This window comes from Python bivittatus, unplaced genomic scaffold (assembly GCF_059951505.1).
Source record: "Python bivittatus isolate LINGU-HERP-01145 unplaced genomic scaffold, Pbiv_v1 ctg000020_np1212, whole genome shotgun sequence".
Taxonomy (NCBI): Eukaryota; Metazoa; Chordata; class Lepidosauria; order Squamata; family Pythonidae; genus Python; species Python bivittatus.
In genome coordinates this window covers 58,703,832-58,947,624 of record NW_028277030.1, presented here as the reverse complement: position 1 = coordinate 58,947,624, position 243,793 = coordinate 58,703,832, and the positions used below count along the sequence as shown (strand labels likewise).

Sequence of the window (243,793 nt, the reverse complement as noted above, 5' to 3'; positions counted from 1 at the left end):
ATCATATTCTTTAATTAGCAGAAGCCACACCAGCTTGAAGACTTTTCCATATCCTTTCTACTGGCAGATGTTTAGGGCTCACACCTGGGATTCAATGTTTATTAACTTAGTGCTGTTCCATTGAGCCTCAAGCATCGTTTGGAGCACTTTCCATTTGATCTTTGTAGCTGGGCTGAGCCCATAGAGGGTTAGTTGTTGTGTCTTTTCCTTGTCCACCTGGCTTTCTTGCACTGAAAATACCACTTTCCTCTTCAGAGGTACCAAAATGTACCTATCTGGCTCTGGCAAAAAGAGTGGCTGTTCACAAGGTGGAAATTCAAAGCCATCTCAAGAGAGCTTGTGATCATACATTTCCGTTTGTAGCTGATCTCCAGAGTTTCTCTGAATAGAGATGTCAGTTCTTTCAACAAGCATCATCACCCAGCTTCAAGGCAAAATGGCTATTCAACCATGGAAAGGGCAGGAAAAAGAACCACCAACATCACTACAGGGGGTATACAAAGGGCCTGCATCTTCATGTTGAAAAAAGAGCAATCAACTATTTGAAAAGGCTTTAACTAGTATGCAATATAGATTCTTATCTATGTACATTGTGCCTTGGATGAGAATGTAGCTGAATTGAAGTACAAGAGCCTTATCAAGCTGTGGTTAGTTAAGCAGCTGCTGAGTTTCTTGTCAACAGGCCGGACATTAATGCTGTTGTCATACTTGGGGTATGTCATGCTCAGTCAGTATACCAATGGCTACCATGTTTCTCAGTTATCCACAGAGGAAAGAGGGTTGTTGTAATCAAATGATCAAGGCATTTTCTAACTTTTACCAGAAAACAGGCACGTTATTATGAATATATTGCTAGGTCTCAAATCACTGAAGTCCAAGATCTTTGCCTAAAATATCTCGAGCTTCCCCCCCCACCTTTCCGTGAAATGACAGGCGATTCTTTCTTTTGTTAATTCTCACTTCATTGCCAATATAATGTGTATGTTTTTTATCACAGCTCTGTGCCCTGGTTTCCTTGATGATATGGAATGTTTTGCAGGTGACATCTAGATTACGATGCTCTACTCACATCTGTATGAACTTTGTCAGTCACAGGATAGTTGGCTGAAGATGTATGCTGTGGAAGAACCTGTCAGCGTGGTTTCATTTTATCTTTACTGTTGTTAATTCTCTTTGCTGCTGACAGTGCATGGGGTTGGTTTGACCAATATAAAACACACAGAAGTGTGCTCTAGTGTTTCCTGTCTTTACACGTCCATCAAAGTGAGCTATTAATGACAGAATTAAGAAGCAAATGGAAGAAGGTCAAACCAAACTATTTTGGAAGGAATAAGTCTTGCTCCTCAGCAATTAGATTGACCTGGCTACATTTTTTTTTTAAAGTGATGCAGTCTGATCACTCCAAGTAGATCTCAGGAACAATTATTCGTTTTATCCACAGTACAGAAGATGAGAAAGTTTTTTTTAGTTTTGCTTGAAACAACAAATACAGAATTTTAGGCTTGGACAATTGAGTTAATAAACTGACTGAGTTGAAATATTTGGGCTGAAATACTTTTTGTCACTGACATCTCTGCATAACAACCTGATTCACAAACCTAATTATACTGGAATGTCTAGATTTAAATCACATTAGTTCCATTGACGTAAATGGGTGTAAAACTGGCTTCTATCCAAGCATTCTGGTGTAACTAGTTTTTGTGCTATAACCGGGATAATCTGAAATCAAAATATGCAGGCTTAAATTTCTTGTGGACAGAAGTCTGGCCCTTTTCCAAAATACACGTAACAAAATCATTTTTCAGAAATTTGCCAGCAGTTGTGAAGATTAAAGCAGCTTCAAGATCCACATACTCTGTGTTGCAGCCTCCTTCTTCAAACATTACATGGCAATGAGGAAGTGCAGGGGGCTAAAAATGCACAAAAGATTAGCATTGTCACTTGCAGACAGAAAAGTCAAAAGTCCTCAAGTGAACTCATGAATCACCAAGCCACAAATCCGTGGCTGACAGAGTTCATCTTTACAAAACCAAGGGGCCAGCTTGTCATGGTTGCTGACCTCCTGGGATGCCTTCAAGGCACGTACACGTGGTAGTATTGCTTATCCCTCATGGAAAACCAAAAGGTTAAGCACAAAATTTTGGGGAAAATGCTTAAGGAACTTTACAGCATGCATGAAAGATGACCTACACCAGTATTATATAAAGGTTTTATGAACACCGAATGGAAATTTAATTCCTTTTATGCACTTGAAACAGAATACTCCTTGAATTGTATGAAACAAAGATACTGGGAGGGAGGTGGAAAACTTGGTAAATTACTAACTTCTCAGCTGAAACAATTGCAGCAATGTAATACTAACTGTACTACTAGTTATGCCCGAGTAAAATAAATATTGATTCTGATACAATAAATTCACATTTTATTCTTAATAGTGTAATACTAAGTCAAAGGTAACTGAGGAAGAAATTAATACATCGGTAGTATATTGCTGTTCCTAAAATTATGCATGATCAAGTATTTTGTATTTAGCTGTACCTTCATATCTCGAAGAATTAAAACATAACATTACATCTATGAAAACAGGAGAAGCTCAGTCTGGATGGTTATGCCACTGGATCTTTGTCCCAACATTATTGGAGGTTTAGAGTCGTCATCATCATAATTTTTTTTCCAACCCCCTTCAGTGATGTTTATAGAATTGTGATTTTGAAGGCTGGTAATGACCCTGCTGATTGTGCAAACTATAATTCATTTGTTTTACATTGGTGCAACATAATTGCTAGTAGCCCTTGTATGTAGATTACAGATAATATTATCCATCCTGCATAGTCTGATTCTATAAAAGGTTGCAAACATCTGATATTATTACATTACTACATGACAGTCTGGATATACATGCAGAAAAATTGGAATCAGTGGTGATGGTTTTGTTGGATGCAGAAAAATCCTTTGATATAGTACAATGGAAATTTTTGATACAAGTCTTCTACAAATATGGATTTCCTCCTTTTTATTAATTGGTGGTACTCTACTCCTTTTGCTACAATAATTACAAATCTTTTCTTCTATCAAGATGTTTTGTAGAACTCATCAAGGATGTCTTTTATTTTTTTATTATCAATTTGATATGGAAAATATTGATCTATGTTTCAAATATCAGAAAACATTTTGGATATAGTAAGGCTGGATTTTAACAAAAATATTATATGCTGAAGATATACTATATTTTTTGATAATTATGTATTTTCTACACTAACATGTATTGATATTATGCAACAGTTTGGTAATTTATTAGGTTGTATTAGCCAGAGTAGGCCAAATTATACTTCCTATAGGTTCAAATATTTCTATAGGAATTTATAATAATTAGGGATTCAATTGTTGCTTGGATTATTTAACTATCGGGGAATAGTTACACTTCATACCTGTGATGGAATGTATCTACGAGGAGGAGAGTGATGTGGGAGATCACGGCTATCAGGAAGGAGGGGGTGCATTTCAGGAGAGGGGAGGAGGCAAAAGACAACACAGTCTGCAGGGGGAGTGTGAGAAGACTAAGAGGTTCAGGATAGCCACCCCCTAGAATCTCACAGGGTATATCCACTAGTTGCTGTAGCATAGATTTAGTTTGGCAAGATTCTGTCTATAAGGTGTAAGCAAATAAAGGAACTGTACTCGACTGGACTGTTTCATCGTTGTTCTTGGGCTGGGCCTGACAATAAATTTATTTTACTAATATGAGTAACAATTTTATAAGTTGAGATAATAAAACAAGAGCAACAAAGCTGAAAATTGTAAATCACAGATGAAGTAAGGTTTGAATAGGGTCTCCCACCTCATGTTCTTAAATATTTATGGCATGTTATTCAAATATGAATACATTTACCTAGCAAATTAGGATATTTGAGCCCAGTGACTTTCTTCCAACTTTTCAACGGCCATAATTTAATCATATTTTTTACAATTCCTTCAGCAAATGTGCCTTCAATTACACAACTTCTCATCCTTGGGGCTTCATCCAATGCATCTTGAGAGAAAGTTGTTAAAAAAACATATATGTGTTTTGAGCCAGCTGGGTGTGGAGTAGGCCAATGTCAATCATAAGTCAAGGCCACAAGTTACATGAGGACACAGCTTGGCGGTAGGAGACTGCTGAAGCCATTTGAAGCCTGTGAAAAGCTGACACATATGTAAGAGTACTGATGTGTTAAGACTAAATTATGTTTCATTTACATTATCTCAATCTGTGGTATTTTCAGCTATAGACTTATAGCAAAGCTCAACTTTCCATCTTCTGGAAACGTAGCTCAACCATTTTGATACCTTTTGGGTCAGTCAGTGAAACTAAGCATCTTTGGCACTATATACGATGCCACAATTCCATCAGATGGGACTCACTGCATTTTTCCCGATTTCATTCATTTACATCTTCTGAGGAGTTTTGCTATTCTTTACTCAAGGAGAATGAGTCTATGAAATGGGAGAGTTATATAGAGTATCATGTTAGTTCAGCAACCAAAGTGGGATTGGAATCCAAGTTTAAATGAGTTTGGCTAAAAAGAGAAAATATGCATATAGGTGGAAAACAGTAGGTCCTCCTTCTGCTGCACTTGCTTTCCACATGCAAGAAGTGTATAATTGTAAGTAGTCAAAAGGTTAGTTCTTTTCCTCCACAGACCTGCATCCTGAAGAGTTAGTTTCAGTCAGTGTGTATTTTTTCACTATACAGGTTAACCATGATACTACTGTATAAAAATAAATGATGCATTACACACAGGAGCTGTTTCTTTTCCCTCTCTCTGAAGTGATCTGGTTTCCAGAAACACAAACTAAATAAAAGACAAATGAGTCTATACCTTCAGCATAGAGATCCATTATGCTTTATTTACATGCATCACACTTTATTTTACAAACTAGATTACTGTTGAGAATGGAGTACACAAGGCAATATCTACTAACATCAAGTGGAGTTAAGCTCTGCACCACTATTTCATTTGCAAAAGGGAAAGATTTCCAAATCAAACTGACATCCAATTCTTATGTAGTAAGGTAGTATATTCACCTATGTCAGCATTTGGTTTCAGAAAAGCCTCCTCTAAGTTTATGACACTGCCAGCTTTCAAATGAAACTGCAAGTAGCTCATACAAAAAGTAAAAATTGTGCACCCCTTTCAGAAAGATGGCCATGTACTATGGCAGTGATAGAATATTCTTCCAAAGGATGTGGCTCAACAGTGAAAGAAATAATCCAGACAAGACAGTTGTACAGATACTGTATACATGTTTTGTCCATTCATACAACCTTTTTTGATTAAAAAAAGTTCCACATGTGAAGCCAAAATGTACAATATATCCCTCATCCCTCCTGATAGCAAGTTAAAGTATCTGGTCCCCTTCCATATCAGCTGGTATTTCTGATATATATCATGTAAAGAATGTAATGAACAGAGATTGGCTGCCAGGCAATTATGTCATTTTCAAGAGCAACATGTTCACTTTTTTTTTCTTAAGATAAAGATATGATGGGCAGCAGACTGGTTAACTTATGATTTAGAAAAAGTATTCCTGTAACAGTAAAAACAAAGATTCAATCTAAAAAGAGAATGATATGAGCTATTCAGCAGACAGTTAAAAAAAAATTGCTTGTGTATCTGTGCCAACCCTTATTTCAATTTTTAATGGGCTCATAATTCAAAAATTAGGGTGATGGGAGTTAGTTGTGTAATTCTATTTTACAAGTGCAATCCCACAAATCAATCAACAGTCTTAGAAAAATGGAGTCTAATTTATGTACATAAAAAGGAAACTCCTCAAGAGTATGATCTCATGTTTAAATGCTTTATAGCACTGGAGTATTCAGAAATGTTCAGAAGTGAACCCTTATGTGTTAACTGATGGACAGTTGGGATGGTATCTGGTTTGGAAACTCAAATCTTTATTGGACTACTACAAGGTTAGGGGTTGACATTTACCTTTTAAAGATGGAGCTTGGTTGCAAAAAGGGTCTCAGCAACTGTATTAGCTTTCCATGAAAGAAATATGTAATAATTTGGCTTGATGGCCAAATGCAAACCTATTGGTAAAGAACAGCACAGTGCAACTCAGAATTCCCAACCAATCTATTTATTGGCTGGCTGGGGAATTCTGGGAGGAGTTGTTCCCAAGACATTTGGAAGGTATCAGGTAGAGGAACATGGGTTGCTCCTTGAGCTTGGACTCTTTCCTTCCTTGCTCCTCCTTCCTGCACGAATTGAGGAGTTAAGCAGCTTTCACCTTCATTGTTTAATGTTTTTATTCATTAGCCACTTTCAGTTTGGTGTGAAAAAAGCAATATAAATGTACATTTGCAAATGAATAAATGGGGTAGGGGGTGGGGGTGTTCCACTTGATCCCAACTTAAAAACTGATTTATTCCAACCATGCTTATGCAAACAAACAAGGACTAAATTATACAGACTTCTTGGATTTAAAAATGTAATGGTAAGCGGCAACTTATTCAGCACCGAATGTGAAAGCATCTGTCTCCTGCCCTGGTGGTCAAGTGGAAGGAATATTCATGACAGCCCATCCCCATCAGGCTAAACCATAGCTTAATGCAGATGGGAGTAAACGTTTTTGGTCTGGGGGCCGTCTGATGACTTTCTTCCCCTAATAAGAGCCTCATAGTGTGTGACATATTGCCATCTGGCCTGTGGGCCATATACAGCCTTGAATCCATGGTTTAGTGGTATACCTGAACTAGACCAGTGTCTGAGGATTTATTGGTTGCTTGCTTTTGCCTAGCACCTGGCTCCTTTAGGCCAACAGAAACACCATAGTTGTAACTAGGGAAGAAAATTGGGTCAGTCATTGTATGTTTTGTGGCCATTCTCCAGGCAAAAGATAATACAGAAAGCTTAAGCTATAAGCAGCAGTCCATTTGCTAGGAAGGATCCTTGAGAGCAGAATTTTGTGACTGGGTTCCCAGTTGGGGATAGTACCTCAAATCTGGAGTTGTTTATATTGTGAGAGGCAGAGGGGACAAACAGGAAAAGAAGTGACGTAGAGCAAGTGATGGATTTCCATGCAATCGCTTTACGTTAAAGGTTCCTGTGACTGAGAAAATAATCCAGCATACCATGTTTGGTCTTCACCTCTAGAAAAAAATTCACTTCCCAATCAGCCTAGTAAAGGGCCTGCTGGTTCCAACGCTGGGAAGTGCAGTCTAACTCACAGGGAGAGTGATGGTCTGGAAACAGTTCGATATCCTCTGAGACACTTGTAAGTAAGCTTGTACAGGACGAGGCTTAAATTTGTTTCGAACAGGCCCATATTGACTGTAATAGCATCTGAATTTCAAAGTAGTTTTTTTTTTCCAGAGAAGTGCAGTCTTATTGCAGTTTTCATCAACTGGGATCCTAGGAACTGAATTTATCCTGTTGAAGCCAATTTACCCAATTGCCTGTAATACCAGTATCCTGGCTAAAGTGGTTTGTAAGTATGCCATGTTCCCCCCCCCCACACACACACACAAGGGTCCTTTGTTACCATCATCATCATCACTCTAACATGTGCCTGGGATTCCATGATTGTCCCCCAACAGCTCTCTCAAGAAATATAAAAATTCAGGTCACAGCTGCCTTACATCGCATCAAGCCAAGGATTCATATAAGTCAATATTATTTTCCATTGATTGGCATCATACCCCCAAGGATGCTTTGAGGAAGAACCTGGAACATGTGATATCAATGTCTGTGCCCTATCACTCAGCTCTGGTTCTTCCCCCCTCCCCAGTTTGCTTTTTTATCATTTAAATAAAAATATTTAAATATGTACAGATGCTAACTGAGGAGGTGGAGGTTTTCCTACTGAAATGTATATGGAATCATCCATGAATAAAACAGCAGCTTCAATGTTACCAGTAATTGCTTAATGTTACTAATGTGCAATCTAATTAACGCAGGCTTATTCTAAAGTCATCCTTGGTTTAATAGGACTTTAATCTCAGGAGAGTCTCAAAGCATTACTGATATTTATGGTGGGTACTGAAGTTGGTTGAAATCAGTGGGATTTAAAACTTGCATAAATTTGGCCAGGCTCCAAATATAGTTCTTTGTTTAATGTCAATTAATCAGCTGCACAGGCACCTGCAGATGGGGTGGTGGTGGCTAATGACAAAACAGCTGTGGCAACATCACAGAAAGGTTGCAGTGTATGTACTTGTGTCAGATGTTGAAATGCAAGTACATAATCATGGCATTTGTGTGATGATGTCACTGCATACAGGCTGTCATTTTGGTGTCATCGCATCCCTGGTCACCTGATGAAAATTAGAGCTGAGAAATGAATCTGTTCCTTTTTCTGCATCAGCTTCCTGATATATTGTATTTTCAAGTATTGAAAGGAAACCCAGTCAAAGTAGAGGAAACCATAAACTTTATACAGTACCGGATTTTTTTTATGCACAGAGTTTCTGTTGAGAAGATAGACAGAAACTTGGAAATAAATTGTCCATCACCAAATACATTTCCATTTCAAAGAACAAAATAACAACAAACATCCCATAATATCATCATTGGCTTAATTCACATATAATGATGTGCCAGATACTCATATTTAGTAAAGGCATGTGAGCACATTCTTAACTAGCTTTGGTAATAGGTACCTGTAACTGAGTCTCTCAAGATAAGTCAATACTTCTCTTAAGCCCCTGGAACAGATGACATTTTTATAATGTATTCCTTTCAGGGAAGCCCTTTCCAATGTGAAGAACAAACACACACATTGGTTCTATTTAATTAAAGAAACATGATAAACTATGCCCTGCCATAGACAAATATACCACCTTAATTATTAAAAAAATAATTCTGTATTTATTTGGAAAATGATAAAAATCTTTAACTAGTTTGAAAGTGTATATTCTATGAGCTATTTAGAACCACAACAGCACAGAATTGTCATCATTTAAGTTATGAACTGCATGGTGGAATTCATGTGTTCATCTAGAGAATAGCGCAGCACACGGAGGAGGCAGCTACAGTACAAAACAAAACTTTCATCACACAAGGAGCTGTTATTTCACCAATATTACCTCAGGAGTTGGAAAAGAAGGAGCAATACAGGGCCCACCGATGTATGTGTGTGAATGTGCTTGAATGCCTGCGTGTGCACGCGCAGTGAAGGGTGGTAGCTGAGAGGAATCACACCACGCAGGTACATGATTCACGTGCTGGTGGAAACTCATGCACCGAAACTTTGGGTTAAAATGCTAGTCTGTTCTCTTAACAATCATGCATAATGATCTGTTTCTGTACATAATAAAATATATTTATATATTTATATGCATTCTGCTTTTATGCCAAAAAAAGTTCTTCATATATCACTTTGGAGAAATATGTATATGTTGTCCTAAGCCAAAGTGTCCTCACACCATTGAAAAAAAAAAAAAAAAAATTAAAACGTACCATCAGGTTTTCCCTATTTCTTTCTTCCCTTCTTTGCCCCACTTCACAGGAAAAATACCAATAAAAAATAATTAAACAGGACTTGCACAGCACCATAACTTTCAGTCATTATTACTATATAAATTTACAAAAAGAAATCCCTATAAGCAAAATATATAAAAACTACTTTGTTTTTCAGTGGAATTTATCCAGTTACAATCTACGCTCCTATGAAAAGCTCTCTGTATGGTTTTTCCCTCTGTGTGTCTCCTTCCTAACCATCTTTTTCCAGTTTCCACCATGTATCACAAGAGGGAAAGAATAAGGAAGAGAAAGATGAATAAATGATTATGAATGAAATAACTCATCCAAGCCTTGGATGTTACAGATACATAAAACTCCGTTCTCATGCAATATAGTCATTTCTTTCTTTTAGGTTTTTGTGTTGTTGTTGCTATTATTATTAAGAGTAATAATCTGAAAGCAAGCTGTTGCCTTCTATGTGGTTATATTTGGCAAGTGGTAAACAATGCACCTCAGATTGGCCAATTGCTAAGCTGTATGGGCGAACAAAAAAGCTAACATTTACTGCAGCATTTGGGCAAAACTGCTAGCATAACCCTAGGCTAGATTTGATCTGACTGACAACACGTCAGTTACTGACTCGCAACGATGAAATGCCCTTTTCCCTCACACCAAATGAACCCTGGTTAGGATGCAACATTAGGTGGCTAATTTTGTGAGGTAAAATCCACCCTCTCTTGGTACCAGAAATAAAAAGAAACACATACAAGATTAGGAAAATATTTGGTTGGAGAGTTATAGGGATTGGTTCAGAACCAATGAGTTAGCTAACCAACCCCCAAATAAAAACACCAAAGCAAATACAAACATTAAGTCATCTCACAAACTACCTCTTGAATTCAACTGGTTGGTTGGTATTCTAAAGATTGCAGTAGTCAACAAAGAGTTCAGTGGCATCTTAAAGAGCAACGTTTCATGGACCAGAGCCTACGTCATTCCATGCCTGGAGTGCTATCCTGAAGACAGAAACAAAATGCAGAGGGTATTGATACTTCTTGTGTTGCATTTCTCTCTCGCCTTATTGTTTAGCATTCCCCTCTACCCCTAAACCACCTTATCTTAGCATCTGATCCACGCCATACCGAATTTGCTAAGTCTTTAAAGTGCCACCGTACTCGTCCTTGGTGTTGCTGCAACAGGCTAATAATACAGCTATTCCTCTGGAAACTCTGGTATTCAAGTGCTGTTGATATTTCAAGCCCAAACGGATTCAGCTTTTCATTGTGCATATAATAGGATGTATTTAATTTTCATGAGGAATTGGCACATTAGAAGGGGCAAGTAAAGCATTTCACAGGGAGGAAAAAAAACCCCTCACACCGTAAGAAGGGTGGGCTGGGGGGAACCCTGAAGAGCGAAAGCCAACCCAAAAGCATCCTGCAACCCGTCACCATTTTGGAACGCCATGACAAGCACACTACTGCAAAGGCTACACAGTCTTCTGAAACAGAATGGTGGCTAAGCCAACATATCCTCAAGTTGGTGGTGGATCACCCTACAATAAGAAAAATTTGCATACTTCAAAATTAGTTCAGTTCCAGACAAGCCGGTTCTTTCCTCAAGTTCTGGGGCTCGCTAACAGTCTCTGTTTCATTAGGAAAAGAATGCAGGGTTCACAAATGCTGTAAACGATATCCCTGTCTTTGCTGACAGTTGATTTTGGCAAGGATTTTTTTTTTCTTTAGGATTCGTGTTGGATGAAGGGCCTGGAAGAAAAAAGGACAAAACAAAGTGAAGTCAGTCACTACCCACAAACTGTTGAGAAAAGCAAACAATCTTAAGCATGAGCTTCCAGAAATTTTCAAATCATTTTAGGGAAACCTGCATTTGTTATTCTGCAGATATCTTTTATGCTAGTGTAAAAGCAAAGAGAGTGACAATATATCAGTGCAGCGCGAGACTGCTTATTATATCCTTACTCTGGTGTTGTTGTTTTTAATTAGGAAATCATGGAAAAGTTCTACTAATAAATACATAATAATGTTCTATTTGAAAGGTTCCTAGTAAATGAACAGAGTAATGTAAACTGTAAACTGTAATATTCTTTATAAGCTATGTTTCTGGGAGCATAAGCATTTAATAAGTAGCTTCAGACATTACACAATTATGTGTAGTTTGTTTTTCACACTTAGCTGCCATAGTTATACCTTAAATACTAAGGGCACACCTTCAAGAGTGGCAGCTACTTTCAAATGCATCCTGTAAGAATTCTGGCAGACAAGCTTGGAGAGACATAACAAATATTTATATTTGGTGTAGTCAAACTTCATTATTACATTTTTCAAATTTTTCTATTACATTTAAGCATAATTTATTATAAGATCAAAGTTAGGCATTGAGGTGCTGATTAGCAAGAATCCTGTTTAATATATGTTCACCCATGTAAAGCAGTATGAGGATGCGTCTGTTAATTCTTTAGGTCTTATGTACCTTGGTTTATCCTAGAGCAGCAAATTAGCCACTTGGTTCAAATTCTTTGGGAAATCTTTTGAAGCTTCAGCCCATTAATTTCTGCCTCACCCCATAGAATAAATCTCTTTCACCTTCTCTCCAAAAGTGAAATTGATAGTTTTGATACCTTTCTGGATGCTGACTAGGAGAGATTCTAAGGCGGTGTTTCTCAACCTTGGCAATTGTAAGATGTGTGGACTTCAACTCCCAGAATTCCTCAGCCAGGCTGGGGAATTCTGGGAGTTGAAGTCCACACGTCTTAAAGTTGCCAAGGTTAAGAAACACTGTTCTAAGGAGTAACTATTGCCCCACAGAATTTGCAGGTGAAAGAATTTACTGGTACCTGCTATACTTCATTAGCATGGGAATGGATGAGAGAGTGGGAAACCAACTCTCTCAAAATGAGTGGTGATTCTGGAGAGGGCAACTAATGGTTGGTTTAGGAAGGTGGAGCTGCTCCTTCTTTAACAGATTTCTATATCTATATCCATAATACGAAGTGGTAACTTTCTTGACTGGTTTGCTCCCCAGCAATTCTCATTTTTTTGGCCTATGTAAAGCAGTTTGAGAAAGGACATGTTGAAAAACCATGCAGTTAACATAAACATTGAAGGTACAGCTGCCAGCCAGCCAATGAAATGATATATTTCCTTCCCACTTTTAAAGACAAGGAAGGGGGAAGTAGGAAGGAAACAAGCCACAATTTGATATGCTACATGAGTAATAGCGAAAAAGACAAGGAACCTTCCTTGCCTCCTACCAGTTTTTCCCTGCCCTCTCTCTCAAAATGTGAAAACTGTTGTCCTCTGAATTGCTTGATGTGAATAAGTTGGGAAATGAAGTCATTTTTCAATAGCCGTTGCAAGAATCCCTGCATTTCTTTTCACTTACTTATCGCACTCCTGAACCTCCTGTGTGTGGTTGGGATGTTACAGATGCAATATTATAGACAGAAATTTTGTACCAACTTAGATGCAATACTTCTCAATAACATTAATCCACAATGGTGCTACCTGATGATCTTTTAACTGGATATTCTATTTCCAGTTGAAAGACCCTCAACTAGATCATTGGGAAAGACTCTCTGAAACCCTGGAAGCTCACTTTCAACAGAACCTGAGTCTTCTGTATGTCTTCTGCATACAGTGTATATGCTTTATGACTGATTTACAGTATCTCCATAACAGTGGGAGAGACTCAATGTCACCCTTTTGGTTGGATTCTAAGATAAGTTCTATTTCTATGAGCTTCCTAAAGTATATTTAGCTTAAGGGATCCAAACCATTATGTCTGAATATTGCAGATTTAACATTATACCAGGACTGTTCTTTTGGTTATGCAAGGGTAAAATTTGGGCAATTTTATATATGGTAACTGCAGCAAGACTATTATATGCACAATGATGGAGAAATATTGAAACACCCACAATGGAGGAATGGATTATGAAGATGGCAGAATTAGCAGAAATGGCAATACTAACCAGTTTGGTCAGGGGCAAAACAATAAGTACTTTTATAAAAGACTGGAAACATTTTATAGATTTTTTGCTGAAAATGGAAAAAAGTGAAATGGTGATTTCTGGATTTGATGATTGAAAAAGGATTGAATAAGGGGCTGAAGGGACTATTGTAACATGAAAGAGAAAGGGATGGAGTATGAGTTTGTAACTGCTGTAAAGAAGGTCAGAAACTGCTTCTTTAATTATCATTTTTTCTTTAACTGCAATGTTCTCTGCACTTCTTTTCTCTTCTTCTCTCTTTTTAAATTTCTGTATTTGTCTTTCATCTATGTAAAAACTCTCAATAAAAATTATAGTTAAAAAAAAACAAGTATAAAATTTGGGGAAGAATATATGACATTATTAACAATCTCAGGCTTGAAGCCAACACCAATATTGAACAGTATGGTCTTCAATAAGGTTACCAGAAGACTAACCAGAAGACCAACTGTAATTCTTATTAAATTCCAAGTATCTGTGGGGGTACACACTTACATTGACAATAATGCCCTATGCAGGGGAATCATTCAACAAAACATGCATATAATACGAAAGTCATTGCTCAGAGAATCTACCACTATTGTAATTCCAAGAAGATTGTCAGAATGAAGTGGCAAAAACAATGGGCAAAAGATTTTCTAGTTGGTTTGGTAAGAGCTCTGGTGATTAAAACTTTCCCTATATACATCAACTTCTTCTGTACTATTCAATACTGTGAAGCTTTGCTGCCTTCTGTATCCACAGCTATATCCTGTCTCTATCTCTTAACTTACAAGGCTCCTTCCCAAATTGCCTGTTGTCTTCATGCACTTTCTTTTGTTCTTAGGTCCAAGAGACCTAAAAGACAATTACAAAGGCGGGGCTGGTTTACAGGATCATTTCACATAGGGTGACTTGATCAGAGATCATATGAATTGAACAAAAAAGAGAATCTTTCAGCTATTTTGTTTTATAATGAGTTTAAAAAACAAACCTGAAAGATAGAAGTGGCTAGCAAACTGTGGTTCCCCACCTTGCTTACTCCAATCCAATCCAGTGGAGCAAAACAGTGCTCTGGCTAGACCATATTTATGCCGCTTGATCTCAAAAGCTATTTTATAAATCATAATCTATACTCATTCCTTCACTGTTCACTTGGAATTAAACGTCTGAGGTTCTGATCTCAACAGAAGTGGCAAAGAGAGAAGCCTTAAAATATTATGTCACGTAGATCAGTTCCCCATTTAGTTCTCAAGGTGTTCATTACAATGTGTTGGAAGTTACAGTAGTTCAAAATGGAAAGGTGATGCACTAATGTTTTGTGAAAGGAATAGTAAATGTACTGCAGGTAAAAATGAGTTTCAGCCCACCAACAGGAAAGTCCTAATACTTTATGCTATATAAATTCTTATAAAAAAGTGATCCCTGTGCATAGAAAGATCATAGCTTATGACAGAAAACCTAGGAAGAACTAATGAAGTATAATAGTGACCTTTCCCACCATTTTCAAGGATAAGACAGGTTATATATTAAATAAGTTGTGCTCAATCCACAAATTATTTCTATTGATTTATATGCTAGTTTACTGGATTTATGGCTCTCACTAGAATGTTGTAATATTAATACCAATTACTTTAGAGCAGCTGTACTGTATAGTTTATTCAGTTTTATTGTCTAAAAGTTTACTGATATGGTTGAATGATATATATGGATTCCATCACCTGATAGGATAGAGTATAGGACATATATATGAACAATCATTTAGAGGAATTCTACTTCCATAGCTTATAAATGTTAGTATGAACATAGATATATGTCCATTTCATATGTAAGGAACTAGTTTTCCACTAATATTCTAAAACAAGACATCAGTATTTTTCCCAAACAGCCCTTTAAAGAGCATGTTCATGATTTAAGAATAGTTTAATTTTCTGCTGTAGTATTATGCAGTTATGGAATAATTGGTTTCATACTCAACTATGGAACTGTCTGAATGCCTTAGGCAAGCCAGTCTCTTCCAGCTTCAGTTTCCCTTACATTAAAAAAATAAAATGAAATGAAAAATGTAATTTATAGGGATGTGCTGAATAAGAGTAACTGCAAACTACTTTGCATAACATCCTAATTCATAACATAGGAAAAGTGTACATTCATTAAAAAGAAAACAGAAGAAAAAAATCTTATCAGCCCAGTTCAAAGATTCCAAGTTAATCTATAAAGGTGCTACAGATTTGGGCAATGATACTGTATGGAAAGAGACAATGGTTGGGTAAATCTTGTAGTCTAAGTATGAGAGTGTTTCATCTGACATGGTCCATTCAAAATGCACAAATATTAATGAAAACAGGCTATAGAATTAGCCTTTATATGTTCCAATTTGTCATTTCAGAGAATAATCAGGCACTCCTTTCTGCTATATGCATTCCCAGCATTGTTTTTCTTCCTCTGTTGTCTGGGGAAGCATACATCTTTATTATGGTTATCATGAAAGCAATTCTTCCTGTCATGAAGAACTCTCATTTGCTAATGTTGTTAAATGAATCTGACAGGTCAGAAAGCCAAGACAAATCATTTAAAAGGAGCCAACACTGTTGTGATGTGTCATAGGACATACAAAGCCCCCAAGATGCTTAATAACAGACAGCTCAAGAGGGAAAGTGCAATAAAAGATGCTCCCATAAATCAAACCCCTTTAGTCCTCCTCAAATTCAATTACTTCTCCAGGAAGATTAGGAAAACATTATTTTAAACAAAGAGTAGACAAAAAACTAAAAAGACTGGAAGATGCCAAATAAAAAAGATTATATACACTAAGCATACACTAAATACTATGTTACCTTTGCATAGTAAAAGACAGTCTAGCAAGGTATAGAATGGAGGCAAAATACATTTTGGTGTAGGTCTGCAGCTATTATGGCATACTAATTACAATCTGTATTCAACAGCAAGCAATACAGGTCTATAGGATGGATCTTCAAATGTCAGATTGAGCTCCTGAAGCCAAAGAGACATTGGCTAGAGTCATACATTCTGCTGAGCCACATCCAAATTACTATGTGGCTTAGTGTTATATGGGAACCTAAGCAACATAGCCAAAGATAATTCAGCTGCCAATTCTTACTCTTCTTTAGAACCTAATGGCAAAAAGTTCAAAAGCAAATTAAAAATGGAAATAATAGCCATGACCATTTTTTTATGGGTGGGTCAAAGAGCTATATAATAAGGATTTCTCCAGGGACTCCAAGCAGGCATGTATGAACTGTAACTTAGAGCAAATACAATATTTGTGAAATATACCAATTCAACTATTCTGTAGTTGAAAAAAGTTGAACGTATGTCAATTCTTTCATGAAGAATTCTCATTACTGTATTAGTCCATGATATGCCACAGAAAAGGCAACACTTAGTTTTCTGTTTGTGCAATGTTTCTTTATGAATACAATGATCCTGTCATTTCCAACTCAGGTTTGCATTCATATAATTGGGCATAATTCTTCAATTCCTGGCCCCTCTGGTAAGCAGGCAAAGTTAATGAACTATGGCACTATCATCCATGAACTCTTAGGATATCATGAGCCAGGATGCTGGATTGTTCCAAATTCCTGATTCAGAAGTAACAAACCTTGGATGGAATTATCCAAGGTTTGTTACTCCTACTCACAGAATGAACTTGTGAGCAAACAGAAAAGCATGCAGCTGCTTGGTCACTAGTAACAAATTGCCATACAAAAGTAGTCAATACCTTTCAATCAACCTAAACTGAAAACTGAATTAAAATGAAACCATTTAGAGTAGAATTGTTATGGCCACATCCAGAAGACATTGCTTGTATTTTACAACGTGCAGAGATTTAGTTATTGCCCTTCCTACCTCCTCTAGCATACCAAATTACCATAAATAGAATCATGTATGGAAGAATGAAGCAACAAGCACAGGGCATTCATTCTTTTTTAGCGGCTGATTTAATTAAAATCACGGCTATCATTTCCAGGAAAGTCCAGTATTAGTCTTTGTTTTTGCTGTACTTTGCTGACTTGTAAAATAGCAGTCTTACAGGCTTGATTTTTCAAGAAAAAAAAGATGAAAAGCAAAGCACCCTTGAAAAATCTTAGCAATTCCAAATGGATCGGGAAAACAAATTTCAAATCCTAAAGTTAAACTGTGATGAATATTCACAGAAAAACTCAATCATAGAAAACATTATATTCTACAATATGATCTTAAGTCTAGTTGATACAAAAGTGAATGCATTATGAGCTCCACCCAACATTGCTCTGCTTGTTCTAAAAATATCAAGTAATGCTGTCATCTTGTGAGACTGAGCTATCCCGTAATTTTGGCAACAGTAGGAACAGCCAGCTTCCAATTATCTTTCTTGAATCTTATGAACATAATGGCCTTTAGAAAAGCACAGAGAAAATCTCAAATAACTGGAAGTTTGTAGTGTATTATGCCCACAAAATTATTTACCAAACTATCCCTGGCCCTTGATTAGCTGGTTTTTCAGAACCATACGCTGTATAATCCCCTCCCAAAAGTTCTCATTGCTTCTCTGGAAAAAAAAGAAAGAAAGAAACTGGAGTTTCTGCAAAGCAGTAAAAGAGACTGACTTTACGTTTACACATACTAAGACCAATGAGAGAAAAATTTAGCAAATGTGTATATTCTAAGAATATAGGGGTTGGGGGCAACCATAAATAATGGCCAGCTAATGAACCAAGTCACCATCACTTACTATATTTTATAAGTTAATTGATTCACCTCCTTCAGTGTTTTTCTCTAGCACTGCAAGTATGGAACGTATGCTTTTGAACGAATGTTGCCTGCAAATAATGCTACAATATGGGATAATCAACATTATTATAGTTTTCCTAAGTGGCTTTAAATTACTCCTACAATGTTTTTGTTTTACTCTTTGCTTTACTGTAAATATACTGATTTAAGTTATCTTCATAAATTATAAATATGTATTATGTATTAAGAGTTCATGTGTACAGGTTTTAGTTTTGAAGAATAAATAGTGGTTCCATTTGTTTATTCTGCTAGAAGTCCTACTGATTTCAATGGAGCTTATTACTTTGTGTGACCAAGGCTAACTGAAATTGTTAGTACACAATTCAATTGCTTGCAGTGATGCTAATCAGTATCCTAGAATACTGAAAGAATTCTTAACCAGGAGAGAGGGAGGGAGGGAGGGAGGGAGGGAAGGAAGGAAGGAAGGAAGGAAGGCTAACTCTAAGCCAAGTGATGAACTGTATGCGCTTTCATGATGGAACAGTCATTTCTTCTTTTCTGGTACCTTACTCTAGTTTCATGTTGTGAGAAATAGAGTCACAGAAGTATTTTTGCCAACAAAATTGCTTGCTGTAGGAAATGAGACATGAGGACTTCTTGCCAATCAAAATACTGCTTAAATCTAAGCAGCAGAAGTCAGTATAATGCTTAGACTTCTTGAAAATGTGCCTGAGCTTTCTTTGCTAGGAATCTGATAATCATGACTGCACCCTCCCATAGCATTTTTGGCCAAGGGTTACAGTAGTAAACTGCATGCCACTGAAAGTTTTTACTCCTGTTAAAAATCCATACTATATATGATCAAGTACTACGCTAATTTCAATATTTCAGACATTTTTTGTCAAAACCCAACCTGGCCCCAAACTTAAACCACGTTTTATGTGAAAATGTCAGTAAGTTTTTATTTGCAAGACAAATGGTACCTAAATTGGGTAAATGATATTGGCATAGGGAACCCCCAAGGCTTTGATTAAGGACCTCTACAACTGCTTTGTTTTTTTCAAAATCATAGCGATCAATTTCCTCTCCCAATGTCCTGCTCTGAAAGCCTGACTCTTATTTCGAAGCATTAGCTATTATTCCAAAGTAACAGAGTCACATAATCTTGTCACAGGATACTTGGAGCTTATCTGGGTGGAAAAGTAACTTTGGGAAGCAATTTGACAAGAAAAACAATATGCAATGTCTGGTTTGGTTCTCAATTGCTAGTTGTTTACAGTGTCTCTACTTGTGACCAGAGAAAATAAATGAGTGATAACATATGTGGTAACAGCTTCACTCAAAGAAGCTATGATGAGATAGCTAGCTTATCAGACTGGAAAATGTGAGCCTTTCTGTGAATTTATTTCAGAGAATATTGTAGTTATATATCTATATATCCGTAACTTTTTCTGGCTTCTGCCTCGCTTCATGTCTCCCTTAGGGCCTTTTCCCACTTGCATCTAACCATGATACAAACATGCCTCGGTAACATCTTTTTTCTGCTCTCTCCTAATAATGATGTTGCTTTTCTCTCATTGGCAGCCCATAAATGAGACAGACTTAAGTCATTCTTAGCTCTACAGGTGTTAAAGTGGTGTTTTTCCTCTTTAGTCAAGAACATCCAACAGCAGCCACAATGTGTATGTAACATTTGTCCTGCTTTGCCACCATTTATATCAGGGATGGAGTGAGATGGCCAGGTAGCAGCAGGTGGGATTAGAGAAGCTCTCATTGGCTGTTTCAGACTGATATGGATGCACCCCTCCCCTCCGTCCCTGGTCAGTCTGGTCTGCCACTGTTCTGCTTTTGTCTCCCTAAAGTGGGGTGCTGTGCTGGTGGTCTAGCAGAGCTATGCAAAAGCAACCGACTGTTCAGCCAGCAGTACTGTTAGTGCTTTAACTCTATGACCCTTACCAGTTTAGCATAAGACTGAGATAGGAAAACAGTGGAATGATTGACCAACCCTTCCTCACTGCCTCCCTAACAGAACATGAAGGAATCTGGAAGTCATCATTTGTTGCCTATATAAAGGGGGGAAGGGAAGGGAAGGGAAGGGAAGGGAAGGGAAGGGAAGGGAAGGGAAGGGAAGGGAAGAGAAGGGAAGGGAAGGGAAGGGAAGAGAAGAGAAGAGAAGAGAAGAGAAGAGAAGAGAAGAGAAGAGAAGAGGAGAAATCTTAAATGAAAGTGCAGCAACCCAGTTCCCTTTGCGATTCTGATATTTTAAAAAAAATTCATCTTGGAATCCAGCACAATGAGGTGTAAGAGGATGGATACAGGAAGGAGCCTAGAAAAGATGGACTGTAGCTGGATCTGCCCCACTTCTGCTTTGGCGCTGTCACTGTCAGATAGTTTCCCTGATGGTTGGCAATACACAGAAGAGAAAGGACAGCAAAGCCAGAGGAATCTGCTAATCTCCTTGCTTATCGTTCACTACACATGGAAAACCAGGACCATACTGTTCAGCAGTGAGCCAAAACAGACAGGTTAGAGGCAGAATAAGGATTGGCAATGCGAGCAGCAAATGTTGTTCTAGGATGATTTTTGGGGGGGGGGGGGTCAACTCAAAGAAGGGTAGGTAGCACTTTAGCTCAATGATGCAATTTGGAACTAACATTCAGAATAAATATTACAAACGAATGAAATCCCACGCAGTGATTTTTTGGAAATTACAAAACAATCACCAAGTGGATAGAGCCACAAAGAAAACAGTTTTGTGAAAAGGTTCAACAAATTCATTTTGCCATTATTTTTACCAGTACTGTACTATTAAACATTCTCATAATAAGAACCAACATTCAAAGTTATAATGAATAAAGGAGTTGGGTAGCCAAAGAAACAAATGAGACATGATATGTTCCCACGTTGCCATTTATCAGGAGCTGATAATGAGTAGGATCTGGGAATAAAATACGTGAACATCTCTCAATAAAGTATGCTTATAGAACACAATGGAGAAAACTGAAATTAAATCAGCCTTTAGTTACTGCTATGGGAAGCTCTTATATAATTGGAGTGCACAGTGTTGTAACCTAACCCTTAGTTTGGTCTGGATGTTTGCTGTAAAAACTGTACTTGTCCTCTTTAAAAGCTATATTTACATATTGTAAAGTATAGTATTGAATGCAACAGACTAAACATTGCTAACCTGCTTTGCCCATTTTCCCCTCTTTGCATAAATCCTTCAGCCTGGAACCCAACTCTGTGATGAAGCTTGCTTAGCACCAGTGAAGTTTCCCACATTCAGAGTAACAACATTCTGGGCTGAGATGAGGGAATCAAAATTAAAATCCAATCCATCTGCATCCATGAGTTCACTGCGGATAATGGACTCCATGTCGCATTCCAAGCTCCCATTGAAAATATCCAGATCCAAATCACTGGGGAATTTATCATGCCCCATGACTGGAAGGCTCACACTGTTGGAATACAAAGAAGAGCCTGAGAGGGAGTCAGAAAGCGATTGCATAGACTGGTTGGCAGGTGGTTGTTGCTGGTGTTTTGCTGATCCAATGTTTGTGTCACTTAAGCCCATAGTACCGGCAGAATTTGACAAGGCACGGCTGCCACTGAGAGAGGAATTCTGGGATTGATGCTGGTGGTGGAGCAGATTCTGGTTGGCCAAACTGCTCTGACTTGGTTGAGCAGCAAATGACATCATTGGATCATTCCGGAGCATAATATTTCTGCGTGCGTTTTGGGCAGACACAGCAGTGCTAGCTTGTGACATGAGTGGATCGGACTGAGTCATCATGACGTCACTGTGGCTATGTGAATCCGATGCCAGCAGATCCTGCAGAGTTTGGTTATTGTAGTGCGAAATGGAAGAAAATGTAGCTTGCTTGTTCTCTTGGATGGTTTGCATGGGAGACTGACGGAGAGAATTCAGAGATGATGGTCCAAACACAACATTATTGAAACTACTTGATGGAGAACCAAGCCCTGAACCTTTGGAGCCATATGGAAAACTTGAGCTTCTTTGCATGAGTCCCCCTGTAGGTGACTGCTGGGAAGGGGGAAGGGTTATATTGTCCAGGAGATCATCCATAAGATTATCCGTCAAGCCATCATTCAAGTTCATAGTGCCTGCCATGTCAGTCAACCTAGGCAGCTCAACATTACAGGGCTTGCTTACTGATGGGGACATGCTGGGTGGGCTACTGTACAACATGGGGGAAAGTGGAGCATCGTCATCCTGAACCTCATCTAGTTCAGTACTTGCCAATATTGGTGACAGGCGGCCACTTATTGTACTGGCGTTCGAGTTGGTACGAGACCGGAAATCTGTCCATGCATCCAGTTCATCACTGCTACGGGAAGTTGGGCTACCAGGCCACTTGGACAGCTGGGAGGGGCTGTCTTCACTGGTCTCCTGTGCAGCTTGAAGGGCTGCTTTTTTCTTAGCTGCTCGTCCTCGGCTCTTTGTGTATTTGTTGCTGTTGTCCATCGACACAGCACGTCTCCGTGGTGCTTTCCCACCTTTTCCACCATCTGGGTTGATCATCCACCACGAGCTTTTCCCAGTTCCTTCGTTCTGTACCCTGATGAATCGACTGTGAAGGGACAAGTTGTGTCTGATTGAGTTCTGCAAAGACAACACACAAAATCCCCCAAATTTAGAATATTTTCATGTAAATTCCATTATTCAATATAATACTTAAGTCAATACATAAAAAACATTAAGGGAAAAATAAATCCTCCATTACTGTTACTACTTCTCTGGTTTTTAATAAGTTGTTCAGATACTAGAGTGAATACAGAATTCAGTATAGGAGTCATTATAAAATTCAAGATATTTCTGCATAGCATGAATATAATGAATGCATAGATAAGTCCTTTCCCGAGAAAGTGCATTTAGCACTGATGCTATTGCTGTAAGCACATAGCTTGGGTGATGAAGTGCAGTTTCCTAAACAGATTCTCTTAAGTTGTGTTCATTAACTAAAGGAGAATCTTGATCTGTCTTTCATTTAAAAAGCCTCCCATTAAAATGGTTACCAAAGTAATCAGATGCATAGAAAATCAGGATAATTAATATAGATATCCTATGATCCCAAGCACTTATAGTCAAGAACCAGTTCTACAACTCACTTATTTCTAAATCATACTGTACAAACTGAGAGTGTAAAGTAAAACCTGTTGGACATGTTTTAACCTAATGGTCTCCTGTAAATAGCAACAACTATGTTTGTTTATTACTTTTTCCTCATCTTCCCTTTTCCTTTAGTGGCACCTGATCAAACTAACTTGGCTAATATTCTAGCCAGAGCACTGCTGTAAATTTCCAAAGAGAAATTGCCATTATACATAGAGTCAGCAGCTGTGGCTTTTACTAGTGGATATGGAAAAGACTCCAGCAAACCAAGTTCTAGTCAATTGCCATGAGAAATGCAGGAAGTTAAAACACCACTGACATAAGAAAACCCACTCCCCAGAAATCAGTATGCCATTTAAGTCGGGCTAGGATGAACTGATGGTTCAGCCATGCTATTGAGATGTACTTTAGGTTTATAATACTAAAAAAAAAAAAAAGTGGCAGGGGGAGGACTTCTAGATAAGGCTTTTATTGTCAAAATATCAAGCCACCTTCTCAGAATTTTTGAGAGAGCTGACTGACTACTGATGTCTTCCAGTAATTATCCTCCTGTACATTCCCATCTCTCCCAGATATTTTAATTACCATATTGGGGAAAAACAGTAAAGGGGAAGACAGAATAAAGTTGGGAAAGGTGGCAAAGGCAGAATGCCTTGTGGCTGTTACTGCTTCAACCCCTTTTCCTGGGCACACCCAAAGAAAGTTGAGACTGGTAGGATTGGCTGTACAGCCCATGCTTCAAATATAGTCCAGTTGTGCAAAGCCTTGAAGCAAGTTCTTTACGAAGTGCAGGGGTGCACGTGAAGCCTCTTTTCAGATTGCGAGAGCAGCCGTGTCATTTGCAAGTCCTGGATGGCTGCTTCTGAAGTTGGTCCTTGTTACTTTAACAATTAAAATGAGAAGCTTTGTATGTACATGTCAAAACCTTATAGTATTGTGGAGATAAGAACCTTGGGGAAACCACAGTATGACATGGTATGTTTAAATGCAAAGAAGTACTTAAAACTGACTATATCAATGTGGAAAAGTGAAATGCTTTTGAAAATATATTTTGAAAACAGGACATTAAGAATTCACAAATTGCTTATTTTTTAAAAAACTATTTTATAATGTACAACGGGGATTGTCATGCAAGCTCGATGATTCACACTGGCATCTCTACTCCTGACATAAAGGAGCAGGATGACATTAAGTAAATGGAAAACATCTGGGGTGTGCAAAGACATGCAGTCTACGTGCTTTTTATTCATCGTTTAAGTACATAAAATGTTTTGTCTAAGGCCAGGTCCAGTAAAGAAAAAATAATAAAGTTCAAAGCCAGGGTTTTCTCTTTTATTCACAGCAGACATATAATAAACTATCACTTTAAGCAAATAAAAATGTACACCAAATGCCGGTCTCTCTCTGTAAGTATAAATGCATGGCTTCAATAAAGTAAAAGGCTCTGGAGTGGGGGTTTTTTCACTTTGCCAATTCATGGCTTTGATTCAGAGCTCTGTGAATACTCTAATGGGCACACAGTTTTTCTATGAGCGAGCTTTTTCTTAGCAGAGGGATCAGCTCTACTCTGTACCTCCATCTTATGTATAAACACTCAAAACCATTCAGACATCTATAGTATGTCGTCATCATCATCATCTGTGCATTGTATTACAGAGGTTTACACTGCACAGAGTTTGATGATGATGATGATGATGAACATTTTTATGCAATTTATTGATTTTGGAGCATTAACACAACTATGTGCATAATGAATCTACACTGTGACAAGGTGTCAGGCTTTTACCCAACTAATATTCAAACACTGTTCAAATGCATTTAGCCTGAATAACACAGAAAGCAAGCTATTGCAAACTAGACCCAAGCCTTATATAGAGCAGACCTCTTATCTATCTAATCCTATATCTTTTTCCCAGCTTATGGATGGAGAGCCACTTTTTCTCGGTGGGAGAAGAGACAAGCACCTTATTGTAACAGATCAGTCTGGCTTTAGACTCTTTGCTTATGATTTTGCCCAATTTCTTCCTCATGCAAAGGTAGTTAATTGTAAAGAAAATTCACATTCATTTACTTACTTCACAGTAATTATTATTCATGTTGTTTCTTGCTGATGAGCAACACTGGGTGATTGCTGAATGAATTAGCTTCTTAAAACTAGAGTACACTGCCTTCCCCAGCATTTATAGCTGCTGATAACCAACCTGAGCCAATCTGAATGAACACTAGTGGTTACTTTTCAATCTAAATATCACCTCCACTATCTCATATAAGTTATTTCAAAATTCAAGTGCAACATTCTATCCTGGGATCAAACCTGCCCCAAAGATTTGAAGCACCAGGGATCCCTCTCTGTCATGCTTCCAGGCATGGTGTGTCTAGTACAACTTCTAGGGCCAATGTGCACAGACTGCATTATGTCAACAACAGCCACCAGGCAGCCTGAGCAGCACTGGGAACTTGAGTTCCTCCCTAAAATTGTCATTTGCATATCAAGAAACGCTCCCACTGGCACCAATGGAGACTTCCCTTGAAATATAAACTGAAGCTTTGCAAAAGAAATTTTAGACATAACTGTGGCAAAAAGAGAAAGGCAAAAGTCATACATGTTAAACTGCATTCACACAATTAACAGCATGTACAATGTGTCCCTAGAACACTTATGTCCACTTTCCTAATCATAAGAAACACTCTTATGGAATAGTGGAATTATCTGTCCTGTGACAAACACTGAAATGTATGCACTGTATATGCTTTGCCGTGTTCAGTCATAGGTTTTGTAAGGACAGCTGAGGACCAAGGAATATGTTCTACTCAGGCTGTTTACAGTTTCACTAACTCGATCAGAACCACTGTTTCTCATATTTCAGAATTCTATTTGCAAGTGTTTCACTTGTTTGTTCTTCTTCTTTAGTCAAGGAACATTGGCAGATCCTCTTCTGCAAAAATTTCCCCACTCCTCTGAGATCAGTTTCTGTTTCAGTCTCTTCCATACTGTGTTTACCTTATGGGACTTGCCCATTAATTCAGACACCAGCTGCATGCACCTCTCCTGGAGTACAGAGGCTTTTTTGTCTGGGAGGGACATGTGGTATCAATTTATCACTCCCCACAATGCAACAAGAAATCCACTTGCTGGGGGGGGGGAGGGATGAGGAAGAACTGTGTGACTTCTCTTAAAAGCACCCCCACCCAATATTTTTAAAAATAAACCTACAGATTAGCAAGATGAGATACAGCTGGTGGATATGGGATTCTTGTTATATGAGTGTCTGACTCTGTAAATTTAATATACCAGTCCATTTGCAATCCCAAAGAAAGGGTTCCAGTGTACTGTACATTACTACAACTAGATGCAAACAATTAAAGTAAGTCTCTATTTTCACAACATATCATTTGGAAGTGATTAACAGTCAGGAGCAGCTTCTGATTAGTCACTTCGAGTAGTTGTTTTAGCCTCCTTGAATGTCTTTCTGAGCTGAAAAACAGGGTACAAATAATTTACAAGCACTGAAAAAATTCTCTAATGAGGCTGTTGTATTCTAAATGCATTGTGCAATAGTATGCAAGTTTATTATGGAAATTATTTTACTCTTATATGGAAGGGATATTAATTGTATTTATATTGTTTTTAAATAACATCTCCAGAAATCTCCCTTTCAGGTCACTGATTATATCTGAACTTGGGGTTCTTTTGTGTGGCAGCCTTCAATCTAATGTATAAACCAGGTAGAAATGAAGTTGGCTTCAAAAAATCATTTCTGATGTCCATTTCTTCCTCCATCACTTTGACCAAGTGGATAACTTCATATTTTGCCTAGAGAGCTGTTAAGAGGGCCCACAGCTGGTGGATTCCCCTGCTCCTTTACCTCTCCCACCCATGCGGGGAAAGCATTAGTTGCTTTCCTCTTGTTGGACATGTGTTCTGAGGACTGGTGAAAACATACCACACACACAACACAGTTTCACAATTTTTCTCTGCTCTTTGATTAGAAGAGGAAACTGGCAGGACTCTTGCCAATTACACTGATAAAAAAGAAAGTGCCACAACAGTATGACTGACAGAGGAAGGAAGGAAGGAAGGAAGGAAGGAAGGAAGGAAGGAAGGAAGGAAGGAAGGAAGGAAGGAAGGAAGGAAGGAAGGGAGGGAGGGAGGGAGGGAGGGAGGGAGGGAGGGACGGACAGATTCACTCCCAGAGTTTTAAATTTTTAATGAAAGTTGAGCTAGGAGAAGAAACTGGCAAAACTCTTAATTTCACATTATAAAAAATGGAAATTTCACCATTCTACTCCTGAACTTGATTGTGCAATGAAACAAAGGGTTCGGGGCAGGGGTGGGGGAGAACAGGGGAAGGGAAGGGAAGGGAAGGGAAGGGAAGGGAAGGGAAGGGAAGGGAAGGGAGGTCCCCAGTCTACTTGGCAGGCAAGCCAAAAGCCCAGGATGCAATGGTCATTCCAGCACAGGGCCTGGAAGGGAGGAGGCATTCCTGTCACAGCACACTCAAGCCAATAGGAGCAGAGCCGCTGCCTGCAATGGAATGAAGGGTGACAGGTGTCCACATGGCCTGGCTTGCATTGGCAGATATCAGAACAATTCTATTTTTAATATGGAGCAAGAAAAGGCGGGCACAGGTTCACCCCCACCGTGGGGGGAAGGTGACGATGAAGTTGTGCATTCCTGTCTTCAAGAAATGGCCAGTGGGCCATCCTTTTGCTGGGGCAAGAAAGAAGTTCACTTCAGCCCTGAAGGAAAAAAGGCTCTATTTTCAAGTTTTATTTTAAAGCACTGAACACTGAGACAGTATTAAATATTTATTACACTTCTATCCTATCTTGCTTCAAATAAGAAAACTCATGGCAGAGTCCATAGGGAATTATTCCTTTCAGAATCCTGTGAAATAAATTAGGTTGAGAGACAACAACTGAACCATGGTCATCCAGGGATGAGTGATTTGAACTCTGAACACCCTGGAACTATCTGAATACTCTTGCAATGTTCACACAACATACTTACCCTTAGTTAAGTTAACCATGGCTTACTCAGTTAACTAAAATTTCTGGGTTTGCAGGACAGAGTGAACTATAAACTAATGAGAAAAATTGGGTCTGCACAACACTCTTAGCTGAAATGTGACTGGGCAGTTTGTAGATCAGTGTGTCTATGGCTCAGTGCACACAAACACAGCTTCTATTTGACTTTAAGAATAAAGGTGAAAAGGGAGGGTAATGAACTTAATTTCTCCAGGTTCTAATCTAATCTTCCCCAGGTTCAAATGTAATCTGTCATCAACTGTGACATCCACACAAGGACCGTACTTCATTTGCCTTCCTCTTAGCTTGACTGAACTTGCAGGATAAAGTAGAATATCTGCCCCCAGTGGCCTTGAGATGACCTATGGTTCTACTTAGAACCACCCTGATACCACTCCCAAGGTAAGTATATTGGGGGTGGAAGTCAAGATGGAAATCAGGAGGACAGATGGGACGGAAGGCAAGCAACAGGGGGGAAAAGTCAGTAAGAAATACTTATCAGAAATACTAATGAGTATTTCTCAGCTTGGTAGTGAGAAGTGCTGGAAGGAGAGACTCCAGCAGCAATCTACACTTTCCAATAATGCTACTAAACTCTGAAGGGATCCAGAGGTATTGGAGATAATGAACATGACAGCTTAAGTACATTTGTGTAATTTATCAAGCATTATAGCCTTGTTTCTGAAAAGCACACTGTCTTATCTTACTAAAATAATTAAAACCAATATTTGCTCTGTATGATGGTATGTTTTTATTGAATCTCTTTCATAATTGCATTAACAAATGGATGGATGGATGGATAAGTGAATGAAGGTGACACTTTGCCTGATGCTTTTCTTCTCAGCATTCCCACCCCTGTCCCATTTTATCATAAAGCATGAGGGGATGACTGTGGAGGAGAGTTACAGCTTGCTCTACGAGGAAAGGTACACTGTATGAGCTTAGTGGCCTTTTACCATTTTTCGATTCAGCCCAGTCACTTACTATCAGTTCTAGAGAGGAATCCTGAAGAGTTATGATACAACTGATTTCTTGATAAGAATAGCTGTTTCAGACCTACCCTAATTTCCTCCACTGCTAACATTATCAGACAAACTTATTAATTTATAATTTTTGTTAGAAAAAACACATGCATTCTTAAGATATTTGAGCGTGGAAAGCGCTAAATATTTCTTGGTTATCATCTTTAACTGCTTTCCTGTTTGCTGAAAAGGGGTACTGGGTGGGTGGGAATGACAACAGAAGAAAACTTACAAGGCATTTCAGTTTTCCCTATGCCAGAATGATTATTAAAACCTTTTGGCTTTAGAGGGTTATGTGTGGGCCTTCAAGTCAGTGTTGATTCCTGGCGACTGCTTCGACAATCCCTGCATTTTTCTCGGCAAGATGTCAGAAGTTGCTTGCCCTTGCCTCTTTTCTAGGGCTGAGAGAGAGTGACTGGCCCAAAGTCACCCAGCTGGCTTCGTGCCTCAGGTGGAACTAGAACTCACATCTCTTGGTGCTGTAACCTTAGAGGGTTACAGTGAACTATTTTCACTTAATATTCCACCCTTTGCAAGCATTGATCCAAAAAGATTATAACTGTGAGTCAGATGAGTAGGTGGTATACAAACATGGGTAAATAAATAAATAAGTAACCAGTATATTTTAACACTAGTGTCTTCGTTTTCCTTCAGAGTTTTCTAGTGAGATTTATAAACAACTCAAGTTCGAAAACCCTCTGGAAAAGTCACCTACGTGTGTGGCAGTGGTCATCCTCCCTGCCCCAAGTAGTTCAAAGTACTTCCCCAAGAATGTTTGATGATCATGTGGCAATTTCCCAAATCAGGTATCTTCTCCATTGGGATAGAGGATTTTGGAAGAAAAAGAAAGGATCTCTCCATTTCCTCCCTTTCTCCCTCTTCACACAAATTGCAGTTTTGACAGCACGTGGTAGGCACTCTTACAAAATGGTGACTAGGAGTTTGCCTATTCTCAGCATGGCCACAATAATGAACAGTAAACACCTATTAAACAGAAAACAAACAGGAAACGTTTTCCACCATCTCTCAATCCTCCAGGATACTCCTCTCCATCCAACCTCAGCTTGTTTTTGTATTGGGGGGAGCAGGAGAGACGACGCTTATGTCCAAAAATTATTGCTATAGTATTTTTAAAACTGAAAACAGTATTCAGAGTTTAGGAAGCGGCCTAAAAGTTTAAGCAATGAATGAATGAATAACAATGGCCTCTGTACTGTTTTAATTCTTCAATCCGTTGAAGTGGGTGGATTTGTCTTCTGACATACACGGGGCAGTGAGCTGTGCCTGTAACTAAGTGTGTACAATCAGAATTTTATCATGGCCAGAATGTCTCAATCCATCTGCTCTTCTCTCCCTCTCCCCCCTCTCCCTCCCTCCCTCCCTTTAATGATATTCTAAATTGCTACAATAAATATCACCCCCATCCCAAGCTGTAAATATAGCATCTGGGAATTGGCTGAACACATCAGACTTTCAGTTAGCAGCACCACTTCCAGTTAACCTATAGGCAGCCATCCGCTGACCGCAGGAGACTTCTAATAAGTAACATTTGTTTTGTGTAGTGAGCGCGATGCTTGCCATTTACTGTTTTCCACTGGGAAATGTATGTGTGGGGGCAGGGGAGGTGGGGGTGATGGGAGAAGGAAAATACAAGCAAAACATTACTCTAAAAAATCCAAATGCTGAATTTTCAACAGACCGATCAGAAAGGAGTAGAGGAGCACAAGGATTAAAGGAGGGAGGGGGAAACTAGAAACAACCTTCCCATTGAAAGAAACATTCCAAACAGAACTTTATGAAAAGAGATGGCAATGGTTAAACGGTTGTGTGGCGTTTATTTTTCAAATTTAGAAACTGTCTCAGTAGCTTCTTGCCCAGCTGTTTTTGTTCTTGGAAAACTGCAGAGAACATTCCATTCCATTCCATTCTACTCCACCAAACCTGCACTTCCGGCACACATTTGGACGCTGGAACCAACTCTTGCAGATGCATCCCGCCCCCCCGCAGTCCAATGTCTTTTGACCAAGCACTCCAGCAAGACCTGAGAGTAGAGGCTGTAAATGTGCACCTGCAATTCCTGCACAATGGAATTCCTGTGGGTGTTCCAATGCACATATTGCACTTCCAGTGTGTACTGTAGAATCTGAATAACAAAGATGCTTAAGGAAAGTCACTACAGTACTGAAGGAAAGGGAGAGCTTGTGCTTGCAGAATTCAGTGGAACAGGCAAGTGTCATTCCACGCAAGCAAGTAAACAAACAAGCACGTGTGCAAGGACTGTCTCACCTCTATGTGAGCAACTCTTAGGACTGCAGGCGATTCAAGGCCTTGATCATGTTCCAACTCAGAACCTTTGTTGGAATTAAACAGAGATGTTTGTAAGGCAGTCTACTTGGCAGTTCTTAAGATTAAGAAATTAATCAGGAGAGTTTGAAAGAGCAAATTCAGGTTTTAAGATGTTTTGTATTTCTTAGGTTTATTATGTTCACCTTATGCAGTAAAGCAGTGTTTCTTAAACTTTTTTTCTCTCAGAACCCTTTCCCACTTTTAAAAATTATGGAGGACCCCAAAAGAGCTTTTGTTTCTATGGGTTATATTTACTGATATTTACTGTACTAAAAATTAAAATTGACACATTTGCTGCCACTACTGCTTCTCACAATTGTTTGATGGGATTTTAATATTGTATTATTTTTCAACATAGCCTGACAAATAATTTTGATTTTGAGGACCCCTGAGAGGGTCTTGGAGAATCCCCAGTGGTCCTCAGACCACACTTTGAGAAACACTGCAGTAAGATATGGGCAGGGATGTTATTTAGCCATTTCAATCCAGTTTATGGGGACTGGTTAATTTTTTCTAAATTGCATCTTTTGTATTTTGTGATAAATGGAATAAACAGATCATTTTACAACTTGCTGTGAAACACAACTGAATATATAGGGGCATGCTTGCAGGAAGACCACAGGAAGATTGGGGGAGCAACAGGAAGATGCTGGGAAGATGTGGGAAATACATCCAGTTAACACCCCAGTTGTGTGGCACTAATGGCCTTGCCGATTCAAGTCTTGATACTGAATCTCCTCAGGAACACCAGGTGAGGAACCAGCATTTCTCAAGTGGACACATGTGGATGTTACCTGCAGTCCTAAGTATTGGTTGGGCAGAAAAAAGACTGTTTATAGAGGCTAAAATTACACCACCATTTCCTGCAGTAGCATTTGGCTTACAGAGTGGCCAAAGTCTACAGTATGGATGGTTAGATTAAAGGAGACATCAGTTTCCATTCTTATGTTTCTGGGCAGTCCAATCTAAACACTTTTTAGTCTTCCACACCTCCTTTACTTGTTTCATCTTCATTTATGAGAGTTGCTTTTCTGTGAGTTCACCGAAAGCATATCTGAGATGCATTTAAATAGTTGCATGGTAGAATCAATAGCAGTGATAGTGGAGCATAAGGCCATTACCCTGCAAATTAAAGAGGACAGAGGAACGCCTTTCTAGAGTCTTGACTGCAACTGGATTTTTTATTTTCAAAAATGGAGTGTGTATATGTATGGATATGCAACAATTATTCATGTGTGAGACCCCTTGGTGTATTCTACCATCACTCATATGCCTTGTAAGATCTAATTTGCCTGCCTGTAGATTCCCCCAACCAGCTGAGACTAACTTAGCGCAGACATGATCTTGACATCAGCTATATCTTCCCTGCCCCCATCTCCTTTTAGTTGCTTCTGAATATTTAATTATCTTACTCAATGAAGACCTTCAAGAAAACTCAGAAACCCTCCCCCTAATCTTAAACTGTCAGTTGTCCTAATCCGGGTATTGCCTCAAAATGGATTTGGGTCATTTTTTCCCCCTCATGGTCATATGGCCTTTGCTTTTTATAATAAATGCTTCTAGCATATGTAGGGAATGCATTCAATTCCAGCTATAGAAAATAATAATGCTAGAGCAACACATTAACTGGATACTGAAAGAGGCTGATATGTTGATAAAATATGCATCCATAGCAAAGGTTGTGTGTTGAAAATGAAAGCTACAGCAATTTAATGTTAAAGTACTCTTAAAAGTTAAAGATACCTACACTGACTGACAACTGAATTTACAAAAGCAGAATTGAATTTCTGTTTGTCTATATTGTTCACACAAGATTTTGTGTATAGATGAACATATTCAATTATTATCCTATTCAGAATGTTTCTTTTCAGCAAAGGAACACAAGAATGTCTCACATTTCTCCTTTAGTGTTACGTCCCTCCAATTCCTTTCAAGACCTCAATGTTACTTTAATGTGAAAGATTACAAAGATGAGTCAGAACTAGCTTTCCTGTTATGAAATCTACCTACTTTTGGAAATTGTGACTAAACTAGCTACTCTCTAACAGGAAATGCTGTATATTCATGGGCAGGGAATAAATACTAAAACTAATCAAATCAGTATGTCAGCAAAGTCTGAAAGAGCTTGATCGGGCAAAATGTGATGTCTATGTGCTACATTAACCAGAGCAACCTAATGTTATACATAACACGTTGGTTTTGTAACATGACTTAATGGGCTTGCTTCTCCCAGGAATCTTAAGAACAGCAGCTGGAAATGAGGTTTCTCTGTAATTATGTACTGCTTCACACATAAAAAGCCATGTTATGTTGTGTGGCTTTCCACACTTATATGCTCTAGGAAACAATCCCAAAGAGATGATAAGAGAAGCTTTAAGGAGATAACACCAGATTGTTACCCTACAGATGTACTGGGTTAGTACTTTGACAGCTGGCAATGATGGGGATTATGATGTAATACATCCAGGGGGCACCAGAGAAGAAAAAGCAGGTATAAGGAATGACTCCTTGAATAAATGCCAGAGTGTTTTTCTCCCTTATCACTGATATCACTTTAGCATTCTCACACATCTCCAGCATGCATAGACCAGTTGTTAGATCAATGAGACTTCCTCCCATATAAGCATTATGGGTCACGATTTATTTCCCTTTGATTGATGAATTTGTGATTTTTTGCTGAGTTCATATGTAATGTTATGCCACAATGTGGTTGGTTTGATTTTGGCTTTGCTCAATGTATGATCCCCAACTACTGTGATTTGTGAACTATGATTTATAGGTTAGATATTGTCTGAAGTCATCCAATAAATCAAGATTCAAAAATCAAGGTTAATGCAATGTGTGAACCTGGTCTAGAAATACAGAGAAAATAATATACAAATATATAAATTAAAACAAAAACAGTAGAATCAAACAAATTAGTTATTAAACTGTAATACCAAAACAAAAAAACAAAAAAACCCTCTAAAATTAATATTAAATTGTCTAAATATATATTATTTTTTAGTGTTGCTGAGCTTAGCAATCATTTAAGCAAAATGTTATATGAGTGAAGTTTTCAGAATTCGAAGTCTAGCTATCTGTCCTAAGTCAGTCTCTTCCATAGATATCAGTAGTGCAGGATATGCCAGCTGACCACAGAAACCGAGACTCTGTTCTACTTGAAAAACTGATGTTAAGGTTCATGGATATAACCAGCCACACATAACTGATGCAAGGGGGAAGTGACTTTTAGCTCAGGGAAGAAAGTACATTTGAAGCAAAATTAAAATGCCATAGGTAGACTTCCTTAAAGAAGAATTAATTAATGTTAAAATGATTGATTCTACATGATTGAAGGAAGGAAAATATTATTTGTATTGGTGTTAGGCACTTGCAGAAAATGCTAGTATAGGTGGTTAATCATGGTGCTCTGTAATAATACATTTATATACATAGATCCCATTCATTTTAATGAGCTAGATGTATATTTGTTCTTCACTAAAACTCAACATTTTAAAGATTATTTCAACAATCTCAGTTAATATTGAATTGCTAGTTCAGCAAAAGATTGTATTAATTAGCTGCCTTAAGTTGCACATAATAACTTTGGCATTTGGAGACTGGATTTAGCAAGCATGTGACTGAGCAAGCAAGTATATATAGTAAAGCAACCATGTTTTAGCAGGTCTGTGCAGGCCCTTCAAAAATTTGCATGACATGATTGTTCTTTTACCTAGAGGTTTTAGGCCTCCTGAATTGCCTTAGATATTTCTATTATGAATAGTAATCTGAAACAGGAACCCTTCTTCCATGTGATTTAAAATATGCAATTAGTTTATCACTGAACAGAGCAGATAATCTGATTTTTTAAAAACACTCTGGAATTTAAAATATGATACAGCTCACTCACCAACAGACAAAAACATTTGAGCTACATTTCGGAAGGAAAAAGAACAGCTAGTATTTGAATTTTCTTTTTAAGCAGGCACTCCTAAAAACTATTAATTTTAAAGTAATTACAAATTGAGAAGGAAAAGCCTTAATCTAAAATGTTAGATTTATGTAAAACAAAACAAAACCACCAAACCAAAACCAATGCCACCAGTTTTTAACTTGATCTTCATAATATTACATGTCTACATTTTTCATCACACCAAATTCTTCTGATAACTACATGCTACTAATATTTGGAAGTTTATAGATTATGTGAAACCCTGGTTTGTTTAACTATGATACAGTCAATAAACTTCAGTGACCTAGGTTTGCACAAAAGCTAAGCCAGAAACCATGGTTTTACAAAGCGCACTAAGTTAGAAAGAGTGAATCTATATAACACACTAAGCTAAAACCAAACAAGCACATAGTAAAAATGACAGTATTCAAGTTTTTAAGAATGGTGCCTGACATAATTATTCACAGGGTAGGTCAACTTAGCTCAGAGAGGTAGTGGGCTCTCTTCACCTGATGAGTTCAAGAAGAGGCTAGACAACATCTGTTAGGCATGCTTTATACCAAACAAACCATTATCAAGCTTAGCATAATGTTGGAATACAGGCAATCACGCTTAGTTCATCTTTGCAAACTTCTGAATTAAGTCTAGAAGTCCTAACAATAGAACAATGCAGAAGAATTCCTGAAAGAAGCCAAACAGGATTGCTTCAATACCTGGGTGGCAGATCTGCCACAGTGAAGAAGTCAAAGAAGACAATGCCCCTTACTGGTTACTTGTAAGAAACTTATTGACAATAATTTCACAATTAATCTAACCCCCTAAGAAGGTAATCAGCTCTTCTTTGCTGAAGGTTTTGAAACAGAGGATGAACCCAACAGCATTTAGTTGGATTTCTTACACTGAACAGGGCTGTGTGGCTAATGGCCAACCACTCTCCTTTTGATTCTATGATTCCATTCACACACACACCAGTACTGGAATACAGGTGTGGTGTAGAGTAATCTCATATTCGATGAGATTTATACCAAAAATGATCATAGACATAATAAGGTGGGAAAGAGAAAGTGTCTAAAAGGTGTTGAGAAGGCCTTTGGATGCTACATTTTTTAATGGTAGGTAATAACAAAAGGTAGTAACATGACAATAATGTTTGTCATTTAGAAAGTAGAGCAATTTTACAATTCTGGAGCAATGGAGTTCCCAGATGGTCTTCAATATGGAGTCTAATTTTGAAATGGGAGAAAGATATCTTGTTTAACCACAAAAGACAAACTGTGTTTTCAAACAGTTATTGCAAGAAAAGCAAAACTTACAAAATCTCATATAAATTATCCCTCTTAATAAAATAAGCAGGACAGTTCTGTAATATCCACTAATCATATAACATACATGGCCAAGAAACAAAACATAAATGAGAATGATGAAACAATGTTGATGCTGAATATGTGAGAAAACAATATCACAGAGTTCAAATTAAATACTGATTAAATGTTTAAAAGATGTAGAGCCATATGCATGAATAAAGAATTCTGTTTGTTACTCTCACCTCATTGCAAGAGGAATTTAATCACATGTATCTTGAGTATCTTTAGTATCATGCTAAAACAAAAGGTGGTTTGTTTGGTTTTGGTTAGCATGAATCCAATCGATTGCGGCTTTTTCAATTAATGATGATGAAATAAATTATGCTATAGCACAATGTGTGAATCCAGTCCTTAGAACAAAGCATCATATAACTAAATTCACACATCATCTTAAGCCAAGTTTTTAAAATCATGAGTTGCTAAATACACAACTATTGGCTGAGTTTGCACAACATACTAAACCAAAATGAAATCACATTATGGTTTAGCATGATGATAAACTTGTGTAGTTAAAGTAGGGCTACAAAAGTCCGATGAACAACAGATGGCAGAAGGTTAGAGGCTTTGTATCTTCCTGCTGCTATCTAGTCATTTTCTGGATTTGTACAACTCAGATCTGATATCTAAGTATGAAAGATTTTTTTTAAATCCATTCAATCATGTCTGATTCTCGGAGACTGCCTGGACAAGTCCATACAGTTTTCTTGGCAAGGATTTTCAGAAGTGGTTTGCTGAGAGAAAGGGACTGGCTTTGTGCCTAGACAGGACTAGAACTCACAGTCTCCCGGTTTCTAGCCTGATGCCTCAACCACTCCACCAAATTGGCTCTCGTATAAGATACAGGTACCTTCTTTCTTAACAAACATTAGCTGACAGATAACACAGAAAGAGACAAATAATTTTCAAAGCGTCATAATGTGACAAACAGCTTTCAAAAGTCAGACCGAAGAAGTAAACGTGAGAGGGAATTTTTTTAATACACTATTTTAAAAACCTTGATAAAACTGTATAAGATTTCAAAGCAGCAAAGTCTATGCACTTGCGTAACTCAGAGCTATTCCAAACTTCTCACATTCCACTAGTCGTAAGTCTCTGTGCACTATATGTACATTTAGCAACTGTAGTTTGTAAACCATTCTGTATGGCCTAACGTTTTTGAAGCCACCCAATTGTGACTTCTAGAGCATTATAATGCTTTTTCTCAGGTTGTCTTATGTCTTCCATTATTATAGACAGATTAAATTTGTGAATGAATGTACCCGATCTTGAGCAACAAGGTACATTGTCAAGATCTCAGAAGACACTTACTGTACTCAGCTGGAGACTTGTAACAGGCATCAAGGCTTGAAACAGGCACTACATTTTCCCCAACAACGCTAGATGTAACCATACTTCAAAGGCAGCCTACATGGGTCAAATATGTTCATGCATACACATTTCTCTCGGTGTTAAATACTGGATATGTAGAACTCTAGTAAAGCAGATATCACTCACATTCAAGGGAACACCACTTCAGTTTTTCAGAGCCAATTTTATAGTTAGAAAAGCTAACTATAGCTAACAAATTTTCCTTATTCCTCCCTTGGAAATCTCCCTTGACCTGAAAGTAGCCTGAAAGATATTCTCAGCTATAACCCATAGAATGAAAACATCATACCTATTAAAATTAGCAGATTTCCAGTAAACATCCATGGTAAACAAGCATAAAGTGCTATTAATAGATGCAGGAATGCAAAAGATGGAGAAATTGATAAATCTGGGATTATAGGATGATTTGAATTGTGTAAGAGGTTTATAGAATTTTGCAAAGAAAATTATTCACTATTTGCTATATGGTTTAAGTAACATAATGTAGACTTCACACACTGACATCACTGGATGGACAATATAATAATTAAATCAACTCATAACAGAAAACAGAAAATGGAGAAAACTGAGGGACAGACTAGGACCTGAATAAGACACAGGTTAAACATAGAGAGTTAAAGAATAAGTGTACTAGTAATATTTAACCTGGAGAACATACAGTCAAAATATAAGACCAATGAAATAAACAGATTCAATGTGCTTACCTTAGATGAAAAAGAACCTGAGGAACTATGGAAGAGATAAGAGACACTGAAAACTAAAGCAGAAAATAAAATCCCAAATTTTCAAAGAAGAAAAGATCAAAGCAGCTTTGAGGACAAGGTATCATGATATCCACAGAAAGATGAGAAAGCCTTGAGTACCATGAAGGATGTACAACATCTGAATGTTAACTCCCCACATCAAGGGGAAAAAAAGGCAAGCATGTGAACAAATCAAGGAAAACAACAAGGAAAGACAAATGAGATAATGTTTTTAAGTTCAGTGAAATCACAAGAAAATTTATAGCTACAATAGGAATACTTCAGAGTAATCATGGAGATCTGATAAAGGCAAATAAGCTAAAGGAAAATGTTAAGACTATACGGTACTGATTTCCTTTACAAGCAGGATGACAGAATGACATAAACCTATGAAGAAAGAGAATGTATTCTAGAACCGACTATTAGAAACTGAACAGGAGAGACAATTGACCAGTTGCCAAATAGGAAACAAAGGGCATGGATGGAAATACCTACTGGACTCTTTAAAGCTGCAGAAGAAGCAGCACTTAAGCGATAAAAGCTTGTTGTCAATGAATATGGAACAAGGCTGTTTAGCCTAAAGTTGGAAAAATATCAATGCATTTTTTTAATGCAAAAAGGGAGATGCAAAACAATGGACAACTACTGAGACATTGTTTTACTTTGTCATGCCAGTAAAGTTTTGCTTCGTATCTTATAAAAAGGAATAGTCATATATAAAGAAATGCCAATGAACAGGCAAGATTCAGAAAAAGCGCAGTGGCATGAAAGCAGACAGCTAAATCAAGATGGATAATGAAGACAGCAACAGAATATGAAATAGAGATTTATCTTTGGTTTATTGTCTATACCAAGGCCTTCAGGTAAACCAAGCCAGGATGTGGAATATATTCACAGTGTGCCAGAACATCTGATTAGTCTTCTGAGGAACCTTTATATAGAACAAGAAGCTACTGTAAGAACTGAATTTAGAAAAACAAAGTGGTTTAGAATAGGAAAGGGAGTGAAATAAGGATAAATAATTGTCCCTGTATTTAACTTATTCTGTACAGTATACATATGTATATGTATGTATGTTGTCAGGATTAGAAGAGGTGAAAGTTGGAAACAAAACTGGAGTTCTTAACACTGACAGTTTGAGATAAGCAGACATCACCATTTTGTTAGCCAAAAAGTAAGGAAGACTGAGAAGGGCTCATTATAAAAGTGAAAATTGGAATGTGAAAAATATGAATTAATATTAAATGTTATGACAAAGGTTATGTTAAGTGCCTGCTTAGTGAACTTATAGCTGATGGCAAAGAAGTGAAGGTGGTAGCTAATTTTGCTTTCTTAGTATAAAATTGGACAATGTGCCAAGAGAAATAGAGAAAATTAATTCTAGGGAGGAAGGCAATGACAAAATTAGATAATATCATAAAAGATAAAAGTATTTATATGAAAATAAAGATCAGCATAATTAAAACTTTTTACAGTAGTAATGTATGTCTATGAAAAATAGGCACTAAGAAAGATAACAGATGACTTTAAAATATGGATCTGGAGACAGTTACTAAGCTGACAATTACTTGTGGACTGCAAAAATAACTAACCAATAAGTCCTAGACCAAATAAAGACTTGACTACTTCCTTGAGGTGATGTTTGGCAAACAGAAACTCAGATATTTTGAACATGTGATGTGAGCAGATGATGGACTGGAAAAAACAAATATGTTTGGCAAGTAGTAAAGCAAACCAGGATAAGATAATGGATTTGGTAGACAGATGGGTTCAAAGAAATTACAGGACTGTCTTTGGAAGAACTATGAGTTATATCTAACAATATGGTGACATGCCAAACATTTACCCATGTAATCACCAAAAGCTGAGTTTCATTCCATACCACGTAAATAGTTTTACCTTACGCCACCATTACTTATAATTTATATCAGGGTTTAACAATCTTTTTCACCTTAGGGCTATATCTGCTATTGGGTAATGAGCCACAAATAGATCCATGCATCGAGATAAACATGCTATATATACTTTCTGTATAGCTCAGCTGCATTGCTTGAAAAAAAGGAAGTAGCCAGCAGTGAGAATTCAGCCACTTTAAGCAGATTTCCCGGGATTTGTGTGTGTTTGTGTGTCCTGGGGTAGATTGCTGCTTTCCCCCTACCAAAGGCAACAGAAAACCAGTGGTCTTTAGCAGGGTTGCTGAAAGAGTGGAGGAACCAATAAAGCTTCTTCCCAGTTGCAATTTTATTCCCATTACCTTTGGAAATTAGAGGTATTTTCTCTGACGACTAGCTAATTAGGTTGATAACCTGGATGTACAGGAAAGTCTGGTCAGTCTCCAAGTGGCTTCATAAAGTATGACTAAGGGTTGCATGCAGCCTAGAGTTGACCCGCCTATGATTTACATAGTTCTACTGTTATACATTTTGTGACATGTACCTCCCCCCCAAAAAACTGGCAGATTTGTTTCAGTTTGACACATGGGACAGTGGAACTGAGAAATTGCATTTATTCCTGGTCTTAGCAGCATGTTAAGAAGTAAACCAGGATTTAACTATATTGCTTCCTATATTGGGGATATAATTTAAAAAAATCTTTAGAAATCTCTGAGTCTTTGTCAGACTGGCAAATAAGTAGCCCAACTCTGCATAAAACTGTTAAGCTACTAATTCTTTCCTTCTTCCATTTAGGTCAAGGAATTGCATTTTTTTTCTCTACTATACTGTACTAAGGTTAACATGTTGGCTGCTTCAAATTGTGAGTTGAAGGCCACTGTCATAACTACAACGGCTGTGGAATTAACTCAGCTATTAACTAGTTATTTTCTTCCTTATGCCAAATCTGACAGGCAGAACAGATCAGAGTCCTCACTAAAGTAGTTAACTGTGGCCAACAAGAAATGGAGACAAAAGGCTCATATAGTAATTGAAGGCTGCTCTTAAAGAAAAAAAACCCCCATGTATATGAAAAGGTGGAGGTCAGGAGAAAAGATCTAGACTAGCCTTATACACACTTAATTTTTGTCTAGAGGAACAGTCAATCACATGAACCCTTGCCCTTAAGTCTGAATCAGTATAATTCATATTCATTGGGTTATACTAAAGCTAGCAGATAACCAAGATTTTCATATGTTCTTCACATGTAATATGCATTTATCTATATGTGTGCATGTGTAGCAATGTTCTATCTACATTCAACAATGAAAATAGGAAGGAAAGAAACAGGAATGTTCTTTTGATCTGTTCTTATACTTTCTCTTTTCCTTTGCAGCTGGAAGAGTCACAGATACTTTTTCTCAGCTGTTTTCTCAAAAGATCTGGCATTACTAGAGGATAGAACGATGCATGCCTGTAAGAACAATAAAAGAGAAGGAAACTCTAATGCTTAAACAACATTTAAGAAACATCTCCTTCTTTTTCCTCAGCAGGTAAGTAAATTATAGGTGGGTTTCTTCTAAGCAGCATGGCTTCCTCTTGTGATAAGGTTTATTTTCTTCTTTGTATTTCACTTCTTTGGTCCCATCTACCAGATCTTGTGTAAAATGGCAGAGATGTAGAGGCCTTATGGGCTTGTACCTTCCCACTACAACATGAGACTTAAAACCAAGGGAGAAAATGCCCAAGTCCCTCATATGTGTATTCTCAGTCCTTTTCCTGAACATGGAAAACAGATATGAATCCACAAATGCTTAGTAACTAAACCTGACTTAAGGTCCTAACAATCGCTTTGAATCCTCTGGTTTGCTGGAGAAGTCAGGGAAGGCAACATTTGCTCTAATTACATGATGAGTCTGCAAAAAGCAGAAGCAGCCAGAGATGCTCTCAATGTTTCTGCCTTTTACAGAAGTGTTGCATGGACACTTGGCAACCTCACAGTTCCCTGCTCCTCAGATGCAGGAGCATCGAGGAAAAATACCTATCACAGTAGGAAGGACAGGAAAATCTCTCCTTGCTGTTCTCCAATGCCTGGGGTAAATAAGAAAGTCATGATGTTTGCTTTCTGCAGCAATTCCAGAAACTAAGAAAGAGCCCTCTAAATCCAAGTTCTGAGCACTTCACAAGGAATTTAGGGAAGGTATTTTGTGCTATTCACCTATGGAGAGAAGAAATTGCTAAGGTGAACAAAGCTTTGGAAACTTGACATTCCTCTTCATTCCAGAATTTGGTCCAAATCTTACGTTCCAGGTATTCACTGGATGAGTTTCTAGTAATTCAATTTTCTGAGAAATTGGCCACAAAACAACAATACTGATAGGACTTGTTCATGGACTTCCAAATTACTCTTTAAACGAACATAATTTTAAGCACTATTCCTTTTGGTTCAGAGTGGGATTTCTTTCTTTCCTCTACAACTCCCTTCTCCTTGGCATTCACATGTTTCTCCTTATTTATACAGCATTTGACTTGAAAGAAAAAAAAACAATATTGTAAATGGTTATGATTAGAGACTGTCTACAAAAGGAAGTAGGAAAGAAAAAGCAACAACTATTACTCATATCTGTGTAATGGGAGTAGTCTATGCATGCCAAGCAGTGTTTGTGATTACAAATCTACAGGGCTCATAGAAAAGGTTGTCTCTTATACAACCTAATTTCAAATGGACCTATTTTGGAATTATGCTGATGGTTTCACAAATGTGTATACATCCCATATGCACATTGTTACAGTATATTTGCATTTCAAATCGTTTTAAATCCTGGGCTGTTCACCATGTGCCAAAGTAATCTATACTTGCAGGAAAGAATCACTGACAAGTACAGGACAGTGAAGTAGGTCCGTGCATGGCTTCCTTCTCCTTACGTGGCATCTGAGCTGGTGAGCACAAATGCTTTTCCTTTGCTCCCTGCTCTGCTCTCAGAATCAGGACATTATTTTAATTTGATATGATGCTGGCTGTGGCAATACATGACAAGAAACAGAGCTACCACCGGCCAACAGGATCATTTCTCAGACTGTCTGTGATAAAGCACAGCATCTCTGCTCAAGGGAAATAGCCCAAAGGAAAGCACTTGGGTTTGCATTTTTGGATTACAACAAATGTAGTGATATGCATATATACATACATACATACATACATACATACATACATACGAAATAAAAAACAAGCAGGAAACATGGGGAAAATGATAAGTAATCCATTGTTTTCTTTCAAATGCACACAGACCAGTTGACCTGCCAAAAGACAAACTATTTTGATTTATGCATTCCCCCAAGTACACAGTGGAAGCTAAAATACAATATAACAAAATATTAAAAAGTCATAAATTGGGATATGCCTCCAGGACCCATCTAGCACCAGAATTTGGCAAACTTCTGACATCTGGCATGTCTTCCCTGAGTTAAAACTGAACAATCTTTGAAGATTGGAGTTGCTTGGGAGGGCTGTTTGGCTGGTAAACTTAACTTTTTTTAATGCCACAACAGAGTCTTCTCCCCTCTGTCCAGTAACCTCCCTCACATAATTTCCATCCAGTTTTGTTCCCTACTTCTCTTCCCAATGCAGCCAGCCATGCTCTTCTTGTCAGTTCTTTTCTGGAAGGACAGACAAGAATATATATGTATATTTGTCTTTTCCTGTGTAACTGAGTATAGGCAAATAGAAGATCAACTGAGCTTATAAAAATACCATAGTCTATAGGCATTGCTCTTAATTAGTAATTAGTAATTCAATTTTCTTTTTGTCCTGGCTTGCTCTTTTTTTGACTATGGCTTTTGGCAAGCATATTACAGATATTTTTCTGTGTGTGCACGTGTGTATGTGTATCCCTAGTACTAAAGGTCAAAGAGCATAGTGAAAAATGGAACTAAAATTAAATACAAAGACCACCAAACTAATGACAACAGGTAGAACGACCAGGCTTAGAATGGACAATGAAGCGCACTGTCTCCCTGGGGGAGGTGGGCAGCATACAAATTTATTTATTTATTTATTTATTTATTTATTTATTTATTTATTATCGACGTAGTGGCTAGCTTCTGCCTTTTAGGATCACCATAAACAGTAAAGGAACAAGTAGTCAAGAAATATGCTGCAGACTAGCACTCGACAGAGCAGCCACGAAGGCCTTGGAAAAGATATTCAAGTGAAATGTCTATACTTACAAAGATCAGAATCATGCAAGCCATGGTATTTCCTGTGACACTTTACAGAAGCAAAAGTTGGACTTTAAAGAAGCAGGATAGGATGAGTATTGGTTCCTCTGAACTTTGGTACTGGAGAAGTCTCCTTAGTATACCATGGACAGCCAAGAAAACAAATCAACCCATAGTTCTCACTCGAGGCACATATGACCAGACTCAAATGATTTTACATCAGACACATTATGCAAAGACTCAGCTCTCTGGAAAAGGCTCTAATGCTAGGAAAGGTAGAAGAACAGAGAAGAAGAGGACGACCAGCAGCAAGGTAGATGGACTCAGGTACAGTGGCGATGAGCACACCGTTGGGAGACTTGAAACAACAGGTTAGGGATAGATCGCCATGGAGAAAATCTATCTATGTGGTAAGCAGGAGTCAAAAACGACTTGATGGTCACGACAAATATGAATTATATTTTATTTCAAAATAATTACGTTAAGACATGGAATGACATTTAAAAAGACATGTTAAGATGGGAGAAATTACAACTGTCATTGCTGGGGAGAATTTCTGTGATAAAAATGAATATTTTGCCTAGAATGATGTTTTGCTTCAGACAATACCAGTTTTGACAACTGCTGCACCATTTAAACAGTGGCAAAAGGATATATCTAAGCTTGTATGGCAAGGGAAAAAACACGAGTTAAATATAAGGTGCGTAGGGGATTACCAGATGCAAAGGAAAGAGGAAGATTGAGTTTCCCTGATTTGAAATGGTATTTTGCAGCTTGCTGTTTGGTTTGGATGAAAGAGTGGGTGCTGTTGAGAAGCAGAAGGCTTCTGGAGTTAGAAGAACATGTCCTGAGATTTGGGTGGCATGGATATTTGTGGTACGATAAAGTCAAGGTTAATGTGGATTTTAAAAATCACTATGTTAGACATTGAGAATATGGAATAGATATAAATCCAGGTTGTGCCCGAAAATACCTTTGTCTCTCTCAGCACAAGAAGCATTTTATAGACAAAAAATAATGGACAAACACAAATGGTTAATATACAGTGAGATACTAGAATTCTGTCAAGGAGAATACAAAATGAAATCAAGAGAACAACTGATGGCAGCAGGGCATAATTGTCAATGGTTTTCCTATTTACATTTATCAGAAAGATTCAAAGTAGACAAAATAATTTATGGTACTGAATATTCTAAGAGTGACTTTGAAACGTAACTGTGTATAAATGATGAACATGTGATTGCTAAAATGTATAAACTGTTACTGAAATTCGAAACAAAAGAAGAACAAGTGAAAAATGTATGATAAAATGGGCTAAACATTTTGGTTATAATATACAGATAGAACAATGGGAAAATACATGGTGGAAAGGACGGAAATTTACATTATGTTATAATCTTGAGAACATTTATAAAATATACTGTTGGTGTATGACACCAGAAAAAAATATCTAGAATGTATAAAGGTACTTCAGATCTGTGTTGGAAATATGAAGAAGGAGGATCACTTTATCATACTTGGTGGACGTGCAAAAAAGCTAGAAAATTTTGGGTTCAAATGCATACACTGATTCAGAGGATTTTAAAGATTAATATACAACTGAAATCAGAACTTTCCTCTTGGGACTGATGGATAAACAGTTGGAAAAAAGTAATGGAATTTTGTTTTTATATATTATAACCTCAGCAAGATTATTGTACGCACAAAGATGGAAAGATTTGGCAATACCTACAACAGAGGAATGGTTGGTAAAGATGATAGAACTTGCTGAGTTGGCCAAATTGAGCTGTTCAAGTAGAGAAAAGACAATATACATTTACTGCTGACTGGAAACCCCTTATGGACTTTTTGCGTAAAACCAAAAAAAATGAACTTATGAGCTATGTTTTTGATTACATAGAATAAATTATAGAAAGAAGAAAGTCAAGATGTAACTTTAGAGAAAGAGGTAAATCTATAATTGTACTTATAACTGCTGTAAAGAAGATGGGAAGCCACTTTACCTTTTTTCTTTTCTATTTTTTTCTATGTTTCTTTTCTTTTTGCACTTTGTTTTTTCTTTTATGTTCTTTTTCTTTAACTTTTAGTTTGCATTAATTTTGTTTTTTAAACTTTTAATAAAAGTTTTTAAACTTTTAATAAAAGTATATTAAAAAACAACAACTTCATGGCACACTGTGTGTGTGTGTGTGTGTGTGTGCATGTGTTACACTTACATGCACTTATTTTTGGGGCCCTGGGGAATCCCCAGGATTGGTCTCAAATGGAGCTGGCAATCTAGGTTGATGTAATAGGGAGACTAGATATTGTACAGAATGTTTCTGATTGTAACTCCCCCCCGCCCCAATCTAGTCTTCCTTTGGCAGGGGGTTGACTAACTTAAGTTCAGAGTTGTTTTCATTTGGGGTTAAAACAATAAATATGTGATGTCCAAATGCTGCTCATTCCTTATGCCACATAGCATTATAAACAGTATGGTAAAACTCAACAGAAATAACTATGTTGTCCTGAATCTGAAAACAGAAGATTCTCTTTTATTTGCAAGACACTTTCTTGTGACACAAATGGATATTTACTGGTGTGTGAATAAGAAAGATCATGTCACTCCACAAGTGATGGCCTATAATGGAATTGTTGTTTTCCTTGATCTTCAGAGTCCCATAATGCAGCTCTTTCTTTTTCTCCAAGAAAGACAATATTTGCCTAAATGACAGGACATGCAGACTTGAAGAGAACAAAAGTGCATGAGATAAATTAAGGTGATTCGCTACCCCTTCATTACAAACAGGCCTCATCATCTATGCTAACAAGAAGCCCTGCATCGTAACAGAGCCTGTTATTATGTATATTATTGTAAGAGTAATAACCATGACTGACATAAGCAACTGAAGCTTGCCAAGGCACTGGGTTCTGCAACTCCTTTCTAGATGACAAATTATAGGTGGTGACCTTTCACAGCTAGTACTGATGACAGTAACAGCTTGGAGAGGATGAAACATACTGTGTTTAGATGGATAACATCTAAACATTTTCAATAAATACCCATAAACAGGAATCTGGCCTCCATAAAATTCAGAGATATAAATATAAGATCATGTGATAGTTATCTACTGACCTGGGAATATGGAACTTATAATGTTTATACAGTTAACAATGTAAAACAAAAGAATACAAACCTAGAAAGTGATATACCATATCAATCTATACTATTTCTTAATCTAGAAGAAGCAAACTTGTGTTTTTATTGACTTTCAAAAACATTGTGTAATTGTAACAAATAACAAAGATACTTTTTATATGGCATCTTTCACAATCTTTGATATTCAGAGAATTATTAAAAAAATAAATAGAAAACAAACATGGTGATGTGATCAGTCTTTAACACTGTAGAGAACTTCAGGTTTCTAACTAAATTATAATGTTTAAGAAAACCAATGGTAAAATTTCTAATTCAAATCTCATCTCAGACACAAATGCAGGCAAACAACCTTTCTAAGTTCAATTCCATGTACAGGCATATTAAGTATAATACTGGCACTTACATGGTGATCATGTGTATGTGAGTATGTAACACAATGGCCATAATGCCACAAACTTCTGTGCACTTACGTTTATTGAAAATCACCAATTCAAAATACTTTTTTTAAACAAAGAAAATGAAAAATAATGCAATTGTGCCCTCCAGTAGGAAAGGAATGTCCGGGGAGCTCAGGAGAAGCTGTGGACCACCGATATTGCTCCTGCCGCACTGCAATTCCCAGCATTTACTGCTTAAAGCAGCCACCATTCCTATTGTAAGGGCAAGGCACAAATAAAGCCATTCTGGTTTTAACCTGTCTAGCCAGCTCAACAGAATAGACAGGGAGGGAAGAAACACCACAATATGATAGGAATACTTTGGCTGGAGATGGAAGAACTGGTTACTTCAATTATACAAGCTGTGTTTCAAGAAGTATGTGTAAGTATAACATGCTATCAATCGGCATCATAAGAACATAGATGATGTTTCTGGATCAAGCCAATGGCCATCCAGTCCAGCATTCTCTGTCCCATAGTCGGCAACCTGGTGCATTCAGAAAGCTCAAACATGGCCATAAGGTTGATGGCCTATTCCCAATCAGTTGGTATTTAAGGTATGTTGCTTGTGATTCTGTAGGTGATAAACAGACATCAAGACTAGTAGCCACTGATCGTCTCACCCTCCTTGAATTTGCCCTGTTCCTTTTTAAAATAATCTAAATTGATGGCCATCACATCTGAAAGCAATCGATGCCACGTTTTAAGTATGTATTTTGCAAAGAAGTGCTTCCTTTTATCACTTCTGGATCTCTCTGCATTTATTACTAATGAATGACTTCACTTCTAAAACTGTATGAGGCAGAAAATTCTCTCTGCTCACATATTCTGTATCATTCATAATTTTATATCTTCCCTTATCTGCCTTATCTTCAAGTGAAATTGCCCTATATGTTTTTGACTTTTCTTAGAGGAGCTACTCTAGCCTTTAATCATATATTCCCCCTCCCCCCACCTTTTTTGCAGCTTTACAACTTCCTTTTCAAGTGCAATATGTACACGATTCCAAATCCAGTCTCACCATAGATATTATACCACCACTACAATTTTGGCTGTTTTATTTTCAATCTCTTCCTAATGATTCCAAGTATTTGTCTTTATAAAAATATCAGCAGTTGCATACTATGCTGACATTGTAACTGAGTCATGACCCAAAATCCTTTTTCACGATCAGACATTGCCAGCTGAAATCCATCAATGTATTTGTGTAGTTTGACCACACTAATTTTGTTTTTATTATTTACTTGATATATACTCCACCTTTGAATACTCATTTGTAAAGTTGATGCCATTTGCCCAATTTTGGGGAATCTTTTGGAACATTTTGCAACCTCTCTTTCATTTTACTATTCTGAACACTGGCATCATCAGTCAACTTGGCCACTGCTCACCCCTAAATTTAGATATTTTATAAAAATTTAAAAGTCCCAGTACTGTACTGATCTTTGGGGGACCTCACTTTGAATCTCTCTTCAGTTTGAAAGTATCCATCTAGTTCTACCATTTCCTGTTCTTTAGCAAACGAGCAGTCCATCAGTGCACCTGTCTTCTTACCAACTGGTTGCAGAGTTTACTTACTCATCAAAAGCCTTTGATGATAGACTTTTTGATTTAAACCAGTATGGTCATTTATGTGGGAATCCGTGATTTTTTAATGAATATATAGTAATGTACTGTATAGACTCTAGCAGCAATAAAGAGATACTATTCAATACATTCACTGATGCCTCAACATTCTCTCATACACATCCACTCTCTCACAAATACAACCTTTTGTCTAGCTTGAAAGAAAATAGAAGGCAAATCTGATTTCTTCCTTGATTGTCCTTCATAGGCTTCATTGATATCTTAAATCATTTTAAAATATCACATAAAAAGAACTACAGATATTAGAACATGGCAGAACCATAATTATTTCTCATTATGGTTGAGTTATGGAAATCATTCTTCAACCTTTAACATTGTTTCAGATACTACATCCAACAGAATAAAATATTCTGTGAGTATTTGATGCGAATGAAGTCACAGGTGGCAAAAGTAAAGTGTAAAGAAAGCTCATACTTTGGACACGGAGTACTCCTCTTCTATTTTCCTTGAAAGGAATGATCATTCCATTCCATCTGGCTTTATGGATATACAATCAAGATGCCTATTACCTAATGGACCCATTTTATTTCTGAGTGAGCATTTGTTTTTGCAGTTATTTACTGGTATGAATCAAGTGTAATTAAATTGATCAAAAGAATCCAGTGAGCCGTTTCCTCCGCAGCCAATATTTGTTGGAAGTCAGATTCAGACCCTTTAGACAACCTTATTCAAGTTATCCATTCCTTGGTAACTGAAAAAAATGGCTGAGTTTTTCTTAGATAGCTAAATATATAAACATTAAAAGCTGTTGTGAAGATGTAATGAGTATGAAAAAAAATGGACTAAAAATACAAACTCTGGAAACAGTAAGAATTTGTTTGTTTGGCAAAATTCTTGAGTGAAAAAGTTTGTAACTGCTTACTTTTATCCAGATGACTTCCAATTCTAGGGGCAAGAATTTTATGCTCTAGCTTATTTCCTTTCTATTTGCTTCCCAGCTTCTGGCTACACCCAACCATCCATCAAATGAAAGGTTCATCATCTAAGTAAAATTGTGCTGGCCAATAGCAAGTTGTCATCCATCCATATCCATTAGAATTATACTTATTTCAGCCTTCATTTTTCCCCACTGAAACCTTTACTAATCCTTGATCCCCAAACCATCTATCTACTAGTCTATAATTGTCAGATTTTCAGCAGCTGTAAAACACTGCCAGAATTGGTCCATAAGTTACTCCACCTCAGCTGAAATCCTTAATCATGTAGTAATTACTTCCTCTATATAGACCTTTAATTTGTTTTTACAATCTGCCTAAATATCTCTACCAATCTTAACCACTCCCAAATTTAAAAGTGGGATACTTAAAGGCTGTCTATTCACTTGCAACACTACATATTAAATCTTCTGTTTTTCAAGTTGTGGTTATTCCTCATGTGAAATCTGTGGCTGTGACTGAAAAGGGAGGTTATACCATTCAATGGTTCTATTAACTCTGCTTTTCTTTCCCTCTATTCTTTTCCTCTCCCTCGGCAGATATTGGCTGAGTTCACAGGCTGTCTTAAGCCATGGTTTGTTTAATCCTGAACTGCTAAATAAGTCACAGTTAGCTGGATTCATACAACATACTAAGCCAAAACTGAACAAACCACGCTATGATTCAGTGAGGCGTGTGAGCCCAGTCACTGAACACATTATGACCCACAATACATAGAAATCTCCTTTTCTCATGTCTAGACTCTCTCTTGCCACTGTTGATTTTCCTAAGGCAGGAAAATCTTTTCCAGCTGACAACTGTTCTCCTACTCTCTTGTGGATTATTGTCTCTTCTGGTGTGATACTACCTTTTCTGCTCATGCTATTCCCCATTTTCACTCAGATCTATTGCCCATTCAGCAGTTTGGATGATGGTACTTCCAGCCACATGACAATGGACATGACAGCAATACGGTTCAAGGGAAAAAATGGCATAAAAATGTATACATTACAAACCCATATTTTTTTGTAGTTCAATTTCAGTGTCACAGATCTCAAGTTAATTACCTGAGTTATGCACTCCTGGAGTAACAGTATTTGCAATTATGTTCGAGAAACTGAGTTCACTGTATTTGGAATGATGTCTTACTGGCCCACTTTAAGGCTAACTGCAAGAAAATCTTTAGGATTCATATATTTGTATTGTCGAAGGCTTTCACGGCCGGAATACGATGGCTGGTATGGGTCTTCTGGGCTGTGTGGCCGTGTTCTGGAAGTTTTGTTTCCTAACGTTTCGCCAGCATCTGTGACCGGCATCTTCAGAGAGCAGAGAGCAGAGAGCAGAGAGGAGGAGCACAGAGAGAACTGCTCCTGTCTGTGCTCCTGCTCTCTGAAGATGCCAGTCACAGATGCTGACGAAACGTTAGGAAACAAAACTTCCAGAACACGGTCACACAGCCCGGAAGACCCACACCAGCCATTCATATATTTGTTCATGTAGGTCGACAAAAGCATGTTAGTCTAATAAATGATATTATCCTTCCAATATTGATCTTTTTTCCCCCTTTTAGAAAGGGTTGACAAGAGCTTGGAGCAGACATTCAATCAAACTTCATGCAATCTTTATGTGATAACTCACCATACAGCTCTAGGTATTTACACTTTTATAATGTAGCTGAAAACTTGTGTGAAGTGGGAAAATACATATTATCATTTGATTAAAATGTATATTTTCCACATCACTTATTTGTTCTTTCAGTGTTATTTCTTGCTTACTGAACAGAAGCATGCTTTACATTTATGTAGAACAAGAAGTCTACCCTATTTTCTTACTGCATTTATTTCTACAGCAAAACTCTTCAAAATAATGAGAATTGTAAGAATTATGCCATGTAGTTATTGGAGCCTCAAAGAACTCTTCATGTCAGGCACTGAAACTCTGCCATAAACATAAATTTAGGCACAACTAGCCAGAATTTATTTACTCTTTCTGTGTGTGTGTTCCATCTTTTATTGCGTTGTTTTTTCTTGTTTCTTACTTTTTAAGTGCTTGTTAAACTGCTTAAAGAACATTGATTGCATGTATATCTGTTTTGTGTATGTGTGTGTGTGTGTGTGCATTTGTGTGTGTGTGTGTGTGTGAGAGAGAGAGAGAGAGAGAGAGAGAGAGAGAGAGAGAGAGAATGACACAGTGGAGCCAGTAAAAGCTGGATTGGGATATATCTTTTTTTATTGCAATCTTTGACCAAGGCAAGACGAACAGAAGTGCTCAAGCTGGAATACTGAAGTGGAATTTCCTGAACTGAGAAGGCAATTTAAGAAAACCATTAATGTAGCTAGCCATAAGAAATAATTAAAGCAAGCTAAAGCTTTAGACTGTGGGGCTATAATATAAGCTATAATAGTAATAAAAAGATTAACTCCTTGGCACTGCCAGTTCGGCTGTCTCTAGATTACAACATATGAGGGCCTCAGAGGAAGTCACGATCATGAAAAAGGTCACATACAAACGCAGACAAAACAAATATCTAAGTAAATGTTCAGTGTTTATGACTCAGGGAAAATATAAAATAACCTGGAAAACGTGACCTACACAAAAAGTTATCAGAGATGGACCTGAGGTTGTTTTTTGTTTTGTTTTGTTTTTTTAAATCCAGTCAGCAAGATTTCCCAAAAATCTTTCCCTGCAACTTTTAACTGACAGTAAAATAAGATACTGGCCTTGTGCAATTGCAATTTAGGGCAGAGGTCTTTTACAACTCAAAATTGAGGGAGTGGAGGAAAAGTAGAACGACCAAGAGAAAAAGCTGATCCCAGATCACTTCTGTCTCTTGTTAGGGCCTTTAAAAACACTACCAGGGCAAGAAGGAGCTGGGTACACTTCCCCACCATCAACTGGTAGCTGGGGAAGATGGGAGATGTAGATCCACATACTGGATAGGCACCAATATGGGGAAGCCTCCTCAGGTTCTGATCTGTTGTTGCTGTTGCTACAACAGGAAGGCAAGAGTATGATACTGTTTTCAACTAAAAGAACTGAAGAGTTTATAAATAACTGTCCTGGTTGGTGGAGGTGCAGGAATTAGTTTGGTTAATCACAGTTCCATGTGTTTCACTGGCATGAAGACCTAACAAATGTGCCTTAGAGTTCTGGAAATTCCCAGATTCTAATTCAGGTCAGGGATGGTTAACTGCATTTGGGGGATGGGGGGGGGCATATTTGTAGGCAAGATGGTGATGGGTGGAAACAAGTCATACAGTTGGATTGGGACAGGATTTTCTCTCTTTTTCAAATATGGGGTTATATGTGATTTTTTTCTTTACTTTCTAAAACCTACAGAAAGCCTGTTTTAAGTTTATACTACAGCTTTTTGTATATTTCCTACCTAAAAATGTTAGAAAATCAAAATTTAACAGTGCAGCCAGATGTTCTGATGGTGTGTATAAAAGGAACATATGAGGTGTTTCTCTGCCCTACTTCAGTTAAATAGTTTTCAACTCTGGAGCTAATACTGTTTATATTGGTAACTGTAAGAAAATATGTAGTTTATCTGTTTGAAAAAAAGTACAGTGGTACCTCGGGTCACGAACACTTCTGTTCACAACCAATTCGGGTCACGAACAGCACCGTTCGCAAAATTTTGCTTCCATTCGCGAACTTCGCATTGGGCGACAAACAGGATCCGCGGCCATTTTCCCTGCTGACACACGTGGCCATGGCTTCCTGTAGGGAGGGGAACTCTCCAAACAATAACCGCCTCCCCACCCGCCTTCCTGTCCTCCACATCTCAAGCAAGGTTAGCGTTCTCTCTCTTCATAGTGTACTGTACTGTACTTTGTGTCATATTTTTGTGGTTTTAAAAAAAAATACATATGGTTCAGAACGGATTAACCGTATTTAAATTGAACCTTATAGGAAAATTTGATTTGGGTCACGATCAATTCGGGTCGCGACCAGAGTCGCGGAACGAATTAAGTTCGTGACCCAAGGTACCACTGTAGTTGCTGATTATATTTAATAATACCTAACTATACTGGAAAATGTTTATCACATCAGACTTCTGACATACATTCATATCCACTGAATATCCATTATGTCTAAAGAATTGTTGATTATAATAATGCTCTATTCCTTTCTTGTTAGCTGCTTACTAAGTGGAAAACAAAAGACAAGAATAAAATTCAAGTCATAAAAAGAAAAAAGGAATAGGAAGGGAAGGGAAGACCATACTCACACTTTATTTCTGTGCATATTTTGCTCTTCCAGGGGAAGCGTGGAAGGTTCTAAAGATTTTGAATAACTTGTGCAGTATTAAATCTAGGCATCAAATAAACAAAGAGGGATCGGATTTCTCCCTCTGCTAATCTCCTTTTGAGAAAGATGACTATCTGCTTGCTATCATCCCCTTCATTCAAACTTCCTTTTTCTCCCTTTTTGTGGTTACAGTAGCACAGTATGTGCTCTTTAAAATTGCTGAATCAAACAAAAATAGTGCAAGCAATTAACATTAAGAAAAAAGGGGTAGACACCATCACAGAATATCCACTAAACACATATTACAACCACACTACAAATTATGAAGCAAACCACAGAGAACGTGGGTTTCTTTTTCATGAGAAGCCCCAAACTTGTTCCTTCTTTCCTTTTGTTTTACAGGCATGCAGAGCCAATACTTACTGTTTTGACAACTCAAAAACCTGCCATACTTTCATATCTATTTTAACACTTTTTTAAAAGACGAAATCTTGATTATACACTTATTAACATATCTTCTTTATTAGTATGCTCATTGGGTATCTTTAAGGATTTTGATTGCGAGGAAGGACTATTTTTAAAACAAACTTTAAAAATATTTCAGTTTGACAATTAGTTTTTCAACATGATAGATCAAATTTAAAATATTACCAATGTCCCAATAAGAATGAATAATTATGATTCTGAGCATTCCCCAGTTTCAAGGGCTACCCAGCAGGGCTGTCCATTACTCACCTTATTTAACCTCATTATAGAAACATTAACAGTAAGTGTTCGTAACAATAAGGAAATTAACAGGATAAAAGTGGGAGATAAAAATTACCTATTAAATTTATTTGTGGATGATATTATATTGACTTTAGAAATTCTGGTGATAGAGTTAAATACATTAAGATGGAATTGGAAGAATGTGCAGAAAACAGTAAATTTTCAAAAGTCACAACTGATGTTCTTCCATACCTTCCCTAAAATACAAAGAGAGAGCTAGTATTTTAAAAATAACCATGGGAAGGAAATCCTTCAAATATTTAGGAATTAATATCACAAACAAATTAACCAACTGTTTGATAATAATTTTAACCCAATGTGGAAAAATAAAAAATGAATGAAGATCTGGGAAAATAAATATTTAAATATTCTGGGTCAAATTGCAGCAGACAAAATGATGGCTCTTTCAAAATTAATGTTTTTATTTCAAACTCTTCCAGTAGAGGTGCTGGATAAAATATTAACATTATGGCAAAGAAGAATTGGAATTTTTTCCCAACCCTAAAAATTAAGAATTAATATAAACATTATATATAGACCTCAGGAATAAGGGTGATGGGGAATTCCTTCTAAAAATTGCACTATTAGGCAGCACATTTGGGTCATATTATTTCCATCATACTGGAAGATCCAACAAGACAATGGATGTAGCTAGAAAATATACAGGAGCCAAATAATCCATAAGTCAGATATTTTTTCTTCCAGAACACTTCATAAAAATTAATTGAATGAATGAACAATTGATTATGTGCCATCAAGTTGTTTTCATCTCCTAGTGACCAATAAATAGAAAATAGAAATAAAAAAATAAAAAATAGATATCAATATTAGGTTCACAAAACTACATTTTAGGTTTGGAAAAAAGATACGCAACTTTGATTGCATCTTCCCTCTAACATCTTTACTGGTATCCCCAGGATTCTATAATGAGGACACGTCAACACAATTGAAGCCTTAGAGAGATTTCAGCAGCAATAGAATAAGACTTCTACGATAATAAGATACTAAGTAGTAAAGAAGAGATTGAGCTACAATTACCGTATTTTTATGACAATAAGACGCCCCCATGTACAAGACGACCCCCACTTTTCCAACCCAAAATTAAAAAATCAATATTTTAAAGATAGTGCAGAACACATTTTTATTTAGTAATTAGTTAACATTTACCTGATACACTCGGTGGGAGGAGGTCCAAACCGTCTCTCTGCAGCTCTATTTCCAGGCTCTTTTGCATAACTGATTACATTCAAGCACGAGTGAAACTGCCAATAGCTTGTCTCTGCAAACAGCCTTCCTCTAATTGGTTTGTTCAGCATCAGCTGACGTCAGTTACATCAGGCTCGTGATTGGAGGAAGTCTGTTTGGGAGACAAGCTATTTCACTCGTGATTGGAGGCTAGCAATAGGAAGAAGCCTCTCTGCAGAAACAAAGTTTGGCAGTTTTGCAACCGCGATTCTCGGCTGACTTCCTTGAATAAGACGCCCTTCAGTTTTTAGGGTAAGGATTTTAGAAAAAAGTATCGTCTTATAGTCGGAAAAATACGGTAGGTTCCCCATCTATCTTGGCTAACATACTCCAACTTAAACCCTTTTTGAATAAGAAGGATATAAAGGACTCAGCATTTCATTGTTCAACTACTTTTGAAAAATTATTAATTACCCTTCCCAATACAAAGGAACTATCTCAAAAAAATGTTAGATTATTATTAGGACTGGAGGAGGGTGGCCCACTCCCCCTTTTTAGGTTTAAAAGCAGCTTGGGATACAGTTTTAGGATAACAAGTAGAAGAGACAAAGTGGCAAACACTTTGAAAATCAGGTGATTTTCTATCAGCTTCCATACAAGAGATGTAGTAGGTGTTACGTCTCTAGTATTTAACTCCATCTAGACTAGCACAAATATCTCATAATTACTCATCAAAATATTGGAGGGGGTGCAATCAGAATGAACATTTTTTCATATCTGGTAGACTTGTGAAAAGGTGTCTGAAAGGTTATTGGACGACAATATCCAAATATATTAATTTACTTCAATTTATATGGCCACCCATCTCTAATTCTTGACTCTGGGTGGCTAACAGTTAAAAACTATACAAAAACATAGAACAATAGAAAAACAGCACAAATACAATCATCAGGCAAGGTAAAAGAAACACCAACAACAAATTAACACAACCACTGCATGGACTCTGCCACACATCCAGATCCCTATGCCTGGTGACAAAACCACCCGTCTTTAAGGCCTTGCAAAAAGCCAGCAGGGTTGGGGCTAATCTAATCTCTGGGGGGGATGATGTTCCAAAGGGCAGGCACAAAGGGCCCTGCCAGATAACATTTTGTAACAGATGGGACCTAGAACCCACCTCTCCTACCTGACATAATGTGATGGGTAGACAATCGGTGAGAGGCAGTTCCTCAAATAACTCAGCCCGATGTCATGAAAGGCTTTATAAGTCATTACCAGCACCCTGAATATATGCAATTGGTGCACAACATGAAGTTGGGCAAAGAAGTAGAACATGTTCTAGAGTTGGGATTATTACGCATTTTGGGGAGAGGTAACTCTAAACTAAACAAAAAGGAGCTCCTTGTATTTTTACTCTTGGCTGCAAAATTAGAAATTTCTAGATAACCTATCACAAAGTACAGTCAATTACTCTTCTGAAAAAAGTTAGTGATAAAATTTGAATACTGACCTCTCAGAGGGATGAATCACATTTTTATTGGATCTAGAAAGATTATATAACATCTGCTAACAATAGTAACTCTTCTTTTGATAAATTTAGTGTTATATGTAAACTATGATTAAATGTTAAGGTATATTGTTCCGGGCTGTTGTATTTGTGTTTTTTCTTGCATTACCAAATATTAAAAACAATTAGAATTAAAAACACTCAACTTACTGAGTGGACAGAACACTGAAGGAGTTTCTATGTGGGACTGCAGCACCAATACTTATTTTACTAAAAAATATTATGCTATTGAACATTCCATATATTCTGAGATGGAAAGATGGAAAGCAATTTAAATTGTTCCTGAAGTCATTGCTGTTTTTAATCCAATTCTTCAATATACTGAAAGGCCAGGGATTTAAATTATGTTTATCCAAATTATTTAGTAGCTTTTCATTGCTGTTCAGAACCAAACCTTTACAAAGCAGCACGGAGAACAGAAAAATGGAGTGTAACCCTAAACTCAAACTGAATAGCTGAGGCAGAAGGATAATAGTGTCAATTATTTCAAAATCTGCTATACCTCCACTATTCAATTCTTGGCCTGCCAAAGACAGCCCCAAACCTTAGACATTATGAGTTACAAATAACCAGTTTCTACCCCAAACACTGTGAATTATGAAAATATCACATGGTTTAATACCATATCTGGAAGACTGGAAGACTGGAATTGGGCTAAGAATAAAACATACCAATATGACTAACTAGGCAAACTTATTAGTATAAATGAAATTTTTACAGATCCTGTGAGCCACTTCTATGTTATATCTGTGCATCATCTATCTCATTCGTATATCTTTTAAACAGGCACTTTTCATAGCGGAGTTTTACAAATTGGCAAATGAACAAAGGGAATTGTGCTATTTTTAATGCAATCTTTGCAGATTTATTGAAGTTCACATAGGTTCCCATTGTTATTTCATTTTATTTGTTAGATTTCTATTCTGCCTTTCCTCCAGGAGCTTAACATTCCCACCTGAAAATACTGCATAATAATCTATTTCAATTTCTTTATTTAATACCTGCTTCCAGGTAAAACTTATGTAATCAACCTGCCTCATTTATGAATCTCTTCAGGTGGCAAAATTAGTCAGGAAGGTGGTCCTGACTAACCTCGCCACCTGAAGAGATCCAAAATAATGAACATGCTTTAAAACTTGAAGGGAAATACTAAATGCATCAGAATATGAATAGTATTTCTATTAAAATATAACTTATTTAACATACTTAAATATATTAACTGAGACCTCAAATGCATACAGTAATTGTGTTCCTTATTAATTTGAAAAGGAACGTTATATTTTAATTCTAAATAAGGAACAATTCCTTGAAATATGGAACAGGTGATAAACCTAGTCTGGACAGCAATGGCTCCCATTTGTAACCCACCTGTATTTTCCTGCTACTTATTTTTTAAACCAGAAAGAAGCAGCTGCTTGGAAGTGAAGACAGTATAGCTGCAGGATATCTTCTGAATTGCAGAACAAGGAACCCCTCCATCTGGAAGCAGCTCCTCTTCACACAAATACTTTTCAGTCAACGTGCAGGGGTAAGCTACTGGCAAAACTGAAGTGCATTCTCTGAAACGCCTCCTAAACCTTTTAGTCTGAAAAATGCAGAACTGAATAGGGCAGAAGATGGAGAAGTCTCAAACATTGTACTGTTGTTGTTGATGTACAGTATCTTTATCTCCTACCCAGCATGGTTCATGTTTATTTGCTACATCCAAAGGTGAATGACCTGACTGCTATGAATTACACATACTTATCTCTGAAAGGGGGCTTGTTCTCACTTGGTACCCTTCAGATATGTTGGTGCCCAACTCCCATAATACCCCAGCCAGCATACAGGGGGGAAAAAAGTAAATTCCACTGGAATGACAAAAAAGAGACAGACAACTCCAGTTGTCTGGAACTTTGCAGCCCAGATGAGGAAGCCCTAAAAAAAAGGAACAGGTTCTCCCATATTCCCCACTGGTAATTCAGGCTGGAGAATTACGGAAGTTGTTATTTATAATTACTTCCAGCTATAGTTAATGAATTCCTCTCCTTCCAAACCTATGTATTTTTCTGCTATACATCTGTTTGTATGTTAAGTGTCTTACTCTCAAAATACTAAGTCTGCAATTCTGTTCCAAATTAAATTCCATGGAAATCAGCCTAGGTCTAGTTCTAATCTATCCTTAATACTAACTTAAGAGTTCTATATTTGGCAGTATTTTGTAAAAATGAGGAAAAAAACATTACAGTCAATATGCTAATTGCTGATTTCTAAGTTAGTCTTCCTGCCCCCCAAAATGAGGGAAGGGGGGAACCAGGGAAGTTTATCAGATCATGCATTTGCTTTCTGAAGTGTGTTACATGAAAAGCTATTCTGTATAAGTCAGTGTGATGTGGCAGTTAAGATGTCGGAGTGGCACCAGGGAGGCCCAGGTCTAGTCCTATCTTATCAACAAAGCTTCACTGGGCCAGTCACTCTGTCTCAACCCAACCTACCTTTCAGGGGTTTTGTTTTGTGGGAGGAAAGAGATATTATACTGCACGTAGCCATATAGTACCTGCACACCAAATAAAAAACATGAATATGCTGGTTCTTTGCTTGGCTTGCTGAGCGATGAAAAGGACTGGTCTGCTTCATTTGTGGCCGCTCTGAAAATGACAAATTTTTTGGTTTCCTTCCATTAATCTCTTTATGTTCTTTTTCGGGGTTTTTTTTTAACTGCTTCCTCTCAGAAAACCCTTTCCATATCAACCTGGATAAATTCAGTGTTTGATCTGATTTTATCACTGAAATAAGTGCCTTCTGCCTGCAGACAATCTGTGTTGCAGGACAGAGACAGGAAGAAAGGTATGTTCCATTTTTCATGATTGCTTGGTTGAGAATGAGAGGCATGAAACACTGGGAAGCTGCTGTTCCCTGCTGAGTAGGTGCCAGTCTGTTGTATCAGAAGGCTGATGCTTCACAGAATCCATCCAGAGTTAACTTTCATAGGAAGCTACAGGGAAGTGGCAGACATAATCCAGGGATTTGGAATAAGGCATTATCAACATGTTGATGACACTGAATTCTAGTTTTCCTTGTTATATAGTTCAGAAAACATGGTGGAGATACTAACCCAGCGCCTGGATGTTATTACACACCAGATGAGGTCCAGTGAATGGGCTTTTGACAAGAGGGGGGTGCTGTGGGTGGAATTTGTTGTATACAAGCAGCTGACGTTCTAGGAAACAAGACGGGGTTCTCAGCTTAGAGATGCTCTTAGGTTTTCATAAACATTATCTTCTGCTTCGGTAAACTTTAGCATCCCTTTTTCACTCTATCTTGAGCCAGGAAAACATACCCTCAGCTGCATGGGTAAGATAGATTCCTCCAAAACTTTATCCTCATGAAGACACTTGTGTAGTTATGCCTGAACCTGTGTATCTATCCATTCCAGACCAAAGCTAAAAACACTCTGTTGTTGGTTTGTGTTGTTGTTATTATGCCTTAGACAGGGGAAAAAACGCTTCTCCTTCTGGCAAAGTCAACATAGGAAATCTTTCCTTGAGAATAGGAGATGACACAAATAGGAAAAGTCAAATATAGGAAATAAGTCACTGGATGTTTGAACTACAATGGTAAATTCTTACATATGGCACTATATTAGCACAGGCCAGTAAGTGGCTGAGACAAATATGTTAAATAGAAAAAATGTGTCAGTTCCAAAAGTAGTAATGCTAGATATTTGGATGATTCCATATGGCTACATTCCATTTTACAAAACTGAACTACAAGCAATATTAATAGTCATTTTCAGATACACTTTTTCTATACCACAGCTCCATATTATACTACAATGGCAAATTGCATTTCTGAATGACAAATTTAATTCAAGTATTTGAAAATAGCATGTAGATTTACAGGGGAAACCTCAACTAAAACAAATGTAGTTTTGTATGTGCTATAAAAGTTTTTAAAAGTTTCATTCCTTATATCTTTTTCTGAACTCACAAAAAGTTGTCTGAATCTCCTCTATAGTTCACAGCCTACAGTTTAGATTATTCAGTTTTAATGAATAATCTAAACTATAGATTACCTAATCTTTTAATGAATAATCTAAACAATAGTATCACTTGCTATAAACACATTAGTTATACAACATTTACATTAATAAAATACACAAGTGTTAGAACTGGTCTACATTCATTTTATCACTGCTATGTTAGGCTTTGGAAGACTTAAGAATCTTCCAAAATGCAACTATATGTTATATTAAGACAGTAACATACTTTGGTATAGAGGATTCTATCCTGCGTCTTAAATACATATTTCTTGAGATCAGCTATACAACCTCCATGTTCTTTTATTAGTAACCTTCTCCCTTCCACACTGCAGAAGAAATTGACTTTCAGTATTTTCAAATAAACTACAATTAATTTTCTATCTCTAAGAACATTAACTAAGATAAATGGCCAGTCAGAATGGAGATAACCTGTTATCTAGTACAGCTTTCTACAACCTGATACCCTCAGGGTATATTATACACGAACTCCCGCCAATTATAGGAATTGTAGGTCAACTAATCTAGAAGGAACCTAATGGAAGGAATCCTATACATAACCTTAGCCTAATAGAACTGACATCAAAGGAAATAACTTTTCTTAAAGTAGAAAATTTGGAGATAAGCAATGCTATAGCCTCCAAGAAAACATGATACATTTATATCTGTAAATATAATTTTTTCAGAAGGATTCAGGCAACAAAAAACCTTCTTTAAAATTGTTTGCAGGGTTGACAGGGGAGGGGGGAATGAAATATATCTTATATGTATTAATTAATATAAAGGACTTGTCTTGCTCATAAAATTATAATACTAGTCTATATGCATGTGTTTCAAACTGGAGCATCCAGCAGTTAAAATCCTGCTCTCCATAGGAATCCTGATTGACCTTAATGCTGTAAGATATATATGGAAGAAATTGGGTTGTAGATAAAATGCAACCTCTTTATCCATTAAAGTTTGTATTAGGAAATAAACCTAATTAAAAATAGCAGATAAATCTACTTCCTGAGTAAATCAGGCCTCTCATATTATTATGTTGAATCAACTCAATTCGAAAGAAGACATTTAAAACTTCAGAAGAATTTAAGAATTTATTTAATTTACCTCTGAATATTTATTGGCAGTTTATTCAACCAAAGTATTTATTATTCAGTCTATCCAGTCCAGATTTATTTTATTTTATACCTCTATTTTACATAGCTTACACTCATTAAAAAAAAAACTTACGAAAAATAATAAACATAATAAAAAACAATGAAACAACATCATATTGGCTAACATGCTATCAGCCTTATGTAGCACTTTCCTCTTCAAAAGCTCTGCAGAAAAATGATAGATTAAAACTTGGATCCAACCCATGTCCTTATAGTTAGGTTAATACTACAACAACAAAAATAGTGTCATACATATTGGCCACCCCAGAGAATATTTAGTAAGAGCTGGTGTCAATCACTTTGCTGATGGGCAATATAATTCAGGAGTTGGAATATTAACTTATATGATATGAACTTGTCAATTATAGCCACATTTTGGATAGGAACCAGCAGTATTATTAATATGACTCTAAATCAGTCACTATTGTTCAAGATGCATAAGTTGTTAGCTTGGAAACTATCAAACATTAAAAAATGGGCTTTCTGGTCATAGGCTCTGGTTAAAAGACTTATGCAACACTGGAAGGAGAAATCTTTTGGTCTACATTCAATGGATTATTGATATGTACTGTTTGTCATTAAAAAAACTAATTTAAATATTGACAAAGGGTATGGAAGAAGAAGTTTAAGCAATACGGTCAGTTTTTTGGAGTTCTGTTGTTTATAACATAATTTTCCAGACTTTTCTTTCCTTTTCCTTTTATCCCATTTTTATCACAATTGTTAATTTTGACATTACTTTATATTCCACATTTATTATTTTATTTATTTATTTATATTTCAAATTTGTCACCGCCCATCTCACTGTGGAGTGACTCTGGGCAGTTTACAGTAAAAATACTTACATACGTACATACATGCATATCTTCTGTTAAGTACTTTAAAGCGTAATAAAAGGTATTTGGCCCTTGGACCCTGATGTGCTTGCCCCAGGTCTGACCTTGTCTTTTTGACAAGTCTTTGTCTCAGATGCCAACAACAGGGAGAAGACTCTTGTTATGGCCAACATATATCTCTGTGGCTTCACGGAGTCCACAATAAAATCCTTTTTTAAAGACAAAACAAAAACCCTCTGATCTAGAAAATAAACAAGGAATCCTGACTTGATTCAGTCCATCATATGAGAAGTCATTTTAAAAATTATTCAGATAATGTTTTCCTGTGTTATGTAGGCTTTTTTTTTTTTTAAATGCTACAGTGCAGTTTTAATGTGCTCTCTTACAAAATACAAGCAAAATGCATCAGATACTAATTAGAAACTTTTATAAGAAGTTTATTTAAAAAATTGAAGATCTCATCCACTTGGATAAGTGCCTGTATCCTAAACCACTCAATTAGATGGTTGCCTGTACCTTTAATTTGTGTCTTGAAATAAACCAAAGCATGAGATACAAAGAAAATGAGAGCTTTGTACAACATGCATGCTGGGAGATGAACTCTCAATAAATTCCTTTTCCCTAAGCAATTCCTGGCACTCAACAGAGCAGGGAATGAACTCTCCTGAATGGAGCAACATTTATTACACTAGAGCTGGGTGATTCACCAAGCACAGGATGAGCCCAATTACTGTATATTTTCTCAATCCTATTTCATCAACTCCAGTTACCCAAGTCAGTAAAGGTGGAGATTTATCCTTTCTCACTTATTCATTACTGCTGGCTTCATGCCAAGTCATCCAATGCTGATTATGCTTATGTTGTTGTCATGCAGGAATCAAGGAAAAGAACCAAGAACATCCAGAAGAAAAGCTATCCTGAGTTTGTTTGTACATTATAGGAAATGTGCTGCTAGATTGCTCTCTGCCCCTTCTAGTTAGTTCCAGCTTTGCAGAAACCTAGATTCTAAATGTGAGCCTACAACTATCTATGGGATAGCCTAAACCAAAAACACCTGGTTGCCCAGCAGGACATTCTGTTGTGTCTGTCTACTGTTTCCAAGAAAAATATATGCATACATGCCTACATATAGGTGTGTGTGTGTGTATACACACACACACACACACAAAGAGAGAGAGAGACCGAGACCAAGACCAAGACCAATAAAAATATATAGAATTCTGGTTTGCGTGTCTGTCAAGTTGCTACAGAAATAATAGGTCATAAAGAGGAGGTAAGTAAGAAATTAGGAGTAATGCCAACACTTTACTTGTTCAATACCAAAATATAAATAATTTTGAGTAAACAGACTTTCATCTACTGTTAAGATAAACAATGACACCATTTTGACTAATAATATACACATGTGCCTTGATAAAGATGTTACCTCACTTTTTGGGGTTTATGCTCAATTTCCCAACCAAATCCTACTTAATTTCTAAAACAACAAGTATCAGACCAGAATGTATTATTCCTTCCCTCAAACAACCCCCAAAACTAATTTTCCACATCCCACTATGCTCTAACTTTTATCAGACGAAGAGATCTCAATGCCAGAAATTCACTCTATACAAAGGTTTTCAGTTGTGCTTTTCATCAGAGTAACTCTAAAGGAGAAACCAGTGTTTGCTGTTTACTGAGAAACTTAGATAAAGAGACAGAGGCACAACTCATCTGCAAAGCGACTGTAACAGAAATTAAAATACAATGCAAAAATGTATTTTCTCCTATACTGTCGCTCTAGATTTTGCCATTTCAAATGTTCTCTTCTAGGGATGATCATATTAGTCTTTCTAAACCTTTGTACGCATACTGTTGTGCTTGATTAAAGTAAGTATTTAAGCTTCTTTGCTGCATATGAACACACTAATATTTGGGCGCTTGAAGTTGGGGCTAAGTAATATGCAGAAGACCTGGACCACATCATAACTGCATGATGAATAAATCAGTGTTAAAGGTTATGTCTGCACTGAGCAACCCAAGACTGAGGTAGATTTCCTGCCACTCCAAGTATTGAGGAAGATACTGACCAGCAAGTATCTTAGAATACAAGTAAAGCATGGCTAAGACAGCGAACCATGGGTAGTTAATAACCACGTATATATTTTTCTTCTTCTTTCAAGACTAATTCATTCTGATTTTTAAAAATCTGATTCTATCAAATACGAACTAGTTTACCTGATCCTGTACAGGAAAGACTGATTTGGAATGATGCTGCAGTTTGGACTACTTTTGTGGATATCAGTCTACCTATTAACTATTTCATTTCTATCACCTTTTCTCCAGGAACTCTTGGCCTCCCCTCATCCCACTATCGTAACAGAAAGGTGCTGTAGAGAGTTAACAATTCACCCTGTCACCAAGTGAACTTCTTGATCAAGTCAGGATTTGAAACTGTCCCTCTTGGGTCCTAGGCAAGACTCCAGCCAGACAAGTTCTCAAGCAAAAGAGCTTTATTAGAGGGTTTCAATCAACAGCATAATGGACCGTTTTCAAGACCTGGTACCACCACCAACCCTAAGTCATGTGTTAGGTTCTTGAACCTCAGGAAAGAGACTTTTAATGGTTAACCACACCAAATGAAATTTGTTAAAGCTATTAATCCCACTCTCCTGACTGCAGATAAGACAGTGCATGCTTGTGTAGATCCTTGCCTTTAGCTGTAATCAAGAGATATTAACCTCTCAATGGAAAAGAGCTGTATAAGGTACTGTGGACGTGACAGAACCAAAGTGGGACTGGCAAAGGTCAGATGCATTCACTCTGTATTAAATGACAGTTATGTAAGAAATAACTTAATGCCTGAACACAAATGGTCTGATTAACATTCATGAAATGAGACTCATCAATCCTCTACATAAAGGCAAGGCCAAAATTTATGTCATAATTCCCTATTCAATGCACACAGACAGCAGGAGTCCAAATGGATCTCTACTAAGGCATCATGTTCTGCAGTCAACCATTTGTTAAAGGAGTAAAATTATCTGATAAATGCACTTTCATTCAATTCACAGATAAATGATGACAGTGTTAGAGGATGTTAAATATCAGCACAGTTTCCATCATAAAGCAATGCTGGGATGTCTAGGTTACCGTTCAGAATGGTGTTTCATTAACATGTCTTAGCATCATGTAGTAATTTTATCAATTCACTCGTATGATGAGAATTCCACAAGGATTCTTATTCTTGTGGTGAAAAACAACTCATGTGAAAGAAAACCAACCAATACAGAATTCCTAACGGGATTACCTAAGACAAAGTGTGGGGAGCTTTTAGTAAAGTTGCTATATCTGGGCTGCAGAAATCTGGACAACTTATGTTAGCAAAGCAATATAGAAAATTCGTTCTTTTCTGCCATCTTTCTGCTTAGAGTCATAACAGATCGAGGTGGCTATAAATCTCATGAATGAATGAATGAATGAATGAATGAATGAATGAATGAAGTGGTTGTCTATATTGCTCCAGCCCTAGCATTTGGGGTTATCTCAAACCAAATCATTTTAGGGCTGTTTTAACAGTGAACATATGTGAACAGCATATATAGCATGTTAGATAACCCAAGTTCTCAGAAGTGAATTTTAGATTCGAAACTGATGGCAGGAGCACTGTCAATGTCCTTACTTGACAATTTTCTATAATGTGCCCTTCCTATTTATGATTTATAGTAACTTGTGCTAAAAATGGTTGTCTACAAGCAAAAGAGCAAGTAATCAGTAAAACCAAAGGAAAGCTTCCTTTTGTATTTCTGAATATGCAAGCTTTAAACAGATAAAGTGCCTTTTATTTTATGGCAGGCTAATTGAGATTTATCGTATGTACGTTTCTAAAGTTGCAGATCTGAGCTGGTGGTTTGGGCAAAGTGTTCATCAACTGAAAGATCTTTCTTATACAGCATTTTTTCCATACATCTCCATTTAAGAAGTGTGGTGCTAGAACAGTAGTACCATTGCATGGATACTGATAGGTGTCCACTACAGGCAGTGTCAGCTCAGCAAAAAAGACATATCAAAAATACAAGAGTTTTACAAATTCACCTGTGTGATATAGATTTAGTGAACTATCCCCTGCTGCAGCTTCAAGGCCCATTCCCTAGGCCTCAGTCACTCTTCAACAGTCAATAGTCAACTGTAGCACAAACCTTTCAGTAATATTAGTCCAAGCAAGAAGCTTACTTTCAACCTACATCAAACTGTAGCCTGAATAAGCTGTTCCTTCCTATTCTTGGAGACGACCGAAAGGTGAAAACCCTTTCAGGGCTGACTTTACTCTTAAGTAATAAAATAATAAAGAATTACATATTTTTTATCACCGTGGGAGCTAATATTCTGCCTCCAGCATCACATCTCTGGAGCATTTTTACGTGGAAATATTCTTCTGTAGCACAGTTGTGTTTCATATATCTACCGTATTTTTCTGACAATAAGACGCCCTCATGTACAAGACGACCCCCACTTTTCCAACCCAAAATTAAAAAATCAATATTTTAAAGATAGTGCAGAACACATTTTTATTTAGTAATTAGTTAACATTTACCTGATACACTCGGTGGGAGGAGGTCCAAGCCATCTCTCTGCAGCTCTATTTCCAGGCTCTTTTGCATAACTGATTACATTCAAGCATGAGTGAAACTGCCAATAGCTTGTCTCTGCAAACAGCCTTCCTCTAATTGGTTTGTTCAGCATCAGCTGACGTCAGTTACATCAGGCTCGTGATTGGAGGAAGTCTGTTTGGGAGACAAGCTATTTCACTCGTGATTGGAGGCTAGCAATAGGAGGAAGCCTGTCTGCAGAGACAAAGTATGGGCAGTTTTGCAACTGCGCGATTCTCGGCTGACTTCCTTGAATAAGACGCCCTTCAGTTTTTAGGGTAAGGATTTTAGAAAAAAGTATCGTCTTATAGTCGGAAAAATACGGTACATACATTTCATCTTTAGTTTTGTTTTTAAAAGTCTATCTCGAGTTATAGCTAGAACTTAAGACTATATCCAAGGCACTTCAGTTCTGTAAACTGGTACTGTTTACATTTTGTTTAGCAAAGAATAATGATTTCAAAAGTTACACACATTGGCAATTAAGCTTTCCAGAGTTCCAGACCACATGGGAACCCAAAGGTTTCTGCTGGGGTAAAATGACTTGTAGACTTCAAAGCCTAAACTATGAATGATAGTGGTAGAACCAAAAAGGTAAAGAACTCTGGAAACAGATTCAGAACCAGGACCTATGCATAATGACCTGTCATGTGATTCTCAACGTAAGGTGCCAGAAAGAGAAAGAAAGGATAGAATATTCATGGCTGGATCTATCTGCTTGGTACACCTCTCCACCAAACAACTTTCATAATTATTTAGCAAATGACCATTACAAAAGCTTGTCTGTCTGTGAAGGAGATTTGGTTGGATGATAAAATAGAATTCTAGCCCCTTCTCCACTGAATGTAATATTACTAGGGAACATACTGTAATGTTGTCCATCCCTGTTACAGAATATGTGTTTGAGTACAAAACCACAATCAGCAGTTGCAAGTCAGATACAGTCCAACCAGCCGAGTCCTAAATCAAACTTTTGGCAAATAATTTGTTACTCAAAAGGGGAGGCAGGGTTGTACTAAAGGACTGCTGTAAACTCTACCAAGCAATTATCTCATCCAGATTTCACTAATCTTATACCTTCCAGATACTGTAGACTACAAATCCCATAATCTGCAATACAACTGGAGGACAATACATTGGAGAAAGGGGTTCTAATTGCTTTCATTTTTTCTTTAACTCTCATTTTTTTAAAAATCCAGAGAAATTCTGGACATCCAGCAAAGCTTTGTAAGCACAATGTTTCTTAAACAAGATGCAAAAGTACACTCTCCAAATACATACACTGAATCATATTTGTGTTAGAAATATACACACTTTGCAAAATGTTGTTTACCCCAAGAGTGATATGATGGATATGTATGTATGTATGTATGTATGTATAAGAATATGAAGAAATCCTTTCACTACATGAATTTTGTTTACTCAAGAATTTGGATTGACTAGTTTCCTTTTGGGAATATCCCAACTGGCCTCAAATCAATTAGGACAATCTTATCAATACAGATTGCCTCTGGAACATACACCTGCATAAACTAACCCTGTGTAGTTCTCCTACGAAAATCTCAAAAGCTTTCCTATGATCACTACTTGATAAACAATACCAATGTTCTCTTGAGAAAAGAGATTGCCTTGCCTCAAGAAGTCACATAATTAAGGGCAAAGGCATTCTCCTAAATGACCTTCTTCACAAGCTGTCCCTCAAACCAAGATTATATTCTGCACACTATAAATAGCTAAAGGTAAATCTTCTGTGGTACAGAGGTCCTAAATGAGAATGGTTGCACCAGATGCCTGGAAGAAACCATTTGTCTATAATATCTCAAAAGCATTGACAAATCAACAGAGATATGCTTGTTCTAATGCTTCTCACTCCCATTTCTTGGAACTGGTATGATGGCTGAACATTCCGCCCCAAGTGTCCATAACTATTAAGGATTTGGCATGTACTTTCCGCCAAAAACCACTAAAATAATTCTTTTTAGTCAGCTCTCTCAGCAGAAAGTGAAAAGAGCAGCATTCCAAAGAACCGCTATTTTGTCTATATGCCATTTTCAGGTGAATGCAATAACATCCTTTGCTAAGTAGCTTTCTCTCCCTCTTTTTTAGGCACCCAAAGATTCTGAATATAAAGACAATGAGTTCACATATAACACTGTCAGGACTTCTTAAACCATGATTTGTTGAACAACCGACAGTAGCTTGGTTCACACGTAACTCTTAACCTATAATGGGTATGTTTGTGTATCATGCTAAGCCAAAAACAATAAACATACTATGTTCATGCCAATCCAAGAACAAATAATCTACACTACATCTTGGTTTTACAAATAAATCACTGTCACACAATAACTTTGTTTATACATCATGCTAAACTATGATTTCATAATTTTTTGCCTAAACTACAGTTAACTGGACTCATATAGCACATTAAATCATAAACCTTGGTTTACAAACTCTCAGTGCTTGGGTTCACATATACATAGAGCAAAACAAACCAACCATATTATGGCTTAGTATACTAACCATATTCAGAAAATACAATTCAAGATACTGGATATGCTGATTTACTAATTTAACTAATCCCTCTAATACAAAATCTTGCAAGTTCAGAACAAGTTATTTTATGTGATCATGGCATTAGTCCTCTACTGATTACTTCCATGCAAAAGCCAGATATCATCCTTGGAAATATATTTAATTTTTTTTAAATTTTACTCTTCTAATGTTAATAGAAGTAAGGGCTTAGTATTATTCACAGATTGAAGATCAATTTATATGGTAGTTAGCTGGATAGCATGGTCCTTTCAGGTATTTCATTAATTAGGAAAAGGCGGATGGGGCAAGAGGATTAACCATCTGACAGTACAGAGATATTCCTTAATTATCCCCATTTAATGGGATTTGTCTTCCTGCAAGGAAATGTATTGTGACTGAAGAGACAATGCCAGAGAGACAGATTTTTAGGCCACTGCTATTTTCTGGAAGGTGACTCATTAACTTGTTCTCTTAAAAATCCTGAGTTCAATTTTAATTTATAGATTGCTATAAAGTCAAATGGAAGACAGTTATAATCTAAAAAGCTATAAATTATGAAGACCCAGTTCTTCCCATGGATCTTCATTAAGGTCAATGACAATCTTCAAGATCCATGAGGAAATCTTACCTACTTCTCTCACTTACTAATTCTCTTAAGTTTTTACTTCAAGCACATTTTGGAAGCATTATAAATTCTGCCAGTCTGGATCAACCTTCAGATGTAGAGACTTCAAGTCCCAGAATTCTCAGAATGGCCATGCTAGGTAAGCAAACTTGTCATTAAATAAACTGACTTCATGTTTAGTACTTCAGAAATGTGCGTTAATGAGAATGTTGTGGTTTATCCCACTTTTGTGATTTATCCTACCAAAGCTAAGTATCAGATGTACTGAGTTAGGAGAACAAAATGTTTTCCAGTATTAAATTAGAAAGGTACTTGGCATATGTAGCTCCTTTTGAATAATGTGTTCACACCCATTTTTAAACACAGCAGCTAGATTTACAAGTGCATTAATTCATAATGAATGGATTCCTACATGACAGAAGGCCAAAAGTAAACCACATTATAACTTAATTTTATGTATGAAGTAAGAGTTTGGTTCACACAAGTCAATAAAACTATAATACATGTAAGCACTTTTATATAAATTACAACTTCAAAGTATCTGTCAGAAGTTACTGTCATTTCAAAAATCAAGAAAAGGATAGGGGAAATGTATTTATAACTCTCTTAAAAGTTGTGGCATAGGAGGGGCCTCCATAATGTACATGCTTCATGAGAAAGGCTGTGGTTGTTCACAAAGCTTAGTGATCTTTGAGATAAGCCCTATAAGTTGAGCCTCTGAAGATGCTTTTAAAATACAGGCTGATTCATCTGAATGTAGGCAGAACTTTAAATAACTTGGACCCAAAATACTAACAGTTTTAAAGGACAGTACTAGCCATTTGAATTATGCCTGGAACCAATATAACTACTGCAAGATTATTACATTGTTATTTGACCATTTGTCATCAAGGGGGTGCATTCTGAGCCAACTGAAGTTTTCAAATTGACTTAAAAGGTAGCCCAACACAGAATACATTACAGAAGTCTAAGCTGATGAAGTGCATACATGACTCAAGTTAGGTCTATTTACACTTCCAGAAATGAGTTCAGGAGGAACCTCAAGCTATAAACCGGGTTTTTCAGGGTTTTTCAGGGAAAGGCCTATCATCATTAGAAACCCTTTATCTAGGTCAGTATATAAAAATTGTTAAAACAAACCAACAAAAAAAGGAATATATGGATGCAGATATTATATGTGGTGCACAACTGTGTGTAATATTCATGTAGCTTTTAAAAAATATAAAGCAATAAGAGAAGACTGCAGAAGCAAACTGATAAGAAAATGGGTACCAATTTGAATGGGGGAATAATAAAGGGAAGAGGATGCTTAACAATTTTTCCACAACTATTTTCTCTCAAAAATCTGTTCAAGATCTTATTATTTCTAAGTAAAACAAATGTGGAAAAGCACCTGGTAGGGGTGAGAAGTAGCCAACATCCACAGTTGCTTTTTCATAAAAGTAATGTCGAGGCAAAATAACTCTAGCTTTCAGTTGTCTTCAGTGTAACAAAATCCCAAACCAATACTAGTTCTCTGTATGAATGGGTGCCCGGCTATAAATACATATGTTGCATTCAGTGCTAATAAAAGGTAGTCCAGTGCTACTGATCACCAAATTATTAAACATGATGGGCAGCAGATGCTGATCAAGCCCAGGACCAAAGTTCTGTTTCTCTCAAAGAACTTCAGTGGTATTTCTGACACCAGCAGCAGCTATGATGCTTTACAAAATTGTCACTGTGGCTGTTGTGTTTTTAAACTTCAAGTAACGCTTCAGGGGAACAGGAAAATATAAGCTGAAGTGAGTCCTGCAAGCATTAAGTACCAGCTTGAATAACAGACAAATAGACAAATATATTGCACCACCAGCTGACAGACAAGTCATATAGATATTAACTAGATCAGCATTATAGCAGGGCAAATGAATAGTAAATATGCTATTGCAATTAGAAGGGGTACATGTTTCATGTTTAATTCCTTTCTTAAAGATCTGTGTTGGCATGTCAGCCAGCAGTGCCAGAAAACTGCTCTGCTAGTATTTCATGTATTTGCTTCCAAGTTCTGTTTCAACATGAACAGGTACAGTTTCCTCTGCAAGTGGGATATTATATCACACCAAAGCTTGGGCACTGGGCTTCTATTCTCTGCACCTATTTTCACATTTCTGTTCATCTCTTGTGGTGCTTGTAATATTATAATAATCTAATAATGCCATACTCTCTAGTAGTGTTCCTTAAGAGTTTACTGACTCATAATTGAAAACTTTGCAGAAAATTCTTGGGAGCTTTTACTGCTGTACAGACATTGTATATAAGCACAGAGAAAGCATTTTTAAATGCTTTTAAAACATATTTTAAAAAATGAATGGAATGCAAATGGTGATAACTCAGGACTGCAAAAGTTCAGCTATGTGTGTTTATAAATCTAAGGCCACTGAAACAGTGCCAGCGTGCAGACTATGTTCTTGCAATACAAGTTACTGAACCAAACACATGCTGCTGTCTTCGAGTTTCCATTTCAAGAAATAACTTATCCTCCAATTGTCTGCTGTGTATTTAAAAAAAAAAAGTTGCAGCAAGCAGTAATTTGGTCACAACCTGCATTTATATTGCTGACTGTAAAGATTAGTTTTGGCTGGATGTTGTCTGGTGATGCTTTTACTCCAGTACAAAGGATCTGATGATCTAACCCAAGCCTTTTTCAATGACAGTTTCTGTGATCACGTACGATTTCCGACATTCATTCATTATATTTCTGTTTTGCATTTCTACAACACAACAGTAGTCAAGATAACTAACAGTAAAATACAAGTCAGAACAATATTATAATTAGAACTACATTAATTTTAAAAAGTTCAACTAAAACGTTTTAAAAGGCCTTTGGCTTCTAGAGAAGGAATTCTAGATCCTGGGAGCAGCTACTGAGAAGGCCCTTTCTCCTATTCATACCAATACTGCCAATAACGATATATTAATCAAATTATTTGGCATATCACGCCAAAGGCAACTAAAAGTATAATAAGTGTTATAACTTGCTGCATGAACTTCTGCATTTACTCGGAAATAAACTTCACTGAATTCCATAGAGGAAATAATGTAGTTATTTCCCACTAAGTTTTGCCTAGGACTTCTATGGTCTGCTGCTAGTAGTACTAGTCATTAAAATATCTGACATCAATTATAGGACACATTATCCTAACTTACGAATCCAGAATTTTATGTTGACTACAATTTTAAACAAAAATAAGTGACTGTACCTAACCTTTCACTCAATTTTGTCCTTTCTAAATTTAAGCAGATTCCAAAGTAATATTTTATGGAAATGGAAGATACAGGTAGTCCTTGTTTAGCGACCACAATTGGAAGTGGCAACTTGGTCATTAAGTGAAGTGGTCACTACATGAAACAGCAACAGTGCTTATGATCTTACTTCAGCTTTCCTTTGCCTTACAGACCTGCAAAGGTTGTAAATGCAAGCATTGGTCGCGAAGTTACTTTTTCATCACCATCGTAACTATGAATGGTCACTAAAACGAGGCAATCACTAAACAAGGACTACCTGAACTTGTAGAGGCATCAATTCAATGTACCTTGTAAAATGCAAAATCAAACAGATATTGAAATCTGTAAGAGCACACTAAATTCCTTATTTGTAAAACCCACATTCTGATATATTGATTCTCAACTGAAGAAAGAAGAACACATTGCCCTTTTTAATAACTAGATTTATTCTTTGCTTGCCTCTTGGATCCATAATTGATTTTCCTCCTCCTTTTTATGTCCTATCCAGTGGCACAAATAGAGTCAAGGCAGGCGGTGGCAGCCAGTACCTTTAAAAAAAACCAAACCGATCACCATCTGCCGCAGGGCCAATCATTTGCTTAAGATGACACAAGGGATGGGATGGAGCACCAGGTAGAAATGGCACTCAATGGAGCAACCACTAGATAGTGGCAGAGAATTACCGAAATACACAAAGTTTCACTTCCATCTAATGGTCATCCAGATTTTGTAATGCATATCTGCTAGCCCTAATACCTGCCAGCAGCTCCATAAAAATGTAGCCAGTAGCCATTCAACTGATTTTTCATTTTGGAGGGAGGGTATCAGCCTTGCAAGGTAGTCCAGACAAGAAGCAAACCCAGAAGTACTAGCCCTAACTTTATTGTAAGGTTACATTTACAGAATCTTGCAAGTCTGAAAGAATATCGCTCCTCCCTTTCGCCTTTATAGCCCAAGAAACTAGGGAGGGTCCCTTCTGAGATGTTTGCCACACCCCCATTCCTTCTGCAGACTCAACTGCCGCTTGTCTGATGGTTATCTGCGGCTCTTCCACCTGCCTCCCATGGTCATTCCCACATACTATTACTGGGGGGGTGTCAGGGGGGTTATCTGAGAGGTAGCCCTTGGAGCCCAATGAGTTCTACTTATACCCTGATCATGTCTTTCAACAAGATGGAAAGTAAGTAATATTATTGTCAGTAATCTTTTTAGGTGGCTTTGGTAACTTTTTATATTTGAAAAAAAGTATAACAATAACAACAATTTCAAATTATTTCAGTATTCATTCCAGATATTGGATTCTAGATACCAATCACTGTACAAGTGCTGTTCACGTGCTACTTTGTCAGCAAATTACTATGTTATGCAATACACAGAGAAATAATGGATAATCATGCTGTCATCTCTTGGCACTTAAATACTTGTGTAAATGTGCCTGCTGGATGGGCCAGCATTTTCAGATACAAGCATATGGTTGTCCAAAGAATGTAAATATGTTTTTAATGAACATATTTATATAGGGTAAAGCAGGTATGCAAAAAGTAACTCCAGTATGAAGGGCTCCAAATATAGGCCTCTTCTTATTGGAGGGAGAGTTTGGGGTTTTAAGGGGGAACATTAGTACCTTTAAATGCCTAAGGCACACATTTTACCCTTCAAACCTGCTGAAATTTCCTTGCCTTGTTTTGGAGTGAGGCCTCAACAGGATATGCAAAGGCCTTGTGTGGCTCTTGGGCCCAATGAAGTTGGATATCAGATGTAAAATGTGGCACCAAATCAGGTGATTACACACTTCTTAATCAATTAACTATTTCTCCTTTTGCTATAGCAACAAAATCCGTAATATATATTGCAGTGAGTCAGGGTTTTTTAAACTTTTTTTTCTTCCCAGAGTTTTCCCGCAGTCTGCTTTTTTTGGATCAAACAAATGTTGATCCATTGGTTGCGACAGGAATTGACTGACCAGCTTGTCACCATTGCCTGGCACCATGGGCTGAGAGTGAATGATTGGCCCAAAATCACCCAACTGGCTTTCATGGCTAAGGCAGGACTCGAACTCAGTGTCTCCTGGTTTCTAGTCTGGTGCCTTAACCACTACACGAAACTGCTTCTCAAATGTGAATTTGATCACATTTTTTATCATATTGATCACAAATTGGGGTTTCTTTAAACATGGTTGACAAAAACACTACATATATAAACTGTGATTCTATAATGGTTAATTTAGCACAATATCTTAATTGAGTTACTACCTCTTTTCAACTTAACCAAATGAAACAAGATGGAAGGTTTCTTCCTGTAGAAGAAAATCCCTTGAAAACATTCTTGTAAGTGAAATAACATTATTTCATGATTAGATGTAATGATCCTATGTAGGGAGAGACCTCTCACATTATACTTCTTGATTACAGGGTTTGTTTTGTTTTGGTTTAGTATTTTGTATAAACCTAGCCATTATGATTTATAAACCATAGTTTATGACTTAGCATAATTTGTGAGCTCAGTCTTCAGGGCTTGTTGAACAAATCCTGGGAACACAAGCTATGGATTAATATAATGTATAAATAGTCAGTGTATTGTAAAACAGGGACTACTCATGTGGCATCTCAAAAGGGGGAAAAAATGGATGACTCTCATATTTGAAAACACATCTACTTATTATATGTTATTTTCCTTTGAATTCTGGGACAATTTCATTCTACTTACAAAAATGCCTTCATGCAGAAGCCTGGAGAGACCACTTGGTTCTCAATATTCAAATAAACCACAACCAACCAACCAAAATCAATAAAATTACACAGACAAGAAGTTGTCACAGCCTACTTTAGCATCAACATATTCAGAATGTATTACTGTAGTCAATGATCAAACTTAATTTTAAAACTCACAGCTATACAGTACATAAAATGAGCTTTCAAGTTATATTTTTCCCACTGATTTGGGGGTGGGGTGAGCTGAGAAAAAGAATCTCTTTTGAGAAAAGGCTGATTGTAAGTAATAAAAGAGATTGTGCGACAATAGTACTGCTGTCTATCGTGCAAGCTCCTTTGGAGCCAATCCAACTTCTATGCAAGTATTGCCATTTTGACAACAAAGCAGCCTTATTGAAACAGGCAAGCTTCATCTTAATTCTGGCACCACTGAATGTATACACACTGACTAGGGAACAATGAACCAAAAAAAAGTTACAAATCTCTAGTGACAACTGCACGCAAAGAAAAGAGAAGATTCATTGTGATGGAATTGTTTATTACACTCCTTCCAAAGGACAAACAGTCGCTTCTTGCCTAAAAAGTAAAAGGATATTTCTGCCATATTTTTCACACACATATTTTACTTCTTGCCCTGCTCTCATTTCTCAATGAATTCAAAACTACTACACATCATTTCTGAAGGCTCAGTGGAAAGAAAAATTATATTAAACTACTGCTTCCTTTTCTTTTTCTTGTCCTCCTCGCCTCCTCAACTCCTCCCCCCAAAAACTTCTTGCATTTTCAAAGTTATCTTAGATCTCAAGAACGGGTATACTACTGCACAGGAAAAAGACATTAGGAGTCTAATTAATGTGCCTTAGTAGTATTTTCTCTAAAATTCCAGGCAGTTTCGTTGACACCAAAATGTACTCATTGGAGGAATTTAAAGCACAGAAATCCAAGCAGAATTAGATTTAAGATTATAGATTTTTAATCCTTGTTATTTCAGATTTTCATCCTTCTCCTGAATGTTCTATTCAGCCTGCTCTGCAGAAAGCATCTGTCTCTCTGTCTCTGTCTTTTTTTCCTGGTTCCCCAACATCTGGTGCAGACCTTGTTAATCTGGGTGACACCTGAGCTGGCATGAGAGTTCATGTCACTCTCATATCTGAGGTAGGCAAGTGAAGCATTAGGGGGTCTTTGCTCATGGACTCCTACTGATAAGGTAGGTACCAGCCAGGATTCGAACCCCAAACTCTCACATCACAGGGCAGTGCTCTAACCACTACACTATCCAGCCGCTACTGGATACTCCACTACTGGCTGGAAAGGGCTAGACTAAAAGAAAACATTGGTGTACTGATCATAGCAGCACAAGAACAGGCGCTAAGCACCAGATCCACAGAAGCAGCATACTAGACAGGACCCAAGGTGCCAATTGTGCAGAAAAGCCTCAGGGACAGTCCAACACATAGTGGCAGGGTGTAAGATGCAGACAGGAACAGCATGGACTGAATGGTACAACCAAATAGCTGGCATTGTGTACAGGAACATCTGCACAGTATATGAGCTAGACCCTCCCAAGTCCAGATGGGAGATTCCACAGAAGGTCATGGAGAATAACAGGGCTAAGATCCTGTGGGACTTCCAGTTCCAGACAGCTGGGCAGGTACTGGACAATCAACCAGACATCATGATAATAGACAAGGACCAGAAGACAGCAGTGATGATAGATCTAGTGGTGCCAAGTGACAGCAACATCAGGAAGGAGTATGAGAAGTTGGAGAATTGCCAGGGCCTGAAGGAAGAACTAGAGAGGATGTGGAAAGTAAAGGCCAAAGTGGTCCCAGTGGTGGTAGGAGCACTCGGGGCTGTGACTCCTAAGCTGGGAGAGTGGCTCCAACAGATCCCAGGAACAACATCACAGCTCTCTGTCCAGAAGAGTGCAGTGCTAGGAACAGCTAAGATACTGCACAGAACCCTCAAACTCCCAGGCCTCTGGTAGAGGACCCAAGACTGAGGAAGACACACACTACCCAAAGGGTATATCTTTAAGATACCTTAATATCTTAAATTATTTAAAAACAATTCAGAAAAGGTGCTTCACCTAAAGATTGGACATATTTTAAATCACAGAGTAGATTTCTTTAAAATTTGAAAGCCATTTCTTAACCAGTTCAGCAGTAGCAGCAGAAGATAGTTTTGGATATCACATATGGAAAAACACCTTAAACCATTCTCCTGCTGCTTGTACTGTGGGTAAATGTAGATAATAGAAGACAGAGTATGAAAGACAAAGGAAATGCATTTTCTTGTTAATACAAGATTCACATCCTAGTGAGCTTTAAGGGAAAGTACTGAAGTCTTAAAATCTATCTATGTGGTTGCTAAGCATCAACACCGACTTGATGGCACATAATCAATCGATCAATTGAAATCTTAAGCCTTAAACTGACAATGGCAGGCTGTGAATTGTTTTTTCTTTGTAGATTTTTAGAAGATCTTGATAGATTGGAATCACAGGAGAAGAACAAGCAGAAGGTATATCAGAATCTAGTCATAATTACTAAAAGTCTCTAAGAGACTGAGCTAGAATGATAAATCTACAGGCCACAGAGGCCATCAGATTAATTTTGGATGGTTCACAACACCAGCCATCTAGACACACTAGACTTTCTAAGTTGCTAGCTGGGATGGCTAAACAGAAAGGAAAGAGACAGAGGACTACAGGGACAAATATAAAGAGGAAGGTAGGGGACTGTAAAAAGAGAAAGGAAAAGAAGAATTAAAATAAAGGATGTGGGTAGGTCAATGGAAGGACAGGGGCTTATGAGAAGAATTGTGTATTTGTGATAAATTAGCTTTCCTATATGGATTTAAAGAAAAAAAAACATCTCAGGGTTGAAGGATGAAAAGGGTCAGGAAGGGAGGGTGGTTTCTAAACCTAAATCATAAACCATGACCAACTCACAATGTGGAGTCCTTGGGGTTCTCTGAGCTTGGCTGTTTTCTTGCAAATGTTTCTTACCCAGCTAGGTAACATCTTCAGTCTGAATACCAAGCTTCTAGGAATTCCCTCACATTTTTGGATTTAGCTTGGTCTAAGATGCTGACAGTTTCCCAGTTGAAACTATGGTTAAGTCTGTCCATGTGTTGTGAGATTAAGGAGTTTTCATTGTGTCTTCTGACCACTAGCTGGTGTTCATGGATGCGCTCTGCAAGCCTTCTGCCTGTCTGTCTTACATAGTGGCTGTTACAGTCCTTACACTGTATGTTGTAGATGACTCCTGTTTTTTCTTCTTCGGCTACTGGGTCTTTTGGTTTGCTTAAGATGTTTTGGAGGGCTTTAGTTGGTTTGTGTGCTATGGAGATGCCATGTGGTTGTAATAGTCTGTTGGTAGTTTTTGAGACGTTTCTGATATATGGCAGTGTTATGGCATGGGAATTTCTGGAAGCTTGGTACTCAGACAAGACAACCATCAACAGGCACACAGAGATAAACAACATCTACACACAATTCAAAAGAGACAACCAAAAGGAAGTTTCTATTAAATATTACTAAGCAGAGATTATAAAATACTTTGAGACCATCACAGTTTTTATAAGCTTGAGAACTGTGTTGGAAATCAAGTGCAAAACTTTGAATGGCCAAGTTTTGTGGAGTGCCATACCCTGACCCTCCCCCCACCCACAAGAAAATAAGTGGTTAGAAAGCTGCAGTAAGCTATAAGTAAGATTTCTGCCTGAGCCAAACAGCATGATGGAATGAACACAGTAATGTATCAGCCAGTTAGCTCCTACTAAATAAAATTCACCCTGGCCAGCCATCTACTTTCAAGTGGAAATGAATTTTAAGGTACATTTCAATGTGCATCTTTGTCCTCATTCTAGCATAGCTAGTCACATATAAATGCCTTTTAAGAAGTGAACAAGAGCTGGACTGGAACTGCTATCTTCAGCTAAAGTACTTAGCATGCCATGCGCTGCAGATGACTATTTCTGAAAGTACCACAGCAGCTCCGAGGTTCTGAATTATGAAAAACAGTAGGCATAAAAAACGTACTCGAAAGTTACTCAAGTTTAGGCATTCTCTCTCTTTTCTTCACAATTTCATGCATACCTTGCTTTATACTGAAAAAAATAGGAGGGAAAAACCAATTTGTATATACCTAACTAATACATAAATGAGTATCTAAGGGATTTTTGTTTTATTCTTTTGGCTGAACAACTATATCTTGGCAGCAAATCCCTAGAACCAAGTTAGATCTTTCAGAACCAATTATTCAGTCTTGAATGATGTGAATAAGATCTTTTATAGGCTTTTCTACGAGTAATTGGGATGGGAGGGAATAAAAGTAAATTGCAACTCTAATTAAGACTTTCTCAGACCAGTCCTTTTACTGTAATGCATGTGAAAGCATGATTTTCAATTGTAACAAAATTATGTAAAAAGTTTCAGTTAAATCTAAAAGGAAACGTTGTATTGACATTATGGGTAAAAGCAACAGGTTTTACGGTTAAACATGATTTAGGGCTCTGTGTGTTGCCACTATTGTTTGAAGCCCATTTTTAATTTATTTAAAAGACTTGTATGGCCACCCATGTTAAAACCCAATCCTGGGCAGCTCACAAAAACAACCCCTGATTTACAAATTAGTGTGTTACATGTAAAACCTTCTCATTCTGGATTATTCAACAAACCACAGTTAAATTAAATTCCTGTTGTTTAAACATTCTCAAAAACTGTAACCGTGCCTGCCTTAAGTCAGAAAACAGGAGATCTCTTTTCTGAAGGAAGGCTTTGTCATCATGTGAGCTTTTCAGAGCTCTTTGATCTTTCTTCAACCTCAGTTTAGGACAGGAAACTCAAACCCAGGACTCAAGTCATTTTCTAGACCCCTCAGCAATCCTTTATAGGAGCTGAAGAAGCCACACAGCAAGGCCAACAAGCAGTGATCTAACAGTTCTTCTTGGTCCAGGCAATAGTGGGGCTTGGCTGGCTGGGTGACCCAGTGAGCAACCTGAGGCCTCTCGCTTTCACGCTCTATGGGGGCACTGCTTTTGACAAGGGCAGCAGGGCTTGATCAGGGAAGATGGACCAGCAGGCAGGGATCCTGGGGAAGGGAAGGAGAAGTGGCTAATGTCCAGGCCTGGCCACCGCATTGCAAAGAAGTGGGAAGAACAGCAAACAAGACAGATCTGTGCTTGGGGGTGGGGGGAAGAAGGAAGGTAGGAAGGACTCTCCCAAACAAGGGGAGAGAAGGTAAGGTAATGCCAGCAAGAAAGCTCTCTGCCCAAAGAAAAAGAAAAGATTTGGGTAGTTGTTAGTGGGGTGGGTTTTGTAGATTATATCATAGATATGATCTTGAAAAAATCTTACCTATGAACCTAGTAATAAAACCAAATTTTGATGTTCTGATTAGTGCCAGCTGTGGCAAGGGGAATGGCTGTTTAACTGCTTTCTTTTGAAGCAGCTCAGTTTTGCAGCAGTTTCTTTATTTAATAAAATTATGCTTCATGGTATATCATATTGTTTCAACTTCTACACTGGAAGTTTCTGTATCAATATATGAAAAGGTTTCAATGTTTCAACCCTCAGACAAACGAATTACAGGTAGTCCTCAACTTATGACAATTGGGACTGGAATTTCCATCGCTAAGTGATGTGGTTGTAAATCCCTGCAATCCCAGTTGCTGTTATTAATTGAATCCCTCGGTCATTAGATGAGGCAACTTCCTGCTGGCTTGCCACAACCAAAGTTAGTGGGGAAGCCAGCAAGAAGCTGCAAGTCCCAGGCCCACAGGCAGGTAAGTTGCTGGTGCCAGGTGGGGGAGGGAATGAGGGGGTACACAGGAGTGCAGGGGAGGGGTGTGAGGGTGCAAGGGAGTGCATGAGAGGCACTATGCAGGGTGCAAGGGGGTGTGCAACAGGTGCTGTGCAGGTCGGAGTGCATGTGCAGGGGTGCACGAGTGGCCGCTATGGCACAACCACAGAGGGGCTGGGGAGGGTGCGTGGGTGGGGGAGACTTATCCCAGCGACTTGTGACCTTCCCTGCAGGCTTCCCTACTGACTTTCTGGGGAAGCTGGCAGAGAACGTTGCAAATGGTGATCATGTGATTGCAGAGCGCTTGGCAACTGGTCGTAAGTGCAAACAGGTTGCCAAGCACCCAGATCACAATCAAGTGACTGTGGGGGTGCTGGGACGGCCAGAACTTTGATGTGATGGAACGTAGGAGGAGAGTGATGTGGGAGATCAAAGCTACCAGGAGGGGAAAGGAAATAAGAGACAATGCAGTCCTTAAGGAGAGTGGGAAGTGAAAGAGGTTCAGGATAGCCACTCCCTAGAATCTCCCAAGATATATCCACTAGTTGCTGTAGGATAGATTTAGTCTGGCAAGATTCTGTCTATAAGGTGCAAGCAATAAAGGAACTATACTTGACTAGCCTGTTTTACCATTGTTCTTGGGCTGGGGCTGACATTCGAGGACTGGTCATAACCACCATTTGTTCAGTGCAATTGTAACTTGGAACTGTTGCTGACCGAACGGTCACAGATCAAGGACTACCTGTAGTCCTCATAATTTAGGATATCTTCCTCTGTCCATCTGTATTACAGGTAGTCCTCGCTTACTGTCCATAATTGGGACTGAAAATTTATTATTAAGTGGAGTGGCTGTTAAGCTAAGCTTCATGTGATTGCACCCACTTTTACATTTTTGCAGCAGTCATTAAGCAGATCACTGCAGTCATTAAGCAAGTCATGTGGTTGTAAAGCAAATCACATGATTCCCCACTGATTTTACTTGCTGGAAGTTGGCTGGGAAGGTTGCAAATGGTGACCGCGTGACCCCAGGATGCTGCAACTGTTGTAAGTAAAAGCACTTGGATCATGGTCACGTGATTGTGGGGGCGCTGCAATGATAAGTGCGAGGACCAGTCGTAAGTTACTTTAGCGCCGTTGTAACTTTGAACTGTCACTAAATGAACAGTCATTAAATGAGGATTGCCTGTACTTCCAATTTACACTGTCCTAGTTCTTTGCCTTACTGGCACTTCTAATTTCCTTCAATGCCTTTGATGAACCTGCCATTCATTCTGTGCCTACCCTCATCCATTTGGCCCTGCCTTAATTCAATTAGCTAAAAGCTAAGTTGTAAGAATTTTGTAAGCAGTCCTAAATTTCAGCAGCTCCACCCAAACCATGCCTACTGAAGTGACCACAGAAATAGCAGACGGCACTCCATGGCACACAAGGGTGAACATATTTCTGCTGTCATAACCAATCACACAGAATGCAATCTGAGTGGATCGTGGGCATTATATTACATTTATTCAAGTTCATCATACCTTTCTGGTGATGGAAATTGCTTGTATTTTCTGTACAATATGACTATAAATTATCATCTACATTTATTGATTGATTGATTGATTTTATTTTGTGCCTTCAAGTCAGTTTTGACAAGTCCCTGCAGTTTTCCTGGCAAGATTTCACAAGTGGTTTGCCCTTGCCTCCTTCCGAGGGCTGAGAGAGACTGAGTGGCCCAAGGTCACCCAGCTGGCTTCATGCCTAAGGCGGGACATGAACTCATGGTCTCCCAGTTTCTAGCCTGGTTCCTTAACCACTACACCACACTGGCTCTCTTTTTATAATATACATTATAATATAAATAATTTGAGGCCTGGTAAAGTAAAAGCCAACCTTAGCCTATACTTGCTAAATCTTTCCCCACAAAAATAAAATGGCAAAAAAAATGAATGCAAGGGGGTAATTAATAATAACCAAAGACAGGAGCTGAATCAGTGAAAGTTATGCACTTTTACATCTTATTTATTAACTTGAAAGTGCTTTAAAAGCATGCTTACCTCTACTATAGAAACTGATTAGACTTACTTAATGGAGTCTAGAAGATATAGCCTATAATACTTCTAAAAATTAATGTTATCAACTTAAATCTGTACCACTTTTTTAAAAGATCTAAATAGAAAACACATTTTAAAAAAGACAAAAATTTGTTCCTTGCATCTGAACAGTAATGGGCAAAAAATACACTGCTGGTCAATTTAAGGCAGGTCTGAGTAGCCTGAGGCCCACAGACAGCCTTCAGCCCCTTTTTTGCAGTTCCTGTAGAAAACTGAAACAATTTCTCATCTTTCTGAGAGCAGAAAATAGACCAAACTGTCTGGGCTCAATCTAAGTCTTTTGTTTTCCTTTGTTTAAGTCAACAGTTGCTCACAACTGAAACAAAACTATAGCCTGCCCATACTTGTGACACCGTCCTGAGGCCTATAACCGTTAAAACACTGTTTCTTCAAACCAAGGATAAGCAAATAACTGCTTTCATAGTGTTTTATTATCCACAGTGCAGACCACATGAGCTTTGCTTTTTCAAACATCTGCAGTAAATGTGTGTCTGTCCACAAAAGTAGGCAGTGATGGTGGGTATTCTTTTGAGTAGAGTTCCTGACCACAGTGACACTGCCATTTCAGAATAAATCATGGAAACATATAACCACAAGTGATGGTCACAGAACATGTTCAACTATCCAGCTAGTCTATGTGTTCCTGATCTTTTTGTCTAAGGATACATAGTCATACACAGAGTAATAACCAAGTGCTTTTCAAAAGGCAAGGAAAAAGAAACGGTGATTCTTGACTGTACGAAAGGAAATCAAGAAGTATAGAGAAAAACCTACAATTGAGGAAGTTATATTTTAATTTAAACATGTTTTAGCACTAATCATACATGTGTACCTTCTTGCAAATCTGCCACCATATTTTGATTTAAGATTGTTATCTTTTGCAAATACAGAATTATTATTATTTACAGCCAAGAAAAGGAAGCTACAATAATATCGGAGGAATTTTGCCATGCAAATCTGAATGTTATTTATACTGTCTGTGTTATACATTAATAAATGACATATACCTTGCCAATGCAATGCTGCTGAGACAGAGAGAAAGAGAGAGAGAAAGAGAAGCAAGCCAAGGTAAGGCACTTTTATTTCACAATTAAATACTATGGTTTCTCATTGTTTTTACTGGACACACTGAGCACATGCTGAAATGTACACTTCTAAAGGCAATTTTATAAATGGCTTCCCTAACTGCAATATAAACAAACCAAGAAACATAATTTCCCTATGTATCATTCCAATATTCCAGGATAAATATTTTTCTCCACAGCATTTCTATCTCTAAAGTAGAAATCCTAAATCTACTTAACTCAATAATTGCCTTGAGTCCTTACTGGTCTCCTTTAGACCTTGCTGTAGGAAGAGGGTGGGAGATTAATAAATAAAAGAAACACACACAAGATTTCTGGAAGACATGAATAGAACTCCACAATAAATCAGTTTTATAATATTTCAAATATTTGAGAAATTAGAATTTTGATTTTTCTTTTTTGTTTATAAATTAGAATTAGCCATGACCTCTAACATTTTCAGAAAACATTATTCTTTAAAATATTCCAGGCAGTCTTGGAATATTAGAGTTTTGTCAGTTGGTTCCCAACAATATGATTTAATCACAATTTATGCTTATTGAGTAGTTCAGTAATCACAACTAAATTCCACTATTGTTAGAAGAAAAAGCCAAAGGGTATAGTGAATTTAAGCTAGTGTGGTGTTACTATCATGAAGACAATATATACAAGACCAGCCCAAGTTATTTGGTTGTCTATGGCAAAGGACAAGATGACATCCCACCTACACCCTCACTAAAATTTACTGGACTGGCAGATGAATCCTTCTTCAACACTGGCAATGAATACCTAATTTCCTATATCTTAGCTTAGAGCTCAAATAGCTGTGGTCTCAAACTCCTGGTTGCTACTTGGTCACTATTCCCACCAATGCCTGCTTACTATCTAAAAACCCAATGGCAGAATTTTGTAAGCAGTATATACAGTACTCATGTATGGTATTTACTGGAGTGAAGCGAAGGAAGTGGGGGTTACCTGCCTCTCCATCTGCTTGTTTGAGTCAAAGGCCTTTTCCAATTATGCAATCTCTCATCCAGTGTTTCTTTTGCAAATAAACTCTGGCAAGTAAATTGTTCTAGACAAATTTTTGATTCCGGGGGAAAAAATACCTAAGCTGTTAACCAAGTTTTAAAGTATCATTATGAAGTGGAATATTGTACTACTTATTCAGCAACCATAACCCATCCTTAAGAACACAGAGAAACTAAGCAGCATGGCAGAATTATCCAGTGCTATAGTGAACAGGAATGAGAAACGGTTGTTGTGTATGGTGCGCACCAATGACCACATTGTCCATTACTGATGAGAACATTAGTGGCATAACACAAGGGTCACCAACATGTCTACTGCATCGCGGCACGGGACAGAGTGCCAGTCACTGCAGTAGATATGCAGCCCGTGTATTTTAGATTATTATGCCTCTAATCTTCTGAGAAAGATGTCAGTATGTTCAGGAGAGGTATGGAAACAAATAGGCCTCTCTGGCACGTCTAGGCAGAGATCCTTCATTGTGGATCCAGTCATTCCAGAGATTTATGTTAATTTCTTAGTTGTAAGCCGCCCAGGTGTTTGAGTCAGGTGGCCTGTAACTTAAATACATATAGTACATATGTACATACATAAATGTTGGTCAGTTATGTTGTAAACCATACACATGGCTCCAGTTTATATATAAAACAATTCTAAGTTGTCCCTCTTAGAATTGTTACACTTTATAAAGCTGTGTCTGTCAAGTGATTAATTGATTCTTTCACAATAACGCTCCCTCCCCTGATAGCCACATGAGGGGTACAAAGGGCTGGAGGGAAAAAAAACCCTCTGCAAGCAAAAATATTTTCAATTAAACTACACATAAAATATTTGCTGATTCTAGTGGCAGATTGCATCATGCTTGCCAGCTACTTTAAACCTTACAGTTTCTCCATATTTGGGGATCTTATTATAGCCTAGCCAAACATGCTTGAAACCAACTCCAGTATGTTAACTGATGTTCTCATTCAATCAACAGTAAACAAAACAAAAGCCAACAGGAAACACATTCTGGGCAATACTCCCTTGCATATGGCCACTATTAAAATATATGTAAGTTCACCATAATCATCGGACAGTCACTGAAGCTGACATTTGAAAACAACATCATCCTCAGCTGAGAGGAAATCTTTATTAGCTGTGCATCTAAATTAATACAGAATTATTTCAGTAGACCAACAGCATGGTAGTATTTGCCATTTCACATGATATGGTTCTAGTAAACCTGGATATCAGGGTCAGCACTGACTCTGAATTTTTGCAGTTTATTCAACAACAATAACTATATGCCGTTTTACAACTCTAAGTATGGAAGTACACAGCTCACCATGCAATGTATTAATCTCAAGGTATGAGTTAGTGATCTCATAGATTTATGTAGACAACACAGAATTGTTTCCAGATATTTATTCCTTCGCTTTAGATATAGTTCTCATTCTGCTTTAAACATTATATTAAAATATTGACCAGAGCTATTTCCATTTTGCTAGCGTAAATCTGATCCTAAAAGCGCTCACTCCTGCCAAAAAAACCCACTATGTCTTACGGCATGCTTGATAGATGCTTGGGCGGACTTCCGGGGGAGGTATGGCAAACTGAACTTGGCTCCACAAAAGCAGAGTCAATGACTGCAGCAAAGACCAAAGAACAGCACCCACGTGTGCTCTGGACGGCTGCTCATGAGGAGACCGCACGACAGCAGTTTTCCACAGGTTTGAGCACCGGGAGACAACAGGATTAGCCATCTTGCTCGCAACCACGGCAAAGACTTTTAAAGGACACCTAAGTTCACAAACCTCACTTTCTAATCCCTTTTGGAAATCGCTCATTCACTACATCTAAGCTATTAGAGACCTTCGGACCGACAAGTCTGAAAACACTGACTGAGTCTGCCTTCAATCTTGAACAAAAGAAAAATTTAATCTTAAGATCAAGAATTTAAAGAATCTGAAATAAACAGCAAAAGCTAAATAAGATTTTGATCTTAGAAAGTTATAAATGGACTAAGGGTCCAGATAAAATTGGAATATTGAAACTTTTACAATAAGATTTTGGAATTAATTATAAAAAACTTCTTGTGGGAAACAGATTCTGTTTTGGTTTTTACAAGACAAAACAAAAATAAACAATTTCATGATTTCAAATCCTGGACAGTAGAGGGGACTAAAGTTTTTAGGCAGTGGGAAGATTTACAAGCCTGTAAAATGTTGCAAAACATTGTAACAATGAAAATACTGAAGGAAATTTTTGAAGAACGGAATCAGGAAATAGTAGCCACAATATCAACACTGTCAGTAATGATATCTGCTTCTATGGATAGATGATGTCCAAAAGATGTTATTGAAGAAATGACAGATATAGAACAAATTTCATCTGACAAGATAGAGATGGTATCGAAAGTGGATTTACAACTGACAGGCCAAGAGAATGACTTAGAAAAGGATGTTTCACTGGATCTACAAAAGAAACTGGCTGAGGTTTTAAAATTGAAAAGGGAAATACAAATGACAAACCAAGAGAGTGACCTGGATAATATTTTCCTACTGGATTTACAAAAGAGGCTTGTTAAAGTCTTGAAGAACTCTGTGTGATGAGACAAAGAAGAAATGAAAAGAAATCAAATTCTACGATATTATTTGAATGAACTAAAGATTAAGACTGTTAGAAGTAAAAGGAAGGAATACAAAGTTGGTTTTATTTGATCAAGGTTAAAACAAGATAGTTGTTACCTCTGGCAACCCTTTATGGACTTTCTGCTGACACCAGGACTGAAAAGATGATGTTTTATGGGTTTATAGATAAGAGACAGGATATGGGATGAAGAGATAAATGTTTGTAACCTTAGAGCGGGTGAAGAGTCCCTAAATTTTATACTTATTGTGAAGAAGGTTGGAAATAACTTTATATATTTTTCTCTTTATTATATTACTTTTCTCTTTCTTTTCTCTCTTTTCTCTTGCACTTTTTACTCCTTTCTATTCTCTTTTCTTTCTTTCAGTTTAGTTTGTGTAAGTTTTTACTATTATAATCAAAATTCTTAATAAAAATTATACTCGCAAAAGATAGATGCTTGGGCTATGGTGAATTGCAGGGTGAGGGAGTTCCATAATTGGCAGGTATCAACTAAGCATAAGGAGATCTGATTATAAGAACATTACTTTCTGGTCCAGTATCCTGTTCTCACAGCACCCAACCTGATGATTAAAGTCAGCCCATACTGAGAACCTGAGAACACCACCACCCTCAACTTCCTAGCAATTGACATGAAGCATACTGCCTTTGAACTGGGAGGCAAAAAGCAGGCATCTTGCTTAATAACCATTCATAGACTTTTTCTCCTTACATCTGTGTAATTCCTTTTAAAGCCCTCTCATTTTGTGGCCATTACTACATCTTGTAGTACTAGCCTTTATCTGTCCTGACTCTCTCACAATTTAACTTCGCTGGAAGAATCCAGGTCAAAAGATGTCAACCTCTCCATTTATTTTAGTGACTGAAATGGAAGGTACATGGAGAAGTCTCTAAGCTTTGTTGGAACTAGCACCTTGGATTGCACTTCAAGGATAAATATTTGCAAACAGTTTCCACAGTTCATCAGTATCTAAATCAGCTATCCTCAACTTGTGCCCTACCGGTCAAAAAGGTCAAAGGACAAAGGCCATACTAACAGGGGGGAGGGGGTTATGGGCAATGAAGTCCAACTAATCTGGATTTCATCAAGTGGAAAAGGCTGATCTAGAGAAAGAGCTCAATTTCTGCAGAGAAAACACAATCTAATCCATTTAAAAATCAAAAGAAAAAAGTTCAGTTAACCATGTTATGGCCTAGTTCACACAACATGCTGAAGTCATTATGTTTAGCTATGGCTTATGGAATAAAATTGGCTGTATTCACATAACACACTAAGTCAAAACCAAATTACATTATGGCTTAATGTACTGCATGCACCCAAGTCTACAGTATATGCAGAAGCCAGAACATCAGAACAATTTATAGAAAATATAATTCTGTCTCTCACTCACTAGTATTTCTTCCAGCCAGAATTCTGTCTTCACAAATATTCTAAACTATTAAGAAAATTATGTATCTTCTTCCCTAACTGCACCATATAGCAGTGTTACTCAGGCACTGTTCAGTCACTGCTGTATTAGTTTCCTGCTTTGCTATACATCAGATTTGGAGTGTTTCAGATCAGCTGATTAGCAGGTGCAAATTTACTTCCCTTGTAGATTAACTTAGAAATCTGGAAACGGTTCTTTTAAAATCAGTATCAGGCAAACCTGTTAGTACATTTTAGATGATTAATATTCACTTCTGTAGCACTGATAGCCAGGCTGCAAAACTCCAGATGATTGCTAGATGGCAGCAAAGAGATATAAAAACTCTAAGTCTTTGTCATCTAGAGGCTGTTTGGACTTTCACAGCCCAGATCTGGTAACTGGTGTCCAAGGAAATTCTAGATAAATTATACTAAGTTGCATTATTTGCACATTTAGCCAGTATTGTCTACTGTCTAAAGATTCAAGCAAAGCAAAGATGCAGTCTGTTCTGCACAAGGACTGAACCTGGAACTTTGGCATCCCAATACACTTTACTACAAACCTATGGTTGCTCTCTTTCAAAATCTTTAGTCACCAATTCTCACTACAGTAACTAATAAATGCAAAGTCTTTGAAGTTGAGCTGGATACCTTTTAACTCCAGGGACATGATCATGCAGTTTTCCTGGGTACAATACAGAAATGGTTTGCTGATGCCTCCTTCTGAAACACTTTTCAATTCCCACTTTTGGCTATAGCTCTGGGATCCCCTGGAGTTTTCTCATGCGTGTTATAACTAAGTCTACTTAGCTTCCAAGCCTAGACAAAGTCAGCCAGATACTACCATATGCTGTTTTATTCTTTTTAATAGGCTAATGTGAAATATGTAGCATGTACTTGCCCATACCCTAGAATACATGAGATGAGATTCTTTGTTTTACAGCATGTGTATTATATACTTTTCTGAGAATGGCAATAGCTCCTAAGTAGCCTCCATCATGTGTCTGGAAGTAGCATGGATTGGATAGGGACTAATAAATCTATGTTTAATGAACGATGCTCATGGTTAGCTGATTATGCTGAGACAAGATGGACAACTCCCCAAAGAGTCACCTTCCTCCTAAAAGCATAGGAACACAACTTGAGGGTTCTTCTTAATCTGCCACTGCAGCATGATATGTGCTAGTTGTCACATGGAGTGTCTTTTTCAGCTCTGTCAGCTGTACCAGCTTTTCCACAAGATAAAGGCCTGGCCTTTGTCATTCGTATCTTGGTAAACTCTAGATTAGATTAGTCTAATACATGCAGTGGAATGCTTTGGATAATGTTTGAAAATTACAGTTGATACAGATTGCAGCAGCCAGACCTTAGGACTGGGATTTCATGGATAAGTATAGATTTAAAACCTAGTCATTGAGTTCCAAAACACTTTGTCTGCTGGACCGTGGTTATTAGCTTATTTAGCCTGTTAATGCTTAACAATTATTTAAACATTTAACTTCACAGAAAAGTTCAACTAAATGAAGAAATTGTTTCAGAGATAACATAACTTCCAGAAAAATGTCTAGTTCTTTATATTATTGTTGTTGTTGAATTGTGGTAATTGTTGTTTCTGTCTGCATCTATATAACGAAAAACTTAACCATCAAGGTCGATGTTATCTTCCGTGCTGTATAAACAAGAATTTGTCTACAGTTCAATCACAGTGGTAGCCCTAGAACTGCAGCTTATTCATTACTATCTTTATTGGCCATTAGTGACCATGTACCTACAGGTTTCTATATGCTGTGCAACAGTTTCCGTCAGTCTTACATTCTGTAAATGTAATACAATGGGTGAAAGGGAAAGAAAAGAAAGAGTCAAATAATGAGCTAATTAAAACACTTTTCCCATCAAATAACGTTTTACACAAACTTAGTTTGGGAGTTGAAGAATCTAAAGAACAGTCAATCTCTCTGCTAAACTGAAAGAGGGTCCTGCTGGCCTCCTCTATTTTCAGCTGCTCCAAATAAAATTGCAGCTTATAAATTACCCTGGAGAACCAGTTAAACTAAAGATGAGCTTTGTTATCTCACCTCTCCACCTAATGTAATTTCAAGAAGGTTGAAAAAGATGAAATTTTATTCTAAGCTGCTTCAGGGTTTTTTAATGGGAAGTGGTATTGCAACAATAAACAAATATTTAATTTGGACAGGGTGCAACTGCTACTGGTTGGGAAATCCACTATTCAGATACACAGGTGGTTCCAGATAAGATTACATGGGTCTTAAATGGTTAGACATATAGCTTAGGTCATTCTGGATTCTGGCTTTCTATGGAAGTGCAACTATCAGTAATAGATGGGGAAGAGTGGCGTTTTTCTTTTTTAAAACCACTTTCAGGTAGTTCATTAGCTTCAGTGTCATTTAAAGAAAAACTTTGCTTCTATACTATACTATAATGTACCTTGCTTATCTGCAAGGCACATTATTGTAAGGCATTTTATGTGTGGCTTCCCTTAAGAATGGATTGAGTCTTGCCGAAATTGGCAGCAGCATCCAAGCATTTTGCCATACTATGTTTGTCTGAAAAGATGAGACCCTGAATTTAAGAAAATCACTCCAAAAAGTAAATGTAATCAAGAAAATAAATTAGAAATACATTCTAAAATCCTGTGCAATGCCCAGCTCTCCCATGTTCTCAACACAGGGTGGCCACCTCCAGGTGAAACTATCTTGGTCTTGTATATGTCTGTGCATATACAGTGGGGCAAAAAAGTATTTAGTCAGCCACCAATTGTGCAAGTTCTCCCACTTAAAAAGATGAGAGAGGCCTGTAATTTTCATCATAGGTATACCTCAACTATGAGAGACAAAATGGGGGGGAAAATCCAGAAAATCACATTGTCTGATTTTTAAAGAATTTATTTGCAAATCATGGTGGAAAATAACTATTTGGTCACCTACAAACAAGCAAGATGTCTGGCTCTCACAGACCTGTAACTACTTCTTGAAGAGGCTCCTCTGTCCTCCACTCCTTACCTGTAGTAATGGCACCTGTTTGACCTTGTTATCAGTATAAAAGACACCTGTCCACAACCTCAAACAGTCACATTCCAAACTCCACTATGGCCAAGACCAAAGAGCTGTTGAAGGACACCAGAAACAAAATTGTAGACCTGCACCAGGCTGGGAAGACTGAATCTGCAATAGGCAGGCAGCTTGGTGTGAAGAAATCAACTGTGGGAGCAATAATTAGAAAATGGAAGACATACAAGACCACTGATAATCTCCCTCGATCTGGGGCTCCACGCAAGATCTCACCCCGTGGGGTCAAAATGATCACAAGAATAGTGAGCAAAAATCCCAGAACCACACGGGGGGACCTAGTGAATGACCTGCAGAGAGCTGGGACCAAAGTAACAAAGGCTACCATCAGTAACACACTATGCCGCCAGGGACTCAAATCCTGCAGTGCCAGACGTGTCCCCCTGCTTAAGCCAGTACATGTCCGGGCCCATCTGAAGTTTGCTAGAGAGCATTTGGATGATCCAGAAGAGGATTGGAAGAATGTCATATGGTCAGATGAAACCAAAGTAGAACGTTTTGGTCTAAACTCAACTCGTCGTGTTTGGAGGAGAGAGAATGCTGAGTTGCATCCAAAGAACACCATACCTACTGTGAAGCATGGGGGTGGAAACATCATGCTTTGGGGCTGTTTTTCTGCAAAGGGACCAGGACGACTGATCCGTGTAAAGGAAAGAATGAATGGGGCCATGTATTCTGAGATTTTGAGTGAACACCTCCTTCCATCAGCAAGGGCATTGAAGATGAAACGTGGCTGGGTCTTTCAGCATGACAATGATCCCAAACACACCGCCCGGGCAACGAAGGAGTGGCTTCGTAAGAAGCATTTCAAGGTCCTGGAGTGGCCTAGCCAGTCTCCAGATCTCAACCCCATGGAAAACCTTTGGAGGGAGTTGAAAGTCCGTGTTGCCCAGCGACAGCCCCAAAACATCACTGCTCTAGAGGAGATCTGCATGGAGGAATGGGCCAAAATACCAGCAACAGTGTGTGAAAACCTTGTGAAGACTTACAGAAAATGTTTGACCTGTCATTGCCAACAAAGGATATATAACAAAGTATTGAGATGAACTTTTGATATTGACCAAATACTTATTTTCCACCATGATTTGCAAATAAGTTCTTTAAAAATCAGACAATGTGATTTTCTGGATTTTTCCCCCCATTTTGTCTCTCATAGTTGAGGTATACCTATGATGAAAATTACAGGCCTCTCTCATCTTTTTAAGTGGGAGAACTTGTACAATTGGTGGCTGACTAAATACTTTTTTGCCGCACTGTACATATACATACACACACGTGTTTCCTTGCCAGAAACTACATTACAAAAAAAGGGCAAGGTCACAATAATTCATTAATTAGTAACCATTCAATAAAATTAGTTGCTTACAGAATAAGGTAAACCATACAGAGACTGATCCCATCTATGTATACCAAGCATTCTCACTCACACACATTAACCACATACACACTTTCCCATACAGACATATGTAAGAGGAGGAGGAGGAGAAGGACTTGATAGAGATGAGATAAGAATGAGGGGCAGTTGCACTGGCAAGTTGAAGGAAAGAGAAAGTGGGGAACACAATGGAATGGAGTGGTGACTAGGCCAGGAAAGAAAAACAATGTTTAAGTGTTCTTAAAAAAGGTTAAATAGCTAGGTAAACACCCCTCCCAAGGAGCAGCTAATCTTCAGGTTAATCGTCAAGGGTATCCTGAGCTTTATAGCAGCCACTCTACAACATTTATCTTCTGCCCATTCCTTTTCTTTCAACAGCTTGTGTTCCTACCAGGATATATAAGATGATCTCCACGCCCTATTCATGGGTAATTCTTTTGGAGAAAAAAAAATATTCTTCATATTGTATAAATATTGTAGTAACCTGCCTCTGCTCCAATTTCAGTAGCTGCTTACTGGGAACTAGGCTTAGTTTAAGGTGCTGGTTTTAGCCAATAGTGTAAGTGACGAATTCCTGTCCTATCAGTTGAACGTCGTGTTTTCTCATCTATTAGCTGCTGAAAATAAAGAATAGGGATTATTCTGTAATGGCCTGATTTTCTCTCACCAGAAAATATATGTGTGTTCACCCACTCTGGGGGCTCTTATAAAAATTGCAGGACTTTCGTCTGACCGGCTTTTACAGTTTTTAAGCTTACTTTACAGCTATGTTGTCTATGAATGTTATTTACATATTTAAATATAATATTTACATATACATTGGCTACTGTGAGCACACTGTGAAGGAGGACACCTTCCAAGGGTTGGACAGTAAAATTTAAAAATAAATGTATCTATATCTGGGAGAGGAAACACCCACAATCTTGGAAAAAAGGACCTAAATAAACAAAAAATCCTTAGAAGACATCTTTTTACAATGCTGTGGAGGTACGCAGCTCCTGAAAACACCTTCCATAGACAATGCCTATAATGCAAAGGAAGGAAAAAAAACCAAATACATTTAATCACTTTTTATGCAAAGAAGCAGAAATATCCAGAGTGATAGCTTTTATCTAGATCAGTTGATCTAAAGCAGGCAATAATATATTTTTTATCAACACAGCATAAACCAACTATCAGTTGACTAAAATATACTTTCTGTAATGGGGGCCAAACAAAAGATGGTGATGACAGAATAGGGATTCTAGAAATGGCCTGAGTTAGATTAGATAACACTATGTTGTAACAAAGCATTTTGACTGTGTAGCCCCAAGGAACAGCCAGTCCCAAAAAATTGACAAAAATCACTAACAGTTGGGTTGTTGCATGGTTCTCCATTCACATTTTATACATATTCTAGTTTAAAAGTGCAAGGTATTGTAATGGTACAGGTAGTCCCTGAGTTAAGAACACCCAGTTTACCAATGACCCATAGTTAAGAACAGAACCTATTGTAGCAAAATTCAAGTTAAATACACAAGAATCACAGAATCATAGGGTTAGAGGGGACCTTGGAGGTCTTCTAATCCAACCCCTGCCCAGTGCAGGGATCCTCAGACCAAGCCAGACAAATGGCTGTCCAGTCTTTTCTTGAAAACTTCCAGTAATGGAGCACCCACAAGGTCAGGAAGCAGCCTGTTCCACTGCTTAATAACTTTCAGAGTCAGGAAATTCCTCCTTATTTCAACTTTGATCTCCCTCTATAATGCTTCTCCTCACTGGCCCTTGTCTTACACTCAGGTGCTACAGAGAATAAATCCACGCCCCCTTCCTTTCTTTTCCTTAGGCTAAACTAGTGTTTGTTAACCTTGGCAACTTTAAGATGCTGGCTGGGGAATTCTAGGAGTCGAAGTCCACGCATCTAAAGTTGCCAAGGTTGAGAAACACTGGGCTAAATGTATCAGATTCCTTTAACAGCTCTTTGTAGGATTTAACCTTCAAGCCCCTTGCTATCTCAGTTGCTCTGCTCTGCACTCTTTCCAGTTCCTCAGCATTCTTTTTGTATGGTGGGAACTACAACTGGGCACAGTACTCCAGGTGTGGTTTGACCAGTGCAACATAGGACATAATATCACTTCCTGTGATCTTAAGACTATTGATGCAGCCCAAAACTACATTGGCTCTTTCGGCAGCTCATGTTTAATCTGTGATCCACCAAGATACCCAGTTCCTTCTTGCAAGTACTACTGCTAATCCAGGTATCACCTATCTTGTACCTGGGCATCACGTTTTTCCTGCCTAAGTGCAGAACCTTACATTTCTCAAAACTGAATGACATTTTGTTAGATAGGGCCCAATACTCAAGCCTAACAAGATCCTTTTGAATCTTAAGCCGGTCTTCTAAGGGGTCAGCAATCCCCCCAACATCCTTATCTACCCAGACCGAACTTTCCATATGTACTCTATTTAGGTTCTTATTTCCACAGCAGGAATCACATCCCCAAGCCTGGACACATAAGCACTTGTCTCTCAGAATACACACATCTCATAAAGAGTCACTGGGAGGAGGGTGGCATATACATTTAATAAACTAAACTAATACTGCCTTCTTCTCCAAACTGACATTCCAAGTGAAGAATGATCTTACCAGAAGCAGCTGCATATCTAAGAAAAATTAAAGGGTAAATACTTCTATACTGACTTTAGTGCCTCTTTTGGACACACATTACATTCAGTGGATAAAATCAATATTTCAGAGGCCCAGCTAGAAGATATTTATATCCAGTCCATAGAACTGACTGTGCCTGTAATGGAACCAATAAAAACATCACCTTTTTAAATGAGGGCCAGCTCTTAAATTGCAAGGCATGTGCTGACAGTAAATAGAATGGTCAAAGCTTTGTTTTCCCACTGCACCATAATGAACCTTTGAGCTAGTGACCTGATTTTGGTTTTATAATATATTTGGGGTGGAGGAGGAGCAAGCAGCTTAAGCTCCTAAAGCCAGCTGAATCGGCCAATGCATCAAACTTTTATGCCAACTCTTTAAATTTTTCCTTGGGCTTATTTAGAAACAATTCTAACACAAACTCCCCTTTGCTCAGCAGCAGTTCTTACATTTTTGTTATGTGATCAAAACAACCTAAAAATATATGTGTAAATTTAAGTTGTTTCCATTTTTTAAACTCATTCATATAAAAAAAAAAGACTAAATTTCCCCTCCAAAATGTTAAGAAATAATTAGTTAAATGTTGCCTATATCTAAAGCTTTGTTCTGTGCTGTTCTCTTGTTGCATAGGAGCGAAGGGTAGAGGCTTTATAGAGCTGGAAAGATGCCAGATTAAACAAAGCTGAATTCTGGAACGAGAACAAGTCAATTCCACATTGCTATACTGACCTATATCAACTCCCTGTCAGCTGAGCTGAGCTAAAAGCTGTTGGCCAATGGGGCAAAGGGGAGGGGACCAATAAAAGCTTATGGGAAAACAGCCAGCAAAGCATCACCCAGGTCTACTTTCCATGCTGCAAGAGCTAATGGAAGAGGCAGATAGGGAAACAAAAGCAACCTTCAGGAAGACCCAAATAAGACATTAACTCTCAGTGTAGAAGAATCTAGTGCCAAGCCAGACTGCACAGCCATCCAAAATAATGTTTATTAACAGGAAATAAACAGCAACAGAGAAAACACACCAAAACAAGAAAGACAACCAGAGAAGCTGAGTTTTGTCTTGTGTCATGAGTCAATCTATGGACATGCATGACAGTTTTGGGTGTTAATTAGCCTGTCATTATTAATATTTTCTATAAAAATAAAGAACAAAAATAATTGAACCTCACCCAATCTTTTCCTTCTAGGTTAGCAACATGTCACTATCTGAGGATTGTTCAACTATCTGCACTCAAAGACAGCCACACATTAATCTAATTCAGTTGTTAACATTATATAAAGTGTTGGGTGACCCACAGCAATACAGGACAGAATATTCAGAGACTATCACACAAGTTAATGTCAATCATGAGCATATATCCCTGCAGATGTCATAAGGAAATCCTTCAAAAATCTGCCTCTTTCAACTTCTTTTCTCTCATGGTCTTTGGTCACTGCCCTCCTTTTGTACCTACTACAGCTCTGGTTCCACTAAGACATAATCTCTGGATTGTTTTCAAGGCAGCCTCACATTGACTGCATTACAATAATTCAAACAAGAAGTTTACAGCACATGCAGTATTGAGGGCAGGCTATTATTTTTAACTAGAATCATGAAAACTCTGTAAGAGACATTTTTTTCTTTCTTTTACACCATCTAAAAATGAAACAACATGTATGATCTAGAAAAAATCTTGGTGTATTTGCTTCAGGTTTTTAAAAAACATATTTAAACATTTGAATCAATACCAATATCAGTAGATTGTAAACACGATTCTTTGATGAAAATGTTAATTGGGTGGAAACCCTAATTCCTACAGTTTGGTGTTACACACCAAGATGTCACTTTCTATTCACTGACAATCTACCACCCACCTATATATTTCTATCAAAAGATTTTTGATAAACAACATGAAGTATCAGTTTTGCTACATTTGCATACTTCCTATTCAGCGGAGAATACTGAAGGCATAGATAGGAGCTAAACAGTGATCAGGAAAGTGCACTATGAATCAATCTTCATTGTGATGTAAGGATGGACGTAACTAAATGGAGACTGACAGGCACAGCTGACATCCTTTAGTAACAGTTGCCTGCCTAAAATAATCACTGTAACAGTAGCCATGTTTCATGTCAGTTTAGACTTGCTTTTCCTAAAAATGAACAAAAGGCAATATAATCATGCTATCGCATGATTTTCTTATAAGAAAAGTTAAGGCATGTTTGAGTACAAGCTGCTATCTGTTCTTTCTTTAGCATCGTCATTCTCAGGCTTCTCTTTTTTGTGGACCACTACATCATCATCAAAAGAACCATTATATAAGCCAGGGTTTGGCAACAAAGTGCTGTGGGTGCCATGGCATACTGTATCCCTGACATGGTATCTGAATGAATTTTTAAAAAATATTACACTGACTGAAGTCTCATGAGATTTTTGTGTTTCTGCCCAATATCTTGTGATCTGGATAACAATACTATTTGTGAGATATGAAGGAGGAGGAAGATAAGAATCTTGTACCATTTGGTAATCTCCCCAAATTCTAGCCCTATGTGCTGCAGCCCTGATGCAGCCCTGGCCTACAAACTATATCATACATACATACCAGTGCTCATACCAGGCATCACTTGACATATCTCCGTGGCCATAGGTTGGAAATCACTGTTTTAGCATATAACCAGAGAATGATAAGCCACCACAGAAAGCCTGACACAGTACCCAGGCAATGCAGGTAAGGGGCACAGCTCTGTCCGGGCTGTAGCACTTCAGACTCACATGGTTAAGTGTTCTCTCATTAACATAAATAAATATCCCATAATACAGAAACTAAAGATCTTAATTCAGTTTTCTCCCTAACATACTAGCTTGCTACATTAAGATTGTTGCTGTTTAAATTGTACATAAATGTATTATTTTGTAAACTTAAGCTTGGTTGTCCTGCCAGACAGAATTTGGAAAACCCTCATCTAAAACCAATTACAGGTAGTCCTCGACTTACAATCACTTGTTTAATGACCATTCAAAGTTACAGTGGCACTGAAAAAAATGACTTATGACTAGTTCTCCCACTTACAACCATCGCAGCATCCCCACGGTCACGTGATCAACATTCGGGTGCTTGGCAACTGGCATGTATTTACAACAGATGCAGCATCCCAGGGTCACGTGATTGCCATTTGTGACCTTCCCAGTGGGCTTCCAACAAGTAAAGTCAATGGGAAACTGTGTGATTTGCTTAACGACCACATGATTCACTTAACAACCACAGGTATTCGCTTAATGAACACAGCAAAAAAGGTTATAAAATTGGGAGTGATTCACTTAACAACCACATCGCTTAGCGACAGAAGTTCCAGTCCCAATTGTGGTCATAAGTTGAAGACTACTTGTAGTACATGTAATACTGAATTAGATGGAACACTGGTCTGCCAGATTTACTGTCTCATTTGTTGCAAGAGAGAACAAATTTAATGCATCTCAAGGCAACAGTCTGCCTTCCTCCATGATGGGTTCTGTAATTTCTTTTAGATTGCAGGCTACAGTCAGCAGGCTAAATGGAGGTGGACATCGTTGGATCACAAGCTCACAAGAACAAGTTCTTATTACATACTCAGTAAACTCCCACATACATGGACACACATACTTCACTTCTTGCAAAAGTTCCTCTCCCCACAACCTGCTAGCAATATGCATGCAGAATGGTTGGGTGGGTTTTTAAAAAGCATGCATGCTTAATTGGATGGAATTCTTCTGGAGGAAAGTTAAGTTACGTGGGAATCTGCCCAGTTTTTATTTCGGTTTAGTGTGCTCTATAAAAAAATTGGAGGAAGAAATATAGCAGGGAAGGAGAAAAACATACAATACTAATGTAATTTTTGAATGAGCCAAAAGGGGAGGAGTTAGTATTATAATACTGAGAGAAACCAGTACTCTAGTCCTGCCTTACTGAAACTTCCCTTTGCAGGCCTGCATTATATCCCTTTATCAGCCCAATGTGAATGTGGGATTCCATTTATCTGAAATTTCCATAACAACAAATTGTGGGTTATACAACCGAAAGGAAGTAGTATACATTATGCACATTTTATGTATATGTGGCACATATATTATGGATTTATTTGTTTGTTTTATTTCAATTTATATGGCCACCCATCTGAAATTCTGGGCAGCTAACAACAATGAAAGACTATGTGAAAAACAAGAAACCATATGAAAACCATACCAGTAAAATCAACCATCAAGGTACAAAAACCACCAGGAGCAATTAACACAGCCACTACATGGGCTCTACCACACATCTGGATACCTAAGCCAGGTGACAAAAACCATGTCTTTAAGGCCTTACGAAAAGCCACAATTAATATACAGTACACAAATAAACCAGACTATGGCTGATAACATGATACATATAAGGTAAATAATGCTATTAGTGTACTGTTCCCTTATAAAAGGAAAAGCCCATGGACATTAATGGAGCATATAGGGCAGAGAGAAAGAAAACAAGTATACCAGAAGCATATACTGTATTATACTTCTCAGGAATTCCCAGGAAGTCTCTAGGCCAAGGAACTGCAAATTGTGCAGTCATACAAAATGTTAAATACTGACTTATTGTGCATAATAAGTATCAGCTTCTAAGACTTAAGTTTTCAAAAAAATGTGTAATTTCCGAGTACAGGTTGGAAGGAAGCCAAATGATGAAAGAGTCTGGAGACAGATGAGCTGGAGGACAAATATTAGAAACAAAACTTTCTTATATGTGGGATTCAAAGTTTTCTCTTAAATGCAACATTAAGAACAGACCAAGGTTCTCACCTGCCCACTTCAACTAGCACAGAAACTTTCTGTCAATTATAATGGGAAACAATTAGAGAATAATATGGTGCAATCTAAGAACAAAATGTGTGGTTGCAGATTAATCACCTTCCAAGACTGGAAAGCAAAGATAAGAGAGAGAGAGAGATAAATCTGTCCTATGTTTATGCAAGCGTATCATACTTCATAGTACTGAATGTCCCAGGACTTACAGAGGAAGTAAACAATGTTCTCCCTGTGCATATGTATACACACATCACTAAATACGATCGCTTAAAAAAAAAAAAGCCTAATTTATGAATCAGACGTCAGATGTTTCCCAATCTTTAACTACAATACCATTGTCTGGCTATAGGGAAAGAGGGGCTAGAAAGCTTTTTTTTAAAGGGGAAAAAACCACTTTATATTTAAGGATAATGTAATTCAATACTCCTCTACAGCTGGATATCAATCATAGGAACTATGCATCTTTTCTGTCTTTTCTTCCTTATTCCAAAAGAGAAACTATGCAAGCTGTAGCAGAAAACACAAGAAGGAGAAAGACAAGGATGTCTGAACAATCTCTAAAATTCCACGAATGAGACATGGTGACTACATATTAAAGCCTTGCCTGGAGGCACCTGACTCCAAAGGAAATGCAAGTGTGTTTACTCTTAAGTAAGTCTACATAGGACTGGAATCAAGGTACTCTAGTTATACACACTTTGGGAAATCTATTGAGAACTCTACAGCCATATAGCATGTCTTACCCCATTGCTATTGTAAATTTAATTCCCAAAATACAGAAGTGTGTCTGTGTATATGTGTGTTTCTTCTAGTCCAGTATTTCTCATGACATGCTCAACTTATAAGTTAAATAGCTGGGGAAATAGGATACAACCCTGGCACACTCTTTTCCTGATTTTGACTTTGGTTGTTCCATATTTCATTTTAAATCTTGCTTCCTGGATAGGATAAAAACATTTCAATAGGAGATGAGGTAGTCCAGTACACCCATATTTTAAAGGATGTCCACAATTAGCGTATTATGCTAAGCTTATATATTCATGTTGCAGGTTGGCTTTGTCTGAAGAGTGTGGTGTACAATTAGAATAAATAAATGCTGCATTGAGACTAGTGACCTGGTTCACACATAATGCTTATGCAGTATATTTAAATATTATTTCTAACTGGCCCATTTGATTAAGACAATTATTCTCGATGGACCATGCAGCTAAAATAAATGATAGACAAAAGAAACATAATAGCTAAAAATCATATACCTAACCAAAGAACAATGTATAATGACAAATCAGAAGGGGCTGGAAATTCTTATTTTGCCATGCTTGAAAAAATGTGACTGGACCTTTCTAGTTTCTGGGTTGACCATCTATCAGAAACCTGTTGTGATCCGTAGGTTGCTGGAACATTTCTGAATTATCACAAGTAAAACTCCAAATTACAGCATAGTCTGCACTCTTTAACAAAAGGATCTCAAAAATGCATTACTAATATACTTATTCATTAATTTATTACATAACTATAATCCAGCAAATCAATAGACTCAAAGTGCTTTCAATAATCTCAAAGCAATAAAACAATTATTAAAAATTGAGTTAATATAATGAAAACATTATATATAGTATATATATAGTAGTATAAATTAAAAATAACAAAAGTTAGAAAAGACAGCAAAATTGTTAATCCTGAATAGCCTAATCTGTCATCTTCTTAAAGGAAAGGAGGGGACCATCCACATCTTAGGGAGCATGCTATCTCACAAGACTGGGGAAACCACAGAAAATGCCCATTTCTTCATTCCTATCCCTCTAACTTCCCAAAAGTGGGATTCCACAGCCATCCTTCCTGAGCTGAACGCACACAGCAGGAAAATTCTCTTTGGGAAAGAGGGTCCCCAAGGCAGTCTGGATCAAGCTATGTAGGCTTTACAGCTCCTAACCAGCGCTTTGGACTCAGAAATATATAGGGAGTCAGTACTGTAGCACCCACAACACTGATGCAATACTACTAAAATGTCTTTTACCAGTCAGCAAGCAGGCTGCTGAATTTTGCACCACCTGAAGTTCCTGAGTCATCTTCACAGGCACTCTTAGCTACAGCATATTTCATAATCTAATCTGGAGATAATGAGGACCTGGGTTACTGTTGCCAGGGCCATCTGCTTCAAAAACAGTTTCAACTAGTACACCAGCCAAAGTCAGGCAAACACTCTGCTGGCCATTGGCTCTACTTGTTAAACAATCATAAGTTCCAAATCCAGGAGAAACTGCAATTCACATACCTGCTCTTTCAGGGACAATGTGACCCCATCCTGAGCCAATTTGGATCTGACAATGACCCAGATCGTTTCTGGACAAATAGTATCTTGCTGGGATTCAATTTAGATTGATTACTCCCATTCAATGCCTTATATCCCCCAGACATAGAGTAAGACCATCATTATGGCAGTTCCAGTATGGCCTAGAATATCTATTTTTAATTGTGTATTTATTAGAATTCTATATTACCACAATCATGAGAGGTATTCAAATGGATGTCACCAGCAAACTGATGATATCTTACCCTGGATCAAGGGGTTAATTTCACTGGACATGTATTCAATTAGCCTTCTACTAGACCTCATCCCCATGACTTAGACTTAGCTATATTAATAAGACATACATCATCAAAGAAAATAAGGATAATGAGGTCTATGTTGATTGCTTGTCAGTGAAAGCTTACAAAAAATATCAGACTTTCTGTAACATGCTTTGGGCTTGAACACATGTCCAGGGGAACAGAGCATCAGAAAAATACATGATGTTACATTCCTGAGCAATATTCTTGAGTTCACTCTAAGAGAAAACAACTAAAACAGTGACCATATTTAGTCCATATAATTAAGGAATCTAGAGAGGGAAATTATCTATTTTCATATATTAATCTGCTCTTTTACTAAGAAACACAAGGTACTATGAATACAAGTGCAAGCAGATGCTATCCAATAGTTTTAAAATTATTTTGTACAAATCAAACATCTACTGGACTCCTTGTACATGTTTGCCATATGCAACACAGCTTTTCAATCATATGTTCTAGCAATACTGAGCAAAACTATGGATGTACATTATCCATAAAACAATTTTGTTTGAATGTGGTAAAAAAAAAAGCATAAAAGCTTAGTTATATAGACAAAGCAATATTTTTACAATAGAATGATAACCAGGAAAAAGACAGAGGGATGAATACTACCTAAAATGATATATTAGTTTATACATTTATTTTAAATGTATGAATATACTCTTACCATTCATTAGTTGACTCAATCCACACAGTAAGCTTCAGTCAATACTGCAATCTGGAGACAGCTGTTAGAAAAGCCCAAGGGGAAACTTTTCTCCCAGCCAATTCAATGTTCTTTTCACTATTTATATTTCTGAATTGCCCAGCTATGATTGATACTCTAGGTCGTGGTGTTCTAAACCTACAAAGAATGTGATGATGCGGTCAAATCTTATGAACTTGTTTTTAATTGCCCTGCTTCTTAATCTTAACTAGGTTTAATTAATACCCTGCTGAATCTAATGGTGAGATCATCAGGGAGAGCTATTTATCTCCTATTAATCAATCCCCCCTAAATTTTATAGAAAAGTAACGTTAATAAACACTTTTTCTTTGACAAGTGTTCAATTTTCTTTTATCACATTGTCATACTATAGGATCTTTATATATCATTATTTTGGCAATCATTACAACAAAAGAGGTGTTTCAATATGAGAGGGGGGCCTTCAGCATCAACATGGTGGATGTGACCAGATGACATAAGCCCCTCCCTTTTTACATGTGCAAGATACATATGATACACATTATAAAGGTGTGACTCTCAAGCACCCAGGTATGCCCACCTTTTTGACACTGTTGAACCTCCTGTTCCAATATGACCCAACATCTTACCACAGAGCATCTTATCACAGAGGGTCAACCAGATTCATTGTCAACCCTTACCTATCTCTTTTCAACCTTTAAAAACAATGCCCCTAGTCTTGGCTGTTACAACCTCCAGTATCAGAGGCAATAAATCTTCTTGATACCAGTTGCTGAAGAAAAGGAGAGATGGACTACTACTGTTCAACTGTCCTACAGTTGGCTCCCCATTGTGGGGACAAAAGCCTGAATCACATGGACTTCTTGTCTAAACCATAAGTGTTCTTAAATTTTCACAATTTTAATTGCTGCTATAGTTTATACATAATCCCATATTGCAGATCATGATTGAGTTTGTACAGCAAGCTAAACCATAATGTGATTTATGGGTTAGTGTATTGTGTAAGCCAGCCAAATATGGTTTATCCAATAAGCCATGTTAAACAAGCCATGTCTTATTGTGATGTGAATTCAGTCTATGAATCTGGTTCCCAGAACTCAAACAAGAAGGAATTTGTTTAACCATCACAGAAATTTTCCATGTACTTTTTTCTTTCCAAATTTCTAAGGATAAAATACTACACTTGAAGGCATTTATCATTCCTCCCTATCTCTGCATTCCTCCCTATCTATACACACATGCTTTCTGTGTGTAAGAAAGCACAGAATAAGATTTATGCTACTGAACTACTCATCTGAAATGTCATCTTGATGCAAAATGCACACAGCTTAATGATCACAGAATTCTAGGCACTAATGACATGACAATCACAACACAAAGTTAAAATTGTAAATATTAATTTATATTTCATCTTTCTGTTTATTCTAACACTCAAAGTGGTTTCCAACAATAAAATGAGTATAAACCATAATAACATCAATGCAATTAAAATCAAAATATGTATGTAACAATTATGGTACTAGTTTTCAGCTCTCAGATTGATGATACTCTCCTAAAATGCTGAATTTTAGAAAATAATCAAGCACTAAACAGCAAGCCACTGGATAAAAATGTTTTTAGAATCCCAAAAGGCAATGAAAAGTATCACTTTTCTTAAAAAAAAAAAAAAAAAAAACACCCTAAGGGTCAAATTAAACATGTCAGGCATATTCGCATTAAGCTTACATTTGTTTTATTCATACAGAAGAACAGGTGAGGGTTTCTAAGGGATAATATGGTGGGGGGTCTAGCAGACCCACAGAGAGAGGAAGGCTGTTACAGAAAAGATTCCATAGTTCAGGGGATTGGGGAAGCATGAAAGAGAGACTCATAGTGACTCTGCCTTGATGTCAGCCCCACTAAGTAGACCACTAGGTAGACCAACCCCACAGGAAGGCTAAAACTTTTATTCTGCTATAATAACAGAATCCTGCAAGTTTGACTGTGCTTGTACCTCTTCTTCCTTCTTATACTTCAATGAATTAGGGAGGTATCTGCCTGAGCCACTTCCAAATGTTATCTCATAGTTCTGGACTTAAAAAATGATTCAACCCTTTCTGCCTAGGTAATGGTTTCTGCATATGTCTGTCAAGATCATCTTCCTTACTCTCTACACCTAATTACACTAGGTATAAACTGATCTGGAGAATTACTTTGGCAGGCTTTCAAGATACTATTACACTACCCTACTAGTAATAAAGATCATTCCAGAAATCCAAATAGTTCTTGTTTCCTCTGTTTGCCAGTCTCAAAGGGCTTGATACATGGCAAGGTGGGGAAGGGTTGGCTTTCTCTTTCTTTTCTATCTGTCCTTTTCCCTTCCATTTGTTTATTTAAAAAATAAATTGCATTTGTCTCACTTTATATGTGAATGGGAAATCCACATTCACAACATAACTGCAGTCACCCTGTAGATCCAGATTTGTTTTATAAAATGAGTAAGGGAATTGTAAAATCGTCATATATGTTCAGTGATTAGGTCGTCTTTCTCACCAGCAGTTGGTGCTTGGTGGGAGGGCAAACAAAGCCAGAGGAATCCACCAGTTGTTTTCCTTAACTTTTCTTGCATTAAAACTGTAAGGACAGCACCACTAGCTTCTTCTGAATCAGAACAGGCTTGGCAGTCAGGGCAGTGCAATTTATGTTGGCATCATTTTCTGCTGACTTAAGGACTAGAGGGTAACATATTAACACAATTGTCTGGCTATGCTCTAGGAGAGTAATGCCTCTTTTGCTGTTTCAACAAATGCCCAGTGCTATCCATGATAGTCATTACAGGAAAGGACTAAATACTTTTGAGACCTTGAAGAAATGAAGCTGTTAAAAGTTGTATTGAATTATCTATTTTAATGTTCATTATAAAAAGATGCAAGTATATTTGGGATATTTGGGAGTCAAAGAACTAGTAGTGAAATCCTGCATGCTATGTGGATACAGAATGACCTTCTTGGTAGTTTAGATTAGATGAATCTGTTAATCTTAAAACAATCTACTGAAAGCCAGAGTTAGACTCTGGAGTTTGTGGCAGTTGGAAATAATGTGCATCTTGTATTCACATGGCATACCATTGCCAAACCATAGACATGTGGTTTGAAAACCATTTACTGTTTAGGAGGAGTCAAAAGCCTACTGTAGGACATTAATGCAATATATTACTTGCAGTCAGCCTTTTATGGTTGACTATGACATACAAATCCAGTTCAAACAAGTGGAAAACTAATTTTTAAAAACTGAACATAAAGTTAATGATTATGATTGCTGAAACTTGCATTTTGTGCTCCTGGGTTTTTACTGCAAATTTTATTAATGTTAGGACCTGTGGTCCAAGCAAATAAATCTGAATGTCAATCCTGCGTACACAGAGCTGACCCAAAAATACAAAAAAGGGGGAATCTATAATACATACTTTCTAACTGGTGTACAGTTGTGTATACGTGTCCATGTGTACAAATCCAGACAATTTTGGCAATTAAAATGTACAGATATCAAGAAGTAAAGGGAGCTGGGTTCTTTCCTGACTGCCACGTATATCTCTATTTGTGCATTTGTAGAAGGGCAGATGGGAGTTCACAGTTTATGTGTGTGGTATCATTTATGAGTGGGTTCACACTTGTGTTTATTCTTAACTGCAAAATATACCAATCCTTAGAAATATATTCCCAAATTTTTGACAACTTGCAGTTCTATTAGTAGAAAAGTAAGGGCAGCTATGTGGCCATCACATTTTCTGAATGGGAAAAAACAAAAGTTGTATCTGTTTTATAGAATGCTTTCATTAAATAAAATGGTAAGAAGCTTTAAATGCATACCCTCCAATAGAAGTAATAATCCAAGGCGGCTATTTTCATGATGCGTATTTCTGTAAATTTTCCCTGAATGAGCAAGTTGCTTTCAATTCCTGGAAAAAAAATCTTAAAAAAATAAATGAAAAGGTTACTTGGAATAGAGCCTTGACTGCATGGTCTCAGATATATCCCCACCCACAGTTCTAAGTAGAAGGTGAAAACAATATGCTTCATTATACTGAATTTCAGTTTATTCCACAAAAGGGGATGGCAGTGTGCTCCAAACCAAAATTACGATAAGCAGAATCAGACTGAATTACTGGAGGAAAGAGGGAGAAAATAATAGTGAGACGGAAGAATGATTTATAAAGGAGGTTGTGTGAATCCAACCACTGTGGCTTATTTGACAACCCACTTTTAAATCAAAATATGGCTTAGCACACTGTATGAACCGAGCCACAAAGTTCTGTGAGTTCTCCATTCTCAGCCCACCATTTCTGGCTATTGGAATCCAGCTGAATGTAGGACACTCAATATGTACAATGGCATGATTTCCTCTTGCAGCTAACCAACATATTCCACTGTTTTCTTTAATTACTCTAATCCACAAGTTCTAAAGTCAGTAAACAAACACACATGCTTGCCATTTTAAACAGCAGTTTTTCTAAGATATCATTTTTAAATACATTAAATACAATTTAATTGGATTTGCAAAAGGAAAATACATATAATTGTGTATTCAGTCTATGAATACCTGAAATTAGAATTTCAATGGCTGGATGGAAAAAATAATCTTCTTTACACTGATGCAGCCATAGGATTGTAAAAGTAATTCAGAATAGCTATGCTGGGTGTCTCTTTTCATCACTAAGTCAAAAGTGGTATTTTGAGTTAGGAGGTAGAATCCTCAGAAACAGATTCTTAAAAGCTTGTGCAGAATCATACACAATTAAAATATAAATTTCTACAAAGAAAATTGTTTGAAGGAATCTCCTAGAACAAGAATGCAAAATTGAGGCTTGCAGGTCTCATGCAAACTTGTGCAGCCCCCCAAATGGGGGGGGGGGGGGTTGGCATATGCATAAACATGTGTCTGACAGATTTTAAGGGAAAACATGTCAAGTCAATTGCCTCTAGACAACCAAATGATGACTGCAAGATGGCAACTTCCAAATGCAATTCTATTCCTGAGACCAGCTGGCAGAATCATTTCGATGATGCCGATCCTGTGATTTATTCCTTCTTCTCCTGCATCCTATGGGTCAAAATCAGCAAGGTGATGGACCAAGCATCTCAATTCCTTTTGTACATACACTGCATGTTGTGCCAAACCATCCACGTGTTTTTTTTCAACAAACCGCAGCTTACCATGTGAATTCAGTCTGGAGATATACGTTTGCTCTTACAAACTCATCTGAGGGAAGTCCCTAATTGCCAAATGCTCCATAACCCCAGGGCTTTAGTCCTAAAACACTCCCATGTATACCAACAGAGTTGGAAAGGGGGCTTGACTACTAAGAAGCAAAGTGCACCTTCTGATTACTCTAGCTTCTAAACAGCGTTTGAAAATATGTCCAGTCAACACACACCCCTTTCCAAAACTGGTTGTCACACTTCAGTTCCTAGTCTAGATGAAAAGATGGAACATATACCATATGGTAATAGTCAGACAAGCATGCACAAATAAAACAGCATGAATATACAAAAGAAATGCATAAATGAAACAGAAGGAATTATGGAAGAGGTGCATTATTTTACTGGATTCGCTATAAAGAGAAAATGGCCCTAAAATTGGAATGTGCCCTTTCCCTCCCCAAAAGCTGCATTTCAGAAATGGGTGGGGCCAAAGGCAAAATACAGTCCAAATTCACTCCCACACAAACTATTCCATTAGCACCTTTTTCTCAGCTTGGGGGTGGGGGGGCGGTCAAGACAGAGAAGGGGCTTTTGAACTCACTTTCTATATGATTCTCCCCTCCTTCCCCACACACCTCATCTGATTGCTAGGACTGGAAGAAAGGGAGCCTGAAGTGAGAGGACATCTCAGAATACCAAGATTGCTGATAATCAATTATTTTACATTTTGCCAAGGCAACACACCTAATGTTCTACATACTAAGAAACACAAGAAAAAGACATCTACAAAATATCTAACCATTTGCAAAAATGTTATCAGATTGAAAAAAAATTGAATATTTTAGCCAATGTTGATTTCTAATGTACTTTTTTCCCATTTAGGATGGAGTTATACTAATATCTAATGCATACAGATACTGTCAACCAAGAAATAAAATTTAGAACACACAGAAGACTTTTAACATTAAACAGTGCTATATGGAGCCATGCCTTCCTTAAGAAGGCATAACTGTCTGGGTTCATATAGCACAGCAAGCAACGCACCTTAATCTACATACCATAATGGTTTGGTTTATATAACTCAAACCAAACTTTTTATAGATTCATCTGCAGTATGAACTAAATTACAATAAACTTAAATAACCTGATGCTCCTCTTAAGTTATGAAAGTACAAGATATTCTTTTAGTCTGCATTTCAATACAAATGCATCTGAAAGTAAATTCCAACGAACCCAGTAATATTTCTTCTCTGTTATGAAATCTGTAAAACACATCAAATTATAAGCATACCTTTAAAGATATTATACATCTATCTACTTCCCTCTTCTTTTGCATTTTAACTGAAATCAGTAAGAAAAAATACTATAGTAAACTCCTGGGGAAGTTTAAGAAAAAAAGCAAAGCTCCTTTAAGTAAAGCTTCTAGATCTTGGCTGCAAAATGCTGGTCAATAACTAGGTTTAGGGTACCATATCTCTTTGCTGTCAATCAAGTGGTTATCTGGATTACTGAAATTTATATCTGGCAGCCCTACTTTAAGGAAACTCAGAAGACATTTTTAATCAGCACAATGGCTGTTGTAAATTGCAATACAGAAATATAAACAGCAGTCTCTATTGCCATTACATCAATACATACAAGACCTCAATTTTTAAGACTGGTTCCCTTTAATATGTGAGGTTTTCTTTGCAATTTTTCCTTGCATTTTTTTAAAAGAACTTATTATTGAAAGACTTCTTTAAAATTTAAAGCAAAGAATTAGTTGCCATTTCTTTAAACTATTCTTGACCTGATCAGCCAAATGCAAACTTTACACATACATTTAACAAAAATTCTGAAGTGATCAGGCACTTCAGTATAAAGAAATCATGGGGCAAAATTAAAACCATATCAAAGGAACCCAGCCTCATAGAGTTCAGTTTATCAGGCAAGCCACTCAACATGTTCAGTACTTATCAAAATCTTGACATGTGCCTCCTACCAACAAGCGGTACAGAGGATAACTCCTATCTTAAGGTTCTGTTTACATTATACTGCCCAAGAGTCATCTTCATTCTAACATGATTAACACTTTAACAGCCTTCAGGAATTTAAGTGCCTAATATACCAGACCATTTTTATATATCTTTTAACTGCACCTGCCTATCATTTTAATTTGCACACATACATATAAGATGCACTGATGCAAATTAGCAATGAACAGGCTTTTTTTTTCCCCTAAAAGGGAAAGCTCTACAATGGTATAATGTTAAGAATGCATTTGTAAGTATTATATTAATATACTGCTTCCACCAAGTCTTTATATACAGTTTAGTATCTAATTAACTTCACTCTTGGAATATATTGTTCCGAATAATCATCATTTCTACTTTCAAAGCCTAATGTTGTCTTTATATGGTATATCTCTTTTAGTCTAAACATCATAGGTTTAAACTGGAGCTTACTGTATATTGTTATAATAAGCTAAGGAAATTCTATACAGGTTTCCCCCCAAACAGGTAGTATTTTATACTGGAAATGAACACTTACAGGTATTTTATGAGCAACCACAGCAAATTCCAGCATGCTTTAAGTGAGAAAATGCACTGGCCTAACCATGAGCTTGTGGGGTGAGAAGCTGAAGCTCCAACTCATGCATATGACTCTACAGGAACAAAACTGAGATGTATAGAACTTCCTACTAATATGTGAAGTACCCTTGGACACTAACACTCTCGCCCAGAGCTTGGGAAAAGGCAAGCTTAAAAGCAGTTTACAAATTTCTGTCATTTAACTGTCAGGTTCAAGTGCAATTTGGACCACTGGTTGCTTATACCTTTCCCTGAAAATAAGGTCAAGTCTCAACTCATGGCCACATCCATACAGTATCAGCAAAGGTATAGAAATGGTTTTTCAGGATTTTTTTCCCCTCTGAATTGCATTGTCAGGATTTTGCACATTTTTTCCCCAGAACTCTTCCCTAATTCTTCCATTATTACTATTCACTGGAGAGTAACATGTAACTAGCACCAACTTATGGATTCCTACTTTTATATGCATCCACAATATCCTAAATCACATCAATCCATTCCTTCTGACATACATTTTAGCCCTTTCATTTATAATTAAACATACCCCTTCACTTCTCTACATGCATTCATCAACTCCACTCCACAAGATCAGATCACTCCATTCAGATCTATTACATCCTTCCACTTTCTCTTAGTTTCACAGTTACATACCATGTCTCTTTATTTCTTTCACCTTGTTAATGCATGCTCTTTACCAATTGTTCCTCTTATGTTCCAGGTTGTAATCTTCCATATGCTATGTTTATCACTGCCAGAGATATTGAACTCCATCATGCATCATGGCTTTGGTCAATCAAGGTTCTCACATAACACTTTTTGGGAAGATAGAGAAGTTACAGGCTAGGTTACCAACCTCACTTCCACCACAGCCAGATGCAGCATTCCCTGCTAACAGTAAGGTCAGTTTTGACCCATTGTGACATACTATAGTCACAACCCTGGCTTTATCCCTAAGCATATTATTCTAAGCAAGCTAGTTCAGAGACTATCCTGTAAACCAATGTACTGTGACCTATAGCTCAACAACTACGAAGTACATGCAGTGTACTGACATCCCTTTTATTTGCTTTGAATTCTTCTGGTGAGGAAGGCAGGGAAAAGCAATTATGAAGTCAGTAAATTCTCCATCAACAAGTCCTGTCCATCTTACCTGTTGGTGGCAGAACTGCAGTAAGCAGCTATATTCCAAACACCACCACCCACTTGGACTTGTCTGTCATTTTAACTACCCACTTGCCCAAAATGTAGAGTTGTTTAGAGTGTAATGGGAATGCTGAGCACCATGGGAATCCAGGCATAATGGGTAGTGCAGGGCTGCCCCCCCTTTTTTTACAGATGTGAAGAAAACATCCTGCTAGATTAGTGGGGCCTCAACAGTTGCCCAGCAGTGGAGTCAATGGTGCTCCCTCTGGCTAGAGTCACAGCCTCCACTCTTCCTTGGTTACTGAGATTAATTCTTTAGAAATCTAATCAACCAATTCTAAAGGAAGAAGGGAACAGAATAACATGAAGGTTATGAATACTTTAATGTTCATGACAAAATGATGAAACTACAGAAACAAAAAGTACTCTAAAAGGTAGAAAGCTGTCTACTGGGACTCAGAATCAATCACACACAGCCACCAAACTGGGACAGAGATACTTGGGTATCCCACAGTGACAACCAGAGCCTCTTTTAGTGAAAAGGCCAAAAGACTCACTACATCAGTAGGACCTCAGAAATACAGATCTCCTATTAAAATGCATGTTATTCAACAAACTATTTCTTTCTTAGAATGCTATTTGCATCACAACCCATATTACGGTGGAAAAAAAGTAAAATTTCTCATATCCTGTACAAAACACACACACAAATGGATGGCAATCAGATTTCTCTGTCAGGAAAGGTTAAAACTAGCCATATTTAATTTAGTTTCTGCTATTTGGGAGTCCCACTCCTGACTGAATCTGCAGAGCACACTGAGCTTAAATTCCCTTAACTAGTTTGTGGCCCTGTGTGATAACTTATGCTTTAGTGTGCTGCAAACAATGGTTCAGTTAACAACGGGCAGCCTATTGTGCAAATACAAGCCCTGTGTGCCTCTTAGAATTACTTGTTCTAAATTGTTCAATTCTAATTTATCAAATTATTTTATCATTATTTCTCCTTTAACTTTTCTATATCCCAGTCAAAGAACCAGAAGGATTATCTGCTACCCCTACACATACCTATCTGACTGTATCTAGGTATAACTCTAAATATTAAGTAGCAGGACCCCTTGCAATCCCTGTTGGACCAAGAGCACCCAGTTCACTACAGCCTTACTTAACAGAATGTTGGAATTGCCTTCTGTTAATTTAGACTATAACCTGTCAGAGAGGGATTAATTTCCCTTCATTTTCACACTTTCTGGAAACAGGGTAACAACCATTGCGCCAACATACCATCACCTCACCTCTTAGGGCACACTGCAAGAGGGATGTGTTCTCTTCTGCTTGAAGGAGGCAGAAAAAAGAATGGTATTGAAAAAAAATCAGCTCAGTTTATTGAAGAGAGCCAGTTTGGTGTAATTGTTAAGGTGCTGGACTAGAAAACGGGAGACTGAATTGTAATCTTCCCCTAGGCACAGCAGCTGGCTAGGTGAACTTGGGCTAGTCACTCTCTGCCCAACCCAACTCACAGAGTTGTTGTGGAAAAATATAAGAAGGGAGCACTATGTACATATGTACACCACCTTGAATTGTAAGGGGAAAAAAGGCAGGATATAAATCAAATAAATAAATTCACCCTTGACCTGGGAGATCTGCATGATTATAGGCCAGTTCAAAAGTCCCATTCCTGAAAAAAGTAAATGAGAAGCTACTGACCATCCAGCTCCAGATGCATCTGAAAGACCACTTATTTCTGGACATTTCAACCAGGTTCTTGGTGGGGTACAGCACTGAAACTTTGTTGATAACCTGGATGGATGACTCATGACAGACCTAGACTGCAGGAACAAAGCCTGCTAGTTGTTCTTGGCCATTTTTAATATCATCAACCATGTTCTGGATTCTTCTGGGTTCTGGCTAGGCTTTGGGGCACTGATTTGTACTGGATCCAGTCCTTTCTATTGAAGTCGGTCCAGAAGTTACTGCTGGGGGATTAATGTTCAACATCTAGACACACACACACACACACACACACACACACACACATCTGTAGCATCCCACAGCATCCCATCTTGTCCCAATGGAGTCTCTACATGAAATTACTTGGAGAACTCATCTAAGGTTCTAGTTCAGTATGCAGATGATGTCCAGCTGTATTACTCTTTGCCATTCATTTGTAAGGAAACAACAGGTACCCTTGAATTTAATAAGGTGAATGAGGAAAAGTAAGCTTAAATTAAATCCAGACAAAAGAAGGGCTGTTGGTAAAAAGGAAGCTGGACTGGGGACTGAGGTTCAGCCTGCTTTGGATTGAGCTACGCCCTTCCTGAAAAAGCAGGTTTGCCACCTGGGAGTGTTCTGATCCTCAATTGTCACTAAATTTATTGGTGGTAACTGTGGTGAGAATTGCCTTTCCACCATTATGTCTCACCTACCAGCTACATCCCTTAAGGTAATTGGATTTGGATTTTTTTCACACCTTGGTTACATCTCATGCTAAATGCTGTGATGTGCTGTCAGTAGGGGTTATCCTTGAACAGTGTCCAAAAGTTGGAACAAAATGGGGCACTGAGGCTCCTGGCCAGTACAAGGTACAGGGATCCCATGATTCATGCACTGAAAGATCTGCAATTTGCCAATTGCTTACCCGGGACAATTTCGGGTGTCTAGCTCCTTCCCTGCTGTCGTTTAGGAAATCCCTGAAAACCTATTTATGCCATCAGGCCTGGGGGTCTTTGGGAACTGGAGACATTCTTAGATGGCTCCACTGGAATTGATATTCTGCTTTTTCCATGGGGTTTCTATATTTTAAAATCTAATTTAAAAAAATGGGATGTTTTTATTTTAATAGTAGCTTTTTATCTGTTTATAAGGCTTGTTTTTATTCACTTGTCATTTAATTGTTGTACACTGCCCAGAGTCGCTTTGTGTGAGATGGGCGGCTATATAAAAGTGACATACATACATGCATGCATACATACATACATAAATATTGACCATCAAGGCATTAAATAATGGAGAAACTGAGAACTGCTTCTGCCATTACCAACTTTGCTGGCTGTTAGGAACTACAAAAACAACTCCTGCAGGCATACGCTAAACAGTGTGGGAGGAACCCGAGAGAGGGCCACCTTCCTGGCACAGAGGATAGAGCCTTCTCCAGAGCTGCTCTCAGACTCCACAACATATTCCTTCAGCAGTTGCTTTTGGCCCCACACTCTGAGCCTTTGGAGAAATCTGTAAAAATGTCTTTCCTTCATCAGGCTTTTGTTAAATAATTTTACTACAGGTGTCTTCACTTAGCTACCACAATTGGGACCAGCAATTCTGTCACTAAGCGCCATGATTACGAAGTGGAAAATCACATGACTGCAAGACTTATGACATCACTTCCCATTCAGCTGTTAAGCGAGTCACCGCGGTCATTAAGCAAAACATCACGTGACCACAACTTACAATTTTACTTCTGCACTGACTCTGCTTGTCACAAGTTGGTTGGGAAGCACACAAATGGTGTTCACGTGACTGCAGGGTGCTGTAACAGTTGTAAATGCAAGGATTGGTTGCAAAGCTGTTTTTTTAATACTCTTGTAACTTCAAACAATCATTAAACGAGGCAGTCAGTAAGTGAGGACTACCTGTACCAATTTCATTCTTCGTTTTAATCTGTGATTTTAACTTTTAATACTGTTCTGTAATAGAATAAAATAGAGGGTATAAATCAAATAAATAAAATATACATCTTAGAGGTGGGGTTTCAGTTATCTATAATGTGATAGAGACTTTGCAAACAAACTTATACAGGTTATTAACTATCCACATACCCAGTCATACATATATTCACAATGCTACTAACCATCCAAATATAATATATTTCATATCTATTGAAGGGCAAAAACATTTGGAAGGATTCCCCATTATTAATCCAAAGGCCAATCTTCATTACAGAAGACCAGATAAATAATTACATGTTTGTGTTTGTACTGTAAAATGTTCTTCTGGATTGCCCTTATGCTTAGCATCTATATTCTTTTCTGATACATGGGGGAACACCCAAAGCCACCCATGTTATTAATTACAGTGAATAAAATCAAAACTGAAATACAAGATGCCCTAACAAGACAGGCAGCTGAAGATGTTTCTTTGATCTACTAACATGAGGTTGGCTTTGAAAAGGCCAAATTTATTGCTATCTCTGAGTTTTCCTCAAAGTAGAATGAGATCTTGCTTTTCATCTTTTTAATTTATCTCTTTGTTTCCATTTCTAGGCAAGAGTGATCATGGGCAACTGTTTTAATTTTAATTATTTCTAAAATATTTCAAGGAGAATTTTGTTTTCCTCATTACAAAACCTCACTCTGAATGATATCTGAGAAACCACAGTGAATAAAATAGCTCTGAGAATCACAAAACCATGTGTGCAAATAAGTTAAACAATGTCAACCAGACAAAATTAAAAAAAGGAAAATATGGCCAACATATGCAGTTTTTAGGAAAGGAGAAACACTCTCTTTTTACCCTCATCAGCTATTCAGAGGAGTATGCAGATACTGAGTCATATAAATAAATCACTGTGGGAGATTTGGAAATCTGTAGGTGAGTGTTAAAATAGCTTGCCCATATGTTTAGTAGAACGTAGATGGCAGGATAGATTTGGAGAGATTTACTGGGTAGCTTCACTGCCCGTAGCCATCAAGCAGTATTAGATAAACTTCTACAGGGCATGGAAGGATCGGTTTGTTGGTGAATAAACTGGACATTTACAAGAGATGTAATGTCTTACAAACTATGAATAGTCACTGCTGTCTTATTACAAAGCCAACACGCCAATTAGATAAGTGCCAACTTGTTTCTAATGCACATTAAAAAAAAGTTAATATGCTGCACCCATTTTAATTATGTCCAACATGCCAACTAATTTTATTCTGTTTAAATAAAGGATATAAGCAACAGATCTATCACGCTTTGAAATGATCCAGAAGTGCTTTAGACCTCGCACAAGCACCACACCTCTCTTCATTAAAGTTAAGGCAACTCTTAAAAGTAATAGCACCATTTTTCCAGGCTTATGCAGAAACCTGGAAAATGAACAGCCAATTGAGTTGTGCTCACATGAGGTTCACAGCACTTCTTCCAAATTGTTTTCAAAGCATCCACAGCTCTTACAAACAACAAAGTCATGATGATCCTCAATCATTGATACCATGATAGTTCCAACAATACCAATGTTACATCCCTGTAACCAGAACTTTATTCTGTACCAAGACAGGATCAGGATATCTAATGAAGGTCCCATCACAAATGATCCACAAGTTGCAAAGAATATGGGGGAAATATTTTATATCACGATGGCTCTGTTTGAAATAGACAAGCTTCTGCCTGATATGAGTTTTTCTGACCCATTGGGATTCATATATTAGAACAACATATTTTATGTGTGGTCAAAACCCATAAACAACATATAACACACCTTTGTTTCTAAGCAAATCAATGCGCTTGAGATCTATTTATGTGGGGTGGATCAGAGTGAATTGTTGGGGTGATATGGAAATATGATTTGTATTTTCACTTATATGTATATCTACTTATACTTATTTACTCTATTTTTATTCACGTTTTACTTAGTTTGTTATATTAATTTTGTAAACAGTTTTACTAATATCTAGTGTTTAACTTTTATTTTGATAAGGCCTTAGGGCTAATCAATAAACTTTGATTTGATTTGAGTTTTTCCCTTCTGACTAAGACGGGAGTGGGGGGTACTGACTCATGAAACACTAAGCTTAAGAACATTTCAAATTCCACCATGGTATGAGAGAGGTACTCCGGACCTGAAAAGACATAAAGGATGGGCAATTAGCATAAATAATCATTGGCTACTGAGCCCAGCCAATACTTTGGAATCTTTGCCTGGAGTACCAGCATAATACCACATTTAAAAACTCTGCAGTAGTAAATTAGCATCAAGTCCCTTATCCTAAATATTTGCAGGGCAAGAGTTACATGGCATAGGGCTACCAGTTACGCAAGATAGCATCAATTAGAGATGCCTGATACATAGGATATATTATAGGGATAACAATGGGATACATCGCTCACTAAGAAAACACTAAGTAGGTTGATAAAGTGTCATACAAACTTCCTGTATTGAGTCAGCTCATCCAATTCTGAATGTGCTCTATCTCTATTCACGTACTTCAAGTAAAGTGTTCATGTATTCTGGAATATAAAAGCATTGTACTCCAGGCATTAATACTAATGTATTATTATTATGCATAAAATGTATATTCCAACACCCACCTTCAATTATTTTCTTTTGGTTCCTTGCGTAATTCACTTAAATTTCTTTTTTATTCATCTCTCAACTGCAGAATGGATAGAGGTACAAATTACAGCAGCCTACACACATCTACTCACGCCTTTATCTATCTATCCATCCAATTCTGAAGCCACCCAACTCCTTGACGACTTTGAGCAGCTTACAGATAAACAGAAAAACAAGATATGTAAAGAGAACCCTGGCTGACCAGAAGAACAATGCCTGCTATGTGGAGTAGCAGCAAGGCTTCCTTGGACTTAAGCTTGACCCTACTGACTCCAGGTAGACACTCATGTCAGCAGCAACAGGGAAGTGGTTTGCCACTGCCTTCTTGTGTGATTTTTTCCCCTAAACTCTCACAATAATAGGATTTCTTAGAAGTACTATCTAAGCTCAGCCCTGCTTAATTTTCAAGCCCAGATAAGGCCAGTCAGGTGTTGCCACCAACCCACCACATATAACCATATAGTAAGTTGCTTGGTAATTAACCCTATTTTAGGAGGCAATCAATACAGCAAACTACTAAGCACCAAATAATTTTCTCCTGTGGTTACGAATAACTTTCCAGAGCAGTATATGGTAACAATCATAATTCTAAGCCAATTTACTTTCAGGTAAATATCAACTATGTAACTGGTTACTGACACATTCCTAATAAAGATTATCAGCAATTATTCTACACTGCAATAACTTGCTTACTGAAGAACTTTATATGCAATGTTAGGAAGTAGAAAGGTTTACTTTTTATAAAACCAACCTAGAATGTGTAGGAATTGCACAGTCACTTTCAAGTAAAATAATTCTAAATGAACAAGTCATTACCTCTTCAAAATACAAAACTCAAATGCAGAAACTTTTGAAAAGAGCCTATCAAATTTCTCAATTTAGTGTTACCATTTATTCCCTTTTTGTTAAAAAAAAAAGTCAATACGCGAACATAGATCTGACAGGAGCTGCTGCTGCTTGATTTCTGAGAATTTCGCTTTATCCTGAAACACAAACCTATCCCTATTTGCATCCTTCTATATGGGGTGTGTGTGTGTGTGTGTGTGTGTGTTAAAAGGGTTTGTTGTGGGTAGCAGAAGAATCGAGAATATGTTTCTGATGATTTTACTGCTACATCTGAATCTAGCAAGTTGCTTTAAGTATTATTTTGATTACCCAGCTATGGAGATACAAGTTTCTGAACATGCGTATTTGTTTCTCCAAAAAACAATGGAACTAATTCAAGTAATATCTCCAGCACTTTAAAAAAGGCCAGTTAGATGCAGCATCTAGCCAACTTTGGCTGATCTTGAAAGAAACTAAGTAGGGTTGGACACAGTTAGTACTTGGATGGGAGGTCATTATAGAATTACAGGGTTGCAGCTAACTAGAAAATCAAAAAAGAATGGTAAACCTTTGTTGTTGTTGCCAAGGAAAGCACACGGACAGGTCCAATAAAATTACCAGGAGTTGAATGCAATTCAAATGAGTCTTTACTTTAACCAAGAGAAGTTTGCATTCATTTTTATTTCTTAGAAAATGCTGGTCAGACAAAATGGATTAAATTCAGTTTAAGACTATCACAGCACCTAAAAAAAGAAATAGGGAGGAAGGAGGAGGAGGAGGAGGAGTTGTTCACATTTATCACTTGATTTCATCTTCCAGGGTTATCGTGAGGTCACTGAGAAATTTCTGAACATGAGTTTAACGATTCAACTTTGAGACATTTTAATTAGCTTGAATACTGGTTGGTGAAATCAATATCACTTCAAAACTTGTCTGATTTAATTGGCCCAGAGCAGCCTTCGTCAACCTAGTGTTTTCCATATGTGTAGGGATTAATTCCCAGAAATTTTAATCAACAAAGTTAAAGGCTAAGTTTGTTACTACAGGTAAGGCTCCAAACTACTACTCTGCAACTGACATTTCTAAAATAATACCAACTGGAAAAGCAATTATTCCCAACCTGGATCTAAACCCTAACAGGATTCTTGGGTCACATTTATGGAGTCTTGTTATTACCTGCAAAAACCACCCTTCTACATGAGAATGCATATAAAGATGCAAAAACAGAAAGATGTATTTTCTGACATAGTGTTCCAAAGTTTTAAAACGTTTGTTCTTTCATGAACTTTTTTTTAACAAGTTCCCACTGAATCAAAGTAATAGAGCAAATTATGCATACCTCTCAGACTCAATTTGGAACTATAGAAATCCTTCATTTGCACTTAAATTTCTGTTATGTGTCCAATTGAGAAATTGAGACTCATATAGGTTAGTAATAGAAATAGAGTTTCTAACAAATTTCCAAATTGCTTGTTTCCACTGTATAATCTAAATTCTTCTTTAGTCCCATCAAGTGAAGATCCTGAAAAGGAACACACACCCTATGTAATGAATGTATGGTATCATTGCACTTTTTGTAGTAGGTGCTACAGGTGTTCCAGAAGTGGGCTGTTTCCTTTTTTGGAACAAAGGATCTCTACCAGGCAAGTAAAATCATGCATGGGTAAATGACATTTGTTCTTTATTTAATATTACAGTGAATTTTACGTTACAGCATTTTACATTTTCCCTCCATGTTAGTACCTACTAACTCTTGTTAAAATAAAGTATCCTCAGATGTGAAAATGTAAAACAAAAATCAAAACAACTTTTTTAAAAAAACAAATGTTAAGAAAAACTCAGACACCATAGAATACAACATCGTTAAGGTATATTAAGGCAACAAATAAGACCAACATACTGATTTCTCAAATGCCACAGCCCCACATAGATTTTTGACTAAGACCAATGGCAAAGATTATCTTGCTTTCATACTTGAGACATGTTACAATGTCCATGCAAGCACGTTCTGTGTAGGAATGCTCACCATATAGTCAAGTGAACTGGAACTTGTTATCTTTACTATAACAAAAGTCAGTACCTAGATAATGAAAAGAGGAAGTTCTGTTAGAAAGAGGAGTACAGAGCACTTATTATGGTATTAGGATTTTATTCTGTACTTCTTGCAAGTAGTCCAAAGTGGAATTAAATCATTTCCAGTCCATGAAAACTTACGGCTGGGTGGCGTGAAGAGGAATGGGCAAAACAATAAGCACCCTGAAGCACATTTCTGTTTCTCTATGCTCTACCCACTTTAACTTCACAACAAACCTGTGAGGTCAGTTAGGCAGAAGGAAGGGAGGAAGAGAAGGTCATGCAGCAAGTTTTATGGCTACATGAGATCCAAACCTAAATCTCATCAGGATTCTTGCTGCCTCACCATATTGTTCTTCTTTGACATGGTGCAAAGCTAACGGGCCTCCAGATACTGGTGAAGTATAGCTCTTTGCAGCCCTAGCAATTACACCCAAGGGGAAAGGATACTGGATACTGTTGTTCAGCAATATCTCTAGAACCACAGATACCCCATTACACCCCATGTTGATTGATCTTTCTTTCCACCGCATACGGGCATAGGAATGATTTGACTGATGTAGGAGTGGGATATGACCTGTGGGAGGAGAGGGATGTATTAGATGAGCACATCTAAGATTTTTTTTAACACGGAACCACATACAGACATGCCTTAAAGGGGAAACTCTAAGTTATACATAAACACTTGAAAAGCACTGAGCTATTTTGCCATCTACTTTAGAAAAAAATGCTTTGAGAAGTTGCAGTCTTGAGCACAGGAATGGCACAGAAAGTAAGGCATTTAATAATCCTAGGTTTCTTCTTGAAATCAGCAGCATTTTCACTACAGCAAACATTTGAACCTTGAAAAAGGTCATGGCCATTTCGAAAAGAGAAATGGCAGGCAACAGAGGGGCTGTTCCACAACTGTTACTATGTTGAAAACAATTTTTCTTAAAAAAAAAAAAAATCCAAATGGATGATCTATGACTATACACTATGAGGCTGCTCCTATGTACACTCAATAGAACATACAGTCCACCATGTCCAGTAAGACCTTCTGGAAAATGAATTTGTTTCCAAAGCAGCAGCAGCAGGAGGGGCAGGATCAGAATCCCATTCACTGCCATTTAAGGCTGAGTGAAATTAAACTATCTTTGGTATAAACAACTACCTACATGCAACATATGCAAAATAGCATACTTTGCGAGAGCAGGACATGGGCTTAAAATAATAATAGTAATAACAACAATACCACTATGCCAGTATTCCATTCACAGTCTCACTTCACTATTAAAATGTTACCAGAAAAAGACAACGTGTGTACCAATGTAAGCATTTTTTCAGAGTTATGTTTCAAGTTCAATTTTCTTGCATGAAGTTATTTAAAAAGAACTTTAGAAAGTTCTCTGATAGAAACAAGTCTGTATCATGTATCACATGGCCATATAATGTAAGACAGTGCCTCCCTTACTCTTAGATAGCTAACAATGTTTCTTTGTAATAACCAAGCAAAATACTTTGCTTCCAGGTTTTAAAATTTATTACTATTACACTTTTGCAACACTTATGGCTGTACTTATCACTTTTTTTTTTAAGTGTCTCTATTTACACTTCTTGTGTTTTATTTTTTACCCAACTGTGAATTTAAAGTCTGAAATAAAAAGCTGAGACAGCAGTCTATAGTCATAGTATCAAAATGTTGTGATGGATCTGGGAGGCCATATAGTCCAACCCCCGCCTCAGAGCAGGATCCACTAGAGCATCTCTGAAGAAAACCATCCAGCCACGAAGACCCCAGTAAGAGAGAACTCACCAGTTCATGTGGCAGCCTGTTCCACAGGCTGATTGCTTACAGAGTTATGAATGTCCTCCTGATGTCTAGTCTGAACCAACTTCTTTGTAGTTTTAACCTACCTGTTCTAATCCTGCCCCTTGAGCAACAGAAAATAAACCCACTCCTTCTATATTACAACCCTTCAGATAATGAACACTACTATCATATCCCACTCAGTCATCTCTTCTGTAGGCTAAACATACACAGATCCTTTAATGTCATAAGAGAAAATATCAACAGCAACTTCAGGTCCCTTTAACAACAACAGCAGCAGCAGCAGCAGCAGCAGCAGCAGCAGCAAGATTTCTGGTGTGAATAACTTCAGAAGCTGACTGTGCATATAATGTCAAAGAAAGGGCTGTCCTCACATAGCAATTCAGATCTGAAAAAAGAGTTTATTTTGATTCCCTATCTGTTGTTAGGTATTGAACTGATTTAATATGTTAGTCTGCAGTTTCATTCTAGCCATATAATAGCTCACAAAATGTATGTACACACACTCACCATCATCTAAACTTTAGAGTGCATGGATATTATGATACGCACTGATCTCTCTCTCTCTTTTTAATGCAAAGGAACACTAGGAGCAATCTTTGCAGTTTTACATAAAGAACCCAGCAGCGTAACAGACTCATTGTTGATGTAAGTTAGAAGCTTCCTGCTTCACTACTGAGAAGCACACATTGCATTCAACTCAACTAAGCCTAGGGAACAGCAGTTGAGGCACACAGCAATGGAGAAGAGGGAATTACATCACAGAATTATTCTTTCCACCATTCCTCCAACTACACTGTTTTCTCCCTTCGCCAACATTACTAACATTCAATATCTGACTGAGAAAATGCACCAGGCAGAATATGGTGAATTTGATGTCATTCCTAGAAATTAGGAGCAAACCCATAATGTTAGGCATTAAGAAAGCACCTCTGGAAATGTCCACAGGGAACCCAACGCAACCCACCTAGTCTTCTTTCTGGGCTGATAACAGAGCTGCAGTTGTGCACCCTGCGATATCTTCACTGGTCCTGCAGTGGGTGGGTGGCACAGACCTGAACTAAACCCTTTGGCACAGCATGAACAAAGTGCTACAGGGGCACCTCTGATCATCATCGCTTATCTTTCGTTCAGTAATAAGCACCTTTTTTTAACTCCTATCTGACAAACAGCATGAACTAATAATTGAAATGGTCTTGCTTTATTTGCTGTGTATAAATGAGGAAGAAACTGACTCTTGTTGTAGAAACATCCACTCTTTTAAAGCTTTCTCAGTCTAATTTTGTCAAAAAGTGGTCCGAGTGTTAAATACAACTCATTTTTCTTATGAGTTGGACAAATCTTAGCTGCTGAGTTGACTGGACAAAAATGAGGCATTCTTAACCGAGTAGAACCACTTTATTCACAGTGAAAATGATAGGAAGGAGAAGAAAAGATTTTAGAAGGGTGGGCATTTTCCCGCCCTTAGGAAAATCGGCGACTGAATGTAATTCTGAGGCTGCACCGAGAACCCTGGAGGAGAGCACCAGCAGATTTAACGTGCCGCATGTACTTTACCACGGGAAAGTGGGAAGGAAGAGGAGTACGGGGTCTTCCAATCCATTCCAGCACTAATTAGGAACGGGGGATGCGAGGCTGGCAAGAGTCCACCCATTTCTGGAGGATTCACGCGTCCATTCGCTTCAGAAAATTCCAGCCACCCTTTCGTGCGCCCCCGATCAAGTTTTTCCCGCTGTCCCCGCTTACCTTCCAGCCAGCCGAGCTGTTGCTGTCGCCCTTATCCTTGAAGTAGGGCACGCAGCGCACCATCCACTCATAGATTTGGGACAGGGTGAGGCGCTTCTCCGGCGAGCTCTGAATGGCGCGGGTGATCAAGTCCGCGTAGGATAAGTTCCCCCACGCGTTCCTCCGGGACGAACATTTTCTCGGCGCGGCCACCGCTCCTTGCTGCTGCTGCCCGCCGCTCAAGGTAGCGGTGCCCGCGCCAGACCCCTCACCCGGCAGTCCGGAGAAGGGAACCAGCAGGCGGGCCGTCTCCTCCGAAGCAAGAGCCTCGCCGCCGCCGCCGCCGGGGACGGCCGCGGCTGAGGTGCCCCCTTGCTCCTCGTCGTCAGCGTCGTCGTCCTCCTCCGGAATCATGGAGGCAGCGTCAGCGGCCGCGTCTCCCGAGGGCTTGGCCGGGCTCGCTTGGAGCTCGGGCCTCTGCAGGGGCCACGTACAGGAGCGAGGGCGGCTCTGGGGCTCGAACTCGGGGTCCAGCTCCACATCCAGAGGGGACAAGGGGGCGGGGGGAGACGCCTCAGCCATCTTGGCCTCCCCCCGCTTTTGACGCGATTCTTCTGTTCTTCCCGCTGTCAGATCCACACTCCGCTCTCTCCTCCTCGCAGCTCCTCGTAGCGATTAGCGAGCCTGAGCCAGCACGCCGCTCTCCATTAGAGGTCCGGGCGCCTCCTTCCTGCCCGCCACCCACCTTCTCTCCTCCACCCCCAGAAGGAAAAGTTCTAAGGCAAGCAATCCCGGGGCCCCCGGTTCCAGGTCAGCGCTCTTTCCGCTGCCCCTCGAGGCTGACCGATTTGGGAAGCATTTCCGAACGCGGCGGAGCTGGAAGCAAATCGCGGCTCTGCGCCCGCGCGTTTGTTTATCTTTCACTACGCGCAGGAGTCCTCCAATGGCATCGCTCGGTAGCTATTAAAGAGACCCCATTCACGCGACCCCCCGCATCATTTTTTTCTTTAAAGAGATGTTCGCGAGTCCCTCTGCTGCTGCCTTGATGGACGCCGTCGGTCTCACAAGTCGTTCTCTCGCCGACTTCCAAACGCCTTCACGGGGAGCAACGAAGTCTTAACACCCATCCGATCGCGGCTGCTCCATTTGTGACCACTCTTCCTCCTCTGAGAAAAGAAAACAAATCCGTTCCTCTCCGAAAGCGGGGGGGGGGGGGAGAGAGACAGTCTTTTTAACCAGGAGAGGAAACTTAAACGTCTGTCCTCCCTCTCCTTTTAAATCCTCTTCCTCCGCGTAAAAGAAAGTGACGCGGACAATTCAAACAAGTCAAATCGCCGATCTTCCAACAGGTCCAGAAACCCAAGTCCTCCGCAAGCTCCCCAGGTTTTGTTCCAGCATCGACACCGCCACACTCATAACCTCCTCGCTCCTGCAGCCGCCGCTGCTGCCATCTTGACAGTTCCCCCCTCCCCCCAAGTCATTTAAAAAAGCGTCGGCAAAAAGGCAGGGCGAGAGGTCAAGCGGGCGAACGAAAGAGCCAGCGAGAAGCGGCGGCGGGAGCCGCCGCCTCGGAGTCGGATCTCAAATCCGGACCCGCTCAGTCGGCAGAAAATCCAGCTCGAAATGCACAGGAGGAAAACGAGGCGCCGATCCTACCGCTGCTCCTGCGACTGCAGGATTCTTGCTTTTGGAGCCGTTCCCAAGTCGTTCCACTTTAAGTAGCAGAAGAAGCATTAAAATGAGGAAAATCCCAGCCTTTAGGAGCACGCTCGTTCCCTGGAGAGGAAGTAAGCGGCGAAGCAGCGGCGGAGGAGAAACGCTGGAGCTGCTGCCGTTCCCTCGAGCAACCTGTCGCCCTCCCCTCCGCCGACTTCCACATTCCTTCTCCTAACAACCAGGAGCGGCAACACAAAGTTATAGACACACGCAGGGAGACGCAACCTAACCCCGTCGCAGCTGATCCCCGCCCACAAAGTGGGCCGGGCGAAGAGGCGAGTGCTCCAGCTCTCAGTACTACACCGCCCGGCTAGCGGAGGGTCGGCCCGCCAACTTGGCGCCCTTCTCAGCGCATCTTTAATTCCTCCCCCGCCAGCACATCACTGTTAACACTGAACCAGCGATGTACGACGTTGCAAGCAGAAACCTGGACATAAAGAGGACATGTATTGAGATATAGATATATAGATATAGATATACACACCAAAAATCAATTTTCTCGATTGCAATTAAAAAAAAGCAAAACTGGATGACCTACCTCTACCGTTCTTCGGCATTGTTTTCCGCTGTTTTTACTCTGTTCCCCTGACTTCGGTAGAGACTTTAGAATACACAGGACTTGCGGTACGTGCTGATCACTCTGTCCTGTATTGGAATACCGAGCAAAATTTTGCAGTTCGCGGTTGTTTTACTCCAAAGCATGGGTGGGCTGGAAATACATCAGAGCCTTTTCTTTCTCCAATTGGTAGCTGTTGGATCTTTCTACTCCTGTATGTTGACTCTATTGAGCCACGTCTACTAACAGTAAGATCTGTTAAGGCGTATATGTAGCAAATCAGAAGGACCGGGCCAATTTTAACTTGGAGATTGTAATGCTGTTAACCAGTAGAAAAAGTTTAGACATGCGTTTCTCATTTCCACTTTTCAGAAAAGGCTTAAGAACGTCAGTATACATAGATAAGGTTTTATGAGATGTCTTGATTAATTGCTCCTATAATAAATGCTGGTCTAGAATTTCAACATTACTAGTGAATGATGTGGCTGTGCAAATGCAGAGCAAGGCAAGCTTTTCTACTGAGATTATGCGGCAGTAATACATACAGAAGGCAGCAGGTTGGGGAAGACTTTCTTATAGAAATGTGATATTCCACCTATTCCTCTGCATATTTATTCTTAAGTAATTAGAATACTTGGGGGGGGGTTAATTGCCAAGTACCAGATCATTATAAAATCAAAATAGAATAGGAAAACTTTAGAACATTATTAGATCATGACATACGTGTAAATATAATTGGCTAGGCAACTAATTTAGCATAACCATGACCTATCTTTAATTTTAGTGGGAGAGTATTACATATTTTCCCATCTCCTACAGAAACATATGAGCATTAAACACCTTATTTTGGCAATCATATCAGCTCTGATCTTTCAATGCCTGTAAACCATCAAAAGCCAGACCTTAGATTTCATTAGAATATTTCATCAAATAAGAACATTAGATTGCAATAGTATTTGTGCGTGTTTTGGTGGAGTTTCAAAGTGAAAGTTTTTCACATTTTAGATAACTTCAGCAATCTAAGATATCATTTTCAAGAAGATGGACTCATATGTAATTATTAGTTATGCAAGTGCAATGGGTGATTAATAATGGAGAGAAATACTAGATTTTGTACATTTACTGGATATATTTACTTATCTCTGAGTATACATGCGTCCAACTGGGCTGCATGTCTCCAGTGCAGTTTACATATCTTTTGGAGATCCTAGTGGAAATAACCATAGCTTAAACATATTTAACTTTTTCTGCTTCCTAATATTTTTGAAAAACATCAGAGGCTTAAATGGAAGAAAGATAGTTATGAACCTGCCAATAGATTTCACCTGACTTTCTCAAAACATTTTAATTTACAGTAAAATTTGATACCATTTTTTTTTAAGGATTAAATTCCCTTCCCAAAGGGATGTTTCTCTTAGAAAGCTCTGAAAGTAGCTTTGCCCAATATAATGCCTCCAGATGTGTTTGATTGCAGAAGTTAGACAGGAATTATGGAAGATTTCAATGCATCTGGAGAACACTTGGCTGTGGAAGGATACTTTAAACAATACTTCGTGAATACAGCAGTGAAACTCTGAAAAAGGGCTTTTCCCTACTTCTTCCTACACCTAACCACAGCAGAAACATGCCCTGGCAACATATTTGTTTGTATTTGTTTTACTCTGTCCCCATAATATAACCTTAATCTCTTCCCTATCCCATCCATGAAACAAACATAAGTCATTCTTATTGGTACTGATGCTAAAGTCATATTTTCTTCCTCTGTCCATCACCGTCCATTGTCTGAAGGCAGCTTCAACACATATAAAATCTACTCAGCTTTGTCTTAGCCGTGTCCCATCTGGCTTTAGAGGGAAGTCGATGAGGCAGAGATAGGGATTAGCGATGTGGACAGTAGTATGGTAGGAAATGGTAGGAAGGTGTTCTGGCAACTCAAGGATAGGTGGAGACCACAGAGGGAAAAGGCTCAAAATCAAACATCCTTCAGGGTTAGCTTCGTCTGTTAAAGTATGCCATGTACTCAGCTGGCTACTGGTACTGCCTTTTATGTGACTGTATATAGATGCCAACTTTAAATGACATCCTGTATAGCTGTTACTATTGAAGCTTTTAAAACCTGATAAGGTTTTCACAGGTTCCCATTAGTTTTCAAGGTATTCTCTAATAAAGCATCCCATAGATATGTATTCCTTTCATCAAAATCCCCACAGATTGCTGATAACTTACTTGTAAATTAATGTATGTTCAAAACTATTTGCTTTGTTGACATAAAAAAGGGGAGTTTATGTAGGTAGCTAAATTTCGTGTGCATATGAAACAAATAATATAGTTACCTTGAGTAACAGCTGATTGTCTTGCAGTCCAAATGATAATGCAAATAATAAACATAGCAGTGATACTATAGATACGCCAATGTGGTGTAGTGATTAAGGTGTTGGACTGGCAGAGGGGAGATCCAGTTCAGGTCCACCTTCAGCCACAGAAGTTCACTGGGTGACTTTGGGCCAGCAGCATTCTCCCATCCCAACCTACTTCACAGGGCTGTTATAGTGAGGAAAGAGGAAACAGTATCTCCACTGCCTTCAGCTCTTGGATGAAAGGGGGAATATACCATAAACCTAAACAGTGATCTGCGTGGGCTTTCCACTGTTTCACACTGTTCTATGTTCCACAACGTCCCAATCAGGTTGAAGGTAGAATTTGATACTTCTCTCCTCACCATCTCCATTTATCTCTCAAAATTAGAACTAATCTGGGGAATACCAAAAGCCAACAGCCCTTTCAAATCTGTGAGAAAATATTCTTTTAAAATAATCTTATATTGGTTTTGTTCATCATCTCCCACAGCATCTTCCAAAGAAGGCTGGGAATGGCAGCTGGGTGATGGGATCAGGAATTCTCCAACTGTACATTATCTTATTCAGGCCCTTGGACAAGGTGTTAGTGCTACTGCAGTAAGTGGTTCAATTTGGAGCCAGGGGCCACCTCTAGTGCCCTCTTGAAAGAGGGTTATACATTAGCCAAAACAAAGAACAAAAACAGAATGTGTATGCTTGCACACACACACACACACCCCTAATGAGGCAAAGGGGGGAGTAGAAAGAACTTCTGAACCACCAAACAAAAATGACTTCAGTAAAGCTGTTCACACTAAAAAGGACTGAAGAGACTAGACTGCTGATCTTCAAACAGATGAATAACAGGATACATGACATAGATATACAAATAAGGAAGGGTCAACAAGATAGGTCAGGAAACCTATTCACGCTTCTGTGCTGCAAAACAATGGGACGGACAATTAACCTGGAAGAGTGGTAACTATGAAAAGTCAAAAATACAGACCTTAAATTACAGCACTCATTGCTCTCCAGATGGAACCGATGCAGAGGTATATGCTTGCAGTCAAACACAATTCAATTATTACTGGACAAATTTCATCCAATGCCTGCTTGTTGGGAGATATTAAAAAGAAATGTGTGTTCAGTAAGGCAGCTATTGTATTTCTGCACAACTGGGGAGGAGGAAATCTACAACTCTTGGGAGAGGGGGTGGAAAAGTTAAAATGGGATGGCTCTGGTCTTAACTGCAGTATAACATGGCACCATCATGCCCTCGACCACCTCAGTGTTCCCCCTTAGCCACACACTGGCCATATATGTATTCTCCATCTACCAATATACAAGTAGCATTTTCCCCTTTAAACCAACATTACCCCACCAAGCTTCAAGGTGTGTAAAATCTGTAACACTTTAGCACCCATTTACTTGGAGGCAACATCAGTTTCATTGTTGTGGGCATGTTGAGAAGTGTGTTTTGGGAGTGTGCATGCTCCTCCCCTCTGGCCACTAGCCAATTTCCACCACAGTCATTTCTCTTCTGCTCTATTACCACTTTGTTTCCTGAAATGTTTGAAATCCCATTTTTCAAATCAACTTCTCTCCAGCAATGTAGAGGAACACAGAGATCCATCCTTTTCTTTAGGGAAGAGAGCGTACTTTTTTTTTTTTTTAGATTTTTTCATGTCTAAGGCAAGACTAGAACTCATAATCTCTTACTTTCTAGCCTGGTGCCTTAACCACTAGACCGAACTGGATTTTATTGTATTGTATTGTATTGTATTGTATTGTATTGTATTGTATTGTATTGTATTGTATTGTATTGTATTGTATTTTGTTAATGGTATTCTGAAATGGCATTTGTGGGATTTTTATTTTTTAATGCAGCACCACCCTCACTGTAATGCCCAGAAACTCTGAGATTTTGCTGAACTCTTCCCTTGTTGTATATCTGCCAGTTTCCCTATTTTTGTTAAATTCATACACCTCCTCTCCTCCAGCAGCTGTTCAGTTTCAGTATTCTGCCCTCCTATCTTTTGGTGTCTTTCTTTATTTCAAATTATTTTAACTATATCCCCCAAATGGGCTGGGAGATAAAGGAGGATGAAGATAGTCTAAGGGTTGGCAACAGGGAGAGCAGATTTTATGCTGGCATTGTTTTGTGGCAATTCAAGAATGGGTGAAGAGCACTTTAATGTAATGATGGAACAGGCCCAGAAGGAGATGGGTTGCACATACAGAAGCCTGAATCATGCCAAGTCATAATGTGGTTTGCTTGAATAAACCAACTGTAGTTTGTTCAGTAAAGTAGGGCTAAACAAACTATGGCTGAATACAGTATGTGGTGATCACTAAGTGCCACAGAAAGAAAAACAAGGGATGGCATGGAGTTAAGGGAGGCAGACAGACAAAACCCTACTATTTTTATCTCTGGTCCTGAGGCCAATGTGACAGTGTTGGCTAATGGCCCTTCAGAAGTTTTCCTGTTTTAAATTACTCAAATACTTGACAGCCTGATACTGTGGACTATATAATTGACCCAGTTTTTCTGATAGGCACTACAACTTTAGTCAGAAGATGGGTGGGAGAAGCTGAGCAGGCTTGCAATCCCCAAAAAAGTTGCATCAGTAAGATTCCCAAGTAATTCTTTTTAGAAATTATTCACAATAGTGCTGTTGGCTAATTACTGAAAGGAACTGTTTTAGTATCACACATGTATACACGCTGTATCTTATTGTAGCTGACCAAAGAATGATTAGATACAGAATCCAATAGTCTAGATGAAGAGGGATGGGGTTGGATTGCAGGAATCTCCTTTCCCAATTCATTTTAAGTTTTCAATATTTAATCTTTTATTCATTTAGATGCAAACAAAGCAAAAGTACTTAGAACATTAAATTTCACTTCTGCAATCCATATATAGAATGGTTACGATTTGCCTATCCTTTCTGCTAAGATGGCCTGAAAAATACTAATTTTGCAGACGTTTCATTCCATATATATTCTGTGGTGAGGTGCAATTTGTAGATGAAATTGCATACTTGAGTTTTTAGGTCTGTTGTATCTCTAGTTCTTGTTATATTTATCTGAATTATGGAAGGTTATAGTAATGGCCCCTTAAAATCTCTGTGAGCCTACTTTTTTGATTTAGACTAAATCATCTGAAGTGTGGTTAGAGGAAAAGATGGGAAATTGCCTGTAGCCAGAGCTTTTACTGTATAATTGACCTGCTTCTTTCACAGAAGGGAGGGGGGAGCTCCAGATGGCAGCCAGTCCCCTGGACTAGGAAACACGTATCATACTGTGCCTTGCCTTGTTGCAACACTACCTATGTGACCTTGCACAAGTGACCAAACCAGTTCCGGCCTCAGTTTGCTCACACGTAAATAGGAATAATCATCCTTGATTATTATCCCGATTATGGCATAATTATTAACTATCAGCGCCCTGCATATTCAAAGCATTTCATGCAGCTATTAGAAGGCACTCCGTTTTGCCTTGGTGTTTTGAAGCAGCCAAGTAAGGCTTCGGCACAGACACGGAGAGACAGACGCCCATGATCCTCAACCCCTCGCAAAAGCATTCGTGCAAGTCTTCGCGCTTGGGTCACGCTATAAGCGAAGGTCTGGGGAAGCGATCATTGGCGGAAGACTAATTTGAAGGGCCAATCTCGCGCTATCGGCGCCTCCTCCTGTTACTAGCCTCTAACTTTCTTCCGCTGGTGGTTCACACGCAGAGACAGAAGGGGGAAAGAGACGCCTGTCTGGACGGCTCTGAGAGCTCAGTCTGGCAGGCTTATCAAGGGCAGTCGCCTTCCGAGGAACTCGGCGGGGAAGGTCTTCAGTCATGAGTCATGGGGAAGAATCGCGCTTGCTCGCGTTCACCCCCTCGGAGGCTTGCAGGGGGACTTCGCCAAGCGTGTCCCCTCCAGCTCCCACCCCACAGCGGAACGGCCCCACGCGGCGCCAAAGTGCGAGAGAGGGGGGGGAGAGACTCTCCCCGCAGGTCGCGATCCACCCCATTCGCTCAAACCCCGCCCCGCGCGCCTCCCTCCTCTCGCCGCCCTCCCCCAGCTCCCGGGTCCTTCCTCCCGCCACCGCAGGCCCCGCCCACCAGCCCCGCCCCGGCCACCAAGCTCGGTTGCCGCGCGCCAAGCGATGATGTCATTCTCTTCCTAGGCGCGTGACCGGCGGACCCCGCCCTCCTTTCGCGGAGCTCGAAAGCTGCCGTCGATCTACAACGCCGCGCTGGTGATTGGCCGGCCAGCTCATCCCTCCCCCGCCCACTACAAAACAATAAACAAACGAGTACAATTCAGCCCGAGCGGGATCTGGTGGGGGGCGAGGGAACCGTTGGCCGGCGCCCTCGCGGCGTTCGGGGGACCCAGAGCGCGGCGTGATTCTGGCTCTTGGCTAATTCCGCGGCTGATAGCTTAGCGGGTTTTATTGCGGGTACTTGCCGCCGGCAGGCGGGCCAGGAGCGGCTCGAAGTTGTCGGCTGGTCAAAGGGAGCAAAGCGGGCGAAGCAGATCGTAGGAAAGGAGCCGGGCCGTAACTTGACCTTCCCTTGGCATCTAGGACGGGAGGCTAAATGGGAGACAAGGATGGCGGCGCAGAGCTCGCTGCTTGTCCCGGAGGCAGGAATAGTAGGGCGTCCCGGGGTGAAGCGAGGCAGAACAGTTGGCTGGGAAACAGCGTCCTCCTGTTGCGCGTGCATGCAAGTCTGCGAGATGACGGAGCATTCTTCCTCCAGGCCTCAGATCAGATGGAAGGAGCGAAGGATGCACATCCCTTCATGCCAGGGTGTGCGGATCACGTGGGATCTAGGGCCTCTGAGGGACAAAAGCCTCGCAGGAAAACGTGCGTGCTCCGATGCCTGCAGCCGACATCCACCACCGTTGCCCTGATTGCTGGCTGGATGGGCCCTTCGTTTCCCCCTGCCCATGGCCTAAAGCTGAACCACTGTGCTCAGATACTGCAACAGAAAACACTCGTTCTGAAAAAAATTATGTCTCATTTCCTGGCTTTGCTTTAAGGCAAAGCCTTTTTGAAACAGGACAGAGGCTCCTTCATCTTTCAGCACCCTCCCAAAATCATCAATTTCAACCTTCATTTCCTCCACTCTCTGGGGATTATGGGCATTGACATGCAGCACATCTAGAGGGGAATAAGTTGTGCATTCATACTCCATCATCTTGTTCATCTTTTTGTGAAGATAAATGGTGCAGTCTTCTTTACTTTTTTGGTCTATGTCTTCATTTGGAGTTACAACATGATTCCCATTTCTTTTTATATAGCAATGTGAATACTTCAGTAAAGCAAAGACCATGGAATCATGCTGCGTGTGTCTCCTCATAAACACCTAATCCTGAGGGTTTCCCCCCTCTGGAGTAACATGAAGCTGCCCACTGCTGCTGGTTGTAAGAGTTGTGGCAGAAGTAGGCAGAAACACCCCTCTTGGCTTTGAAGAGTTTTTGAAATTAGACTGCAGGCCTTAGGTTGCCCTTGAGAATTTAGAATTAGGTCTTCTCTCATGAACCAAATTGTATGTTAAGATAGGGGGTAAATAGGACATCTTGGTCACTCTGTGGCTGCACATTAGTGAGAATGTTTGACTTCCAGCTTTTTAAATAATAGCAATTAAACCTATTTCTACCTCTTCAAATTAAGAGGAGAACAATTGGCCCAACTAGATGGCAGCCCCTGGCTGATCAAGTTAAGCAGCGTGGGACTTGGATGGGGACCATTGGATAAATGCTAGAGCTGTAGGTTGAACTGGGAAGTTTAAAAAAAAAAACTATCATGGAAGAAGGCACTGGCAAATGACGTTTGTACTGCTGCTATGAAATCTGTGTGGACATATCTGTAAAGTCACCTGGAGTTGAGTTCAAGCAGAAGGAGAGTTTACCTTAAGATACATCATGGTAATCAGGAGGGCATCTGTGGAGAGACTTTATGTTCCACTGAGTTCTCACTAACATTGCTGACTCAAAATATGTTCATTCAGTAGCTTGATTGATACATTCTTTCTGAGCCATAATGTGGTTTGTTTTATTTGCAATTGGCTCAGGCTGTTCTAGGAACTCAGCCTTTGTTTATTAAACCATGGTTATGATTTGTACTGCATGAACCCAGACAAGTCAGTTAATTATAATTAACCTATTTCGTGCAGTATGTGGATTCAGCCTACATATATTTAGTTTGGCTGTGGTCTGCGTGAACCTCACAGAAGACCCTGCGGACTGAGTTCTGTCCTGGCCCCCCTGCACGGATACTTCTTTAAATGCCCCTGTGGCCGATGGTCTGACATTTCTTCCCTAGAGATTTCATTTGACTATGATTTGACTGGCCATTAGGCGCCAAGCAAAGTTGCTTGAGAATTTGGGGATATTTCTCTACTGAATGATTGCTGTTTTAATTCTCCTTTCTATTTGGTTGGTTGGCTGTGCTTATATTTTTATTATATCTGTCATTTTAAACATTTTGTTTGATGGCTTGTAGATCTATAGACTGAAATGTCAAGTATAAACCTGTCTAAATATATCACTGCATTGGAACTGTTCTTGGTGGGACTGTTCATGCCATTCAGATTGATATAAACATGGAAGAAGAAGAGACGCACGTGGACAAATTGATGGTAGCTTCACTGGCAACCCAATTCTGTGTCTCTCTGGCCTTCAGTGAAGTTTCTTGGGTAACCAAGAATGACTGAAGCCCCATTCTCTCACAGTGGCAATATTTCCTTTCCCCAGCCCAGTTATACTGTTGCCACTTCCACCTTTAGGATCAGATCATGTCTGTACAGGAACTGATCATGTTCATACTTCACTCAAACTCATAACCTAGTTTGTGTGGCTTTGGCATAATATATTGTGTGAACCTAGCCGTGCGGTTTGAAAAGCATGGTTTAGGTCTTGGTGTGTTTTGTGAACCTACCAAACTAGGCCGGCATCAGGCTTTGCACAGAATGTGAGACCTCAAGTCAAAAAGGAAGTGAGCCAGTTTTAATTTTAATATTTAATATCAGCTATTTTCAAAGTTTATTTTCTTCTTTTGAAGAAAAAAGGTGTCGAGAGAGAAAGTGGTAAATGACTTAGGTATACATGTATTTCCTTTTCATTATGTTTAATCTCATGTCTTTTCTTTCTTTCACTTACTGCTTCTGATTCCATTTCTGTGCTTGGCAGAACACTGCTTATCCGGAAAGAGAATCGCATGCATGTCTGTGTGTATGATTTCCTTCCTTCCTTCCTTTTCATAGCAGCACTTAAAGAATCTGGCAGTTTTTTTCCATCAGCAGGGGGCAGTACAGCACTCAGGCTCTTTCAGTGCTATAGGTCTCCCTACCAATGGGGGGAAAACCTGCAGGTTTTCACAGTAAGCTGTTCTGTTTGGAACAGATGGAAGTCCCTCCCTCCTCATTAAATCTGCAGCGTTTGATTTTTACAATTAAGGGAGGTTTTGTTTTTGTTTTGTTTTTAATGTTGTAGCTTCCTCTAGTAATAAAATGCTGCAGGTTGTTTCTTCTTTCCAACAGAAGCTTCTTCCGTCCCAAATTGAAAACGTGTAGCCTTGGTGAGCAAGTGAAGGAGCAGGGCAATTTGGATAAGAGCTGAAGAGGCAGATGAGGAGGCCTGAAATGGTGAAGGATGGAGGGAAAGTTAGAGGACGTGGGTGGCTGGATGGCAGCCCAGGAGAAACACTTTGCAATCCTGGTTTATTGTGATGTGTGAACTCAGCCACTATTGCTCTATGATTGTAGACATTTTTTTAAAATTTAATAATTAGAAGATCAGAACCATTGGCTTCTCAGAAACATAGAAGATTCAGAACTGAGAAATGTTCTTGGATGTTTTTACATATTTTGCTCTTGCCTTTGGTGCAGCAAAGGAATAATACGGTTAATGTTGGTAGCTGCTAAAGGCATAACTTTAACAAGACCACACCTTCCCACACACTGGGGGAAAAGCACAAGTGAAACATTTGTTGTGGAAGAATTAGGTAGAATAGCGCAAAAATATGTTCTTTTAAAATGGGTTGCCTTCACAAATTGGGAAAGTGGGGGTGGGGGTGTAATTCAGAGCTGACATACGTTCCAGGCAAAGAGGCTGAAAGAAGTGCATCCTCAGTTTGGTTTGTTGATAGAGGCATTTCTTTGCTGTAAGTCCCTTTGGAGTTGTGGGGGGAAGAAGCATTAACCATCCAGGTTGGGGTGGTTTCCTAGTTCCTAGGCCTGTCCAGGTCTAACATTTGACAGTGAAAACTCCTAATTTGTCTGATCTCTTAGTGATAGTGATCTCCTGAAGTGAATGTTTTCTCTGTCCTTGTGTTAGGAAATCTATTTCAAGCCTTTTAATTGGAAAATTAAAGACAAATTGCTTTAAAACAGTGGCACACTGCTTTGGAAAATATAGACCATATGGTATCATTTGTTACTTTGCAGGTTGCATTTTGTCTTTTGGTATGTCATTTTATGTACTCAGGGAATACAGAAAATCTTCCGGAGGAGGCATCAAACACCACGGTGTAGGATTTCATATGCTGGGTCACCAAATCAGAATCGGATTACTCCCTGTAATAAACTGTAGTCAAGTAAGGAATGTCTCTGAAAAAATTAAAAAGTCACAACCAAAAGAGAAACATGATTCCAGTGTCGTGCATAAAACATTTAATGTACATATATATTATTATTATTTAAACAAGCATTGCTCATACAATCTGTTCGTTGTTTTTGTACTCCTCTACTTACATAGCAAATGTGGACTGAAAGGAATCAGGCCAACACTGATATTTCTGCTTTGCTTTGCAGAGTATGTTAAGTCATATTTATTTTTCAATTATATCTTTCTCCAAATTGGTGTCTCCCCCACCCCACCTCCACATATGCTTGGCCACAACTCCTTTCGCCTGGCAGATTGATGGAAATTGTAGTCTTACACCTCTGGAAGTCATCAACTTGGGGAAGCTAATTTTCCATTTCCTATGAACCTCAATAGAAGAAACAAGACTTCTTTTGCAACTGGGAGAGACAACAGCCTATGTTAATTTATTTCCTGTTGAATGTGGTTATACACCAAAGAGACTTTTCTTGTTCAAAGAAGACCAGTAGATTGGCCTTCAAAATGCAACACTTTACTGTCTCAGCTACTCAGAGAATGGAACACTGAAAAGAAATCTTCTTAGAGACATGCACAATTTTGGTCTATATCTAACACCTTTTGCTATTTTGAAGGCAAAAAGTGTGAGCCTATTTCACTCTTATTTTTGGAGTTCCAGCTGCCTACATGCAAACCCATTTTCATTACTGCTTTTGTGGAATAGGATTAATCTGTTTTATAACTTCATACAATGGTCCTCATGTTAAGTCATTTAGTTGTTTTTGGCTTCATGTAATAAGTGAACATTTCCATTATGGCTTAGCATTATGTACAAGCCATGACTCAAAAAAATCCTGGCTAAATGTGAAAAATAGCCACACTATTTTTAATATACTGTGATGGTATTGGTTTTTCCTTTTGACTGATATCACATTAAGAGATCAACAACCTGTTGATCTTGGGTCATTTTTTTTTTTGTCTGCGCTCAGTCATTGCTGACCCTGCAGTGACTGCTTGGACGAGTCCTTGCAGTTTTCAAGGCAACTGTTTTCGGAAGTGGTTTGCCAGAGCCTCCTTCCTAGGGCAGAGCCCAGCTGGCGAGTGCAGGAGGCGGGGTTTCCGTTGCTTCACGCCCTTTTCGGGCGCGTGCGGTTTTTCGCGCTTACCGGCAACTGCTCCCAATTCCTTTTTACAAGGCGCCACCAGCATTTTTCCTCCCACCGGAGTGAGAGTCCCCATTTATCTACTCACGTGAGTTTTCGAACTGTTGGGTTGACAGGAACTGGGGAGGAAACAGGAGCTCACCCTGTTTAACGCGAAGGCTGGACTCAAACTGCTGAAGCGTCAACCATTTCTGGCCAGCAACTTTCAGCGTCATTAAGCCGCTGCGCCACCGCGTCCCCTGATCTTGGGTCATAAAGCATAGCAATGTTATACAATGCACATCTCATTAAAATAATGGAGAAAATAATAGTTTTCCTTGCTAGGGATTCATAGTTATGCTGGCAGCTTATGTTGCAAAGGTGATCAGATCTGCCTTCCAGAAGATATAGAGCATCTTGTGAAGATAATCCTTTCTTATCAAGATCTGGCCTTCATCATTCATGCCTTTGTAAATTCAAATTTCAGTTATTCAAATATGCTCACTCTAGGGCTGTTCTTGCTTACTTTCTGGAATATTCAATGAGTTCAGGACAGGTTGCCCAGTTCTTTGTAGGAGGACACCAATCCATTAATATATATTGCAATATCAGTGGTTTTCCAGAAATAGTTCCACTTACTATTGTTTATTATTTGTTAGATGTATATCTCATATTTACTCCAGGAGTTCAAAACAGTCTACATAATAATCTGAGATTCAATTTTATTCCCATAAGAATAATCTTATGAAGTTGAATGGGTTCAGGAATACTGACTGGCTCAATCACCCAGTAAGTTTCCATAACTGACTCAAACTGAGGTCTTCATGATTCTTTTTCAACATCCCTTCTGCTATACCATATAGTAATGAAGATCTTAATGTCTCGACAAATGGCTATTTACTGTCATAACTTTCAAGAGCTTTTGATTGTGCTTGTTTGACCACATTATTAGAACAGTAAATTTGAAAATAAAAGCATATATAAGCCTTTTTCACACATACGCTTTATCTAAATATGTATGAATTAGACTTCTGCGATTTCTTCAACAAACTGGCTAAAAATACTGGTTTGAAAGTGTATGTGTGATTGCAGCAGTAGAGAAGTTGTAACCCATTCACTTTCTGAAAGCTACTCCAAAAAATACACATTTACCCTCTCTACTTTTTAAAACTCTGATTATGAACTTTGGAAAGATGTGAAATGAACATACACTTTCAGTGGAGTTTAGAATTGGATAAAGAGCTGAGTTACAAAAGCTGCATGTGCTAACCTGTTCCTCTCATATCCCATTAAATTGATGTTCAGCTGAATAAAAAAATATTGAAATCTTAAGAAAGAAAATCTTGTTTTTGCAAGAACAAAAGCTTGATTGATATGATTATTTGTGATGAAAGATTGAGACAACTAGGGAAAGGCAAGGAGAGAGAAGAGATTCTAAATATGGGATAGACCATTATTTGGTACTGTCAAAAGTAGGTATTTGGAGAAAAAATGGGCAAGGGAGAAGAGGAAAAGTGAAAGCAACTATAGCGAAATAACAATGACTCCGAAAGGAAAAATATGAGTCCAGAATAAAAGACTATTAGAAGATAGTCTCTGAGCAGAATGAAATGTGGAAGTTGCTTCACTGTCTTCATTCTGCTGCTGATGAGGCACGCCTGGCCAAGGCAGCTGCTGGCCCTTCATGAGGCCTTCACGAGGCCACTTGATGCTGCGTGAGGCCTCCCCGTGACCTTGCGAAGGGCCAGCAGGTGCCTTGGCCAGGCATGCCTCATCAGCAGTGGGAGAAAGAAGACAGCAAAGGTTGGCGGAGGGTGGCAGGGGTAGGTGGCGAAACGCAGGGCAGCCAAAAGGGCAGAGATGGGGGGGAGATAGGCGGGTGGGGGGAGTTGAAGCACATGCTGCGGTTGTAAATGTGGGTGGGCTGCCAAGCACCTGAATTTTGATCTGTGACTGTGGAGGTGCTGCAACAGCCATAACTTCAAGAACCAGTCATAACTACCATTCATTCAGTGCCATTGTAACTTCAAACGGTTGCTGAACGAACGGTTGTTAAGTGAGGACTACCTGTAACTGGAGTGGATATGGTTTGCTTAGGCAGTGGCTGTGCAACTTGTTTAATATATTTGTGCCTGATGATGATAAATGCCTTTATTGTATGACTATACAGAGGAAAAATTTGTCAGTTGCTAAATGTGGTAACAGTGGTATATCATGCAGTTAAACCATGCATGAAAATAAATGGAATATTTTGTGAGTGGTTCAACATGGAACAAGAAGCAAGAGAAGGACATGTGATAACTTCTTAGTTATTTGATATATGGACAAATGTAAAAGGAGTTAAAGGTTTATTGGTTTGAGACATAAATGTGCTTTTATTTTTGCATGCAGATGGTGCCATGCTGTTCCGTGAGAACCAAAATTATTTGAAGCTTATGCTGGTTTATATGGTACAACGAAGAATATGAATATGAAAATTAATTACCAAGGTAATTGTGTTGAGAAAAAGGTGGAATGAACAATTTTAAGTTATACACAACTGGTGAAAAACTAGAGTAAGTATTTGTGTACTTTGAGAGAAAGTTTACTGAAAATGGGGAAAGGGAGAAATGTTAAAACATTCAAATGCTGGTAGAAAGGTATTGACTCGTATGTGGTCTGCTGTGAAGATGCAATGCTTGTCAAAAAAGCAAAAATGACTGTGTATAACAGTGTGCTTTTACCCACTGTTATAAGGAATTGAGAATGGGTTTATCAGGAGAAACAAAAATAAGCTGAATGTTGTGGGAATGGGTTCCTTAAGGAATGTGTGTAGTAAAACAAGAAGAGGGATTCAAGAATGAATGGATGCCACATTAATCTAGAAAAAGAGAGACTACCACAAAAAGGTATCCTGAGGTGGGTTGGTCTGTAGACGAATGAAGTTTGAATTTTAGAATAAATATATGAAGAAAAAATGAATGGGCTGAGAGAAAGGAAAAGAAATAGAATTGCTTGGAATGGAATTGAGATCTTCAAAAGGAGAGAACTGAGCAATAGTCAATGTGTGAATCTACGAGCAGATATACTGGAAGCAAGGATGGTCTAGACTGGCATAGTGAATGGTGATAGTGTAAACCAGAATTAGCTATATTTCCTTCCTTTCCTTTATCTCATGCCTTTAATTTCTTTCACTTACTATTTATTATTCTTATTCCCCACTTCATCTTATGTTACGTACCCCAAAAGTTAACCATATCATGATGTAGCTATGTACAAGAACATGTTGACATAAAACTGAACTAGAGAGTAGAACTAGAGAGTAGAAATTTCAGAATCTGCTCCGTCTGTTCCAGAGTTGTATCCTGTAAGAGTGTTTTCTGGCCAAGCAGGAATAATAATAATGGCACATGCAACAGAAGTACAGTACCTTATGTTTTTTCTCAAATGGGTGACATAATAAATCCATTTGGTCATAGCTGATAATCTGAAAATGATGGGTATATTTAATCAAGTTATTTATTCCTCTCAAGCTTTATTCCAACCTTAAGAGCAGAAATCTTAAGCTGTTTTGCATGACAGTCCCATAAGGCTGAACAACAGATTTTTGTGTACTGATGCGCTAGTTGTATGTTCTAATCTAGGAAAGCCTAACTTGCTTTACTTGAAAAGCAGTTGTGGTGGAATTAAGGAAAGCAATTTTGCTAAACCAGAGCAAGCTGGAGAATGCTGTAGCCCTGGTCTACAACTGGGAAGAGCCAGGTCCAAATCCCGACTGATTCACACAACTTGTGGGGTGACCTTGAGCCTCCCACTCTTTCTCTGTTTAATACACTTCAAAGGCAAGTGGTAGGATGAAACAGATGTGGAGGGGAGAAGTCCATATATTTCAACTCTCTTGAGGAAAACTGGAATATAAATGCAATAAATAACTTCACAGCTGAAATGCCATAACAGCTCAGTTTTAGATGACTATTGACACCATATTAGCTAGATGGAAAAAATGTGCTCTTTGGACATTCAGATATATACTATACATCTATGTATGTTTATTCAGACACAATAATATATGTGTCCCAGGATGCATTTTTTATCACATTGGGGCCTCTTTCCTTCAGTTATTTTGCCCGTGATAAGCACTTCCAAGTATTTTTCATGTCTCTTTTCCACTTTTTTTCCTTCTTAAGTTCATATTATGCAGTGTTTTGTAGTGGATATCCTATAAATCTAACTTATAATATTGATTTGTTATAGTTATTTGTGTTTTTATTCTTTTCCTTCTTATTCCTTTTGTCATTATTTTCCTTTGTGTCTTAATACAACAAATAAGGGAAAGGAGGTCTGTTAATTGTTAGTAAATGTTCATTAGGAAACTCATATCAGTGACCTGAACAGTGCAAAGAAAGATTGGGAGAATCCTATCTCAAAGGAGAGGAAGTAGCATCAGCCTTACATCCAGATGTTAGTCCTCAAAAGAGGTTGGCAGGTACCTGCACCTTCCCCAGGAGGGAGATTTCTGACATACCATAGTAGCATTCAAAGCATAAGAAATCTTGTTTCCCTTATTTCTAATGAAGTTATGAATTCTAATGAAGTTAACCAATTCACCTAATATTGTGAAGTGCTTAATTATGGTTTGCTGAATAAAAGTCAATTGTCTGTCTTCACATAGCATGCTAAGCCATAATCAAACCACAGTGCCTGTCATTTGATTACTTAAAAATGCCAATGCTAAATCAAACAAACCACATTATGACTTGGTGTGATATGTGAGCCCAGCCTAACTGAATCCAAGGCATTCCAAAGTAAGCCCTTTTGTGTTCCATGAGTTGATGCAGTTGCTGGAAAGAAGTTGTTTAAATCTGTGAGTCTTACTTCTGAGTAAGTGTAGAGGTCTTGCACATAGCCATTGTCATTATTTCCCAGATCTTCATGATCATTCTTGCAATGGCCCATGTTTGTCCTCACTGAAGCCACTGAGAACTTTCTTTGAGACAGTCAGAGCTCCTTCAAGTTGACAGGTGGGGGAGTGCAAAAATCAGCATCTAGTCAGTTCACCCACACCCCCATTCTTCTGTTGCTACATTGGAATAGACACTTATTGTTAACTACAAATCCATCTTTCTATTCCATTGAAGTCTGATGACTTAGCAGCTGAAAAAGAGAAGCTGGGAGGCAGAGGTTATTAGGAGTTGCTCCCATAAGAAACCTCTCAAGCTCTATGGAGCTCTAGGTTGGAACTTGAAAAATAGCAGTTTTGAGATTGGTATTCAACCACATAGCTGAGCCAAAACCAGTGAAAACATAGGATCACAGCGGTGATCTGGGAACAGTGCCTGAGTCTTGGATGAAACTGCTCCTATAGAAAATTGTATTGCAAAGCCACAGTTCTGAGGACATCTAACTTGGAGTAACACCAATTTAACATAGTAGGCTTTTCATTTGAGTAAACACACATATGATTGCACAGTTAAAGAAAAAAGGGATATGGAACAAACTAAGAGTTAAAATACAAGGCTTGTTTCCAATGGGATTTGTGCTATGTATTCCTAACAGTGTAGAAAAAAATTACAAAGGGACAGGGAAGCTGAAGCTTTTGTCGAAATCCAATTTAGAGGAACTGCTTTTGGCTCAAACATATTATATAAAATATGACATCTTGTGTAACTTTGTTAAGCCTGATAAAAAGATCAGAACCATCAGTTCATGCTCACAGGATAACCAGACACAATAGAGGAAAAAATACCTTGCATCATTCAACAATTAAATATACATCAATCTTTTTTTTTTTTGGTATTGCTGAAATCCACTTTCCTTGAGAAGAGGGCTAATTTCTAAGAATCCATTGTTCCAACTCTGGCCTCTTCCACACACTTGCTTTGCACACTCATGTCTCCAGAAGACTGTCATTCTTCAGGAATGGAGCTGATGCAGCAGGTGGCTCAGCTGCTCCACTTTGTACTGCTAAAGTCTTGGGATTTACAGGAACTGCCGCTTTACTGTGCCTCCCTGCTGCAGCTGGTAAGCCCTGGTAGTGGGATGAGATCCCTGCCCTGGGCAATTTCAGTTGAGCAGAGGGGGAGTTTTGCGGTTCCCCCTGACAGTGGCTGATCTTCATTTTACTCAAAAGGCTGGCTGTGGATGATGGCACTCTCTTGTTGGCTAGCTGGAGGGGGCCCTGGCTGGTTGTGGGGAGCACTTGGCATTGCAAGGACAGCAGCAGTGGGGACACTCGCAAGTTGGCACAAAAGTGTTGAGGCTTTGGGAGGTAAAGCCAGCAGGTGTGTAGTAGTGCCCTCTGCTTACCTATCATAGAACTAAAAATCCATCAACTATGAACCGATGAAACATATACTCTTTAGAGGGTGACCTACCTGACATGCCTTATTATTATACTGTCCAGAAGAATCTTCCCAGCTGGCCCTCTGCTAACTGGGCCCACCAGAGGCTCGCTGGTTTGGAGATTCTGGAAGTTGCCCTCAGTATACCTGCAGGAGAGCACACTGTCAAAGCACATTTTGGAAAGAAAATGGGGGGGGGGGGAAATGCACTACCAGAGCAGGCTTAGGAACTGACAAGAATTTCATTGCTTCTCACTTTGCTGTTCCAGATGGCTTCCAAATTTCCTGATCTTGAGATTTTTAGAAAGCTGCTCTTTAAAACTTAGGGTAATTGCTGCCCACCTCGCTCTGATTAACCATCCACTAATAGAACCTCCAGCTTTTCAATTCAGGGCCCTTATCCAGCTTATCACTGATACCAGACATCCCTTTATCTTGACAATCAGTTTTTATTTTATTTCTCCATAGTAATGTCTTGGGTTGCAATGAAAGTACAACCAATTTGATCCTAACCACAGCTTCATCTGCAAAAATCAGCAGATTACACTTTTCATGACGAGGCTGGGAATAAAGATGTTGACTTGCTCATCCCTGTAGTTCGAAACAGCCTGTGAAAACAAGCATTGGCCCTGTTCTGGTTGGTTAAGCAGCCAAAGCTAAGGTGCCTCTGCTCCTGCATTTTCATTCTTAATCATCTTGTGTTGTTGGCATGTCTGAGTGCATTTGTACCAGGAGGGAATTCAATCCTTTTGACCCTGGCATTTCTTTTTTCCTTCATTCAAGATTTAAATGTTAACTCTTAGCTGCATGATAGACAAAGCTTTGTGCTCTCAGCTTCTCAGCTTGTCTGAGCAAGTATCCCCTTGGCCAGGGTTTGCAGGGCTGGCAACTCCACCAGGCTGGATTTGTGGCATGGACAGCTGTGAATGGTTCCATAGCCTTGCTGTCCCCATATCTGCTTTCACACTCCTATTATATTGCTAAATAGATGGAATTTAAATACAAAATCAGAGGCTTTAGTGGGAGAGATTTTTTACTGAAAGTCTCTTTGCTAGCCATCTTCTAAATTCTCAGATCTGTTGTTGTGATGGACCAGGGCAGAGTGGAAAACAGCCATGGGCAGGGCTGGCTTCATGGTTATTAGTTCCAGAAAAAGTACACAAAGTGCTGCCGTAACATTGTTCCCTTGCAGACCTTTGGCAGACAGTCTTCTGCCACCTGACATTTCTTTGTCTGAGGAAGGAAACTCTGAAACCAGCCAGCTTGCTATGCAAGGCTGAGGCAGAGTCTCTTGGTGAGCCACAAAAGGAGGCAACCTCTTACAAAAGAGGATGAAGGGGGGAAATACCTCAAGCAGATAGAAAGACACCGAACAACTGTCTGAATCAAAAAGGCTGGCTGGGAGTTGCCAGAAGTAAGCTTAAATATCCATTTATCTGCAGATCTGTTGTGGCCATTTCACTTTGGGTCCATATGCGTCTTCTCTGTGTTGCTCAGAAGGGCCTTCAGACCAATTCGATGGGTTGAAAATAAACTAGCTAAGTGTGTTATCCCTAATCTCCTGATAGGGAATACTCAGCTCTTAGCCTCCATTAGGCACAATTTTCAGGCCAGCGAACTATCTTTTCTTGCTTTGTATTTTGTTTGATGCTCAAATGAGTGGGGAGTGATATCATAACTGAGATTTTTCTGGCAGTTGTTATTAATTATGTGTGTGTGTTTTTAAAATCTAGGTTTGTTATGCTGGTATGAGGGTTTGTGTATCTGTCTTTGTATCCTGTTGAGAATCAATGGCCCACCATGTCTCTGATACTTGGTAGCTTCCCCCAGATTTTCTGAGCCTCCTTTAAAGGCTGCAAAAATGTAGATTGTGGGTTACATGTTCTTTAGTTGCAAAATAGATTCCATTCCCAGGATTGTGTAGTTTCTACAATCCAACTTGGAGCACAGAGATGTTTGTCTGCAGATACTCTGCTGAGATAACTCAATCCCTAATCTTGCTTCTACCTAGTTTATATCCAATGTCCGCAGGTAGGCTGTAGATCTCTGCTGAAACTCAGGTAGAGCAAAGCATTGTGCCCAATGCTTGGGTTGCCCACCCTTTCCAGTCACCTGGCCATCCTTCCATCTTGCAGAATACAGGAAGGGGGATTCCGGAGAAAGAGAAGGAAACACCGGGCAGGAAGTCTTTCTGTTGCCTCCGAGTACCTAAAATGAAGGGAGTTCTGAAAAATTAACTACGTGCCTCTGAGACTGAGATCTTGAAAACTATTCTGCTTTTTACATTGATTTTATTAATAAATTAATTAATCCTGCATTTTCATTTTTAAATTTAAAAAATCCACAAAGCAGGGAATACTCTCTATAGCACAGTATATATTTTAAATCATCATCATCATCATCATCATCATCATCATCATCATCATCCTATCCCAGGTCCTTGGGAAGGACCCGATAAGTGGATAAAAATGCCAAATCCAGTCTAAACATCTGGCTGACTATGCGACCAACCATAATAATATAGTATTCACCATGCGTATGCTAAAGTAGCTTTCCTCAAGCTGATCCAGAGGTGTTGAATCTCGGCTCCCTAAATGCCCAGTTGCCGCATAGGGAGGCCCTGGACTGAGGGAGACTGTTTTAAAGTAACTCTGCATGAGCAAAGATAGAGGAAAAAGAGAAGGGCATTTGAGGAGGGTTGAAAAAAGCAGTCTGCCCAAAAGGGCAGATTAGAGCAAATCATCCAAATTTAATCTTCATTTTGTGTATGTCTCTTAATTAGAAGAGGATGTTGGCTGCTAGCTCACTCACCTCTCAATGTGAGAGGTAAATTAACCCTTCCCTGGGCTGGAGGATGGCTGCTTTGCTCCTTTTCATAGTCCTGGCCACAGGATATGGTTTAAAAAGTCAAGATGGCACCACAATAGCCCACTGAAAGCTTTAATCGCATCATTGTGGCTGCCATCTTGACTTTTTGACCATACCCTGCAATCCCTGCTGCCACTTCTTCTATGGGTCAAGTAATGCAGCATCAGGAGGCAAAACAAAGTCACTTTGATTGTAAATACTAGTTGCAAAATACATTTTAAAGCAGTTGCTTTGCCTGGCTAGCCAATGTTTTACAAAATAACATGTATTTTTAAAGAAAGCAACCTATCCTTGGAGTAATGTTCAGACTCGATGTCATGCTACCACCTTCACCACTGGTTACAGAAACAATCTATCGTGATGTTTTAACATACCTGAGTCAATAGGCTATTTGATAGGACCACTCAACGTCAGGATAAAATAAGGATACAAACAACTCTCAAACAGCCCCAAAGGAATGGTTCCTGAAATACAGTGATTGGACTCTGCCATCTTGTGGCCTGCTTCAAATTTGCAGATCAAATTCTGTTGACTTAAGATAAAGGTATTCTTCTCTTATTTATAAGCATAAAGATCCTGGGGTATAAAGCCAAATAGGTTAGTTCACTAATTAAGGCACGCCCAGGGTGTACCTCTTGATGATAGGTCAGAATTTGCATTCAAGGCAAGTGAGGCCGCAGTCATCTTTGCTGAAACAAAGTGGTGGTTGGCCCTTTCTGGGAAGGGAATCCTCTGGAGAGCACAGGGAGAGCACAGAACAGACTTAACTTCTATGAACGAAAGTTAGTAGGATGGAATAAATGTAATAAACAAACTGCCCTTTGATGTTCAGCTTGTGGTCCTTATTTAAAGAAAACACTCAGCAGAGAAAAAGCACCACAACAGTGTAGTGTGAATGGAAAAGGAAGTGAAAGGAACCACAGCTAAAAATAGTGAGTGGAACATACAAAGCCAGGTTTGCTTATTGTTTTGGTGACAACAGCTGAATTAACACTGTTGCTTTGCAGAAATGCAAAGAGAGCAGGGCCAGCTAGAATAACCTTTACCAGCTTTCTTCCCCTCCATGGCTGGCTTTTTGTTTATTCTAAAATTGCATTAAGCTTATTATAGAGCTCACATTAGAGTTTGGGTATTTCCTCCCTTGAACTACAATAAGGAACAATGTCACAAATTTTCTGCTTGTACACTCCCAAATTTTGATGAGATGGACAGAGCTCCAAGGGTTGTAAAAAAAGAAAAATATGTGTAAGCAAACCCATTTACAGTGGGTTTTTTTAATGCATAGGATTTATTTATTTATTTGTTTAATAAAAATGTATGGGTTACATTTCAGGGTGGAAAAAAACCCTCAGAGTGGTACAGATCAAAAATAAAAAATTATTTTAACATAATGTAATAACCTATTATTTTAAATAAGAATTTTTTTTTATTGTTATGGAGTATAGTAAAAAATTGCATAGCAGCAAAACCACATGGTAAACCATAGACCGAGAAGAGGACAGTTCTACCAGCCTGAAAGCTATCACTGAAATAATAATAATTACAACAGATCTGTACTAATTTAACTGGTGGGCCTGATAAAGAAGGGAGTTCTAGAATCTGAGAAGATGCGGAGTCCCCCACAAATGAATTCAGTTGTGACTAGAGAGTACAAAGGGAAGAAGCCAAAAACCATGATTTGACTTGGAATCCCTTGGATATTTTGAAGTGCAACTTCTCCCATGGTGTGGTGTGGACTGATCGAACTAGTGTGCCTGATGAAAATCAAACTCTTCAGCATTAGGAGGCCACCAGATAGCCTATTCCTGGAGATTGAGATATTTTTCACGGTCCCTGGTAGGATAAAATAACTTTAAATTTGGCCATAATTTTGTTTCTCTCCGCCTTATGTTCTCCAGAGCCCATAAAAGGAGCCCTGCAAGGAAGAATTAAAAACATCTACATGCTGTCCACTGCTAGAACTGGTAGCTGAAGTCAAACAAGGGTTGCCACAGGAAACACTTCATTGGGCTATCTTGAATCACCTTTCTTCAGATTGAAGCTTCAGATTGACCGTGTCAGCTGGCAGATGTTTATTTTCATGGAGGCATGGTATTGAGCCCAAGATGACCCTGTACTTTTGTGGTAACATTCTAAATCAATATAAGTTTGTTGTAAGCCGCCCAGAGTCCCCCATTGTGGGGAGATGGGCGGGGACAAGTCTATTAAGTAAATAAATAAAATAAATAAGCAATCATGTTTGCACACTTACCATCAGCATTTAGCATTCTTCTTGCAGCTGCTGAGGATTTTAAGGACAATTGCAATTCCAGGATGCTGCTTTTGGTTCAAGAACTGTAAAAGAGTTGGAAGATCTTTTAAGCAATCTGCAAGGGAGAAAGTAGCTGAGGCTGGTCCCTTTCCAACTGTTTGCCCTGCAGGAAGCCAAATATTCCCTTGTGTTTTCTTCCTCAGTTCCTCAGTTCCTCTGTACATCCTCCATCCATTCAGACTCTCTTCCATACAGGAATCCACTGTGGGGAATGGAGTACCTGTTGCTTTATGCTTGGTTATGGTCCGGCAGGACACAATCCGTGATGGGCAGATCTGGGCAAGGCATCTCTTGTGTCTGCACTCCCATAGAGAAATGGGTCCAAATTGGTCTCCTTTTAGCTATTGACTCCCTAAGGTGGGGGTTGTCTTCACCATAGTCTTTTTTTGTGTGCATGTGAACGTGTTGTGCCATCAAATAAACAAGGGTATAAATGAATACCAACAACAGCAAACTCTTAAAACTCAAGAAGTGGGTAGAAGTAGTTTTTTCTCTTGTACGTTTACAGCCCAGTTCTAATCACAGATGTCAGAACACTATCTAGAAACTTAAGCAGAGCCCCACTGCTCCAGCCGTTGGCTCCTACAGTATCCAACTGGATGCAGTTGGGTTGCTCATAAGCAAGGGCAGAATGACAAAAATACCTTTCTGCTCAAGTTCCCCCACAACTAGTACTTGGAGGCATATTCTCTCTGACACTGTGGATAGTACATAGCCATAATGATTAGGGCTCAGGGACACTTGCAGGACCACCTTTCTCTAATTGTCTCTGTCTGCCATATAAGATTTGACAGAGCTGTATCCTCCAGTTTCATCAGTAAAGCTATGTTCCTGTGCCTCACCTGTGGAATAGTGTCTCCTCCAACATCTGTGTAGCCCTGACTCTGTTAGCTTTTAGGAAGACACTGATGACCTCACTCTTCCCATAGTGTCTGGGCCAGGACAGTGGGTGGCTCCATTAAGTACGATGCATAGTTGATAGAACTGAAATTGTTAAACCACAATATTTGATTTTGTTTTCTTCCCCAACATGGCTGTCTTTTATAGTTATAATTTTTAAAAACTCTTTTGAACTTTTAATCCTCTGTAAGCCATCCAGAGTTTCAGGTAGCTGGTTTTAGAAATAAAATAAAATAAATATCCCACACTATGTCATGACCTCTTTTAACCACATTTTTCTGAATAAGTCATAACTGCTAGGTTCACCCATGGTCTAAGCCATAAACCATTATTTACATGCCACAGTGGCTGAATTCACTAAAGTCAAGCTCAAACAACCAGGAGTGTCCACATGGTGTGGTCAAAAAAGTCAAGATGGTATGACTGAAGATTTGCCTATTTTTATGTGTGTTATGAATCAAACCATCGTGGCTACCATCTTGACAATTTTGACCATACCTATGGACACTCTTGCAAACAACCCTTACCATGGTACCATATGTGAACCCAGGTAAGGTGTCCTGTTGAAGTCTACCTTTTAAGTTTACTGGCAGAGATGTCAAGAAATTACTTTTATTAGTTCCTTGTTGTCTACAGAGCACTGTAATATTGATGGCGGCAATAACAAGGCTCTTGGGGCCACGATAATACAGTTGGTGAGTCGTGTGCTTTCGCAAGAAGTGGTCAACTTTTGCTGTGAAGGCCTTGATTACCATCCCTGCTTTTCCATAGCTTTTATGCCTATAGATACTACCTCACCATTAGTGAAGACTACAACGGATACAAAGGAGTCTCAAGATTGAAATGTTAGGCAAACATTGGTGTGCAACAATCATAGTTCAATATTACAATGTTCAAGGCTAATCTTATTATTCAGATATTAACTGGATGGTGCCTTGAGTATAATGTAACATCAGCAGTGGTGGACAAGAGCTCTGTTGTAAATAAATGAACACTGGGTGGTGCTAGATGCTGACACATGCCTGTGGTACCGACATATCCCCAATGTTTAGTATACATTTTTACAAGTTGGATCAGGGACTGAATATATACCTGAATAATAGAACAGTTTAAGAACATTAACTTAAAATATATAACTTTAAAGATATTTCAGGGTGATGTTATTTCCATGTTGTATGCAGCTCTGAATCATAAATGCAGTTTTGTTTGGATTTTGTTAACTATGGATAAATCTGATTGGACTACAGTAGTCCATATATATGATGATATATGAGGTGGCTTCAATGTAGTAAGGTGACAGTGCAGACCTCATGTAGCAGTTTAAATGTAAAAGCTGTTTTTCATAACCACAGCTGCTTCCACATTTTTCTGGGAAGAAACATCCTTTCTTTATACACTTGGTACAGAACATCCAGATAATCTACAGTCAGTTTGCTGCAGGTTATCATTTTTATTATTTTTACATTTGTTCAGACTTGATGTGGGGGTGGAGGGGATAAGTTGCAGCACCAGTCAGTGTAGATGTATAAATGGTCTCATGGGAGTAATATCCAGAGATATGGCAGTGACCCCTTCAGGTAGAGAGGGGGGAACTATTAGTTGCAGGTGCCAGAAAGCAAACACCGGACACACCAAGGTGTAGGGAGCTTGATTATATTTATTCACTCCAGTGCCTGAAGCTTTTAGGGACACAGCTTTAAAAGAGTCTCCTGTGATGTTTGGAGCATTCAAACCATCACATCAAATTATAACGTCCAACTAAAAAGATAAGCTGTCTTGGCTGTAGCAGTTTATGGTATTTGCTCCTGCTCCAAACGGGTTAGGTTGCCAGCTTCAGCCAAGGTATTTAGGCAGCCCATTCTCCTTTCCAGTAGTTAGTTTCCTTTCCTCCCTTCTGGCATTCAGTTTTCTGCCTGGCCAGTGAGCAAGTTCAAGCCTAGTTGAAGAGTAGGGGAGCTTGTACAGGCTTGAATAGGAAGGTCCCACAGCCATTCCCACGGCCCTCAGCATTCCCTCCTCATCACACTCATCTCTTCTTCTCTTCTCAGCACAGCCTTGAAGTTCAGCAGGCACTGAGTCTGAAAATACTCTGTTCCCTAATGAGGCTTACTCCCAGGGAGACCAGAGTTTTGTCTTCCCCACAGAAGAAACAACTTTATTATCCACCTGGATTCAAGAAGCCCAATTCTAGTGTAAGAAAAAAGGCCAAGTTAGAATTCTTCTTTCAGAATGGGATGGGATAGAGGTGAGCCCCAAATGTCTAGTTCTGCTGCACCCCAGAAACAAGTTAGACACCATAATGAGAACTAGGTGTAGGACTCTACAATGATACAGCAGGAGTGGGCAACCTATGCCCTTCTGCATGCTGCAGGAAAATAACTCTAATTAGACCTAAACAAGATGGCCACTGGTTACAGAATGGAAGCTACAGTCCATCATCTGTAAGGCCACAGTTTCTTCATCTCTGTATTAGAGCTTCTGGGCAGGGAGTTTCAAAACCATCTCTAGCGTGATTAGTGGTAAATAAAGTATCTGAATAGTACTCTCTTCTCTCCACATACCCATGAGAACTGAGGAGACTTAGGAAAGAAAGTGTTCTTGTTAAATAACTAATAAAAGATTATTATCTTTTAATATTTAAGCTAGCCTACGTAGGTCAGACCATGGATGTCAACATCCCATAAGCCTTTCATTTGTCAATGCCCATTTTCTAATGTAAACACTGGACATTTTTCCAGTGGTTCAACTGCATTCACTGTCTGGCCTAATTAATGAACACTGCAGGTTATTCCATAATGGGAATCATAATATGGCACGATCTATATAAATGCTTGCAAGTTCAGAGAAAGTCATTGAAAATATTTTATTGGTCATTTTATTAACCACTTTGTTAAAATAGTGGGGATTGCAAAGGTTTTTTTTTAAAATCAGTTTTAAATAGTATTATTACATTATAGGGATACAACATGGAAAAACTCATTGGCTGATTCACATTGTTTGTTCTAGCATGATCTGAACCAGCCAGAGTGGTTTGGATCACATAACATTCAGCTATAGATCATACTAGCAGGGCTCACACATCACCCTAAGCCAAAACCTAACAACTGAAGTTTTACTTTGGCACATTTAAAGCCATCTGGGTGACTTTGGGCCAATCACTCTCTCAGCCCACCCCACTCAACTGGGTGATTGTTGTGGGGAAAATAGGAGGTGAGAACATTAGGTATGTACACCACCTTGAGCTATCAAAATAAGGTGGAATAAAAATCAAATAAATAAATAAATTGAAAAGTGATTGGCACTGGTTAAAATATTAATTTTGAAAAACAGATAATAAAAATGGTACCTACTCCTAAGATTATATTGAATATGGGTAGAACTGATAGGGTTACTTGCTCAATAATTGAGCATATGAATATTCCATATTTTTAAAGAAATAGAAAAAAGGAGTACTATTGATGGTACTACACTATGGGTTTACTCTTTCACACACATGAAAAGATGCAACTGGAACAGCACCGAAAAAAAAGATTCAAACAGAGATGTTGCGTGGACCCCTATTGCCCTAAAATGTGAGTTAATGAGCCATTCCAATTCTATGGAGAATTTCCATCCAGAAATAGCCTCAGAGCTTTTACAAAACAAAATGCTAAATTCTCAATGTCATGCATTAGCCACCATTCCTCCTCCTAGTAAATAGTTTCACCACCTTTTAAGATGCTGGACATAATTTAATTTATACAAATTATAACGTAGATTATTCATATATTTGCTAATTGTTCCTCTACATATAATAGAGATAAAACTTCTGAGTGAACCATCCTTCTTATCCTCAAAAGCTGATCATAGCATACATCCAAATTCTTGCAAAAGTCTTTTGTCAAGACCTTAAAATAAAATGACAGGATCATTTATTCTTCCACGTTGTTTGCAAAACCAAATCACAGAAAGTTGTTGGTAAGAAGAAAATATAATATCTTCCAGATTGAACGAGATGATTTCTTGTCCAAGAGACTGTCCAGGTGTCAGAAGCTCAGAAGTCAGGTTATGTTCATCCTACATAAAATCATATCTTTGGTTCTTTTGGCAATAAATCAGCAATCACCTCAAATGTTTACACTGCAGCTTAGTAACTATTAAGAAAGACAAGATGTACATCAACAAGATCTAGCCACTCCTACTGTCATAATTCCATTGCTATCAATAGAGCAATACTTATATCATATGACTTGCTGCTCAGTATTCAGTTGCAGAGTGGGATTAAAATTATTTTTATATAGCAGAGTGTCTATACACAGCACTTCACAAAAAATACATTTGAAGGGTCTCTACCCCAAGAGGCTTATAATCTAAAGCACGAAAAAAAAGCACAAAGGAAGAGTAAGTAAAGGTGAACAGGGGAAGAATATTTAAACTTGCAGAGAACTTGCCACATCAATGTGTTGCAAATGAAAAGTTGTACAGTATACCAAATTAGGATTAGACTTCATGCATCTGATTAGGTGGGTTCTGGTTCCTTATTTTAGAGTGTAACAATACCCTAGATGTGATTATTACAATTGCATGTAGTTTTTACTTATAATAAGGTCCTAGATTGTTCCAAAGCCTTTCTGAAAAATTATATGAATTCTCACATAATAGAAACAAAACGATAGGTACTAATTTTGAAATAATGGAGTCTGGTATTTTTAGATTCTGATAATTGGGATCAAGGATGGTTGAGATGAATGTTGAGGCTGTTACTATATCTGGCAAATAAATTGCTCTTTAGGCATTAAATTTACACACACCAAATTATATTTAAGTAAGCTTAATATAGTACCAAAATATAATACATTAAAGGCCATGATTTCTAAAGAAAAACACTTTAAAGTAATATATTACTAGCTTTTTCACTCATTAAATAAAAAACCTTTTATCAGTGGTTTGTATGAAGCAAAATCATTATATTAATCTTGGGATAGAGATATTTTGTGCAATGGCTGCCATAAATCTCACATGTACAATTTAGTTACAGGTGTTTCCCTGCCTAATTTTTCAATATTTGCAATCACAGTAATTATAGCAATAATTAAATACCTTCCCTCACAAAGCACTAAGCCTGGGTTAGCCTTCTGTAACAGCTGTGCACTCCCAGGTCTGGACTGATTGCTCCACAGGAATGCATAAAAGGGCTCAGAAAGAGGTGCTTTATTCTGAGCGTGCAAAGCTGTGGAGCAACTACCTGGAACACTGTGCCAATCTACCGCATGCTAATCATGCTTAATCCCTTCCTGTCATTTCCTCGCAATGAATTTAATGCATTGAATACCTGTGTTTCAATAGAATATAAGTATTGTTTTTATCTGGTTGGAAGCCAATGGCATAAAAATACCAGGTGTGAAAAAAGTTGGTAGCATCTCCACTGTTGGAGCAAAGTGGAATCGGCACACTGCTCCATCCCCTGACATGTGAGTCAAGTGATGCTGTGGGAATGCAGGGGCAATGAATCAATCTGTCAAGGGCTCACCCAGCTTGAGTTGTTTGAAAGATGGTTTGCCTTTCAACAAAGAGACAGTGCATCTAGGTATGGAAGGGTGAGGGAAGGAAACAGGAAAAATTTAGAGATGACACATATTCCATATATAGGAAACTGTATCACTTGAACATACTGTGACAGCAGAAAAAAAGAAGCAATAGACATACTAGGTGGCAAGTACAATACTGTAAATCTGTGTTACACACACATTTTTGTACATTTAGTTCAAATATATGAGATTTTCAATTGTTATCTAACAGAAAACAATTTTGAAAAGTCAAAGATACTCCAGATGCAACTGTATATTTTATTTTTAAGCAATAGAACAGAGATTGATAGATTCAGAATATGCATTTAATGTTTCTGGCTTGTATCATTTATTTGTGCAAACATAGTGTGATAGGGACAATAATAAATATGTATATGTTCTACCCCTCTTTCCAGTCACCATCAATTAAAAGGAGATTTTTATTTGGTCAATAAAGTCTTCATGCTAGACTGAATAAAATTATATCTACAGATTGGCATTAAAATGGGCCAATAAGTAATGCTGTATTCTTTAACACTAACGTGACACATACATTGTCAAGTTAGTTAATGTGCCTAAAAAATAATTTATAAGGAAACTAGAAGCCCTTTTTCTTTTCAGTTACTCTTTGTTTTTAACCTTCCAGCTGCAACATTTTTTTGCTCCGATCCCCATCTTTCCAGTACTGCTCTGTCTGCATTTCAGTAAGTCGTGAGATAGTACGTTGAAAGGCAAATATCTCTTCCTCTCCCGTAAACATAGAAAGTGCTTCAGCTGAATCCTAGAGACATGTGAAAAGAAAAATACAGGAATTATTGAAAAGAGCCAGAAAATAATGGGCTTCTTGTGTGTGTCCTCAGTTGTGAAATTCCACAGCATAGGAAGACAAAGAACTCTTTAGTACAGGTAGTCCTTTAGCAATCATTCACAGTTACAACGGTGATGAAAAAGTAACTTTGTGACCAATCCTTGCATTTACAACCTTCACGGGTGTATAAAGAACTTAGTGACCAAGTTGCCAGGCCCAATTGTGGTAGCTAAACAAGGACTACCTGTAATGAAGAGGAGAACGCATAGGCCACCAAGGCACTTTGCAACTGCATCCTCAGCTCAAAGGGTAGCCTCACTTGTATCAGTCCAGGAGACAGCCCATCCCAACTTACTCCAGTTTCTGAAACATTAACAGGGAAACTGAGCTCCACCTCCCATTAGCTAACAGGAAGGGGGGGAAATATAAAAACCTAACCATGCCTTTACGTTTTTTGCTCTTCACTGGAGTGAAATTACCTTTCAGGTAAGCAGGATGGTTAGAAGGGACAAATCATCCCAGATTTCACAGGAAACAGTGCAGAGAGTGTCAGGTGTTGGAATCTTTTGACCATTCCAGCTACCTGTCCAGAGCATATGTGTTGCATTCCCAGTAATATGTTTTGGGGGGAAAGGTAGAAAGAGATGGGGAATGAAAGTTGAAATAGGAACAAATGAGAATGAGGATGTTAGAAAAACAGAACAGTCATGTGCAGGTCAGAAGCCTGCCACATAAATGACTTTATTAAAAGAGATCCTGGACAACAGTGAAAAAAGACTGCCATGACAGTGAATATACATCAGTTGCTCTCTCCATTCCTATGAACTCAAAGCCTGTCCAAAACCTGCTGGGACTGGGACTGGGGCAAATGATCAGAAGGTCATCTGAAGATGGAGCTGTCTGTTCTCAAATCCAGCACTTGACCTCCTCACCAAGGTGTTCCTGAACATGTGCTACGTGGTACTTTCTGATAAGAACAATCCCCTTTTGAGTTTGTTGCCCTGTCCTTTCTAGTGAATTGAGTGGATGAACTACATATAAAGGTGGAGATACATGAAGTATTTTAAGGGCATCTTAAATGCCTCTGTCCTGTCTCAAGTGAGCTAGAAACCACTCAGAATTGCCTTATCGCATGCCAGGTTTAAGGTTCCCACCAAATTGAAACACAGCCCTAATAGCAATAGAGTCTGGACTCTTTTGTTTTCTTTTTTTCATTCTCATTGAATCAACAAAACATCAAGATAAAAAACTTTTAAAACTACATTGTTAAAAAATAACAAAAGCAAATGAAAAATAAACTAATTGGGATTATTCATATAGTATATGAAGGGAGATGAGATTTTAAGGAGAAATACTGTACAAACATTTTAAACATTAATATCCAATATTTCTATTAGAAACAATTAACTAATATTTAAAAATAAATCTGAACCTTTTTCAGCAATAGGAACCTCAATTAGAAGTAGCTTTGCTCAAATTGAAATGTACATTGATTACATTGGTTCTGAATGATACTGAAAGTCAATCTGTCAATAAGCTCTTGTCTCCATCACTTTTAAAAAATACTCTGAGCTAGCAAATCTGGCATTTTTGTCATATAAATGTTTCAAAAGCACATATCGTAGCAATTGACCCACCTTTATTTTTCAGGGAAAAAAAATGTTTCACATCCACAAACCATCCCTGGATATTTCACGTGGAGGCTGGACAGCCATCTTTTGGGAATGCTCTCATTTGGATTCCTCCACTGAGCAAGGGGATAGATTCAATAGCTAGATGGCACCCTCTAACTCTAGGATTTGGGGTGCAAAGTCTGCATAAGGCTTTATAGAGATAAGGGCCTCTGTCTAGGCTCTCTTGAAGAAAGCCAATTTTATAGGTATTGTTTTGGGCTTCTGGGGCTCTCATGACCTTTACCAGGAAAGGGACAATCCTGTTGCTCTTGGGGAACCTCTCAGCAGCTTAGCAAAGGTAGTACTTACTACCCACAAAAATCTATTTTCACTGGGAAACGCTGGTAGTAATTTTCCATATGCAGCAGTAACTCAATTCCCACTCTGCAATTAATATTTTTTGGGAAAAAATGATAAAACATTCACCAAAAGATATCATGCATGAATATACATTATGAATATATATGAATGACTGCAGGTTTTTTTTTCATGCATATTCTGGGAGGTGATATATATCAGCTCCCTTCCATGTGAACCTAAAGTAAAAAGACGCTTACAAATCCTCCCTATTCTAACAAGCATTAAATTGGTACACACCTTAATGTCTTGAGTAAAACAAGTGCAATGGATTGAATCTGAGCAACTTGTAACAGTTGACCCAGTATTTTCAATGCATTAAAAATATATACTTAATAAACAGAAATATATCTAGATTTGTGAACATTTATAGATCCTAATCCACGAATAAATAGCATTACATTAAATTATAACAGAAGAAAGGATGCTACAGTGAACCTGCAGGAAAGCTACAGAATGACCCTCTAAATGCTTTTTTGTTGTTTTACAATAATGCCAGCACATAGACCAAAACCAATTATGCTCTCTTACAACAAAGGCACTAATGTTCATAGTGCTTACCTGGCTCAACCCCAAATCATCCATCAGTATCCTTTTCTCATCCAGTCCACTATCATGGTGCTCTTGAATAAATATACTCTGGAGGGGAGCTGATGCAGAGCAAATAATACGCACCTGGAAGAAAATAAAATGGCTGAAGGTCATCACTTACAATTCTTATTCCTTCACTGAATTTCTAAACCCTCTTTGTTTTCTTTTGTTTTTAAATAGAATACCTTTGAAAGTTCATTTATAACAACTGAAAGAGACAAGAGATTTCTGATTTTGGTGGTATAACTTGCTCTCCATAAAAATGTAGAAGAATACAGAATGAGGGCACCATCATTCTTTGGTTCTTAATTATATTATAGATATCTAAAACCCACTAATCTTAGTTCACTAGATTTAAGTTAGTGATTTCACCACTAATAAAGATACTCCTCCTTTCCTCAGCCAGTTTTCAGGTTTTTGAAAATACTCTGCTTAGAGTTACAAATAACTTTTAATATTAAACTATTTATCGTTGTTATTTAACATTACTTTTATAGTAAGTTTTTTTAAATAAAGAAAACAACATACGTTAGATAATGAATTGCTATTTCAATCTCAATCAAAAAGGTATTTATTTTATTTACAGATCAGACCATCACTCTAAATCATCAGATTAGTAATGTATTATTAGACAAAGGAAGTCTGGTTATAACAAATTTAGGTGGCAATCCTTTTTCATTCAGTTTTTAAAAATATTTTTGCCTTATAGATTAATTATTAGGATGTAGGAAAAAACCAGGTGAGGAATTCCAAAACCTTTCAGCACAGGGATAAAACCAAAAAAGTAAGGAAGCTTGTATGGTTGCTATCCATATATAGTCTCGTCAACTTCTCACTTCTTGGATGAAAGGACTGTGGACAGCTGTTGAAATGCAGGCTTAAGACACACACCCTATGTCTCTTCATCCAATAATACCAGTTGTTATGTTTCCTTCAGATACTCAAATTTTTAGTCCCAAAAACATTGGAAAGCAAACCAGTTCCCCTTAGAATCTCCTCGCTAGGGATGCAGAGATTCTTAAATGTCTGCTTCATTCTACTACACATTTTGGCACAACAGCTTACAGGTCTAGTATTTTTCAGTCAGTTAAGCAAAAAATCCTGAGAAATATTTGCCTGACTGGATAGGGGTGGAAAGCAATTGCATCTATTTTTTTATGTGCAAGTGGTAGTCAAGGAATCTTTTCCAGCTTTAACCTCTGACAATCTCAGTAAGCTAAAAGCAGTGCTACACTCTTTGGAAGCACACTTTTCTTCTTCAGCACTTCTGGAATAACTACGGTAGGTGACATGCTATGCTATGGTCCTTCCAGGAAGAGTCAGAGACAGAAGAAATCCCTTTGCAAAGAGATTGGGACTTTCATAAATGGTCGAGACATCTTAAATGTAGTTCCAGGAGATCCTCGTTAATTTTAAAAAGAGGGTTATTTCCAGGACCCCGTGTTTCTTTTTTAAATTCTGAGATGATAATAAATGCTAGCCAGACAATGCTTGTGGACAATAGTATTGCTATGGATTCTTTTATATACCTAATATTATTTGTCCTTATGAGATTTACCTCAGAATGGAAATAGTTGGTTAGTTTCCTTCCCTTAGCTTTATATGCTCCAAAGCTCTTGTGAGGTATTGTAATAAATACGTTGAGCCTCTGAGAGGGACAGTCATTAAGCACCTCCTCCTTTAATTGCAGTCTCATTGTGGATGCATTTGTTGGATGCTGGAGAAGCAAATGTTAGCCTATTTGCTTCCTTTCAGATGCTTCTACTCCGTTCAGTAGGAAAAGGATTATACTTGTGCATTGCTCTCTGCTGAGGGGAATTATTAATAGAAGCCAGGATGTTGGGAATGTTATTCTGACCCAAACAGAGCTGATCTGCATTTTCCAGGGTCATGCATGGATAACATAATCAGACCATCTCCCCATTTCACAGTATTTCTCATCCCCACATGCATTGAAAAATTAAAATTAAAAATTAAAATGTGTGTATTTCAAATAAAATATAATTATAAATACTCTTTTGTGAGAAAATACATTTAAAGACACACATTTAAGTATTATTTAGATACAATCTTTGTGCAGTTATTTTAAAAACCCTGTAGATTCATCTGGAAACAGGGGAAAATAAACCTATGAATACACCTATGAAAACAAACACATGGAAAACTGACATGGAACATAAATGGACTGTTCTGCCCATTCATATGTCCATGAAAAGAGTGCTACTCTTCTTTTGGGCCATAATGGCAGTAGCACCAAGGGGTTGTTTCTTTCACTCTCCGTAGAGTTATCCAGGAAGGATTAGAAATCTCTGTTGTGGCTTTTAGTACCAAGCAGATTCTCGGATATGGTGGGAAGAAACATCCACCCAATGGGTTAATCTTCCCCAGGGCTGCAGCTGCGGAGGTACAGTTTAAGCTGTCACTATGTATTTGAGGGGACAATTAGGGTTTTTTTTTCTTTTTCTGGAGAAGATTTAATCAGAAAAAACCAGAACATGATCCTGGAATGAAAGGGATTGCAGAAGTAAACAAAGTTAGCATACAGAAAGGAAGATAAATCCTTCAGGAATGCATCCATGAGAGGGTGATCACTGGTATGGGAACAGTAGGCTTACAAAAGCAGGATGTCAGGATATAACAAACAAAATATAATATTTAAGAAGCCCAAAGGACCATACAACAAAAGGCCATTGAGGCAGGCAGAAAGGATGCACTTGAGAGCTAGAGGGGGACAGTGATCCACCTTAAAAAACATCAGCCACAGAACAGTACAATGCTATTTAAAATTCACAAAAAAGGGATAGAAACACTGGTGTTCCTTCTCTTGGGAAGTCAAAACCAGGAGCTCAGAGGTTGTGTGATATTTGGGAAACAATGCTTGTTGGACAATCCAGACACCTTGCACATGCAGCATTGGGAGAAAGAAATAACCCCACTTTGTTTTGCTAATAGAAGGCAGTTCTCCAAGGGTTGAGAAAATATCACATCCATTCTATAGAAGTGCTGTGCTGCTCAAGATGCTAAGGTTCTCCTGGAACCAATGAGTGGAACCTACTCATTTACTCAGCAGAAAATGTATTGTCTGGAAATGGCCCATATATCTTGCTGAACTGGAAGATGTGTGCATCTGTGCGTGTGTGTGTGAATTTCTTTCCCAGTACGTTCTTGAAAAAGAATTTAATCTCAATCGATATTTCCTGATTGCATAAATATTTAAGTGCATGTCTATAATCACACATAGGGTGAAGCTTAATATCTTCCATTACTTTTTAAAACATCAGCTTAAATACAAAGAGCCTTTAAGTTGTTTTAATATTGCTGATTTTCTTTCCGTGATTGAAACCTTCGTAAATCCAAGTGCTGCATTTATCATTACTATTTCATTAGAGGTCCCACAACTCAGACTAAAAGTAAGAGTAGCTGTTTATTCTAAATTGAGTATCACTTTGGGGCAAATTCATTAACATTTTACTCATCTGTGCATTTTGGAAGATTGATATCACACACACACACACACACACACACACACACACACGCAATCACCTGGAAAAACTGTATCCAACAGAAGTATGTAGGTGGTTTGAACGTAGCTATTGTCCAAACACTATGATTTCTCAGCAACAGTGATTAAAACAATTTAATCAGATGAATTTGACAAGACAGGCAGGGGCAAAATATACTGATCATTTTCTTTATCTTAAAGATATTCAGGAAAGAATTCAGTAAGTAGCAATGCTTTTGCTATCTTGTATCCTACTCTGAAGAAGACAGATAAAATGCTTCCAACCCCCTTCCCCCAACGTTACAATTCACGGTCATTTAATGAAAATGTTTGGCAAGAGATCCAAGAAAGAAGAAGGAAAGTCAAAGGCCAAATTAATACAAGAAACTGTCTGACACAAAATGTAGCTTTAGGGTGGCTTTAGGAAAGGATTGGATAAAACTATAGAGGTCCTTACTTTATCAACATGTAATGGCTACATTGAACCTTCTGGTTCAAAGGCAGTGTATTATTATTAATTATTATTATTGTTATTATTGCTATTATTATGTTTATCCCACCTTTTTTATATTTGATCAATTTGAAGTGGCAAACATACCTAATACTCCTGCCACCTATTTTCCCTGCAACAACAACCCTTTGAGGTGGTTGGGCTGAGAGAGAGTGACTGGCCCAAAATCAGCCAGCTGGCTTTCCTGCCTAAGGCAGGACTGGAACTCAGTCTCCTGGTTTCTAGGCCAGCACCTTCACCACTACACCAAACTGTGTACCAGTTAGTGAAGCAAAAAGGAGAGGACTTGCTTCTTTGTGACATGTTGTGGGCTCCCTAGCAGCCTCTGATTTGTTACTACTGGAGAAGCTGAATTAGGTGAACCTCTGATGTGACCAGGCACAATGTCCTGGTGAATATATGATAAACTTAGCCAGATCCAATCTACATGTATACTCAAATGGACAATATTATTTCTATCTACAAGTAGGGAATGCCATTTTAAAAAGTTCTCAATAGGTAGTCAAATCTGATACGATTCATGTTAAATCTCTTTTAGGGAATCCCTTTGCAGGGCTGCTGAAATATGCAACTCAGGAAAAAAACAAACCTGATTTATGCATAGAAGTTATACATAGTCCTTTTAATTGTTGCCTAACTAACTAGCCAGTCTGGCATAGTAGTTAAGGCATCAGGCTAGAAACCAGGAAACTGTGGGTTCTAGTCCAGACAGTCACCAGGAGTCAAGATCGACTTGAAGACTAGATCTATATCCTACCTATATCTAATCTGTATCTATCTCTTGATGAATTCCTTGGAAAACAAAGATTATGCAGGTAGGATTTTCCACTGCAGAACTCCAGATAAGGATGAAGGAAGTCAGCATGATATTGGAGGTAGATGTCCTACCACCCCCTTCCACATAAACCCAAACAAAAAAGTATGAAAAAGCCCTAGTAACATAGAAGCCTCAGACGCAATCTAGGTTAGGAAAGGCTGGAAGCAAACTCACTCTCTCCTTCAGTCATTCTAAAACTCCAATCCATGTCATCTCTAAAAAGCGATGAAGACTATCTCCAGCAGACCCCTCTCACCATTGTGGGAGACATTTTGTTTCTAGTTTGCCTAGTCCTCTGAGGAATGCATATTCCCTTCAGGCCAGAAGAGGAAGACAGAGCCGCCCTTTCCTGGGCTGCTCTGCCTGCTCTTTTTTAATCCTGTTGTCCTTCATGCAAACCTGCAGGAATTTCGGAGGCAAGAGCATCTGCGCAAACATTTGTTTGGAAATTCTGATTTGCCACATATCCTTTTTTGAGGTTTTCGAGAGGTTGCTATGTTAGTTTTTTTGCAACAAAACCAGTACACGAATCTTGTGGCAGGTTTTTCTCCCACAGGAGGCTGAACTGCTCTGTACTTTGCTACCTTCCTATAATGCACATGGAAAATCCCTGCTCTTTAGACTGTTTGAGTGCCCAGTTTTGTTTTCCTTTTTGTGAAGGTGCAATTTCATAAAATGACTCGCAAGGCTTACAAATTTTGCTTACAAATCTAACATTTGCCTATCTGTTTGTTGCATAAAAACCACCATGTGGAAATTCAGCCAGGTCTGTTTGCTTATCCTAACCCTCATCTTCAGTAGCCACTGACAATGTTGCTGCGTTAGTGACTTCACCTAGCAGTACTGAAACATAAATTTTAATGCAGCTGGCAACTATAGGAGAAAATACAGTAATTTAAATTCAATTACAAAATACATTAATCTTAAGAGTCAAGGCTTTGGTGGCTCACCTGGTAATGCGGTGTGATCAATGAATAGGTGCTGATGCTTTGCTGGGCATTAATTAATTAATTTTCAGCATTCCCAAAACAATCTTGTAAGAACCTACAAACCAAATGCTTACCTTTTTGTCATAAAAAGTATCAATGAGAGTAATGAAGCGTCGAGCTTGGGTCCTTTTTGCCATTGTAAGGAGAGGTATCTGACGAACAAAAACCAGGTCAAAATTCTTGGATATTTCCAAATAATCACTTGCTCCAAGAGGCTGAAATGGGAAACAGGAAGTGGGAAACCAATAGATTGACAGACACATTTCAAAAGGCAACAAAAATGCTGTTTTCTGTTTAAATCAGCTGAAAAGTCTGTTCATATCAACAAGAAAAAAATTCCTCAAGAAGATAAAAATTCGCTTTTCTTGTCCTAATCAATCAAATACTTTTTCATGTTGCATTCCCCCCCAAAAGGGGAGGGAAAACTGAATATATGGATTTTAATAAATGTACACTCTCCTTTTACAATGGCATTTCTATTCATTTAAAAGCATGTATTTTCCTTTCCTTGGATGTCTGTACTGCAGCAAGGTAGGATAAGACCAAACGAAAAATAAAAGCGTAAGAATAGCAAAACTTCGTTTATAGCACCAAGCTCTTTTTTATTTGGGCTACCTAGACTAATATGGCTCTCTTTCTACAACATTTTCTGAAGCAAAAGGTGAAAACTTGTGCAGGTTAATCCTTGGTTAATGACTATTCATTCAGTGACTATTTGAAGTTACAGCAGCGCTGAACAAATGGTAGTTATGCCTGGTCCCTGAAGTTATGGCTGTTGCAGCACCCCCACGGTCATGTAATAAAAATTTGGATGCTTAACAGCCTACCTGCGCTTATGACGGCAGGGGCACTTCAGTTCCCCCCACCCGCCTATCTCCCTCCATCTCTGCCCTTTTGGCCACCCTGCACAGTGGCACTCCTTGGTGGTGCTGGGGCTAAAGTAGAGGCCCAGGGCCTTCAGCAGTCTCAGCCAGCCACCGCTGCCCCCAGGCCTCTACTTCAGCCCTGAGTGCCGCCTCAAGACCTGTGCTATGGCCAGCCACCACAGCACCACAATGCAAAGCCCCAGTCGCCTCCGTCGCCCTGTGTGCCTCAGGTAGCCAAAGGGCACGTGGCATCTTGAATGCACAAAGGAGCTCAGCAGCCATGTTGCATTTTTACTGGATGGGGGGAACGGGAGTGTTACCTTCCAGCAAGCCTTGCATTATTCCAAGCCAAATCTTTGGCTCAAATCTTTGCACCTACAGAGTGCAGCTTAGACCATTCCCTAGTATGACCCCCTCCCCAAATGAGTCCAATCCAAATTCCTCAGAGAAGTTTTTCAGATACCTTTTTGTGTCTCTAATGTGCTCTTATGCCTTGAATCAGGTATGATGAAGGTAGAGGCCAGAGTTTGGCTCTTAATTTTTATATACTGGTTGAAACCTGTTTTCTTAGATGAGAGCTTTGCCCCCTTGATGCTGTCAGATAACTGTAAGTTTTACTGGAGGAGCACTCTTGTAAGCAAATTACAGACACACAGTCTTTCTCTACAAGAAGTACTAAAAAGAGATCATGCAATGTTGAGGGAAGTCCCTCAAAACCTGGTTAGGTCAACAGGTTTGGCGGTCTCACGGAAATGGGGATTTAATGAGTTGGCTACATTGCGTACATCTAATGCTCTTCCCTAGCCCTTAAGTCTTTTATAATAATAATATAAATGTTTTAATTATAGAGTGCTTTTGTAATTACTGTTTTTTATAGTTTTATTGTATGAACTCAGGGTCACATTTTGTGAGATGGGCAGCATATAAATATGACAAATAAATAAACATTACTCATCAAACAATGCATGATAGGTGTGACATGCCAAACTGATCTATGCAGAGCTCCTAAACTGCTGGTGGACCAGCACATGTAAGGTACCTTCTAAAACCTGGTTCATGCTTCATAGAATTGGTTTACTCAGGGCATAGAAGAGCCTTTATCCTGTCAAGGTGTGGTGCCCTCCTTTCAGCAGTGCTAGAGGGGATCTATCATCTATCTATCCCCATGGAAAGTAAAAGCCAAAGTGGGCCCAGTGGTGGTAGGAGCACTTGGGGCTGTGACTCCTAAGCTGGAAGAGTGGTTCCAACAAATCCCAGGAACAACATCAGAGCTCTCTGTCCAGAAGAGTGCAGTGCTAGGAACAGCTAAGCTACTGTGTAGAACCCTCAAACTCCCAGGTCTCTGGTAGAGGACCCGAGATTGAGGAAGACATATACCATCCAGAGGGGTGAGAGGGGATTTTTTTTTAATCTCCCCTATTCAGTGTGACCCCATGGAAATGGGGAGGTAGAAACAACTGAGCATGTCCTACTTGCTCATCAATATTATAGCCACGTACAATGTACAAAGTACCTAAATTACACCACTGCTAGGGGGCTTTTAAGGTCATCCCAGGCATTTCTACACATCCCTTCTATTGTCTGACAAGAGCTCTATGATAATGTATATTGTGACAAAATTATGTGTGGTGGCATGTAAGAACAGGAAGATGGTGTCCTCTAAAATGTTACCAATATTTCTTTTTCTCTCAGACTGGTGGGTTTTTTTCTTTTTTTGTCCTAAGCTCCTTTGTAATTTTTATAGTGTAATTTTACAGTTTTTATAAGGCAATTTTACATTAATTCTAATTCTATCTTGATCGTATCCATTTCATTTCTAAAATAGCATCACTTTGCCCATTATATATTATATATTCTTATAGCTTTGACTTTTTTAATTGTTATTTTGGTTTTTAGTACCTGTGGCAGTCTTGATTATATCTTGATTGGGTTTATATGTTTACCCCTCTTCATCATATGATTTCTTTACTTTTTATACTGCATTGCTCTATGCTAGTCTTTGGACATCATGAAATTTAAGTTTTAAGTTTCAACTAGTTTATGACCAGATACTTTCATCTCTGCAGAGGTGCAGAAGTCCTGTGTCCAAGGATCTTGCTGTCATTACTTTTGGAAAATATTTAACGCCATTGAATTAGAGCCTCCACAGAAGAAAACCTGCCACAAGAGCTTCTCAAAAGCATCATTTTGCCAACTGCCTCTCACACAGCTGCTGTTCTCTTGCAGCCATTGGGAGAGCACTAGGCGCATCTGTGGAGGAGAGACAGAACCAGTCATGGCAATGTCAAACATGACACTGGCAGCAGAGCCTATGTCCCCTTCACAAAGATAGATGATAGACAGACAGACAGACAGATATAGCAAGAGACTCTCAGTAAGACTTGCCTTTGAAACTTATCAACAAACCAAGCCACTTCTACCTTTAAAAACAAAATAAAGAATACAAGCATGTTGTATCACATACATCCAAATCCAAAAGCCTCATGAAACAAATTCTGAACTTAAAAAATACCAGAGTTGACAGAAGTCTGGGATCCAGCCTGATACTGCAAATGTAGGAAGCTGCTTTGTATCATCAAATGCTAAGTCCAGTTTGCTTAATATTCTCCATTTTGACTTGAAGCAGTTTCCAAAGTTTCAGCCAGGTGTCCTTCTCAACCACACTCCCAGATAATTTTTTAACTTAAAGTGAAAAGGACTTGAATCTGGAACCTGGATGCTCTGGCTCTTTACTGTGCAGTGAATATACTGAACAGGATCCTTATTAAGCAGTTGTGGAAAAGCTGTATAAATCTATTCTCTGGATCTGCAATAATATCCTTCCTTATATTTCTTGAAAAACATTATAATTTCTTGAAAGAGCCAGACAAATTACTGAAGCTATCTGGAATCCAAGACTTCATTTTCTATGAAGGATTAGCCCAGGACGACTAGTATTGTAGGCTGCATAGAGCCTGTAATGGTGGTGTACCTTATTATGTAAATATCACCTTTTTGAAGAGGACATTGCTTCTCTCTCTCTCAATAGCCTACTTTTCAGAAAATGCTTCTTCAGTCATGTCATTTGCTCTGTAAATAGCCAATGTGCTTGACCTGCACTTCAGGTATCTTCTTTGAACATACATTTCCAATTCAAGTTTCAGACAAGATTACATGACACATAGTTCCACCTTCTCATAATGACCTGAGAGCCCAAGCAACTGTGGGCCTCTGGATGTTGCTAACTTATAACACCAGCAATCTTATACAGCATGGGTATGTTGAATAACACAGTGAATTTTAGTTTACTAATATTTGGAATGTGACAGGTTCCGAAGCCTTGTTTTAGCCTTACATCTATAGCATGCTGTAGAAAATGAATATATGTGTATTCTTTAAAAAGATAGAACTATTGGAATTATGGTCCATTTATATCAGACTTCTGTATCATTACCCTGGTCTTTCCCAGTCCTTCCTTGCAATTCTCTGATCAAATGTTGGATAACACTCATCAGCCAGCCCCTATTTATATTTCACACTTACATTCATTTTATATCATTTTAACTTTTAACATGTTAACATGTTAACAGAGGAAAAAACTGCTGACTTTCCTGCAAGTAATAACTTTTGTGATTAATGAGTTGGCTTTCTGTCTTTTTGCTACCATAGCTGATGTGAGAGGCTGCTGTAGCTATTTCTAATATGGAGGAATAGGATTTCATTAACATTAGGCTAACTCCAAATTCATTCATGATAACTCAACCTCATTCAATCTATTAGCCCATTTTAGTCTGCTGTCTAAGTCATTCCTTTTTCAATTTAACTGCCAAGTTAACAAAAGTACAACTGTCATTACAGTATCTCAGTTCAAGTAATTTTAATTCTCAGCACTATATATTAAAGCATTCTCAGAAATAATGAGCAACAGATTTTTTTCTATTAGTGCCATATTAGGATGATGAGGGCCTTGAGTGTTTTTACATCTGAAGAAAGTGACAGCCTTCTACTCTGCAATGGAATTATTCATCGACAGCAGCATCAGAATAAAAATCATTATAAAAAACAGACAGAAAACTGAAGGAAGGAAATAGCGCTATTTCTGAAATCTGCCCTGTGCTATTTATTTAGTGCTAAAAAATGTACATCCTGACTTGTTGTTTAAATGGGCAAGGCAATTATGTTGGTTTTAGCACTTTGGAGCTCTTCTATTTTATTTAGGATGGATTTGGTAATTTATTACTTTTGTTAGCATGGCAAGAATAATTAAGGGTCAGTTTGCACATTGCAAACCAATTTTATAAGAAGCATCCCAGCACCGTCATTTGCACAGAGAATATAACAAGGGAGGCAGTTGTGCTGATTTTGCAATCATAACATTTCACAATTATTGTAGGTGATAAAACATTCCTACAATTGTAGAATGGGTTGTTTTATTTACTGTAAGCTCTTGCATGACTGGAGGGCTCCAGATGCATTACTTAAGGTAGCTGGTGAACAAGCCCTCATTTTTTCAGATTATGCCCCAATCCCTAAAACAGCAATCAAATCAATAAAATACAGAAGTCTAGAAATATAACCTCCACTGTTAGCATATACATGTACAGTTTTAAGAAGCATTAAAATTGGAAGGAACCATTTAGGCCACAGAGTCTAATCCCCTGCGCAATTCAGGAATCCAAATTAAAGCATCCCTGACAGATGACTGACAGGCCTGAACTTGAAAAAAAAACCATCCGCTGAGGAGGAGGCCACATTTGGCTGGGATTGGCTGCTATTGTTTAATGTCTCCCCCTTCCCGCCAAATAATAACCATCTCTTTCCCATCCCATTCCTGATCCATGACCGAAGCATCTGCAGATATAAAGATTAAAATAAATAAATAAATAAATAAGTAAGTAAGTAAGTAAGTAAAAAAAAAAAAAAGGACAGGTGCATGTCTAATGTTTGTGCCATTGTTTAAAAGAAAACAAAAACCCTAATCTTCCATAGAGTACAACTGTAAGAAGAAGCTTCTATAAATGGAAAAAAGGGAATGAACAGGCATTGGCTCCCTTATGCTTAGACCATTATCAAGTCCTGGATCGGTAAGTTCCCTCTATTATTACTGGGAAACAGTAATCACTGCTCAAGCTTAATTACATTAAAAAGTTAATGCTACCATCAGAGGGCAGTATTTGCTATACATACATATAGTTTCAAGGGATTTGGTGTTATTGTTTAAAGAAGCGACCAAGGAAATATAGAGAAGAATGTTATTATCTATTTTTCCTGACTTCTTCTTCAAAAAGCACAGATCTAGGCTGCATTTATATTTCATATCATGATAAATTTGTAAACATAGCTTTGAAATTAAATTATATATTGAAGAAAACCTTAAACGAATGGGTTTGATATAAAAGCACTGGTTTTTAGTGATCACGCTCACTTAGCTGTAAGTTGTTGCAAAAATGTAGTTATGGGTAAATAAATATTTATAATACCTAAAAATATGCAGCTGCCACATTCAGTGATCATTTCATACATTATTTAGAGCACCATGACTAAGCTGTATCAAGCCAGTCAGCTTTGGCCTCTTACACTCATCTTTTTCCTACATAACCAGGAGAAGGAGTAAAAAACTCTCACCTATCTGGGATTCATAATTTTATTTTAAGTAACTGTGATTAGCTGTAACTATGATTGAAAGAAACAAACATGGAACTGTGTTCCAACAAACTCTCATGAAGAAAAATTCCAGGTCAGAATTTGGAGGATACAACTGAGATTTAAAAAGTGGATGCTTTCAAACTCTTCCTGGCCATATAAGCGCAAGAAAGCATGTGAACCTGAAGCCTGGTCCAGCTTGTTCATGTTTGTAATGCTATGTGAGAAAGACATTGGGAGAATGGGCCAAGAGACGCTGCCAAGGGAACAGCTGGATAAGAAACAGCATAGCCCACAGCTGGATAGTGGGCAGGGCAAGAGGCTCAGAAGAGACCCTCCCTAGTTTCTCATGCTGTAAAGGAGATGTGGGGAGAGAGAATTGTACTTTAAGACTTGCAAGACTGATCTTGGCCTTGTGGGGTAAACCAGATAGGAATCACAACCAGATGAGCTAATTCTGCCTTACTATAAATCTACATTGACAGAATCTTGCAAGTCTGAAAGTGCAACTCTCCTCCCACCTCCGTTATAGCCCGAGAAACTACGGAGGGCCTCTTCTGAGCCTCTTGCCCTACTCACTCTCCAGCTGCGGGCTCTGCCGTCTCATATCTGATAGTTCCCTTGGCAGCGTCTCTTGGCCCAGTCTCCCAAGGACTTTCCAACACAGCATTACAATGTTACAGTAAACTACAGTTTGGCAAGAGTCTGCATTCAGTCATATATTAATAGCATAAGCTTCCAAATATAACTATGAAGTAGAAAAATAGCACAAACTGAATATCAGCAGATCTAGGGGAAAGGACCAAATTCTCACAAGGGGGAAGATTTGGCATATTACTAATATTAATCCCAATTTGTACTTTCAATTCTTAAAACATTTTCTTCTAATCCTTTTATTAAAAATAATGTGTTTATGATATTCTAAAGAAAAAGTCAGCCTCTCTTTCTGAGTTTACAGAAGCACTGCCCTGAAATGCAGCAGACTCCATAAGTACAAATCTTGAGAAAGAATTACTGTTTTCAAAGGGAAACCTTTCTGAACAATTCTCTTGAACAGATGAAAGGAACTAATGTCACAGGGATTTTTTCCCTAAACAATGAGGTAGCACTGGAGACATATGTTGTTACAGATATATTTTGATACTTTTTTCCTGTTCGACGGTGTGTTTTGTTATCTTTTGTATCAATTTAAACATGTATTTTGACTACACCATATGCAGTGTTGAAAATCCAAGATTTAGGTACAAAGCCCCTTTTGTCCATAGCTTCCTGAGCATCAAAAGCAAGACTGGGCAATATGGCTCCTGCCTGCAGGTTGTCCTTGAGCATCTCTCACAGTCACAGTGCTCATCAAGGCTACTTGCTCGGTACCCTTTTTTCAGGTCAAAGCAACCTGCATACCACGGGCAGCGAGGAAGCAGCGATTCCCTCCCTCTGCATGTCCAGAGCCTTCTCTGGAAAGAGGAAAAAAAGGTGGGCAATTGAAATTGCTATGTGGCAGCCAGCCCTCCTAAATGTCATGAAAAGTGGGGGGTAAAGAAAAACCTGATCCTCAGTAAACATACTGGTTTGGCAGCACAAAGTGATTTTGGGGGAGACAATCTGGAATTGGACAGTCTGAAGGGAAACTAAGAAATTCATTAGGAACCGTCAAAGGGAGTTGGGAGCAACTTTAGAAAGCAGGTAAGTGAGATGTGTCTCTGTGGTCAAAATGAGTTTAGGAGTAATCCAGAGAGAGATATGGCTGGGTTCACACTTCAGACTAAGCCAGCTTGTTTTAACCACAGTTTATTGAATAAGCCATGGTTTACAAATCATAATGGCTAGGTTCATCAAACCAAACAAACTGCCTAGCATGGTGTGCAGATGGGGAGGGGGGCATTATTTGTATTGGCAGGGTGCAATGTGAGAGAATTTGGGGATTGGAGGGAAATGATTTGACAGCAATGGACTTATTTATGGAAATTAATTTTAAAATAAATTATTTTTCTGTCCTTTGGGTGTTTTGTCAAGGCAGAAAACTATGTGTTCAAAGGATGTTTCTGCCTTTAACTTCACCAATTTGGCTAAGAAACAGAGGTTTTGCAGCAACACTACATTTTGTGACTGCCCACTCACCTTGACAACCATTATATTTTATTAAAAACCCAGATGTTCTCATAGGCCAAAAAAGGTTCAAGAGCCATCCTCCTTCTTGCTGAATATTGTTCATTGCTGAAAACCAAATGTTCTAGGAGGTCTTTTGGTCTGATTCATAAAAAAGGTACATCTGGGGTATTAATACATTAACAGATTCTTTTTTTAAAAGCACTGACATTAAATATCACAGGTTACTTTGAAGAGAAACATCCTGTACCTGCTGTTTCATCTTGTTAGTGTTTATAGTTCTACTTTGCAATTCAGTTGTGGTGGTTGTTATAAACTCAAAGGAGATCTGAAGGCTTATTTGGAGCAGGGATATGATCAAAACAGACCTGAAAAGCCCAACCAGGCTTGATGGTGTACTCACTTTGTCACACAGCTCTTCAAATGTGAAGTCTGCAATGGTTCCACATGCTTTATTCACTCTCAGTCCTCTGCCTTGTACTTTTAAAATCCTTGGTCTAGTTACTATGGGAACATGAACAAAGACTCAATCTTGTCTGGATAATTACTATAAAACTCATCTCTTACAGATAGGAAATGCATAGCTTGATGAATAATAGCACATGATTCAACACATAAATTAGACAAAATGCTGATACAATGACTGCCACTTGAGTGTGGCATCAACCCATATACAGCAGTGGAACTTATTAATTGGTCAGTGGAGATTGGGCATTGTGTTCTAAATGTATTCTCTTTCAAGAGAAATTAACTTACGTACAATCATTTTGTTTTTGAGCCAGCTCATCAAACAACTTATCCATGACAGCCTCCACATCAGCTTCACTTGTGCTACAGTGAAAAGAATAATAGAATATGAAATTAATAACACTTGAAGCCAACATCAAACAGCTGCCTGAGCTTGCTTAGCTTTTCGCCCATATGAGAGAGAGAGAGAGAGAGAACGAACAGGATATTATGTTGTAAATACAAACATTAGATTTAGAATTCACTTAAAAAGCAGAGAACATTAACTCTCAGGTAGATGATTTCATTTTATTTACATTCATTGAAAGACTTCTACATTTCAAGCTGTCTTCAATAATAAGACAATGCAAGCAAGGCCATCAGTGCTATATATGCACACAATGAGACAGGCAGACTCCTGTCTATATCTTACAAAAAGGTAAACTTGACTGGCTAACATCTGAGGGGGAACCCTTTGGAATTATGTGTATTCATAACACATACAACACTTGAAATAGATTGGAGTAAAACTGATCTGTCCCTCTTCCTTTAGTTACTGGAGTCCAGAATTAAGAATGCAACCCTGGAAGACTAAGAAATGTGTATCAATGTCCCTCTGAATTCAGCAGGGTTTTCTCAGAATTGTGTATATTAGCTTTAGAATATCTAAAACTCTTCTGAATATAATAATTGATGTGATCAAGGAGTTTATCAAAAGAAGTGTTTACCTATAATCAAAAGTCACCAAATATTTATAGTTCCTTTTGCCAATTAAAAAAAATGCAATACTTTGCTCAAAATTTAGAATGAATAATAGCAGCTGCTGAAATTTTCAAGCCAGATTTCCTATCAGAAGCCTCTGGGAAATCCACCGGTAGAACTAGAAGTTGTGTTTCAACCTCAGCATTATGCAAACTGAGGCAGCTGCCCTGAGCACCAGCCTTTTTGATAGAAGACAATAAATCACCATGTGAGTGTGCACACTATTGTATCATTGTATTTCTGCTTCCTGGAAGCAGAGAAGTTTTCATACATTTTATTTCCTCAACTGCCACATGGTAAAGGGCAGAAAAGAACAATTTGCTTCTTTTTCTCTTCATCCTTAGATGGCAAAATCTCTTGGCCACTCCTCCCTTATAACTAGTACTGAGAGGCATAATACTTATTATTTCTTTTGTTAGATTTGTATTTCGCCTTTCCTTCAGGAGCTCAAGGCAGCACATGTAGTGGTCCCTCCTCCATTTCTTCCCCAAAACAAAAACCCAATCACTGACTGTAAAAAGAAAGTGAATGGCCCAAAGTCACCCAGTGGCCTTCTATTGCTGAGGGTAGACTGGACCCCGAGTCTCCCTTGTCCTAGTCCAACACCTTAATCGCTATGCCACGCTGGTTCCTAGATCTTAGGGACAGCATCACCTTCATGATTCCTTTCTATTGCAGCCTTTCATGCCCACACAGATTATGTTCTTGGTAACAACTGTGATGCACTGGGCCATTGTTGATAAAGCTCATGCTGGCTGGGAATTGTAATCCCAGCATATCTGGGACAAAATGTGCATTCTATTACACACAGTGAACATGTTTATTAAGAATGCTACATCAAAATTAGCATCCTATAATTCTTGCCTAAGGGCCCTTGGTATGCTATGCAGGTTCTATGTATTCTTTCTCCCAAGCATCTATATATACTACACTGTAGTAAGATGAAATCTATCCTCAGAATATCTTAAAATTACTCCTTCCAAAAATCTGCTGTGGGAATTCCATTGGGGTGTTAGATGGTAATATTAAAGATAATTATTTTGTTGATCAGCAAAAATACAAATTTGTGGAATATTTAAATAGTCGTACAGACAGTCCAAAGGAAAGAATACAGACTTGGATTAGCACTGTTCTTTTTGCTAGACTGGAGAACAAAAATTTTAAATCCTTAAGTTGTAGTAAAACAATACCATAATAAAAGCCACAAGAAGATTTGTACTTGTATTGGCTTGATTAAAACCACTTCCCTTTTTAGATGTTGGAACAACTTTGTATCACATATACTTGTATTCCCAAATTGCCCTGAGGGTAAACTATCATTAGGGAAACAGAAATCAGAGCTATACAGATAAATTGTACTGATAGTTGTATTATAGCTCCATTTTTATCATCTTCAGAAATACAGAATTCTGAAGTCAATCAACATCCTAGATACAAGCAGATCATCTGTCAAAATAAGACAAGTTTTTGAATCCACAAATGTTAACACCGAATAGTAAATGAGTCCTTATTTGTATAAATAATTACTTTATTACAATAAGGATGCTCGTTTATTTACCAGGGAATTGAACACTCTTTGCAAGAGGATATTCAGTGCTTTATAACCATCTGTCACTTCAATTCTGCAACCACCACACCTCCCCCCCATCTAATTAGTTTTAATTCAGTCACACATTTGAAAAGGATGTTACTGGAGATACTGGAAATGTTATCTGATGGCATGAGGACTGTGTCTAGTGTTTATAGCAGTTGACTGCCTCATCTAAAGGATTGACTTGGTTCAGTTTTCCTCCCCATCGAAGAGTGCTGTGGCTGTAATAAATGCACCGAGTCAGTCTTAGTTTCAACCTACAGGTAGTATAGCTTTCCTGCAGCAGGTAGCGCACGCTTTCTGTAGTCTATTCCAGAATCCAGTTGGATGGTGTTACAGTATTTCTGAGCAGAGAAACAAAAGAACGGTGGCATTACTTCTCTTAATCAGACGCTACAGAATGTTACTTTGTGCTTGTTGTCCTCCCAACCAAAAAACTGCACAAATACAAGCACTTATACAACATTTCCGTACTGGCAAAAAAGTGCATCTGAGGCAATAACCCACATAAATAAGACTTACATATTAGAAAGTGCTCACAAAGATGCATGTGGAATTCTTATGCTTTTTTAAAGAGCAGCTTGATTTTCTAGGCTCTACATTTATTACAAAAGCAATACAAGAAGTGCAGTAGATTAAACATTAATTTGGACAAGTGATTTTCTAAATAAAAACCTGGTGTTGTCTTCAATATTTCATTCGGTACCCTGATTTGTAATTCATTATATATATCTCTGCCATCTATTGTTTTTTAACTTTTAAAAATAATACATCCAATAGAAACAATACATGTATTAATTTGGTCTCTCTTTGGGTAACTGACTTCTCCATCATAGGACTGATTAAAGCCTACAGGCATGATTGCATTCCATACTCACTAATCACCATCAGGGATTCCTAATCAGCAGCTAAAGAACTTTTAACGGGAGTCTTTGTATTTTTGCCCTTAATTTTCAAAGCTATAATCCTAACAGTTGGTTTACATTAAAATCTTGGTGTAACAGTATTTTATTTGACAGTGTAAAAGTCTGCTCTCAATTCCTCTGAATTGGTAGCGTAGCTGAATGGTGTAGCTACATCTAGTGCCAAAGAAACAATTCAGTATCACGGATATGAACTATGACTTCTTACCTTATTCAGCCTTAGTGCCCTGAATTACTCAGATACACAAATTATTAGGTGTTGGTGTATTATTTATATATAGCACAGTGTGTGTGTGTGTATCATACAATCATGCTCTAAAATCTAATTAAGATGGTAAAAAACAGTTCTCCCACAGACACCAAACTATGAAAGACAGAACATTTATAAAGCTTTCTCCCTTAGTTTAAAAAAAGGTAGAAATAGCGTATATGAGTAATAACACAGCAGTATTATTGCCACTGAACATATGTTTTTCTCCATGAAATAACAATGACTCTCAACGGATTGCACATTTTAAATGCCTTGGGACATTAGTAGAAAATGAGTTTAGTAAGTCCTGCCACAAAGTCCACACTCCCGTTTACACCATCCATGCAGGGAAAAAATTTTTTTCAAATGTATCAGCATAACACTACTCCTTTATGCTGCAATATATGAGACAAAACAGTGCTATAACATAATGTCATGATTCACCAAGGCCTAGCAAGGGAAAGACGACTTCTGATGTTATCTTGAAGCATCCAATAGTCCATTTCTTCCATCATCACAATGAACAGACTTGCTCTTGCTAGCATCTGGATTGTGTCCCTGAGACTCAGCAATAAATAGTCTCTAGATTAGTGTTTTTCAAACTTGGCAACTTTAAGATGTGTGGACTTGCTGGCAGGGGAATTCTGGGAGTTGAAGTCTACACATCTTAAAGTTTCCAAGTTTGAAAAACACTGCTCTAGGTGATCCATGGTGAAATGTGGGCAGAGCCAAGTCTTCTGGAAGTGAACCAGCACATGATAACATTCCTAGCACAGCAGTGGAACCTCTGCTGTACAAACTGAATAGTGCAGGAGGAATTTCAATAATGGTTTTAAAGTTTTTCAAACACCCTCCAAATTTTTAAAACACCTTCCAAAGAAGACTAGAAAATCTGGTTGTCAATGATACTGGATTTCCAAAAGTAGTAATAGAAAGTACAGATAATGTAATAAATGAAATAAGAATTAAATTTACATCTTGCGGTACGTTTTTCTGTTAGATTTGACAAAGGTTCATTAAAGGATAGGGAAAGGGAACCTGGTCCTCTACAAACATTTTAGACTGCAATTCCTCTAACCTCTGATCATGGGCAACGTTAACTTGAACTTAATGCAAGATGCAGGCCAACAAATCAGGAAGGCTCAGAATATATGGAAAACACTGGAATTAAATGCCATGGGAATAAATAAAATTTACTGAATGTACTGATATTAAGCAACAAGTACAGTTTTGGTTCTGGTTTGGAGAACAGCATTTTGAGAGTAATCTAAAGAAATGGCAATGTATGAAATCCTATTGATGTAGATTGCCATCTGCTCCTGTGATGGGACTTCCTCTTCCTTGTCTCTACCCTACTCTAGGGGAAACTATTCCATTGGGGAGAGGAGTTGACATAATACCCATGATTACAGTATGTATAAGATACAAACTGTATAGATTAAAATGGATGAAAATATACAGCATAAAATATAAGCAACTACTTGAATCTTAAGAGAGAGCACAAAGTTTGAACATTGGTTTCAAAAACTTTGGTAAATAACAATTCACATAATAGGCTTTCTTAGAAAAGCAAGACATTACTGTATGCTCAATTGTGATTCAAATAGCTCTCAAGTTTCAAATGCATTTGATATTTTGTGTTATAAATGGCTGATGTTTAACAAATTCTTGTTCAGATTTCCAGGATTCACTATTGTAGCCCTAGTTATAAGATTGTGCTCATGGAAATGATCATGAGCTCAATTATTTTTATATGATTTTAGAAAAGATCTTATAGGCCCTATAGAATGAATGGTTCAGCCTGGTGACTGGATTAGACCCAGAGCTTGGAGGTGCCTCATTCTTGCTTCAGCAGCTAGATTTTTGGAACAGGGGAAATCCTGAAAAAAGTATTCTTTACTGATGTTACTTGATTGGCAAGTGACTGAAAGTTAGTAGTCATATGATTGCCAAGAGATAAATTTTCCTCCAATAACCAACCATTCCCAGATTCTTAGTATAATTTGGGGTAGGGAAAACCTGTTTATTTTGCTACTGTTAATCTATTCTGACATTATACACTGCTTTGAATATAGTTTATTGTGAAAAGGCAACATACAAATAAGCTGATTCAAACCACATCCAATTATACTTTCTGAGTTTTAAGCATTTCTGACCAAACTAATTGGATAAAATCCAACAAAATCCTATTGCAGACAGAAAAGTTCCTTCCATCATTGGAATTGTTTAAATCATGTAAGCCTCGGAATGGAGGACTGCTGAAGGAAGTGGAACTAACAAATATTGTTCCTCCCTCTCTTTTACTAAGTAGTACATTCTGAGTAAACTACTAAATAGGATGATTTCCACAGTACAATAAAACTCGGGATCCAGTTGATTCTTTTGTTTCACTTCATGTTTTGTGCTAGCCAATCTAATCTAATGTTTGCTTCATTGCCCTTCATATCTTTAACCAATTAATCTAACCCCTGAGAATATTTCTTACTTCCTCTCTTTCATTTGGACTTAAAATATAACTGGTGTTCACACTTCAATTCCAAACATAGCACATACAGTGCAAAAAAAGTGCTCAGCCTGAGTGTATGTTGTAAGGTAAATGCATCTTTTAATCTAATCAAGAAACCAAAGATTCTGATTTATGTGATAACCAAAGTCACAGGAAGAAGATTGGGTTATGCTCTGCCCGTAACACACAATAGGAGAGCTGGCAATATATTGTTTCCTCCTTATGTGTTTGACCTTTTGAAGACTGCGATGGATATAATTAAGGTAAAAGTTCTTTAAAATAAAGATCTTTCCCTTCTCATGAGAACATACATTTCTGTAACAAGAACAGAAAAAGAAGAATCATCCAGCATTTTGTGAAATAAAAAACTTGGTCAAACTATTGTTCAGTGTGCACTTAGTCTTTGTCTTCATGTTCTGATGTTGTTCAAACAGCAGACTTAAAAGAAAATAATGTCAATGAATCCTCCCAGGCACTATACATGACCTCTAGGGTAATTAGCAATCACTGAAAAGCAACAAGACTAAAATGTTCTATTCTTTATTACTGTCAGCTCTTATCTTGATCAGCATTTTAATAAAGATGGTTCGTTCCTAAGACAGTTCCATGAATCAGTCATAATTACATCCTGACACACAGTGAATAGTAAAGCAATACTAAATATCACTTCATCAACCTTTCTAACCTTTATGCAAGTATTAACAGTAAATAATTTTTACACAATCCAACAACAGAAAATCTGCATATATCTTAGCTTTGTAGAGACTCTACCCCAAGTGAATTTCCTGTGACCTATACCAGCAAAAACACAATTGGGCATAATTATTCAAGCTTCAGAGATATTCAGGTGTTGCTTTTTTCAGAGTGTACAACTTCAAGTACAAAAGGCTACTTTTTCTATATAATAAAGCCCCCAAAGGGTTAAATTAAACACTACTTTCCTTTTCCTAATAGCTGCAACTCTAAAGCTGAAAAACTCACAGCATTCCTTAACATAACCTGTTTCGTTTTATATTTCTGAATATCAGAAATCTAAAAAGACATCCTAAATAGATTATATCTGTGAAATAAGAAAAATACATAGCAGGCTGTTGCTTCTGTTTGCTAAGTTGCAGAATTGACCACAACATGAAAAATGTGTCCTTTGTGGGCTAATTAAATCATACGTGCATTTCTTGATATTTGCAAGGAGTTTTCAAATTGCTTGAACTATTGTTTGAACCACTGATTTATTTATTCCTTATATATATTAAAACGATACAGATCTGCACAAAATGAAAATGGTTTTTTTTTTTTTCCCCCATATCTGTATTGTTCTCTGGAATCTCAGCTGAATAGATTTCGTTTCTGAATTAGTTTCTAATTCAAACTGGATACTTCGCTAATTGTTCCTACATAGAAGCACATCTGAGACTCCGGTAGCAATTAATATACTGACAAAGATTTAAAATTTGTGATGCAAAAAATAAAATAAAATGCAAATATTAGGTGTTCCTTTTTTCAAAGTCTCTCAGGACAATTTTTTTCTCCAGATACTTCACGTAAATCGTATCTTGATCTTTGATGGGATATTTTGGATTATCCATAAAAGTATTCACATTGTTCACTCAAGAAGCAAATACAAATCTATTTTCAGATTTCTTAACATTATTCAAATATGTAGCAGTAAAATAAATGAGTACTGTCAACAGCATATGCTAGAATGAAACTGGCAGATGTTAACATATATAAATATAGATATATAAGAAGTACATTATTCTGATGTACTTCTACTTAGAATGAAATATGCTCGCTAGATTTTCGCACTGTAAAATCGGATTTGCACTTTTCTGCATTAGTGTTCCTTTTTGCCAAAGTTTCAAATGGGGGGCGGGGGGGGAAATGAAGGAAGACGTGTTGATTTTAGAAACGAGATTTCCCACAATAAAAAAGTGATTAAGATGGAAGCAAAGGCTAAGGATGGCTTATGCCTAACTCTGATGAGGTCCAGTACCTCATTACCAACAACTGAAAACTTCTGCTGCATTTTGTTTCAAGGGAATCCAAAAGTCCTTGCTGTAAAGCAGACTGGGGGGTGCCCAGTCCATTCAGCCTGTCTGTATCACAACCATTATGAAAGAAGTATAAAACACTGCCTTTATGCTGCCAAGCCACAATGACTCCTCTTACATCAAAGCAGTTTTGCCACTTGGATTTTTTTCCTTCCAAATTTATTCAAGCCAAGGGCAGGGAGACAACAATTCATACACACTAATTACACCTAATTATCTATTCCTCCCCCCCTCCCTCAACCTTCAACCACCGTTATTTGCTATTTGGGTTTCTCACAACCTCCTCTTGCCCTGTCCATCCAGCTCCACAGTAAGTCTTTGAAGAAAACAGTTGTGGCTTTTTAGAATATTCACAATGTAAGGTTCAACCCAAATTAAACTATTCCCATTATTAGTTTTAACACAATTTATCTGCTAAATTTGAAGGCCTTTTGCTTAATTTGGCAAATTTCTAACACTTCTGCATGAAGGAAATTGCCAGCGATGTGCTTTCCTTCAGGGGCGTCTTCTCTCCTCACGCTTTCTTTTCATGATCTCAATGGAATGTTGATTGGATTAATGTTCTTCTCTGTGGATCTTCCTGGAGCCTGTGATAAAGCTCTTACAAACTTTATTAACTGGCTTGGACTTTTGGGAATGGGCTGTACAGGAAGATCGGGATCAGCCTTATTTCACATTGTACTACAAGCAAAGAAAAGTGCCATATGCTAAGTAAGCAAACACATCCCAATACCTGAAGAATACAATATTAGGTAGCTGTCCCAAAATGTGAGTAACTTCTTGGAACCAAAAAGTTGATTTGTTGAAGCAGGATTAAGGGAATTATTATTATCAAAATAAAAATGGAAGAGAATGGAAGAGGTTGCTGTAATTATTTTAAAATTAGGTGATAATTTGTTCTGAAAAATAAAGAAAAATGAAAAAAAATTGCTTGGGAAAAATAATTGGCACTTACATACAGACACCATTTACTTTTCTACAGTTTCAAAATAACTTTATTTAATCCAAATATTTTAAAAACTGTTGCCTGATTCTTGAATATTTAATTCTTGTTGTGGTTCTAGAAGACACAAAAAGAATAAATGCATTCAGTGTGCTCTTGATTCCCATTCTATAGGAAACCTTTTAGCGGATCAAACAAAAGTCTTGAGTCCCAGAGTTCTCATTTTGTAGGATAAAGCATAGATACTTTCAAACAAACTCTGTTTAAGATGAGATCATATTAAAAGCAGCCGCAGAACAGGCTATGTAGTGAACATGAATCTGAGTCAAAACCTATCCTAGCATTTATTATATTCATGAGTGTATGCTTGCATGTGTATATAGACACACAGAGCCTCTTTTTTTTTAATATTAAGCACAGTGATTCCCAACAACGGAACTGCATTGTATATCCCAAAAGTAATCCATTTAATTAATACAGAGAAAAGAGAAAGACAGAGCCTACAACTGCCACAGCTTGGGAAAGAAAGACTTCTATTGAAGACTTGCTTGGCTTCTCGCTAAGAAAGAAATCAAAAGGCCTAACATCTTCAGTAATGAAAAAGTCAATAGATAAGTGAAGACATCACAATATCAAAGGCTTAATCCCAGGAATTCTGACTCAGGTGACAGCTTAGCAGAGGTCAGGGTGCTGACACTGACCACAAAAGCAACTTTTAACTATTCAGTGTACTGAAAGCTACTAGGCTATCACCGCCTTAGAACAGAACTAACTGACAAATCAGTTTAATCACCAAAATGACTTTTTTAAAGAAATCAGCAAGGAACAAATTTGTTCACCCTTACACAGGTGGCCCAACAAAGGCAGAACACATAATCAGAAACATTTTATATTTTCTCACTGGTGCTAAAAGATGCCATTTTGCCCTCAGAATTTGCCAGGCTGTAGGGATAGCCATCCTTGACCCCACAGAATAGTAGCTGAAGATTCGTATTATCACTAATAAGCTTGAGACCATAAAAATGATAATTTAGTGGGGGAAAAGCCAGCACTGTTGTAAACAATCCAACAACCCAATCTTGTGTGTATTTATTCCAAGACAAGTTTCATAAAATGAAACAGAACTGATTTCAAGGGAAATACACAGTTGCATTACTACTTAAATGCTAATAAGTGCTGTAGGAGAAGCTACATCAGAATAGAATAGACAGAGTGCAAGTGAAATTAGGTCATTATACAGAGTACAAAATATGAAATTTAAAGAAAAAAGGCAGAACTGGTTTCTTTGGATCCCACAAATGAAAGATGACAACTTACGTAGTATGTTGACTCAGGCAGAAAAAAGGTGCCCCACTGATTTCAGTGATACAAGAACAGTGACATGTTTGCAGGCTGCGCTTCAGTATTTTCTAAACCATTTCATGGATTTATAAGATCCCTAGTAATCATTTGCTGCTGATTACTTTGATTGTATGAAAAGCTATGCACTTATTTAAAAATATCATCCCTTCCATCTCTTATTTCATATGACCAAGTAAAGCATTTTAAAATCTCATTCATCTTCAAAGAAAAGATTTAAATACATAAATAGCAATACCATGTCCTATATAGTAACACTTACTGATATTTTTTGTATTGACCAAAAATGTGGCATATATATACATACACACAAACACATATGTTTCAATGACTCTCATCCCATCAAAGTTGAGATAAAATGTGTGCATATTCAGTAATATGCACATTACTGACTACTAGAGATGAGGCGAAACCACTTTTCCCATACTGTACTGAAATACTAGATTACCATAAAGTACCAGCAATCAATAACAAAAGAATGCAAGTCCCGTTAAACTTCTGTGAGTCACTGTTGAGTTTACATTGGATTCTTATGAAGCCCCATTTAAATGAATTGGAACTGAGCAGCTGAATGCTTGTTCCACTATAAATTCCCTCCTCCTCACTCCTGGTAGTCTCTTTTAAAATAGAAGTAGCCCATGAAATTTGGAAACCCACAAAGTTGCCATGCATCAAACCAGTCTCATCATTATATAAATCCTTTCCCCCTTGCTTCTCTTGCACTTAACAAGAAAACATGGGTTTAGGGAACCATATTCACTATAGTAACTATAGTAACTTAAAAATATATATTTTGACTTTTCACATGGAGAATGTCATAACTGCAAAAAAAAATTTCTTGTTTCCTTTGTATTTCTAAAGCACACAGTTAGAAACAGGTGATTAGGGGTACCCTCTTCTGAATCTCCCCGAAAGTTTTTGTGTTGTCAACTACTTTGAGAAGAAAAAAAGAGTATTTCTGTTTTTCTAACAAATTCCTTTTAGTTGTTTTGAACTCTCAGAACTTCTGGATTCATAAAGATTACTGATGAAAATGAAATTTTAACTCAAGCACTCACACTGAATTCATATCTTTTTTTTAAACTTCCCCTTTTCCAACAAAAAATGAGAAAGCAAGAACAAAGACAAGTTAACAAAAAAGGAGGAAATAAGGATATTATATTATTTTTACTGGAAAGATCATCTGATCCCCTCAATGGAAGAATGGGTTACTAAATTATGGGAGTATGTATCGATGTCTAGATTAACATCGCATTTTAAAAGTAATACATGGATTTGTACCATATCCAAAATTTGGGTTTCTCTATGTATAGAGGTTATATTTTGCTTTTACAGGATATCTTAAATAGAATAGATTTTTAGTAAAATGGATTGAATTTATTATAGCCTACAATTTTACTTCAATAATTTATATTGTGTTGACCACAGTTCTTGATATTCATTTTTACTTTAAAGTTTAATAGTGATTTTTAGACTGCTAAAGTGATATAATACATTCAATTATTTACAAGTAATTAATGTTATACTTGAAAATTATACCTCCTTTATAGCTCCTCATTTATTCATTCATATTTTATTTTTTATTCCTTCTTCTGGATTTTTTTATGCTTGTATGTATGTATGTGTATATGTGTGTGTGCACACACGCGTGTGCGTGCGTGTGTGTGTGTGTATCTATCTATCTTCCCTAATGTTTAATAACTCTTTAAAATAATTTTTTAAGCATATATTTCTTACCTTTAGTACAGCAATGAATGGCACAAAGTTAGCTCTTTGGAGCCCATTTTTATACAGATCTGAAAGAAAACATGTTGTATTATCTTTGCCATGCCCTTTTACTAAAATTGTCTTTGCATTATATTGTTAAAGTACAAGAATCAAAGAGAAAAAAATACATTTTAAATCTTCTGCTGCATTATTTCACTCCAATCTAAAAAAAAATATGATACAATTGACAGCATAGGCATTATTTCAACTTGAGTACAACTGCTAATATTATAAACAGAGTTTGATAGGGAGACACTGTAACATACAAGAAATTTAAAGTTATTATTTCCACAAAATACACAGCCATAAGTTTTCTTAAAAAACAGAAAATGCAATTGTATTTACCGTTTGATTTGCTATCAGTTACCTTATCTTATAGCATATTTTATGCAAGAATGCTGCAAACAAATACATAATGGAAATGACACGCAGCACTGTAACAGCACAATCTTGGGAATTCAGAGAGCAAGGGCAGATGCCTTGTGAGGAGGCAGAACAATCAGGCGGCAGTTACTTAATGCAGCCAGCATCCGCGTATAGGACCGCGTATAAGATAACTTTTCCAACCAAGCCATCCTTTGTGCATTTAAATGCAATCATGTCCTCCAAGTAACTTCCCAAAGACCGAGCACTGCCACAAGAATAAACAGGGTGGCAAGGCAAATCGGAATGGGTTTTCTCCAAATGCATGTCTTGTTTTTCTCTGTATAAACATTTACAGAATCCGAGTCAACAGGATGTTTCCTGCTCCCCCATATATTTTCCTAGCTATGTTTTCAGCAGAAGCTGCACAGAACCAGCAGACTTGTAGTCATATGCTACTGTTAATTTGATAGGAGGAGGTAACACACCTCCACTCTTCACTTTGAAATCAATAGTTCCTCCTATCCAATAGCACAAACTGGCAGAGAGACCTAAAACCAAATGTATAGGACACTAGTACAATAATTATTTCCAAACTGTAAATACAAAGTACCTAACTGACAACAGACGTTAAGTCTGAAGCTAAAAGTTTTGCATACAAAGTATAATAAAATATACTTTGTAGGCCTCATCTGCAATCCCATAGTAAAATACAGATAATTCAAACTGGTCAATAAAAATCAAAAGAATGAAAAAGGGAAATTACATAACTACTTCTTACTAGTCTCAGGGATTTGATGACCACGCTGACTTCTGGAACAGAAAGCACGTTCCAAAGCCTGGGACTGGATCATAAACATGAACCAATCCAGCATCCAGATACCATCACCTGCCAGACTTGGTATGTTATTTTGGGCAGACTATATCTTTCTATATATAAAAGCTGTAGATACCAGAAACAGCTGTAGGCAGATTAGCATCCTCATCCTTTTGCTTATAGTCTATTCAATTACAGGGCAACATAACATATAAAAGGACATTTTACAATCTAGCTCTAAACACAGAATGTCATGCTTACTTCAAAAGGAAGTCTCAATCAAGACACTTCACAGAGGAGACTGTTAGGGCTGGATGCTACATTTAAATTCCTCTTTGTGTCTGTATTTGGAAAAGACGGTGATTTCAATTGTTCAGTATCTAGAGCTATAAATACATTGATACTGAATACAATCTTAATTTATTAGTAACCCTGTGTGATCCCAAGAAAAATAATAAGCAAATTTAGAGGATCCTCGTGTATCTTTTGTGTCTTTGACCCTAAGTAGTCAGTTTTGATGCTTTTAAAATATCAAGACATTACAAGCACAACTCCAAGGAAGACAGAAGTGACAATGAGTGGCTGGGCCCTATAATGGCAGGCAAGGAAACTCTTGATATCACTGATGTTCAGTCTTTGCTTTTCACCCAAGATTGCAACTGTTAGGTGTTTCCTGAATTATCTTCTATATCTTGCATCTTCAGGTTTTTGAGAATATTCTTTGACACTCTTCACTATCATCGTTTGGTGAAAAATATGGGCCTTTCCCCAGGTTTTCCAACAATGATTCATGTCCTCATAAATCAAGAGCAAAACTTATGGATATGTACTTTAGGGCTGCATTCATTAGTCTGCAACAAGTTTAGCTGTTATGGAAAAAAGCAGCATTGTCACTTGGCAGAAATGAAGTACTAGAATCACATTACTGCATGCCAATTCTTCAGCATCTATCCTGATTTCCTGTTTGCATTCAAAGCACAATTCAATGTGTGTGTGACTGTCACTATAATCCTTAGCAGTACAGTCCAATGAAGATAACACATCATTATTTTTTTTTACTAAGATTTTGAAATGGATCTGATTAGGTATGTTAAGATAGTGGAACTATATGGGCTAAAAAAACAAACACAAAACCAGGTAGAACAACATACATCATAAAAACGGTATGGCCAGTAGGGCTTTAATTCCAACCAGTGGTATGTAGCCACTTACAAATACACTGAGTACTAGGAGTTGGCTTAGCTCTAGGTCAGGTGCAAGCCCTTCAGATTCCAGTAACCCCAATCAGCAAGATCAAAACTGAGATGCAGGTAGTCCACGCTTAACAACAGTAATTGGAACCAGAATTTCCATCACTAAGTATGTGGTCATAACGTGTGATGTCACATGACCGCATCGCTTAGCGACAGCAATCTTGGCACTCCCCACTGCCATTGTTAAGTGAAGATCACAGGTTGTTAAGCTAGGACGTCCTCACAACTTCCTGCTGGCTTCCCACAAGCAAAGTCAACAGGGAAACTGGCAGGAAGTGGCAGCATGAGCGTGGCCAAATGGGGTACAGGAGGGTGTGCAGGTAGCTGCTGCAGTGCCACACAAGTGTGGCCAGCCACCCAGGCGTGCACTACAGAATACAGGTGGGGGTTCCTGTGGGAGGGTGTGCACTATGAAGTACAAGATCCCCGGGATTCTCCTCAGGAGAAAAAGCGACAGGAGTGGGAATGACATACAGGAGCAATTTGCAACCTTCCCTGCCAGCTATCCTGCTGACTTTGCTTGTGGGAAGTCGGCAGGGAAGGTTGCAAATGGCAATCACATGACCGTGAGATGCTGCAATTGTTGTAAGCGCGAGCCCGTTGCCTAGCATATGGATCACGATCATGTGACTGCAGGGGTGTTGGGATGGCCAGAATTTCAAGGCCTGGTCGTAAGTACCATTCATTCAGCACTGTCATAACTTCCAACAGTCGCTGAATGAGTGGTCATTAACTGAGGACTACCTGTATGCTGAAAATAGTATAGTAATATTTGAAAGGATACAGGTTCCCATCCCATTCTAGTTCAACAATCAGCAAACAGGACACTACTTTAAGATAATAGTTTTGCATCACCTTAAATACTAAACAATGTATTATGGTATAATCTTTCATGGACTGAAGTGGACTAGACTGCTGAAAGTATTATCCTAAGTGAGAAGAATGCAAAATGTGTAAGTGGTGAATGGACTCTTTTACTATTGCCTCTTTCATTCTCACTGGCTATTATTGTGAATGGCCAAGCAGCTTATATCTGTGGTTGCAAAAACTTACTAACAGTTAATTTGTCACGCAAACAGCAAAGGCTGTATGTCACGTCAATTATGATGCACTACAGTAGATTGATAATTTCACAGTTAATAAGTGAGGCCTAAAGTAGCATAATTCTGCATTTAGACAATATGCTAAACTTATATGAATGACAAAACAAGGCAGAAGCCACACTATTCTGGCTGCTCACTGGAAGAGCCAGGAAAAGTTAAGGAAAATAGGGTATTTACTATTTAACACCCTCACCATCACTTCCAGTTTACTTTAAGAAACTGGGATATCTACTATAAAAGATTTAAAGGGAAGGGGAAGAGAGAAAAGGAAATCCTATTGTACAAGCAGCTCAGTTCATGCAACACTGAATGTTGCCCTCAAAAATATTTCAGATACAAAATTTGCATCATCACACTATCTTAAAGAAAACAGTGGGATTGAAGAGGTAAACAGGAATTTATGTGCTATTTCAGGATTTACACATCAAATTTACAATACTTATTTTTCAGGGTGTCTAAAATAAATAATTTAAATCTGTAAAAGCTGTTTTTTAAAATAAAATAAAACATTGCTACTCACATCATTACATGGAATCAATGGAATAGGCAACTTACAAATACTTATCTAAATAAATTCATAAATACCCATCCATTTTGTGTCTTTCGGTGTACTTGCTTTGGAATAAATATTATTGACCTCAGATTATATATTCTCTAATACTTTGCATTCTCTATGCTATCTTTCTTACATAATTTACTTTTTTCATATTTTTATTAATTTATTATATTTTTATTCCATCTGTCTTTTAAGAAGTTAGGGGCAATGTATATTTTCCTCCCCCTTTATAGAGGGAGAAGTTACATGCCATTAACTCTGCTGTTCTTCCTCTAACTCACATCTTCAAGCTGCCAAAATTGAGAAACGCTGCTCTAACTACTCTGCCCTGCTACTTCTGTTTATTACCTTTTTGTTTCAAAGGGCAATTGGTTCCTCAATGCTATAAGAACAGAGTGGTTGAATCTACCCTTGGTTACTCCATGAGATGAAGGAAGTTTCATTCAGAAAAGGAGAGTTGTGCTAACAGAAGACATCTTTCTGAGAATGCAATTCTTCTTTTATCCATAACTGACTACTTTAGATCCAATTCTTTTAGACCCAATGTCTTTTAATGGAAACCAAGAAAGAATTGTACCTATGGCACAAAGTTAGATTTTAACATAACATTTAAAGTGCAAACATGGTAAGAGAGACAGAAGTTAATTAGAAACAGATTACACGTACAGTTAATTTAAGATATCTTACTGTACTTTCATTGAAAAAGCTGGTATCAGCATATTATTCAGTATTACCTTCTGGTGGCCTGTTTGATGTTGCCACAACAATGACACCATTTTGGAACAGGTTTTCAAAAAGCTGTTTGAGAATCATAGCATCAGCAATATCTGTGACCTGTAGAAGACAACATTACTACTGTCAAAAGCAGATCTTGACTTGTACCATTGACAAAGCTGCATCCAATTTGCTTTGTTTTGTTTTTGGTCGGAAGAGAGGTTTGTTGGTTCAAAGGCAAAAGATTCTACATTGCCACTTGCAGAAAAAAAGTGGGTGAGATGGCGAAATAATAAGCAAGGGGTATGTAACAATCTTTTCACAAGTCGAGTCTTTATTCCAGATTGCTGAATGATTCTGTGTTAACTTCCCTTCTAAAACTACAGTTGGGAAACCCAGAAAGAAGAGGCGTAAGATTTAAAAGGCTCATTAGTTTGAACACATACAAATACACAAACCTGCCAGAAGATCAGGACAGAAAATACACACCAGCTGCTTTACATGTCTATTACCTTTCCAACAAAGGTCCATAGAGGTGACTTTAAATGGTCATGGAACTTTTAGAAAAAAGGACAAGTGGCCAAGTATACATCATCAGCTGCTGTTGAAAATAGAATGATATGACATAGATACTATTGTGCGATTGTTGCACAAAACAATTCAACAGATGGCCCATCACAAAAAAATAAGCAATTTCATTGTTCTTTTTAAGTGCCTTCTATTACTGTCCATGAATAATCAAAAAGGCACTGCAGTCAGTTCCAGCACAGTCAGCCTCTTCTAACCTTCACAGACACAAATCATTCTCTCACACACAGAGACACACACTCTCTTAAATAAAAAAAGGGAGCAACAATTAATGATAAAAAGAAACTTTTGTCTGAGAATTTTCACTTCCCCACTTATTGTTCATCCAATTATTACAGCTGTGCTGAAGACACTAACTTTACTATAAGCAAGAATTTCACTTAAATATGTAAATTTACAACAGAGGAATAGTACTAATATGAAAAAGGACATAAGAAAAGATATTCCCTCCCCAAAGCTCACAACTATTTTCACCTTGAACCTAGAAGACTTTCATGCACAGTATTGTTCCATGGGTCTGCCTTTGGGAACTGCTCTGCCTAAATTAAGTTATGGGTTCTTTGGGTGGCTGGGCTTGACTACTTTCTTAGAAAGAGCAGGCAGATAACTGCAAGTGTAGAGAGGCACTGAAGAAAAATAAGTCTAACAAATCAAAAATTGGGGTCTTTGAGCCTGTCATTAAGGAACAAAACCAAACCAAAAAAGCATTAGGTAGCTAAAAGCAGATATCCATTTTGATGAGGCCACTGAAACGGGCAAAATAAGACAGGGAGAAGAAAAAGGAGTCTTCTGCTTAAGAAACAGAAGACTATATGCAACAGGACATATTTCCCACAGGAACACTTTGATAAAGCATAGCAGCTTGGAACATTAGATAGAGAAAGATTTATGACCAGAGGAAACACAGTGAAGACTTAGTTGGTGTTCTGCTCTTGCAGAATTTAAATCTGCTTGTCTATCAAAATTGATTATTTTTTAAGCTCCATAATTAAAAAAGCAAGAGTCATTTGGTATATTGAGTGCCAATTTATGTCCTTTTGATCCTCTGTAGCTTTGGAGAGGAAGACAAAAGTAAAAGCATCTCAAAGCTCAGGTTCTGTCTGTGCTCAGCATTCATTATAGATGCGAACAAAAGAAAAGAATACAAATTACCAATAAGAGATGTCTGCTAATGGAAAGAATGGTGAAATTTCATTTGCATTTAAGAGAAAAGATTTGTATGACCCAGAGTTGCTTTCTTCTCACATAAGTTAAAAAAATCTAAATAATGTATGTGTCTAAGTACTTGAACCTCAGTTATCCTCTGATTGGTACAGTTTCTTAGAATGAATAGTAAATATAAGTATGTATAAGTAATAATTAGCATTAACACAAAAAACAAGAGTGTAACAGTGCAATCTTAGACATGTTTTACTCAGAAGTCCCCTTGTATTTGATGGAACTTACTCTTAGTAAGTATTGTTCTCTTGAGTTTTATTACAAGCGCTGTCCATAATATATTCTCTTTTAGTAAAGACATGATATACTGATAGTGTTAATTTACTATTTACAAGTATTCTGGATCCCAAACTTAAGCATTCTAATATTTTCCTGCTATTTGTATGAAAATAAAACTATTTCATGTCTGAAATGCCTAACTGATCTTTTTAAGTAGAGGTATAGAACATGACATCAGACTAAGGGCGAAGACAGTTGTAACCAAAAGGAGGACTCACAGTTGGTCCATAAGCAGCAGGATGAGCTTGACTTCCTCACAGCTTCACATCTGAAATGACAGACGTGCATAGCAGTGAACTGAAGGCTGGTGTAGCCATCAGCCCCCACAATGTTGCAGGAAGGCAGTATACCATTTTACTTTCAAAAGGGCCCATGGGTAATTAATGTGCTAAATCAAGAGTTTGTTTTTCTTCCTGTTTTTTAAGGTAAACCTATTTTAATGCAACGCTGTTTGGGGACTGGGAAGGGAGAAAAGAAAATTTGGGGATGATGCCATAAGCACCAGCCAATCACTCATGTACATAAAAGATTTCTGCTATAAAACTGCAGCTCTGCTTCTTTTTCTTGAACCTAGAGAGGGGCAAGTATATTTGGACTAACTATAGTGATGGCATTACCACTTTACTCTAGACATTTTACAATTGCCTTCACCCCAAGTGAACTCAAGGCTCCAGACTTGGCAAAGGACGACGTTTTAGAAGAAAGCCACAGCAACCCCAAATGCATGAATCTCATTTTTACTATAACTGAACAACCCAATATCATAAAAGGAAGCCATGCTTAACAAAGTTATCAATAGTCTCATACAATGTAACAAAGCAGTAAATAAATAGTTCCTTCAATGCATTGTCAGAGTGGCTTACCAGTACCCTGCAACAAATCCTTGAACTATGGAAAGTGAAACATCCTGTTTTGTTCCTAAATCAGTGAAAGAAAAGTATCACAAAAATACTAGTTTGCTGGGCTGCAGAATCTGAAAAGTGATGGAATACTGCACAGCTATTCGACTTTGAAGCACGCAGTGTGGCATGAATGGGAAGGCGGAACAGCAGGGTTATATCTTATGCTGCTTTTAAGTTAGCACTGCATCCTGCCATATAATAACGCAAAGGTTAATGAAGCTTCAGTTCATTTAGGACAGGGATCTACTGTAATATATACTAAAGCAAAACCCAGATAACTTATATGCATTATATTTTCTATTTTAGTTGTGTTAGTTTCATTAAAAAAAAAACATACAGTATGTGTAATTACCTGAGTTAATTTTGAAATCCCAAATAAAAGCCAAGATTAACTCCTAAATTTCCTTTGTTGACAACAACCGTTACAATTAACAGTGTTACATTAATATTAACATTCCTAGCTATGAAATCCATATATATTTGAATACAGCTACCTATAAAAGCTACTAGCCAGACTGTTCCCAAACTTGCTGGTACTGCCCTTATCATTAGCCGCATATGATGCTGGTGGCATAGGTAGGAGCACAGCTGGTAACCTAGTCTAGACCTTCTCTATCTTCCTAAAAGTATTATGTGAAAGCTTCAACGGACTACATGAGCTTATGGAAGACTGTGACTTGGAATGCAAGAGGAGTAAACAGTAAAGAGCATACATTAATGAATGAAAGGAAAAGAAAAAAATAGGTAAGTGGTATGTCTATGAAACTAAGAGGAACATAAAGAACATAATAGATTTGAATGAAGAAGGCCTGCTCTTGTAAAATGGAGTTGATGAATGTGTTCAAGGAAGTTAAGGGGCATGTTTAATTATGAACGAAAGGGCTAAAAATGTATATATGAAAAATGAATTAGTGTGATGTAGGTTATGGTGACGGCATATAAAAGTAAGAATCCATAGGTTGTTGCTAGTTACAACTTACACTCCAGTAAATTATGATGAGGGAAAAATAGGGATGAGTTCTGGGAAAAAATGTGCAACATTCTGATTGAATGTGATTCAGTGGAAAAATTATTTTATTAGGTGATATGAATGGGTGGATGAAAATGAGATGAGAGAGTACAGAAAAATGATTGGGCCATTCAGAGACCCAAGTATGAATAAGAATGGAGATTCTCTGGTGAGCTCCTGCTTAGAAAAACACCCATTTGCTTTCAAATTATGGTTTAAACATAAATCTATTCATAAATATACATGGAAAAGGACTGACTTGAAAAGCAGGATCAATCTGTTCATAACAAAAGATTAAGAGAATTAGTGAAGGGTACAAGGTTTTGAATGTGAGACACTTGGGGGAGGGGAGGGGAGGGGAGGGGAGGGGAGGGAAGGGAAGGGAAGGGAAGGGAAGGGAAGGGAAGGGAAGGGAAGGGAAGGGAACGGAAGGGAAGGGAAGGGAAGGGAAGGGAAGGGAAGGGAAGGGAAGGGAAGCTTAACAGCTGAGCTACTGGAAGAGAAAGTTTGAAGCCTTTATGGAAAAAGTATTAAGAGATAGATTAATTTAGCAACAAAATGAATGGGAAGTGAATATAAGGAAAGAAAATGAAAAGAATCATTACAGAGTGTTACAGAAATGTGTGGAGTTATATTAATAGAAAATATGAAAAAAAAAGATGCAGGGTATAAGAATTAAGAATGAAAGAAGCTGTGGATGAGAAAAATGCATACAAAGAGAATGATTGCTAAAATGATGAGGGGGGGAGAGAGAGAGGTTGTATAATGTGTAGAGTGATAAAATAATAGTTGCAGGGAATGTAGTAAAATAAAGCAAGGAATGGTTGAGATGAAAAAAGGCAGAAAAATGCAAAGCAATTTTGATGGAAATAATTGTTTCAGATATGGGAAAAGAGGACTAAACAAAGCATCTTCTAGAGTGAATTCAACTAAAAATAAAAGTGATGAAAATATGATGGACACCAAAGGAGAAATTAAGGTAAATTCCAGAATTCAAATTTTCACCTCCAGAAAAGCATGCAAGAGAAAAGCTATTTTAAAATCAGACAATGAATCCCTATAGACATTGTGGCATACGTTATTTTTTACCTTTTATCTCAGGTATCTGCAAATACATGATGAAATATTTTGCTCCTACATTTCTTGTAATAGATTTTTATAATTCTATGTTCTTTCTGTTATTAGTATAGTTTAGCCAAAATTCAGATCTACCATCGCTACCTGTGAAACATCTACCCAACTATGTAACTCATTAAAACCATCTTTCATTAAATTTCATCTTTATGAGAGTCCATTAATACACATTGGCTATTCACTCTAAAGCTTACCTTGGTTACACATTTAACAGTATCCAAGGCTTAAAGTCAAGTATGTTACACATATTACATCTCCATAGTCCACTATGCCAGTTTTGTATCAAAGGAGGAAATTAGGCTAGACTGGTGTAATTTGCTTTTGGCTAATTCAAGCTACTTATCATATTCCCTATTCTCCATTGGTCATTTACAAATGGCCTGTAGCTCAGTAGCAGGATATACTAAGGACACAATGGGATTACAAGGATTTTAATGATGAACTCCTCAACAGATTTATCACCTGTCAGGAAACAAACACATTTGATTGCCTTGTGCCACCTTGATTACTATTAACCCAGCTGTGAATTTTCACATGCCAAGTAGAAAAAAAATATATAGTGATATATTGCAAAACAGAAGTGGCAAGATTCTGCATGACTATTCCTAACTAACAAAAAGAACAGCTCTGATCTGGGCTTCTTCAACTACAAAACTGAAACCAATTTGGATGACAACTACATAGAGTTCTTCTGTCAACTAAAAATTCCAGGGAATCCTGTTTTCAGTCGTAAAGCATGAAGACGTATCCACAAGATAGAAAAGGACTTTGTGGAATAGAAAAGTTATGAAATGGGAGTACTCTATTAAATATAGAAAGAAGAATGCACTTCAGTTTAGAAATACATTCATAACTCTAGGTATAGATATTTTGTCCTCTTTCAGAAAATAATCTATACTATTCTATGACTGCAATGGCAAGAAAAGTGTAAAGTATAAGTAGCAAGTATCAGCACTGTCCATAATAACTGAGGCACTAAGAAAATCAAAACACCGGATGTCACATATTTTAAATGGTAATGTTAGAAGAAGAGGGACAGTTTGGTGTAGAGGTTAAGGCCCCAGGCTAGTTCTAGTCCTGCCTTAGGCATAAAGCCAGCTGGGTGACCTTGAGCCAGTCACTTTCTTTCAGCCCTAGGAAACAGCAAAGGCAAACCACTTCCCAAAACCTTGCCAAGAAAACTGCAAGGACTAGTCCAGGCAGTCACCAGGAGTCAAAAGCTGACTCAAAGGCGTGTGCACACACATGCACACAAATGTCAGAAGGGCTGGAAAACCTGCAGAGGAGTTTTTTCCACAAAAAGTACTCTCCATTGGGATTTATCTTTTTAAGAATCCTGGCAAATGTATTTTATTTTACTTTATTTATTTCTCATCTTCCTCCTAGGCCTCAGCCAGAATAGCTTTCTACTCTCATTCTCTTCTATAAATTTGCCCATCCCCACCATTTGTAATCCATCTTTCCATGTTGCAGGGCATGGAATGAGTTTAGCATTTCCTATTCCCAATTCTTTTCTACCCAGTGATTTCTTTCATTAATGCATTCATGTTAAACAAGGGCTCTGAGAATTCATATTTGAATTTTTCCTGGGCATCCCCCAAAGCTGGGAAATTAATATATCTGAGGCCCTGGACATGAGGATATGTTAAATGGGTGCTGCTTTCCAGGTTTAATTTCTAAATCTTGTAGGATTTAATTAACTTGCTTTACCACACTTGCTTTACTTTTTAACAGAAAACAAGCTAAAATAGTATAAATAAATAAACTATGAATGTCTATTGGGAAGGGAAGCTTTGACTGTTGGGAAGGTCACATGTACATATTAAACCTTTGCTCATGTTGAAAATTTTAATTTGGAGCAAGGTGGGGGAGCCCAAATATTTCCAAAGTATGTGAGTAGAGCAAAGAGTGAGTTCGGCAAATCTTAATATGAATGGTGTGTGTGTGTATGCATGTATGTGTGTGTGTCCATATGTACATATATACATAGAAATACAAACACATCCACACACCATTAATACACAGTCATACTTATTTAGATATACTGAAATAGAGTGTGTGTGTGTGTATGCAATGTGTATTGATTAAACAATATTTTAAAATTGAATTTAAGTTTAATATAAACTAGAATACAGAATGCATATTTTCAAAAAAAGATTCCAGTTTAACAGATAGCATTGATACAACAACAATACTATCAACATACATCTAAAATTTTATGCATGCAAGATCATATTAACTGTGACAGATTTTGCTTGTCTACGCATATGAATAAATAAACGCTTCAATGAGAAACGACCAAAAACGCCTACAGCATAGGAAGTTAATATCAGTACAAAAATATTGCGACTAGACATCTTTTTCCAGGAAGAGATGAACGTACACCTCTTACAATATATTATCACTTACCTGAAATTCATCAAAACATAAGAGACAAGCTTCTTCACTTATTTCATCAGCTATAGGAGCTATTGGATCATATGATTTAGCCATTAATCCAGCTTTTCTTTTTGGCAGTCTCTGTTTAAGGCAATGTATTCCTGAAGTGAACATTTTGCAAGACACTTAGTAAACATGTTGGAAATACTCAAAACAAACAAAAGATCATATTTACATGTTAATAGAAGTAATTTTTGACTTAGTAATTCTGTGCTAATTCTATTCTTTCAATTTTTAAAAAACAATTATAACTACCAGGCATTCTCCTCTCCAGTGAGTCTCCTTGATTTATGCAGCATCCCCCAGCTTTTTGCCTCTTTGGAATATATGATAAAGCTGGTCAAGATATTAGCCAACAATGTATGTTATTCAGTTTGGTTTTCTTCACATTTCCTTCTTTATATATATAAAGATAGAAATTATATAAAATATAATTATATATTTTAGTTATAAGCTTGTTGTCTATGTTGATATTACTGTATATTATTGAAAAGGGAAACAAATGTAAGCTCACAAATTAGAGCAGATATAAAGAAATGAGAATAAGGAAGTAAGAGAGAAAGAAATCTTACAAAAGACTAGGGAGCTTTAAAGACTATATGTTAATATAAGGGAAAATAGAAGACCTCTGTATATCAAAATAGCTAACTAAATCTTCACCTGCAGTTTCTAAATAAGTGAACAAACATATGCATCATACCATCTATTTCATTTAATATGCCCTGTATTACGCAAAAACTGTATATTTGCAAAGAGGGAGTTTACTGAAGATTTGATTATGGAGAAAACATTTTTTCTGATACTGAGAAGGACTGGTTCAAGTTCTGGCCCATGCTAACTTTCCCCTTGTCTAGGATCACAATATAGGTAGAATGTAAATGTTCTCTGATTCAGAAGAATTCAGCCAGTAGTCAGAATGCTGAGAGTTTTAGTCTACTGCATATATAATTGGTAAGATGTACAGCAGTTGGTGGAAACCAGTCACTCTCCTTCAGTTACCTTTTCCTATCCTGCTCCACCTTCTTCAACTGACATTTCAGCTTTTTGCTGTTCATCTTTTAAATCAGGGCCTTATGGCAACTGAAAGACCAACAAATACATTTTAACACAAGTTCACTCTCACTTGCTGTTGACTAAAATGTTTTAAGTATTTTCACAATATTGTTCCATCTCTGAACGTAACTGTGACAAGACCGCATATAACCACTTTCCAGCAGATGCTCCAAGTTTCTAATCATGCAAATAAGTACAACAGAATTAAATAAGTGATTGACTGCCCACTGGTACCACAAGGAAAATGAAACCTACTTACTCAAATCTTCAGTGTTTTCCCTCCATTAATTCCTAGGGGTGTTGCAAGAGAGCTCTATTCTAACTGAAAGATCAGGTTGAAATTTTTCCCAGTCTACTGTAATTCCTTTCCTTTCAGCTTTCGAATGACAGCATTCCAACGGGTGCCAGACAAAGAATTAAGAAGAAACGGGATGACAGATAACATGGAAGGTACACATAACATACTGTATTGTACCAGAAAGGTTTAAACTTACTTTTGTGCACATCTAGCATGAAGCCATGGAAATGGACTCTCTTTTTTCTTTCTACTTCTAGATGAGAATAAAATATGTCCATCACCATTGTCTTTCCTGTGCCTTCAAATAAAAACACACATACCCAACAGGTTGTTAATTTAAAACACTATGTACTGATTACAGTAATGACTGTTCATTAGCATTGAGCTAATGAAATCATAATCGTGATCTGAACAGTACAAAATCATTATCTTTGAGAAGCAAGACTTCAACTAACATGGACAGGATGATTTGTATTATATGAATCTAAAGTATAATATCAAAATCAACAAATGCAATTATTGTTTCCATCTGAAATATACTGAGCATTATTCACTAAGAATAAATGAGAATGCCTCAGTTCTTTTTTTAAACAGATTAATCACAAATACATCTCCTTTCGGTCAGACCAAGTATCCAACTCAACGAGCATCCCCCTTCCACATAACAAGGGCATCAAAACAAGTGCCCTCCCTGCCATATGCAATCAACACTCACATGGCCCAGGGATCCTATTATCACAAAGTGTGCTACATTGATCCATTCATTACCTGACATTGCTCAGTGCCTTGATTTGCTTTGTAATGTCAAAGCTAACCAAATACAGGTCATTAGTAGCTCAACCCAGAGTGCTTTATTCTATTTAATCTCATTACTGTCATTGGGGAAAAAGAAGTTAGCTTATTAGCTAACTATAAATCTAGGGAAATATGCAAATATGCTAAAAAAAATTGGCCATGTTTCAGTTAAAACCTTCCAACTTACCAACATCTCCATAGACATAAAGGCCTTTTGGAGGTTTACGTCTTGTAAAAAGCTGCAAATTAAGAAAATAATTATATTTTATTCTCCTTAGATAAAAGCAAAATAAGAAAATGACACAATATATTTATTGCAAAGCCAATATAGCTTCCAAATTCAATTGAACTACTGCGTTAAAAGAACAAAGCCTGCTCTGCTGCTTAAAAGCTCAAATATTATTTTGGTTGATCAAGCACACAATAAGGGAAATTGGGAAGGATAAAAAAACCCTAAACATTCTTTTTAATATCTTTTCAAGCCCAGTTGGTTGAGAATTCTGAATAATTCTATAGTGAAAATTATATATAAAATACATGTACACAAGAGTTTCTCTTCAGCTGTTTATTTACTAAATTTATATACTACCACATCTTGCAGCTCTTGGCAATTCACAACAATTATAAAATACCACAATAAAATGTCCTCAGAAAATAAAACTAAAATTAAATTAAATTAAATTAAAATTAAAATAACGCAACTCTCAAAATTCACCCAAAGCCTCCAGAGTAACTCAGTTTAACTAGCTTTTGGAAACCTATTATTCATGGAACTAATATTACCAGCAAGGGGACACCATTCTAGAGGAACAAGTTATTGTGTAGAAACAATATCTCCAGACTATGCCCCCCCCCACTTCCCAGAAATAGGGCACTACTAATAGTTTCTTCTGAGAAAGATGCCTTAAACGGGTTGAATCCAATTGGAGGAGATGGTCCTGAAGGTACTAAGCCATATATAACTTTATAGCATTTTGAATTGCACTTGGAAACCTACTGGCAACTAGTACAAGGCCCACAATATTGGTATCACACAAACATACTATTGTATACCTATAACACACAGGCCACTACAACCTACATAGTTGCAGTTTCTGAGTGGCCTTCAAACTCCATGGAGAATGCATTGCTGTAGTTGCATGATGATGAGGGAATGAGTCACTGTAGCAACTGCTCCAGGTAGGGTCACAACTGGCTCAATAGCCAGTGGGCAAAGGTCCTCTGGGCATAGCTTCTACTTGTCTTTCCAGCAGTAGTTGTAAGCCCAGAAGCACCCCAAGTAACAGACCTGTTCTCTCAGGAGCAGTGTTCACCCCCCCCCCCAAGAAAGACCACTGAAGCTGATAGAAGGTGGTGGACAGAAAACAACTCCAGGTTCTAGTGTTCAATTTAGCCTGTTTTCTCCCATCCAGGTTCTGACAGCCTCTAGGCACTGAGACAAAACCTCCCTGACATTCCTCACTGGGCCAGGGGTGGCAATGTATAATTAAATATCATCAGCATACTTACAATATCTCATCTCAAACCTCCACATGACCTCTTCCAGCAGCTTAATGTAAATATTAAAGGGGGGGGGTAGTACTTCCCAGGCCAATCTCTCTTCTTTCCCTCCCCCCCACCAAATACAACCACCCATTGAAGGAGAAGAACCACTTGAAAACAGTCTCTACAACTCTTGCAGATGCTTCAGAAAGATACCATCATTAATAGTATCAAAAGCTATTGCGAAGTCCAAAAGAACCAGGAGGTGCACTGCTTGCATCTAAATTCCAACAAAGGTTATTACCTCTCTTTATCACCACAGTTCATACCTGCATTCAGTCACATTCATTTCTATTCTTCCTCCACCAATGCTCTAGGCATTGCTTATGTTGCCTCATCTTCTGGAACTTCTCAGAAAATTGAGGAGCAACCCAGGATCAATGTACAGAGAGAGGCTGCTTGAGGGGCAATCTTTTTTAGACCCCAGGTCTCTTTCTAATGCTAGAGGTCACCGGGTTTGTTTTTTTTTAATTATTCCGCCTTTCTTATTTTTTATAAATAACTCAATGTGGTGAACATACCTGATATTTCTTTTTCCTCCTATTTTCTCCACAACAACCCTATGAAGTGAGTTGGGCTGAGAGTGAGTGACTGGCCCAAAGTCACCCAGCCGACTTTCATGCCTAAAGTGGGAATAGAACTCGCAGTTTCCTGGTTTTTAGCCTGGTGCCTTAATCACTAAACCAAACTGGCTCTGATTAATAATTAATCAATTATAATTACTATTTAATTATTTTATTAACTTTTTAATTAATTAATAATTAATAATGTAATTGCCAGATCACCAGGAAACTCCCCCAAGAGTCCTCTGGAAATTCTCCAGATCCATCAGTTACCTTCAGCTCTGCAGAGGTCTTATGTGGCAATTAATTTCATTTGGACCAGGAAGGGATCTGGCCACACATCTTGGTAGATATAATGCCCTCCCATATTCAGATAACCTGCTAAGTGTCCCATAACCCCACAACTAGGAAACTAGGTACAGATAACCCCACAACTGCTCCACAACTAGGAAAAGAAAAGGTCCAAATTATAACCAGCTCTGGCCATGTATTGGGTCAGTGATTATCTGGGATGAGCCCATGAGGCAATGAACTTCATGGTTGTTCCCAACTTTGCCATGAGTCACCAGAAGTTGGGCAGCATATAAATTTAATAAATTATTATGATTGGTCACACAGTCAGCCAGATATTTAGATTGGATCTGGCATTTTTATCCATCTATCAAATCCTTCCCAAGGACCTGAGATAGACACATGTTGTTGTTTGATGGTGTTAAAGGTATCATTACAGGATATAAGCTGTTCCAAGTAAAACTGCCTTTTGCAATTGAATGATTGTTGTTGTGTTGTTGTTATTAAAGTCACCTAGAATCAAAGGGTGAGAGGACTGACAAAAGCCCAGAAACAAAGTCAAGGAGCCTGGAGAGGGGTCCAGTTGGGTAGCTTGTACACCAGGACACTGAACTTGTCCCTGAGGCCAAATGTAAAATGTTGGCACTCTTATCCTATCACCATAGGAGTCTTAAATAAGGTGTCACGCCACATCAAAGCCACACCTCCTCTAGGCCTGGGTTCAAACTTCCCCAGAAAGGCATATCTCTAAAAGAGCAGTGTCACTCCCCTTGCCCAGCCAGATTTCTAGAATGTATACCAGATTTGCTTGCTCATCTATAAATTCTCTATATGCATTCTTCTATACTTTATTCTCTCTATATATCTTTCTATCATCTTTATTCCTTACTCTCTTGGATATCCTTCTATTCTATCATACTAACTAACCAAAAGGAGGCAAAAGGGGAAGATATATAAAGGGGCTAAAAAATGCAGACTACTATCTTCAGATGGTACCTGTTAGAGCTGATAAACAAGCTAAATACAACATCTATCCCAATCACATGGCTGGCACTAATAAACAAGAAGAAAATGTATGAGCCTGGAACAAAATGCAGAAACTAACCACTGTGAGAACCAGCAGAGGTGCCATGACCTATAGAGTATAAAAGAAAGAAACATGGTGCTGGACAGCTGGGATTCATCTCCATTTCATCAGGACAAAATGCTCTTAGGACTCTCCCAATTCCCATTTGTCTACCTGGCCAGTAGATAACAGACATCTTTCTCTCTCTCTTCCTCCCCCTCCTTCTTTCTTCCTTTTTGATAGGCATATTATGTGCATGTGTGTGAGTGTATGTTCGTAGAATATGTTCTAATAACATAGTTGAAACCATGTCCTGACTTATTAGTAGATCCTCAATACATGCTTGCTCTGACATTGCATATGAGATCCATTATATTTTGTAAGACATCCAAGGCATAAATGAATGCAATCTTATTACCAAAAAAAGAAAAATAGAATCATTATATATTTTTAGTGTGTATGTATACACGCATACATATTCAGGACTCCAATGTCCATGCACTTCTCTGTCTGAAGCTGCACTTGACGTATGACTTGGGTATATGTATGCATTGTTATACAAACCACTGAACAAATGGATGTTACTTTCAGTTCTCATTTGGCTGATGAGAGAAGCAAGCAAAATAAAATCAATGTTGACCACATATAATTCAATGAACATCTTATCTAGTAGCAAACACATTACTGGACAAGGACTCTAGCTACAACTCCTAAAATGGAAGATCTTGGGATGGTGATACTCCTAGATGGCATTATATAAATAAGTCAGGCAAAGTAAGCCAGGGCTATGGATCTGGGTGAGATAAACATTTTGATTGCATCGAAATTAACATGTATATCTTACCACAGTGGGCTTTCGGCAGAACCTACTTGGAAATGCTAATTATAGTCAATTGGGTAGTTTAAAAAACCATGATACCATTTAACATCTATTAAGGAGACTTCATTGTGAATTATGGAATGGGGGATCCTTTGGGGCGTATCTGGGGAATATGCAGAGAGCTACAGTACAATATAACTTGGATAAAGTGGAATCCATTTCATTAGGGCTGACTGTACTACCAGCAGATAGACATGTACAGATACACCTAATATGAGAGTGAGAAGCACTCCCTGTAAGCACGAAAAAGAGCTCTGGAATTGAAGGTACAAAAGAAACTGGGACACTTACAATAGAAATTGAAATAAGCCTTTGCATCCAATCCCACTCTCAAATATTTCAGTCTTTACACTTTCAATCACTACTTTTTACTAAGCAAAAATAAGGATTACTTTTAAGCATACATGTTACTAGAAAAGAAAAAAATGGTATTAAGCCAGAAGTTGCCAGTCTATGCAATTACACAAATACACATTAAACCATACTTTTGCCAGATAGGAACAGGAGGGTTTTTTCCCCAAATAATTAACCGGGCGGTGGAGGGGGGAGGGAGAGCCTTATGTTTGCTGATAAAAACAGAAGAAATTGTTGAAAAGAAAGGAATGGGCAGGAGGTGCAAATGGCTATAGACTCTGCTGTTGCCACTAGGGAAGGTTTCATTGTCTGGTGAATGTAATAATCTGCAACCCTAAGCGGGGCTTCTGCTTTCTTTCAGTCCAATTACTTCTTGCTTTGTCTTCATTTAGTTTTGTTTCCCCTTTCTCTTTTCTTCCCCTTCTCCAGATTAATTTTTCCTCTTGCCCCATCCCCATCCTAGTGTTCCCCCCCTTTCTTCTTTGCTGTTTCTGCTAGAAATGTGAGAAACTGCTAGTTATGCAAGAATAAGACATTCTCACATATCTGCTAGATAAGTGAGAATGTCTTCTGAGAGCAATTTCTGTGTGTGAGAACAGTTTGTATATGCAGAGTGGGATCATGAATTTTATAACGAAATACCTTATGTTAAAGAAAATTAAGTTTAAAAAGTTATTATTATTTTGGTCTAGTCTTCTCCTTTTATGGGGAAGGGAGAAATGTGATAGGCATGTACACACATTCATCTATGGAACTTTTCAAGAGTTGAGTCAACTAACTATAAACATAGAAGCTAATGTCCCACAGTCAATGAAGAAACTGGAGCTGAAAAGAGGCTGGATATTTCATTCAAGAAGACAACTATCTGAAACATGTTCCAAATCAGCCAGGAATTACTTTGAGGAAAGAAAGATAAAGGTTTTAGAGTGGCCTTAGACTTTAGAGTCCCCAAATGAATAGCATTGAAAATCTGTGGGGAGATCTCAAACACAAAATGTACATAAGACCCAAGAATATTTTTGAATTAGCAAAGTTTGTAAGGAAGAATGGGAAAAATGCCAAAAGCTAGAATAGAAACATTCTTAGCTTTCTAAGAGTTGTTATTTCTGCCAAAGGAGGTGTTACAAAGTTCTGATTGAAAAGCTATCCAAACTTTTTTATGTGCCATATTCACTGTTTTCTTATTCTGAATCTATAAACAGTGCCACATAAATAATACATAGCCATTTAAATTTGCAGAAAGATGTCATGTTTAACTTTGTACCATGGAGAGGGTATATCATACCTGTTCACTTAAGAATTCATTGAAATATACAAGTTGGTCAGGAGTGCCTAAACCTTTGCATACTACTCAAAACGGGTTCATTCTAGTTGTAAATTAAAATGCACAACACAAGACATTAAGGATGCTTGCAGTTCTCCAGACTCTTGGACATGATCCTAAGAGACCACTGAAAAAATGCTATCAAACCATAATTTTTATGGAAGAGAAACAGAAAAATCTCTAAGACTTAAGGGAGCAATTGGTGTAAATATATTACTTATGTAATTAGTAAATTTAAATTTCATCACGTTTAGCTTAAAGCCTACCTCTTCTCTGACATTCTCATCTGCCCCCCTCCCCAGCATGTCAGAGGACACGCTCAAAGGTCAAGGGAAGACTTCAACCAGAAAAGGCTTGTGTGTTCCTGCTGTAAAGGTTTTTGGCTGCTAGAAGGACGCTGACTAAAAGTATCAGCTGAGTCTCTTACCCATGGATAAGGCTGAAGGGCAGATTTGCACACAAAAATAAGTTGAGAAAGGGAAGTTTTTATGGTCTGTTTCCAATACTGATTTGAGAGCAGGGGGAAGGAGATAATAAACCTTCCCTTAAAACAAACATGTTTGCTTGTTAAATAATAAATACAAGTTTGAATATTCCCACTAGATCAAATATACTTAAAACACCCAAAAATGTTAGCAGTATGGTATATCTAAAATAAGTTAATGATATACTTTTTCTAAAGTTTATGTCTTTGAAAGTAATTCCTACAGTATCTGCAGTGGTAATATCTATTTTTAAATCATGTTTTCCTAAACACCAACATATTCTCCATCATACCGTATTCTGATGTGAAGAGCTATGGAACAGCTCAGGGGGAATACATATTTTTTTATATAAGGGCCTAGGGCTCAATCTGCAACTTAATCAAGAACAGCAACAAATATGAATACATCCTTAGCTGGAGGTGATCACTGTTTGGCAATGCTAAATAGACCATTTATCCGACAGGCAGTTCTTCACCATCTTTGCCTGCTGATTTCTACCCAATTCATCTCATCCACTTTGCCTAATATCCTTACTTCTTGTCCCTTCTCATGCTCCTTTCTTTCCCATTATCCTATAGGTTAATTTTTAATACATGACTATTAATTTTGAAGAGGCCTCTGATGTTTTCCTCTGTCTGGTCTGGTACTGGGGGGAAATTTTGCAGGTTTTCACCAGTCTTGAAAAGAAATGTTAAAGGCAACTAGAATAAGTATAGCATAATACACAAATCTGAACTATTTTCTTCAGCTTACAGTATGACTCTGCCACCTTCTGGTAAAGAACTCTTTGTAGGATCAGGATACTACCTTCCACACTACATGCATTAAAGATGGAACAATCCAAAAAATTCTATAGATGAATCTGTGCATTCTTGGGGATAGAACAATGAACAGTGTTACTCTGGTAATAGTAACATATCAGATAAGTATATTTAAATCTGTAGAACACTGGCAGATGAGTTTTATTCTACCAAACACTGGTAAATTGTTATTAGTAACTAGTTCTAAATAAATCAGTCTGTTGAGCTCAGGAAGCTGAATAAAGGTTGTAGATCAATTTGGGATCAGAATATTTCCCATGAAAATATCTCAATCAGTAATTTAAATTTGCTAAATTCAAATGCATTGGGGAGAATAAATTATGAGTAAGTTTCTTATTTATACCTAGAATGCCATCCAGTAGTCATTACTATTTCTGATACTCAGCCCCGTTGAGCTGTTTTGTCTTATCTTCTCAGTCTCAGCCTCTTAGGCATAAACTGGAATTATTAAATAACACAGTTTACAGAGCTGTTGCAATCAAACTCAGAAAAATCATTTCAACTGACACAAAAATTGCTACAGAAATACCTAATGGCAGAACCTTACCTTTGAAAATATGTGTTTTGAACTGATGTTGTACCCTTTAAGACTTTCTTGTAGCTTCTGCAGGCCTTGCATGACTTTCCTTTGCTGTTCATCATTCCTCAGCTGCTCCATTTTGATAAGGAATTCATAATGTTCTAAAGGTCCATTGCAAACCAATAAGGCTTTCAAATTAGCATCTGCTAGACCACCACTGGCAGCTTTCTCTGCTACCTGAACTGTATATGCTGCATAACATGAGAGAAACATTTACTTTACTGATTGTTTTTTTAAAAAAACTGAGCAAGTCAGTCTTATTCTTATATAATAAGTTAGTAGACTGAGATGAGAAACTCTGGTTCAAATCCCCTGGACCACAGAGCTCAGTGATGACTTTGGGCTAGTCATTATTTCTTAGTCCAATTCATTCCTCATACCGGGTAATATGTGAGCCTTCTGTACCATTCAGAAGAGCATGAAATATAAGTAATAAAATTATTATAAATGTTGTTACTACAGTACTCCAAGACTACTTTCTACATGTGACTTGAACATACATGCAGAACATTCATCACCTTCAATAGGTGCAGTATATAATAATATATGTATTTGCATGGCCAGAAATTTCTGCACAGATTTCTGATGTTTTGTCCATAGATAAACACCACAAGCATGCAAAGTGGTTTGCCAACATTCAACATTTACCAAATATGTAATCAGTGCACTACATTCAGCTACCAGTCTCATTTTGACTTCAGATCAGTATGTACAACTTTAAGACACTGCTGTCCTTCACTGGGTCATTGAAATGGAGGACACTTTCTATGACAACACAAGATGGGGAGTAACACACAAATTATCTGTCATTACAGAAGAAGAGTTGTTACTTTTGATAACCTTTCTTTCTACTGCTGAATAGCTCATAAGGTTAGGAGTATCTTCCTCATTTTGAATTAATGTTCTTCCCTATAAATTAAAGAAATCTAAACCTAAACATCTGCTATCTCTCAACATTGCAAGACATATTCTCTCCTCACAATTAAACTAAACCAGCTTATTTAGCCTAGGATATTCTTACTAAACTCAGCCACAAATTGCTCACACCTACTTGATAGTATGTTCTAACACAACAGGATTTACCTTTGAGAAGACATATGTAGGATAACACTGTTGGTTGCCTTACTGTATAATCTAGAGGTAAACATTAAGCCAATATAACTCTAATTTCTTGAATTTATACTTTGTATGCTCCACCTTTAAACAGTGTAGAGTTCAACCAAATATTTATGATTTCACATAACCTACGCTATTTATACAGAGTACTTTCAGACTACCTTTCCAGATATGAACCCTGCAAGGCAGCTTACAGAATAGACAAAAAATATAATCATAAATATCAACATTTTATAAATAAATAAATAAATAAATAAATAAATAAATAAATAAATAATCCTGCTGAAAATACTAAAAGCCAGAAGCCATAGAAGTTCCCTAAAAGTATATCTTAAAAGCAGGCTAAAGAAATAAATGTTTTTAAGGTTTTCCTGTAGCCTTCTGATGATTATTCACTCTGTACATTATTGGGTGAATGCAAAAAATACCCTCTTTCTCATACCCACTAGTCTGATTGTTCTCACTGCTGGCAAGCTAATAAGACCTCTGTTGTTTTTATCAAGCAGCAGAGATAATAATGGATGCCAACTAAGTCTTCTCTCTTGATTGGTACTACATCTCTCTTGCTGGTTACTCCAAGCTCTTAAGGAGAAAGTTCTCATTTAGACAACTCAGGAATTTCCTCAAATGACCATGCCTGGCAGAGTTTATCTTCAAACAGATGTTGGGGTAATTAAATACTATTATGTTTACTTCACATCTCTTCAGTTTCTTTTTGGAAAGCATCATCCACATCTTCTCCATAACTGGGTGATCTATAATAGACATCAAGAATAGTTTGCTATTATTCCTTCTTCAACTTATTTTAACAGAGATGCTCTCAAAAGTACAAAGTCTATTCCTTTGGCTTTCTGGGTAAATGTCATTTTTAACATATATTATGACTCTGCTTCACTTTTATTGTTTTTGTTTTCTTTTATCTTTCTTATTAAGTTGTACTCTTCAATATTTCAATCACAAGAATCTTTCCAAATGCTGGTTATACCTGTTAAGTCCTGTTTGTCTTACTGTTTTAAGACTTCAGTTATTCATTTTCCATTACTAAGCATTGAAATATACATAATAAACTCATGAACTTTATGAGCTAATATCCTTACTGACTTTTAATTAAGAGAATTAATTAGTCAGTTGCCTGTGTTATTCTTTTTCTTTTTAGCTCTCTTCCACAGACAGGAAGAATGGATGAGAACACCACATGACCCCTGAAGTTCTTCAGATTCTTTTCTAGATCTTTAAAAGCCACGATGCAGCTGTTCTTGGCAGTATTTTTTGCCTCAGTAAGAATGACCAGGAGAAGATTATTGTTGGTGGTCATTTTGAGTTTTGGCAGCTGTTCCTTCACATCCATCCTTCTGGGAATAAAACTGCCAAGGCAGGAAACATTGGTTCCTATACTAGAGAAAATTGTCATGTCACATATCAGGTGCATTCCAAGGCCATAAAGAGAATGGCCCAAATATCCATTGAATTGGAAAGGAAGGAGAGAAGAACCCAGAATTTAAACTGAGAAGCACAGATCAACCAATATACTTGTGTGGAGGCTTTGATTTCTGTATAATGCAGTGTGTATCCTCTGTGTGTACGCAAAGTCACTCATCTACAGTAAAAAGATTAATCTTGCAGAACCATGCCTGTGTACCTTTTGATGAATAAATCAATTGCTGAATAAGGAATTAAAAATCTAGGGAGCTGAGGTTAATAGCTATCCCTGTATTTAGTATGACCTTAGCTGCATCATCTCTGCTCTTCCAGGTTCCAGCTTCTTGCCTCCTTTTCAATAGGGTGTCCTGATGCTGCCTGCTTCTCCTGCTAGGGGTTGAAAATAGGTCTTCTTCCACTGATAAAGTATCACTTCATCATTCTTATCCACTGTTTGGTTCTGTTCCTTACAGAGTTGCTTCCTGTGTCAGCTATCTCTGCTATTTCTGGCCCAAGAAATCTTCATCACTCCTTTGTGCTAAAGTGTAGCCATTCTTTGTTCCAGTTCTTTCCTTTGAGCTCTGCTATAGCTTGCATTTCCTACACATGTACACCACGTTTTTTTCAAACGTTTGGCATGACAGAACTGTCCCTACCATGGTAAACAGCTATGTGAGAACAAAGGAGAGGGGAAAGGAATTGGCAGAAAAGGAGAGAATAGCAGAGACAGACGGATGCTGAGTTCATGCTAAGCTATAAACCAGGATTTGAAAATGACTGGATTCATATGGCATTCTAAACCAAACCCAAATAAATTAGATTATGGATAAGTACGACACTAGCTTTGACTCCTGATCTTCTCAGAATGAGAATGCATCCTATAATAATCACCACTGAGGGATTAAATCTGGCTGGCTTGGGAATTCTGGAAGTTGAAGTCCTCACATCTTAAGTTGCCAAGGCTGAGAAACACTATACTAGACCTAGACTAATTCTGCAATTCCCTATATTTTTAAGCAAGAATGCATATTTTGAATCAACTAACACTGATTAGGTACACTTGAAGTATTAAAGATTCTAATGTATGCAAACTTACCTACATTTTATAAATTCTACATAATTTAACAAGCATTCCTTATTTTAACATCTAGAATCTTATGAACAAGCAGATTATGTAGGATGGAATTCAGACTGTCCAAAACTAGGCTGTGGTAGATAGGAAAATGAATCAGTTATCTAAAAGGTTTCCCTATGTGAAAAGTTAAATATAAGGCTGGAGATTTGTAAATATCTATATCAACTATACAGTGGTACCTCGGGTCACGAACGCTTCTGTTCACAACCAATTCGGGTCACGAACAGCTCCGTTCGCAAAATTTTGCCTCCGTTCGCGAACGCCGGATCGGGTGACGAACAGGATCCGCAGCCATTTTCCCTCCCGTGACACGTGGTCGTGGCTTCCTGTAGGGAGGGGGACTCTCCCTCCAAGCAATAACCACCTCCCCACCCGCCTTCCTGTCCTCCACGCCAGAAGTCATGTCGAGCAAGGTTAGCGTTCTCTCTCTTCGTACTATACTTTGTGTCATATTTTTGTGGTTTAAAAAAAAAAAAACATATGGTTCAGAACGGATTAACCGTAATTACATTGAACCTTATGGGGAAATTTGATTCGGGACGCGACCAAAATTGGTTGGCGACCAAATTCGGAGGGGTCAGAATGGATTAACCGTATTTACATTCAACCTTATGGGGAAATTTGATTTGGGTCGCGACCAATTTGGGTCGCGACCAGAGTCGCGGAACAAATTAAGTTTGTGAACCGAGGTACCACTGTATTTTGTTTGTGCAAACTAAAATTAACCAGGAGAAAAGCACATATTATCTAGGTCAGTTGAAGTGCATCAATTGCCCAGTGTGAGAACTCCTAGCAAGAGTAGTGTTAACTACAAGACAAAAACATACATGCAGATACCAATACTGCTGTTTTTCCCTCCACAGATAATCACAATGTGTATTGTAACGGAGTTATGGTACATAGGGACCTATTGCTATGCTTGCAACTCTGATCTTATAACTTCCCAGAAGCTTTCCACACACATCCCCTGCAACAAAAGATGCTTGAATGTATGTATTTATCACCTGTGCATATAATCTGGCAACTGTTAACCTTGACAGTTGACCAGAACAGCAGCAAAATACACCTATATTTTAAGAAAAATAATGTTAGTTGATAAGAGCATTTTCTTGTAAATCATTTTTGTGATAGTAAGGTACAGATTGTAGAAGTGATCGGTCTGATATTTTTCAGTATTTCTGTATTAGAAGAATAACAGAAAATTACTATGTATTTCTGTGGCTTCATTTGGAAAAAGATTTCCTGGTGAGTCCTGAGTGGAGAAGGTTATCTTTTTTCCGTCAACTCTGGGCCATATAGAATGAACAATCTTTTGAACTGATACTCAGCCCTTATTGGAGATAAACCAGCAGTTCCTGATGTTAAACCAATATTCCCTTTTGCCATTAGGACAATAATTCCACAACTATAACGGTAATGACGATTTAAAAAATCATGCAGAGATCTGTGTGTTCTGACATCAATATTTCGGTCCATAACCAGGTGGTTTTGTTTTGTTTTTTAATTTACTTGTTCACACAACACACTAAAACATAATACAGTTTGTCTGACCCTCCTGGTTTATGTGCTAAACTTTGATTCACTGATGTTAACATAACTAGCTTTGTATGGGTGGCATCCAGCAGGGCTTTGAAAGATTGACCTGAAGCAGGGTTTTCTCTTTGCTGGATGCAAAAGAAGGACTTAGGAGGAGGTGTATGTAAAGAGAGCCTTCTTCTTTTAAATCAGCCCTTCATATAGTCCAGGCACACTGCAAGTGAGAAATAAACTTGAAGAACAACCCTAACGTGGCACGAATCCCTTAGGCGGTATGCTTTAAAATGGAGAGGGCGAGCAGAACGGCCGGTCTTTATTCTGAACTTCTCGGCATTCGTGGGCATTCCAGAGTCCCTAAAACAAGCTGGACGTTCCATTTCGGAACACGCGCAGCCCTTCCCGAAAGGCCCACGTCGTGCGATTCAAGTGCAGGAAGGACAGGCGAGCCGGTTTAGCTCGTCCCCCGCAGGGCTGGCGATCTTGACCGTCACGACCAGGGGCTGACACAGGGGAGCCGCTTGACAGCTGGCCTTCCGGCTGAGCCCTAAGCCTCCCTACAGAATGCGGGCCAACTTCGTACGTCCTAGACCCGAATGCCACTAACCTTTCCGCGGGGCCCAGCAAGTTAGGAGGAGAGCGGCGTGTCGAGTGGCAGCTTTTATCAGGCGGCGCCCAGTAACCAAGGGCGACACGGAAGCCGCCATCTTGACGCTGCTTTCCCCCCCTTCTGTACTGAAGATAACTTTACCGGCCGCAAACGCAGCCGCTCCGCCAAAGACTCCTTTCTTAGCCAAGCTGATTCCATTCACCTTCACCTTAAATCAGGGGCTCGTCCTTTACACGGACTACGAACTCCAGAATTCAGCACGTGACTCCTCTCAGACTGCAGAGAGCCGGATGCAAAAGGCATGCTGGGAAGTGTTGTATTTCTGCTATATTAAGCCGGACCGGGTCGCTTCTGCGAGTTTGTCTGGCTGTACATTGGTTTGGCAGGAACAAGGACAGCATTGTTTTAGTGCGTCATGCTTATGATTGACATATCCATCTCAGTCCGTAAGAGATCATGACGATTGATGGCGTGCAGTTCTAAACACGCATATAACGGCATGTATTCCATATTACGTGCGGAGGCACTAAGGTACTAACAGGCAATTCCAGTAGTTTCTATGCGATTTACTCTCAAGTAAGTGCAGAACAGCTGCAGCTTTGACTGGATCAAGTATTTCCGACCATTGTTAATCGCACAGTTCCTACCCTATGATAAAGATGAGAATTTCTCTTGCGGGTTTTCAGTATGTAAACATCCCGTTCATGGTTCTTCAGAGTCTTAAGTCTTGTCAGTAAGGGTTGTACACCACTGATTGCGTTTAACATTTCATTATGAGTGCAGGACCAATCTATGACTGTAGGTGACATCATACTGAACTACTGTGTTGTGTGAACCCAGCTAGTGTGGTATATGATTCAGTGTATGTCATGCAAAACAGGCCCTATATGTGAAATGCGCCATATGGTGAGTCTGTATTTTAAGGCCCTTAAAACCTGGTTTTGTCAACTGGCCTGAGGATCCCATGATAGAGTGGAGCCTGCTAGACGGTTACATGATGGTTTGGAATGTGCTCTCTCTATGGTTTTTTTTTCACCATTTTGGTTTTTTATCTTTTTAAGTTATTTTGGTTGTATTTTAATTGGTTTTTTATGTATTTGGATTGTTTTATTGTGTATGCTGCCTAAAGTCACTATGTGAGATGGGCGGCCATATGTGACAAATAAATAAATAAACCAATAAATAAACCTTACTAATGTAAAGATCATCCTATGATGGCACTGTATGTGTGTATTTGGCTATGTTTTTAATTTGTTTTTATTTTGTTTTAATTGTTAGCCGTCCAGAGTCGTATATATGAGATGGGCATCCATATAAATTTAATAAATACAATAAAAAGATATAAACAGTGCACAGGATTCACAGCATACCTTTATAATATTGCGGTGCCTGGAGGCTGTGAGGGTCTGGATGGGGAACAACAGGTTCCAGCTGAACCCTGGTAAGACGGAGTGGCTGTGGGTTAATGGCTCCTCTGTATCTGGGACGTTGTCATCGTTGGTGCTGGATGGGGTAGCACTGCCCCAGACAGACCCAGTGTGTAATTTGGGGGTCCTCCTGGACTCACGGCTCCTGCTCGAAGAGCAGGTGGCAGCCGTGGCCAGGAGGGCTTTTGCACAGCTCCAGGTTGTGCACCAGTTACGCCCTTTCCTGGATTGGGATGCCCTTCGAACGGTCACTCATGCCCTTGTTATCTCCCAGATAGACTACTGCAATGCGCTCTACAGGGGGCTACCCTTGAAGAGTATCTGGAAGCTTCAGCTAGTCCAGAATGCAGCTGCGTGAGCTATTTTTGGGGTCCGAAGAAGGACCCATATAACACCATTGCTCCGTGAGCTGCATTGGGTACCGGTTTGTTTCCGGGTCCAATTCAGGGTGTTGGTTATTACCTTTAAAGCCCTACATGGCATGGGTCCAGGCTACCTGAGGGATCGCCTCTCCCCCATGATTTCAACCCGTCCCACCCGATCACACAGAGAGGGCATGCTCTGGACCCCCGCGGCAAAAGAACTCTGACTAGTGGGGTCCAGAAGGCGGGCCTTCTCTGCTGTATCCCCTGCCCTTTGGAACATCTTGCCCCCAGAGGTGAGACAGGCCCCCTCACTCCCGGTCTTTTGGAGGGACTTGAAGACCTGGCTCTGCCATCTGGCCTGGGGTGGGGAGGGAGGTCATCAGATATGGGGTTGGCTAGCCCCTAGAGGCCTGGTGTTGCTACCATCAGCCTCCTGGATTTTTCCTCTTCCTTTATTCTGTGTAAATGTTTTTTCTTATAAATTTTAACTATATATTTATTTATTGTTTTAATCTGTTGTAAGCCGCCCAGAGTCCCCCATTGGGGGGAGATGGGCGGGGATAAGTTTGATAAATAAATAAATAAATAAATAAAAAACCTAATCGGTTAAGCTAGCACTGTAGTATGTTAGTTGTTTATTGAATATAAATGATCTAACAATTAAAAATAAATAATCACAGAGAAATTAGAAAAGACAACCGGGGGAGGGGTGTAACCAAAGACATACACAGCAGCAGATAAAAATCTATTAATCAAAAACAGCATCAATCCTTCCAGCATCAAAAGTGCCAAGAATTCCAAATGCCTAAAACTGACTGCTATTAAAAGCCACCCTAAACAAAAATGCCAGGCACTGGAAAATAAGGAATGATGTGGCTGAAAAGGGCAGCCATAAGTAGGACATTTCAAACAGGCAGTTCCCAAACTTAGAAGAGCCCATTTATCATATTGCCATTAGTAGAAAAATATGGTGTTGAATTTCTGATACTGAAGGAGGAAGAAAAAAAGTTATTCTTGATGTTTCAAACCATTTGTGGGCTTATTAGGAATTAGTTTCTTGAAGCAAGATACTCCAGAGAAAGGCAAAACAAATCATCCCAAAGTTTCATGTAGATGCTTAAAAATATAAGGGACAAGATTGTAGGCAACTTCAGTGCTTTCACAAGATTTACAACATCTAGAATCCAATGGAGAGGGACCATCCTGTCTCTAGAAGATCATGCATAATTGCGTAAGCTTCATCAAGTCAGCTTTAGTCAGTTTTTTCTAAACTAAAAGGGACCCAATGTTATAACTTTTCCACAAATGGGAGTTGTTGCAGCCCCTTGATCATTTAGATTGCCCTCCTCTGCAGTTTTTCCAACTACATATTATCTACTTTGAATGACAGTGATTAAGACTATATAGTATTCAGCATATAGCTACACTTACAAAATTGCATAACGCTGTAATATTGTTTTTATTCCTTTCCCCAATATCAAACTGGCTTTTTCACAGCAGTTGCACACTGAATTCAATGAGCTAACTATCACCATAACTTCATGATCCTATTCCCATATCAGTTTTAGAGAGGAATTTCTCCCAGCCCTCTCTAAAGATGCATGCAAAGATTTTGGGTGTTGTGGCTTTGGAAAAGACAATGGATAAAATGATAAGACAAAACAGTGTGCCTTTCACCTTGTGAGCAAAGGAAAAAACACATAGTTTGCTGAAATAGAAAAAAAAGTTGTATAGCTGGCAGAACAACCGAGATAACACTCACCTAAAATAAAGAACTTAATAAAATAAAGAACCATCGTTGGACCCTACTGTTCTGGATAATTTTTGTCCAGTCTCCCACCTCCCTTTATGGGAAAGGTGGTTGAGAAGGTGGTGGCACTGCAGCTCCAGAGGATTCTGGATGATATGGATTATCTGGACCCCTTTCAGTCAGGTTTCAGGCCCGGATATGGAACAGAAACAGCACTGGTCGCACTTATGGATTATCTCTGGCAGGAGCGGGATGGAGGTGGTGCATCCATCCTGGCTCTCCTTGACCTCTCAGCAGCTTTCGATACCATCGACCATGGTATCCTTCTGGACCGATTCAGGGAGTTGGGGGTGGGTGGCATAGTCTTGTGTTGGTTCACCTCCTTCCTCCAGGGCCGGTCCCAGTTGGTGTTGATAGGGGAGGAGAGATCGGACCCATGGCCCCTCCTTCATGGGGTGCCACAGGGTTCGGTACTCTCTCCTCTCCTTTTTAACATCTACATGGAACCGCTGGGTGAGATCATCCATCTGCACAGGATGAGGTATCACCAATATGCCGATGATACTCAATTATACATCTCCATCCCGGGGGAAGTAAGTGATGCTGTGGCTGCCCTTTCCAGGTGCCTGGAGGTTATGGGGGTCTGGATGGGGAACATCAGGCTTCAGCTGAACCCTGGCAAGACGGAGTGGCTGTGGGTTAATGGCCCCTCGGTCCCTAGGAATTTGCCTTCTTTGGTTCTGGATGGGGTTGCACTGCCCCAGACAGACCTGGTACGTAACTTGGGGGTCCTCTTGGACTCACAACTCCTGCTCGAAGAGCAGATGGCAGTTGTGGCCAGGAGGGCCTTTGCACAACTTTGTGTTGTCCGCCAGTTACGCCCTTTCCTGGACCAAGAGCCCCTTCAAACAGTCACTCATGCCGTGGTCATCTCCCATATAGACTATTGTAATGCGCTCTACATGGGGCTACCCTTGAAGAGTATCCAGAAGCTTCAACTGGTCCAGAATGCGGCCACGCAGGCGATTTTAGGTGCATCAAGATCAGCACTTATAACACCTTTGCTCCGTGAGCTGCATTGGGTGCCAGTTTGCTTCCAGGTCCAATTCAAGGTGTTGGTTATCACCTTTAAAGCCCTACATGGCATGGGTCCAGGGTACCTGAAGGACCATCTCATCCCCGTTACATCAACCCGTCCCACCCGGTCATGCAGAGAGGGCTTACTACGGACCCCGTCTGCAAGAGAATTTCATCTGACAGGGTCCAGGAGGCGAGCCTTCTCTGCAGGAGCCCCTGCCCTTTGGAACACTCTTTCCCCAGAAGTGAGGTTGGCCCCCTCCCTTTTAGACTTCAGAAAAAAACTGAAGACCTGGTTTTGTCATCACACATGGGGTGGGGATAGGAATAGTCAGTTTTGGGGTTGGCTGGTTCCCTAGTCTTCCCTTTGACCGATATTATCTGGTCACAGGCTGAAATAATATCACCATCTCTTGGATTTTATTGTATTTAATAATTGTATTTTATATTTGTATTATTTATGTTTTTACTGATTTTAAATTGTTTTGTTGTGAACCACCCAGAGTCCCTCCTTGTGGGGGAGTTGAGCGGTGATATAAATTTGACATAAAAATAAATAAATAAATAAATAAATGTTGTGCAGTAAATAGTTCTTTCCCTGCCTTATACCACTCACTTTAATTGTGCACTGATACTTCATTAAATTATATTAAATTCACATTCACATCCAAGTCTAACATTTTAGAATGAATATAGATACATAATTAGAGACCAGAGCAATATAACATTCATTTATTGGGTTTAACTATAATTTGAAATGGAATTTGATTCATACCTTGCAGGTTTTTAGAGCTGATTCATGGCTTACATTTCAGCATATAGGTTATAGTCTTCCATTTGAACCAGTTCATGAGTTGAAAAATATAGGTGCAACTAAACCTAGCAAAGAATGAACAAGTGTGTATAGAGATGCTCAGCTACAACAATCCTGTCTACATTGATCAGCCTATAATACTGGCTTCCAGCTTCTGTTCTTTTGTTCAGGTTGCAATGAATACTATAGCCAAACTCTGTGTTCATTCTCTCAGTTACAAAAGAAACTACTTTCCTTCATATGGCTGTATTCCTGATTGCCAGATGCTATGTATAAAAAGCTAGTTTTGTTAAAATCTGTGTGGTATCTGAATAGGTTCAACTCATAAACTGGGTCCTTATTTTAGTGGTGTCTTCACTGACTGAAAGTGACAAATTGGACAACAGCTACAGAGGATCTTGGAGGAAATGGATTATCTGAACCAATTTCAGTCTGGCTTCAGGCCAGGATACAATACAGAAACAGCGTTGGTTGCACTTGCTAATGACCTTTGGCAGAGCCGGGATGGGGGTGGTGCATCCAGCCTAGTGCTCCTTGATCTCTCAGCGGCTTTCGATACTATTGACCACAGTATCCTTCTCAGACCAGTTGTGGGGATTAGGAGGGGGAGGTACTGTGCTCCAGTGGTTCACCTTCTTCCTCGGCAGTCGGTTCCGGTTGACAGAGGGTGGCAGTGTTGACGGGAGAATGTGCCTGCAGTCCCTGATGCGTGTGGTGCCTCAGGGCTCAACACTTTCCCCTCTCCTGTTCAACATCTACATGAAACCACTGGGTGAGGTCATCTGCCAGTTCATACAGCTCTACATCTCAACCCCGAGCAGCACAGGAGACTGTGTCAATGTCTTGACCCAGTGTCTGGAGGCTGTTTGGGCCTAAATGGAGTGGGACAGACTTTGGCTCAATTCTAACAAGACTGAGTGGCTATGGCTGTTTGGACCCCTTAGGTTTGGGTTGTCACCATTCTTGGTCTTAGATGGGGCTGCATCTCCCTAGGCAAGATTGGTGCACAACTTGGGGGTCCTTTTGGACTTGCAGCTACTGCTTGAAGAGCAGGTGGCAGCTGCGGCCAGGAGGGCCTTTGCACAGGTACATCTTTCCTCAATTGAGAAGCCCTTCAGACAGTCACTCATGCCCTGGTCACCTTACACTTGGATTATTGCAATGCGCTGTACATGGGGCTGCCCTTGAAGATCACCCAGAAGATACAGCTGGTTCAAAATGCAGTGGCACAAGCAGTAACAGGCGCCTCTCAATGTGCCTATGTGTCACAACTGCTACGCAAGCTGCATTGGCTGCCAGTTGGCTTCCAAGTGCAATTCAAGTTGCTGATTATTATCTATAAAGCCCTGTATGGCATAGGGCCTGGATACCTGAGAGACCACTTATCTCCAATTGTTTCTGCCTACCCAGTGTGTTACAGGATAGTGGGTATGCTCCAGGTCCCCTCCATTAAATACTGCCATCTTGTGGGACCTAGGAAGTGTGCCTTCTCTGTTGCAGCCCCCACCTTTTGGAACAGCATCCCCTCCAGACATAAGAATGGTGCCCTCTCTTGGGATTCCAGAAAACCTTGAAAACCTGGTTCTGGTCCCAGACCTGGGTTGATGTTTGTCATTGTTTAATGGTCCCTGTTTTGTTTTGTGGGTTTTGTTAGCAGACTATTTTAGTCTGGGCTGCCTGTTGATTTAACATTTCTCAATGTTTTTATGTTTTTTTTAGTTTTGTACACCACCCAGAGTCTACTGGAGTTGGGTGGCTGATAAATTTTAATAAATAAATAAAATAAATGTAGGGAAATGGCAAACAAGCAACAAAAGCTGAGTTCAACATCCCTCATTATTTTCTAGACCCTGCAATGAGGAAACGTATGGCTGCTGCCTCAAATGGTAAAGAAAGATTACTGTTGCATTGAAATAATGAACAACACCCTCTCTTCTTCTCCAAATAAAATGGACTGCTCTGCTGTGCTCTTATCTAAATTTTTGGGAACCTAGAAAGAAATTAGTTTAAATGTTTTAAGAAACATACTGTTAATGGAGAAGAGAAACATTGAGAGAGAAATAAATGGCTGTGATGGAAGTTGGCCAATGCCAGAGGGGAAGAGGTGTGACCACACTTTCCACCACTCCCAAAGCACACCATCAGTCCTAGTACAGGCCACCTAACTTTGCCCCAAGGAAACAGATAATGAAGTATGGCAGATCTTACACACGTTGAGGTTATCTCATTCTTGGGCTGGAGAAGAACGCTGTGGGGCCATGGGGGAAAATGTTGTCAGGGCATGATTGTGCCATGGTACCATGCAAGTGGGGACAGGACTGTTGGTTTACTCTGTCATCAGAACTGAAATAGTTGACTATATTCTGCAAAGCATGACTTAGTGTGAAATGTGAACTCAGTCTAACAGATTTATTGCAGCACATGCTTGTAGGGTAATCATTCAAGTACTGCACTTGGATGACTAAAGTTAAAATTCCCACAAAACCACAGAGGTCACTGGATGACTTTGGGCCAGTCACTCTCTCTCTCTTCAAAACTATCTCATAGGATTATTGTGGGGTTAAAATAAGAGTAGATCTCCATATATGACGCCTTGACCTCTCAAAGGAAAAAGCAAAACATAAATATAATGATGTAATACTGAGTAAACAAAATGGATGCTATTATAGAAGTGTCAGTTTTCAAGATGCTATTAAACTCTTATTTATCTCTGCTCCCTGGGAAAAGAAAACTTGCTCTGCTGAATATTACTGATTGATTATGTGCCATCAAAGTGGTGTTGACTCTTAGCAGCCATATAGGTTTTCTCCATGATGATCTGTCCTTAATCTGGTCCTTCAGGTCTTCCAACAGTGCAGCCATCACCATTGTAAATGAATCCACTGGTGCTCACTTCAGCAGCACATATACTAAAATTGGAATCATACAGAGAAATAACTAAGTCCATCTACTTCGCGGCTAATCTTCTCTTTTTTTCCATTTTTCCCAGTTCTTGAGCCTTCTCTAGAGAACTAGATCTTTGCATAATGTGTCTGAAATAGGATATTTTGAGCCTGGTCATTTGTGCCTCAAGTGAGAATTGAATCAAATAGGTTGATTTGTTTGATAATCCATTTATTTGTTTTCTCAGCTGTCCATGGTATTCTCACGAGTCTTCTCCAACACCAACATTCAAAAGCAAACAATATTCTTCCTATCTGGCTTCTTCAAAGTCCAACTTACACTTCCATATAGTATGGAAGTACCATTGCTTGTACTATTCTGATCTTTTTAGGTATAGACACATCATGACACCTGAACAGTGTTTCCAAGGCCTTAATGGCTACTCTACCATGTGCTACCCTGCAGCATATTTTTTGACTGCTTGTTCCTTTACTGTAGTCCTAAAAGGCAGGAGCTATCTAGCACAGCCTTGTTTCACTTCTTTGCCAGCCTGGAACCAATCTGTATCACCATGTTCTGTCTGTACTGTGGCTTCCTGACCTGTATATAGGTTTCACATGAAGACAATGAGATGTTCTGGGACTCCCATTTTTCTAAGCACATTCCACAGCTTCATGTGATCAACACAACTGAGGGCCTTTCTGTAATCAATGAAGCACTTACTGACTTTTTTACTTTCTCAATTATCCAGCATGCATCAGCAATAATGTTTCATATTCCTCAGCTTTTTCTAAAGCCAGCCTGAACATTTGGCGTATCTTTTTCCTTGTAGGGCTCTAATATGTGTTGGATGATCCTAAACATTATAATGCTAGCATGCGAAATTAAGGATATTGTACAATAGTTTGCACATTCTGTTAAGTCTCTTTTTTTCATATTGGAATGTAGATTGACCTCTTCCAATCTGTTGGCCACTGTGTCATTCTCCAAATCTGCTGGCATAGTTAGTTAGAACTTTTACTGATTCTTCTGTTGCTTGCCATATTTCTCTTGGTATTCCATCAGTTCCTGTAACCTTCTGACTTAGTAAGGACTAGAGTGCGGATCTAACTTTTCTAGTACCAAAGATTCTTGTAAATAGGAAATATCTTCTAAGGTATATTGGATGTTGACGTCTCTATTATACAGTATTTCAGTATACTCCATCTTTCTTTGATCTTCTTTAAATCAGTTACTGCCTTTCCATTGGCATCATTTAGAAGTTTGGACTCTCCTTCTGAGTTTGGAACCTCCTTCTGAGTTCAGAGATCTTTTGGAAGACTTCCCTTGTTTTTACATGTCTGTTTCCATCTTCAGAATCTTTACAGATGTTGTTGTAATACTGCTTCTTAAGTCTTCTAACAGCTCTCTGAATCTCCTTAAGTTTCGTCCTGAGATCTTTATCTTTCTTGGCGGCTGCTGCTGCTGCTGCTGCTCCTCTTCTTCTTCTTCTTCTTCTTCTTCTTCTTCTTCTTCTTCTTCTTCTTCTTCTTCTTCTTCTTCTTCTCCTCCTCCTCCTCCTCCTCCTCCTCCTCCTCCTCCTCCTCCTCCAGTTTTTCTGACATCCAGTTTGCTTTCTTCCTTTTCTTCATATTTGGCAGTCTCTTCTCATATTCATCCTTAACTACTACTATAACTTCATTCCTCAGTTTCTCTGGTTTTCTGTCAATGAGATTCAGGACTTCAAAGTGATTTCTGATGTTTTCCTTGAAATTGGAGGGTCCATGCTCAAAATCATATTGTGGAAACTGGTTGGCTTTCTTCTTTTTCTTTAGCTTAACTAGGAACTTACATGTGAACAGTTTGTGATCTGTTCCACAGTCAGCAGCTGGTCATGTCTTTGATGCTATAACTAAGCTCCTCCGCTTGTTTTTGGCAATAATGTAATCAATTCAATTTCGATGTGCTCCTCTGGTGATATCCATGTATACAGGTGTCATTTTTGCTGTTTGAAGACAATGTTAGTTATGAATAAATCACTGGAGTGCCAGAAGGTCATTCTCCTGCTTCATTTTGGTTTGCTAAGCCATACAATCCAACTACATTTTCCTCCTTAATATTTCTAACTTTGGCATTCTAGTCTCCAATCACAAGCAATACATCTTGTTTGCATGTTCAGTCAATACTGTACATTATGTAGCATCTCCGTTCATTGCTAGTTAATAATGACCCTCATACAATACATACATTTTAATTAGTGAACAGTGATTATATTCTGTGGGCATGATTTTGAAATTAAGAACTTTAATATCTCATTGATTTCAGTAAAAATTAAATGCAAGCTTAAATCTTCCAATAAAATCAAGAAAACTTAAGCATGCTTAATTTTGTGAACTCTAATTCCCATCCTTTTTATTACACTATTTATCTAGAAATGGAAAAAGTGTATAACTGAAGCACATTAATACAATCTAAATAAAATTTAGAACAGCAGGATTCAGTCTTATATGACTGCAAAACATAAAATGTTATTTCTTGTATAAATGTACACACGTGTACTTCAATGAGAATTAAAGGTAAATATCTATAACGTACTGTTACTAATGGTATCAAATAACATTTTTATAAGCTTTAAAAATCACTTTCTCTTCTCTGTTCTTTTTTGAGCTTTAATGAGTTAACTCACTCTCAGATGTTAAATTCATCAACACCTGGACTCATTTAACAATGAACTCCAGTGTACAAATGACTATGAATTGCACAGACATCTCAAAAAGACATTGCGTATTTGCTAAAAGCAATATTTTTAGAAACTCGAACAAGGAAATAAACAACTTCGGCAAAAAGTGATTTAAATAACAAATAACTTCTCTCTATAAACAGCTTAGCTCCTTGAGAACAATGAATAAACAAGGAGACAAGAGTCTTTTTTCCCTCTTTGCATTATTAACTCTCATCACGATATGAATCGGTGAAATGTCAGGAATAATTGGAGAAAATCACAGCGTAATCTTCGGCAAAAACATCTGATTTATTTAAATTGTCACTACTCATTCTTAATAAATCCTTTCTTTAACCTTTTGATCTGCAATCCAGCAGGCTAAAAACTGAATGTTTGTGTGTGATGCACATCTCCTGCTCCTCACGTGGTATAAACAGAACTGCATATTCTTGCATGCTGAATGAAGTGCAGAGCCTGTATCATGAACCTCTTTGCTCAGGGACTGATGTGACCCCTCTGCCATAGCTCCAATCACAGTGCTGGGGAATTCATGAGAGACATGATACAGGCTAAATATAGAAATGAAAGTAAAGAACAGGTTGAGAATAGGTATGCCATCTTATCTACATTTACTTTATCTTCTCTACAATACATCTTTTCAGCTGCAAGCATCAGAGTTTTAATTGTGCATCTGTGAGAATGATACGCATGCATGATCCAGCTGTACCAAGCTTCTCCCCACCAAAGGAAATATTGTCAAGGGCACACAATTGTATTTCAAGTGAGGTTCACGTTCTTTCTTGATGGCCTGGTGGCTATGATGTTCTAGTGTCCAGTCAACCACAGGGAGATAGATAGATAGATAGATAGATAGATAGATAGATAGATAGATAGATAGATAATTTACATTCTATTATATATTCTATTGTATATTGTACTTCTGCATATGGAAATTAAATACTATGTAAATCTGTCAAGTTTCATTCTTATTTCCAAATACTGTATGCTATAGCTTATTAATTGATGATGTCAGAGAAGTAGCATGTTGCATTGGAGAGACTTGTGGGATTTAGAAGACTAAGAATGCTATTATAGAATGTTATTGTAGACTATAGTTCACCTGATAAGATACATGAAATATTCGCCTGGCATATATCTTCATCCATTGTTATGACTATGGAGGGCAAATAGCAAACACTGAAGTTAAAGGGATACAAAATTGGCTGAGACACTAATAATTATCTATAGATATGGCCTTTCGTAAGACAGATGTTGAATACAACAGATATTCTTCCCTCCTGATCTGATAAAGGGCCCATCAGGTGCCATTAAAAACCCCATTGTGTAAGGAACCTGCAAATTTAGCTACTTACACTGGTGCTTAAAAGGGTGCGAACCCTTTTGAATGTTCAATATTTCTGCATAAATATGACCTAAAATGCAATTTCTTCTCCACACAAGTCCTAAAACTTAATAAAGAGAACCCAATTAAATTAGTTAAAGACATTATACATTCATTTATTTACTGAGGAAAAAACAGGGCCTTTTTGGTTGTGGCATGCAAATTATGGAATCCCTGCCACAAGGAAATTTGCTTCCTCTTCTGGTTTTTATTGGACGCTAAATTGGTTAAGAAGACTTTAAATGGATTGGTTTTATACTGTAAATCAATTATGTGGTATCTGTATGGATTTTTCTAGTATTTGTTTTACTGCTGGTGGCTTTTTAACATTATAAGCAGCTGTATTTTTATAAAAGCGTTCTTTCAAATTAAAAGTTCTCAAATGAGATATGCTGTATTCTAATTGCACTGTCTATTAAATGGCAAAATTCCAGATATATTTTGTTGTTGTTTCCTCCACTCCCAATATACAGTATGTATATATGAATAAGGATATGCACCCATCATAGTTTTCTTTTTTTGGGAGAAGCAGGATTATGCAAAGCACAGTTATATACTGCTTTTGTGTATAGCTGTGTTTTCTTGTGTTTTGGTTGGCAGTAAACTCAAGTGTATCTGAACCACAGATTTCAATACTACAAGTCTCATGAAAGTGTCTTTTTGTTTTTTCATGAAAGTATTGAAGAACATCTTTATTGTGGTCAATGACCAATACATAATAAAACTCAGTAAGCCAAATCACAAATCCTAAATACTAGAGAGAATTTTTAACAAAATTTAGTTACACTTAAAATAATAGAATCACATGTAAATAGAAGCAGTCAGAATGACTGGGGAATTTATTTAGGTATGGGGTTATTAATTCTGAATGTGTGCCAACATAAAATGGGCAATGTAATAAGACCTACTTTATAGTTTCAATAGCCCTTTTGCTGCATGGCAAAACCTTAGCCCAAATGGGATGGCCTTGTATCTCCTTTCTAAGCAACCATCCAGATATCGCAGTGCCCTTCTTAAGCCAATCAGAATTTAAGAAAGTGAAAATGCATCATCCACATATAGTAAAACTACTGTTTTTCTGCTAATTTCAGGGAAGTGATAGGAGCAGTCATTCATCATAGCAACTAGTGCATTGATACAATAATTAAACAACCACAGGGCAAAGATATAACCCTGCTGAACTCCTCTATTAACAGGGATTTCATTGGTGTAGTATCTTGGGAGCTACATCTAACTTTTATGGTAGGTTGATCATAATGTTTGTAGATAAGCAGTAGCAGTCTTCTTTCTATAGAGGAGTTTTGTAGTTTGCACCATAGATTGGGCCTGGAAATTAGATCAAAAGCTACATAGAGCAAAGTCTATGGTTTCAAAGTATACTTTTCTACCAGATGTTGTAAAACTAGAGCATGATTAAAGAGGCAGCGGCCACTTCTAAATCCAATTTGTTCCACAGTCAATATATTCTCTGAATTCATTTCATCCAGGATTTAACAGAGAGATGCTTAGCATATATCTTGCTAATGATGCTGAGGAGGCTGATAGGCTGGTAATTAGCTAAAAGATTCCGATTGCCTTTTTTTAATACGGGGACCATCAAAGCAAGGCCCCATTTAGGAATCATTGCTTGTATTGAGTTAATTTTTTATGTTGTCTCTTCGTGGTGAGTATATCTTGAGTCGTGTAAAAAAGGATCATTTCTATGTCTGTTAAAGCAAATAATCAACTCTTTTTTGGCCTTCCAGGATTCTTGATCAAATGATGACTGCTGAATAGGGAAGCAGCTGCTTTTTTATATAAGCTTACTTTTATGTGTTATTAGTGAGAGCTAATGGTAGAAGCTGAATCAGTCAGTTGTAAGCAATGAGAATATCAGCTTTGTTCTAACATTCTAAAATGGTGGTTCTAAGCTGTAGTACTTCCTCCACAGTGACTATATGGGATACTTTCTTTTTGCTGAGAAGACTATTTAACATGGGTCAGGCCTAACTCTGATTCATTACTAGGAATCTTACTAGGCTCGAAGTGAATCGTTTCAAAAGTTGCCATTTTAAGATATTGTGAAAGTGGCCGCTCTCTGAATTTTATATTAAAATCACTGATTCAGCCCTTTTTTCTGAACTCTGATGAAGGACTTTTAACTAAATTTCCTTCCTCAAAATCTGAAGTGTGCTGTATGGGCATGATGAAGTTAACATTCTTTGAAGAGACTTGTCATAGCTGAATTGCTTTCTCTGGAAGTTAATTGTCTTGATGGCAACTTCTCAGAACCATTTTAACAGCAGTCAGCATATGTTCACACCTCTGTTGCTTGCTGTAAAACTTTTTAAAAGCAGATGGAAAAAGAGCACAGCGGGTGCATAAACCAAATTGGCTAGGTTCATATATCAAACTAAACCATAAATAAGAAAACTGTTTACTTAGAATAGTACATGAACTCAGCCACTGTTTTGCAGTGTGAGGAAGTACTGCACCATTCATAAACTGGGCTGTGTAAATTATCCAAATGAATGTCTGCATCCAGAGTAAATCCCACTGAGTTCCAAATAAGTGTGCAGTTCTGAACTGCTTCAGGCAATTATCGAGGTAAGTGATGACAGTATCTGTCATTTTTTCTGGAGCCCAGTATATGTCATTATACAAAGCTGCTATTTACAGTTACTGTATTTCAAATACACAAGAAAAGAATACTGTATATCATTTGATTATCATATACTAGTCTTCCAAATAGGTAGCAGAATTAGATTATCATATTGATAATGTCTCTCACATTTTTTCCCATTAACCTCTGCTCCTTTTTGAAATGCTTTTAACAGAAGCGGTAGGAATTGAACAGGGTCTGCAAAAATGGGCTTTTAACTGTGGTTGCTTCTCTGAACTGCAGTCCAGCATAGCTCCAGCCTCTCTACAATACACTTGTGGGGGGGGGGGCGGCTGGATCGCAAACTGGAGAATGTAGCCTTGTGCTAGGGAGAGTTAGACATACCTAAAGCCTCTGTAAATACGGCTGTCCTTCCTTCTGCATAGGACAAATCTTTGCTGCATTCTCTGGCGCAGTTACTGAGACCGGTGGGTTGTCAACACGACAGTCTTTCCACTTTCTAACTCACCTTAATGACATTTCTATATATTTAAGACTACAGCCAAGCTTTTTATATTGCCATGATCCAAAGCAATGACCCTAGGGACAAAATGAATAGTACTCTTGGGATGCCCCACGTCCCTCCCTTCATTCTCACTGTGGCGTATTTCCAAGTTTAGATAAGCATCCTCAGGATCACTTAGGCTTCCGAGGAGTCCTTCCTTTTTTTCTCTCAGAGAAACCTTTCGGGTTTCCCTTCTGCTTCACTTTCCCCTATCCAGGACTAGAGAGCACTTCGGGAATTATAGTTCGCAAGCCACTCTCTGGGCCTCATCATTAGGGGGCCTTGGGCGAAAGGAAAACTACAAATCCCAAGATGCTTTGCGCACGTACTGGGTTGCTCCCACTGGGCGCGGGCGGCGGCTGGGCCAGAGCGTGTCGCGGGGGCGTCGCGGCGGCCGGTCGCCCGTGAATAAGAAGGCGGGAGGGGGTGGGCGGTTGTGTTCCGGTGCCCGAGCGACCTCCTCTCCCTTCTTCGACCCCGGACCCCGCCCCGGTCTCTCTTTTGGTGGCGGTTTGTCTCGGCGAGGCTCCGCTACGCCCGACTGGACAGACGCAAGCAGGAGGGCGGGAGAAATGGCTGAGACCATTGCGGACACCAGGCGCCTGATCACCAAGCCGCAGAACCTCAACGATGCTTATGGGCCCCCGAGCAACTTCCTGGAGATCGACGTCACCAACCCCCAGACGGTGGGGGTTGGGCGGGGGCGCTTTACCACCTACGAGGTCAGGGTCAAGGTGAGAGATCTCAACGAGGCAGCCTGCTCGGAGGGCTGGAGAGTGGAGTTAAGACTGGGCTGGTTTTAGGCAGGGGGAAACTAATCTCTGTGGATTCAAGTTTGCAAGGCGTAGGGCCCCGTTATTCTTCCCCTCCTTGTACTGTAAATACATGCCTTTCCTAGGGAAGACCGATACTGAAGAGTTTGCCTTACTCTCTTTTCCATTTTATTATTATTCTGCCTCCTCACAAGAAGGAAGGTTAGGAGTGATCTTTATGGGCCCAGCCCTCTCAGGCAGATCTGTAGATAAGATGCCCCGCTTCTAGATCCCTAACGGATTGCTCTTGATTATCATGCATTGGCATGCTTAACTGAGGCTAAGGGGGATTCCTTGTTGGAAAAGGTGGCTGTGTGCATGTTTAATGCACCCTGGTTTAATGTGCTCAAAGTAACATAGTCCTGAATCCTACCTGAACAGCTTTTAACTCGATGTCTACACTACTGTGCAAAATGAATTAAAGACAAAACCCACATGTAGCAGGATTCTTAAACCTAAGTCAAGATCCCAGTTATTAAGTAAACTTTCACATGCTCGAAATTGATAATGCATACTTCAGTGTTATCTCTTCTGCCCAAAATGTAGTTTGCCTTGGCTTTGTACTTGTCTGCACTGTAGCCATGTGCTGATCTGGCACAAGAATTATACAAAGTAGAACTCACAGCTAGTTTCTCCCACTCCTGTGTGGTTTGGACCCCTACTGATACTTCTGTGCTTTGGTTACCCTCTGCAGGAGATTATCTTTCCAGGAATTTTGGATTTGTTCTTGCCCTAGAAAAAAACAGAAGACTTATCACAAATTTAAATGTTTGCACTGTAACTTGGTAGCACAATATGTACTCTCTTTAATGAAGCTTACTTCTATTTGTATGTATATGGTTACATCCTGAAATATATCCATCCTGTACTGAGGAATCCTGTGCATTTACTCAGAAAGAAGTACAGTGGTATATTATTGCAAACATAATTTTCCAGAAGTGGAATTGCAAATACTAGACAGTTACAATAACATGCTTTGTACTAAAAAAGAGTAACACAGAAAACATTAAGGAGTAACAGTATAATCAGATAACCAATTGAAGTTTATAAAACAATAAAAACAATGAATGCTTTAGTGATACATAGTATTGCAGTTTGATGACAGTCTTCCAGTAATTGTTATCCTTCAGTGAATAAAACATTTTTCTCATTCAAAAAGAAAATATTTCATAGGGAGCTTTTCAGTGTACTCTAAAATCTTTCGCATTTTCCATTGGAAAAGCAGAAAGTGCTTGGACTTCCTTTTTCTTGATTTTTCTTGGGTTTTCAAATCTTCAGTGCATTGGAAAATTATCAGGCAAACTTCTGATTCTAGATCCTGATATAAAAAAGGAATATAAATTTCCTGATCAGTTGACAAGAACATTTTATTGTTTAGAAAGATGGCCAGTAAAATGCTCCCTGAAAGCCTACAAGGAAAGTTTGATAGTGGTGTGCCTGTTGTTTGCCTACTTGATATCTACCTCATAACATGTGGCATACTGATTGCCTCTGAATATGGAAACTTAGGTCTGTTTTTTCACTTCACTCTAGTGTGTCGGTACCTCCCTTTGCACCACAAAAGGAAGCCCAGCCTGACTTTCTTAAGGCTGTATGTTGTCCTAATGACTATCTCCTTTGAATGGTATTTCTCTGCTTGGCTGCCTGCATTCTTGTAACTTAAAGACTAATCAAGAGAATGTATTCTGTTGTGGAATACCTCACATTCATCTTATCTCCATGATGACAAAGAGATAATTTCAAGGCTGTTCAGTTTTTAAAATAAGTGTGTCAACTCCCTCTTGGTGTGGAAGACTAAGTCTTCAAAGAAATGAAATAATAGAGAAGGACCTACACCTGGATGATACTGACTGCTTCTTAAACTTGTCAGTAATTTGCTTTGGTAACTTGTTCTGTCCTCCACCCCCTAAACACCAAAGCTTTAGATTATAAATTTAAACAACTAATATTTTAACATCCCATATGCAAATATGGAGAGTTGCACAGTTCCTTAAATTATCATAAAGTTGTAAGGGTATTGCTTTTTAAAATATGCTTACCTTTATTGTAGGGTTGATGTGAAGCAAATAAAGGTTTCTGACATTGATCCCTGATCTTTTCTACCCATGCATTTCTAGAAAAGTTGAGGATGGTAATATAATCCATTGGCTGGTGTGTTTATTGTTTCCTGAAATTAGGAATAGTTTGGAACATATCTTCCTTATCTTATCTCTGTGTATATGTGAGTAGGTTAAGGAGATGAATGTGTGTACTTAAGGCATGCCTGGTGGTTAATACAAAAAAGGTTAAGATAGAGATGGGGAGGGTGTTTGGGAAAACTTGTGTCTAACAACTTGAAAGGATTGCTACATGCTGAGTGGACAGTACTTCATGAGGTGGACCAAAGCTATCTTTTGTTCTAAGACAACATAGCATGATTATAACTACATGAGGAAATACCAAGATGGCTGCATATGATGAAGCCCTGCCATGTTTTCTTCTTAAACATTACCACTGTGACATTTGGTTGTACTCTATTCTAGGAAAACCCTTGATCTTAAACCAATCCAGTAAATGAAACTGATCTTAAAATAATATTAACCTAGTAAAAGGTTATTGCATTACTTTCAGAAAATACTTTGGGAACAATGTTGCAGGAACTGTGTTTTAGTTCATCAGTACTATTTATATGAAGTATGAACTAAGCATTCCAACAGTGAATTCTGTCTGGCAAATGAATGCCAGCCCCAAAATACCTGTACAATATGCCCTGTGATACTACTGTCACAAAGTCTGACATGATTAGTAAGAACACATGCAACGTCCACAAAGAACAATCCTGAGTGTCAGCTCCAGTAAATTGCAGTTGGATTGCATGAATTGCTACATTGAAATCTTAGATTCTACAAAAGCCAACATAACTTTTCTTTAGAGTAGTGATATTTAAAGGCATGAGAAATAGCAATGGTTGTAAAATTAACAGAGCAGTAGCAAGATTTGAAGAATTATTCAGTTAAAGATTGTTGTATTCACAAGTGGGGCTTAATTTTAAGCTATGTCAGCAAAACAATTCCTAATACAGATAGTCCTTGCTTACCAACTGCTTGTTCAGTGACCATTTGAAGTTATAACAGTGCTGAAAATTTACAACTGGTCCTCAAAGTTGTGGCTGTGCAGCGTCCCCACGGTCACACGATTGTGTTTCAGGTGCTTGGTAACCAGTGCACATTTATGATGGTCACAGTGTCCCATTATCACGTGATTGCCATTTGCAACCTTCATAGGCAGTTTCCAACAAGCAAAGTCCATGGGGAACTTTGACAGGAAGTTGCAAGTTGTGGTCACATGACATTGCACTTAACAACTGTGGGTGATTCACTTAACAACTACAGCCAAAACTGATGTCATAAGTTGGTGCAGTCACATGACATTTCACTTTACGACCACATCGCTTAGCAACAGAGTTGCTGGTCACAATTGCGGTTGGTAAGTGAAGACTACCGGTAGATTACTTCCAGCTGTACAAATGTATTTTTGAATAAAAATATTAAATATGAATGTTTTATATCTTACTTAAAGTGACTTGTGCATGTATATATACTCCCATTCTCTTTGCTTTATTCAGTGTTATTTTCAGTGTTTTGTTGATTACTGCATAATGAAAGCAGGTTGAGAAATAGGTAGAGTACAGGTGGATAAAATCTCAGCACGAAAACATGGGACCATGTTATTTTGCCTATTGCAAGGCTGTAAAGACCAGGAAATAGCAGGACTGAGTTTGTCTCATTTAGTTCAAGGGCTTTTAACATTTACTGCCACAAATGATGTGTTAAAGCCATAGATACCTGTTGACATAACATTGCAATTGCTGACCTGGATACTACAGTTTGTGCAAATCCAAATTAACTGTCTGTTGTTCCATCTTGTCTGGTTTTATGCAGTCAGTTCCAGCTTTTGAGGCCTAAGTGTATGGGGGCAGATGCCTTGAGGAATTTGGTGGTGAATCTGCTCCTTTAGAAAGCTGTTCTGGAATTTTTGATTTTTGACAACTACCATCCAGTCAGTAATGAACCCTCTTTAGAGAAGGAGTTTGAGTGGGTGATGACTGTATAGTTGCTGACACTCTTCGAAGAAATGGATTATCTGAGCTCACTTCAGACTGGTCTTAGGTTTAGTTATTGAATGGAATCAGCCTTGGTTGCCCTGTTGAGTGGCCCTTACAGGGAGAGAAACAAGTGTGTGTGTTGCCCGTACACACACGCAATCTTGTTAATTCTGCTTGATTTCTTGAGAGCTTTCAATACCATTGACCATGGCAATCTTCTTGTCCAGCTCAGTAGGCTAGGAGTTTGCTGGAACAGTGATATGGTGATTCCATTCCTTCATACCAGAAGCAGGGGGCAAAGAGGAGCAGATTATGAAAACAGCTTCATGTTGTCAGCTCCACCTCTTTTATACAGTGGGGCAAGGGAGGCCTTAGCTACTGCCTTGATAGCAGCTCTAACCTGTGTTCAGTTGGATTCGGTCTTTGTTTTCCTCCAGTGGCACTCTAGACGTCTCTTAACCCTCTTCAGCACCCTCAACTTCTCCGTGAACCACGGGGAGTGTCGGGGCCAATGTGGCAAGAGAGGTCGCATAGGCGCGATCCTGTCCAAGGCCCTAACCACTTCCTTATTCCAGGCAGTAGCCAAGGCCTCCACTGGACTGTGCAGCAGATCCGTGGGAATATCCCCCAGCTCCTTCTGAAACCCTGATGGGTTCATCAGGCACCAATTGGGGCAGACCAATCGCATGGGTCCGGCCTCCCTGCAGAGGGGGGTGGTATAGGAGAAACTCAGGGTCACCAGGACGTGATCTGACCATGGCAACGGGGAAAGCTGTAGATCTCCCTTCAGATCACTTTGCCATTGGTCCAACGAGAAAACCAAATCCAGCATGTGGCCACTGTCTCAGGTTGGGTCCCGCACAATTTGAGACAGGCCCATGGCTGCCATGGTAGCCATGAATTCCTGAGCCGCCTCCGAGGACCACCCCAGGGACAGTAGGTTGAAGTCCCCCAGAACCATAAGCCTGGGGAACTTCACCACCAGCCCCAAGTTGGCCTCCAGCAGCTCAGGCAGGGAGGCTGCCACACAGCAGGGAGGCTGCCACAATAGCAGAACTCCCAACTGTTCACGGGTGCCCAACCTAATAAACAGTGTCTCACAGCCAGAAACTTGTGGAGCAATGCCCCTGAAGGCCACTAGAGATTCCTGGATCACAACAGCCACCCCTCCTCCCCTGCCCTGGCCTCTCGGCTGATGCCACACCGAGAACCCAGCTGGGCACATTTCCAAGAGGGGCACCCCCCCTCGAGTCCCAGCCAGGTCTCAGTAATGCATGCCAGGTCTGCCCCCTCCTCGGTGATCAAGTCACATATGAGGGGGGCCTTGTTGTTAACTGACCTGGCATTAAGCAGCAGCAGCTGAAGGCCAGGGCCCTTAATGAAATTAATTAAATATATCCTGCATTCCTATTTTTGTTGGGTTCACACATTGTTCCAAGTCATAATATGATTTAATTAGGGTTTGCTAGGTTGAGTAAGTCCAGCCATTGTGATTTGTAAACTAGGATTTATAATGTGAAGCCACTCTGCTGTTTATATTGCTATGCATCCTGGCGAGCTTCAGGATGAATGTCTGCTGAATTTGTTCTTCCTTGTTCTTGAGTGATCAAACTGACATTTTTTTCCTTCTTTGATGTCATCTGTGCCTTTAGTGTGAGTTAAAAGTGTCTCAGAATCCCAAGGCTAAAATTAATTTGTAGGCTACACTTGATTTCTGAGAGCTTAGGAGGCTTTGTGAAAATAGCTAGCATCAAGTACGTGAATCTGCACATAGCCTGAGTATGCGTCTTTCACAAAAGGCAAGGTCAGATATCTTTCCTTCATTTAACTAAAAGTTATCATTGAAACTTCTAATGGAACCTACCTTTCTTAGCAAGGCTCAGATTAGATACTCAAAAGCTATTAAGTATTACATTTACCACTTAACCTATATTAACTTTAATATAAAGGAAATGGATTTCCTCTTTCATGCTCAAATGTTTTAAAAAGTAGTTACTATCTTAATATGCTATCCAAAATATCTTCATTGATAAGTTGTTTTAGTGCTAAACCTGAACACATATCCTACTCTTACCCTTTTGGCTTCTTGTTTTAGAAAATCTTGGAGAGGTAAAGAAATTAGTAATGCACTCCACTTGCACTTTAGAATTTTTATCTGAAATGGAGAAGAGCTGAAACAAGGTAAATAGTGGGTGGGGCAGACTACTTGACTAAAATAATACTTTGTGTATTGTTTTGGGTTTCCGTTGTGATACAACAGCTATGGCATGCTTTCTATGAAATTCTCATTTAACACAGCGATCATTTTAAAAAATCCCT

The 243,793-nt window shown here is 38.4% G+C and overlaps 3 protein-coding genes across 7 annotated transcripts in view; 1 reads left to right on the top strand and 2 right to left on the bottom strand.

The window, feature by feature from the left end:
- Positions 1–2,456: 2,456 nt before the first annotated feature.
- FOXO3 (forkhead box O3) lies at positions 2,457–131,685 on the bottom strand. The gene is made up of 3 exons (XM_088139138.1): positions 129,784–131,685; positions 21,359–22,795; positions 2,457–11,215 (listed from the first exon to the last, which is right to left on the bottom strand). Exons 1-2 carry the CDS (start codon positions 130,342–130,344, stop codon positions 21,395–21,397), a joined length of 1,962 nt encoding a protein of 653 aa, XP_087995264.1. The 5' UTR covers positions 130,345–131,685; the 3' UTR covers positions 2,457–11,215; positions 21,359–21,394.
- Positions 131,686–162,312: 30,627 nt separating this feature from the next.
- Positions 162,313–221,343, bottom strand: AFG1L (AFG1 like ATPase). Of its 4 annotated transcripts, none has more exons than XM_015887241.3 (13): positions 221,222–221,343; positions 215,168–215,391; positions 207,482–207,533; positions 206,696–206,797; positions 205,119–205,249; positions 197,600–197,699; positions 192,744–192,802; positions 183,236–183,318; positions 180,656–180,726; positions 180,299–180,399; positions 171,376–171,516; positions 165,453–165,566; positions 162,313–162,834 (listed from the first exon to the last, which is right to left on the bottom strand). In XM_015887241.3, the coding sequence occupies exons 2-13, from the start codon at positions 215,276–215,278 to the stop codon at positions 162,688–162,690; spliced, it is 1,212 nt and encodes a 403-aa protein (XP_015742727.1). In that variant the 5' UTR covers positions 215,279–215,391; positions 221,222–221,343; the 3' UTR covers positions 162,313–162,687. The 4 variants fall into 4 exon arrangements, with proteins under 4 accessions (XP_015742727.1, XP_007423410.1, XP_087995248.1 ...); XM_007423348.4 differs by having other exon boundaries at positions 221,011–221,293; XM_088139122.1 differs by lacking the exons at positions 192,744–192,802; positions 197,600–197,699 and having other exon boundaries at positions 221,011–221,294.
- Positions 221,344–236,914: 15,571 nt separating this feature from the next.
- SNX3 (sorting nexin 3) overlaps positions 236,915–243,793 on the top strand; it is a 20,451-nt gene continuing 13,572 nt past the window's right edge. The window contains exon 1 of one of the 2 annotated variants that reach the window (XM_025163495.2): positions 236,915–237,300. In XM_025163495.2, the coding sequence (XP_025019263.1) occupies positions 237,151–237,300 (150 nt within the window). In that variant the 5' untranslated portion in view covers positions 236,915–237,150. Of the gene's footprint in view, positions 237,313–243,793 lie in introns of both variants that reach the window. The other variant, XM_007423349.3, reaches the window with a different exon arrangement.

Bases quoted from the DNA above. Each gene is read 5' to 3' on its own strand.
- AFG1L (XM_007423348.4), bottom strand. From the start codon at position 221,110: ATGGCGGCTTCCGTGTCGCCCTTGGTTACTGGGCGCCGCCTGATAAAA. The intron at 207,534-215,167 runs GTAAGGTTCTGC...CTTAATTTGCAG, and splicing joins CAAAACACATATTTTCAAAG to CTTTTTACAAGACGTAAACC. The intron at 183,319-192,743 runs GTAAGAAATATA...TTCTCTGCTCAG, and splicing joins CATTCATTGCTGTACTAAAG to AAATACTGTAACACCATCCA.
- FOXO3 (XM_088139138.1), bottom strand. From the start codon at position 130,344: ATGGCTGAGGCGTCTCCCCCCGCCCCCTTGTCCCCTCTGGATGTGGAG. The intron at 22,796-129,783 runs GTAAGCGGGGAC...TTGTCTTTGCAG, and splicing joins ACAGCTCGGCTGGCTGGAAG to AACTCAATCAGACACAACTT.